This window comes from Sceloporus occidentalis, unplaced genomic scaffold, assembly GCF_023333645.1.
Source record: "Sceloporus occidentalis isolate IW3139 unplaced genomic scaffold, rSceOcc1.0.p SCAF_3, whole genome shotgun sequence".
Taxonomy (NCBI): domain Eukaryota; kingdom Metazoa; phylum Chordata; class Lepidosauria; order Squamata; family Phrynosomatidae; genus Sceloporus; species Sceloporus occidentalis.
Genome location: NW_028316983.1, coordinates 112,457,796 through 112,746,153, shown reverse-complemented (window position 1 = coordinate 112,746,153; position 288,358 = coordinate 112,457,796). Strand labels below are relative to the sequence as shown.

General features: G+C 39.9%; 2 protein-coding genes across 2 annotated transcripts; one reads left to right on the top strand and one right to left on the bottom strand.

Annotated features, from left to right (window-relative positions):
* Positions 1-19,607: 19,607 nt before the first annotated feature.
* On the bottom strand, positions 19,608-32,550 carry PTGS2 (prostaglandin-endoperoxide synthase 2). The gene is made up of 10 exons (XM_089515813.1): positions 32,454-32,550; positions 29,783-29,899; positions 28,569-28,712; positions 27,770-27,913; positions 26,948-27,129; positions 26,237-26,320; positions 25,482-25,728; positions 24,807-25,093; positions 24,269-24,416; positions 19,608-22,880 (listed from the first exon to the last, which is right to left on the bottom strand). Exons 1-10 carry the CDS (start codon positions 32,506-32,508, stop codon positions 22,477-22,479), a joined length of 1,812 nt encoding a protein of 603 aa, XP_089371939.1. The 5' UTR covers positions 32,509-32,550; the 3' UTR covers positions 19,608-22,476.
* A 46,698-nt stretch (positions 32,551-79,248) lies between these two features.
* Positions 79,249-183,992, top strand: PLA2G4A (phospholipase A2 group IVA). The gene is made up of 18 exons (XM_089515812.1): positions 79,249-79,295; positions 111,243-111,397; positions 124,880-124,961; positions 128,409-128,557; positions 135,038-135,151; positions 137,707-137,744; positions 144,129-144,258; positions 151,648-151,784; positions 152,605-152,827; positions 153,874-153,988; positions 154,834-154,971; positions 156,005-156,097; positions 161,529-161,597; positions 162,446-162,688; positions 167,394-167,578; positions 171,707-171,902; positions 172,677-172,834; positions 179,825-183,992. Exons 2-18 carry the CDS (start codon positions 111,365-111,367, stop codon positions 179,951-179,953), a joined length of 2,232 nt encoding a protein of 743 aa, XP_089371938.1. The 5' UTR covers positions 79,249-79,295; positions 111,243-111,364; the 3' UTR covers positions 179,954-183,992.
* Positions 183,993-288,358: the final 104,366 nt, after the last annotated feature.

The following is a 288,358-nucleotide window of genomic DNA, read 5'->3' as shown; positions in this document are numbered from 1 at the left end:
TCAGCCCCAGTCTTTGCGTGGTCTTTGGTGTTGTGTGTCTTCAAGTTGTTTATTTTCAGTGACCCTAGTGGGTTTTGGGGTTTTTTTTGGCAAGATTTGTTCAGAGGGGATTTGCCTTTGCCCTCCTCTGAGGCTGAGAGAGTGTGACTTGAGTAAGGTCACTCAGTGAGTTTCCATGGCCAAGCAAGGATTCAAACTCTAGTCTCCAGAGTCATAGTCTGACACTCAAACCACTATACCACACTGATCTGTTTCTAGACAGATCTTTGTTTTCTTACACATAGGGGCTGTACACCACTCCTTTCCTAGCTGGATCAGGGATGTGGCAACCACATGCCATGGTCCTGATCTGGTCTTTCTGTGGTGCAAAAAGGAGCTACAAAAAGCAGAAAGGGAGCAATAGGCATTAATGCAGGTCTGTTGAGGCCCTTAGTTACTTTAATGATATGCCAGGCCTATCTTTTTGCCCACTACATACATTTGCTACCAAATAATATATTTTTCAACAAAAATAAAACAGTTCTCAGCACCACCAGCTCTGGGGACACCTGAGACAGGCTCTGCCAATGAGTCTGCCAGTAAGAGAGGTCTCATAAATCCAAGGCATCAGAAGTTCTTTCACATTACACAGTTATAGTAATAGGGTTTCACTTTAATTGCCATGCCAACATCCTGTGGAATCATGGGACTCACAATCATTGTCTCTCAGAGAACTCATCAAAATGCAAAACCAGGATTCCACAGTATAGAGCTATTAAACATGGATTCATAGTGTGATCAATGTGTAGTATAAAAAGGGCCTTTGACTAGGGTCTCAAGCAATAGGAGATGCTGATTCACCTGAGGGACCACCACACTCTGCATTTGAGGGCCTTGCAATTTTCAATATCTCTGGACCCATAATAGCAAACCACTAGTTAGGAGTGAGCAGAGGGAGGAAGGTGTGGTAGTCTTCAGGAAGAGAAATAATTCTTTAAGGCAGAGGTCTGCCTTTTAAAAGCCTTTCTCTCTTAAGGGGTACTGGAGCCTGGGAAAGGGAATGATCTAAGATGAGCAAAGTACTTAACAACTCCAGCCATCATTGGAGCAAATTGTCTGCTTGGAGCTATCCAAGGTGCTGTACTGGATTTGGTAGCTGGATTGAATAACAACACCTGGGTTTGCTCCATCAGGGCTGTCCCAAGACATTTTGTTGTCTGAGGTGCAGCAGCAAATGCTCCCCAGCTGAGGTTGTGCATAGTACCCGAAAACAATTCCATTGTTTGACCACCAGGGGTAGAAAATCCCATAAGTGCTTTTTTTCTTTTTATGGCCATACAAATTCATCCACAGTATTGGATGAGTAACAAATTGATGCACTCTTGTTTGCAGCATTCCAGTGGATCTCCCAAATCCTTTCCCCCTAATAATAATAATAATAATAATAATAATAATAATAATAATAATAATAATATAGTTTATTTGTAACCCGCTTTTCCATAATTTTGATCAAAGCGGCGAACAATTATTTATAAAAACATTCCAATAAAATCAATTTAAAACAGCATTAAAAGCAACATAGTAATACTAACGACAAAAGGGCCAGATGGAAGGGGAAATCGATATATACAGTCCGGGGTCATCAATGAAAAGGGGTAAGAGAAGATTTTTCACGGTGGGAAGGCTTGGGAAAAGAAATATGTCTTCAGATTCTTTTTGAAAAGAGCTAAGGATGTGGTGGAGCGAAGCTCATCTGGGAGACTATTCCAAGATCTTGGGGCCACGATAGAGAATGCCCTCAGTGAGGTCCTCACATAGTGTGTCACTGGGACCTCCAACAATTTCATCCCTGTTGATCTGAGTGTGCGGGGCGGATTATATGGGGAGAGGCGGTCCTCCAAGTACTCTGGGCCCAAGCCTAAAGCTTGCCTACATATTTCAACTACCCACCATTTAGCAAAAAAATAAATGGTCAGGGCAAGCAGAGCTATTTGATATGTTGGTGCTAAGTTTCATGATGAAAAGATGAATTCTTAATCTTAAAGTAATTTCCCCTCAACTTTCTGTTTGGTACTTTTTTAAAAAAGGTTCAAGGCTTGCTTTCAAGGGAGTTGGAAATCTTGGGACGCTGATATTATTTGCTGAACTTTTAATCCCAGATGACATATACCTGCTAAATTCTGCAAATTCAGTGTTTCTGGCTTTTCTTGTCAATTGTAAAAGTGGCCTAATAGAATAGATGCCATCACCATTATGAACAAGGAGAAAAGGAAGGGGACAAATACTGAAGAAGTGGGAAGGGGTTGACTGGCGACATACCTGACATTTTTTTAAAAAAGAAATGGCAGAGATGTTTTACATTTTATTGAGGAAGACATTAGCTTTCAGTACAGCTGTTTAAATTCCACACTGTGAGTGTGTTGTGTCCCCAAGTTATACATTAATAGCCAAGAACTGATTGCTTCCCTGATATTTTTCTTAAGAGCTACAGAATGATACACATGAGCGATTTTAATGAATGAAGCATGTATTGGCAGATGCTGAACTGACGCAAACTCAGGCAACACCATTAAAGTTTCAGTGAAAATGTTTCCAACATGTTTTCTGAGAGCCAGATTACAAGGAGGAAGTGCTGGATATCTAAGCATACTTCAGAGAGAAGGAGATCCTGTTCTTGTTGGTGCATTCTAGTTTGTTTCTTCTACGCATGATGTTTTCCTGTGATTAAATGGATGTTTGTGTGTTACCTCTGTTGCCACCATGGCACCGCACCAAAGACCTTCCATATTAATTTAAACCTCTCTGTACTTGAGTAATCCAGTATGGAATAGTAAGGACATAAGAAACAAAGCCAAAATTTGTAAAAAATGGGAACAGTGAATCTTGTTCAAGGTTTTTCTTCTATGTTCCTTCTGAAATAGGCCTTCCCTGCAAGAACTGAGCACTGTGACTATGATCTTCTTGATTTACTGTGTAGTCCCACATAATTACTCAGAAGCAAATTCCACTGAGTGCAACAGAACTTACTATAGCAACGTATTACAAACTTGGGTCCCCAGATGTTGCTCCTATCAACTCCAGTTTCCATGGCCATTGGTGATGGCAAAAATGAATGGGAGTAATATGTCCATACGTCTAGTGATTCAAAGTTGAGAACCACAGGTCTATATGACTATAATCCAAATAATCTTGTTTAATGTCCCTAGCTGGCATCCACTACACACCCCTTTCAAGCAGTGCTTTGTTCTTGTTGTGGCACAACTGGTGATGGTGGCCATGGCTAGTAAGCCACACTGTCATAGCAAAAGGAATCTGGATCATTTTATAATGCCAGTAGAGCATTTTCCTGTCCTAGGAGAAGGTCAATATACCTTCTCTCATTTCAGATACAGAACTGGATTGTCAGGTAAACCTTACCTCAACAGTGGTGACAGGACATCATCTTCAACCACCCTGAAGGCAGTAGACCAGCTTGGGTTGTGAAGGGGAATACATCTGTATGAAATGGCCAGGAGATTGCTGTTGCTCTCAATATCACCTATTATATGCTACTCAAGGCTCTGCCTAATGGTAGGACTGGCATTGGATGCAAGTCTAATACCTCTTGGATTGGCTTTTCACTGGTTCTGGAATTACGCTACTCAGTCCTACTCAGTAATGTGGCAAAATAAGGCCATAATGTAATCAGAATAAAACAAGGAAATATGTGTGTGTGTTTTTTTTAAAAATAATAATGTCCTGCCTTCCAGAGTGAGATCCAAGGCAGTTTACAACACAGACAGAAATGGAATACAGTTTTAAAAATCAATTACAATAATAAAAATAATAGGCAATTGCATAAATGATTTCAGTAAAAATGACACTGATTTTTCCCCCCCAAAATTAAAAGCATTTAAACTTGCCATGAGAACAAAAGTATAACACTTTCTGCCTGTTAACAATCCTTCTGCATCAACAAGTTAATGGCCAAAAGCCAGTCTAAATAATAAAAAAGGTGTTTGCTGACAGAGAACATGTGGGGGAGGCAGACAGAGAGCATAGCATCTAGTAGGAATGAGCAGCTTCCAAGAAGGCCCTCTGCCATATCCTCAACAAAAGTAAATGTGAAGGCAATGGGACCAAGAGGAAGCTCTCCCTTGAGTGTCCCAAAGTTCATGCAGGTTCCTATGATTAGAATAGGATCTTTGGATCCAAGCTAGACCCAAGGATTTATTGTTGTTGTGTGCCCTCAAGTGGTTTCCAACCTGTGGCAACCCTAAGAACTTTCTTGGCATGTTTCTTCAGAAGGGGTTTGTCATTGCCATCCTTTGAGGCTGAGAGTGTGTGATTTGCCCAAGGTCACCCAGTGGGTTTCTGCAGCTAAGTGGGGATTCAAACCCTCCTTTCGTTATTCAAAAAAGGGCTTCCCCATGAATGCTTTGTTGACAGGAGAAAAGTGAAACACCTCAATGACATTTGAGAAGCAAGACAGACGGTCACACCTTTGCACTTCAGAAACACTCCAGGAACATTTTGCCCATGGTAAGGGCTCCGTGTGATAAGGTCCATAGCCCCATGCTCAAGCCATTACAACATGGTAGTCTGGGCTTTATATGTCATACCTTAGATTGTGCTCAGAAATGGACTGGTAGCCAGTGTGGCACCATGGACTATGACTCTGGAAACCAGGGTTTGATTCCCAGCTTGGGTATGAAACCCACTCGGTGACCTTGGACAAGTCACATGCTTTCGGCCTCAGGGGAAGGCAATGGCAAACCTCCTCTGAACAAATCTTGCCAAGCCAGCCCCATGATAGGTTTTCCTTAAGGTCACCATAAGTTGCAAATACCTGAAGGCACACAACAACAACAAGAGCCTGTGAAACCATTGAAAGAGGGGAGGGGAATGTCCCTTTAAAGGGCTTAAGCACATTGGGCAAGAGAATCTATTGTCACAGTCACAGATGTGGTGCGCTTTTGGAAAGCCTGCCCATGTAGGTTCCAGGTTTGTTCTAGTCTGTGAGTCTCCTGATGTGGTCATCTGCCACCACTGCAAGGAAGTTTTCTGACAGCTCCAAATGGAAAACTTAGCCTTTGTGGTTAAGCTCACTTGACTGAAGAATCACATATCAGTGAAGACCTAGTGCTGCCCGCTAATCACAGCTTGCATGTTGTCCATGTGTAAAGCAACCTAGGCCAGGCAAATAGACTCAAACTGCCTTGAGTCCCTGTACCAGAAGAAAGATAGGATATAAATAAATAATATCATGGTACTATGGTACTATAAATACCATAGTGGTGCAAGGGCAGCAACATTCAGTTGAAATCAAAAGTTGAAAAACTGAGTGTTGCTCTACATATGCACGTGCTAAATGTGTTCTGATGCTAGCACAAAATGATCCTTCGGTGCCTATCAACATGTCCTTAGATTAGCATAATAATAGGCCTTGAGTCATGTTTGAGAGAATCTTGGTGTCTTGAGAAAGGAGAAGTCTCTTTACCATATATAGCCATCAAAGGCAGTATTTTCTAACATTGCTTAATGTTTGCTCACTCTTTGGAAGTTTTTTTAGTGCTAAGTTAAGCTGATAGCGATATTAACTGATGTCCAATAGAGTACCTGTTCAAATGTCAACACCTCACACCCCACCCTTGGGCATGTTATGAAAAAAATATAGATTATTTCTAAAGCCACGAAACTATCAACATAAAAGTTTTGTTATATTTGAATGTGCAGGGGTGGAGGGGACAAAGAGGACAAGAAGAAGAGGAGGGAGGAAGAAGAAATTTATCCAGGAGTTCCAAGGTAGGGGGAAAAGAGAAAGAGCATGAGAGACAGAAAGAAGAGAGAAGTGAAATCAAGAATTAAGAGGGAAAAGAATAATTGCTTAAGTGGAATTAAAAAAAGAAAGACAGTGGTATCACACTTTTTGCTAACAATGATGCAATCCACATGTGCCTCAGAACACAAAAGGAAACATTTCTGTGGCTTCAACCACAGAGTGAGATACGTGGGGACAAGCTGGAGAAGTCAAATACCAGAAATCTTATAGTTCCCTGCTTCAGGTACATATTTCCCCGAGCCAAACCGTCCTTCTCCCTTTGCCTTGGTGTCACCCACAGTCAGAGAAACATTTGTGGTGAGATGAGTGGGCCTGGAAGACCCCTCCCTCCGAGTCCACAGTAGCCATTCAAAACAGTAGAGGATCAGTGTTTTCTTTCAAGGCATCACTCTTATCCTGAGACTCCTTCCCATAGCTCTGAAGAGTACATGGAGGCTGTGTAGTGCGAAGACTTGTGAAGCCTAACAACTGTCTAGTCATATATATGATTTGCATGATCCACCGGGATGTTCGATATTGTTTTGCATTGCCCACATCTCTGCTTTCACATATTTAAGCTGTGCTAAGGGGGTGTTGGTTTGCAGCCCTAATAGGACTGCAGATTGGGCAAATTGGGCAAACCTGGTCTCACTCAGTTCAGCTCACATTCTGCATCACTCTGCATGGTGCTTTTCTTCCAGTTAGCAATATTCAACAGATGATGATGATGATGATGATAATAATTTAACTTAATTTATATCCCACCTCTCCAAAAGGATCAAGGCGGGTTACAACATAAAACGCATAATAAAATACATATGTAAATCCCCTTATTCCTCATCCTTAAACTAATCCACATAATTAAAAAAAGGAAAACAACATTATAAAACAGTTAACATCAGATTAAAATAATCACAACTGGGGCGAGACATCTTGGGCAGACAACTGAATGATGTAGTTGTCCAACTGGAATATACTGTGCTAGATGTCATGGGGAAGTAGGAGCAACCTGTCATGAGATTGCCATTTTTAATGCTAACTAATGCTAACTTCATCTTAAAAATGACTAATCTATTATGTTTAAGAAGGCTTCAAATGTTCATCCTCATATATAGATGTCTGTACCTATAGGGACATTACATGAAAATATAATATGAATCATGTACTACCTCAGCAAAAAAGATAAATGCTCTATCATTGGAAGGCTGGAGAATGTCTGGTGTTAGACTGAGGCTAGGATTTAATTTGCTGAGCTATACATAATAGCTCATCCTTCCAGGTAGAGTAGATAAAACATTAGTAGCTGAAAAGAGAAACAGGGAAATAAAAATTGGGGAACTAAGGAAACTATGCAAATTTAAAATGCATGTGAAAATCAGGAGACGTGGATTCTCCCCATGCTGTCAAGAACCATTGAGCAAGAAGTGCAATGCAATTAGCTTGTAAACAAAGACTTGTGAAACCTAACAATTGCCCAGTCATATACATGATTTGCATGATCCACCTGGATGTTAGATATTGTTTTGCACTGCCCATTTAAAATATGAAGCTAATGCATGAAGTCAAATCATCTGGGGGGGGGGGGGAGTACGGTGTTAATGTGACTGAGTGAAAATTGCTCTGAGTAATTAAAAAAATCAGTTTCTTTATAAGGACATCACAAGAAACATGGAACTTCTGAAATAAATTATTTATTATACACACAGAACATAAGGTGAGTTCACAGCATGAGAACGCCAGTGATTTCTTGTTCGCCTTTTGTAGGGGGATTTGTAGGGCCATAGCAAAAGCAGTTCTCTGCCTCCCTTCAGACACATTTCCAGCAAAGACAAACTTTTTGTGTTCCCCCCCCCCCCCCATCAACCTTTCCTCTTTCCCTCTCTTTATTCTTTTTTCTGTTGCGGAAAAAACAACAACAGAGAAATCCTTGTGCTCCATCACTTGTGTCTTCTTGTGCCACCTAGCCTTCTGTTGAAACCAGAATGTTACTATCTAGCACTTTTTCTTTTTTGCTCCTGGCCAGTCATAGAGAAATCACAGAGTCAAGCATTACAGAGCTGGAGGGGATCTCGAAACTCTACATTTTGGGGTAGTGAGTCCATAGCTTCACTATGTGCTGTATGAAGAAGTGGTTCCTTTCTTTCTCTGCCCCAAATCTCCCACCACTCAGTTACACTCAATGACCAGTTCTTGTGGCATAATTTAGGAGCACTGAATTATATTATCAGTTCCTTGGACTATTAATTCAGTATACTGTCCACTGTGACTGGCTGTAAGTGTTTGGGGGTCTTTCCCAGCCGTACTGGGAGATGTGAACCTGGGATCTTCAGCATGCCCAAAGAGACTCTGTTTGCTGGTCTTGATCAGCTGTAATCTCCACCTTCCCTTGGCAAGTCCAGCCATCTTTGCTCTATCATGCAACTAGATGTGCTTTTTGTTCCCATTCAGGGAGAATGAGTTCCTTTAGAAGTCACTGTAATATTTGCACCATGACTTTGTAACCCAGAAAGGGTGGCAAGCTTGGAGGCTTCAGAGCACAATGTGTGAAGTTGGTCTGTCTAAGATATGTGGCACTCTGGTGGATCAGAGGATGTTTTTATTCTTTTCCCCTACATCCATGTAGACTATCAGCCAGACTTGAAACTGTGTGTTAAATTCATATTACATCAAAGAGGATGTGGAACCGAAAAGTGATGAAAAGGGAAAGTCTTGAATGAGTTGGTAGGAAGGAAGCAAATAAAAAAGGGAATCACCTGTTGACCAGAAACATATTTTGACATATGAAGGGGGGGGGAGGAGAGGAAGAGAAGGTGAAGAGAAGAAAAACTGCAATCTCACTCACCCCTAAAGCCAGACATATAGATACTTAAATAATCACATGAGCACAGTTTGCTTGGTTTTGATGTCATGTTTGCATATTAAGTGATTAAGGGGGACTAATAAAAATATGTCCATTACGTTCAGCAGAACTCCCTCCCAGGTATTTATTTATTTCATTTATATGCCACTTTTCTCCCAGAGTGGGACCCAAGGTGGCTTCCAAAGAGAATCAAGTAAAAAAACAACAACACCTTAATACTATTTAGAAAAACAACCCCCCCCCCCCAATTAATCAGTGTAAAATACTTTAAAAATCATTTTAAAATTAATAAATAAAGAAAAGACACATCTAAATAAGAACCTTCTGTTGTTACCTACAAAAAGCCTGCTTCAACAAAAATATTTTTGCATGCCAGCAAAAGGAAAATAGGGAAGAGGCCAGTCTAGCCTTCTGTGAAAGGGAGTGCCAGAGGATGGGAGTAGCCACTGAGAAGGCTAGTGAATATGGAGGTGTAGTGTAAGTATGTCTTACGTTCAATAATCCCAGGAAATGTATATGCGTCAGCACTTTTTTTGCTTAAGAAATAGTTTAAAATAAAGGCTGCAGACCTATGCGCACGTACTTAGAAGGCAGTCCCATTAAAGACAGTCAAAATAAACATTCATAAAACTGGCCATAGGCCTACATTTTTGAAATTTACTCTAAAGTGCTCTCTTAACCACAGTCTGGAATCATTAACGCTTCTGAGATGATATCATAGCCCATGGCTGCTTCTATGAATGTGTAAATTCTTCATTAGCTTTTCATGCATTAACATATAAATCACAGGAAGCACTAGTGATTTATATGTTAACATCATAGATCTTAGGGAGCAATATTTACAGTCTATTCTCTGCTGATCAGGCTATGTTTTTAAGAGGGATAAGAACTATGAACATACATCAGGAGGACCAGGGTGGTGAGGGCCGGAAACCAAAGCTGCTGCCACACTGCAGAATTAATGCAGTTTGACACTGCTTTATCTATTATGGCGTCATCCTGTAAAATCCTGTGATTTCTAATCTGTTGAGGCACCAGAGTTCTCTGACAGAGAAGGCTAAATACCTTACAAAACAAGCCCCAGAATCCTATAGAACTGAGCCATGGCAGTTAAAGCAGTGGCAAACTGCATTAATTCTGCAGTGTAGATGCACCCAAGTCCTGTGAGGAGTAGAAGAGCTGAGTATGAGTAGTCTGAAGAAGGTAAATGTCAGGGAGGCAGGATAGCTGCCTTCAAGTATCTGTCAGGCTGAAGGGTTCTCTGTTGCCTCACAGAGCAAAAATGTTATCGCATGGGTGCTAAAACGGGTCCACCGCATTCCAAAAAGGGGGCGTGACGAGAATGGGATGGGATGAAGAACGCATTTTACTGCCACCAGCCGTTCCCATCACATTCTACATTTGTCCCAGAGGGGGTGATTTTTGAGAACGGTTTTGAACAGTTCTCAAATATCGCCCCTCTGGGACGGATGTAGAACGAGATAGGAATGTCTGGTAGCAGCGGCGGCATTCCCCTGTGCAGTAAGATGCATTCTTCTTCTCATCCCGTTCTCGTCATGCCCCCTTTCTGGAACTCTATGGGCCTGTTTTAGGGCCCATGCAATGAAGTCCCAAGACAAGAATGAATGTGTAGAAACTGCAGGAAAACAGATTTCAGAGAAATTTCAGGAGCATAGGGAACAGCTTTACATTCAGTTACACCACTGGTCCACTTAGCCCAGTTCTGCATCTCTGGCTGGCAGCATCTCTTCAGGGCTTCAGTCAGGATTTTTGAGAGGTCCAAGGGTAATAAATAATATATCTGAAGGCTGAGTTTGAGACTGGGGACCATGCATGATGCCATATTCTATCATGTTTGTAAGCCTAGAATCATGTTGAGAAGATACTTTTTCATGGTTCAGCCATGTTGGCTAAATACTTAAAAACTACATCGAACGACTGGACAGCTGGTGTTCATAGGAAACTGGACTCAGGGCCATATAAAAGATCTTGCACAGAACTAGGGGTCTTTAACATTATTCTGATTACTGGCATTCAATAAAACAGAGAGATGTCTTTGGAGGTCTCTTTCAGATCTTGGAGAAATTACTTTTTCAATTCCTTGACCTGTGGCCATGCTGACTGGTCATGCTGTCTGGTAGGATTGTAGGAGTTTTAGTCTAAAAAGTAATCATCTAAAGCTCTTGTCTCTATATATCACCTCATTGTCACACAAGCCATTTCTTCATGGTATCCCCTTTGCCCTCATGGCCCAAAACAGATGGGCAGATAGAGGTAGCTTCTGGCTGCTCTGTGGGTGTTTACATGACATGCCCCCAGAGTGCTTGGAAGCCTCCAAAACAGGTCCCCCAAAAAGCAGCTTTTTTTGCTCCTTCCACAGTCCATTTGGGATTTTGATAGGAGGCATCCTCGGGGCCACGGTTTGTATTCACCACAGCCTCGTGGCAATTGGGCTGGGAGCATCTTCTGGCCACTCCTTGATGCCCGTCTGTTTCGCCCCTAACATTTGTAAGCCTAGAATCATGTTGACAAGATCAGCCATGTGGGTTCTTCCTGGCCAGTTGTCACTTGGCTGGTTGAGAAGGCCTACATGTCTTTACCCACATCCAGACCTCCATCTTGTGAGGAAAAGCCATAGGTAGATGGATCCTGTAGTGGTATAGTGATGTTATGATGGAGCACTAAAGAATTAGAAATGATTCACTACAATTAAGTAGAAGGTCAATGAACAGCCATATAAAATAGCTAGTGGAGAAAGACACTAGACAGTTCCTTTGCTTGAGTCACTTTATTGTTTGACTACACAAACCACTAAGATTATAGAGACTAGTATAACCCTGCTCTATTGCTTCCTATGAAATTCCTCAGAGTCTACACAAAATTTCAGAACTTTTGAAGTGAAGGCTGACAGGAGATATAGAACGGGATGAAATAAATAGCCTATAAAGACATTGCTATGAGACCCAGCATTGAGCACTGCATTATGATTCTGGAGGCCAGGGTTTGGGTGCTTGCTCAGCCATGGCCAAATCACACTCTCTCGCCTTCAAAGGAAGGTAAAAACAACCCCCCTCTCAACAAATCTTGCTAAGAAAACCCCACAATAGGTTCCCCTTATAGTCACTATAAGTCAGAAATGATTTTAAGGCACACCATCACCATCACCACCACCACCACCACATTGCTTGCCTTCAGCAGTAGCAGATTATTTTTTCTGCTTTACAGAAGATTTGATATACAGTGCTGATTCTGGAAATCAGTTCTATAATGTTTAGCAATACCTCCAAACCTCTGGAATCCAAGGAACCGATGTATGATCAGGCTATAAGAACCTTTGTATAAAAAGTGTATCTAAGGGCATTCCATTTCTATATTTGTGACTATCCCATTTCTAGCTTGAAGAATTAGTACCTTAATTCTAGAGGTTTTTTGCTATATTTATTTAATGGTCATAGGGATAATCTCCTCAAATAATTTCACTCTTTTATGAATGAGCCAGAACATTATTAGCCAAAGAAGAACAATATAATTATTCTCTCTTAATCACTCATGACCAGATGCTTAGCAACTCTTTCTTATATTGCTAAACAGAGTAAATCATTGTTGAGTTGGTAACCAAAAACATCATTCTTAATTGCACGGTGAAAACGGAAGCAATGAAAGTGCAATACATATTTGTGACAATGCTTTTCAATGCTGGCTGAAAGGAAGATTCCCATTCAAAGAGGAAATGCTGGTACTTGGCAGTATTGTTATTTGATTTAAACGTATGCATTTCTACACAGAGGCAGCTGTCACTGAGTTCAATTGGTCTTCCCCACAGATAAACGTGTATAGAACTGCAGCATGAATAGTTTTAATCCATAAAGGGCACACTCTGCTATTGCCTGGAAATGTTAGCCCCCTTGAGTCCAATTTTGGGACTCAAGGTGGGATATAAATAAAGAAGGAGGAGAAGGAGATGATGATGATGATGATGATGATGATGATGATGATGATGATGATGATGATGATAGAATAATAGAATCTTAGACTCAAAGAGCTCTAAGAGACCACAAGGGACATCCAGTCCAACCCTCTGCCATGCAGGAATGCACAATTGAAGTCATCCAACCTTTATTTAAAAACCACCAAAGAAGGAGAGTCCATTACACTCTAAGGTGTTAATGCCATTCACTTTTAAAGCTGACTCCTTCAATTTGCAAAATATATTGTGGCTAAAAATAAATCAAGAGATGTGTGGCACCCTGTAAGGCTGCTACATTTGTTATGGTGCTAGCTGTTAGAGTTACCCCAAAAAGTGGGGGAGACTTGGGGTCCCTACCAAATGTGTTAGTGTCTCTTTAAACATTGGGGGAATTGCTTAGCTCAATGGAAACCTGTGAGAGGTGGGTAACTGGAGGATTGTTTCAGCCGTGCGTTCCAATACTAACTGCAGGAGGGCTCCCTGTTTTGTGAATAAAAAAGGTTTTATTTAGAAATATGCAGTAGTGCAACCAGCCACACAATAGCAATTTAGTCAGAAACACCATACAAGAAACAGAGATATAAAATATTGGATAGCTGAAATTTAGGGTTGTAAAGAGGGTGATATTTACCAGTCCTGCAGAGGAAGCCACAGAAAGTGGAGTGTGGTACAGATAGTGTCTGATGGTGATATAGGAAGAGGAAACTCTGGATGGTTCGACAGAGCTCTGGTGTTCACTCACTGTAGTTGTAGTTGCAAACTGGACATGTGCTGGGTGAATATTTATATCCTGTTTCATATCCTCAAAGGGTACTTAAGGTGCCCACATAGAATACAAACAGTTTGATTGCTTTCCCATGAGATTGAGAAAAGAGTTGATTTTGGTTAATGGCCATAACTCTGAATTAACAAATCAGTGATTGGATCTGGAACAATCCCAAGATAACTGGATAGGGAGGTTGGCTGCAGGGGGTAGGTAGGAAATATGCTCTTACTCACCTTTGTGTAATGGGACTACCTTTGACTTCAGTGCAAGAAGATATGCAGAAAGCCGGGGTGAGGAGACAGAGTGATCAGCAACCCATTCTGCATTTATTATGGTATTATCTAGATTATCTATATGTCCTTTGGCCAGTTTGCATTTCCCACATGATATACCCTAGTCTGTACAGGTCATTGTGATTTCCCAAACATGTTGACGTTACGTATCCAAGATGGAATCCATATCCAGTGAGGGAGAGGGGTGTTAGGTATTCCATCCTGGCTTTAGCAAACAGTAAACCTATTTAGAGCAAAACCAGATGATCAGTAAAATGTCATTTACATTTCACATGTATGGTTGTATTAATGAACAGCTGCTTGGGATGACGAGCGAGGTTAATATGTACTTCCAGTTGCTCTTGGATGAGGGAGGGATACTGCTGGTACAATAGTAATTCCCACTGTTAACATGTAAAGTGTGAAGGAAAGATATACTGTACATCATTAAGCATGTATTGGAGCAAACATGGACAGTGTGATGTTATGAGCCACTCATGTTCAGTTGTGAGGGTTAATGGGAGTTGCAACCTGGTCATATCTGGTGGGCCAGAGATTCCACATTCTTGCATGTTAGGCATGTGTGTAATATTTTATATGTTTAAAATAGGTTGCGAGACAGAGGAAGGTTCCTCATTCAGTTCTACTTCATCAAACATGTGTGTGCTTGAGGTGGGGTGGATATGAGAGCCATTTTGAGAAGGGCATCAAAACTCACAATCCTCACTGGTTTATTTCCTGGACAAATGACTATTTATTGCACACACACACACACACACACACACACACACACATGCACACACCACACTTCATAGTTGGCAAATATTTCAGGGTAAGGGATACATAAACCATTCACAGATAAGTTCTCTTGTTAAAGTTTCAGTACTCTCTCACACTCTTCTTAAGAAAGATGCTTCCCCTGTAGCAGACGAAAAAGGGTGCAGTCTTCACTTCAGTACACATTCCAAGGAATGTTTTTTAAAAAAACAATAAATAGAAGAAAATGAATAGGCGTTAAAAATAATTAGCCAGCAGGACAGGTCCGAACAAAGAAGGAGGGCACACCTATGCTCCTGTCTGTTTATGTCTAAAATAAGGAGATACGCCTGGTTACCGGTGTGAGTTCACTACACTTCAAAGATCACCGCAGGAAAAGAAACAGAACATCTGTGGGCTAAGCTGGCTACTGATTTCCTGCTATTTAAATATAATCTGTGCGTAGGAGGAGCCATGCCTTAGTGTTAGGGTACATGCTTTGCACATTTAACCTCAATTTCCAAGGTTTTCCTTTACAGCACATTTACTTGATATTCTGGAGAAAAAATGCTAGTTGGAGAGTCCCATTAGTGGGACTAATGGTTCAACACAATCTTGTTTGTTCAGATAGATACTTTTGAATTGATCTATGTGCTTCTTTTGCTTTTTATTTATTTAATTGTTTATTTCTCTCATAAATTATCCAGTGATATTTGAATATGTTCACAGGTGTAGGCAGAGTTGCTACAGAACAGATCAGTCATAGCTGGTAACCTCTTCCGTTTTTTAAGGATTTGGCTCCTCCTGCACTTCCTCAGCAATGCGGGAACTGCCGTACGGTGATTTGCCTCCGTCTGTTCTGGTAATGTAAGCTTCTCAAGGAATTGTTTCAGCATAAAGGAAGGCAATGTTACAGCTACATTGCTCAAGTCTGCTCCTCCAGTTCCTACCAGGTGCAGAGGCATGATAAACAACTCTATCAAGTGTGCTTTAAATTATTTTTGGGTTCTTACATTTTCAGAGAAACAGACAGGGGTAATTTAGAAATAAACTTTCTGTGCTTAAAATACTGACGTATAACTGATATGAATATCTACTATAACTGTGTGCATGTGCATATGCATATGCACACAATTAGTAGTAGTAATATTCTTTTAAAAAAAATAACCATGATCATATTTGCAATCTTCAGTGTCATATCCACTCTAGTCTAGATTTGCACAGGGTATTTTAACATGAATTTAGTGGCTGTCTTTCTCCAGGTAGATTCAACTCTTATGCATTCCAGAAGCATTTTATAATATATCCCACCACTGTCACAGACAACCTTGGTGAGGATATGTGAAAAGCCTTTCCTGGTGGCTTCTCCCAGGCTGTGGAACTCCCATGGAAGTTGTGTTGCCCTATTTTCTGCTCTCCATTTGCTGACAACCATATATATTTTTATTTCGATTGGCTATTAACTGATTGTGCATGAGGGTCTCTTAATGTGTGTGCATGCTGCATTTCCATCCTCACTGCTATGTTTTAAAGGATTTTAAACTGTTTTTAATTCAGTGTTGTATCTTATTAAACTGTTTCTGTTATAGTGATTTCTTTTTAGCTGCATTTTGTTTTGATCTATGTTGTGAGCTGCCTTGGATCCTATGCTGGAGGAAAGGTAGGGATGTGCTAAATCAATCAATCAATCAATCAATCAATCATCATGTGAAAACAACAAATAGGCCTATGCAGCTACTCTTTGACTTTTGTTTAGACATGATCTGAAGATACAATCTGATCAAAGCAAAAGGGAGAAAGAATACTGAAGCACATGAGTCAGTGGTCTCATCCAGTTGCAATTTCTGTTCTTTTAACAGGAAAACTTGATGTGTAATTTCTCCTAGAGGCAATGCAACAGTTATGTACTCAGGTTTACAGTTGGGCTACCAAATTTGGATTAGTATTCCCGCAGCACAATCCCTCTGCCTTTCTGGTAAATCAGTTCCTCATTACACAAAATAACATGTTTTATGCCATCCATTGTTGACCAGCCTCTGAGCCTACACAATACCTGAGGTTAAATAGTCTCTGGACAGTAATATGAATGCAAACCTTTCATCGTCACACACTTGAGCATTTTTGCCATGTGTGTCATCCCAGGCCTGTGTTAAGGGAAGTATGATCCCCCTGTCAATGAGCTGCCTTATTGATTTTTCAGTTGATGCAACCTGACAAGGCCAAGGCCGGAGTGCAAACCACGTCTTTCCCTCTACTTTTCTCTCATAGCTAGATTGTACAGCAGCAAAAAGCAGTGGCTGTTTTCTTCTCAATCTCTTACCTTTTCTATACACTCAGAATTGACATATCCTAAGTCTGAGAATTAGTTTTGAGTACTAGAACTGAAGAGAGCCTTCATGGTGTAGTGGTCTGAATGTTGAGCTTGAATACTGGGAGACCTGGGTCTGAATTCAGGCTCAGCCATGAAAACCTACTGGGCGACTTTCCGCAAGTCACACTCTATCAGCTTCAAAGGAAGCTTCTGATTTGGCCAAGAAAATCCCATGATAGGGTCGCCATAAGTCAGAAATGACTTGAAGGCACACAACAGCTAGAACTAAAGAGAGCTCACCAGTGGCACCTGATGCTCTTGGGTAGCAGTAAGCGGCAATCAGGGTCAGAAGTGGTGACAACTACATGGCTAACCAATCTGCTTTGCAAGTTGTAAGTAAATGTAAGCAGCACATTTCAACTAACTGAGCTTCTGAATAATATCTTACCTTGGTTTAAAAGTGCTGTGTGCAGACATACTTGTGGTTCCGGGCTGGAAAAAAAGGTTTCCAGCTTCACATGGAAAGGTGTTTGGGGGAGAGATTTAGGTGAAAATACCCTGAGTTGGTAAGCAGAAATAAATAGTTTAAATGAATGACCTGTCCATCTTTTAAACTTTGGGAATGTTTTGTGACTTCAGAGTTTAACAGACAAGGGAAATTGGAAGTATAATCCAACGGCAATCCGAACGCAATCACGGGGTTTAACATTATTGCGAGATAGACTACCACACACAATTTCGGGCAATGGGAAGTCAGTCTAAACGCAATCATGGAATTTCACATTATTGTGTGATAGACTACCACATGCAATTTCGGGCAATGGCTAGCTATTTTCAGGCAATGGGAAGTCTGTTCGAACACAATTCGAATTCATATAAATTCGCTGAACTAGCAAATTCACGTGTATGCATTCTGGCTCCACTTTCTTTTCATTTGAAATTAAGAGAAATTCCTCCTGTGTGATAAACTCCAAGGTTTACAGCTTCTGTGCTTTGACATGGGGCAAGGATAGGAATGTGAAATAACCAAGCCATTCCCCAAACAGGCAGGGGCTTGGACTGGCCCTTGTGGTCTCTTCCAACTCTGATTCTGTGATTCTATGATTCATTATGACATTTGCCATTTTCATACCTATTGACTAAAAACGTAGGGGAAGGGGAAACAAAAGGCTCCCTATATCTTTTAATCTAACATTTGGCAGGCATAATATCCTTACAAGGACAACTATCCCAACAAAAATCTCATTAAGAAGTACCACAAAACTCTTGTTAAAAAGAGAAATAAATCTAAATTTAAAGGCATGTAACACAGCAATCTGTGAACTTATTTGTCTGCAATTTCAAGTGTTTAATCCCCTAAGGACTTATGAGAACTTTGAATTCCATTCTCTTTAGACAGAGAGAACAAATGTTATTGGGTCTGGGACCAAGCAGAAGCAGATTACATCTGAAACAGTCCAACTGGAAGTGGTTGGTTTTTCGATGTGTTGATTGACTCCTGGACTGACTCTTGTGGTCCATGCACAGACCTTAGAAAATACACCTTTCTGTATGTCTGCAGATATAACAGTAAGAAGTAGTGCATTTCAACTATCTGGTTTCTGATGATCTACAGTATTTACTGATCTACAGTGAAGCATGCGGAGAACTACCAACAGACTCCTCAAACTACCTTATATCCACCATTTTTGCTGCAGAATGAGGTAGGAAGTATTTTTCTTTCCCCATGCTGCCTTGCTAACTGTGTTTTAAAAACCCTTCAAGCAGTTAAGGGTTGGAGCCATGAAACAATAGAGATTGGATCCAGATGAAGCTTTACTCTGAACAGACCATAAGACCTGTCTGTCGCAACTAAGAGAGTTGAGTCCCATTTACCTCAGTAGCCTAGATCCAGTTGCCAGTGCCATCTAGAAAAGATTCATTAAATGAATGTAACTTTACTAATTGCTGATTTACCAACTTCCTATTGATTTAAGTTATCTACCCTAGTTGGAACTAACAACCGGATTTATGCCAGTAGGTCTAAGTTGAACTAAGGCTGAATATGGATTTAACACATATTAGGAATTTTAGAAGGGTTGGTGGTGTTCTCTATAAAAAGCATTTGATACAAAACAATCCCTTTGTACATTAAGGAATGTTTCATTTATTCGTCTTCTGGCAGCTTCATATATGAAAGATCAAGGCAGCAACTGTCAAGAAATGGGCATAGATTCTTTTTCAATTATGTTTCCTTAACTGAACAAATGAATATATGTATGACTGCCCTGGCCCACTACTATCTCTAGGCTGACTGTATGGGCTTCCCTTCATTCTTGGTAATGGATGCAGAAGAAAACCCTAAGAAATTCAAAGAGTTGCTGTATGTTGGCAGGCAATCTGGAGGCACACATACATAATGGATAGGGAGATTCAGAGACAAACGAATAACAGCAGTTGTGGCACTGTGGGGGTAGAAGGAAAAGGAGACAAGAAAGTCCAGCATTCTTGGAACTTGATGTACATCTTCACTGTAAAACAATGTAGACTGACACTATCAAGTGCTGCAGCTCCATTTTATAGAACCTTGGGACTTATAGTTCTACAAGGTCTTCTCTGCCAAATAATGCTGGTGCCTCAAAGAATACAATTTCCAGGATTCTGTAGGATAGAGCTATGGCAGTTAAAGTGGTGTCAAAGTGCATTATTTATATTGTTTAGATGAAGTTGTGGCTGGAGGCATGGATAAATCAAGGCATAAAAAAGAATCAACAGCAGTCCTGTCTTAAGCCAGGTATTAGGACTGGTTTCCTCAAGACCAGCCTGCCTTCGATGACAGATACTCTTCACTGGTCTCATGGTTGAAGTTCTTAAGGAAACAATAAAATGTCCAAAAAATGTAGCTCACACCAAACACTTGGTTTTAAATAATTTATTCTTTTACAACATAATTTATTGTTTTACAACAACCTTAGCATTTTATACATCATGGAATGTAAAAAATAGATATTAAAATTATATTACTCATTATAAATAAAGGCCACAATCCAGAGAGAGTTAGTCCATGTAGTGCCTGAGTTTCTCCCTCTCTCCCACAATCCTCCCAATATTCTTGGAACTTCTTTTAGACTGTGTCTATAGATAGGGAACACCTTCCTTCTAATTTGAAGCTGCCTTCTGGAGCTTTTTTGGCTGAAGGGGGTCAAAAATAATTTATATAAATATGTTTGAATTCCAGTGAAATCAGTGAGATAACCAGTGACCAACTTTCTCTGGATTGAGGTCACAACAAACTTAACTATTACCCTCTGCATCCATCGCAATAATCCAGACACTCAACCTAGACCAGCAGGCTGAGATAAATATTACACTTTCTTACAATATAGAAACATTTGCTTGCTGTATGTACATTGAACACAACAGTGAGGAAGACATGTTTCGTTGATTGGCATGATACAGTGTACTATCACTAATTAGCACCCAACATTTTACATTGCTTACCATTTTTATTTCATTTTTGTTTCTTTACAAAATAAAAATGTAAGGAGAGGCCCTGCCTTCCCAGAGATTCATGATCTCATTATAAAAAAGACAAAATGAGATACTAACTAGGATGGGAAAATGGGAGGAGAGATTGTGAAAGTATAAGTAAATGCCAAAGTCAGGAAGGTTGCCTTAGTGCCCAAGGAAGGTGGGTGAGGGTGAGAAATCAATGAAGAAATGTTACAAATCTACATTGTAGGATCACCAGCTTGAACCAAACATGGTTATCAGAACAGACCCTCTGTTGTCTTAGTCTTTGGGCACATCCCACTGGAACTTCTCCTGTGCAAGATCTACAAGGGCACTGCCAAGTATACCTATGGGGTTTTCTCTGTAGAGGATTTGGGTGACAGCAGCCATTGCTCAAATCACCTTGGCTACAGAATCTTTGTTTTCCACCTATATTATCTGACTCTTTAATTCTTTGGACTATGAAGAATCTTTACAATAAATTACAAGGACTAGGTTTGCTAGTGAGTGGCATACTGGTTTCAGTACACTAGTCTTCACACTTTTGTCAAACTGTATGAAACACCCCCCCCCCCCCCACCAATTAAAGGAAGACACTGTCATTTTTAAAGTTACAAGTCAACTAGAGAAACTATGATCTGCCTCAAGTCTTCCTCAACCTGATGCCCTCAATATCCCATCACAGTATTAAAATGCTAAAATTGAAATGACCTATTTCTCTTTTTCTCTAAAGTGCTCTGTTAAAAGGATAATAAAGTATCAAGTCATGATGAAATTCAATAGCTCTTCTAAGGCTAAGATTGCATCTAGGATACAATCTTCTTACTTAAGGGAAAAATACACAGCCCCACTATGCATGTTACACAAGAAAAAACAAGGAAGCAGCAAGTAATTTGCCACTTCCTCTGTGGCGGTTTCAAACGAAGGCAATTTACAGTTGAGAAAATGACGAACATTTTGTCAACAGAGACTTAAAATGGCAGTTAGTGGCAAATGATTTTAGTGGCAAATGATTTTAGTGCTACTCTATATGGTCTTCCCCCACCCCCAGATTCTGCAGAGACAATTATGGACAGGAAATAAATTTGCTTGGTTTGCATATTTGCTGTCCATCTCCCAAAATGGGCAGTTGGGCAAAGTACATCTTGCCTTAGATTTAACTGAAGAATAAATGTGTACAATACCACATGTACATTTGAAAAATGCTTCCAAGTAAATGAGGAGATGCATTCAAAAATGCAAACTATTTTAAACATACATGCACCCACCAACCCCAGAGAAATTCCCTCGTGGGATTAAAAAAAAATCCATCACCACAGCAAGAGATAGTGGAAGATTTTCACATCCCAAGAAGTACGTTTGTTTATTTCAGGGGTGGGAATCAGGTAATCCTCAGATACCTGCAAAAGGTATCATGTCTCTGCAGGAGTACTATCTCTTCTTACATTTAAACAATAATTGCACAGGAACAGTTCCAGTGGTTTTGTATCCTCTAAAGTCATGGGACAAACATATCCAACAGGGATGAGATTATTTTCTGACTTGCAAAGTTAAATACACATTTGTATTACATATGAAGATGAGTGCATTTTCAAAATCTAATTGTGTACCATATGAGAGAGGTAGTGAACATTAGTCTTCCATTTCCTGACTTTATACCAGTTAACAGATCTGAGTTTAAATATTTTTGTATCCTATCACATTTCCTGTGAATAAGTGCTTTAAAATTGCATCAGCTTTGGCTTGGTTTTAAATATGCTCCCCCCTTCATTTGCTAGTATCTGTAATGCAAGGGTGGAAATTGACATGCCTTGCAGATGCTGCTTTACTGCAACTCCCAGCATTTATTCCTTCTGGGAACTGCAGTTTGACAACATTTGGAGGGTTGTATTCTTTTTCTGTGCATAGTATGTGCAAGAACAGAAAGGCTTTGTGTTACTGGCATAAACCTGGCTCCCTAACAGACTATCAAGTTTTGAAACACCACAGAGCTGTTGCTTGCATTCAAGTTTAAGCAGCAATCTTAGTGTCTTTTATCCATTTTGGAATACATTTTTCTGGTACAGAAGACAATACGTTAAAAAAACCCCCACAAGGAATTCTGTCCTGCAAAAACGAGCAGAACTTCCCTTTAAGTTGGGCATCCTAGGTTAGATACCAAGGCACAAAAATTCCTGGTATGTAGACTGATGTATAAATAATAATAATAACAATAATAATATAGATAATTACATAAATAAATTAATAAATAGAAAACCATAAACAGCTGTTCCCTATAGTTCTGCAGACCGCTCTTTTAGTAGTACTGCGGGGTTGATCTCCTCTATTGACGTGCTGGAGGTGCTGATATTGCTCATTGCTGCTGTTTCTGGGTTCAGCACATGGAAGGCTGTGAGAGGACAACCTGCCACATTATTGCAGATGAGGCTTTGGAGGGAGGCTGTGTTCACAATGTCAAAGCCCACTTTGCCCCCAAAAGTGCTTGGCTTCCAGTACTCAGGTGAGCAGATTACATTTCCCATGAGGCCTTTCAAGGAGAATGGTGCCCCAAGTTCTATCATGGTCTCGCCAAAAATGGCTCCAGGACGTGGTTTTTCTACAAGAAGAGCTGGATATAGCTCCATTGCATCAATATCACCATAGAGCTCTTTGAGTTCTGCAGCCATTTCTTTCTCTCCTGTAACAAATAGACATACAGTTATAACCAGGAAATCTCCAATACTCTGGAAATTTTGTCTAGTCTTTTACCAGAGTATGGAGGGCAAAAACTGGACTACAATATCCAGCATGTTTCTACCAATATTGCCAAATGGCTATGCTCATCAGAGAATTCTCAGATCTATATTTCAATCCACCCCACCCCACCCCACCCCGCCCAAATCTATTTTTTTCCAGTGCCCTAGTTTTTATAAGCTTTAAAATCATTAGATGTTTCTTCTCTAATTCATTTTTTTTGGGGGAAAAAGAGATGTCCTGTACAGAAGTTGATCAAGTTGGCTGCAGAGAGAGAGAGAGACTGACTAACTCTGGTTATGCTGGTGTTGCTACTGCTATGGAAGGGTGGGAAAGACCAGGACAAGGAAGACACTGAATCTAGCAAACTGTGAAGATTACATCACAGTAGAGTCAAAAGAAGAACAACCAAATAAAGTGCAACCCTACAGACATCTTTGTAGGGCCTCTATGTGTGTGTATATGTTTTCAAGTCACCTGTCTACTTATGGCAACCACATAAATTTCATAGCGTTTTCTGAGGCCAGCAATACTCTGAGGTGGTTTTGCCAATTTCTTCCTCTAAAATAGAGCCTACAGGACCTGGTATTTTCCAGTTCAAGAACCAGAGCTGACTGTGCTTAGCTTCCAAGATCAGATGGGATCTGCTGCCTTTAGGATGTTTAGGTCATAGGCCCTATGTTGTGGCATCTTGTCATAGAAGACACTGTCTCCCTACTTGTGTAACAAAAAGCTCTTCACTTGGCAATGAAGCCACAGCTCTTGGTTTGATCCTTTAGCACGTACTTGTTTTCTCCTTTAATAATAATAGGATTTATTTATATACCGCCCAATCAATTTTGAGTGTGACTACAAAATGCAAAGGGTATAGAGCCATGCACATTGCATCAGTGGTTAAAGTCCTTGCTTTCTAGAGAAAGTGCCATCCAGAAAGTCTTCCGAATGGAAAAACCTTTTCTTTCTTTCTTTTAAAAACAAATCATATATTACTCCTTTTCATTAGTCAGAAATGGTGTGTGTATGTGCATATATTTTATAGTTTTTTTATACCTACTTTTTTTTGGACAATCTTGGTGGCATTTTTGGATCAAACACAGTATTGACTGAATAGTAACCTCACCAAAGCTATTGGAACATCCATTTTTATGCTGGCTATTCTGACTGATAGTTGTTCCTCATGATCCTTCTTGTTCTTCAGAGCCCTTGCTATATCAGCTACTTGCAAACTCTTAATTGGAGAACGGCTTTGACTTATGACCATCTACGTGCAAGTGTAATTTCTTTCATGGCCACAAGTTTCTCTTTCATACTGCGTAGAGGAATCCATCTTACCTGTAAGCTCTTCAAATGACTGAAAAGGTTTCAGGAGAAAGTGCTTGCGGTATTCATTCAGGGATTTGTATCTCATTTGCCTGCTTTGATCAATGGAGGCTTTAGCTACTTTCAGCACCGCAGCTGGGACATTCCGACCCCCGGCTACCTGTTGGAAAGGAAATGGAGAAATAGGAAGAATGAAAACTGAGCTGCACAGAGCACTATAATGTGAAGAAATCTCTCTAAAAATTACTTGAATTTTTTAATCCCCAGTGTAAGAATGAGACAACAGGTACTCTTTCTCCTCCGCCCCAACTATCTATATTTCTACCATTTGTACAAAATATCTCTATAACTAGTGTTCTTTTAAAGCAAAGAACAGAACCAACCAACCAAAAAATGTTTGGAAAGCCAATCAAGAGAAGACATTCAGACTATGACTATCCTGTCAGTGTTAAAAAAAAATGCTCAGCTACAGAAGGAGGACTGTTGTGTCCCAGTTACTTAAGAAAGAGGACACACAGTTTCTAATTGCAACTGAGAAAACGCATCTTACCCTTCCAGCCTGTTGCTTGGAGAAAGACTGCACCATGTGGGAAAGGCCATGGTCCAACATTATGGAATTGTTGTAGATGAACTGCTGGAAAGTATATTCTTGTTCCTGAATTTGAAAAGTATCTGGTAGAAGGGGATGCCAGTGGTAGAGCGTGTTGAATTCTGCTGCTATTCTGTTCTGATACTGGAATCGTTGGTTGAAGAGCAGCTCTGGATCAAACTTCAGTTTGAAGTGGTAGCCACTTAAATGCTGAACGTAATCTTCAATCACAATCTTGATGGTCTCTCCTGTTGTTTTTTTTAAAAAAGAACCACATAGTTATTTTCTATTTCGTTTTCTAATCAACAAGAAGTGCTTAATCCTAATAATCCAACAATCCAACAATGGAAAACTTAATCTGAGAAATCTTATGTCATCAGTTAAAATCCTAACAACATTTAAAGATATAAAAATAACATTGTTGGATCAGCTCCAGAATAGACCAAATATACAACTAGCAGTACATTTCCCAAAGGGGCCAACTAAATGCCACTCAGAAACTCAGAGGCAGGGCACAAGAGAGATGTATTGTCTTTTTCAGCATCCAGAGTCACAGTCCAACATTCAAAAGCCAATCATTACAATATTTCATGAAATAATTTATGCATGTCAGCACTTAACATTGGTCAAAATTACCTATCAAGATCAGCCTGGTGGTTTGGAACAGTTGCTCATCATCCCATTCTGGATGCTCTCCTTTAAGAATGTCACACACCCGGTTGTGTTCTCGGAGCCATAATGTGGCATACATCATCAGTCCTGGAACCAAACCAAAGACCTCTTGCCCTACAGAAAATCTGAGGTGCTCAGGGATATGGGGTGGATAGATCATTTCTGCCTCAGTGTCTTTCACTGTAGGTGGATACATCTCTCCATCAATCATCTGTAATTAAAAACAACAAATTAAGAATTGCAATGCATTTGGGTCATATGATCCACTGAAAAATTAGTGTGCTTAAACTTATCAGTTTCAATTATTTTCAAGTACATTTCCATTTCTGTTGGGATTGTGAGCTTGATGGACATTTCCTACAATTTTGCAGCTCTTCTTGATAAACAGAGGGCCCGATGCTTTTACAAAAAATAATCTATGCTTACAGGACTTCACTTCACCACAAGAAACATGAAGAACATAAGAAGAGTCCTGAACATAAGAGGAGTCCTGCTGCATCAGACCAAAGAGTCATGCTGGATCAATTTAGTCCAACATTCTGTCCCCATAGTAATCAATCAGTGGTGAAGCCCAAAACAGAGCAAGAGTGTAACTACATCCTCTGTCTCGTGTTTCCCATAGCACATATCAGTACTTCTGATACAGGAGATCAAAGTATTCAAGTACATGTACTTCAAGGAAAAATGATGACCCTTTCTCCAAGGGAGTCAAAACCCACCTGAAATTTGAGCTTTCCATCCTTAAGCAGTCTCAGTTTCATCTGTCTGTCTAAAGTCTCTCCATAAATGTGACTCAGATCAACCTGTTGAAATAATAAAGGAGTATGAATGTCTACATAAAATGTAGATTGAAATTGTCATAGTAAAAATGGTTATTTTTAATGGAATCAAAAATAAAGAAAAAGTAGCAAAAGTATATTCCTGTAAAATTTGGAGATCAAAGCTCTTTGGAGCTTTTATCCACCTGAGATTCTGAAAATAAAAAGGTCAGGCACTAACTGTATTCTAAAATATACCTTCAAAGAAAAGAGCCCTTTCTAACCACAAGTGTTGGAATGGCATTACGCCTCCATCCCTGATTTATTACCGTATGTCATGTTAAGATGTGACATGTTATTAAAACAAATTTACAACAGAGGTGCCTTTTGGGGGGTGAAACATACAAATTTAAGTAGCTATGACATTATATAAACTGAGTGGGAAAAGAAATGAGTGTGAAGTGTTCAGAGATTGACCTAATGAAGACATATAACCCTTATTCACATTGGCAGCAGAATAACAGGGTCTTTGCATAAAAGCAGCAATAGGGACATTATATAGCAAATTCCCCAGGCAGGGCAGGCTCCCCGTCTTTCTCTCCCACCACAGGAGCTGACAAAACTTTGCTTGCTATGTGTGGTAAAGCCAAGTCATAGTGTCAGTCATCTTACCCCATGCCCAAGGCCTTTTGTGAACTCTGGCCCTTTGTGGTGATCCGTCTTGAAATACTGGTGAGTGAAGTGCTGAGCAAAGAATGTGAACATGACATTTGTGCCTTGAGGGTCTGGTATAAACTTTCTCCTCATGAGAAATTTCTCCACAATGACTTGGGAATCTGGAAGCTCTTTCTTTCCTGAAATTTAAAGCATTCATTTATTTTCTTAGTACTTTTGGGTGATGGTAACAAACTGCAGTTTCCAACATTTGGGTTTTAAGTCAAATAAATTTACTGAAGAAAGAAATAGCACTAGAACAGTATAATATACAGTGTTGACTTTAACTCCTTTGCAGAGTATAGTTTGGCTTAATAATGATACTGTATCATACTGGATATAGTTCTCCTCTTTTGATTTAAAATAACTTAGTTGCCAAGATACACATTTTGTTGGCTGATTTATAGCCATTACATGCAACCTGATTCCTCCCCCACACTGTTTTTTTTGAAGAACCAAAAAGGCAAAGCTTTTAATCAGAAATGATGTCTGTTTTAATAATTGAGTCTTCCTTCAAAAGAATTCTGTTTCATTTCAGTTCTGTTTCTGCATTCAGTGATGTGATTAACAAGAGCATCGGGAGGAAAAGAAAAGCCATGTCTGCTTGCTTTGCCATCACCATCTATCAATCAATATACATATAGGTCTGTGTACATGTGTGTGTGTGAGAGAGAGATAAATAGAGAGACGAAGGCTCTACAATAGAACCTCCTGGATATGTGTGGGCTCAAATAAGCCTCTTCCATGTATCTGCATGCAGAGTTTTGCTTTCATATTTACCTTTCACACCCATCGGTGTGGGACAGTTGGGTTCCACTGGTGGAAGAGCTCGGGTGTAATATGAAAGGTTTGAATACGCTTCCCAGCTTTTGTAACCATAGTGGCCATTATACGTTGGTGGACTCTCTATTAAGTGGGATCTTGCTAAAAAAAGAAAGGAAGGAAGGAAAGCATTACATTAATGCTAAATGATTTGGGACCAAGCAATTGAATATATGAATACTCCTAATATATCAGTACAAATATTTTCCAGTATAACATACTATGTGACCATACAATATAACTATCTAAAAGAAGACAGCATGTTGTATGTTTAGTGGCATTGCAGTTCCTTCAGTCTGAATTGGAGACCCCATCCCCCTCCCATTTTTCAGTTTCTCTATGTCTTTTTCCAGAGCTTGGAAGAAGTTATTTTTGGACGATATTTTCCAGTATCTCTGAGCGAGTATGGCTACTCACAGACCCATAGTTCAACAGCTTCCAGTTTTTTTTCTATCCCCAACCCCATTCAAAGACTTTTTGCTGTCCAATCTGAATTGAGGGAACTATGTTTACTAAAGGCCCAGTGGATAACAGCAGTGAATGGGGAGATAGCATGACTGATGTGCCATACTGAAGCTATTAGAACGCCAACAAATAATTCTTCAATGTGTTTGGATAAATATTGACTCGGTTTAAGGCTGCAATCTTATATCCACCTACTTGGAAGTGAGCCTCACAGAACTTAGGGGGACTTACTTGGGAGCAGACAAGTATATGATTATACTGTAACAGTAGCATGAGAGCTGGAGAAACTTACACATCAGTATGTATCTCATGATGGTTCTGTGAAGGAACGGAATGTTGTTGATGATATTCCAGACACCTTTGAAATGAGTGAGTATGTAGTGGACTGTGTCAGGAGTAGGTTTCAGTGTCAGTCTTATCCAGGTCAAAAATTCAGCTGTATTAAAGGTTCAGAAATAAGATAATGTTCAGTCTTTTAAAATGGGAAATATAGTAAGTTGTCTTATACCAAGTCAAGCCATCGGACCTTCTAGCTCAGTATCATCTATACCCGGGGTGGGTGGGTGGGTGGGTGGGTATCATGTAGCCTATTATTATTATTATTATTATTATTATTATTATTATTATTATTTATATAGTGTTGTAGATTCTAGATTGTAGCTCATCCAACAATATTGAGAGGATCATGTGATTTTCTCCCTTACTATACCATTTATTCTCTAGTTGGATCTTTGACACACACACACACACCTCTTGAAGATTGCCGACACTCTCAGAGCATCACTAGTATTTCCCTTCTTCTGCATCAGCATTATTATCACAGTTAAAACAGTGCTATATTAAGCTTTAAGCTGATCTGGGCTAAAAAAGTTCTTGAAAAAGGGACAAGTGTTCAGCTAACGATAGAGGTACTTGACAATTTCATGAACTTTACACAAATCACTAGTGGTCTATGGGTGTATAATATTCACTTATAGTCATCCTCCAGAACTTCATAGAGGGCACTTTCCAGCAAGTACCAAGAAATGTCAAGGATCCAATTTGGGAAGTTGTGACCCTTCTCTTAAATCAGGGATGGGCAAATATAAATGGAGCAAGGGCTATCTTTCTTTCCTGTGCACTCCTGGTGGGCTTCAACAGAACATTTTCACTGCACCTAAAGTACCATGGGGTCACTTTTGGTCACCATTTTGGCTCATTCGGGGCCAATTTGTTTGGTCTATTTTGAGAAAGTTTAGGCTGGGTGGGGGAGTGGGTGGGGATACAGGAGCAAGCTGTTGCCTTTTTAGGCAGTTTGGGGAGCTTTCGGGTAGTTTAGGGGCAACAAATTGCCCCCAAACAGCCCCTCAAATATATTTTTTGGGGAACTGGGGTCTTTGAAGAGCTTCTGGGGTTTCTGCAGCCCACACATAGGGATCCCAAGGACTGCATGCAGCCTGTGGGCTACACTTTGTCACCCCATCTTAAATAATACTATAGAAGTATAATGTTTCAAAAAATACATACGTGTAGTGCAGTTTTCCCCGTAATATCCAGTTCGTGTACAGTCACATTCATATGTGTCAAAACCTGTTGTCATGCACACTCCTCTGTTGAAGCATGGATTAGAACAGCAAGGGTTATCTGAAAAGAAATTGAGAAATGTGATTTAAGGAGGGAACTTTGGAGTCCTGTGGAAACCTACAAACATTACTTCAACCAGTGCCTTAAGCAAAACAGATGTGCTCAAGTAGGAAAAGGTGCAGCAACTATTGTTGGATACATTTGGTTTTACTTGTAGAAAACTAGAGTACTTATATCTTTGATTCTATAATCCTGTGCCCATTACCTGAGAGGATCATCTACTAGACATGATGTGCCTTACTTCTGAATAAACATGCATAGGATTGTTTTTGTGGGGTTTTTGGGCTATGTGGCCATGTTCTGGAAGAGTTTATTTCAGACCACATAGCCTGAAAAACCCACAAAAAACTATGGATGCCAGCTGTGAAAGCCTTCAGCTTCACATGCATAGGATTCTTTAATGCAAGACTGTTTTTACTCCAAAATCCGGCTTACCAAGTATTTAAACAACATGGTGCCCAACATTATAAAATGTATGTGCTAGGATATAACGGATGTATTTGATTTTCTAAAAGCAGTACGGTATGTTCTTGTTTCAGTAAATTTTGTGCATATTTCATTTTCCTCTAAAATCTCCACATCATATTTTAAAAGAATAAAAGATGTAGCAACCTTTCATTCCTGAAATCTTTGGGTCACAGAAAATCTAAACCCAAGCGTTGATTATGATTTTTGCCATTTTTTTATTGCAGGTTTAAGATGCAGCTCTTTTTAATGTCGTGTTATGGTTAAGTTTTGTATCGCATTGTAAAGTATTTTACGATGTTATGTTGCAAATCGCCCGCTTGGGGCTGTTTGACCCTAACAAGTGGCATAAAAACATTTAAATGACTATATTTAACATGTTTAGGAAAGCAAACTCCTGCTTTCTCAATACCAAACCGAGAGAGATGACACAACAATTAACCCACTCATTCAATAAATTAGACACAACACCAACAACCTTTCAGGTTGTGTGGACCCAAGCGGACTTCCGAAGACTGAACTTAATGAGTTTTACTTCTGAGCAAACTAGTTCAGGAGATTGCTCTAGGAGTAACTTTCCCCACCTCCGCTGCATTCTTGCAACCAACCTGGCCAACTCCTTCAAATGGCTTTTACAGACAGCTGCCTGTCATCCCTGAGTTGCAACAGACTTTCGGAACACATATGTTTGCTATACTTTGATATTTATAGATGGCGCTCCCAGGAACACCAGAAAGAGAAAGAGTAGAAGGTTTTTTGAAAGGGATATCAGTGAAATCCTAGGCTTAGCCTAGTGGGTTCCCCTAAACCAGGGTGACCAGATGTCCTCAAACCAAAGGAGGACAATGCGCTGCAAATGTACTTAAATTGTAGGGCATGCCCAAATAAATGCTACAAGCATGACTATAAATGTACATGGATGCTTCTCGGCCAAGCTCAGAATGGAGGGCCTTTGGGAATTTCTTCTGAACAGAAGGGGGGAATGGAGGACATGTCCTGGAAAAGGAGGACACCTGGTCAACCTTGCCCTCAACTCAAAGTGTCAGCAGGACTAACTGGGTGCAGGCTCTTCGTATCAATACAATTTTATCATTGTTGTGGCTCTTAATTGGATTATTTTAATGTTTGTTTCATTCTTGTTTTAGGGGAGGGATGTTGGGATTTGGTATGACATTTTAATATGTAAGTTGCCTCGATTATCTTTGATAGAGAGACAGAATGTAAATAAATTATTATTATTATTATTATTATTGTTATAAAGATGGGTCCTCACTGCAATGGAGGACAAGGCACTGCAAAAGGGAGGACAGGCAAGGAAACATGGAGGACAGGACCCAATGCAAGGCTAAAAACACCCAGTAGAAATGCAAACGCACTCTTTCTTGCCATGCTGATCTTTGGAATAGCGGTATATAAATAAAACAAATTATTATTATTATTATTATTATGCTCAAAATGGAGGGCGTCCAAGAAAAAGGGAGGACAGATCCACAGGAAAAACCCTAAGAAACCCTCCTATCAATGTAAATGCATGTTCCTTTGACCTGCTGGTTTAAGATGCAGCTCAAACACACTATGTGTGTGTATTCCTACTTCTTAACCCTGCTCCAAATGGAGGACACTTTGGGATTCCTCCTGGACAGATCATTTAAAAAGGGGCTAGAAAACACTCATATAAATCGAAATTCATGGATTTAGGAGTGGATCAAAAACAGGGGAGTGTTTGGGGCTTCCATTTGTTTAGCTTCTGATGGCCCTTCTCCAAATGGAGGACACTTTGGGATTCCTCCTGGCTAGGAACCAAGAGCTCAAAACCCTCATAGACATGTAAAATCCATGCTTCTGAGTCCTACTCCAAATGGAGGACACTTGGGGATCCCCCTCCTGGGCAGATCTGGAAAAAACACTCCAAACAAATCCAAATCCATGGATTAAACAACATGGGGGTGTTTTCAGCTTCTTTTGGCGCCTTGCTCCAAACGGAGGTCCTCCTTGGGCAGGAGGATGGAGGACGGGTCCTGGAAAAAGAGGACCCCCCCCCCAAAAGAAGGAGGGAAAGAGAGACCCAGCAGAGGCCAGCTTAACTCACCTGCTCGGCTGGAAGCCAGGAGGGCCGAGAAGAGGAGGGCGCAGGGGAGCAGCATCTTCCAGTGGGTTTGCTTGGTGGAGTCAAAAGCACTTTTCCTCCTCCGCCAAGGTGCCTCTTTCCTCTGCTGCTGCTGCTGCCTCTTTAGTGCTTCCCTGGAGTCAGCCTGGGCTTTTATGGCCCGCCTGGTGACTCAAATCTGAGAAGGCTCCCCGCCCCTTCTGACGCAAGAGGGGACCCGAAGGAAGGCATTCTTCCTCGCCCAGGTGGCTCCCCCCCTTCCTCCTCCTCCTCCTCCTCTTCTTCCCTTTGGCCTCAGAGGCAGAAGAGAATGGAAAAAGGGGAGGGGAAAGGAAGGCTCCTGAGGAGGAGGAGGGCAGGGAGAGGCCAGCAGAAGCAGCCCCAAAGGGATGGGGGAGACTTCTTCCTTTCCCGCCCTTTTGGGACCCAGAAGAGAAGACTTGAAGCAGTGCCCCCCCTTCCATGAATTAATGTTAAAAATAATATCAACCAAACCTAATCTAATCACAAAATATATGTTTTCCTCAGTGGTTCTAGTTATCATGAAAAACATTAAAAGTAAATCATGGCATATAGATTTATGGTTTATGATTTTTTTTAGTGATATGGATTGGAAGCCAATGGTGGCACTTAGTCTAGGACCCCCCCCCCCCCCCACTTTCCCAAAATCATGGCGACGTCCCTGCCTGAAGAAAGCTGAAGAGACCCCCCCACATGTCCTCCAAGCCACATGTCCTCCTTTTCTTCCCACGCGTCCTCCATTTCAGCCTCCTCTCTTATAGGGATGCCCAAGTGCACCTCTGAGGAAAGGAGGCTCAAGGCTTTGAAAATTCCTGCTGCCCAACTTCTTTCTTTCAGTATGTAGAAAAGTCTTGTAGTAGCACCTTCCAGACTCACTGAAAGAAAGAAGTGGGCTGCAGGAAAGTCCAAAGCACACTGCAGAAATAAACCAGTTTGAGACCTCTTTAACTGCCCTGGCTCAGTGCTAGGGAATTCTGGAAACTGTAGTTTATTGTGGCACCAGAGTTTTCTGATAGAGAAGGCTAGATGGCTCACAAAACTAGTTTCCAGAATTCCCTTCTTTATGGTATTTGTGCCCTGCCCTTCAGCCCTAAAGACTCAGTCTCAGAGCAGCTTACACTATTATTATTTTTAATAAGATGGTTCCCTGCCCTCAGGCTTACAATCTAAAAAGACAGGACACAAAAGGAGAAGGGAGTGGCGGTGGGGAAGGGGATCAGGTCCAGCTGATCCCTCTCTCCCTCTGAGGCCTGGACCAAGGCTCTTCTTCTTAGCTCAGGCCAGGCCCAATGGAGCTGGGCCTGCATCTCTCCCTCCATGGCCGGATGCCGCCATATGGACTGGAGGGAGATCTTGTAGTAGCACCCTTTGAGATTCATTGAAAGAAAGAAATGGGCTGCGGGAGCTCAATGAGGAAGTAGACTTTAGTCTAGGAAAGCTCCTGCTGCCCATTTCTTTTCTTTCAGTTCAGTCTCAAAGGTGCCACAAGATCTCTCTAAATACTGATTTTGAGCATGAGGAGGAAGCCTGGATTTACATTTTTGGTGCATTTTGAGCTTTGCTTTGGGAAATGTCCTCTATATTTTTCCTCGAACATCTTCCATTTTGGGAAGCCTGGTCCTCCTCCTTCTAGGGTCCACCGGGAGGTCCATTTTCTTCTCCTCACTGAGCCCTGGCATTCAGGCTGAATCCACACTGCAGAGTTCACCACTTTCACTGCCATGACTCTATGGTACAGAGTCCTGGGATTTATAGTTTAGGTGCCTCACTCCATGGGCATGAAGCCCACCAGGTGACCTTGGGCAAGTCACACTGTCTCAGCCTCAGGGGAAGGCAATGGGAAACTCTCTGAACAAAACTTGCCAAGAAAACTCTGTGACAGGTTTTCTTTAGGGTCGCCATAAGTTCAGAAATGAAGGCACACAACAACAACAACCAGAGGTGTTCAGCCTGGTTTGTCAAAAAGCTCTTCAAACTACAAATCCCATAACTCTGTATAAAATAGAGTCATGGCAATTAAAGTGGTGCCAAACTGGTTGAATTCCACAGTGTGGATACATCGTCCATCATTTGAGCACTTTTTCTCAGATTTGACTGGTTCCCCCAGAGTTGTTGTGAGAATAAATCATGGGAAGGAGAGATATAAAGATATAGGGAGGGATATAAAGAGCTGGATGGAGTCTCCTTCCTTAGAGGTCTTTAAACAGAGTCTGGATGGCCATCTGTCGGGGATGCTTTGATTGTGATTTCCTGCACGGCAGGGGGTTGGACTGAATGGCCCTTGTGGTCTCTTCCAACTCCATGATTCTATGATTCTATACTACCACTACTACTTATTTTTGTCCCACTTTTCTCCCAAGACTTGTGACCCAAAGTAGCTTTCTCCTATCAGTATGGTGTCATCTGCGTATCTTAAATTGTTGGTGTCCCTCCCATTTTCAGGCCTCCACTTGACCAGTTCAGCTGACTTTTCATCCCCAGCTTTTCCTGGCCTTCTTATCCGTTTCCTCAGAATGGAACAGAAGCCTAAGTCTTTCCATGTGATTCTTCATACTGTCACTCCACCACCATGTACAGGCTGGGCATGATTCCCATCCCCACTTGCCTATCTCCATCTACCTTCCTGCAGCACTTGAAAACTTGCCATTGGCTTTGCTAGGCTTCATGCCACACAATCATTACACCAGATAAGGTAGATTTGATGTTATTTCTACTCCAGCCACTGCCCCCAGGCCTTCTGCATTTTTTCCAGTGGTTTAAAATATGGAGAAATTGAATGGTTTCCAATTGACAAAGGGGTCTGGGTCTGGGAAGGCTACATTTTATTGCCCTATCTCTTCAACCTGTATGCTGATGATATCATATGTAAAGCTGGATTATACTGGGAGGAAGGAGGCCTGAAAATTGGAAAAAGGAACACCAACAATTTAAGATATGTAGATGACACCATACTACGAGCAGAGAATAGCAAAGACTTGGAATGATTACTGAAGAAAATCAAGGAAGAAAGTGCAAAGGCAGCTTTATCGTTGAGCAAACAAAATAAAAATAAGACCACAGATGATTTACATAATTTTAAAACATATGATTAAGATATTGAAATTGCTCAAGATTTTTCATACCTTGGCCCTATCATTAATCACCAAGAAATCAGAAGAAGATTAGCTCTTGGAACAGTAGCCAGGAAGAAACTAGAGAAGATCCTGAAGTGTAAAGATACATCACTGAATATTAAAGTTAGGGTTGTGTGTGCTATCATATTTCTAACTTCTATGTATGGTTGTGCTCAAGAAGACTCCCTAAACTCTGTGTAGAAGAACAACCAGCTATTGGGCATTCTAATTTTTGGGTTAGTCAACTATCCCTAATTTTGTTCCAACTAGGTTTTTCACCCGCCCATTTTCTTTCAGCTGGGCACACAATTCAGGAATCTTTAAAACAAAGGATCCGGGATATCAGTGTGCAATCAGACATAGCATCCTTGGCTGGCTGCAAATCCTAAAATTGGTTACCTAAAAATAAAACTGTATTTGGCCTAGAAAAATATCTTAGGTTATATCTAACACAGAGCCAGAGAACAGCCTTCACCAGAACTAGATTTGAGCAATTAATGGTAAGAACAGGATGGTTCCAAAAAATACCTTATCAAGAAAAAACATGCATTTCTGGTGCTCCTGCCATCGACGACACACATCCTGTTTGGCTGTTGCTTTTATGATAACGAGAGAGCCCACCTTTTACAACCATTTTTAGTTAGATTGACGGACCTATTGGGATCCTACTGTCAAATTGTCCTATTTCCTTTCTGGTGAGAATTTACTTCTAGTGTGCTGTGTAGCAAAATTTATTGTAAAAGCTGCTTGACTAAGAGATCAGTTTATCATGCAAAACGGGGTTCTATGCCACAGTGATGAGTTCATTTAAGCATTTCCAACTATCCCTTCCCTCCTCCCCACTCTGTTTTAGATTGTTCTAGACTGTAATTTGTTTTACATAATTTGTTTTTATTTAACTTTTACTCAATAATAATATAATAATATACTTTATTTGTATACCGCTCTTCCGGAACGATCAAAGCGGTTCACAGTCTTTAAAAAACACACATCATAAAAACACATATCATAACATATCTATACAGTTAAATACCAATAAAAACCAAAGCAGCATATAAAACAAACACATACTTTTTAGTTAATTTTATACAAGTTTTTAGGCATGATCAATTTTTTATCCTTGGTATGTATTTGGACATTCTAACATTTAGATTTTGTATTATGTATTTTGTACTTTGTCTTCTATTGATACGGTCAGCTGACTAATCAATAAAATTTGTTGTTGGTGGTTGTGAAAGGAAGAAAGTCAACTCATTTGAAATGTGGTGCTCAAGAAATCTGCAGTCTACTAAAAAGACAAACAAATGCTTCCTAAAACAAATCAAGCTTGGACTCTCCCTAGCAGCCCAGGCAACTAAACTGAGGGGCTGTATAAATGCTGGGGGATGTGGTAGCCATAAAACACAGCTCCTATTTGAGCCCCAGAAGGGGTGCCATAAGGGGCGCATGACGCCTCTCATGCGCATCGCCGTTTGGATGTTGTGCACAATGGACATCATCATGGTGCACCCTGGCACAAAGTGCTGATCTTTTGAGGCCCTGAGACTGTCATACTTTGGCCATATCATGAGAAGACATGATTAACTAGAAACGACAATAATGCTTGGTGAGGTAGAAGGCAGTAGGGAAAGAGGAAGACCCCATTACAGTTGGATAGTCTCAGGTAAGGAAACCACATCCCTAAGTTTGCAAGACCTGAGCAGGGCTTTAGAGGACAGGCTGACTTGGAGATCTCTCATTCATAGGGTTGCCATATCTTGACTTGATGGCAGTTAACAGTAATAGATTGTGGTACTCAACCTTTGCTCCTCCAAATAGCTAAATCAAATAGCTAAAACAATATTAACTGTGCTTAATGTGTTCTAGATTGTTTTAAATTAATGTTTTAACTTCAATTAAAATTTTTTAAAATTAAATTAAAACATTAATTTAAAACAATTTAAAACATATTAAGCACACACTAGTACACACACATAATGCACGCACATGCATGCATACATTCATCACACGCATTTCAGCTAAAGGCTGAAAGCCTGTTTGAATAAGAAGGCCTTTGCCTGCTGTCGAAAAGAGAGCAGTCAAGCCTCTCTTAGGAGGGAGTTTCATAGTCTAGAAGTAGCTACTGAGAAGGCTCTTTCCAGTGTTCTCACTAGATCAGCTGGTGAGCGTTGGGGGATGAAGGAAAAGCCCCAAAGCCATCCAGAACAGAGTGGCATGGCTTAAAATGCCAGCCACAGATGCTGGTGAAACGTCAGGAAGAAAATCTTCTAGAACATGGCCACATAGCCTGAAAAACCCACAAAAAACTATGGACCCCGGCCATGAAAGCCTTCGACTTCATGCTGTTGTTATTGTTGAGAATAATAATTCCTTGTCACTTGGGATTTGGGGATGATAGAAACCTTTCCCTCCCTTTTAACCTAGTAGGATCTGGCCTCAAAATAGGAGGCTGGAGAGGGACAAAGTGAGTAGAAACTTGATGGGTATTGGATGGGCTGTTTTTGCACTTCTCTTCTAACCAATCTGCAGTTATTTAAACATTACTTCTGTGAAGATTCCTCTATCTTGTCACAGAGTGTGATAGGAATAAATAGCACTATCTACCAAAAACTCAGTAATATGTGTCATCGTTTTCTCAAGAAACACTGAATTTCTTACTGAAAAGTTAAATCTTACTAGGAAAAAAATAGATTTACTTCAGTATAAATTATGTTGTAGATCAGATGTTCTGTCGTTTCAGACTTGTTCCTCCCAGTTCTTCACAGGTGCATCACTAGAGGGTTATGGGGTTGTGGCTTGCCCTAGGTGACACTCTAAGGGTGGGATAACATTGCTGCTCCCCAAAATGTCTACCTTTTGGTAGAAATGGGCTGTGATGTTTCACTGCATCCATTTAAAATGCAGGGATTCTCTATGGTGTGTTAAGGGAAGAGATCAAGGCAAGGTGTGATGCCAATACTAGTGATGCCACTGGTTCTTCCTTAGATATGGGGGCGGGGGGATAATACTGCAGCCCAAATGTCACAGTATTATCATAGCCTTCAGTAATAAGCAGGGTACATCACTGATATTCAACAAGTGCAAGAGAAATAGAGTGGGGTAGTGGTAGTAGTTGTAGAGACACAATGTGCCGTTGCTAGAAAAAGAATATATTACCTGTTAGAAACAAGATTACAGCATTGTTTTGTTGCTAATGTAAACAAATGCTTTCGCTTCTAGTTTTCAGAATGTCTTGTATGGCTGGTTGAAATAAAGGTATGTATGCACATACCCTGACTGGTTTTCTTGCCTTGTCTCTCCCATCTTCATCTGGTCCAGACCCAGCCTGCAGGCAATCTTCCACTTGCGCTGAAAGGGCAGGGACTTAGTGGTGGCTTCTTTTGTCATGTATACCGCAGAGGTAGGAACCATGCCGACCTCCAAATGTTTGCTCAACTGCACCTCTCATCATTATTCGTCTTTGGCTGTGGTAGAGATACAGTTCTTCACTAATTTTCTTCTCCATGGAAGCAATAAATCCTTTTAACAGTTTTCTTATCACTGGAAAAAAGTCTTTGAAAAGTGCAGTTTTCAAAAACTGTACACAGTTTGAGACATTCAGCAGGAAAAAAAATACACGTAGTTGTTCTGTAAAGAAAATCACATTTTCTGCACAAGAAACAGCATTTTGTGTTCAGAAATAGGCTGCCTATTCTGCACAGAATAGAATTCATGGGGAAAAGCATTTTCTATGTAGTAAATAGTATTTCTGCATAGAAAAATTATTTTCTGCACAGGAAAAGCTGCTTTTTTAAAAATGAAAAACCACCATATATGGATTTTGTCTAGAATTCAAAGATATAGCTGTGTTGGTCTGTAGAATCAGTACATAGAGAGATCTTGTAGCACCTTTGAGACTTACTGAAACAAAGAAATTGGCAGCCTGAGCTTTTGTAGACTTCAGCCTACTTCCTCCATGCATTTTGTGTAGAACATGGTCTGAATTGCAAAGATTCTTGCCAATCCAGGGTTCTACTTTTCAGGGTTCCTCACACTTGAAGGACGCACACTTTGACTATTTTTGAACTATTTTTGTAGGCTGTGCAGAATAGGCTTGTGCGATCCCCAGACCTGAAGTACATGAACAGTGAACTTGTCCTTATATAAACAAAATCTATGCATAAAAAGGCTTAGAAGGATGATTTTGGATGTATAAAAAGTAGTTTGGGACTAAGGTGAGAAGATACCAGAATTGTCCACTGGAATCTGGACATGTTCAGTCACCAGTGAATGGGGACTGACTGAAGAAGGATGACAGTGCTGGGTATGGCTGGGGAATGGGAATCTGAGTGAACAGGGAAAGGAATGAAGTATCTTGAAGAGGAGTTCTCTATACCAAAGTTTTGTTGCAGGTCCCACTTGTTCTTCCAAATACCAAAGGAGGGTTGGGTCCATCTCACATGTATTTGTGCACACTGTATATCTCCATGACAAGCATTCACACGGTGACTGAGAGAAAGCCCTCAAGAACTCATCGTTGTCAGCCATCTCCCTTATACTGGATCGATGCTACCGGATCCATGGTGATAGCTTGGTTCACACTGGAGTGCTAAGTTGTACATCATTTTGCGAGAGATATTATGATGGTGCAGGTCTGAGTCTGACAGTAATGTTTGCCATAAAACTGATATGAGCAAGGCCGAAGGAATTCACAAGTGCAGGTGGCTTGCCAGGGGATGGGTTTGTGTTGTGCTCCTCCCGTAAACCCCATAGTCATCTCACTACATTCTTCTCTACTCAACCTGGTTATGTGAGTTCTGGAGTTCATGGAATTAGACCAAATTAGCCAAGATAAGCCAAGAGAGTCAGATTTGGGCCTTATAAACACCCGATAACTTCCCTCTTCCCTACATTGATATAGATCAAAAGTTTTAAAGAATAATTTTTAATAATGTGTATGTGGATTTTAGGTTGTAACCTTTATCTCTATTTACTGACTTCTTTACCATTTTTTGCCCAAAGTCATTGTTAAAAAGCCTCTTACATTATGTGGTTAAATTAAGCAATACCATCAAAAATATTGCTATTTTTTCTAATTAAGTATCTGTTTTCTTTTCAACAGGAGAATCCTTTTGAAGACCCTTTTAGATCTTTTAGATCATGTTTTCACTGAAAGGAAATTGGCACATTACTTATGGTGTTTAGCTAGCTTTCTTTGGAACGAACCACCACTTTCTAGGACAAAAAGATAGAGTTTCTTCTAGGAAGAACATTCTGTGCTACACCAGCAAGAGTAACACGATCTAGTTCTCAGAATCAACCAAAATGGATTTCCTGAAGTAGTAAGAAAGCTTTGAATTCACCAGAACCCCCTTTCAGGATGGACTTTAAGAAACTGGGGTGAGGGAAGATGTTTATCAATGTGCTATAAAGGCCACCAGTTGTGGTTGTTTTTTTGTTTTGTTTTTTTGTAAACCCACTAACATCCTTTCACACCCGTCTCTTTCTTTTTTCTTAATAACATCTGATCAGAAAAAGAATTCTGGAGAACTTGAACTTGTTTCCTGCTGTGTGATGATGTTTCATTTAGGTGTGAGCAATGGTATTGTTACTTTATATTTGAAGGAGTTCCTCTCCCTATATATGGCTACTTGGACTAATCTCTGCTGGAGATTTTGTCTTTTCTGTCTCAGCATTGGAGTGGGGTGGGGGGACATGGTCCAGTACGAGGATATGGCAAAGTTCCTTCTCTATTGTGGAACCACAGTTATGGAATACTTTCCTGTTAGAAACCAGATTGGTTTTGACTTTGGCTTCATTTTGGTACCAGATTAAAAAAAGGACTGTTTATGATTTTATCATTTTTTACATGTTCGTGGTTTTAACTGCTTTATCATGTTATATAACATATTAAAGAAGTTTAAACCATGCACGTGTACAAAACAGATAAATGTAAATGTTCTATTGTTTTAAATATTAATTTGTTTAAATTGATTTTATTATATGCCACCCTGAAATCATTGGATATAGGGAGGAATATACATTTTTAAATAAATATGGTGCTACAGTTACTTTTAAATTTTAAAATTAACCGTCTTAACTTAACTTTCCTGAAAATAAGCCCCACTGAGTTCAGTGGAACCTACTTTTGATGTTATTTTCTGCCCTCGAGTCAACTTCAACCCATGGCTACCATGTGGATGAGACACCTCCAAGAATCCATGTCTTCCACTTCTCTACTAAGTTTCTGTAAGCCCATGCCTGTTTCCTCCCTTATGGAGTCCATCCATGTGGCATGCGATCTCCCCTCCTTCTTCTCCCCTCTGCCTCTCCTATCATTTTTGTCTTTTCCGGTGATCATTGCCTTCTTATTATATGGCCAAAGTATGTCAGCCTCAGCTTAATCATCTTGGCTTTTAAGGAGATTTCTAGCTTGATCTGAATTTTAAAGGAGCTGCCCAAGGTGCTGAACTTATTTTGGAAATGAAGTTCATTACAGTTGGCCCTCAGTATCCATGGATTCCTTATCCATGGATTCAACTATCCACAGCTTTAAAATATTACAAAAATATAAAAATTCCCCAAAGCAAACTTTGATTTTACCATTTTTTATCAGGGACACTATTTTAATACACCATTGTATTTAATGGGACCTGAGCATTCACAAATTTTGGTATCCATGGGGCGTCCTGGAACCAAATTCCAGCAGTTTACAATTTTGCTGTTCCTGTCCATCTCTAGGCTTGTTATTGTTAGGAAAGCATGCAAGGGCAAGAGAATAGCCCTATGAGCCTGGACTGGATGGGCCCGGTCCGGATCCAGGCCACTGTAGTCCTGAACTGGGCCATTGGAAGCAGTGGATTCTATCCACTCTTTCTTGGCCTGATTTTTCTTGCTTGGTGCAGTGTTGGCACAGCTTTGGGCCATGTTCAGGGTGTGCATCATGTAAACGGCATGCATTAAGTAGCCTGAAGCTGTGTCATTTTGCCTGTGTGTTTTGGGCCATTGATTACATATGATTGATTACTTACAAGATGCCAGAAATTATACGTTCATCTCTCCTCCATTTTGCTTTCTGTGTCCCACAGCATGGTTTTTGTCTTCATGCACCATGCCAGAAGAACATCTCTTTCTGTTAAAAGTCCTTCATTTACCCCCACTCTCCACACCTTCATAATCGCATAAAGGTCCACAGCATCTACTGGCTCCCTTCTCTCTATGTATTACTAAAGATCTCTCTACACCCTTTCCTGTTGCACAATCCCATTCATGTACTGAGGAAGTCTCTGTGGTTTGCCTACTGACAATCTCTAATCTTTGTGTGGACTGCAGATGTTCCCACAAGAAAGTAGAAAGATGGTGCGGGCAATGGATATTTGTCATTATTCTCAGGGGCCTCCTCTGAAGGCAGGTGGCCATAATAGACCTAAAAGCCTTGCGTTCTGCTGTACATTTACTTTCCATTTCCTTGTAGCCTTCAGTTATTGTCTAACATTAAACATATATTTCGGCTTCTTTCTCTTTCTGTTTGCTCAACTACCTTTGGTTGGACAGTGTCATGGCTACTATGTTCTTGAAAGCAGGTTTTCTAAATGAAGATATTCTATCGCATTACAGGTGTAAATCTTTGCTTATGTTGTTCCTGCAAGCAAGAATGGATAACTTCAATGTCCAACTCCCCCCCCCCCCCCCATTGGAAGAGATTTTGAGTGGTTTTAGGTGAGAAATGTGATGATTCACCATTTTCCTCAAAAGAAAAATCTATGTAATCTTAAGCAATTTTATTAAAAGTAGAGATACATCAAAATATATCAAGAAGAAGCTTTGATGCAGGCTGTTTGCCCCAGAATCACTGTGCATCAGCAATGCCTTGAAGGCACACAACAAGCAACAATTAAATAATTAAATAACAATTAAATAACTGGTTTTTTAAAAATCAGAAATGGATTTACAGACTTCATTTTGGGCAGCCCATTTGCCCCCTAGGGGGTCCCTGTGGCAGACAGTTCCAGAACTGCTTAGAGTTGTCTCATCCATGCTAAAAAAATAAACTAAAAGAATAAGTAATCATTTGCAGAGAGAGCCTTGCTGAACTTTCTGATTTGCAGTTTGTTTGAATGCTTTCATAAGGGATTCTGGGAATACATTTGCATCAAAAGTAAAAAGGGTAGAAAGCCCTAATTATCACACCTAAAGCAATTCCACCCCCCTCCCCAAATATTCCTACATTTTGTCCTCGGACTCAGTCAGAGCTATTGACAATTTTTCATTGACTATACAGATTGGATGGTCCACTTGTCTATCCATTTTGCCCCTCAGCTATTTGTATCAAGGAAGTTCAACTTTCTAGCCTATATAATCTTCAGATTCTGTGGATTACGGGCCTCAGTGGGGTCAAACCTTCGGTCATAGGATGGAAAATATATCCTCTAGTGAGTCAAGTCACTGATCAATCTAGCTAAATATTGTCTGCAATGACTAGGAGTGACTCACCAGAATTTCAGACAAGAGTCCTTCAAAAACTTACCTGAAAATGCTGGGGAATAGAACCAGAAAACCTTGGCATTGGAAGCATATATTATATGACTGAGTTTCCCCAAAGGTCATGGGGTTCCAAGACCAGTAGGAAATAGCTGCCAAACAAAGCAGGTGAAAGGCAAGGGCATGCCTAAAACCAGTGATGGGTTCCACCCGGCTTATTATGGCTGGTTTTGTTAGAGACAAAGGAGATTATCACATTGCCTTTTTCCTGATCTGAGCACAGGCTGAGACCAGGCAGGGAACATGTGTTATTGCACAACTCTGTGCCCAGATCATTACCATCCCATCCCCATTAAGAACATCTCCCATTACGGAAAAGAAGTGTTTTTAGCTAAGGATGGGAGAAGGATGGGAGAAGACGAAATGGTAACAATCTGCCCAGAACGGGACAAGGCAGCTAGTGCGATAATCTTAGAATCAGGCAGAAGTCCAAGTCCAGGGAGGCATGCAGGGAAAAAGGAGGAACCCACACAAAACCTTCATGCTTACAAGTTACTCAAGAAGTTGCTCAAACAAGATCTGAGCCCAGGATTCACTCTTGAATTGACCAGTGGAGAAGACTCAGGCAAACTGGTGCTGCAGCCTAGACGATGCCCTTGAAAAACAACAAGTTCAGTTTGTCAAGATTGCAAAGACACCAAAATGCTGATGACATAGGAGATAAGAGCTACTGACAATTATTCATTGAAATATAAATTGTAGAAACCCTGGTTTGAGCCCTGATGCCTCCCATTCTTTATTGATATGGGGAAAGTATGCCAGCAGGCTGTTATATGCTTTATGTGCTCCGGAGCCACCGGAGAGGAAAACTATTGTTTTAAAAAAGAAAGGAATAAGAAAGTAGGCCAATTCCTAACATAAAACAGGTAACAGAATGGTGGACTGTAGAGTGGATGTAGAGTGAATGGTAAAGGATATGTGAAAATTCTCAATCTATTGAATACTTTTGAGTATATTCTTCTGTTGTTAGCAAGTCTTTATCTGCTGAGGAAATAAAATGTTTCTTTGAGGGGAAAATAATTTAAACACCCCCCCCCCCCCAAGTAATCCCCATTGATGCATACCTTCTGGAACCAGAAACAAAGAGAACTCCATGGAACTTTCTGAGTTTGTGTGTGTGTGACATCTTAAAACTTGCTTCTCATTTAGGATTCGAAATTGTCAGAGAGAAACTGGATGGCCCAAAGGATTTTCCTGCTTCTTTTTTGATCAATGTTTTATTTTTATTTTGTACAGTTGTACATGAAGATACGTATTTACAACAAGCTCAGTAGCTGAGGCTATCATCTCCTTTCTCCTGAACTGTGGTTAAAAATTCACAATATTTTGATCTATCTTTTTCAATTGTTGAGAGTTGACAGAATACTGTGCCTTTGTACCTCAAAGAATATAGGGTTTTTTTGTGGGGGGGGGGGGGAGGGTCAGTTTTGACATTTCACAAGGGGATATAACAGTTTACTGAATGGTTTTTGATCATTCTGCCGAAATACTAAGCTGGATGCCAAGTAGGTTTGGGTGAAATTTGTTGATCCGAATCTCAAAATTAATTGAACCTTCTCAAAGTTTTTCATCTGTTTAGAAAAATAATTCAGCAGGTGGTAGATTCAAACTCTTCCCTCTTCCTAGATCTGAGCTTGCTTGCTTGCTTATTTATTTATTTATTTATTTATTTATTTATTTATGCAAATTTAAATCTTGCCTTATCATGTAGATTCAAACCACTTTTAACACTTTAACATAAAGTTGGAAGAACCAGTGGTTCTCAAGATGCTGCTGCACTACAGATCCCCCTTTGACCATATTATTTGGCGCTGATAGGAGCTGGAGTTCCAAAAATGGCTACACATTTTCTATTTTTACTTTAACAGAGAACTCCTTTGGTTCTCTCCCTCCCTCCCTCTCTCCCTCCCCACCTGGACCTAACTACATCTCTTTTTCTCTTATTGAGATGGTTGTTGTGTGCCTTTGAGCCATTTCTGACTTATGGCAATCCTGACATGAATCTGTCATGGGTTTTGTAGGTTTTTTTCTTTCTTTCAAGATTTGTTCAGAGCAGGTTTGCCATTGTCTTCTCCTGGGGCTGAGAGTGTATGACTTGCCCAAGATCAGTCAGTGGGTTTTATGGCTGAGTGGGAATTGAACCCTGGTCTCCAGACTCATAGCCCAACACTCAAACCACTACACCAAACACATACAATCCCAGCATTTAAATCAAGCAAGAGCAAGTCTCAGGTTCAACAAATGGTACATATATATAATTTAACTCCCCATTCAATTATATTCTCATTTTTCAAGACAGGGATTGGAAACTTGTTTCTCTACAGATGCAGCAGATTTCAACTTCCATCTGCCCCAACAAATGGAGCCAACACCCAGGGATGAAAGATGTTTTAGTCCAACATTTAGAAGACTTCATATCCCCAACCTCTCCCTAGCTGAAGGGAAGGGGAGGGATCCTGTGTGGAATTCCAGTGCAATCCAGGGACATTCTCTGTCTGCCTGAAGGATGTATTTTCTCAGGATAGGTCTCTGGTATAGTAAGAGGTTGGTGAAAACTAACCCTGAGAGTGCCATGGGTTCTGTTTCCTGATTCAAGGGGTACCTCTCACATGTACTTTGCTAAAGTCAAGGATATGTGCCCCACCGAGGTTATGGCTTGCCACCCTTTTCATTTCTATCCACTGTCCATGTTAGTTAGAGTTGATGGGAACCACAATCCAAGAATACCTTGGTGACCACACATTCTTTGTCCTGGCCCAAACCATTATAAGTTTCCATTATTTTGTCTTCCTGACTGACGCTGTGCATTTCTCTTTGTTTTCCTCCCCAGTTTATTCCTGCGTATTAGCTTCGTATCTGCTGGGCAGATGACTAACTCATGAAAGGCTTTGCTACCCGCCTGCTTATATAATAATCTCAGCAATGGTTACTGAAAGGAATGCCTAGTTTACTTGGAGGATCAGCGGATATGGAACTAAATTTAGCTTCTTTTCATTGTTGTCTAGGCAAGGAGGCAACATCTGAGTAGAAGACAGCATTTGTCTGATGCAGCTGAGTGGTTATATGCTGGTTATACAACAACAGGATCCTACTACTGTCTGAATTCTGTAGATTTCCATTAAACTCAAGCAGCCATGTGGAACTAATGAACTGCGCCATAGTTCAGGAGTTTATGGATACCACAATTACAATCCTATTCAAAGCAGCTGTTAATAGTTAATTAGAAGCAGCCAAGGATGACAAGGCAATGGGTGGTGTGTGGGAGAAAGTAGTGACATAGGTTGGGTGGCCACATGAGAAATGGGACAGGACTTATGCACTTTGATTAACTGTATACAAAACATCAGTGGGTGAAGCTTGCAAATTCCCTCTTTCACACAGCTACTGAAAGCACAGAATCACTATCCTTTTTCCCCTTGTGGTTATCCTAAATTTAGGAAGTTTTAGAAGTTTTTTTTCCAAACAACAACAACATCACTCTAAACAATGTTAAGAAAAAGTCCTGTCCAACCTAAGGATAATACATCAGAAACATCCCTTCACAAGCCCTTCCATGTGTTGGACTACAGCGCTGCATACCTAATAGTTGAGAATTACAGGATTTGTGGTCCAGCATATCCAGAACCTCTGGGCTGAGGAAGATTACGACAGCATTTACTGTGAGGAGAGGTGTGATGGCTCCCTGGTGCACAGCACATGCTTTGATGCCAAAGTGAAAACAATCCCAGAGCTAATGAAGAACTATGAAGAAGACAGCCCCTGGCTATTTGGACCAATCTTCTGCCTCAGGATAAAGAAAATTTGATGAGCACATTAATGGTATACACTATGGTGGAAGGGGGGATTATGGCCACTAAGTGTTAATTTACTGCTACTCCCATGATCCCTCACTAGTGGCCATTCTAGAAAGGTCTGATAGGCATTAGAGTCACAGGTTATACACAGCTCTGACATAAATCCCCCCCCCCCCCCACACACAATAGCTTTTGATAAATCACAGTCTTCCACTCTAGTCTGGAGATAGTGAACCTGTGGCCTTCCAGATATTGCTGGATTGTACAACTTCCATCATCTCTCACCATTGGCTGTCCTGGCTGGGGCTAATGCTCATTGGGCTCTGACAACACCAGGAGAGTCAGAGGTTGCCTATACCTGGTCTCTTATCTCTCATAGCTGTTTGGGGATTGCTAAAAGAATGCTGTAATTCTTAAAAGTACAGATCCAGAGCATGGCCATAATTTTATCTATAGGTTTTATAATACATAGGAAGTAGCTGCGTGAATGCTATTTATGGCCTGATGATAAAGAGCTAGATGACTACAGAGAGAGATAACAACACCCCTTAATTATCTGCTAAATCTCTTAGTATATCTGGAGTAACATCTCAAACAAGTATCTTAAATGCTATCCAGATTATTATTGCTGTTATAGGTTTATATAGCTGTAGGTTCTTAAAGCTCTGTCCACAGATAATAGTTTTAAAAGATAATGCAGGTTTCCAAGCAGCTTACACAATCAAGCAAAAGAAGATGGGGATGGTAGAAAAGAATGAGAGCACAAGTGAGGAAATTCACTTAAACATCATAACATACCGGCTTCATTTGTAATCTTAGGCTGCATCCACACTGCAGAATTAATGCAGTTTGGCACTGCTTTAAGTGCTATGGAATTCTAGGACTCGTAGATTTGTGAGATATTTATCCTTCTCTGTCAGAGAGATCTGGTGATACCACAAGCTACAAATCCCAAGATTTTATAAGATGGAGCCATGACAAATGGCAAAAAGCCAAAGTCAAATGGCAACAATTTTGCAGTGTGGCAGCAGTTTAAGGTGGCACTTACATCAATAGCTACATGCAATAATCGAGTTGTGACTCGGCGGGGGGGGGGGGGAGACTTTAAGTCACATCATTCATGCTTTCTAGGTATGTGAAGTCTAGATATATGAGCAACAAGGGAGAACTGATGAAGGTATCAGGTAACACCTTAGAGGACTTCCACCAGATATATCTGTCAGTGGAACAAATGTCACAATTATTCCATCAATAGCATTGGGATATTTCCTAACCAGCGCTGCAAGATACAGAGATGCCCTCTCCTGGTAGGGGATGACATAAAGTGAAGACAGACTCAGGTATCTTAATGTTTTCCATGAATGGGAAAATTTCAGCACATTTCATTGTAGCAGGATGAACCTCTGGCAAGATCATTCAAGCCATATCTGGTAAAATGTGCTCTTTTACAAACAAACCTATACAAATATCCTCATTTTCATGGTCTGGAGCTGAGTTTGATATAAAAGAAAACCTTACTTGGAATAGTCCAGCTGCCTGTTGGATATTGCTGTTGCAGTAGTAAAAGCAAACACCGTCTGCCCAAACCCAGGTTTCTTTGTTTTAAAATGGCTTCCCTATTCACAGAATGAAAGAGCAGCAATAGAAGAAGTTCTGTCGTGTTATTTCTTCCTTATACTAAAGATTTGACACTTTGCTACATTTCTAATTCCAGGAGGAATAGCAGCTTATTTATTTCTGCACCTCATCTGCCATACCTTTTGGGGATGCATAACTGATGGGATGGCCAAATGCCAAAGCGGATGGGGCTCTTGTACCTTTATTAGAGGAAATAATTCCATCAAGAGTAGCTTGTCCCTATTATTAAACCAAAATGAACCTTGTCCTCTTTTTGTATCTGGCTGCCCCAGATAAGTAAAAGGATATGAAGATTGTGATGAGATGAGAAAAGCTGCATTTTGGCCAGTGAAATAAGTTTTTAAAATAAATTTTATATTGCTGTTGTAATCTGGCTAGGTTTCCTCAGATATTTTGCTACATGCAGCCTGTAGCGTCCGCTCTCACAATTCTTGAAGGCTGACCAAAAACTTTCCAGAGCATGACTCAACATTTTTTCAGCCTTTTCTCCTCTTTCTCATTTCCTTGTGTAATTGTGGTGATATAAGAGTCATCGTCGTTGTTTTTTCTCTGAACAGCAAGGGTATTTTGGGGGGAATGGCTAGAAGAATTTATTTCTTCAGACTGTACTTTTCCAAACCCTTTGTTGCATTATATAATGTTTTGTTTTTTTAAAAAAATATCCTTCAGGTATGGAAGATGTCATGCTTTGATTTCCGGAATGGGAATACAAATCGAAAAACATCTCTTGAGGGGCCACTAGGAGGCAGGCTGTCTTTTCATGGTACCAGCTGGGATTGAATTTTGGAAGCAAGAAATGTTAAGGTAGAATGCAATATTCTTTATAAAAGCTATCATTTATCCAACACCGAAGATAATTTAGGATTAGATAGGCAATATGATAATTCAGGATTGTCTAGACTCTCTCCAACCCTGGCCATCAAACAGTGTGTGAATGATTGCAGAGAATGGTTAATCTCTCCCATGCTAACAGCTTTGTCTGGAACCTTTTTTGTAAGTATTATTTCCTATTGCCTTGAAGACTCATCTCCTTTCCTTTTTGAAAGAGTGGCAAGTTTTGTTTTTAACTCTCAATGCAGATTAGAAATATGAAGAGTAAAGACTTCAATGTTTAATTAAGTACAGTCTGTCCTCCTTATCCACTGATTTTTTATACACCGTTTCAAACATTCATGGATTGAAAATATTTTTAAAAATTATAAATTCCAAATAGCAAACCTTGATTTCCCATTTTATATAAGGGACACCATTTTGCTATGCCATTATATTTAATGGGACTTGAGCATCCACGGATTTTGTTATCCATGGGGGGTCCTGGAACTAAACCCCAGCAGATAACAAGGACCCACTATATGTAAATGCATAAACTTTTGTTTAACTTTTAACGTTTTTATTTCCTGTATATTTCATGGTCTGTGGCTGTAATAAGCAAGATTGATTGCTGTGAAAGAATAGGAACATCTAGATCACGTCTTTGAATGAAACAAACTTCATCAGCCACCTTTCTGTAAGCAGTCGTTTCCAGACTTGGCTACTCAATACCCGGCCATGCTATTAGGGACTTATGAGAGCTGGAAATCCACCAGCTATAGTGAACAAATGCTTGGACACTCTTGCTTGTAAAGGAAGGTACAGATAAATGATGCAAATATTTAGAAAACATTTTGAGATTATCTTAGTATTTGATTGCCACTAAGATCATCATATTTTTTCACCGCATTGTAGGTCTCAAAATAAAGCTGCTTTGGGTCACTTTGGAAGTATGCTGTTTAAATGACACATGCATCTTAAGAGGCCAGAAGCTGTGCCAAAGCCATGCTCCAGTCCTATGGACTAAGGACTGGAGTGCAGCTTTGGCGCAGCTTCTGGCCTCTTAAGATGTATGTGTCATTTAAACAGCATACCTCCAAAGTGACCCGAAGCAGCTTTATTTTGGCCTGTCTGTACGTGCTCATAGAAACTTAAAAAAAAACACCTCACAGAGTTAGATAAAAGAGTGCTATAAGAGTGCTAGAACAGAGTGCTAAGAGTTAGCAGTTGGCTAAAAGGAACTTTTAGGGCTGCCAATTTAGCAAGTAGTTTGCTGATTTTAGGAGTATTCCACTCAACATACTCAGTCCATATAATTATAAATATGTGAATATGCCATTTATCGCCAGGCTTCACTCCTTCCAAAGGGAGCCATACCCAGTTAAGTGCTATTTCTGAAATTTCAGCTTTGGGACTGTGTATTACTATGGATGTATTGTAGAGTGACCAGATGCAGAATTTTAGTATCCCTGTGCCTTGAATAGCAGTGTACATTAGGAATTCAACTACTGACTTTTTCCAATGAATGCAAGGTGACATACATGAGTTTCTCCTCACTTATAACAATGCTAGGAAATAGGTCAGGCTGAGACAGTGAGTGACTCACATGTGGTTATCCACTGAACATTATGAGTGGATACTAGAACCTAGATCTCCCAAGTTCCAATCCAATCTCTGTTGTATCTGCTGCAATTTCCATTAAAGGTAAAGGTAGTCCCTTGACATGAATGTCTAGTCGTATCCGACTATAGAGGGCGGTGCTCATCTCCGTTTCTAAACCGAAGAGCCAGAGTCTCTTAGAATGGAGATGACTTGGCATTGAAAGCTTCACTGTTGTGGAATTTTCTCTCTCCATAGACTTTAAATGATGTAATATCCTTTTCAGAAAAGAGGAGCAGTAACCCTAGGTATTTTGATGCATGATGATATCATCAGTGCCTACACAGGGCCAGGAAGAAAAGATTAGGACAGACGGGATTAAGGTCCGAGTTTCTTCATTCAATTACCCTCTTTCAGCACAAAGGGTTTTCTTTCAGCCCAAAGGGCATAACTTGATGTTATGTTAACTGCAAGAGATTTTTTTTTTAAAAAAAATAACTTGGTGCGTTGGCAAGTTTCATTGGAAATACAATAAATGAGAAGAGGATATTCAACTCTTCCCATCTTACAGTTAATAATTGAAGAAAAGCTCCTACTGGTTTCAATAAAGGCTTCCCCTCCATCCCCTAAAGGGGAGGATTAAGCTGTTCCTCCCCACACTTTGTTTTTCCTGTGGAAAAGACTCCTCACATTTAGAGCAGAAAGTCTGAAAAATCTATTGATGTGGCTACAAGTCCTGGAATTGCTATTACATGTAGTGGAGCTAAGGCTTGCACAACTGAAACCCCAGACCTTTCTGTTTGCAGGGGCTATGATATTGTCCACCATGATTTAAGGGAAGCTAGCAACAAGCTAGGCCATAACACACATCCATTTCATTCTGCTTTGCCTCTACCCCTTCCCGCTTTCTTTATAGGATACTCATTTTGCATTTTCCTTAGGTTGTGTGAGTTGCATTCAAATGCAGCCTGTAACTCAGTATTTTCATATGGAAACTTCTTGCAAATGATCTCAGATCATGGTCTCCTTTATTTTAAGCCCACAGAAAGAAAGGTGTGCTGTAGAAAGAATGCTAGCAAACAGTAATATCTTGTCTCCTTTTTCTCCCTTAAGTGTTCTGTTCTGTTACCATCAAGGCAGTTCAGGCTGCCATCCTGTGTGCATGTATCTAATAATAAAGCCCACTGAACACAATGACATTTAGGACCCTTCCAGATGGAGGGCTCTGGGTGCTACCGCTCTAAAGGCATTGGACAGGTATTCCATCCTTTGCTCCTTAACTGAATTTTTATAGTAAGAAAAGAAAGAAGCTGTGGAAGGATCACACATTGAAACGTGGTTTCTGGACTCCCTGTAAAGTTCTGGGGCAAGGCAAATGCATAATAAAAGCCTCATCCAGAAGCACCCTATACGTCTAAGTAATAGGACTAATATTGCCTAATGTTGAACTCCTGCTCTTGACACAACAAAATTAAAAAATGAAGACTTTCCCTCTACATAGAACATTTTCCTTAACCAATTACTTTGCTTGTCTCTTTGGGCAAATCATAGCAGCAGCATTAGTCTTTTGCTTAAAGTTGTATCTTGTTAACAGTGCGCAGTTTGGGAGTACTCCTGGATTCATCGCTGCAGTTATCATCCCAACTGGATGTGATGGCCAGGAGTGCTTGGTACCAGCTTCGGCTGATACACCAACTGCATCCCTGTCTGGACCGAAAGGACCTTGAAACTGTAGTACATGCACTGGTAACCTCTTGTTTGGATTTCTGTAATGCGCTCTACATGGGGCTACCTTTGTATCAGGTTCGGAAGCTTCAGCTAGTTCAAAATGCTGCAGCCAGACTGGTCACTGGAACTTCCAGGTCAGACCATATAACACCGGTACTAAGATCTCTACACTGGCTGCCTATTAGCTTCCAGGCTCAATACAAAGTGTTGGTTATTACCTATAAAGCCCTATATGGCTTGGGCCTGAGTTACTTGAGGGAACGCCTCTCCCCGCCCTGCACTCTCAGAACATCAGGAAAAAAATTATTAGTACACCCTAAGGTGAGACTAACAGCAACCCACCAGAGAGCATTCTCATCAGCAGCACCAATGTACTGGAATAAACTTCCAGAAGAGCTTCATACGACCCCCACATTGGACGCCTTCAAAAAGGCTTTAAAGACCTACCTCTTCCGATTAGCATTTCCTTCGGACTCCTCATAGAGAATGCCTCCCCTGATACAACGGTTAACTACAATTGATAGATTCCTTGCTTGTTTTATTGCTTGTTTTATTGATGTTCGATTTTTATTGGTTTTTGTTAATAGATACATTGAGAGGTGTTTTTATGATGTGAAAGTTTTAAATGTTTTTGTGAACCGCTTTGATCACCTCAGAAGAGCGGTATATAAATAAAGCATATTATTATTAGTTTGAAGTTTTGAGAAGTTGGTCACGAGACAGACCCAGAAGGAATGGGAAGTGAAGTGGGGAAGGGAGAAAGTGCAAGTGAGGCCAAAACAAAGATGATTGTGAAAGTGACAATCAAGAGGGTTATCTATGAAATATTCTCTGAGGAAAACCTGGAATTTCCTTCTTGAGGATAGAGCAGACATAAGTGTTTGAAATTTTCTGAGATGAACAAGTTCTGACCAGCAGACTACTGGAAAGATCAATATGACACAGTGGGAAAAATGTATTAGTCTCAGGGAGAACTTGGTTGGAATATCTCTCCTGCCATCCATCTCTCTGTGTGACTTTGGACCTGGCAAATACTTTGTCAGCTTACCCTACCTCACAGAGTTGTTTTGATGATGAAATGGGAGGATGAGTACCTGTTTTGGAGGAAGGGTAAAATAAAAATATACTAACCCCAAAGAAAGAAAATTCTAAATATATCAGTGGAATGAACTGTAATTATTAGGATATTGGGCTTTCCTGGAGAAAGTGGATGGGTTGATGAGGATGAGAATGGCAATGGAAACATTGGCGCAGTACAGACCGCACAAATGCACCGTGCTGGCGCTGATTTTAGGGTTAGGGTACATGGGCGCCGCCATTGTTACATAAACGCCGTGCAGCATCCACACATCACTGTGCGGTGCTTATGTACCTGCCCTGCGGCACAAAATGAACCCAGTTTTTCCGGGTTCTTCTTCCTCTGGAGGGAAGCCATGCGGTTTTGCGGCTGAGGCTTCCCTCCGGAGGAAATTAGGCTGCTGGCAGGCCACCCTTTTCAAGTGGTCTGTCCCACACCAAAGAAATCTAAACTAGATTCATGATCCTGAGAATGTTTTGTCAAGCTAAGGCAAAGTGGATTTGTCAAATATAATTCACAGTCCTTCAAGTAGTGGCCTTGGCAATGTGTCATTCTCTTTTTTTCACATTCAGCTGCATTAAGAAAGTAAATGATTTCCAGTGTGTACAAACTGAAGTGGGAACCAGATCTAAAGAGAGTGAATAGTAGCTTTAGATTTTCCTTGTCTTGTGGTTTAGCCTGGCTTGTAAGGAGAGGCTTTCTCTCTCCCGCAGTGCACATATTATTACCAAACACACATCCATGGGCAAATTTCCTGTGTGGTTTCTTGTAGACTGGCATCTGTTGTGTAACAAAAGTTATTGGTTCACTGCCTGGTGTTTTACTCATTGTGCGTTCGTCTTTGCACGCAACACTTTGCTTATGTATTGTTAATGATGCGCTTTGCATTTGGGTTGCATATCTATAGGAATTCATAAATTACAGCAGGATTATCATTGCACGTGGATGTGTCTGGGTCCACAAGGAAATTGTGGCCCCTGATCTCTTTAAGAATATCATTCAGATAGGCCTTGCTCTACTGCAGGAAAAAAATTGTTCATGACGTCTTAGAATCATAGAATCATAGAATCATAGAGTTGGAAGAGACCACTAGGGCCATCCAGTCCAACCCCCTGCCATGCAGGAAATCCAAATCAAAGCATCCCTGACAGATGGCCATCCAGCCTCTGTTTAAAGACCTCCAAGGAAGGAGTCTTCCTGTAATCTAATATGGATTTTATCCTGTTGGTGCTGCTGTATTACACCTTTTATTTTTCAGCTGAAGTTCACAATTTCATCATTTTTCTTCAAAGGTAGAAATGTCACCAGCCATGCCTGGAAATGTCCCACAGATGCTATACCATGCCCCTCCATCTATGTGCATATGTCCTAATGATTTAATAAAATGTAATCGCTGCCCAGCAACAAGCAAAGACGTTTGGGTGACTGATGTAGAAAATTTAAATGGTTAAAAATTCTTACACTAATGGTAAAAATATGAACAACACATCTGACCATTTTCTACCTTTAAATGGTATTCTAAAATTTTGTGATCTTCCTCTTCCTCTTTAATGAAAAAGTCACTTCTTTTCCATGTCCATTTGCACTGCTTACTTTACTTTAAAGTATACTTTAATCCCTAGAAGTATAGATGTTCTCACAATTTTGAGACAGGCGAGGGATAGAGATCCTTCCACTTCCCCCTCTTTTAATTATTTTTTTAAATCCCTACATCCATTTTAAAGGGTTGTTACCACACAGATTAGCCTTCCTTCATCCCTAGCTGATCTTTGATATCAATTTGATATTTAAAGGGATGTTAGGTCACCTAGCCACTGGAGCTGCCCTGATGTGAAAACAATAGCCTGCCTAAATATGGAGATCTGGCAGACTTGGCTTGGGAGTGCTAGCACATACAGGATAGGTTTTTTTGAGGTTGGAATCTTCAAAATCCCTTCATACAGGTGTGTGATGGAGGGCAATGCACCAGGTACATGCTAAAAGTTTGGGAATCAAAGATCACTTCCAGCTGGACATGACAGCTTTTGGTGTGAGACATCTAAATTGATTGCCCTGCCATTTTCTGCAAACATCTCACCATTGTTCCTTCTACAATAATCCTCTCCAGCTCCTGAGAAACTGCTTCAGGTCACATTTCTCCCTATAAGGAGGTGATTCTCAGGTCTGTTTCTCCCTAGACTCCTTGGCACAAGGCCCTTTCTGCAAGCTGAGCCAGAATCATCCACTGCATGCTCTGATCGGAGTCCCTGCATGCCCTGAAATTGCTATCAGCTACCACTTCTATTGTTATGTTTGTGTGCTTGTGCAAGCATCTTTAAGCGAAAGTTGATTTCTCCTTGATGTTGTAAATAAACAAACTTGGAATCTACTGCCTGGGTTTCTGGATTTGGAAAAATTATACATAGGCTGAAATTCTGGTTTTCAAAGAGTTACCCGAACCCTCTCTTTGCTTCCTATTGAACTACATCAATTCCCCCACTGAAGTCATTTGTGGGTGTCCTCCCAGACCCTAGTGTTTTGGGTAACAGAGGTGCCAATATATGTAGCAATGTTATTTCAGTTCTAATCCTCAACTAATGATCTCAAATTACAGGAGAATAGATTTTGATTGAAAATCTTTACTGTAAGAGTTGTTCAGCAATGAAACCAACTGTCTAGAGAGGTGGTTGGATGTCTGTCTCTAGATGTCTTCTAAAACTGTCTAGACAGTTCCCTGGGGGATGCTTTAGCTGGAGATCCTGCATTAAGAAGAGGGTTGAACTCAGAAGTCCATGAGATTCCTTCCAACTCTATGATTCTATGACTCAATGGACATACATTATGTGATATTTCATCATCTGATTGCCCAGAAACCAATGAATTTTTCCTAAATGCATGACCAGACTACTAGAAGCCATAGTTCAGTGTTCAGTGGTAAAGGTCACAAACTCACTTTTCACATGATCAATTAAAGAGAATTTCGAGAAGCAAGCCTTTGGAGAGCTATTTCCTGTGAGAGTGGAGAATGCAAGTGTAGACAGACCGTCAGTCAGTGGAATTATGAAATTACTGGCTCTCATCTTTTGATTCTCCATGTTTTGAACTCCCACAAGTCCCAGACAGCATGCTCAGTGTCCAGGAGAACTAAGATAAATGCTCTCATTGATACTGCCTTAGCCGATGATCTGTATAACATTGTCACTCATCATCTGGCACATTTGTGTAACAATCTGTATCCATCTCTTGTGTTATGTGAATGAGGCATTTGCCCAGTTTAATAATAGCATAGAGATCCAAATTAATATGAGGCTAGTTTAATGGGATAGGAGAGGTAGTGGTTTGGTCATGATTAAAGCACTATGTGTGAGTTAATCTGAACATCCCATCTGGAAGTATCCCTATATTGATGAGAATATAGGCCTAATTCCCACTATTGTTTAAACCAGATTGTGATTTCAAATGATTCGTTTTAAACCTCCATGGTTCCCACTTAATTCGAATCACTGAAGTGATTTGGAAAGGGGGGGATGGTTTTTACCCATTTAACTTGCGCTTTGCGCATTTAACCCAAAAAGATGTTGGTAAAATGGGATGTTTGGGGGCTGAAATAAATTGATTCAGCCCAATTAGGAACCAGGCGGACTCTAATTGGATTCGAATCTGCCCTGGTTCCCACTGGTAGCAGCTTTTCCCTTGCTTCTCCGACCCAGCCATGTCTCCTTCCATCCCCGGCTTCTCTGTCCCCGGCCCCTTGCTGTCTGGTCCCTGCAGCCTCCTTACCGGCTTCCCAGGATTCTGTGTGACCTCCTTACAAGCCTCCTCTTGCGGCTGTTCTGAACCGATTCCTGAAACCGGCGCAAACACAGTGGGAACCACTGTGTTTGCTGAACCGGTTTCAGGGATCGGTTCAGGAATCGGATCTAAAGGTAAGTGGGACTTAGGCCCTAATTGAAAATTGCTATGTCATATTCATAACTATTATTAAAGTTTCTATCTTTGAACTGGCTGTTTATTCTGTATCTTCCAAACGCATAACATTTGATTTCTCCCTCTCTCCTTGCCCCAACATTTGTCTAAACTCATATTATAACCATTATTTATTGGTTCTGCGAATTTTGGCTTCCAGCTATTTACATTCATTATATGCTAAAAAACCACAGGAGACTGAAATGTTTATAACAGAGCTAATTGTCCTTCACTAATCTAGTGGAACAACAAAAATGTTAGACATGTATACTTTCCTACAGGAAACCCATAAATATTTAGACTTTCCAAGAGCAAAATTATGGTGATCATTAGGAGTTGTGTTAGTCTGGTTCTGGCACACTTCATTCAAACAGAGGATAGCATATTTCCAAGAGAATATGTATCATTCTTTTGTGGGTTTATCATTTACACTTTATTACTATTTACCTTAGGGATGGAAATACTGGGGGAAGAAAATAAAGCTGGCTAGTACTAATGGGGAAAAATCTAAATGAGCCACATAGATCATTTTCCTGCCTTAAGCAAGATGGCATCCATGCTGCATGTACAAAAGCTGACTGGACTGGCAGTTGATGCTTACTCAGCACTAGAGATGGGGTATGATTTTACATACCTGTGGGCAGCAGGATAGCTTAAGAGGTATAGGACATATTAGCCCAACCACATAGCTCTAGTAACTTTCTAATACACTTTGCTTCCTGGCACACACAACCTGAGGCAGCTATGTAGTTCTGTCTAATGGCAAGGCTGACCCTGATGTCCACTCTTGAAACAAATAGAAAGGAACAGGGCATATCAGGAGTGTCTCATTCTCAGTTTTGTTTTCGCCCTCAAAGGTAGTAAAGGTCAGACCACAGGAATAAAATATTAGGAGCTTTTTGAGCTATTTCATTTGGGAAAGGAAAAATATGCACAGTTTGGCTGACTACTAAGGGAGGGTAATGCCAGTTTACACTGATAAGCAGTTGGAATTTGTAAACTTTAAAAGAGGAAAGTGGTACAAGCCCTACATTGCTGGTGCTGAAAATAAACAAAAACACTAGAAACTATGCAAACAGAATTCCTAAACTGCACATGAGATTTCTGATGTTGCACTCTGTGGGATATTACAGTATTTTAAATAGATACTGAACAGGAGCAAATCAAAAGAGACTTTCAAACACATGAGAATATCTCTGCTAACATGTCTGGACAAGGAAATGAATTCAGAGATAGGGAACTCTTCAGGAGGTCTTTTAAAAATCCAAACTTGCAAAGAAAGAAAGAAAGAAAGAAAAGAAATCAGACTTTCCCACTGTAACAATTAAAAACAAAACAAACCCCCAAACCAAGGTTTTCAAAAGATCAAATCCATCTGAAACAGCACAGTTGAATTGCCAGATGGGGGAGCCATTTGTTGCTTTTAAGTCTCCTGAAGCACTCCCATTTTCCATATTACTTATCGTGACTTTCAACCTTTTTGCTAACTACAGTAGGGATAGAAAAATACTCCTTCTATGAAGGGCACCCTGTTTTGCTTCTGGTTGTACATAATTAAAAAAGAAGGTGCTGGATGTGCATTGAGGAGGAGCATTTCCAAATACATTATAGTACAATCATGGTATATCCACAATTATTATTATACATCTGGCCTTCTGTATTGTACCCAAAACTAGATAGGGGAAATTTTTAATTAGCTCAAAATTGAGAGGGGCTGGCTACAAGGACCCAGCGAAATCGTTTCCCATCTGTATACCAAGGGACTGGGGAATTAAGAAATGAAGCAGAAACACATGGAGGGGAGTTTTACAGAGGTTTTAAGGGTGAAAACTAGCCCTGGGCAAAGGTACTTGATGGTCTTGGTCAAAGATGTCTGATTGTTTAGATGAAGTAATCTGGTCTGGCAACAATCAAGGGAAATGGGGAAGGAGTAAAATTGATAGCTGGCTCATCAGGTGAGAGATCTGAGACAAACATCACCCATTCTTTTGATTATTTAAGGTGATGATAGTCCCATTAGCAATTCCCAAACTACTTGTTGGGAAAGTCTGAAGGTGTTGTTCTCAAGGCGTCTCATGATGCTGACCTCATAGTGCCTACATGACCATGGAGATAATGGCAACAATCTGGCAGGGTCCATTTGAGATCATGAGGAATACCACACACAGCAAAATTTAGAAAAATGCACTATGGCTAACAGTATCCATGTGTTTTTTTAAACCTACGGATTCAAGCATCCACGATTTGAACATATTCAACAAATATATATATTCTGAAAAACAAACATTACCCCCCCCCCCCCCATTTTATATAAAGGACACCATTTTATTGTCCATTGTATTAAATGAGACTTGAACATCCATGGATTTTGATATCCATTGGTGGTCCTGGATCTAATCCTCCAGCAGATATCAAAGGCCTGCTGTAATACAATAATAACAAGTGTGCTTTTGTAACAAGATGGTTATCACCTGTCAGTAGTATACGTCACCTTTTTCTCAAACTGGAGCTATGAGACGCAACCTAGAATTGAATATGAATACTATACTTATTGTGAGTTGCCCTCTCAACCACTGAGCATGACCACATTAATTTAAACTAATGAGTACATGTTCTGGGGAAATTTTTGAAGTTTTTACTTCAACTTGATTTTGTGGGTATAAAATTGTGTGGGAAAGAAAAAGAAATTTCTGTGTATTATTTCTTGTGCAGACAAGAAATGTCCACCTACTAGTGCCTTCATGCCTTTGGACCATGGTGGGCTGCCTTGCATCGAGGCTAATATTTCCGTTATTTCTTCTGCCTGTTTTGAAAAAAAGTGTTGTCTACCCTTACTGATAGTGCAGTAAGGTCTTTCACATCACCTTTAAAATGGGACATGCTATGGAATATACCTGGAACCTTCTAATCTACTACTGCATTAGGACTGGCTGCTCTCTAGGACATTTTCAGCACCTACATGAGACTGGATTCTGGTCATCCTGCATTTAGAGCTTAAATGTACACTCAGACCTAACTTTTCTTCACACTGGATTCTTGCAAGGCAATGGAAATGCTAAAGCATTGCCTGGTCAATGGACTCCATGAGGATCAATAAACCTATAGTTCACTTCTAACAGGACAGAGGTACTGTAGTAGTTCATCTATTTTCGAAGAGTTACACTCTTTCCTACAGTTATATTTCCTAAGATTCTACCTCAATCACTGTAAAATAGATGCCATACACCATCTATTAATTCAATTCATATTAATTTTTAAAACCAATAATCATCTTATCACCTTCATTATATCTCAAAAAACCATTCAACGATTTCCACTCTTTCCAAAAAGTTACTGATGAATTTTCTTTAATCAAAATAGACAATTTCACCCATTTTAACAGCCGTTCTTCTTTAGTACACAATATATTATTGCTCTTCTATTTCTAAGCATATAATACTCTTGCTGCTGTGGTCATGTATTGGAATATTCTTCCATAACATCTTTCTAGTTAATCATACATCAGTCCCAAAAGAAAATGTTCACGTTTTAATTCTATATTAGTTTTTTAAATTCTCTGTATAAAAATATGTATTTGCATCCAGTACTTTTTTGGCTTTTTTTTTGCAAGTCCACCACATATGGTAAAGTATCCGTTCTTGTTGTTCCCAATTCCAGCATACATTCGGAATTCCTTTGTACCCCTTAGACAATTTCTCAGGAGTCATATACCAATGGTATATCATTTAATAAAAGCTCTCATTAAAATTACAACATAATGTAAATTTCAGCCGCTTTGATGACATCCTTTTCCATTGCTCCATTACAATATTGTAATCAAAATTTTATCATGCAACCCTTCACCTGTTCTTCTTCCATATCAAATTTGTGTGTGTGTGCATGCGCGTGCGTGCATGCATGTGTTTGTGTTTAGGAAAAAATCCATAAGGAGATTCAAAAAAGCAGTCTAGTGAGGACTGACTGTGCTCAGTAGACACATAATGTTAGCTGGGAGAAAAAACAGAGAATCATAGAGATTGGAATAGGAGACTGGAACAGTCAACTACAGAATGCAACACTGCAACATTTTGCTGCAAGTCTTGCTTGTTAAACATTATTCATAAGGTTTGCAGCTGCCATTCCTCTTCCTTGTAATTATCTCCTTCTGGTTAAATATCTGTAGGATAAAGGATGTGTTTTAAGTAGCCTTGGTTATCCACCTTATGCTGGCTCACAAACTAAATGTTCAGCCAGTGAGGAGCTTTGGGCTTTTTGCCTCTCTGGTTAAACATTTATGAAGAAAATGCTTTGGTGGAAACAATTGGAGGGTTTATGTTGGAGGGAGTGTAAAACCCATGCACAAACCATCTCTTTTCTTTTTTTTTAAAAAAAGACTCAAGCCATAGTACATTGGCCTGGTTCCACATATATATTATATGTTGAAGGAGCTAAGCATGTTGGAAATATTCCAGAAAACAGATTCAATGCAATTTTACCAGAAAATCCTATAACATTCAAAGTGCACTCTTTTATACAGATGGGTGACAAAAGAAGCAGAGACATACATTTTTGTAAGTATGCAAAGACATCTGAGTAAATGAGACGCACAGTTAGATGCATATAAAAACGAGACAGTGTAGATGCTTCCCTGGCATGGCTGTGCTCCTCCTCAGCCCATGAGCCTTTTCATACCACCACCACCACCCCTTTTCACACAGTTCTGTCTGTGATTCTGCTTTAACTGCCATGACTTCATTCTATGCAATTCTGAGATTTGCCATTCAGGAAGGGATGTTGAGAATTCTCAGTCAGAGAGCTCTAGTGTTTCACTAGACTATAAATCTCAGGATTCCATGGCAATTAATGTGGAATCATAGTGCTATAACTGTGCAGTGTGAGAGGGTCTCAGTATTCTCTCCTTTTTCTACCGCCCCCTTCTTCTTCATCACAGCCTATTTGTGGACTTACCAGAAGGGCAGCTAAATGAACAATTGCAGGGGATTGGGTTCAGATGGATGGAACACTGACACTGCAAGAATTTCAATTCTTTTCAAACAACAAAAGAGTTTTGGAACCTTTACAGCTTATAGCCCTATTCATTTGTTCAGGAGACCATTCAGAAATGTGTCCACAGAGAGAGCAAAAATGATGCAGCCCCTTTCTACATGAAGAGGGCAAGGATGGATTGGTGTGTAAGATGCTAGCTTGCTCCTTCTGGTCACTCATTCAACCTTATGCTGAATGTCTGAATAGGGCTTGACAAAAGGATAAAAATAACTCATTATTGTATTCATTGCAACAGGTTAACATGGCTACCCCAGTCCTGCCTTGGAAATGGCTGGTCAGGCTATTTTGACATCTGAGGTAGAAAATTTAGAATCACTTGTCTGTCTTCCAGAGACTTAAAAAACAAAAACAGAAAAGAACAGTAATAGCAAATAACATTTGTTCTGCCCTGGCATAATAATATCTGCCTACTGGTAGTGTTGACTCAATGCCATCCTCCATTTCCCCCTCTTTCCATGGCACTAGGGTGAACTGGCCAGCCAAGTCTTTCTCTTCACCACTACTAATGGGCACTGTAAGATCCAGCTGAAAGAAACCAGCTGTTTTCCATATGATATATCCCTTACAGTACACACTCACCTTCCCTTCCTCACTTGGCCCATTATGCATGTGTCCTTACTGGGTTGTTTTTCCAGCTTTCAGTGCTATCAGATTCTACAGACTCCTTTTCTGCCTCTCCCCAGGCAAACTTCCTCTCTTGGAAACCCCCAGGACCAATAATTTGGCTTCTAAGTAAGTTGCAACCCTCACTGCAATGTTTAAGGTAAAGATTACCAATTTTTTTTAAAACCAGAAGTAGTCCACTATGATGGAGGATTTTTAGCAGTCCATGCTGTCTCTGAGGGTTCCACGTGCAGAAAATTGGTCCAGGGACCCACTACAGTTGCCCACCGTCAAAAGGTAGTTTCTACTGCACACCTTTGGTGTCCATCAAATAATTTTTCTCCATGGTTCTGTTTACTATGCCACAATTCTGCTGGCATTTTCTACTTAAGCACCAGTAAGTGGAGCCCACTGGTCATCAGGGGAGGGCCAGTCATGAGACAGAATAAACTACATCTGGCTTGTCTACAAAGCATAGGATCATCGCCATCCTCCTCCTCATCCCCCCCTCCTCCTCCATTCATGTATGATCTAGATGGGTGAAACATAGGGACCCTTTTGTAGGTGGGGATGCCCTATGCCCAAAATGGTAACTGGTTATGGGTAAAATAAAATCACAAATTGAAGTGTCCATTCTAGTTCAGAAAATCAGTTGTTTTTCCAAGATTAAATAGTGCATCAAGAAACTATGACTCAGGTAAAAAGCAAATTGTTTCTCCTGGTGGATTTCAGAAGACTCAATAAGTCTTCAATAATCACTTGGATGGAAGTTTTAATGATGAGGATGCTGCAGGTTTGTACAACTTGCAACCTATCAAACTAAAAGCAGCCCAGCCTGGTCATCTACTAGTGGGTTCAGTGAACCAAGATCTGGCTGGTATGGTGCATTTGGCATTGCTGGTCACCTGGAACTCTTGATCTAAGTAATGCTTCACGCTGTGGTAGAAAAATGCTTCCGGTCATTTAAAATTAAAATTATGCTTTTAGGAAGTAAAATGTGTATACTGTTACTATTTAACTGTAATACAAGCACCAGGAAAACCAAACAGGCTATTCTGAAAACTAATGACCTGTGTTGTGATTAATAAAGTGCCAAGGGACTTCCAAAGGTCACACAAGGTTATTCATATTATTCATTGAAGAAATATCTAATCTTCAAAGTTGCTGCCAATGATGCTATGGACATTTGGGGGTCAAGTTGATGCATTCAGGCATTCAGATCTAAATTTCCTTCTCGTAGGCAAATACAAAGCATTTTACCATTTTTCTCCTTGCTGTGGGAAAGTCCACAAAAATTGCAGCGTTTAAGACTTCAGAGTCCTAGATTTGCAATTTATCTTGTACTGAAAACATCATTTTCTGAGCAGACATTATATACTTTTTTGTGCAGAAAGTGATGCTTTTGACAGAAGTAACTTGTTTTCTGCACAAATATATATATAAAACCAATGTGCTTTTTTGCAAGCAGAGTAAGTCCCAAACTTCATGTTGGATTTTCCTGACACTCAATAAACCTATTTTTCTTACTGTTAAAAAAAAGTATATTCATTCCATACCTGTTTTTCATCACCTGAATTTTGATAAATGAATTCTTCATCCAGAATCACATCTAAAATGCATATGTAGATGCTTCAGAACTTGGGGGACGAAGAGCTGGATCCAGAGTTAATTGTGCTTATAGCCAACCCACTTAGCTAACAAGAGAAATCAGAAATTTCACAGAAATCTGTGGTACAACAAGTGTACCCACTAAAACCAGTAGCACAGAATAATTGTGACTTGAATCCTTTTTATTGGGTGGATGCATGCAAGGCAAAATGTTGAGTGCTGTGGGAAGAAATAAGGTTGGAGTAGGTATGCTTATTGTTTCAAGAGAAGGGGAAAATAGAGGGCTTCACTTCCTGGTTGTTTCTAATCACTTTGAAATTCACAAATGATAATCGCTATCCAAGTTTCTACAGGCAATTAATCACAAATAAAACTTTGTAGCGCTTATTCCAAATAGAATAATAGCGTTTGAAGGAGCCTTAGGGGGCATCAAATCCAACTCCTTGCTCAGTACAGAATCTCCAACTAAAGCATCTCCAGCAGGGAGCTGCTCAGCCTATTTTTGAAGATGTACAGAGGAGACCCCAACACCTCACAAAACAATTGGTTCCATTGCCAAATCACTCTTATTGTTAAGAAGATCCTTCTAATGCTGAATTGAAATCTATCCTATAACTTCAAACCATTAGACCTAGTCCTACCCTCTAGGGCAGCAGAGAACAGGCCTGCCCCCTCCTCTCTGTGAAGACCCTTGAGGTATCTGGAAGACTGCAGTCATGCCATCCCTCTGTCTTTTCTACACTAAGCTGAACATGCTGATCTCCTTCAAACTTTCCTCATAGGTTTTGTTTGCCATACCTCTTATCATCCTTGCTTAGAATTACTTACTTGCTTGAAATTCCTTCCTTCCTTCCTTCCTTCCTTCCTTCCTTCTTGCAAAGTTTAACGTATAGCTACTTTACATCATGGTCATAACACAGGTATAATATCATCATCCACTTTTCAGTGCAACTCTAACTATTTTTAGTTACAGTTGTAGTTATGTGTAATGCCATTTAATTGCTTAGGTGTGTTTTGTACCATAGCCAACCACTTGTAGTATTCTGATGTTTTAAGAAAAAATAAGTAAATCCTATTCTAACTACACAAGTTTGAGATGAAAAACCTTTTTTCCCCAATATTGTAGCTGTTTTTAATGTATTTGTGGGTGCTGAATTTGAAAGACACAATAAAAAAGGTTATATCACACACAGTTCTATCCCAAATTTGATACTTTTTATCAATTCAGGTATTACTCAGCTTTGATTAAGTGCAGCCACTGATGTTCCAATATGGTGTTTTTGAACAGATTTTTGTGTTTCATTTCAGTGAATTCAAGTGTTATTAGAAGACTTCAATCCCTTTATTACCCTTTTTAACATAATTCTTTGCAAGATCATGCAAGATTATGAACATTGTTCAAAATGCTTAAAGCTTTGTATCATTCTGGGACTATAGGAATGCTTACTCCAGTATCAGTCTGACCACATTGTGAGATCAATTTTGAAAGCTCAACCATTCTCATGAAACAAATGGTGACAGGAGAAAAGGCCCTTCCAGGTGATGCCCTCCTAGGAACATCTGCTAAATTGAAACTTTATAAACATATAGTGATCCTTCTGGGAACAGAGTTCTTCTGAACAGATCATAGTTCTCTCCTCCATACCCCTGCCTGAAGTAGCAAAAGCAAAACAGTGTTATCACCATTTGCATTGCTTGCAATTGCTTCCATAGGACTTGTAGGATGGAGCTGAATGAGAGTCCAAATGCTGTATATTTGGTAAGTAACAGCAGTCTGGGACAGGTAAATTAATGGTGCCTGATAGAATCAGCATAAGGGAACATTAAAGAAGAGTTCAGGAATGCAGGCCAGGAAATGCCTTTTGTTTGCTTGCAGACCTTGATACCAAGGTCTTTCATTTCCAACTGGACTATGCTAACTATTTTGAGGAAGCTTGTTTTGGAAATGGAAAAGTCTAAGCTCTCATTTGGCCAAATGGCTAATTGTGTAGTGGGGAAGCATCTGGGAGGCAATTTGTCAGCATATTTTCAACCTTACGGAATAAATAATAAATTAAGAGGATTTTTTTTTTAGGAGTGTTAGCAAGTATGCAGACAGAGGTTATCCACTTGTTTCCTTGGTTTTTCAAAAGGTGACTGACAAAAGTCACCCATCAAAGATTCCTGAGCAAGCCCAGAGGTCACTGAATAAAAGGATATATCCTTATACAGATCAGTATCTGCAAAACAGAAACAGACAGTGAATGTGAACAAATAACTGATTCTGCCCAGTGGAGGGATGTAAATATTGGGATTTCTCAAGGATCTGTTTTTAACAGTGCTTTCTAACTGGCTAATGAACAGTCTTGAATTAATGGTACAAAGTGAGATGACTAAGGGTCTGAACAGACAGGCCAAATAAAGCTGCTTTGGGTCACTTTGGAGGTATGCTGTTTAAATTATGCTTGTGTCCTAAGAGTTCAAAAGCTGCGCCAAAGCCATGCTCCAGTCCTAAGGACTGGAGTGCAGCTTTGGTGCAGCTCCTGGCCTCTTAAGATGTGTGTGTTATTTAAACAGCATACCTCCAAAGTGATCTGAAGTAGCTTTAATTGGGCCTGTCTGTTCGGGCCCTAAGTCTTTTGACTACGCAATATTATTTGGGGTTGTTAAAAAAAATAAACAAAGAAAGAAACAAATAGCAAAGAGGTCCAAGAAATTACAATGTACATTTCAGAGTTCAGTTTTTGGAACTTTTTCTTTAAAACAAAATAAAACAACCCCCTCCCCCCAAAAACCCCCAATACTTTTAAAAGTTGATCCAGCAGCAAGTGCAGAAAGCTAACATGGGCTATACAACTAGGGCAGACTTGGGAGGGAGGCATGATGTGAAGGACCAGCTGATGAACCATGCCAGCTATAATGAAAAGTGTCAAGTTAATAAGAAGGAGCTTGGAAAGCTCAGTACAGGTCAAATTTAGCAAGAAGGAGGTAATGGATGTCCATTTGCCCCTTCTTCCGATACCAGGTATAAAAGCCTTTAAAGGAGTAATTTGTTAGTCTGCTGCATTGAAACAACAGGCAGTCATATGACACCTTTTAGACTGAATATCTCTTCTTTTCATCAATAGGTCCCTCCTAAGTGATTGTTTCCCATCCTCAGAGTGGAAGTCATCTCCAACAATCTCGTTCTGTGTGCTCACTTATGGATTTTAATTCTCAAAATGTCTAGCCATAATAACTCTGGGGCTATACAGACACGTGGCATGCAGCCTCCCCTTTTTGCCCTGGATTGGGGTTGCAACAACCGCATGCTGTGGCCTCCAGAGAACACAAAAAGAAGTTGTGAAAAGCAGCTTCTTTTCAGCATCCTGGAAGGGGTCCCATAGGTGGGGTGGCATGCCATGATGATGCCCCTTCCACACTGCACTTTTTGAGCACTGCACCACAGTGGTGTCATCATGGTGTGTGCCATGTAAATGGGCATGTGCAAAAATGGCACCATGTGGCGGGGTCATGGCATTGAGCATGCGGCCCCTATGCCGTGACTCCGCCCATAGGCTATCACAAAGTGCTGGTCTGTATCCTTCCTCTGTTAGTCTTAAAATTGCCATACAACTCAGGGTGCACCTCCACTGTAGAAACAAAGCAATTTGACACCACTTTAACTACTATCGCTGCATCCTACAGAATCCTGGGGTTTATGGTTTTGTGAGGTGCCAGCACTCTTTGGCAGAGAAAGCTAAAAATTTCAAATCTCGGGATTCCATAGGATGGTGCCACAGCACCTATATCTACAGTATGGATGAACCCTTGGTGTTCTTTCAGTACAGAAAAATAACAACAAAGTTTGCCAAGCAGTGCTGCCTTTAAAAATGCTAACATATTAGATTAACACATCTGGTTAGTTTATGCGCTGTTGGGTACTGACCTGTTTAACACTGAAAATAATTCCTCTGAAAAGACCAATGTAATGATCCCACAAGATCTCACACATGATCATCTTGCCATCATGCCTTGACTTTGTTGTTCAGCATAGACTGAATATGTATCTTTCTGTGCCTCATTTCAACATGTTAAGAGTCAGTGTAATATTTTCCATGAGTGTTTGTAATTTATGTTATAGTTTGCTGGAATTCTATTCAAGCCTGTGTTCTGTGACTATTTACCTGGTTGACTTGTTATCTGCATAGGCTGTTGGAATGAACATTGTTTAAAACATTATATATATATATCCTATTGTTAGAGGCATGTTTATTTATTGTGCTCTTGCTTGTTTATTTATTATAGTATGACCTCCATAGTCCAAATACTCTAAAAAAGGTCCTGTCTGGTCTTAGACGTTAAGCAGGGTCAGCCTTTATAGTACTTTCATGGGACATTGCCAAGAAAAAAATACAAGAGGCTGCAGGCTTTATTTCAGAGGAAGGAATTGGACAAAGTCCAAACATGGACATTGCTTATACAGTGGACCTTTGGTATCCTTTGGGGTTTGGTAACATGTCCTCCTGTCAGAATGTGGAATCAGTATCCAGGAAAATCAATCAATCAGGCTTATGAAGAATAAGCAGAACTTTATTGATAGCTCCAACTCCATTCAGCATTTAAGCTGAGACTACCCCCCCACCAAATGCAATACATAAAAAAACCCAAACTTGTCTGTTCCCCCCCCTGCAAAAGCCCACACAACAAACTCTCCACGTCTTTCTCACCACTACTCAACCCCCATTGCTCCCCCATAGTTTCTATCCCTCTATGCTCTAAGCTTGCATTCCAAGCCTCTGAGAGAGGCCTCCAAGGTCACCGTCACCAGATAACAACCACCTGGCACCACTCAGCTCCTATGTATACTAGGCATAGCAAAAGCATCCCAACCCCCAGCATCCCCACACACATAAAACACATATCTGATAGAATACTAGCAAGGATTCTAACAGTCTGCCCCCCCCCCTCCAATAAAAAAAAATAAAATCACATCACAGTATCATAACAAGAAAATTAAACACTGGACAAAGAAAGTTTATCAGGATGTTTTTGATGAAACTGAGCCAACAGTTCAGGGGCTTTCAGATGTCGATGAGCTACCCATTCATCGTGATCAGCCGAGAAATGCTTCCAACGAACCAAGTATTGTAATTTTATCCTGTGAATTCTAGAGTCCAGAATCTTACAAACCTCAAAATGTTGTTCCCCCTCAATCATCAAAGGAAGGGGTGGAGCATCATCACGCTTCCATGGTTCAGTGCTCAGGTCCGGCTTTAGCAGGCTAAAGTGGAAAATAGGGTGTAAATGTCTATAAGATTTTGGCAAATCAAGTTCAGCAGTCACAGCATTAATCAACCTTTTGACAGTGAAAGGTCCAATTTATTTAGGCCCCAACTTTTTGGAAGGATGTCTTGTCTTAAGATGTTTGGTTGACAAATAAACTTTATCACCAGGTTTTATCTCCCAACCAGAACTTCTTTTTCTATCAGCAAATTTTTTGTATTCCTGTTTTTGCATCCTCTAGAGCAGTTTCAATCTTTGGCCAAGCCTTTACCTTGACAACCCACTGAGGCACAGACGGTGGAGCTGAAGAGTCAATGGGCAAAGCTGGCAAAGTCTTAGGTTCATAGCCATAGAGTATTTCAAAGGGGGAATGTCCCCTGGAGCCCCACCCTCCACATTGAGCGAAACCAGGGATGGGGAGGCCACTGAGTATATCAGCAAATGTTTCTGATTCCCAGATGGCTAACACTGTGTGTGTGTGCGTGCCTGCGTGTGCGCACGTGTGTCACTATAGGTTGCCTGTGTGTCTGTGTCTCTGTGTGTCACCACAGGTTTACAGGTAATGTGAATGTGTGTATGGCCAAGTACACACACACACACACACACACACACACACACACACACACCTGTCAATTTATGGTGACCTCATAAATTTTATGGGGCTGTCTTAGGCAAGGAATGCTCAGAGATGGTTCTGGCATCTGAAATATAGCCTACGGCACCTGGTATTTTTTGGCAGTCTCCTATCCATGTACTAACCAGGACTGGCCTTGCTATGTTTCCAAAATCTTACTGCCACAACTAAAATCTTCCAACCAGTCATTAGTTTGCTGACAAAAAATGTATGGTGAGAAAGTAACCAAACCTGCTCTGGTGAAATCATGACAAGAAAACGCAATGATAGGTTCACCATGAGTCAGAAACGACTTGAAGGCACACCACCACAACAACATCCTTGTTGCACGTAAGGTGTTCAGGTGTGTGCACAAGGTTAGAAGGCTTACAACACCTAATTGCACTTTATTTTTATTTAGCCTTGAGAATTCAAACAGAGAATGCTGACAAAAGTTCCAAAGAAAGCCCAGTCATTTTTTTTTTCCTTCCTAGAAATCAACTTTGAAAGGAGTCATGAAGAGTGGGACTTTAACAGGAAAGTGACAGTCCTTTCCCAATCCACCACATTATTTGCATAGTTTGCCGGCATATTTGCTTAATATGCAAATCAAGCTCCCAAAACCACAGGAATGGACTTTGGCAACCCTAAATGTGATCATGTTCTTCAGCTACAGGAGAGGAAGTGTGTTCTTCAGTATTATAACAATTTTTTTACTCCTAAGTCTTGGGAATACAAAAGGCAAAGGTCAGCCTCTGACGTAAATCAGAAGAGCCCGAGGCTCTGTTTTTCAGAGGTGGCTTTGGGATAGCAATAGTGATATTCTAGTAAATGAAAATCCCCATTTTGTTGCTTAAGTCAGCATTAGGTTTACCACATTGGCTTAAACAACTTACAGTTTAATCATTAGGATGAGTACTTCCCTTTAGCTCTACTCAAAAGCTTGGAAAAATTAAAAACAAAAACATAAGAACTCAGCCAAAGCCAGTAAAGCTTACCATTATTGTACCTAAGTGGCACTGTTGGTCCAGGTCTGCATCCACACTGCAGAAATAATCCAGTTTGACAGCACTTTAACTGTCATAGCTCAATGCCCTAGAATTATGGGAACTGTAGTTTTATATGCCACTTAGCTTTTGTCAGAGAGCTCTAGCAGCACAACAAACTACAATTCCCAAAATTCCATAGCATTGAGCCATGGAAGTTAAAGTAGTGTCAAACTGGATTATTTCTGCAGTGTGGATGAAGCCTGAGACAGTGGCATGAACCCTGAAAAGCATCCCATTGTTGTTATACCCATGTTACACAAAGCGGTATATAAATAAACATTATTATTATTATTATTATTATTATTATCTGAGACTGCATTCACAATGCAGAAATAATCTAATTTGACACCACTTTAACTTTCTTGGCCCAGTGCTATGGGATTCAGGTATATGCAGTTGTTGTGATACCAGAGCTCTCTGACAGAGGAAGCTAAATACCTCACAAAACTATAAACCTCAGAATTCCATCACATGCCATGGTAGTTAAAGTGGTGTCAACCTGGATTATTTCTGCAGTGCAGATGTAGCCTCAGTGGCAGGGTTCCCACTTTTAGAATTATATCATTCCTTGTCTGTTTAAAATAGGGATTTAAGACTGGGTCATCTGAAATCTTTCAACTAATATTTATATTAACTGGAAGGCTTCTGGTTTGTACCCAAGAATGTTAATGGTTTTCTCTTTCTTTTCTTTCTTTCTTGAACTGAACATTTCATTTTTGCGTTACTGGTATTTTATTTGTGTATTGGCTTGTTGTGATTTGTTAACCAGCTTGAGGGGGTCCTTGGCCTATAAAAGCAATATGTCTCTCTCTGTGTGTTTGTGTGGAAACACACAAAACACAGAATGAGAAATTTTGGATGCGAAGGAGACACATCTGCTAACAAGCAACAGCTTTTTTATTTAGGAAGATGTTTGGTTTCTAACTTGTTGAAGCACATGGAGCTTTTAATGTGCTATATTATATTTGTATCATACTGTGTTTTACAGATGTTTTTAACATGTGTTTTTTAAAACAGAAATGTTGTGCAATTGTTTTAAACAGTTGTATTAATAGTTTTCAGTTATGCTTTGTTTTTGTTTTTAACTTGTCATAAGATTCCTGTGCAATGAGAAATGTGGGATATAAATTAAATACATACATGCATACATTCTTTATTTCTGTATTGACCTTATAAAAAGACCAGTATGTTCAAATGCTATTTGTTGAGGAGCAGTGGTGGCTTTCATGTGAGGATATGTGCTGGATCCACTATGGGCTTTGTTGCTGTTGCGTGCCTGCAAGTCATTTCTGAGTTATGGATATCCTAAGGTGAACCTATCATGGGGTTTTCTTGGCAAGTTTCTTCAGATGGGTTTGCCATTGCCATTCTCTGAGGCTGAGAGAATATGACATGCCAATGGTCATCCAGTGGGTTTCATGGCTTTAGCGTAGATATTAAGGGAACCAAGGCATTCAATTCTTTTTCTGCCTAGGGCTCAGCACCTTCCATAGCATTTTTGAAGTCTGGACTAAAACCAAGAGTATGTTTTAGACTAAACTAAAACATGCGTGAGAGCCAGTGTGGTATAGTCGTTTTAAGTATTTGACTATGACTCTGGTGGTCAGAATTCAATTTCTGGCTGAGCCATGAATCCCACTGAATAACCTTGGGCAAGTCACACACTCTCAGCTCAGAAACCCCCTCTGACTAAATTTACCAATAAAACCCATGATAGGTTTGCCTTAGGATTGCCATAAGTCATTGATGCTGCTTGTCCTGGAAAATATCAGTAACTACTGTGCTATAGTATCAGAAACAGAGCTTACAAAAATTTGCTTTAAGGGGCTACAACTCTCACAATCCCCCAATTTGGAAAAATTTTTCCATGTTCTATGTGGAATGAAATGGTAGTGAGCAATCTTCAAAATTCCCCCCAGGGATACCTGTGACCTTTGTCCAATGTTTGCTCAATCCTTCCTCAACACTCAGTTGTCAGATGTAAAAAATTGAGCAGACGGACATTGTTAAAAAGCACAATTCATGGCGACGGGTGGAGAAGCAGGAATAAGGGGGTGTCACTAGAGGGAATGGTAAGAGCACATCTGCTGTTTGTTAAAGCCTGGAAATGGTGGTTCAGCAGAATGCTCTTTGCTGATGGCAGCAGAAGCCACTGTGTGTTTACTGATAAATAAGTTCCATTGTTTTCTGTGGAGTTCATGCCTTAGTCAATATGTTTAAGATTGAACTCTAGTCTGTTCAGAACAAAAGATTGCAGGTTTCCCAAAAATATGTGTGTGGGAGGGGGGAGGGGAAGCTAGGTGGCTCAGCTCATTCCCCCTCTTTCCACTTTCTCCCAGCGGTTGCTTAGCAAGACAAAGGAGAGAACAATTTACATTTGCCCCAGAATGGATCACAGATCCCTTTTATTAGCCAATACTATTAACATGGACAGCCGAAAAAGACTAACAAATGGGTTCTAGAACAGATCAGCCCTAAGATCTCCTTGGAAGCCAAGATGATAGTTGAGGTTGTCATACATGTCTCATTGGGAAAAACAATAATGCTAGGAAAGCTGGAGGGTTTTTAGAAAGAATGGAAGACCACATACTAGATGACTAGTTAGGGAGGGCATGGGTATGAATTTACAGGACCTAAGCAGAGCAATGGAGGACAGGGCATCTTGGAGATGTTTCATCCACAGGTCTGCCATGAGCTGGGATCTACTTGAAGGTGGTTAACAACAAAATTAAGATCTGTACTTGTGAAGTCTATCTGAAGGACCACATTCATGTCTGGGCTTTGAGATGTTCTGAGAAGGCTCTTCTCTTTATCTCACCATCCTCACAGGCACTTCTGGTAGGAATGTAGGGTAGGGTTTTCTTGGTGGCTGCTCCCAGATGAAACATTCTTTGTATGAGTCACCAAAATATGACATTTAAGAAGGACTTCAGATATTCCCTCCCACTCCTTGACCTTTGTTCTGTGCATCTTTATGTCTCTGGGCTAAAGCCATTCTTCCTGTGCGCAGCCTGACTCTGTGTCTAGGGCCAGCCCTGCCCACAGGGAGAGTGAGGTGGCTACCTCTGGCTGTGTGTGTGTGAAAACAATATGGCCATGGGCTACTTACTTCAGCAAGAAGGGATGTGCACTGCTGGCCTTAGCATTAGGCAGTGGGAGGGTGTTACTGGAGGCAGCAGATTTGGGATGTCAAGAAAAAGCATGAAATTGTTTGTCAGTGGCTTAATTTATTATTGGGCTCCTCTAGATGGGGCAAATGTCTTTGAGAAGATGCAGTATTTCTTGCTGTAGTTCTCACTCTATCTTTTTAAAAAAATCCAATATTTCTGTTGTGCAACACAATTTTCCTTGTAATTCTTGTCACATTTTATTCCCATCCTCAATTGGATTTCTTTTTAAATTGTGAGACGTATTTGACAAAGACTGGATAATTCTCATGCATCTCGTTTCAATTAAAAAAAAGAGTTGGGTTCTTTCAGATTGATCTAATGAAGGCTGAGTTCTTGTGATATACCCCCTTGGGTTTTCAAGTTGACCCTCCATATCCATGGATTCTTTAATCATGGATTCAACTATCCTAGGCCTGAAAATATTCCAAAATATATACATTCCAAACAGTAAAAATTGATTTTGCCATTTTATATAAGAAACACAATTTTACTATGCCGCTGTATATAATGGGACTTGAGAATCCATGGATTTTGGTACCCACAGGGGCTTCTGGAACCAAACCCCAACAGATACCAAGGACCCACTGTGCAGATTTTGCCAGTTGTTGTTGCCTCTGGGTCCACTGTTTACATTCTTCAGAGGGACGTTTGTCACAATTTGTTGGATCTGCACCAGGTCTCTTCTAAAGGCTGTTTAAAATTGGGACATGGTTTGCTGAGGTGGCCCTGTGTTTTGACACACAAATTTGCTCCCCTATGATCCTCCCCACCAATATTTGCAATGCAATACTGCAAAAGTTCAATTTCACGAATGTATAATGCCTATAACCCTCTAATTTTAAATAGGGAGAGAGAGAGAGAAAGGAGAAAAGGATGGAACAGGTTGATGCAGAGGGTGAGAACTGCCAAACCCAAGGAGTCATGTTGCAAGAACTCACACATTTTTAAAGTAGTCTGGAAGAAAATGAAAAGCATTTTTAAAACTTGATTTGGCCTCACTCTGTACCACAGGTTGTTGCCTTACTATGCACCTTGTCCCATTTGCTGCTCTACCTCAGGTAGCAAAAGATCATGGACTTTTGTGACAATATGTTACAGAATGCCTTATTATAGGCCTGGGACAGATCGCTCCAAAAGGGCGGCCTGCCAGCGGCCTATTTCCCTCCAGAGGGAAGCCACAGTCATCAAACAGCGCGTGGCTTCCCTCAGGAGTAAAAAGAACCCGGAAAAAACAGGTTCTTTTTATTGTGCTGGGCAGACGTTACTTGTGCGCCATTGGTGCACTCATGCCATAAGCAACACACAGCGACATGCAGATGCTGTTCATCGCTTACGTAAAGATGACAGCCTCTGTGTGGATGGGAGGCCACCATCAGGACACCACCCGCACATATTAGGCTTAGGGATCACGCAGTTGGTGCGCGTTCCCTAACCCCAGTATCACTGCCACCACACTCCTTTAGGCCCGTCTGTCTCGGGCCGTATATTTCAATTGAGCTCACAATAAAGTGTATATAGGATCACATTTGAGCCCAGTCCTATGCATCTTTGTTGTTTTTAATGGCCATTAAGCCGATTTCTACTTATGATGACCCTATGAATGAGAGAGCTCCAAGTCATCCTGTCTTCAACTGCCCTGCTCAGGTCTTGCAGATTCAGGGCTATGGTTTCTTCAATTACATCTATTCAGCTTGAATGCAGTCTTTCTCTTTTCCTACTTCCCTCTATCTTACAAGGCATTGCTGTATTTTCTAGGGAGTTATGCCTTTCCATAATATGGTCAAAGTATGACAGCCTCAGTTTGGTCATCTTGGCTTCTTGGAGCAGTTTAGCAGTCCACGGTATCCGTATTTCAAATGAGTTGATTCTCCTTCGATCTGCTTTCTTCACTGTCCAGCTTTCCCAGCATACATAGAAACTGGCAACATGACGGCATGGACAAACCTAAATTAGTACTCAGTGCATCTTTACTCCAAAGCAAATCCAGCTGGAGGCATCCAGCTGCAATTTCAAAGATGGCCCAAATTTATAATAGATGCCACTGTGAAGACCATTGACATTGAGGGTAGGGTTGCCAGGATGAAAACTGGAGCAGGTTCCTTTACCTTTTATGATGTCAAGGGATATTGCTTGTTACCTGGCTGCAAGACAAACAACTCCTGCTGAAATATTTTGTTCTACACAACCATTAAAGGTCTAGGAGCCCTCTCCAGTTTTCAGTTGGCAACCCTCGTTGGGAGTGTTAAACCTCCCACTTCAGTAGGGCAGTTTTTTGACCCAAACTTCCTTGCCTAGTTCTTAGGGTCTGGCCACCTCCCCTACAATAAACTAAACACAGACCTAAGGCCTTTTAAGATTAAGTGAGCCTCTATAGCAAAAAGTCATGCTCAGGTCTAATCTGCACTGCAGAAATCATGCAGTTTGACACTGCTTTAACTGCCATGGCTCAACGCTCTCAGGGCCACAGTAAGACTTTTAGAGCCCAGAGCACTTAAAAAGATTTTGGTGCCCCCTATATCTGATTCACAACATAAGCAATAAGAAGCAATATATATTTAAATGAACCGAACCCTACCGTCAGATGGAAGATACTGTTTATTATCTGTATACAGTACTTCCACTTTGTCTATATGTGAAAAGTGTTCCCTTTCTTTCTCAAATTCTAATTATTTTTGTTGTTGTGCACCTTCAGGATGTTTTTAATTGTATTATGTGTGAGCATGTGTGCGCACATATATATATATATATATATATATATATATATAATTCATTTTCAAAGACTTTTCCTCCTTCTTGATGCACCATTTGCACTTTTGCACCATATGGTCTAATAAAAATAATCTGCCAATGGAAAGTTGCTGGATTATTACTATTAATAATATATAATTATTATTATTAATATTATGATTAATATATAATATATTATATAAAATGTAATCTATCTTATTAATGGCCCCACAACAAGCTCCAGCTCCCAGCATTCCCTAGCCTTGAGCCAGACAAAGAGTTAAAGCGGTGTCAACCCGGGTTATCTCTCCAGTGTGGATGCAGCCTATATACGTGGCTTTCTCAGGAAGGAGCCCAGCGTTGGGCTCCACCTTAAAACTCTTCTGCCAGCTCTTTTTGGAGCTCCTCCTCCTCCTCGGCGCCAAGGGCGAATGAAGCCTCCTCCAGTCCAGACGTCTTGCAAAAGAAAACTAGAGAGCCCAAAGGAGAGGAGAAGAGCACGGGATCCTGGGGGAACTGTAAGCCCATGCCCCTCTAAAGGGATTTTGTTTGGTTTTGTTTTGTTATATGGGAGAAGAGGGGTCTGGGATGGACTCAGGGCTGGGAGCGTCCAGGCATCAGAAATAATCCGGTTTGATACCGCTTTAACAGCCATGGCGCAAGGCTGTGGGATTCCAGCAGTGGTCGTTTGTTGTGGCACCAGAACCTCTTAAGGATCATTTGCCTGGACGCTTTCTCTTCCTAGCTGGGTGGGTTTTGTTGTTGTTTACTTACAAAAACCTAGCTCCAAAACACACTGCAGAAATAATCCAGTTTGAGACCGCTTTAACTGCCCTGGCTCAGTGCTAGGGAATCCTGGGAATTGGACTTTGTTGTGGCACCAGAGCTCTCTCTCTGACAGAGAAGGCTCAATGCCTCACAAATACTACAGCTCCCAGGATTCCCTAGCATTCAGCCAGGACAGTTAAAGCGGTCTCAAACTGGATTATTTCTGCCGTGGGTTTGGGACTCCTGGGCTTCCATCCCTGGCAGCTGGATACAGCTGTTGTTGTTGTTGTTGTTGTGTGGCTTCAAGTCGGCAACCCTTTGACGAACCAAAGTTTGAGTGTTGGGCCGCAGCTCTGGAGACCGGGGTCACACTCTCTCGGCCTCAGGGGACAGTCATGGCAAACCACCTTTGAACAGCTCTCGCCAAGAAAACCCCATGATGATGATGATAATAATAATAGATTTTATATATATTCTACCTTTCCAGAAGGATCAAGGCGGGTTACAATAGAATACATAAACACCTAACACATACATAACTAAAATTACATATCCCTTATCCCATACTTTAAAACTAAAATACCAACACTATAAATACAACTTATGGGCCCCCATGAGTCGGAAAGGACTTCAAGGCACACAACATCCACACCCACAAGGCAAGCCTAGCATGGGGTTTTTTTTTGTTTTGTGTTGTTTTGGCATGTTTCTTCAGAGAGGATTTGCCATGGCCCTCCTCAGAGGCTGAGAGAGTGTGACTTGGCCAAGGTCCTAGGAAACCAGCCAAGGTACCAGTGGGTTTTCATGACCAAGCTGGGATTCGAACCCTGCACATCCTGTCTTAGTTTGAAACTACCTGGTGATATTCTCATGTGTTTTCCAGTCCAAGGCTGTGAAATACTGTAACTCAGTGCAGGTCTTTGCATGCCAGGCTCCCTTCTTCAGCCTACGAAAGAGGCACATGTCACGGAGGGAAATGCCAGGACAAAGAGCTCTGTTGTAAAGGCACCTCCTAGCAAACTGCTGGGCCAAAGCCCATTTTACCCCAGCCTTTGGACCAGGAATGCGAAAATGTCCTAACAGCAGCAGGAATGTGTTCTCCATCCAGTGACAGGGAAAACAGCCCAGGCCTTTCAAGAAATCCCAAAGGCCAAAAAGGAAAAGAAAGAGACAGCAGCTGTGTGCTTCCAAGTCATTCCCTGACTTATGGTGACCCTAAGGCAAGGTTTTCTCAGCAGGTTTCTTCAAAGGAGCCTTACCATTGCCATCCTCTGAGGCTGAGATAGTGTGACTTGCCCAACGCCTAAAGGGTTTACACGACCGAGCTGACGTTCAAATCTTGGTCTCTAGAGTCATCGTCTAACTCTCAAACCACTACACCACACTGGCTTAAAAGAATGGTTGCTGTTGTGTGCTTTCAAGTAATTTCCGACTTACAGCGACACGAAGGCAAACCTGTCATGGGTTTTCTTAGCACCTTTCTTTAGAGAAGGTTTTCCATTGCCATCCTCTGAGACTGAGAGAGGGTGCCTTACTTTGAACCCTGGCCTACAGAGTCTGAGGAGTTTATCACACGGGGTTCATCCTGTGCAGAAATGGGATTTAAATTGGGAAAATCCTGCAAAAACGGGATCATTTCCAAATGACGTTGCACATGAATGCACAAAGAAAGTGGACAAGTCCCGCAAAAGTGGGATTGTTTTCACATGATATCAGGGGCATTGAGCATTAATCTGGGGGTTACCCTCACAGAAAGTGAACAAAATTGGCTGCTTTTTCCTTTTGGGATTCTCCCGAGAGTAAAAAGCAGCCAATTTTGTCCGCTTTCGGTGTGGATTATTTTTGCATTGCTGCTCAGTGCCCCCGATGATTCTCAAAACGATCCTGCTTTTGCATGATTTTTCTGGGATTTAAATCCTGTTTCTGCACAGGATTTAAGAATTTAGCCTCCTTTGTGATAAAGTCTAACATTCAGACCACTACACCATGCTGGATCCATTTCACTTACCTGAGAGTAAACTCGGCTGAGTATGGTGGGGCATAACTTTGAGCGGATACATGAGGGAAGTGTATCAATGGCCCGATATCCATCTTTGCTTACTCAAGCGCCAACGTAATTTGTCAAATGTTTGTGTGTTCTTTTCCTCCGTTTATCTGTGACCCCAGTGTGCTGCATTCCAGGCTTCAATTGTTTCTCTTTCTGACTCTCAGTGAGCACAACATGTAATCTAATATTAATATTTGCATTCTTGAGTGCTTTGAAGAAACGCTCATCTTAAAGTTTGAGAATACGTTATAGAAGCTGATTACAGGAAAATCTCAGAGAGCAGAGACACGATTGCATAAACCTCAGGGTTGAGGATACTTTGAAAAAACGTCTTTAGTGAATGACTCAACCTTAGCCAGAGTACAGTCTTGGAGGCTAAGGTTTGTGTCAGCTTCAACTGCATTGAGATATCAGGGACTTTTTTTCAATTGAATTTCATCCTTTTCTAAGGGTGGTGCACATGGCTTCTGCTCCCATGTATTGTGATCTTATAACAATGCTCCCAGGTAGAGTGTGTTGCAAGAGAGTGGTTCATCCAGGGTCCCTCCTGGGAGCTTCATGGCTATAAGAGATTGCTTGAACGCTGCTTTCCTCGATCCTGCTGAGATCACTCTACTGTATTTGCCATATCTATCAGTGCCTGTATTGAAGTCCACAGACCATGAAGCAATAAACAGTGAAACACAATAAATATTCAAACAACATATAAATTTTCAAATATACAATGAAATGCAGTATCACTTTTTTGACATTCTTAAGTTATTCTGTAGGAATGGGGGAAGGTATCATGCAACTGCAACTCCCATCTGATCTAACCAGCAGTGTTGAGGAATGCTGGGAGTTACTCCCCAAGAATATCTCTGAAGGACCTCACATTTCCCATTGCTGCTGTATTTAATTTATTATTATTTATTTTATTTATTTTTATGACACCTTTCTCACAGGGTGATAATAAGAACCCTGAATAGTTGATTCATCTTCTTTAAATGATCTGAGTATTTGCTGCTGTTGTGTGCCTTTAAGTAGTTTCTGACTTATGGAGCTATTACAGGGTTTTCTGGGGCTGAGAGTATGTGACTCGTCCAAGATTTCCGTGGCTGAGCAGGGAACTGAACCCTGATCTCCAAGTTTGTAATCCAGTGCTCAAACCAATACACCACTCTGGCTCTCTCTCTCTGAGCATACACCTTTCTTAGAGAAGTCCACCTATAATGACAACTTCCATCATTCCAGCACATTACTGGGCATGCTGGGAAGAGATGATGGCAGTCGTAGCCCAACACATCTGGAGGTACTGTAATGAAGATGAGGATGTGATTAAAAAAGAGATATACTGGAATGTCAGGAATGCTTGGAAGTCTTGATCTCTTCCTTTTAAATAAGGCGTTGGTGATATAGCCTACTAGACTCATGGCATGAATCTGCATGACTTAAGCAGAGCAGTGGAAGATAGGCGGTCTTGGAGAGGTCTCATTCACAGGGTCCTCATGAGCTGAGATCCACTTGAGAACAGTTAACAACAACAATAGCCAATGTTTACTTTCAAAAGGGTTCTCCCCTCTGCAGGTGCAGACAAATGATCTCCCACCCAAATTACAGCAGGTGATACTACTGGTAGCGTCTACAAGCTTCTGTGTCTTGCAGATCAGAGATGGATTTGGAGAAGACAAGAAAGATTAGCCATGGCAGCTAAATACAATGTCTTTGTTCAGACAAGTACATACTGTGGGAACATGGGGTGGCAATTGTCTTGCTTGTGGGCTTCCAACACCAAAAGATATTGACCTAGCTGAATGCTTGTCCTCATCCATACAGGCTTCTGTATGGCTTACCCTAGGCTGCCCCATGAGGTTCTAAAACTGAAAGTGATTTTGTTTTTCAAAGGAATAGTCTCAGTCTTTGCTGAGCCAGGAAAAAAAAAAAAAGGGGGGGGGAGGGAAGTCTTGTGGTACTTCTCAAGAAATTGAAAGAATTAATTTAAGTCATCAAGAGGGAACCTCACTTTAAAACACTGGTGTAAATAAAGGTTCCCCTGATATGACTTCACATAGTTCTTGAATAATGCCTCCGAAGGGTAGCACCCATGTCTGAGAGAGAGAGAGAGAGAGAGAGAGAGAGAGGGTGAATCCATTCTAGGCTTTACCCTTCCTAAATGGGTCCAGCACCTTGGACAGCTCCAGCTAGCAAAATTTTGGAATGGAGTCACTGCTGCCTTGACATGGAAGACACCAGCTATAATGGTACAAATCTGATAACTATGGCCTGTTACAGACTGCCAAAATAAAGCTGCTTCGAGTCTCTTTGGAGGTATGCTGTTTAAATGATGCATGCATCCTAAGAACCTGGAAGCTGCACCAAAGCTGCACTCCAGTGCTTAGGAATGTGTGGCTTTGGCGCAACCTCTGGACTCTTAAGACCCATGCATCATTTAAACAGCATACCTCCAAAGAGACCTGAAGCAGCTTTATTTTGGCAGTCTGTAACAGGCCTATATTTTGTTAATTTATACCTCAGGAGAACAATTTGCAGCATCTGCGAAGGCATGGTGATAGGGTTGGGTTTTTCTTTTGTCAAAGTGTGTGTGTGGTGTCCTTCCATCTGATTTCCTATATTGGCACTCTGCCTTAATCTCTATCTCCATGTCTCCTACGTGAAGGAAATTTTGTCTTATCTATGCCCCTTGGCTCCATTTTAGGCCCAGAGGAAGTCTTTTTTTTTTTTTAAAAAACTTATTGGTTTACCTCTTAGGCAAAAAAATTGCCACTGAGGGCATGATAAAATTGCCCCCTAAGGGTATGGATGGCATTTTAGTAAAAAAGAGGGGCTTGGGGGATTCTGGATGGGCTAAAGTGGCCTATGGAACTGCATAGATCTCATAAGCTTTACTTTCTTCACCCCTAGATGAGAACCATTTTAATGAAATTAAAAAAAAAAGCAAAACCATAAAATAAATGCCCACCTTGGATTGTAGGTAAATGAGTGAGTTGGATATGCACCTTAATTATTTCATTTAATTTAAAAATAATTTACTTTTATGACAGTTTTCAGTATATCTTTAGCCAGCATAATTGTCAGTCCTAAAAAGTATTATTTTTAAATGCGGCTCAAGAGGAGTTTAGGCCAAAATTCAATTTCTCCTCCCAGCTGGAGCAGATATTTGAAACAGTGAAACTTAAGTGAGTATTGACTTACTACATTCCCTTGATTCAGTAGGTATAGTTGGGACTAACAATAGAATATATGCCTTAGTCTTTTTAAAGGTAAAAGTTTCTCATTTGACACGATTGTCAAGTTGTGCCCAGCTGTAGGGGGTCGTGCTCATCTCCGTTACTAATATTTATAATATATATTTTAAAAAGTACAATAAATTAAACATCCAAGTTTGTTTTAAAATATCAATTGTATACACCTTGCATTTAAGACCAGAATCATAGGCACGTTACAGACCGCCATAAGGGACGTCCTCAGGACGTCTTAGGTTTAAAAAGGGCGTCACTTCTTGATGCCCCCAAGCCTAATACGTCCTGAGGACGTACAAGATGGCGGCGCCCCATCTACATGGGGGCCGCCATGATGGCGTCACGAACGTGCCGCCTCCAAACGAGGCACCCCTTTCCAGGCCTTGGGGAAGTGGCATTTTGCCGCTTCCCCACGGCCTGGAAAGGGGCGGATCGGGGCCTCAGCGGCTGCCGCTCTGACCACTGAGGCCCCGATCCGGCAGGGAAAGGGGTGGGTGCAGGCCGCCGCTTTTCGGCAGTCTGTAACGCGCCATAGAGTCATAGAGTTGGAAGAGGTTGCAAGGGCCATCCAGTCCAACCCCCCTCTGCCATGCAGAAACACAGAATCAAAGCACCCCAACAGATGGCCATCCAGCCTCTGTTTAAAAATCTCAAAAGAAGGAGAATCCACTATGCTCTGTGGCAGCATATTCCATTGCTAAACAGCCCTCACCATCAGGAATTTCTTCCTAATAGTTAAGTGGAATCTTTTTTCATATAGTTTGAATGAATTGCTCTGTGTCCTAGCCTTTGGAACAGCAGAAAACAAGCTTGCTCCATTTTTGCTATGACACTCTTTCACATATTTAAACATGGTAGCATGCCACTTCTTAACCTTCTCTTCCCCAGGCTAAACATAACCAGCTCCCTAAGTTGCTCCTCATGGGACATGGTTTCAAAATCTTCCATCATTTTGATCAGCATTCTCTGGACATGTTCCAGCTTGTCATTATCCATCTTTAATTGTGGTGCCCAACTGGAAAGAGATTTTCAGGTGGGCCCTGACCAAAATGGAACTGAGTGGCACTATTACTTCTATTGATCTAGACACTATACTCCTGTTGATGCAGCCTAGAATTGCATTGGCTTTTTTAGCTGCCACATCACACTCATGTTCAGCTTGTGGTCTTCTAGGACTCCTAGATGCCTTTCACATGTACTGTTGTCAAGCTAGGTGTCACCTATTTTATATCTGTGCATTTTATTTTTTCTGCCTAAGTGTAGTACCTTACATTTCTCTCTGTTCAACAGAACCTTGTGACATCTCACTAGTCACTAATACAGGCACAATCCAGTTAACAAACCTGTGACCTTAGTTTACAAAGTGTTTGTATGCCCCTCCCTCACTTTGTCTTCTACCTAGCTTGATTTTTTAAAATCAGCATCAACATTGGAAACATGGTGAAGGAACCTTGGAGAGACACAGACTTTAGGTGTTGGGTTACAATGGTGTATGCAGCATGCAAACTGATAAAGCTTGAGTTGGGAAAGAATGGGATTCTGCTCTAGTCACTCCTACTGTAACTGTGAGCTTTAGCCAACAACAGAGAAGGTGAACAGCGTCTGTCTCCAGAATGCCTCACTTAACATGTGTGAAGAGCAAAATAGAGAGAAACTGGAACAGCAGATTAGCCTCACCAGCAGCCCCCAGCATGTTAAAAAAAAAAATCATCATCATCACCAATAACAACAACAATAATGTTTTGCTCACCTCTCCCCAAGGCTATAAGTGTGGACAGTGAAGTTGAAATTATATATTAAAAAGTGGAGGCTGGTGAAAGAATGAAAAAAATAGTCCCATTTGGAAGAAACCGTCAGGTGGTTTCTAGAAGATTAAAAATGTTTTCTTTTACTTATGCAGGTCGGCCTGGTTATTTGATTTCACATGGGCATATTGTTAGTTTTGAATAAAAAGTTTCCTGAAACATGCTGAACTCCTCCTCCTCCTCCTCTTCTTCTTTTGTGATGTAAGCCCTACTTTTTCCATGTTATTTCTTCCTCTGACACCATATTTACCATTACTGAATGCCCAGGAACACATCTACTTTGTTAACTGAGGTATATCTGTATATGCTGTGATAGATTTGTTAGTCTTCAAGCTGCTTAAGGCTTAGTGGTTAGTCTTAAATGTGTCTAAACAATTAGATACGAAGAAAACTATACAAATTGAAGCTGCAAGGGAGCACATGGGAGGTCGGGCTGGCCTTATATTGCCTCTGACTCTGCCCTCTATGGGGTGTCACGGCACGATGCATTGCCTGCTGGGACCCCTGGTCTCATCCCATTGGTAGTTCATCAAATGCTGGGTCCCACCCTGCCTGTGCTGCATTCAGCAGGCACCAAGGACCCTCTAATCTTAACCTTTAAGGATCTAACTGTGATTCTGAACATATCTTGGAGCTATATTTTGGCCCACAAAGATCTCCTTTCCAGATGTTCTCAGTTTCCTGGGAAAGGTGGCAATGACAGAGACCATTGGGATAGAATGATCCTTTGCAGTGTCCTATAAAACCATCCCTAACAAACGGCAAATTTTCAAAATCTGGTGGCATGCAGAGCTGTCATAAAGGCAGTAGTAGCATCCATGTCTTCTTAGTTTTTGTACTGGATGGATAGCAAGTTTCATTTTCAGCCTTGTCATTTTTGGGGATCTACATTGGAGAGGGTATTATCTGTGATACATTTTGGATGTCTAGAGTTGGAATAAGGATGCTGTGGCCCTCTGGATGTTGTTAGAAGTTTCCAGCAACTCTAGCCAACTTGCTTGTAAGGAATGCTGGGAGTTGCAGTCCAGCAACAGCCAGAGTTTGCAAAGGATTTGCTGGCTATTATGTATGACTTATGCATACACTATTGGTGCTATGCTTGAGTTGAAATGGAATACATTGTTGCAGAGGTGGCTTTTGAATGAACTACAATGGCTTAACAGGAGTGGAACAATGGAAGATAAAAGAATGGCTTTTTGGAACCGAGGCACCAACCAACCCTCTTCTCTACAGTCCTCATATTAAAGTTACTGGTTGGCTTTGGTTTCTCTTTTTTTTGTGATGTGTTCCACAATGAGACAAATGTGAGTGCAGAGCAGTGCTCTTGTATTCTCTTTGGATCAGACCCACGCCCTTCCCTTGTAATCACAATCTCACTTATCTTTTATGCAATGACTTACCATTTCCCTTTTCTGCTATGTCGCTGCTTGCAGATACACAAGCAAAATGTGAATTCTTTACTGTGCATTCTTTTCTGTTCTCTTGAGCTCAGGCCCCAGCACTCTCATTGCAATAATGATACATGGCAACTCCCCCCCCCCCCAAAAGTAAATTTATTTTCCTTCTCATTTAGGCTGTAGTTTATTTCTATGCTTAAGGAGAGACAAATTGTTGTAGTGTCTTGAAATTCCTTGGGTTCAGTGCCCCTGTTGCCATTGCTTCCTGTGGCCCTTTGATTTTTCCTCTTGGTGACCATATCTCCCGAATCTATCAGCCTAATGGGTACTGACCCACCATTGCTAGTCAATAGTATATGATGCTCTTTTGGGAGGCAGTAATTTGCAGAACAGCTAGGACCTTGTGGAGCTGAGAACTAAAGCTGGAGAGAGATTCTATTTTCTTTCAGAGTTGAAGTTGATATGATAAAAAGACTGGTTTAGTAGTCCTGCCTAGATTAGACCAATTAAATGACTACAAGTTGTCTTACTGTGCAGCAGTTGGTTACGTTTATCTACTTTAGCAGTGGATTTTAGCCACTGCTGCCTATGACTCCTCCCATTGCTCCGTTAGTTTACATTTCTGTTGTCCTTAAAACCATTTTTGACCTGAGATGCATGACTTTTATTATTATTATTATTATTATTATTATTCAAGAGTGCACACCACAGAAAACAATGTTTCTTTCACACCACCTTCAGCTTGTTATGAGGGAAAGGTTTTCCCTTGTATTTTCTTCATAGTGTCATTGTTGAATCCTGGGTTTGGTGTGGTATTTGAAGGGAAGAAAGATTATGCAGAGGTAATATGTGTTTGTGTGTGTGTGTGTGTGCGCGCATGTGTGTGTTTAACATTCTCCCATTTGCTGGTTCTCGGTTGCCAATGTTTCCCTGTGCAGTTGCAATATTAAGTCCATTGTGCTATGCATCTGAAATTTTACTTTTGCAGAAGAGAATAGACTAGTTCTTCTTCTAGGGACTAAGCACACCTTCCTTCAAATATCTGATATTTTCTTCATTGTAAATATAGGTTTAGGAACTCACGATTATTGAGAGAACACCCATTTCTATCAAACAGTTGTTGACTACAGCTCTGAGCCAGTGACGGTAACATATTTCGGGAACAAAATTCCTTTAAATAATGGCAGTTAAATATAATATTCCTCAGTGAAAGACTTTTGTGGCAGAGTACGTCTTTGAAAGTATGAGGCTTCAATTACATTGATTCCATTAAAGAGATTTAATTGTGGCCTATTTTTTGAGCAAGGGGATAATCTAATCCCATCATTATTGGAAAAGAAGCCCCCTTTCTTGACTGGCATGGAGATTAACTTTTATCAGAATGATCATAAGAATTCTAGATTAGGCAATGGGAAGAAGTAGCAGGATCCAACAAGTTTAAAACACTTTGGTTGCCATCTTGTTAATGGCATACACAGTCAATAGTTAACCCTACGCCTGCACATGTCTCTTTTTGGTCATCATGGAGGTTGATCTTCCTCCCTCTTCATGAACAAAGGCTCACCAGAAATATCACAGAGCCACTGCAGCACTTCCAGCCATTCATGTCCAGAGGAGAGCAAGGGGGAGAATGACAAAATTATTTGACCATGTCCCTGTAGTCAGATGCAAAATGATTACATCAACCACTGTGAACTCCAAAGGACTCTGGTATATCCCAGCAGATGATGTATTTGCTTTATTGCTACAGGGACATAGCCAGATGCGTCTGCAATTTTCCCCACTCCATTCTTGAATCCTTGTGGTTGGGGAGTTCCAGCAGCAATGTGCATAGGTCTGAGGGATGGTAAATGGCTCAGCATAGCTGTAGTTCTGCATGCCCAGGATATGCAGGATGGAAGCCATGATTTCTTCGCAGGGATACTTGAGGATTAAAATTGTGTGGGTAGTTGGGAACTAGGGATTGTTTGTACAGTTTCTCATATGATAAGAGTTTGCTATTATTTTGCCAACCTGCTTTATTGCCAGTTACACAGTATAGCCCTAGAGTCAGTTATTTGATTAGGTTTAATTACAGCGCACCCTCATTTTACATGAGCGTGCCATACGCAGCTTTCAGCATATGCTGAAATCCATCCGCGGAAGAGCCCATCGCACGCCCCGGAAGAACTAATGAGGTGTATGCCTGTGGCATGCGTACGCTGCTTCACCATTGTGTGCCACAGGCGAGAGCCCCATTACTTCCAATGAGGCTCCGGCACACATGGAATTCCCCTTATGCAGAGGGATCTGGAATGGATCCCCACGTAAGGGGAGGGCGCACTGTATGTTTGTCAGTAGTTTTCTATCTTGGCTCTTCTTCTCTTTTGAAGACAATTGATAATGATTTCTACTTTTTAAAGGGGTTGTGTCAGTTGCCTGACCCAACATGTTTAAGCACTGCTTTGAAATATTTATTATGAAATGTAAAGAGAAGCAGCAGACACATCCTATTGAGCAAGATTCTTAACAAAATTTCCTGCTCTGAAATTACGTCAACCACAAAAAATAAGAGACCTCAGCAACATCTGCTGATGACTTCTCCAGTCTAGCTAGCATTGTACCTTAAAGGAGCTTTCTCCATAATCTGAACTCCTTCTATCAAATTATTCTGCATTCTTCTTCAACTGGCTTCTAGGATTTTAACATCAGTATGTGAGTATGGGATGTGATGGCTTAGTGGTTAAGAGGCCAATTCTGATGATCAGAAGGTCAGAAGGTTTGCAGTTTGAGGCCTGAGTGCTGCATGATGGTGTGAGCTGTCATAGTGCCAGCTTCTGAAAAACTAATAGGGTGAAAGCATGGAAATGCAAATAGATAAATTGCTACTGGCAGGAAGGTGACAGCATTTGGTGCAGTCATGCTGGCCAAATGACCACCAGAGTTGTCTTCAGACAGTGCTGGCTCTTTGGCTTAGTAATGGAGATGAGCATCACTCCCTACAGTCAGTTATAACTAGACATTCATGTCAAGGGACTACCTTTACCTTTATCCATGTGAGTATATATCCATATCACAGAATTCTTCCTTCTTCCCAAAAGTGATTCTTCAGAATTGTAGGATGTGTGTGTGAGTTGGGAAGGATCATTTTAATACCATTATTAAATACAGTTATCAGGAATAATTGGGAGAAGCCATGGCTAAAAACATTACGAGAGCAATACTGGTTTGCCATCTGGATCTGTTGTGTGAGAGACAATGAATGAAACCTTACAGTTAACCTCAAGTGGACAGTCTTTCCTGTATTGCCTTACAATTTGAGTGTTAAAAGAAATATTATGCTTTAAAAAAATGTTTAGCTCCTCAAGGTTTTTGTTAACTGCCATCAGATTCACTTTGACTTATGGTAACCCTATAAATGAGAGATCTCCATGTCAGCCTACCATCAACAACCCTGTTTTTACATTCTAGAAAGGTCTGGAGAAAAGTCAAATGACAAGCTAAAATCTCTGTGAGTAACTAGTATTAATATAATAAACAGACTGACAATTTGCATTATAATACTGTGAAGAATCAGTTCATGGGGTTGCTGTTTATTAATACTACTGATGTTACTGTGAGTGCTCTTGCCTTGTGCCACTTTAGAATGGGGCCAAATCATAAAGCAAGGTACTTTATAACTATGTTTCCATAAACAAAGCAGATATATTCCTGGGCATCAATTCTGTAACAGAAACTTTGGTACCAGTGGCAGAAATAACATGGGAAGAATAGGGATAGATTCCTACACCACAAAAGAGCAGATCAGTTCAAAAATTTCAGCAAGCTTTTTATCTAAAACTAACAATACAGCCAGCATGGTGCAGTGGTCTGAGCATCGGACTATGACTCTGGACATCAGGATTCAATTCCCTGCTCAACCATAGAAACCCACCAGGTCACCTTGAGTGAGTCACACACTCTCAACCCCAGAAACCCCCATGATAAGTTGCAATAAGCCATAAACTACTTAAAGCTACACAACAACAACAACAACAACAACAACAGGAATGTTTGAAATGAACCAGCCGGATCAGGTTAGGTAAGCCTTGCATATGTAGGCAAAAACATTTTAAACTTTCTAGAGGCCACTTGAAGGCTTCCTCCAAAATCTATCCAGGGATGACCTTTTCTTCCACCAGCTTCCACTTTTCTAGCTAGACAGAAGAAAAAGAAAGGCTTGGTGGGCATAAAAAGCCTTAAAAAAAGGATATCCACTCAGGGATTTTTTTTAAAATGAGGTATGTCTGTTGTTGAATATAGCCACCTTCTCTTAAAACGTAAGGCATACATAGTTGTATTAAGCAACCTTACTTCTCAAAGGATATTACAGGGCTGGAAAAGGTGTAGGAAAGGAGGGAAATGCAGACAGATTTTTTAGCTTAGAAAAAAAGATAAAGAGACAGATGTGATAGAAGTGCATAAAATTATGCATGATTTCGGGGGAAATGTACAATAGTGAATTTTTCAGCCTTACAGTACTGGGCAGGGGGAGATCTGAAAGAAAATGGTTGGAGAATTCAGGATAGACAGAAGGAAACACATATCCAGAGAGTACATTTTTAAATTGTGGAATCTCTTATCACAAGGAGCTGTTGGGGAGCTGCCACAATGATGGCATTAGACAATTTGGGGTACAAAACTTTGCACATGATTGTGTATGTTAAGCACATTGCTGTAATTTTATTCACTTATGTTAAATTGTATGTAAATTACTAGCATGGGTATAAACCTGGCATCATTATTTAGCAATGTGCGTTAAGTATTGTATTTTAAAGAACTGGGTGTGCTCTGATTATTATCTGAAAAGACATTACTGTGTAACAGATTTAAGGGATAATGCATGTATACTCAGAAGAAGGTGCTGGTGTGCTCAATGGTATTTATTCCTACATAAGTGTGTATAAAAATTTAGACTTTCTGGAAATGTTGTAGATAATTGTTATGGTGCCTGTCTGGCTCCGCTTAGGCACACTTAATAATCTCTTGTATTTATCAAATTTTTGTCTCAGATACTACTGTTAAAAATAAATGGATAAATAAAACATCAGTATTGAAAAAACCTGTGTTTGCTTTGATCATTAGTAAAATGCTGTGAAATAAATGCTTTTTAATAACCCCAGGTTACAATAACTTGTTCTAGCAGAGCCATCTTAGCATATTTATTATCATATTTTTCTTATTACTTTATTAATCAAAACATTATGTTTACATCCAAATCTGCCCATTAGAAATAGTTCATGCCAATAGCCCCAGGGAATGGAATTGTCAGTTTAAGAGAGGCAGGTATGGCAGACCAGTTCAGACTTGGCAGACTCTTCTTGGAGGCAGGATATCTTTTATCAAAAGAACAGAGCCAGAAATGGTTTGTAGTAAAACGAGGTTGGAGCCAATGTGACATAGCAGTTTGAGTCTTGGACTAGGACACTGAGAGACCAGGGTTCAAATCTCTGCTCAGCCATGGGAATCCACTGGGTGACCTTGGGCAAGTCACACTTTCTCAGCCTCAGGGGAAGGCAATGGTAAACCCCCTCTAAACATAATTCTGCCTAGAAAACCCTGTGATAGACCCCCTCCTCTTTTAGGATTGTCATAAGTTAAAAAATGACTTGAAGGCACACAACATAGAATCATAGAATCATAGAGTTGGAAGAGACTGCAAGGGCCATCCAGTCCAACCCCCTGCCATGCAGGAAATCCAGATCAAAGCATCCCCGACAGATGGCCATCCAGACTCCGTTTGAAGACCTCCAAGGAGGGAGACTCCACTACATTTCTAGGAAGTGTGTTCCACTGTCGAACAGCCCTTACTGTCAGGAAGTTCCTCCTAATGTTGAGGTGGAATCTCTTTTCCTGCAGCTTGCATCCATTGCTCCGGGTCCTAGTCTCTGGAGCAGCAGAAAACAAGCTTGCTCCCTCCTCAATATGACATCCCTTCAAATATTTAAATAGGGCTATCATATCACCTCTTAACCTTCTTTTCTCCAGGCTAAACATACCAAGCTCCCTAAGGCATTCCTCATAGGGCATAGTTTCCAGACCTTTCACCATTTTAGTCGCCCTCCTTTGGACACGCTCCAGTTTCTCAATGTCCTTTTTGAATTGTGGCACCCAGAACTGGACACAATATTCCAGGTGGGGCCTGACCAGAGCAGAATATAGTGGCACTATTACTTCCCTTGATCTAGACACTATACTTCTATTGATGCAGCCTAAAATCTCATTTGCCTTGTTAGCTGCCGCATCGCACTGTTGACTCATGTTCAACTTGTGGTCTACTTGGACTCCTAGATCCCTTTCACATGTTGTCTCCTTAAGCCAGGTGTCCCCCATCCTATATCTGTGCATTTCATTTTTTCGCCCTAAGTGCAGTACCTTACATTTATCCCTGTTGAAGTTCATTCTTTTAGCTGTGGCCCAGCTTTCTAGTCTATTCAGGTCATTTTGAATTTTGATCCTGTCCTCTGGAGTATTAGCTATTCCTCCTAATTTGGTGTCATCTGCAAATTTTATAAGTATGCCCCCAATTTTTTCCTCCAAGTCATTGATAAAGATGTTGAACAGTACTGGGCCCAGGACAGAGCCCTGTGGGACCCCACTGGTCACTTCTCTCCAGGATGAAAAGGTGCCCTTTGGGTTCGGCCGGTCAACCAGTTACAAATCCACTTAACAGTTGCCTTGTCTAGCCCACATTTTACAAGCTTGTTTGCAAGAATGTCATGGGGAACTTTGTCAGAGGCCTTACTGAAATCAAGATGTACTATATCCACAGCATTCCCTTCATCTACCAAGCTGGTAATTTTATTTTAACAAGAAAAAGACAAAACGAGGTATAAAACCCCTTTTTTCTTCCACTTCAGTTCAGATACAATCAATTTTTTTTTCTAGTCTTCCTCATTTATTATTGGTCTGAATGTGCTTTTTCTGTGGTAGCCCCTATAAAAAGACCCTTCTGAATGCTTTCCCTTAGGAAGTGTGCCTTTTGACAGTTCATCATCTTTTAGAAGCCAGGTAAAAATGTTGCTCTTGTTCTGGGCAGGGGATCAGTTTTGATAAGTTTAAAGGCCTAGCTTTGGTGAGTTATTGAGATGTTCTCTTTTGTGCTGGATGAGAGATGTTTTGGCTTTGATGTTAGTTTTTTAAAAAAGTAGTTAAAACATTTTAATTGTTTTTTAATTACTGCCCTATTGCTTATTTTTAGCCTATGCTATTTTTTAGTTCTCATATATATTTTTGTAAACTGTTTCAGAATCCCTTTTGGGCATGAGAAGGAGTCATACCTTCAGTTAACTAAATCAGCTAACTAACTTTAATGAGCTAAATTGGCTAAAATACCTTTAATTAGCTAAATCAATTGGCAAAATTGGGGAGAGACAGTGTTAGTATAAAGGAGAGCTACAGAATTCTGCTTCATGTCTGATCCACGTAATTTTCCTGTTCATCTGCTTCCAGAATGAGGAGACCTCTGTGTGCTCACAGATACTCATCCCATAGCAAGGGTTACACTGGGTAGGAGTCTCTGAGTAGAAAAGTCCCCCTGCTGTAGGAGTTGCAGCTGTATTTGGGAGCAGCCAGTGCAAGGATGATGACCAGTGCCAAAAAGGTGTTCTTCCTGAGTATTCAGGAAAGTTACTCATTTGGACTTGCATTTGTCAGAATCCTTCAGTTGTGATGAATTTAGCCAAGCTGGCTAAAGGATTCCGAGAGTCATTCAGAAAACTATCTTTTCCAATTTCTATCTGTGCCCTCCTTGTATTTCCCCCCATACAAGTAACTGTATGAGAGATGTTTGTGAGAGGATGTGAGAGATGTTTGATGTGCAGGTACTCAGTGAATGTTCTATTACAGGGAAAAAAACTGATATCAAACCAGGCTAATATTTTATCTAGCTCAGTATTGTCTTATCTACATTGACTGGGAGCATCTCCTCAGGATTTCTGATGAGAGTCTTTCCTATCCCTATTTATTTCCCCACCAATACTTTTGAAAAACTATATTTGAGGGAGACATTTATGTAGGCCCATGACCAGTAATTCCTTTACCAGTATACCACATAGTGCTACTTATGGACTGCTAGAATTAAAGCAAGATACAAACTAATTCCATAATTCATGGGCCCGTTCCCCAAGGGGAAAAAGTACGTGCTCGGCACGTACTAGGGTTAGAAAAGAGCGTCCCTTCCGGACGCCCTAACCCTAGTACGTGCCAAGCACGTACAAAATGGCGGCGCCCTATACACATGGGCGATGCCATTTTGATGTCTCGGATACTTAGCGTCCGCACGTCGCAGCTCACATATGATGCCGCCGCCAGCGGGAAGCCTTGCCGTTTGGAGGCTGAGGCTTCCCCGCAGCAGGAACAGAGGCACTGGCAGACTTTTTGGGCGGTCTGTAAAGCGCCACAGATGCCTTATATGTTACCCACCAAGGCCTTCCTCTACTCCATACTCTCCTTTTATATTGATCATAGGGTGCAGAAATAATGAAGTTTGACACCACTTTAAGTGTTGTAACACTATCCTAGGGAAATCTGGAAATTGAAGTTTTACAAGGTATTTAGCCTTCTTTGCCAAAGAAAACTGGTGCCTTACAAAAATAAAATTCCCAGGATTCTGTAGGATGGAATCATGGCATTTAAAGTTGTGTCAAATTGTATTATTTCTACAGAGTAGATGCACGGTTAATTTGAGTGTCTGTGTGATTCCTTGTGGTGGAGAAAAAATGCTTGTGTCTGTATAGTTTTGTGGTGGATAAAAGGATGCATGATTGAATGGTGGAGAATGGATGGGGATTCATGTAGTGCACATTTGTGTGTACTGGGAGTTTATTGGGAGAAGAGTGTAGTAGTAATCTGTCTGTGTGTGTGGTTGGAGTAAATGCATGTTTGTTTGGGATATTTTCTGTGTCTCTGCAGCATGGGGTGTTTGCTTTTTGTGTGCAATTTTGTGCGATCTTTGAATCTGGAAAATACATTTGATGAAATATAATACAGAGGTAGCTTGGTACAATACTTGGCTTTCTGTAGAATGAACATTCTTTTGCAGTGAACTTTGTGGATTCAGAAAAGCATCTGTCTTCCAGGGTGTGAGTATGATTAAATCAATATATTTTAAGTTTTACCTTTTACAAAGGACATTCTTTTGTCTGCCTTAAGGAAGATCAGGACACATTTACACTTATGACTTTAAGAGCTTAATTATGTGCACTGAATAGGGATAGAAAGAAGATTAACAAATGGTTGAAAATATGTTTTTAAAGAGTTGAGAAGCCCTGATGAGAAGAATCCCAAACTGATGACAGCCATTAGTTTGGGACTTATTCAACATCAAATTTATACACAATTGTTTTGTGCAGAAAACCGAATTTCCTGCATGGCAAATAATATTTCACTGCAGAAATATTAATACCTGCACAGCAAAACCTGTTTTATGTGCTGAAAATGTAGAGATTGGGGAGTTATTCTGCGTAAAATCCATACGTGGTAGATTTACATCGGAAACAGCATTTTCTTTGCAGAAAATAGCACTACGCACAGGAATTCACATTTCTGCACTGAAATAATATTTTCCATGGAGAAAATGCTGTTTCTTTCACAGCAAATGTTTTCTGCACAAAATAACCACATTCGAATTTTGTGCAACGTAAGTCCCAAACTGTGAATAACTTTTGAAAATTGTGTGCTTTTCAAAGACTTACTCGAAGCGGGAGGAAAATTGCTGAAATTACTTGTTCTTCTACATTCATGAAGAAACTTACTGAAAAACTACATCCTTAGCATAAATAGCACTCAGAGCTTCTTCTTATTGTTATTCTTATTAAGCTTCATTTATAGAGTGCTGTAAATTTACTTCTTGAAGATAGAGTTCAAGTGTTACCCTGCAGGAAAGGGCAGACAGAGTTTGGCTTAAATTCTATTGTTCAACTTGACTAAAGTAAACCCATTAAATCATTGGGGTTTAGCTAATTATAGACTCACCATTCAATAATTGAGCCAATGGCTTTACTCAGTGCTCAGTTTTACTGCATATTTGACTTGAATCTTGGTTCAGATTTTATTTATCGGCCAATTGATATATTACACAGAAAGAATGCTTGTGTTTATCACTTTATATCCACTCAACAAAAAGGTGCAGCATATGATATAGTATGTTGTGTTGCCTTTGGCTTTGTGCTGGAAGTATATGTTAATGTCTTTGTTCTCTGAACATATTTCTTTGCATATAGCTACAAATATGCAAAAGTCGCTTTCATTCATCACTCTATTTCCCTATTTTTCTTCCTGTTTTGTTTAAAATATTGATTCATTGTTAAAATAAAAGTAGCCACCATATCTGTTTAAAATTATAGACATAGACAGATTTATAGAATGAAAGTGGGTATGTCACACCTACCAACATTTCACAGATGAAAGCTGGGACATACGGCCAAACAGCATCAGAGTGTATCCAGGATGGAAAAAGCAATACATGAGGAAGAACACAGCAGCTAGAAGAGGCTGTAGCAATTTGCTTTGGCTTGAGCCTACTGGGAAGGGCAGGATTCGTCCTGCAGTCCTGCTGAGTTATTTAAATGTGAACAGTTTTTGCACTTTCCACTCAACAACTGAAGTAAGCTGAGAAGAAAGGGATAAAGTGGGCAAAAGAAAGATAAATGAATCATTTTAAATGAAATCTGGAGAAACAGGAGATTAATCGGGACTGTCCCTGCCAAATTAAGACAATTGGAGGTATGAGAATACCAAGTATGGCACATTTTGTGTCCCACTATTCCACAAAATGATTGAATGGTGTGATAGACAATGTGTATTGCTGAGGACTTTCTATAAACCCATACTGAAGCATCCATAAGAAAGGGAGGAAGTCTCACATCTAAGTCTCAGGAGGATCACTAGGTACATTGCTTTTCCAACCACTGACTCGCCCAAGATCACCCAATGGGTTTCCGTACCAGAGAACTCTTACTGTTTGTAAATATCAATTCATGCCCTTCTGGCATTTTATGCTGCTGGCCTGTGCAAGGAAACCCATTCAGGAAAAGAAGACAGACCCTTTGTTTATTCATTCTTTTGTTTTTATGTGCTTGTTTCCGACACACAGTCACTCTCAGTTCAGGCGAACATTCCAAAATGTTAGTAGAGTTGGATGTATTTGCTGTAACTTGCTGGTCACAAAAGAAGGAGATAAAGCTGAGTTTGCGTGATCCTTCCCTCCTTCCCTTTTGTTTTTTGTCTTGGAATTTCTGTTGTGATTAAGTAAAGAGAAAATGGTTGGTTCTATCTACCCATAAAATGTTTTGCCAGCTTGCCCAGCTTCCTATACCTTCATACTTTAAAACTTGTGCTAATCACCCAAACCTATTTGAGCTTCGTGTCGTCAGCTCATTCTCTGTTAAGACTTAAGATATAAACACTCACGAGAGAAGGAAGGGGAAGATGCTGTGGTGTCTTAGGCTGCATCTGCACTGCAAAATTAATCCAGTTTGACACTTGGCTCAATGGTATGGAATTCTGGGAATTGTAGTTTGGTGAGACATTTAGCCTTCTCTGTCAGAGAGCTCTGGTTCCACAACAAACAGTGGTGTCAAACTGGATTATTTCTGCAGTGCAGATGCAGCCTGAGATGAACACTTTTGTCAATTACTCTTGATGCTAATGGTAATGCCAAGACAAATTGATTGGTCTTATACACTTGCCAGCCTGAGTGAGGGCTTAAGAAATAGTATGGAATAGTCAGAAAAGGATATTGAGCTGAACAGTTGGCTAGCAAACTGTTATAATTGTTTTAATTTGCTACAAATTATACCATCGTGTTCATGGTCAAATTACTATCACCCATCCTTTCATCATCACAGCCCATTATAATTTTACTGAAAGCTTTTCTGTAGCTCAGGCCTAATGCCTTGCAGGCAGGCATAAGATGTAAGATACAGATTTATTTAGGTTTAATACAAATTAATACAGCTTTTGCAAAACTCCTGACTGGTTTCTTTGGCAACTAGCTAGGCAGGTGTTTACTTGATCCAAGTATCAGAATACAGCAACATAAAAAAGAAAACCCTATACATTTTTGTTTGTTTCTGCAACATTTTTAGAAGTGAATAAATGCCCCAAATATCGGTTTTCTAGATTTTCTTTTTTTAATGTCAGGTGTTGGTGATTCTTAAGCTCTCCAAGAGATGTTGTGTCTGTTTGCCTAAATACCCTAAAGTCACCAGTTTCTTTCTGATCTTGGAAGCTAAACAGGAATAGCCCTGGTTTATACTAGGTTGGAAGACCACCAGTGAATGAATGCCAGGGATTGTGGGCTATATTTCAAAGGAATGCATTCACAAAAACATTTCTGAGTATTCCTTGCCTTAAAAAAATCCTATGAAATTTATGAGGTTGTCATAAATCAATAAGTGATGTGAAAACATGCACACACATACATGGGTGTACAATTTTATAAGACTTTATCTACAGTGCCAAAATGCCACCAGGTGTCCTCAAAGTTGACTGATAAACTAGGGCCCATAGTAGGGATTTAATACTTTTCCCTATGGCATCTCAGCTCTTGTTGCTGGAATCAGCAAAAAACATTTCATAATGCTGATAGTATAGCAGACAAAGGTGAGCTGAGGCCACATATGTAGTTTTTGGATAATTCTGTATCAGCTGTGATCCCTTGTTGACTATGCTCTTTTATCCAAAAGAAATAAAGATTGATTGGTGGACTGCCTATTATTTGCCGGGTGGAAAGGAGGCAGCTGACAACCCATTTCAACTGGTTGTTGTTAAAAATGCAGCACCTTTTCAATTTTTTGGATAATTCACAGCTGTTGCATGAGCACAGTATGATTCTTTTTACCTGTTGCTGAGTTGTCAGATTACACAATAAGAACCATTAGCCTACAAAGTATCATGATGATTCAGCGTTGTTGGTCTGTCTGGGAGGATGGGGAATCCCCTTTTCACCATTTGGGATTATCAGAAGTATTTTCTAGCAGTCTGTGATTGCTGAAATGAATAATTAAAGCCATCTAGACAACAAATTTTCTAGGCTGCTGATAACCCTCCATATATTGTTTTCTTCCCTTCCTCCCTTTGTGTATATGATGGAGATGAGATGGGGAACCTGAACAGTTCTTTTTGGTACACACCACAAAACTGTCCTCCTAAAGTCATAGAGATAAAAGGTTCCAACGGCCACTAGGGCCATCTCTCCCAGGGACAAATGTTGGCATTTGTCGATCAGAGAAGTGATTTCTACATTATAACATAATATGTGGCAGTAATACAGTGCACCCACGTCATATGCGGGCGCGCTATATGCGGCTTCCAGCATATGCTGGAAGTCGTGCTGGAAAACCTTCTCCCGCGCCCCAGAAGAAACAGTGGGGTGTGCACCAGGTGTGTGCCACAGGAACGACACCCATTTTTTCTAATGGGGCTTGAGTTTATGCGGTATTTCCCTTACACAGTTGGGTCCGGAACAGATCCCCCACAAAAGGGAAGGGCCAACTGTAGTATTAACTAAATTTTAGAATCAGGATCTACCAGAATTCAGATTTCTTTATTTTTATCTGTTCTCTTTTAAAATGTATAGTGTGGTGAAACTCAAGAGTTCTTTATGTTGTGTTCAGGGACTCAAGAATGCTCAATGAATGTTTAAATGTTGTTTTTTGAATAGCAAACTTCCAGCTTTTTTTAAACCCTGTCTCTTTCAGAAACTGCTTGTTTTGTGTTTTGAGAAACACAAGATAGTTCTTTGTATCACACCTAGACGCTTACTGCACTGGGCTCCAGGGACAGCCTCAGAACGGAACGAAAAGGAACGGAACGAGTGGGGGACGGATTTTATCGCACACACCAGTCCCTCACTCATTCCATTCCCTCTCTCTTCCGTGTCCATTCCGTTCCAGAAGGGAACGGTTTTTGAGAACTGTTTTGAACAGTTCTCAAAAATTGCCCCCTCTGGAACGGATTAAGAATGGAAGAGAGGGGGAATGGAATGAGTGAGGGACTGGTGTATGTGGTAAAATCCATCCCCCACTCGTTCTGCACCCGTTCCTGCTCCTTCCGTTCCGTTCTGAGAACGGACTGAGGAGGAACAGTGCGGTAAACTTCCTAGAGTCATAAGCAGTCCTATTACTCTTGCCATTCATTTAACTGTTCTTTGTGTATCACTTTTTTCTGTGTTGAAACACTCATGTTTTTATAAGATCTCTCTTGCTTTTGCCAGAACCACTAAGTCAAGAATTGTTAATTTTGAAGGACAAAGGGCCTCATTGGAGACATTGGAGGGCTGCTCCTCCCATACCGTACTAGCTCTGACAAAAAACATCCCTTGCATATTCCCTCTAGGAGATACAAGGGGACATTTTTGGACCTTTCTGGGATCCTACAAGGCATTTTGGGGGCATTTTGAGGCAAAATAAGATTTTTTTAAAACAAAGATATTTACAAATGTTTGTTTTGACTCCTGGCATCTATGGGGCCACCAAGCATGGATGGGTCTTTGGAGGAAAAGCTTTTGTTTTTGACCAAAAAATTGGAATTTTTTTACCCCTAGGGGGTCCAAAACAGTCCTCCGAGCCACATGTAGCTTTCACGCTAGATTTTGTTCATTTGTGTGCTAAATGCGGCCTGCTGACAAATACAGAAATTAAAGCATTCTGAGGTTAGGAATTTCTTTTGAATACTAGAACTGAATGCAGCCCACAGTCCTTCCATGTAGACAATCCACTCCCAGTTACTGGAATCCTTCTTCATTTCAGTGCTCTAATTTAGGGTGGATATGGGGAGGTGTCATTTCGCTGTTGATATTGTTAAAAAACATAGCAATCCTTGCAGATTAGTTGCAGATCACTAAAAGTCTACCAATCAATTTAAATCAGAGGTGAGAAAAAATCTGACTAATGCAATGTACCTTAGCTCCAAGGTACCAAGATAAGGTGATTGTGGCCCCAACTCTCTTGGACTGTCTTTTTTTATAATGGAAATAAGCTACTGCCCTCCATTCAAATGTTTAACATAAAATATGTGTTTTTCAAAGCCAGATGTAGATCTCTGGCTATTTCTGGTTTGTTTTACATTCTGGGACCATCTTTGTATCCTGTGAAGTTCCCAGACAGTCTAAAGATTAAAAAAAATTGCTGCCTCCCATATCCACCAAAGATGCTTAGCTCTATTCTAGATGTTCCTGCTGCTGCATTCTTCCCTGCTGTAGTGTGACCACATGGCTGGGTGCTTGTACCTTTATGAACTGTGGAGTAGAGAGGAATTCTGGTGAGGCCAGTTTCCATGCGGAAATTTGAAAAACTGCACCTTCCACCATTCTCCCTTCTACACAATTATTAAAGGCACCATGTGACAACATTAATGTCTCAAGCTATGGCACGATAGCTTAGGAATCTAAGGGGAGGGGGGACCCTGAGTAAATAGTATATCTAATCAGAGGATCTGTTTCATAGTGACCAACCTCTTATTCATGAGAGGCAAGCACTTAAAACCCTCTCAGAGTACTTAATTGTGCAATATTCTGTGCAGCAGAATGTGAGAAATTTGTCTTTATTATTGACCCTTTAAATGGTTATCGGCACTTAGTCACTGGCTGTTACTCCATGATTCAGTCAGACTGGTCAGGTTACATTCCCAAAGGACAATGGTGACAAGTAGCCTTAAAGACCATTGACAGCTTTAAACAAAAATTAAAGAGATATTTTATCCATGGTTTGAAAAAAAAAAGCCTAAATGCAGCACACCAACCATACTAGTCAGGTCTCTGATACTTGTTTTTGTAGTCCCATGATAGATAAGTTTCTTGAACCTCCAATTGGCAGTGTGTGCATAACTGATCACAATTTGTACAGAGTTGGGCTCATAGAAGCAGAAGCTGGAGCATGCTGAAAGATCTCATTTGTTATGACACTCTTGAGATGAACACAAGAAGCTGCTATATACCATTTCTCACCCTTGGCAGGTCTGAATACAGCATGACATCTCATCTAGTATTAATGTCTAACAGTGACTTTCCAGGATCTAGGACAGGGGCTTTTGATATCTCTGCCTTTAGGTGTCAGGGACTGAACCTGGGAAATATGCATATGAGGTCTATGGATAGCATTTTCCCATAAAGAAAACAAGATAGATTGCTGTGTGCATCAAGTCAGGGATACAATCAAAGAGGAATATAGAAAGATAATAACTATGGCCAAAAAGAATGAAAAGAAACAATGAGTGATAGATGAAACACTTCAAATAGTTAAAGAAAGAGAAGCGAATGACACATGAACACAATCAGAACCATAAATGCTACTGTCCAACAATTAGTGAAAAAGGACAAAGAGAATTACCACAACAACCAATGCAGAGAAGCTGACAACAAGAAAAGAAGAACAAGAGACCTCTTTTTACAATATCAAGAAACTCAAAGAGAAATTTAAACCAAAGGTGGGGGTGCTGTATGATTAGAAAAGGAACACAATACATGACCACAATGAAATTTTTTAAAAAAGAAAAGAAAGAAAGATGGAAAAATACACAGAAGGGTTATATATAAATGTGGAAGGATGAATGACACATGTGAAGAAGAAACTTATGAAGATGAACCCCAAATTTTGGAAACAGAAGCGAAAACTGCACTGAAAGTAATTAAAATAAATCACCAGGAAAAGATGACATACCAATACAAGCAAAACAGGCAGAATCAATCACAGTTGTAACTAAAATCAGCCAACAAATATGGGAAACAAAACAGTGGCCCAAAGACTGGATGCAATCAATATAAATTTATATACACAAAAAGGATTCTTCTATACAACAAGAGAGTGCAGCAACTACAGGAAAATCAGACTGATTTCCCATGGAAGCAAAATAATGCTCAAAATTCTGCAGCAAAGATTGCTACCATACATAGAATGAGAAATCCCAGAGGTTCAAGCTGAATTCAGGAAAAGAAGAGGCACTAGGAACCATACTGCAAACATGTGATGCATAATGGAGTATACCAGAGAAAATCTACTCATGTTTTGTTGACTACAGCAAAGCATTGACTGTATAGATCACAAAAAGCTATGGAATGTTCTCAAAGAAATGGGAGTGGTACTACATTTGATTGTTCTCATGTGTAATCTGTGCTCAGGACATGAGGCTGCCATCAGAACTGAATATGGAGAAACAAAAATGGTTCCCAATTGGCCAAGGAGTCAGGCAAGGCTGTATACTGTCACCTTATGTATTTAATCTGTATGCAGAAAATGTCTTATGGAGAGCAGGTTTAGACTCAGAGACAAGAAGAGTGAAGACTGGAGGAGGGAAAATTAACAACCTGAGATATTCAGATGACACAATAGTACTAGCAGAAACCAACAAAGACCTAATGAAGAAGGTCAAGGAGGAAGGTGCCAAGGACATTAAGAAGAATAACTAATGACCTTGAAAGATCTACAAGAATTCATCCTAGATAATGAGAGCATTGAAATAGTCAAAGAATTCCCATACCTTGGATCGAATATTGGTTGGAACAGTAACAGGTCAACAAATAACAAGTACACTAGAATTGGGAAGGGCAGTTATGAAAGAACTGGACAAAATCATAAAGTGTAATGGCACAGCTTTGAATACTAAAATGAGGATCATCCAAACCATTGTATTCCCCATCACCATGTATGGATGTGGGAGCTGGACAATGAAAAACGCTGGTATAAAGAAAATAAATTCATTTCGCGTGTGGTGCTGAAGAAGAGTACTGATGATGGTCAAGAAGATGGTCAAGAAGACAAATAAATGGGTTCTAGAACAAATCAGACACTATGTATCCCTGAAAGCCAGAATGACTCATACTTGAGCTGCATCATGAGGAAAAATGAATAATTAGAAAAGGCAGTGATGCTAGGAAGGTGGAATGCAGTAAAAAGTGAGGAAGATCATATGCCAAAATGGTTAGACTCGATCAGGATCAGGCCCTGCAGGACCTGAGCAGAGAGGTTGAGTACAGAGGGTCTTGGAGATGTCTCACCCACAGGGTCATCATGGGTCGAAGTAGACTCAAAGATAGTTAACAACATCATTATCATCATTACCATAACTACTTTTCAAATCATTAAGAGAATAGCTAGGTTCCACATATCCTGATTCCACTGAGAGCCAGGATAGTCGGACCTATAAAGATCAGAGCTGTGAAAGTGAATTGGAACCCAATAAACTTTCAGAAGAGATGCCATATTTGTAGGCTGTCTTAAATCTGGTGTTGGGAGTGCAGTATCGTTTTGCAGTAGCTGGACACTGCTTTGAATCACTTTCAAAGGTGACCTCTGCTAAGAGGTACACTGCTATACCTCTGCTGCAAATCACAATAGCAAGTAACAGCAATGCTGGTTTGGTCTCTCTGGCCCCCTTGAGGATATAGCACTGTAAAAGCCAAGTTACGTTACCTTAGAAGCATTGATGCTGTTCATGTGCCACTCCCAAAGTTCCCACATTGCTTTGGCAATCAAGGGTAGTTCTACTGTTTGAGCAGATGGGGCACTGCCTGCCTAAATCCTGACACTTCTCCCAACCAATAAAGTGGTACAAGGTATACACAGGTCATGGAAAGGAAGAGACTGGGTCACCTCTGTTCACTTCACTCTCTGTTCAGCCAAGCACCCATAAGGACACGATATCTGATAAGGTGTAATACATTTAATCCAGCGGATTAGTGTTATGTTTCATGCTGGCTGCAGTCATTCAATATAGCCTTGGGGAAGTGTTTTTGTACATGAGTGCCTGTGTGTGGGTGTAGTGGGGAGGAATCATATTGGAATCCTCCAGTAGCAGCAGCCATTCTGTGAAAGTATATACAGATATTACTTCAGACTTCTATATTTTATTATATGAAATGAAAGATTATTGAGCTGCAGTAGTAAGACAAGGAGAATAAATTCACTGTATTTAACATGATTTCTGGTATTGAATCTCTAGCTTAGCAAGCAATATCCTAAAGGTGATAGATACATGTTTAGAGCATGCCCATTGAAATCAATGAGACAAGTAAGTTGTGCTAATTGTATTGATACCAATAGGCAGTGGTGTCACTAGGGGGCTGTGGTGGTGCGTAGTGCGTAGGATGAACATTACATTTTAACCAAATCTTCACTATGTATATGTAAATACATTTAGGTTATGCATATGATATTGTAATTTGAAGGTATAATTTTAATTTTGCTAGTTGTTTATGTCACAACTATTAGCATTACATTCAGTGGTATATAGGAATTCTGATTTATGAGTAACATTAGTGCAAAAAAGCATTACTAAGGATTCTGTATGGTGTGTAATGGGAAGAGGTCAATGGGTGTGTGTGACACCATGAGTTCGCACCGGCTGACACCAACCCTAGGGATGCCATTGCCAGTAGGTCTATCTTTAGCTATGTCTGGATCCAGCCCTTGGATGCATGGTTTCAGCTCATTGTTGAAGACATGACAAACATCTTAATAATACTTAAAATAAATGACCTACTCCTGAAATGGGAATTTCCTTTGATGTTGATCTTTTCCACCCACATGAGAACCCTTTAAGATTTAATGCTATTTAGTGAAAATAACACAGGCTTGCTTTTCATTATGAACTCAGAAGAAAGTTATCACATCATACACAAATAAACTCAGAATACAGTTCCAAGTAATGTCAGCATTGAGTCACAATCACTGGAAGATCTGAATGCGGCGTGACGTCTGGGGGGAAACACTTTCTTCCATTGTCTTTTGTATAGCTTCACAGTGAGGAATAAAGCAGTAATTTACTTTTTTATATTTACTTTTACACTTACTTTTATTATGGCTAGCTACCCCATACATAACACTTTGATCTGCTAGGTTTTCTACCATTTGTTTAGTTCTCATAGCAACCCTGTTGGGTAAGTGACGCCAGTTCCGGCTTTACACATAAAAATGTGTAAAGAGGAAAGAAACTCAACCGAGACAGTCTAGTTGATCCTGGCAGAGTTGAACCTGCAGGTCCAGCATGCTCTCAGAGCTAATTGGTGCTGCTCAAATGAATAAAATAGTTTAAGTGGTGTCTACATAATTGTCATCTAGTTCTCTAAGTTTGCATGGTATATAAACAGAACCTTACCCAACTCTTTAAGAATTCATTGTGACTGTGATATTCCAGTATAAAGCTCATCATTATAAGATACAGGGGGAAGTAGAGAGGGCTATATATTGTACAAGCCATTGGAGGAATACTTCTGAATAATGTGCACAGGCTTTTTTTGTCTACATCTGTTTTAGACATTTGTGTACTTGTGCTCCTCCTACCCTTGTGACCTATGTTTCCTGGAGGGAGGAATTAGATTTTGCCTTTTCCACAGTAGTCTTGCAAACTGAATCTTGGCCTCTTGTCCTTCACTAACCTGGTATGGTCTAGATGCACTGGATTTCAACACCTCCTCCTATCCTCCCAAGCCAGACTGTAGAACACAGTCTTATAAGATAATGGGAGCTATTGAAAATAGGCATAGCCCCATCGCTGGGTTCTTAGGCAGAAGAGTGCTGCAAGAGTATGACAGAGAGTTTGTGTGTCACAATGATAAGAATGATATGAGTCAAATCATCCTTCTTCAGTTCTCTCTCTCAATCTGAATGGCATGAACTCAGTAGGTGGCCCCAACTCAGTAGGTGGCCTCAAACTAGCACTATCTCCTAGGACTTATGTGTAAATTACTGACTAGTCTTATTTGGTTGTTCATAGGATTTACTAAATTACAGCATGTTGAATTTTATAAGTGTAAATGCTGGGCTTTATTATTACTGCTAGAATGTGACTACATGACAGAACTGAAAAACAGCTTTTACAGGTTTGATGGAATGACAATATATATATTTTTTGTATTTGTAGTGGTTTGAGCATTGGACTGTTATCCTGGCAATCAGGATTCGATTCTCCACTCATTCATAGAAACTTTGGGTGACCTTGGGCAAGTCACACACTCTCAGCCCCAGAAAACCCCATGATAGGTTTGCCTTAGGGTCACCATAAGTCAGAAATGACTTGAACACAAACAACAACAAAAGTAATGAAGCTTGTGTGATGCTGGGCTACCATTCTGACAGGCATTATTGGACAAGGCAGTACTTCCTTTTTACAAAGAAGTCCTTTGGCTGAACTTTGGATGGACTTTGGATTCCTGGGATACAAGGCAAGAACCTTTACATTATATAAAGCATGGCCATCCACAATGTCATCATGTTGAAAAATTATAAAGTCAGCCCTCCATATCCACAGATATTTTTATCCACAGATTCAAGCATCCATGCTTTGAAATATATTTGCTGAAGCTGTGCTGTAACAACAACAACAAAAATAGTGTGCGTTCCTGTGGCACGCACTCCAGTGGGGCTCAAGCATATATGTTTTTTGGCCTCATGTGTGTGTGTGGTGTGTGTGTGTGTGGAATGGATCCCTCATATAAGAGAAGTGCCCACTGTAATGCAACTTGAGCATCCACGGATTTTGTTATCCATGGGGGTCATGGAACCAAATCCCAGCAGATACCAAGTGTCCACTGTATCTTTAATAGAGAATTTTAAATTTGATTAATTTTATTTAAAGATACAAGGATGGTGGTAGGCACAGTCTTTTGGCAGAACACTAGAGGGTATCATGATGGCACACAAGCCAAGTGAAGTGGGATGGGTCAGTTTACAATGAACCTGTGCAATGTTTTGACATATTCTGTATGCAAAACAGGGATTGTATGGGCACTGGTCGTCTTTTCAGTCTTTCCTGGTCCAAAATCCCATCTACATTTCCACAGTCTAAATAAATAATAGGTAATTCATTAAGTTAGAATTCCACAGGAATAGTTGTCAGGGAGGGATAAAATCTATGCTTGACACAAAAACTAGGAGGCTTTGTTAACTGGAAGTCACAGAATTTCTTGTTATGATAAATGGTTGAAATTCAACATTGCCAAATAACCAAGGTCAAATGTTAGGTCAGAAAAAACATTTTTGTTTTCAAATGGAGACAGAGAAGTGAGGAAAGCGGTCATGGGAATTGATTGGTCACAAGCAAGACCATGTGCTGATTTGCCTCAAGGGATGTTGACCTTAATGCTCCTTTCTTTGATGCATGAGCTCTTTACCTGTAGTATGCTGGTTGGGATCATATCTTTTAGTGTGTAGGTGAAAGATTATCCCCTGGAATAGGATCAGGTGAGAGAGACTTTTTGTCTGTTTTGGTTCTGTGAATCTATATATGAGTACCCTGTGCGAACAGTATGTTAGAAGAGAATTGGTGAAGCAAACAAAAATCTAAAAGAGATCTTAAACATTGAGAACTACGTGGATACAGCCTAACACTGATTTTCATCTGATTATGGATGTGAGATCAGGCAGTGATTTATTTTATTTAATTTTATTTATTTGTTTAGAGTGTTTATACCCTGCTCTTCAGCCATAAAAGCTCTCAGAACAATTGACAGATTGCTAATTTGATGTTCCCTGCCGTCAGGCTTACAATTTACAAAGACTTGACACAAAAGGAGAAGGGAATGGCACTGGGTAAGGAGATCATGTCCAGCAGACACTGACCATTATTCTCTCCCTCCAAGGTCAGGGCAGTGGCAGCTGGAATGGAGAAAGGGCCCTCGACCTGCTTCTGGGGCTAGATATGTGGAGCTGTGCCTGCCTCTTCTCTCCTCCAAGGCCAGGGTTATGGCAAAGTATTGCTAGAACTAGGGTTTGCCTAACCACCAGAGGCTAGCCATGAAAAGAAATCAATACAAGAAAAAATAGAAAATGGGGAACCAGAAAAAAAGAGCTCCCAGAAACCCCAGACAGCTTGATCAGTTGCAATAGCACTTACGCTTCTATACCGCTTCATAGCAAACTAAACACTGTCTATGCAGTGGAAGTCAGTTGCCCCCAACAAGCTGGGTACTCATTTTACTGACCTACGAAAGGATGGAAGGCTGAGTCAACTTGGAGCTCTGGGATCAAACTCACAATCTTGTGGCTTCAGTACTGGCATTTAACCACTGCACCACCATCACTCTTTCTGATCAGTAGTCAGGAATTCTGGGAGCTATAGTCCCAAACATCTGGAGGACCAAAGTTTGAGAATTACTGCTATCCTCTTCAGAGTTGAAAAGGAATGAATCATCATGTGACATGACTCTATGCAACAGTAATTTTGATCTTTCTTTCTTTCTTTCTTTCTTTCACAGCCATATAAGAGAGTGTATCAATTCAAGTTGAAGGCTAACCACTGTGAAAAACAACAACACATTACATCAGCAAGCAATAACATCTTCCATCCTCTGGTCCATGCTCAGTTACTGAACCCAAAATGTCGAGTATAGATCCTTATCAGCAAATTACAGTAAGTAGAATTTTTTTTTCATTGCCCATGATAAACTGCAATATACTTCTGATTTCAGGAACTGTGCATGTGAACATTTTACAGTATATGTTTTGAGTAAGTTGGAAATAACTCTTAAGTTAAGAAAAAAAAGTCTGAAATGGGTGCCACTGGGGCTAGAAACTCTGAGAAAAATCTAGAATGCTTAGAATAGCACTCTGTGCCAAATGCTATTATGGCAAGTTAAATAAATGTTTAATTGCAGTTTCAAATGAGTAATTAAAATAATATGAACAATATGAAAGGAACATATACTTAAGGCTCTGAAAGGGTGTCTTGCCATTCATTCACATTACTAGGCTGTGACATCTGATAATTTTTTTAAAATGGGTAAGTTACTTTACAAATATATACCAAAACCTATGGAATACCTTTTTATCTGGCATCAGAAACCAAAAGCTGATGGTCAGCTGCTTTACTGAACTCCAAACCATGGTTGTGAAGGTCAGGAAACTGCATAGTTTTGAATGCTTCATTTTCTTTTCCGCTATGGTTTGTTGTGCTGTTTCAATTAAATGTAGCATTAGCTCAGATGTCCCAAATTATGGTTTGCACAGTGCTTTTAAATCCTGGCTTATAAGGAAGTATTTAGTTGGACTTTCCTGTGATTTATTTATTGGGAAGTAGTAAACTGTGGTTTAACAAACTATTGGAAGGCAGAGAAATATTATGCCAGAAAGTAGAACAGTAAATTAACTCCCAGCATGTTCCTGTTCACCAAGCCAAGATTTGAATTTATGAAGCTCAAAGGATGCAATGAACTACTGCTGTCTGCAGGCAACCTCAGAGAAAACCATTCATACTTTAGGGCTTATTGGACTGAACTAGAGCCAACCATGCTTAGGGGCACCTTGATGTGATCTACTGTCTATGAGTGCATCATTACTTGCAGAAACTGTGATTTACTTGGTGGTGAGGCCTGCTAAAATGGGATTTGCATTTGGGAGTGATAGGTGGTACCTCCAGAAATAGAGGTGCTACAAGTCATAGTTTTTTGTAGGTTTTTCAGGCTATGTGGCCATGTTCTAGAAGAGTTTCTTCCTGACATTTCGCCAGCATCTGTGGCTGGCATCTTCAAAGAATGTTTGCCTGGAAAGGACTGGGCATATATATTGTGTGACCTGGAAAGGCAGGAGTGATTTGCCTGTGTATTGTTCTGTTGCTAATGGCAAGCCACAGGGTGGGAGGGTCTGCAAAAGAGGATTAGTATCTGCTTGATTAGTGCTCACTGTCTGCTGGGAGATTTCTCATTTGCATTTGTTGAGTCTTTATCTTGCTATTTTTCAGGACTGGTAGCCAAACCTAGTTTACTTTAAGAGTTTCCTCTTTCCTGTTGAAATTGTCTAGGTGTTTGTGGATTTCAATGGCTTTCCTGTGCATCCTGACATGGTATTGGTTGGCATGGTCCAGAATTTCAGTGTTTTCAAATAGTATTTTATTCCCAGGATGGTTTGTGGCATGTTCTGCTACTGCTGATTTTTCTGGCTGGCCCAGTCTGTAATGTCTCTCGTGTTCCTTGTTCTACAAGTCACCTTGCCAAACCATTCTGTTACACCTTTCATATTGTTAGGGATTCATTCAGTTTTTTCCTGCTTCTTGATACTTCAGGTGATACTCAGGTACAATCAACTTTTCTATACCTCCTGGAGGCCAATGAGATGCATCCTTGTTGCATTTTTATGCTTGATTTGTCTTTTAATTTACAAGCTAATATTATTCTGTGTACCCTGGGTGGCCCTTGAATCTGTAGAAGCATTACACTTTTAACTTTATTGCATTGGCCCTGGAATGGGCCTGTAGCTTTCCAAAACGGAACATTCTGGGGATGGGAGGTGGTGGGGAACGGATTTTACTGTACAGCGAGAATGCCGCCGCTGCCCCCAAGCGTCCCCCATCCCATTCCGGATGTGTTCCCCAGGGGGCGATTTCCGGGAACGATTCTCAAGCGTTCCCGAAAATCACCCCCACTGGGACGCATTTGGAACGGAATGGGGATGGTTGACAGTGGTGGCAGCTTTCTCGCTGTGCAGTAAAATGCATTCCCCGCCACCTCCCATCCCCAGAACGTTCTGTTTTGGAATGCTACAGGCCCATTCCAGGGCCAATGCAATAAAGTTCTTTGTCAGTATCCTATTCTTTTGCCTTGAAATGATGCATTATCTTCTCTGTGGCTTCACATGGTAAGTAGACTGGTTTCATTCCCCTTTTGATAGCAAATGTCATGGCCTCATAGTTCTTTACAAGGAAGGATGATGGTTGGCCAGACAGACTTTCTTTGGTAAAGGGTGGTGATAACTTCTTCCAAGAAACTCTAATCCCTGGTAGGCTCTTTTTGTGCTTCAGATGGTTATAGTTCTTCCTAAATAATCAGTTTGTTAGAAGCCAGTAAGCTCTAGCATCGAAGTTATTAAGCTACTGCTGCTGTTGTTATGTGAATTAAGGCTGTTAACAAGATTGTTTGGCTAAATTCTAAGGTGCTTGGTTTGAATTATTATGAGTTGCTGTTATTATTGAAGTTGTTGTTTTTATAGTCATCATTCAGTTGGGACCTAAGGTGATTTACAAAAATAAAAAAATACAGTTAAAAACACATGCAATGCAGGTGTGTGGCTATTTTGTATGTAGATAAAGAGACAGAAAAAGTTAATGTTAAAATGCAAAATATCTATAGTATTAAAACCATTTAAAATACCAACATAAAAGCTAAAATAAAAATAGTGCAGAGTATTATTAAAAGTTCTTTCTTTGCAGATAGTCAGTTTCCCATGCTCCATTGGAATAGAAAAATTGTTACTTGCTGACAGAAGAACAAAAGGAAGGTACTAGTCTACCTTTCTTAATATGGTAGTTCTGGAACATGGGAAGAATAACCAAGAAGGCTTTCTCCTGGTCACACCAAACATTCCTATGAGGATAGTATTATTATTATTATTATTATTATTATTATTATTATTATTATTATATTATTATTATTATTATTATTATTATTATTATTATTATTAACCTTTATTTATAAAGCGCTGTAAATTTACACAGTGCTGTACATACAATCTTTTTAATTAGACGGTTCCCTGCCCTCAGGCTTACAATCTAAAAAGACATGACATAAAAGGAGAAGGGAAAAGTGGTGGGGCTAGTAGGCTAATACATATAAAGTACATAGCAATACAGGAAATGGTTCGATAAAACAGGCATCAAAAGAACATCAAATAGCAAGCGACAATTATGCAATGCCTGGGAAGGCTTCTCTGAACAGGATGGTCTTTAACTCTGTTTTGAAGCTGGTTAAAGAAGTGATGGCCCTTGCTCACGGGGGAAGAAGGTTCCAGGAGTGAGTGGCAGCAAGTGAAAAGGGGCAAATCCGGGATGGGGCAGAGGAAATCATGGGCTGGGACAGCAGATCTTGACTACCAGAGCGGAGGGCCTGAGTGGGAAGGTGAGGAGAAAGAAGGTCTGATAAGTAAGGAGGAGCCAGTCCATGGAGGGCTTTAAATGTCGACAGCAGGAGCTTATACTGAATGCGGAAAGGGAGGGGGAGCCAGTGAAGGGATGCCAACACAGGAGAGATGTGGTCAGAGCGGTGGGTGGAAGTGATAATGCGTGCAGCTGAATGCTGAACAGAGATTAAAGGACGGAGGTGAGAAAGAGGAAGCCCAGCCAGGAGAACATTACAGTAATCAAGTCGTGAGACCACTAGGGCATGGACCAGGATCTTGGCAGTAGAGGCTGAGACTACAGGAGATAACCATGGAAGTCATTAATCTGGTCCTAAATTACACTTCTCCCTCCACATTCATTGAGGCTAGGAGTACAGAAGCCTCATGAATGTGGAAACACTGCAAATAACAAAAACACTCTGTTTTTACCTGAGAAAACACCTCTCTAGTGATCTCTAGGTCCTCCAGTGCAACTGTGTGGTCAACATCTGCCGGACTTAGAGCATAGAATTGCACTGGAGGAGCTACAAATGCGTAGTGGAGTGTTCTCTCTCGGAATCTCTTGGTCCTTCAGTGTGACTTGTGCTTTATGTTGACCACAGAATTGTTCTGGAGGACCTAAATATTCCTAGAGAGAACATATGAATAAAATCCACGAATAATCAGATCTGCAAAAGTCAAAGCCCAATATGTGGAGGGATGAGTCTATACTCTCAGATACAGAATTTCTTCTCATAAGTTCATAGGCTTTTCATAGGTAACACATAGGTTCCTTGTTCTATCAGAACTGTAGCAAAAATATGGCCTAGGATATACTCAGGCTTTCTAGAAATAATGGGTAGCATGTGTTCAGAAACAGCTAACAATTCGTTTGTCACAGTGCTGACCTAGTGTGCTGCTAAAAATATCTCACTCCACTTCCTCAAAGTGATCCATTATCTGCTCTGTGGGTTTGGGTTTTCCTTCACACAGTCATATCCTTCTGCGTGTGTCTGTTGCAAATAGACTTTGCCAGTGTTTCACCACTCTGCAGTCTTACTAAGTCCTTGCTTTCCTTTCACTGGCAGGCAAAGGCCTTTTTGTTTAACCAGGTGTTTACCATTTAATCACTTTCAGAGAGGCTTCTTATATTTTAATTTAATTTTTTTTAAAGAAAATGTATCCTTTTCTAATAGTCTTATACTGTTTTAAATGAGATGCTTTCAATTGTTTTTTTATTGTATTGTTAGGTAGGTATTGTTCTGAGAAAAGTTGGCTAATAAATAAATAAATAAATAAATAGTCTAATGTGCTGTGTTGTTTGTTTTAATTTTTTTTTTTTGCAAGATGAATTGGGAAATATTACAGATTATCATGAAGCAATCATGCATGTGAACTTGTCCAGTGTCTGGAAGAAACTAAAATAAGCTGGTACTGCCATCTCCTGGATGAAAAGTCTCACTTGGACTGCAATATTGTTTAAAGTATTTGAAACATTCACAGAACAATTCAATATTTTTTTTACTGAAACAATGTGGCAGCAAGTCAAAGTTTGTAATATGTGGCACATAGTGCTAACCTCCCTCCCCCCGACAACCCTAAAAGATATCATAATAAAAACCAGCTAAGGAAGATAAGGTACAGGTGTAATATAACTGGTCACCACAAGCAACTTGTCTCAAAAGGCAGAAACCTGTTGTTAGTTCTGTGTCAGTTACACACATGGCTTGGCCAGTTTGGACGGTGGGGAGACCAAGGTTGAATCATCATCATCATCTTCATCATCATCATCATCATCATCATTATCATCATCAAGGCTCAAAAAGGGCACAACATAGATCAAAATACAATACCCAACTAAACAGATAAAACCATTTAAACATATTGGTTTAAACACATAAGTGCAAGATTACAGTGACCATTACACATTATAATCACCCAGACATAAAATTAAAAACCTACCAGTTTAAAATGCATAGACTTACTGATGGGGGTTGCATGATTTCCACTTCTGCTTTTAGCACTGCTGCCTCTGTTTACCTCTTATTCCCCCACCCGATCCCATGCTAAGCTGCTCCAGGATATTTTAATTATTTATTTTATTTTATAATAGTTATAATGATATCCCACCTTTCTTCCAATGATATCAAGGTGATGTACATATCTCCTTTTTCTCACTTTCTATCCTTACAACTGGTCTGTGAAATGGGTCAGGCTGAGAGACTGGCTCAAGGATATCCAGTGAGTCTCTTGGCTCAATAAGGACATGATCCTATTTCTCCCAAGTCCCAATTCAGCACTTTAATCATCACACCAGACTGGCTGTTTTTTCATCATTGAACAAAGTAAAATGCTTTTTAAAATCAACAAATCTAACTACTCTGTCATATTGACATTTGGGATGATAGTTCTTCCTACAAACACAAAAAAATAAAGTGGCAGATCTCAATTCACATAGATTAGTGTGAGTAGAGGACCAGAGAGCACATGGGTACATGAATCTGGAGGACTATAGATATCCAGTGTTGTGTGTGTGCTACAACAGCACACGATAACACCCTCCCCTTTACTTTGCTCCACAACTGCTATTCGGAGAGGTTATTTTCAGCTTAAGGTCTCCAGGTTTATCCAAGGTCTCTAAGTTTATTCTTTCTAACTATAATTATACAGTGGAAATGGAACAAAGCAGACAGCTAAAATACCACAGAACCTATATTCATCTAAATCCCATTTGCAACTCCTATAGCATGTGTAATGATTTAACACAAACATACTTGAAGTCCCTGGTACAATAGCCACCCTTTGTACTCACTTAGGTGTTTAAAAAGCTATAAATGTCTACACTTTCCTTGTCTTTCAATGTGTGTTTATGAGTAAAGGGCCAACATTATTTCTCTTTGAACAGTTATTTTTTTAGTTCCCAAGACAGAGCAGTAGGTCTAAATATTTGTGGAAAAGGAAACCAGTACAGAAAGCAGAAAATTGGGTTGTATAACTAGTTTAGACAGCGTGATGATTGGAGTATTAACAATGATTTCTGTCTTACAATGCAGCATATGTAGAATCATGATAAACAAACTTGGATTTAATGGAATCTTTAGTGTAGTCACTATTCTTTCTGAAAAATAGGAAGAAGGTGCCATTGGTTTCTGATAAACTTTCCTGAACTGTTGTCAAGAGAGTGTGGTCATAAAGTTTTGTTTGTTTTCTTAAAGAGTAATGTTTTACCATCTAGGTAAGCCTGTTTGTCTGACTTCAAGATGTGATAGTTCTTTCATAATCTCTTTCACCTTGGTAATCTGAAGCAGCAACTTTGTCCAAGTCAGGTAGTTTTGTCATCAGATTCTTCTGTAGGGTTGGAATGTATGTTCTCATCTGTCTTTCTATCAGCAGTTATTCTGGCTGTATACCGCACCTGTCAGTGTTGATATGTAACTTAAAAGAACAATCCATGGGCCATTCAGTCTCTAGATTTTCTTTACAGAAGTATTACTCTCTCAGTTTCACTGTTTGAGAGTGAGGAACACTGTAAAGGTGGAAGTGTCCAGAATGTCAAGAATTTTGCTGCTGTAAACTGGTTGTATTATGAGTTGTTATTTCATCTGAAATGCTAAAGTAAATAAAATTATTTTTTCAGTTGTGCAGAAACATTGTAACAGATTATGTCAAGCAAGGGAAATGTCTCACTATGCCTTGAATAACAACTGTACAATTAAATTGGAGCTGAAATTTAGAAATGGACAAAACAAATGGCATTTTGAGCCGCTGTCCAGGTGGCTTCAGAGCATAGAGTTTATATGCCATGCATCTTGAAGCTGCCCAGAAGCTGCCTGGCCATTTACATCAGGGCAGCTTCATGTCGCTCTAGTAGTATGGCATTTACATACCTCACACCACCAGAGTGTCATGAAACCAGCTTCTGCCTATGGCATGGGTGCAAAGCTGGCTTTTTGCCACCAGGAAAAAGGAGTGGCTCTTTGCTGCTCCTTTTTCAGGCAGCTTCAAGGTAGATTGGGGCCATGGCGTGCGGTTGTATATATTTACATAAGGTCCTGGAGACCGATAGTTGTCAGCCATGTGAAGACATGTGGGAACTTTGCCAATTTTGCACTAGATCAATGATTCCCAAAGTGGGAAGTAGAGCCCCACTGGGGGTGGTAGAAGGTTCAAGATGGGTGGTGAGGGAAAAGGAAGGAGTAGGGGGGCGGTGAGGGAAAAGGGGGATGGCACAGGGGCTTTCAGCCAAAATATTGGTGTACAAGAAAGACAAGAGGAACCACAGCTTTTAGGACTATGGTGGGGATGAGGATTGCATGAAACTACTTTTCAGGTCCTCAAAAAACCACCACATAGCCTCGCTGATCATTTTGTGTACTATCTCCTACTCTTTGCCTGTCCATGTGAACTCACTCCCTCACTGGAGTCTTTTGCTAGTAGTGGCAATTGGGAAACCTATGTGAGGCTTTGGCACAGGGTATCATTTCTGTGTCTTGGAGCAGCACCATTTTGGGAAAGACCGGAGGAAAGAGTTAGAGCACATGGTGGTGAAGAAGTGGTGGCAAAAAGGAGCTTTCAAATTTGGGACCTTGCTCAAGCTTTGTGAGCTTTGCTGGCACTTGACTGGCAGGTTGGAGTTGCATTCCTGCTCCTGCTTTTTTTCATCAGACAAGTTAAGAGAAGAGGTAGCAGAAGACGCCATTTTTTTTGTGGGAGAGCAGAAAACTGGGTGGGGCAGATATGTTTACCGTTCTGACAGCATTTCTAAAGAGTGTGGTATAAATAATAATAATAATAATAATAATAATAATAATAATAATAATAATAATAATGTCATCTCTGGGGAAGGAGTAACTGTGCTCGATTATTGGAAAGTGTCCTTTGTTTTGGAGCAGCTCCTGTAGTTAAAATCTTTCCCTTTCCCAGTCCACACCAGTCTCCAATCCAGAACATGTGCCCTCTGTAAACCCTTGACATATGCACTGGCTGTGTCTTTCCCTGCCCTGATAATGACTGAGAGTTCCTCCTGTCTATGGAAAAGCTTCTCCCTTGCACCTGGTCACCTGGGAGCAGCAACTGAGCAGCTGGTTGCGCAGCAACCAAGAGGCCTCTTCTCCACATTGGTCTTTGTTGCAAGGCTGGCATGGATGAGAGGCTTCTCGGTCACTGCTTAGCCAGCTGCTTAATTGCTGCTCCCAGGATGATAGGGTGCAAAGGGAGCAGCGACTGAACAGCCAGTCAAACAATGACCAAAATGACTCTTGCTTGTGCTGGCCTTTGCTGCAAGACTAGTGCAAACGATAAGCTTCTCAGTCGCTGCTCAGCCAGCTGCTTGGTTGCTACTCCCAAGATGACTTGGTGCAAAGGGAGCAGCAGCTGAGGCTGTTTTGAATTTGCAATAGAACAGTAGACCTAATATCAAAAAATATGCCTGGGGGGTGGTTTGCTAGGGTTGTTGTCCAAGAAAAAAGGGGGCCTTAGCCCAGAAAAGTTTGGGGACAACTGCACTAGACAATCAATAGTTGTTTGGGTTGTGAGCAGAACTGTGCTCGGGTGCTATCCATCAGGCATTGTACATTCACATTAAAATTGTTTCGTAAAGAAGTACTAGATACTTCTTTATGCAATGTACAAAAAATTAGTAATGCTAGTATAAACCTTACACTAATGTAAGTCACCAAAAGGATTCTGGCCTGTGTTTGCTTTTACTTGGAACATATTTGGTTGACATGGAGTAGATCACTACATTTTTAGTAGGCATTGTTGATATTGCAATAATTTAGGGGGGGGGGGCAGAATCTTTTTCTTTTTATGAATTTTACCAGTCTGTATGGAGTATACAGCACAAAGATATCTGTGAATGGCTTTGCATGACTTACAAGGCACACTTGTATTATTTGTGCACATCTTCCTGCTTTGCCGAGAATTGTGAAGCAAAATGCAACTGATATCCATTCCCAAACATGTCAAGTAGAACTCTACCAAATCTGTTTCCACCTGTTGGTATCTGTGGTGCCAGGAAGATTGGACATTAGAGATAATGTTCTTTCTTTCTAAAGGCTTGACATGACCACCCAAACAAGAGTGTGCTGATTCTTAATAATAGGGGTGGAAGTTGTGCTCTGTTGAGATGTCCTGCAAACATCACCTTATATAGTTCAACATTCCTAGACAACATCTTGCTTTGGTAGCCTCTGGCTCCTGGAGTATCACTCCATCACTGTTTAGTTACATATGACTTCAGCATGTCATTATATTTCTTCCTCTTAAAAGTAACATGCCCAGCTCTGGAAAATAGTTGAAAGGATTACTCACATAATGCAAACAAAGTGTTTGAATACTGTGAAGTGTTATACACATTGGCAAATATTTCCCGGTGACATGCTTGTCAGTTTGAAGAATGTTGTTAGCTGCATCCTTTTGAAAGGAAGAACATGCACTTTATGAAGGGAGGTAGTGAAACAAACTCTTCTCCATTCCTAAATAACTACTTAAATTTCCTTGCCCATCCCAAGGAAGTGAAAGAAAAATGCAGGTGCAGGTGTGGTGTGTTTAGTTTCAGTGTCATGGCTTAGTATTCCTTTTGCTGAAGAGAATTTGTAGACACTATAGAAAATAGTAATAGAAAACCAGTAGGCCTAGAAAGATCAAGATCATCTGACCTTTCCAAACAAGTCTGATGGCTCCTTGTTAAAAAGTGGTGGTTGCAATATTAGAAGCAAGAACAGTAATTTCTTTTTGCTCACTCTGTTCAAACCAAGGAGCATACCTGTTTCAGACATTTGTGGCATGCATATGGAAGAAGGAAGAAGAATCTTCTGATTTTACAAAAGGTTCCCATCTGATTGTCCAAGTAGCCTATAGAAGCCCACTATGCAGTAGCTTTTGGTGGTTACAAATGAATACTCTAATATTCTACAACGAAGAATAAAATTGAGTTAAAAAGTCCAGTTTAGCTGAGCATACGCAGTGGTCAGTTAATAGCTGTGGGGCTCAATAATGACTAGAAACATGTTCAGGCTTCAGACCTTATTTAATGGCAAGAAAATGGCACCCGCAATAACCTATCTGGACAGTCATAGCAGGAATTTCTTACCAACATCTTGTCTAATGTGCTTATATGGTCCTGAATATTCTCTCTCTTCAACCCATCTTTTGGTTGACTGATGTTAAACGAACAAGAGGGCAAAGTGTGGTGAGCATGATAATAAGTACGTCATTGCACACTTCCCAGGGCTACACAGCATGTCCAATGTGACTGGAAGTGACATCATATCATGTCTGGTTTCTGTTTTGGCTATTTTGGCTTTTAAAAGTATATGGGGGGCTTGGGGACTATGGAGGAAATCTACTGCATTTTGCCATTTGGCAAATTAGACCATTTAGGTGGTGAAAAGTTGCCAAATTTAAACATTTTTTGGGATGGGGACCTTTGGGGTTTCAGGGGCTATAGCTTGGTCCACTCTTGAGCTATGGCATTGTAACCTATTGCAAGTGAAGCAGACTCAACAGGAACTTATTCTTTCTTTTCATTTTCAGCTGTAAGTCATTCACCAGGGTTGTCACCGGTGCTTTCTCTTCCTATAACCAGACCTGAAAACAGACAGAAATAGATCAAGACAAACTGTTTCATTTAGAAATCCCTGAACCTAGCGATAACAATAGCAGCTTCATTTATGTACCCCTTCAGACTGCACTAAGCAGTCTCTAAGTGGTTTGCAACTGTAAGCGAATTGCCCCCAACAAGCTGGGTACTCAGTGACCTCAGAAGGATGCCATGCTGAGTTGACCCTGAGCCCCTGGCTGGGATTGAACTCACAGCCTTCTGGTTTGTGAGTGAGTAGCTGCAGTACTGGCATTTAGCCCATGCACTACCAGGAGACTATCATATGTACCAATTGCCAACAATTAAATGCTGGAGAGAGCCCTTTGAATATTATTAAATAATGTTCACAGCACAAAGATGGTCCTTCTTTTTGCCAAATCATATATAGGATAAGAAGGATAATGTCAAGTCAAATGCCACTGGCAATCACACAACCAAATTGTATCATGACTATATATATATATATATATATATATATATATATATATATTTTGAAGAATACTGTTTCTCCCTTGGCCTTCCTGGGCAGGCCTAGGCTAGTTGAGGCAGAAACAGTGGTAAAGAAAGTCTGGTAGGTTAAGGGTGGAACCCAATTAGAACTTGCAGGTTTGGGTGTAAGCCAATGCCCATCCTGACATGTCAGGGCAAAACCTTATTAGTGGAATCTGAAAGAATGTGGAGTTTACTGCCATGGTTTAGGCTGGAATGGTCAAACTTTGTACATGGGATTACATGCAGCCTCCCCCAAAGATGTTTTTGAGACCTTCGATCCTCTCCAGACTCCACGGATCACCTTTTTGGGGGTGGAGGGAGTGAATTGCCTCTCTTAGAAGCATTCAGGAAAGGCAATTCATATTTCAGATATGTTAGAGGAAATTCCTATTTATCCTCCTACTGCCCAATTTTTTAAAACTAGGAATGGACATATGGCCACTTTGGTTTTATGTTTCTGCCCTTTTGTTTTTGTTTTTACAGTTCATGCATTTTCCCAGAGAATCCCAAATGCAGAAGATTGGCCTCTGGCTTGCCGCAACTGTGCATCCTCGTTTTATACCACTGGCCACACTTATACAGGGTTATTTGTATTAGATGCAAGCAGCTGCCTTTGAAAACAGCTTAGAAACTTCAGTTTTTTAAAAACCCAACCCCTTCCACTGCCAAGCTGTTGAGTGATTTTGGTTGGCACTAGTACTGAAATTACCTGCCTTGCTTCTGGTCCATTTCCAAGCACAATTCAGTGCTTGTGCTTACCTTTAAAACCCCAAACAGCTTAGGAGCCAAATAAACAAAGGAACTCCTGTGCCCGTACAAACAGCACATGCACTGGGGTAACTTTATCCTAATTTATTCCACCCATAATCTTAGCTGAACGAATGGTTGCAACCAAAAAAGAGCCTTCTGAGTAGTGGCACCTCATTTGTCCAGTTCTCTTCCCTGCATTTCTGCTTGGCACCAACACTGTTCTTTTTTCAGGACCAGCCAGGACATATTTATTTTTTCAAATTTGCTAATGCAATATTTTCTTTTTAAAATGCTATATTTTATTTCTGTTTTATTTTTGTTTTGTAAACTAATATGGAAACTGGTCTGGAAGAGACAGTATAGAATAAATAAATAAGGAACAAGGCAGAATACGGATTTGCTGACTGGGTCAATCAAAGCCTGTCCATCTCATATTGTCCTGTGGATCTGCAAGGCTGGATAAAATTAGGACACTGGAGCTGGTATGCTGTCCACAGTGTCCAGTCTAAAATATGTCCAGAATTATCTGCAGCATTTTAGATTTCCATAGGAGATGTATAAAGAATGTCACCTTTAGAGCCTTACATTCCATTCTTGGAAGAAAAGTCAACAAAAATGAAATAATTCTTGGCAGATAAGTTGGTATGGAAAAAAGTTATGGGACAATAGCAGGTTCACAGTATGTACAAGCATAGTGCCTATTTGGAAATGAATATACTTAGTCTAGCTCTGTCTTTAATGCAATTTTAAAGTACCATTTTAGCCTTTCCTAAGGAGGATTTAACAAACACATGTAGGAAATTAAAGGCTCTTTTTTTCCTCTAGCCAAGAGTACTACACTCTTGGTGACTAATGAATTGTTTAAACTGTACCTGCGGTTGGAGGGGAGGAGTGAAAATTCAGCAGAGCTAAAAATTAAAAGCATAAAGGTGTGTGTTTGTGTGTGAGAAAGGACAGACGTTTTGTGTAGGAGTGGTTGCACACAGTTAAGCTCAATGTAGCTGAATTTAAGCTGAAGGCAGCTCATCTTCTACTTCAAGATGCTGGTTCTTCCAGTGAGTGCTTCACTTACTTAGGCCGGCGGGTGTGGGAACTTTAGATGAATTAAAACATTATTGGTTTCATTTATTTTGCCTGTTGTATTTTATTGCCTTCCTAACAAATTGTTGTTTTGCCATTCAGGTGGAACACCAATACTCTCACAAATTTACTGTGACAGTGAAACAAGCCAAGAATGTCACCAAGGGAGCCTTTGGAGATATGCGTGAGTATGGCTTATACTTCATGCTCCATTTGGTGGAGGTCCTTTTTGCTCCATGTTGCATTAAGAGTGCTTAATTTTAAAAAGAAATTCTCTTTTTCTTCACCCTCTGGCTTTTAAATTATAGTCATCCACTGATGCAGGTGCATTTTAATAGCACCTTTTGGCTGATTGTTTCAAATGACCATTTCCTCTATTTGTTTATGGTTCTAAGTGCAGCAAAGGTAAATAAGTATGTTTGTTGCCTTCAGCAACTAGAAGTAGAATAATAATATTGATTTTAAAAGGGAGTCGAGCTCTTAGGGTACACTCCTGTACCCATCTTTCTAAATCTACATATGTTGCAGTGTAAGCATTCTGAAACATACAAGATGTCTGGTAGGAAAACATTGGTTCTGAGTCATTGGTGCAGAACAGAAAACAAAAATAGATTGAAATGGCCCTTTGATTTTTCAAAAGCAATATAGGAGGAATAGATTGAAATTCATGTGTAATGGTATAATAAGTAAATCTGTAACTCTTTCCTTCTGTGTTCCTTCTCTAATTCAACTGTATTAGAGAGAGTTACAAAGCAAATGTTTTAGATAAGGAAGTCTTCTTACTCTTACTAACTTTGATGCTAAGGAATTTTCAAAGTGTATTCGTTCCAATAAATTTTTTTCAAAGAATACTGGTGAAGGGGTTATATTCTCCCTCTGTTTTAACCTCTCCAGTGTATGTATTTAAAAAGCAAGCCAGTTAGATGTCTGCGCACAGAAGAGTCAGTGTGAAGTAGTGGTTTGAGCATCAGACCAACTCTGGAGACCAGGGTTAAAATCCCCACTTGGCCATAGAAACCCATTGGGTGACCTTCGGAAAGTCACACTTTTAGTCTCAGAGGAAGGCAAAAGCAACCCTCTCTCTGAACAAATCTCGCCAAGTAAACCCCGTGATAGGTTCACCTCTGGGTCACCATAAGTCAGAACAACTTGAAGGCACTCAACAACACAGAATGAAGCAATCTAAACCTCCTCTACTGATGTACTGTTGGTAAAGTTATCAGATAACTGTTTCGCCACAAGAAAAACATCAAGTACTAAATCACTTAAAAGATATTCTTGCTTGCTAAAAAGGTTGCATGAACTGTTTGATCCTCAGAGTCAAGGGCGGGTTATGTTAAATTCAGTATTGCTCACTAATTTAAATGTATTATGCACAAAATTGCCTGGACTATGGGTGGAGCCATCTTATTCAGACAATACAGTATAGACCCCAATGCACCCTTTCTCCTCATAAAATCAAGGCTATTTCCAACAACCAATATAGCAACAATGGTGGAGCGGACAGCGTGCTTAGGTATATATTTATTTAGGCATTAGAGATTTTCAGTTGGGATTTGGAACCCAATGCTTCAGAGAAGCTATACATGCATATATTTCTTATTTACGTTAGCAGTTCGATCCAAGTAGCAAAGATATAGGGTGTGTTTTAATATTCCTGCCATGACCATTGTGAAAAAAATCCTTTTTCTAAAATAAGTTTTCTGTTGGGAGTTTTCACCCCCCCCCCCAAGAAAAGTACTATTTTCATACATTTCTTCTCAAGACCTCACAAAGTAAAGTCTTAATTTCCCCTCCTCTTTATTGTTTTGATTGTTATTAGCCCATTCCCAATTTAAGCAATTGTACTCATGAAAAAGCAACTTATTCTCTCAGATGTTGTATTTGCAGTGCAAGGTTGAAATGAACTAGAAAGGTGGGCATTCCTGTGATTTTACAGGTTTGGCATCCTGCTTATGCCAAGATAATGTTGGTATAAATCAGGATCATATTGACTTCTTGCTCAATGTCCTCCTCTGCGTGTATGATGTGAGGCAAACGTTATGTGTTCCTGTCTCATGCAACCTTTCATATGAGTTTCAGTCTCCTTGTTGGAGGATTTGTGTACTGAAACTGGGAATAAGAATATTAAAATATATACTTTAAAAATTGTTTAAAATTTTTCTTCAGTGTTAGAAAATCCTAACCAGGAAAAAAACTGGATATATGAGAGTCTTTACATTTAGGAAGTTATTGTGTTGAAAATTCACTTTTTTGTGTGCAGAAAATGCTGTAGTAGGACTCATTCTGTGCAAAACTTGCACATGGATTTCTGTATAGGAAACTGAATTTTCTATGTAGAAATATTATTTTCTGTGCAGAAAATACTGTTTCCTGTGTACAAAGTACTGTTTGCTGAACACACACACACACACACACACACACACACACACACTCCATGTTCAAAATTTTCATAGAATACTGTAGATCTCAAATGGCTAATAATCCTTGAAAATTACACAGTTTTTGAAGATTTTCTCCCAGGGTGAACATACAGTAATTGGTAAAATTACATGTAGCTTCATACAAGACCAAAATTAGTGAAGAATTACCTTCATAACTGACACAAGTGTGCTGTAACAGGGTATGTTGTTGGTTAGAAAACCAATTTCTACAAATTGTGGGATGAGGCGGGAGACATTTTACATTTCTATTAGAGTTCAGTGGAAATCATAAATTGCACCACCTCTTCTATTAGTTTACTGTTATGCTATTATGTTAGGAGAGAGTTCTGACAGAGGATTTGATGTAAATCTATACTGGCTACATGCCACCATCTGTGGAGAATTGCCAGATTCATATTCTGTTGGTCTATACCTGAAATTCTGCCAGTGTAGTGCCACTGTTGGAGGGATCCTTCCCTTGTGTTCTTAAGAAGACTGGTCTTCAGGCCCAGCTCTGCTACTGGACAGAGTGGATCATCTACCTCAAGAGCATTATGGAATGACAACAGATTGTTAGATATTAATTTTTTGTTACTGCTTTTTGTTGCATGGTGACAGGTTCTTATGGGATCATCTGCCTCAAGCGTCATAATAATTTTGTTAACCAAGGGAAATATGTTCATTATGGAGGAAGCATCACTTGTTGCTTGTAGAAGCAGCAAAGCATCTTGAGCTGGTGTGCTACCGTCTCTGGTATGGAAATCACAATGATTGAGCTTTCATTTACATGGCCTCTGTACACATACAAAAAAAGCTGTGTGAAGTCGAAGGCTTTCATGGCCAGCATCCATAGTTTTTTTTGTAGATTTTTCAGGCTATGTGGCCATTTTCTAGAAGAGACTATTCCTAATGTTTCACCAGCATCTGTGGCTGGCATCTTCAGAGAATGCCAAGCTGTGTGTTCGGTAAGAATTCAGTTGAGAGGAATTGGTCATGGAGTCAATCTAGCTTTAATTCCAGCTAGATTGGACCCAATTAAGTGAATGGGGCTTGTTAGTGAATTGTTGATCACTTACGTAATTTCCCATTTTTCAAATAAGTGGGTTTATTTGAGTTGGGATTAAAATTGGATTTAGTCCTTTGCAATTTGGTTCTCAAGATATTGGAGAAGATGTTATTGATACATGCATGTTGTCATTTTATTACAGTTGACACTCCAGACCCCTATGTGGAGCTCTTCATCCCAACGGCTCCAGACAGCAGGAAGAGAACAAAACATATCAATAACAACGTGAACCCTGAGTGGAATGAGACCTTTGAGATAATCTTGGATCCCAACCAGGAAAATGTTCTAGAGGTAACAACACAGTTTTGTATTGGTTTTGGGACCATATGTAGCCTGCTTTTATTTTGTACGTTGTTGGTTTTTTACAAAGACGTATGTGTTTTTATTTGTATATAAGCTGCCTTGAATCCCAATTTTTGAGAATTAAATTTATTTGTTTAAATTGGCTTAAGCAAATAAATATCTTTGGTGATCCAAAGATATTTCTGTTTAATCCCAGGAAAAGCAAAGTATAATATTCAAAATAAAGCAGAACTGAATTTTCTTTTCTTTTCTTTTCTTTTGATCCCACCTTTCTCCCAAAGCAGGACCCAAGGCAGCCAACATTTATTTAAACAATATAAAAATTACAAATATAAAATTTAAAACATAAAAAGTTAAAAAAAATAATCAAACCTCATCCCCCAATAAAACCAAGCCTGCAAGATTTTAAAAGGCCTGTTTAAATAAAAATGTCTTTGCCTACTGGTGAAAGGCCAGCACTGAGGGGGCCAGCCTAGTCTTCTGTGGGAGTTCCACAGGGTTGGAGCAGCCACTGAGAAGGCTCTCTCTTGTGTCCTCACCAGGCGAACCTCGGATGGTGGTGGAACTGAGAGAAAGCCTTCTCCTGAGGATTTTAGGGCTCTAGGTGGTTCATATGGGGAGATACAATCTCTCAAATAGTCTGGATCTAAGCCGTGTAGGGCTTTATAGGTCATGACCAGCACTTTGAATTGTGCTTGGAAATGAACTAGTAGCCAGTGAAGCTGTTTCAATACAGAGGTTATACGTTCTCTGTAATTGGCTCTGGTCAGCATTCTAGCTGTGGCATTTTGGACCCGCTGAAGTTTCCGAAAAGTTTCCAAATGCACAGTCACATAGAGCATGTTACAGTAGTCCAAATGGGATGTAACCAAAGTATGTGACCCTGTAGCCAGATTTGATGTCTCAAGGAATGGGCGCAGCTGGTGCACAAGTTTTAATTGTGCAAATGCACTCCTGGCCACTGCTGAAACCTGGACATCCAGGCTCAGAGTTGAATCCAGGAGCACACCCAAGCTGCAAGCCTGAGATTTCAGGGGGAGTGTAACCCCATCCAGCTCAGGCAAAGTTCCAATTCCAGGAGCATCTCTGTCTTATTTGGATTAAGCTTCAATTGGTTTGCCCTCATCCAGTCCATTACTGACAGTAGAGACTGGTTCAGTACAGAGACAGTTCACCACCTGGAGTCAGGTGGAAAGGAGAGATAGAGTTGGGTGTTATCCACATATTGATGACGCTGCACCCCAAAACTCCCAGCAGTTTCATGCAGATGTTAAACAACATGGGGAACAAAACAGAACCCGGTGGGACCCCACAGGCCAGTGGCCAAGGAGTCAAACAGAAGTTCACCAGAACCACCTGGGTCTGCTCCTTCAAGAAAGACCATAACAGTGCCCCCAAGTCCCATCTCAGAAAAGCGGCTCAGAAGGATACCATGGTCGATGGTATCGAAAGCCACTGAGAGATCTAACAGGACCAACAGGAACACACACTCCCTGTCCAGTTCCCTTGGTCATCCACCAAGGTGACCAATGCTGTCTCTGTTCCATAGCCAGGCCTGAAGCCAGGTTCTTAACAATTAATATGTTTATTGTCTACACAATATTGTCTTCAGCAGAAATATCAGGCTAACAATAAATTTATTTCCTGAATTTACAAGGAAATTTTGGAAGAACATTGCAACAGAAAAGAGAGTTCAGCAGGAAGTGAAGGGGGAATATCAACTAAATCGAGGAATTTATTACAAAAGCAGTAAAGCCTGTGTAACCACTTCAGGTTACACATATTAATCTAGAACATTAGATATGTTTCCCCTGCTCCTTGATGTCTAGCTTTTGTATGTGTAGAAAATGTATTTACATTAGCAATGGAAAGAATTTTCAGAAATATTGGAGAAAGGGCAAAAAAGTGCTCCTTGAATTCTGGGAAACCTTCATGGGGAGAACTCTATATTGTGAAGTGTCTTCACATTTCAGGATATACAACAGATACAATTTGCATGTTTTTGTATGGAAAACAACATATTTTGTCCAAGCAACAGTTATTATTTTCTCTACAGAAAATGCAAAATTCACTTGAGGATTTGTTTGTATAGAAAACAGCATTTTCTGCACAGAAATATTTTTTTCCTGCAGAAAATTCTGTTTTCTGCTAGAAATGTGTTAATTTTGCACAGAATAAGCCCTACACTATAGCATTTTCTGCACACAAATGCAAATTTTTTACAGAATAATTCCTGACTGACCAATAGTTGTCAAAACCTATGCCAATTTCAAATAGTTTCTCACAGTTTAAAGGAAAATGTTTAAATTACTTGTTGCTTCCTTCAGTAATGAAAGTAGTCCAAAAAAGAAAAAGTACACTTTCCTGCTTTATAAGGGGGAGCATTCAATCCTCAAAGAGGTGAAGCAGCTGAGACCAAAGGAGCAGCCAGAGGCTGCTCCCGCCCCAATCACTGTGTGGCCACCGTGGGTCCATGGCAAACAGACGCCATGGTCCCGAGGGTGGCCAGTGCTATGGTCTCAAATAGGTCATGAACAAGAGTGGTAAGAAACTGCTCCTTTTGTGGACAGGTTTGGGCTGCTTTAGACAGCCCCAGCTCAGCCTCCACATGATCTGGAGGCATGTGTCATATGCACATCCCGCTCCCAGATTGGCCCAATGAAGCCTAAGTCTCTCCTGAAGTCAGAAGTAAGGGAACCAGGTTAGTGGTTTGCCACCTTAGCAACAACTATGCCCAAATCCTGAGCGAGAGGAGAGGGGTTGCCTATGGGAATATAGAGCAATGAACTGGACTATCCAAGAGAACATATCAAGTGTTGTTTCCTTCTCTCTCCACTTTGAAAGCACATTGATCCTCCATTTTATTGTGAGGAAAAGTAAGAATTTTTTTGGAAACTAGACTGTTGCATAATATAAAGAGGATCAAATATTTTCATGCAAACTGTAGGTATAGCACAAGTTAATGCAGTCTGCCCCCAGCCAGCCCTCTGGATTCAAGGATTGTACATCCATGGATCTCACCAACCACAGCTTGAAATTATTCCCAAAAATAATTCCAAAAAGCAAATCTTAATTTTGCCAGTTTATATAAAGGACACAATTTTATTATGCCATTGTACATAATGGGACTTGAGTATCCACAGATTTTCATATTCATGGAGGCTCCTGGAACCAAACCCCAGTAGATACCCAGGGCCCACTGTACCTGAAACTTCATTCCTTTTGAAAACACAAGAAGAAAAAAATGGTACTAGCTAAAATATATATGCATAATCCTTTTTTCTGCTTTCAACCCAGTAATATCCCATTTCACTTCTCTGTACTACTTCACTACTCACTCTATAATTTTCCTTTATTCTTAGAGATTTGGAAGACACTAGAAAAGCATTTGCCTCATTCATTTTCTTCTCTGGGAGTTAGAACAGCCATTTCCATGGAATGAATCATTCACTTGCTGTGAAACTATGGTTAAATGAATTCATTTCCCGTTATACGGCAAGCAGTTGGATAGTTTCTAAAATAAGCATTTGAAACCTCCTTTTACTTTATGAGGAATTCTTTTTTAATAACAGGCTCATGTCATTAGAAAGTATTCACTTTTATGAGTTGCTTCCCAAAGCTTAGTGACCAGAGTCGGCTTCCAGTATAATTTAAACAAAGCCAAATGCCAGAATTGCAGGGGTATTTATTCCCTAAAGCTGAATGAAAGAGAACTGGTAATTTAGTAAATTTCTTTAAAATAGCTGGCTAGGGAAATGCATGATGAAATTTCTGAAGGCTGGCACCATAGAACCACTAATAGTCTGTAGTCTAGACAGGAGAAGATATATTTAAAAGCCAAGCAGTTTCTGTTATAAAAGCTTATTTTCTCATTAATATTAACTTTTCAGAATGTGTGCAATATTTAATTTAATTTCTAATTTATTGTCTAGGAATATATCATTTCACAAGTCTATCTGTATCTTTTTCAAGTAAGGGCCTGAGTATGCACAGCCTGGTTTTGCTACGGAGTTTCCTAGAAACTCAATGGGAAACCAGGGCTAAATTACTCTCTTTGCTCTGGGATCAGGCCAGCTCCTCTGGATCTGCATATGAACAGGCAGGATTGGGCCCAATCCTGCTCCAATGTTTTTGGCTTGCATCCTTTGTACCAGACAGTATGAGGTCAAGGGGAACCAAGACAATTTGGCCTGTGTGGACAACCCTCACATTTTCTAACAAATTTATATCTATTTAGCTAGATATAATGACAGGTAAAACAGCAATATGCAGTAGAAGCGAGTTATGTATGCATATTCAGAAGTAACAATATTCAAAACAGAAATTGGTTCCAAAACACTCAACTCCTTTTGAGCCCTCTGTATGAGGGTCTGGCTGAAAATCAAAGTTGCCCCAGGTGGTTTTCAGCCTTCCTTCTAAGCAAAGAAACTTATCATTTGAGAAGGGTTGGTGGGAAAACTACAACAAAGAAAGTCTGCAAGAGGCAGTGAGGCCTTGCTGTCCTCTTAACTGGAAATGATGCCTCCAGATCTATTGTGGAACATGGAATTTGTAACTTTCCTTACCATTTTTTGTTATTGCAAGAATGTACAGCCTGTAGCCTACATGATGTATGACCTCTTTGGAGATCTTTGTGTGTCTCTTCTGGCCACTGATGTTGAATTTTGCCAATGGTTTTGCTACGATTGAATGTACTACAAGTTGTTTCCATCCTAGCTGTTTCCAGCAGGTGACCCCCTGGCTCTGCTGTCACTGCCTCTTCTCATGTGACCCCTCCTTTTGGGTGCCACTGCTTTTCTTTTGGGGCAGTTGTTCCAGACACACTTGGGAAGTGTGAGCTTTGGCAGCTCCCAACAGAGTTCGATATGTTGTCAGCAAGCTTAATAATGACTGAAAAATTACATTTTAATTATTACTTTGCAGTTACTGTACCATAAAAGTAAGTACAGTCAGCCCTTCTTATACAAAGATTTGTTATACACGGATTCAAGCATCCACGGTTTGAAAATGTTCAAAAAAAGTATACATTTCAAATATCAAACCTTGATTTTCCATTTTTTATAAGGGACACCATTTTGCTATGTCATTATATTTAATGAAACTTGAGCATACACGGATTTTGTTATACATGGGGGATCTTGGAACCAAACCCCAGTGGATAACAAGGGTCCACTGTAATAACTGTATTGTAAAAGTAATAATAAATTACATTGGAATAAACTACATGAAGTAAGCAAAGCCCTGGAGCAGCCATCCCACTACTGTGATCTTGTCTATGTATATGTTTATGTGTGCCCCTGCACATACACATACACATAGTATGATTTTATTTCCCCTTTCCATGTTCTGTTCAATGTACAGATGTGTTTGAATTTTGCTCTGTTTTATACTGTTTAATTTGTTTTTCTTAAAATTCTATATTTTTATACCTTTGTTATGATGGTAGGCAGTGATGTTTAGAAACATTGGTTTATAAATTAATGATGCTTTGATATGCTAATATAAAGGAGATTATTATACAGGGTTATAAAATGGGAGAAAAATGGAATGCTCCTGTTATTATAACGTGATTGCTCTTGACATTGTGTTTATCCAGTACTTCGCCTGTGAATAACGTGGAATTGCCCTGTGACTTCTTATTAATGGAGAAACCCCATGAATGGTTTGCCAGTAGCATTTCATTCACACTATTGTGAAGGTGCAGAAGCTAATAATAATGCATTTGTGCTATTGTGAAGTTCTATCACGGAGCTTTTCCCATGATACTGTACTTTGGCACAGGCAATTTTCTCTCATTGCTAGGATTGTTTTTGGAGTAGATTTCTGTCTTATTTTGAGGAAACTATTTTGTTTCAACTGGTTATATATGTTGTTAAATATAGAAATGTTATTTTATTCCATTTGGGATGAAACCATATTTTTTAGAAATGCATAGATATACTAATAATACAGCAACATGATTGGCTTTTGTATGCGGAACGTGACTGTGTTTTTATTTTGCTGTTATTTCGTTATTATAGCATGATTGTGCAACTGCACAGAACTATAGTGCTGTAGCACTATGCTTCTGTTATCTTCCAATAGTGTGATTGTTGTGGAATTGGCCCTAGTGTGATAGTCCTCAAATCTCTGTGATTGTTTGTGTCATTATTATTGTTTGTGAGTGCCTTCAAGCTATTTTCAACTTATGTCAACTCTATCACAACATTTTCTTCTCAAGATTTGTTCGGAGGGGATTGGCCTTTGCCTTCCTTTGAGGCTGAAAGCGTGTGACTTGCCCATGTTCACCCAGTGGCTTTCCATGGCTGAGCAGGCATTCAAATATTGTTTAGTCATACAACTGCACCATGCTGGCTATGGAATAATGGATTAATGAATGAATGAATATACGGGATGTGAAATAGACCAGTGGAAAAAAGAACTTGTGGCAGAGGTGTGACTGTCTAAAAACAAATATTTCTTTTGTAGATCACTCTTATGGATGCAAATTATGTGATGGATGAGACTATTGGAACGGCAACATTTCCCATATCATCTTTGAAAGTAGGAGAAAAGAAAGAAGTCTCCTTCACCATTAGTAAAGTAAGTTCTGCATGTCTGCTGTTTAAATGTCAGTGCTATTTTTTGCAATACAGCACAGAAGGATGAGGACCTTGGTCCCTCGAGATATTTAGGGGCTGAAATTCCCATGATCCCTCACCATTGGCTATCCTGGCTAAGCCCCTGGAAGTTGCACTCACACAACGCCTGGCTATGGTTGCCCACCCTTGCAGTACAATGTTATGGTGGGCTAAGAATCTGTTCATTAATTTATAGAAGGAACACCAGAGGAATCCTGAGACTTTTGAGCTTTTGTGATCTGGTGTCAAATGCTGGTTCTTGTCCAGGTAATTGTCTCATACCAGACTTCTCATAGCTGGCTGAAGTTCATATGCCCCTCCTCCTTCTCATAAGTACCATAATCTGATTGAAAATGTGTATGGCTTCGAAAGTATTCCTATTAAGTTTTCTGTCTTTAAAAAATGTCTGTGATACATGTAATAGTGGCTTCATCTGCCATTGGAAAACTAGACAATTTTTAGACATGGAAAACTGGCTAATACTAGTAGCATGCCCAGAATTAGTGACCATATGAACTCGAGAAAGAAAATTATATTTTTGGTGCAGAATAAGAGAACGAGAAAAGTTAAATGTGGACAAGTAATTTCTAACAGGTGCACCTCAGGTGTGTATAGCCGCAGAACACAGTTTGTAAGTTTGTAAGATTCCTATGTTTATTAAACTGCAGTAATCTTATTCTCATCTTGGGTGTGCTGAACCTGAATTGGTGGTTGCCAGACCAGTTACTCCCTCATAGTCCAGTATAGTTTAAAGAGCTGACTCAAGCATTAGTGCCAAAGAGGATTTACGTTGCTACCTTAGCTTTCAAAGATTGGTGAGATGGTTGGCTTTTCCCTCCTGCCTGGGAGAGAGAGGGGAAGATCTTCCCCAGAAATATGCATTAATTCAAGCATTTGTTTTTACAGCATCCCTGAGAGCATCATTAGCATCCAGGATAGAGTTTTAGAGATCAGTCTTAATGCAAAGTCCTATTCTCCTGTACGCTGAGTGTACAATTCTCTGCATCACTCTCAGATTCAGTTTCTCTCTCATATAATAGTCTGATAGGGCTGTTGTGATTGCTTTTGAGATAAAGCAATGTAATGACCTTTACTGAGTCAGAGGGAAAGGGTGCAGTATGCTTTTAAAAAGTAATAAAATCAGATCCTTCCTACTGGTGCTTAGTTAATTTTTTTCCCAGGAGAGGAAGAGCCTGAGGGAGTTGCAACACTTGTAACACCCGTCTATTTTTAATATAGTGTTACTTTTTTCTTGGTGAAGGCTTGAGATAAAAGTACATGTTACCCTCTCCTAGTCTGAAGCTTTTTTGCAGAGGGAAATACATAACTCTTGATATCAGTTTTAATACTAAATTCCTTCTGCAATAGACACATTTTCTGTTTCATTCTGAAGCCGCACAAATTTTAAAACACCTTAAAAACCAGGGATAAAGTTATTTAAAAAAAATAATGGAACTGGTGTTAAAATTTGCCTGTATCGAGCAAGTGAGGCACCATGCCTCTGAATGTCCTTTCTCTCTGTGCTGCCCACCTTCTTCCAAAGAAGTAACATGGGCAGAAGAGGACACATGTGCAGGTTTACAAGGGAGGGATCAGACGTTCTTTCAGATCCCCACTGAAAGAGAAAAGAGCAAATCTTTTAACACATAGCGCCAAGGTTGCATAAACAAAAAGTAGAAAAGCAGAAAGATTTATTGCTCAAACAATTGTATTGTTTGTCTTTTCTTAGTGGTAATACCCCCCCAGCAAGAATTTGGGAGGGAAAGGTGGGATAATTACCTATAGATAGGGAGATCTATGGAGATAAACAAAGGTTAAACAGACCAGCAAGCTGCCATTCCTGCCCACCATGTTTGATTGCAGTCCCCTTAGTTTTCTCACCCTGAACATATAAAGACTTTATCATTCTGTTTGGATGAACTGCATTGCTCTTACCTATTCAGTATAATGTTTAGGTTGTCTCTGTGAGAGCAGAGAACTTTATAGTGAGCGAACGGAGATATTTTGCTCTTTAGGGCAAAATAAAAGATGGCACCCCATCCCAGTCGAAATGCCGAAGCTGGCTGGACAGGCAGTTGAATCATACTTCAGCACTGATGACAGGATAGTGTCCTCCAACTTCACTTGAGTGACCAGGCTAGTTTAGGGGGTCTAGGATAGTTTGAAGACTGCTAAACTAGACTGGACATTCAACCTACAAGTTTCAGTTTGGTTCTGTATAGAAAGTTGGAACTGTATGCCTTCCTTGTGAGCTTTCCAGAATCTCATGACTGGCTGCTGAGGGAAACAGGATACTCATCTCTGTGCACCGTTTGTTCAGATCCTGCATGGTTTCTTTGGTGATTGGTTTTAAGTTGTGCATCTGTTTTAATACATATGCACACATGCACTCATTTCCTTTGGGTATACACAGTTATATTAAATGAAAGCAACAAGTAAGCTGTGTCAATTAAGGTATAAAGAAAGATCATTAGTGTAATTACAAATAATGATGTAATTGTAATATTTCTTGTTTAGGTCACAGAAATTATTTTGGAGGTATCTCTTGAAGTTTGGTAAGTAACCTTGGCATGCTGAAAACAGAACTAAGGAAATATATGTTGACCCTCCCTTGCCTGAAATGCCTGGGACCAGAAGTGTTTGGGATTTTGGAATATTTGCATATACATAATGAGATATCTTAGAGATGGCAGCCAAGTCTAAACATGAAATCCATTAATGTTTAGTATACACCTTATACACATAACCTGAACATAAATTTATACATAATATTTTAAATAATTTTGTGCATGAAACAACTGTGCACTGTACCATCAGAAAGCAAAGGTGCCACAGTCTTGGCAACCCATGTAGACAGTTTTGGATTGTGGAGTATTTCAGATTTTGGAATTCTGGGTAAGGAATACTCAGCCTGTAACAATATAGTATTGAGATCAGACTTTATTTTAGTTTGATTATGATTTATAGAGTTAAATATGTAGACATAATTGGAACAACCTAGGCTTGAAAATATCAAGTAAAAGTTGGACATGATGCACCCAGAGTTTCATCATATCTTAGAATTAAGCTAATTAATTACTAAGGGCTTACCTCTGAATAGGCACCAGTGTTTTACATTTCTGTACATGGTGGTGGTCAGTACATGACCTACTTTTGGACCCCATGTCTCCTCTGATCCACACCGCAAAATTTAAGTGGAAATAAAATCTAAGCTACAAAACCCCCATGTTAAAATAAAATGAATGTCATGCATGTGCTGTGTTTCCCAAGCTAAAATGCTTGTTGAAGCATTTTAGTTAGAAGCAAGGTATTTGAGATGCACATATCTTTTTTACAAGACTAGTTTTACCATATCCATGGCAATTTCGGTAGTGAAAGCAGTCAAATGTGGCCCCTGTAGGTCAAATCTGGACTTGCAGAAAGTGCCCACACTTTTATAATGTTTACAAGCCTCACTGAATACATAATGTGTCCAAAAATATGCAAAAGATTGCAATCTTAGAATCCTGTTGTAACTAATATACAGGGTACCCACTGTTTGCTCTATCTGAAAAGCAAAATGATTGCTTCTGTGGGGATCAGTGGTATAGTCAGAATATAATCAGAAATCCTGGACATCTCTTTGTCCATAACCATAATATGAAGCAGACTATAAAAATTGGAATGTGAAGTAGAATTTCAGAGTTTTAAGGGCAATGTGCAATCCTTTTGCTGGTAGAAAATAATCCTTGATAATATTGAGATAGTTTGTCTCTTAAAACACAGGACACAATCCTACACATGTGACTGACTGACTTGAGATTTTGCAAAATGTCTTTAAGCATGCCTAAACCTGCATTGACTGTTGTCTAGAATATGAAATCCTAATGAAGATTCATAGTAATCACAGGTTAGGGCATAAATCAGTTATTAATCACATTCTATATAATATTTATAATTTGTTGTTATTTGCTATCAAGTCGACTTTGACTTAAGGCGACCCAGTATAGGAATGAGAGATATTCTGTCATCGACAGCCCTACTCAGGTCCTGCAAAAACAAGGCTCTGGCTTCCTTGACTGAATGATTGAGTGAGTTACTGTCACTAGTCCTAGCTTCTGCCAACCTATCAGTTTGAAAGCATGCAAATATAGGTAGATAAATAGGCACCACTTTGGTGGGAAGATAATAGCATTCCATGGAATCATGCTGGCCACATCTTCGTCTTCAGACAATGTTGGCTCTTTGGCTTAGTAACAGAGATGAGCACCACTCTCTACAGTTGGTTATGACTAGACAGTCATGTCAAGGAAAAACCTTTACCTTTACCTCTCTGTCCCAAAACCAAGCCTGAAACCAGAACTAGATCAAGTTAATTCATTTCATCCAGGCCAGCAATGGCATATTGGACATTGGCTAATAGTTATCTGTTATGGAAGAATCTGGGGAAGGCTTTTGCAACAGAACCTAACAACTGCCTCCTTTAGTTATGCTGGGCCCTGTCTTCTTGTAAGGAAGCACTGACTGCTCTCTTCACATACCTGGGCAATCCCTCTCTGATCCTTTCAGTGAGGCAGGAAGCACAAGGGTCTGGATGGCATCTAGTGCCTTTCACTTGTCCAAGGATCCTGTCCACATCCCCAGGCTTGCAAATGGAAAATAATTCACTATTATTTAAAATAAACCATGATTACTAAACAAACAGGGGGCAAAATTATTTATTTTATTTTAATTTGTTATTTTGTTTTATTTATTGCACTTATATCCCACCTTTCTCCTAAAATGGGAGTTTTATTCTGTGGGACTGTAGCAAGTATGACATCCAAGTCAGAACAGATAGGAGCAATTTTATCTGTGAAATACTGCACAAATTCACCACAATGAGTTGAGTAGTGTATATTATCTTCTCAAGAGCTAGAAATTTTTCTTTAAGGTGAAATTTCCTAATACTGTACTAGAAATAATCCAATTCTTTTATTATTGTTGAAGGTTCTTCCTTGTTTTTTTTAAAGTCCTCTGTAATCATTACACAAAGTTCTTCCTTGTTTTAAAAGTCTTTTGTTTTAAAAAGCCATATGTCCTCCCTGCCTTCCTTCCTCCATCAGGGATGTTGCCAAGGGGGGGGGGGGTCTTGGGGCCCGGACCCCCCCTTCCGTTAGAAAAATGAATGGCGAGTGCTGCTGCGCCGCCGCACCCAAGCCCCAATATAATTGTGGCACTTAGTCTGGACCCCCCCTTCCTAAAATCCTGGCTACGTCCCTGCCTCCATGGATGTCAGCTTGCCAGCCTTTCCTGTAGTACACGTAACTTACACATGCAGATCATAGTACAGGGAGAGGTAACTAACAAAGTCTCTAGAATTAGGGGATGGCTCTAGATGGCTCTAAAAGCAAGCAGATGTTTGATCACTAATTACAAAACAGAGAAGGTGCATAACAAAGCAGAAAAATCAAACCTTTGTATGGTCAGACCTGCAGAATGCATAAAGGGGATAGAAAATGTCTGTTGGCAGAAATCCATAGTTGCCAGTTTGACCATATGGTGGTTTGAATGTCTCATTACATATTTGATTTGTAATTAAGTAATCAAAGATCTGTCATCTTTCCTCACAAAGGATCCTTCAAGATTTTTTTTCTAATGACTAAGTTGTAGAAAAACATCATTTTTTCCTCCTCATTTGGAGTTAATCCAAGGGGACTGGCTTTTTGTAATTTTGGAGATGCAGTGAGAAACTGCAGTGTCTTCTTGACAATGTGTACAAATGATTCATTCAGTGTTTTCAGTACATTTTAGCAAACAATCATTTTTTTAAATTCTAGTTAATTAATTCTAGTGTTTTAAAGCTTTCTTGTCACGAGTTGTTATAAATCAAACGAAACTCTGCCAAGAATAATTAAGATTATGCCGTGTCAGGCATTTTAGCTACCATCTGGCATACTTTCCTGAGGCATTGGGGAATACTCAGGATAAAAGGAAAAAGAAAGAGCGAAACCATGAAGATGTACATTAAGGTAATATAGAAAAGAACATTCTATAAGATCTGAGACAGCAGAGAGATTTTGCCTTCTAGCAGTCCTGTTTTTATATATTCTAGTCTGAACACTCAGGTTTATCTAGCTGCCTTATGTAAAATATCCCAAGAGCATCCCAAGGAGGGAGGTTACCAACAGTCATGGTAGCTCAATATCTACATTTATAAAGGATTTTATTTGCAAAAGAAAAAGGAAAGTCAGCAATTACACACAGAGAATTGTAAATGTAATTTAAAGTAAATAAAAATTGCTTCTTAAATTTAAAATTATTTTCTTTAAAAGCCAGGAGGTACTTGTTCAGGTAGTTTTTCCTGTGGATGGAGTTCTAAAGAATCAGTGCTACAGCTGAGAAGGGTATAGACCTTAGTTGCATGTCTGCACACTGAAAGATGAGGTGTGTGTGGCTGGGTGGGTGAATGCATATGCTTTCAAGTTGTCTGCTGACTTATGGTTATCCCATGAATAGGATTTCATAGAGTTTTCTCAGGCAAGAAATACTGAGGGGTGGTTTTACCAGTTTCTTCCTCTGAATAGTCTAGAGCACCTGGTATTCCATTGCAGTCTTCCATCCAACTACTAATCAGGACTGAATAGGCCCTGTTTAGATCAGCCATAAAGGCCAGCCTGGGGTCAGAGTTGGGATGTTGCATCCATATGATGCACGCCCTGAATCTGCCCCCCCCCCCCAGGGCACCATGATGCCACATACTGCTCCATACGGTGTGCAGCATCATGGTGCTTCTCCATGATAGAGAAGGAGCACTGACAAGCCGTGGCACCGCAGCTATGGTGCCCTTTCCAGGGCGCAAAAAGGAGTCCCTTTTTGTGACTCCTTTTCACACCCTGGAAAGGCTGGATTGGGGCCATGGCGTGTGGTGGCCATGGCCCCAATCTGGCTGAAGAAGCGGCAGTTGGAGGCCACCCCTTTGTGGCTGTTTGTACAGCCCCTTATTTAGCTTCCAAGATCAAACAGGGGCCCTATCAACATGCTCCCCACCTGATTTTCATTTGCCCTTGCTGGGTCTTGATTTTGGTGTTTTTCAGGACCGGTAGCCAAACTTTGGCCTGGGACAGACAGGCCAAAAGTGGCGTGCTACTGCCAATACTAGGGTTCTGGTCCGGAATCATAGGATGTGCAGGCGTCATTGTAATGGCAGCCTCCCATCCACACGGGGCCTGCCATCTTGATGTAAGCTATGTGCAGCGTATAGATGTCACTGGCGTCCCAAGAAGAACCCAGTTTTTGGGGGGTTCTTTTTGGGGCAGAGGGATGCCACACCGTTTGGCAGCTGCGGTGTCCCTCCGTAGGCAAACCAGATGCCTCCAGCCCAGCCTGAATGGGGAGGTATGTACCAGGCCTTTGTTTACTTTAAGGGTTTCTTCTTTACTGTTGAAGTTTTCTAGGTGTTTGTGGATTTCGATGCCTTCCCTGTGCAGAATTTCAGTGTTTTCAAATAGCATTTTGTGACCAGGGTTAGTAAAGTGTTCTGTTACTGCTGATTTTTTCAGACTGACCCAGTCTGCAGTGTCTCTTATGTTCCTTGGTTCATGTTTGAACACTGTGTTTGGTGGTCCCTATGTAGAAGAGAAACCCTTTCACGGCTGCAGTTTACCATATACTGTGCCACTGTGGACAAGTGCAAATGAAAACCACCCAGGGCCATAGGGTTTCCCAGCAGATAATGAATCACTAATTAAATAGACACCTTGAGGCCTTGCCATTCTCAACAACAGATCAACACATAGATTAATATACAAATCACCTCCTCTCCTCCAAGGGTCACACAGTATATGGACTCCACTCACTTCCATGCCAGTATTCTCTGAAGATGCCACACACAGATGCTGGTGAAATGTCAGGAATAAATTCTTCCAGAACATGGCCACATAACTTGAAAAAAGCCACAAAAAAAACCAATGGGTAACCTTGTGCCATCCTTTCAAATCCCATCCTTTCAATCTTAGTGGAAGACCATGGGTAATCTGACAGAGAAGGCTAAATAGCTCACAAAACTACAAATCCCAGAATTCTATAGCACTGAGTTATGTCAGTTAAAGTGGTGTCGAACTGCAATATTTCTGCAGTGAAGATTAGACCATAGAGCCATCATACAGTATATTTTCATTTCTTGCAATAGTGAGGAAGTATTTTCAGGCACTTTTTAAGAGGATGAATGAGCTGAATTCTTGTTTTACAGGGACAAGGATTTCTTATCATCATAGAAATGAAGCAACAGAAGTTTATAGTCTTTCTTGCACAGAAAAACAAAACAAAATCTTTATTGTTGCTTCAGGGCGGCAGGGTTGACGTTAAGAAATATTTCCTCCCACTAAACAGAGAGATCCATTGAAACATTACAACACTGTGGTTCTCAGGGCATTGTTGTTGAAATAAATGACTGTATACACTGGCTGCAGCCCTCTGCCATCTCTACCATGTTTAATACTATAGTGCCATAACAAATATTTTCTTAACTACTGAATGTCTCACAATTCAGGAATTGCTTTGGCCTCTCCTCCCCATCAACCCAAAAGTGGCAATAAATTATAAGCTAAAAAGTTTGGGAAAGCACTAGCCCAAAAATGGCCACATAGCCCGAAAACCCCACAAAAAACAACTAGCAAAGTGTCTTCACCTGGTTTTTCTCCCATTGATTTCAGTGGAGCATTCATAGGGAGAATTGCTCAGTCAGTGGATTCTCTTAACATTCATGTTGTTTTGCTAAGGCATTGCATGCTTTAGTCTGACACAAGGAAAAATGCAATACTTATTACTTTCTCTAGATTTCTATTTATGTTATGTACACATATTTCAGGACTTGTTTATTCTTAGATGAATTAACATATACTTGGATGATCAGTTGTTTGTTATTAGCTTAAGATGTTTCTTTTAGGTTATATAAAGCCTGTCTGTTTTGCCCCCAACAGCTCTCAAACAGACCTCCGTTTCAGTATGGCTCTGTGTGATGAAGAGAAGAATTTTCGGCAGCAGCGGAAGAACAGAGTAATGAAACATCTGAACAATTTCCTGGGTACTGATTTGACCTCTCCTCGTGATGTAAGTTTAGATTGTTGGCCTTCCTCCTCTCAGTGAGAGAAAGGTGGGAATACAGTCATTATTTTAACAATCTGAGCACCCTTTCTCTTTAGCTGTCATTACTGTGTACCCATGGCATCTATGTTATGCTACAACTCTTTCCATACTGCCATAGTTTCTTATCTCACCATTTTTTATAATCAGTACTCCTTCTTGGGACATGTCCACGTGGACCAAATACCATGTCCTCCCTGCATCCTCATAGTGAGTAGTCCAGATGACAAGGAGCCCAATCCCTAGTTCTGGTGTGAACTGTCAGGAGATTTTCAATTAGCCCCGAACCCTCTGTATAACCACCTTAAACCAATTGAAAAAACCTCTGATTCTTTTGGAAGCCACAAGTGTGATAATGTTTACAATGCATCCCCACTGTGCTGCCATGAGTCACATCCTCTGAAGTCAGACTGAGATGCTCAGCCATGTGATCAATTCTGGGTGTCTTGTTTTTGGCCTCAGAGGAAGTCACAAACTCAGGTTGCTCTTCTATGTGTATGTCTGCACATATAATAAAATATAATAAATTTTTATTTCTATTTTCCCACCTCTCCCAGGTGGATCAAGGCGGGATTACAACCCAATACAATATGCAATATACAAATACAAATCACAACAATAAAAACAGCAATATAGTACAATAATATATAAAACATGTGTTTAGTGTAGCTGGAGACATCCATGGCATGGTGTCAGTGAATCCACTCTGGGTTTTTATGTGCTTCAAACTTCAAGCTCTGTCTTGCATCTCTATCAAACATGTCCCTCCTGAGGATCTCAAAACTAGGGAGGATCATATTGGAAAATCTGCAGTAGGTGCTAGAATCTTGCTTAAAATTTCTCAGAGTTCAAGAGTTGGGATTTTTATTTCAATCTTGACTTGCTTTATCACTTCATTTCACTTGCTTTATCACTTTTTAGCCTCAAGAGAGAAACAATCAGCAAAAATGGTAGAATATCTAATATACCGTCAATTCTCTTGAGTAAAAAAATAAACATATGTGTATAGACACTTCCCACACACAGAAAAAAAGGGCTTTATGGGTTGAAAAGATGCAGTCTTATACACATGTATTTGCCACTGTTCCCATAATGCAGAAGACTAATGACAGGGTATTCCTAGCATTAACAGTGGAGATGGAAAAATTTCAAAACAGCCTCTGACATCTGAACACATGCACACACACAATTCTGCAAAAAACAAACAAACAAAAAACAAAAACAAAACAAAAAACCAACTCCACATATTTGTGATGCTATTAAAGCACCCTGTTTATTTTTATTGGTAGAATACCATTGGGAGTACCATAGGCTTGCCCCATCTTATATGTCCTGCCACTGACCTTGTGAGTACAGTAGGCTTGCAACGTTGGTGGGCTAGCTATTTGTGGACTGGAGAGTGTCAGCAGCTTGTCTCACCCCATATTATTTAATAGTGGCATGAGCTCACCGATTTGTTAATGCGGATATGTGTACATCGTTGTCCACTGAATAAAATGGGGTTGAGCAGCTACACTTTTTACATCTGGGTGTGGGTGACCTGAACCCTCATGTATGGGAAAAGTCCACTGTAGACAACAGGAAATGAAAGGAAATATTTCTTCTTTCTAGAACAAAGACCTTTATCAGGATGAGCAGCATTTCCTGGAGGGAGGAACAGAACTATACAAATCATGGCTCAGTCTGCTGTGCTTTGTCCACTTAGTTAGTTGGTCCACTTATTAATGTAATGTAATAAAATTTATTTGGTCTTTGACCAGTGTAAAAACAAAACCACACAAACAGTGTATCAGTGTAATAATAACAGGTTAAAATATAAACTAATAGTAGATTATACATGTACAATCTTTCTACACAGTAATAAGATGACCATTTGTCAGTTGAGGGCGCAGTTTACAAACAATATAACAAAATTTGGCCACCTTATGGGATACTGTAGAATCATTGTTATCCAATAGGAGGCATAAATAAAAGGAATCAGTTTTACCTGGGTATTTACTCAGTAGTGGGCTAAGCAGTTGGTGACGAATGTCTCTATAGAATTGACAATAAAGGAGAACATGCTCATTAGTTTCAACAGTGCCCGAGCCACATGGGCAAAGACGATGTTCAAAAGGAGTTTTTTAAAATTTGCCTTCCAACATGGCCGTGGGCAACGCATTGAAACGTGCCAGAGTTAAAGCACTTCTAAACTTCAGGAGGGTAACATGAAACAGATATGGAGCTGGGGAGGGGACCAAAACTTGAACGCTGAACATGGCATATTTTGAGAGGGAAGCACAGTCCATGAAACTTTCTACTTCTAGGATTTTTTGTTTAATGATAGATTTAGCTCTATCGGCGTCAAGCTTTACAATTTCATTTTTATTGAGACCTAACTCATTTAGTTTCTTGAGAAGAGAAATTTCCCAAGATGATTTAAAAGAGTCCAGAAAAATTAAATTTGTCAGTCCTCCAGAAGTTTTATGCAATTTTTGCCAATAGGTAAGTATACTGATCCACAGACTAGATTCTATTTTAATAGTCCCAGCTTCCCTTCTAAGAGCAGCATTCGGAACATAATGGGCGACCTGAAAGATTCTCCTAAGGAACTTAGTTTGCACACGTTCAATTACATTGTTGTTACTATATGGTCCCAGTTGGGCTCCATATAGAAGTTGAGGGCGAACCTTGGCATTAAACAGTTTGATTGCGGCCGGAATAAACTGAGCACCTTTGGTGAAAAAGAAATCTTAGAATAGCCATTATGGTTCTTTGGGCATTGCTGATGACAAGTTCTGAATGGGCTGTTCTCCTACCAGAGGTATAAAATATAACTCTTAGATATTTGAAACTCTTAACCTGCTCTATGTGTTGTCTATCTAGTGTCCATTGTCTCAACTTGGGGCAGTGAGTAAAAGTAAGAATCTTAGTCTTAGAGGAGTTAATTGTTAATTTCTCCTCTTTGCAAAACAAAGCAAGAGAGTTTAAGGCTCTTTTAAGTCCAATGGGAGATAACGAAAGGATAACAACATCATCCGCATAGAGCAATGAATTAATATGCTTATTAGCCAACTTTGGAGGGTGAAAAGAAAGATTATTCAAAGCAGAAACAAGAGAATTAATATAAAAATTAAATAGAGTGGGGGCCAGGACACAACACTTATTAATGAAATCAGGGAGATTTATTTCTGACTTAACTTTTTGGCCACATAATGGATGTGGCACATGCTGAGGGATGACTGCCATCGTCCTTCACCATGACTATGCTCGGGTTGATGGGATTTGCAGTCCAACAACATCTGAAGGATAACACGTTGCCCATTCCTGTTCTGTCTACACTGTCCTTGCTACCTGCACCATGATCGCTGAAATTGTGGAGGTGTCTGTCGCTAGTTAACTAGCAGTGCTAATTATGTCACCTGGGTTTTGCTCCTGATGAAGGACGTTGTAATTGTGGGAAGATTTTGACCAGTCAACTTAACACATTAAGATTTTGACCAATCAACTTGACATATCCCTCCTCTAATGAGATCTGGATTTACGTATCATAGGCCCAGTACAGACGGGCAAAAAGTGCCATCCTGTGGGTGGGGTGAGGGTTGAGCATCCCCATGCTCAGAGCCCTCCCTGCGCTACCCGGGCACCATCTTGGTGCACAGCTGTTCAGATGGCATGCACAATGATGATATCCCTTTGGCACAGTGCCCAAACAGTGCCATGCCAAAGGGACTGATCAACCCACCCAGCAGCAGCTATCACATCTCTTCGCAGGCACAAAAAGGAGCAGGAAAAACTGGCTCCTTTTTGTGCTCTGTGGAGGTCAGATCACTGCCATGGTGTGCGTTTGCTGCGGCACCAATCCGGGCAGAAAGGGGCAATGTCTTGCTGCCCCTTCTGTCTGTTTGTACAGGGCCACAGTTTTTCTGAAGACTGGAGGCAGCTGCTATTTGGCTGATTTTTTACCATCAGAGTATGAGCATCTCAGTGTAAAGATTTTGAAGCTGACTGAATCTCGAATCTCCTAAACCAATTTTTCTGGAAAGATATTCACACCTCTCTTTGTTGCCTTGCTATTTGCTGATGAATAGGCTTGTTGAGCAATGGTTTCTGAAGTGCCTTTTTCACTTCCAGGCATGTGTCTCTCGATTTCCCCATCATCTGACTTGCCTGTTGAGATCTGTTTTTAAAGATCGGTTACCTAATGTCTGAAAGGAGGTTTCAAAGTTTAAAGCTGTGCAGGCTGTATCTTTACTAAAACACAGGCCTTCTATTCAAAACACCCATATCATTAATGGATGCCTGGCTTGCTCAAAATAAGGAAGTCTTTGTATATAAAAATGTGTACAGAACTTTTATCCTATTATTTACCTATGTTTTACTGTCATGCTTATCCCTTCTGCAAGATGGTTCATGTACTGTAAATGGCTTGGGAGTAGGATCTCTCCCAGATGAACCTATAATGCCTCCTGCTGTCCTGGAAGAACTAAAGCTGGTTTCTCTTTGGTGTTGGATGGAAAGCCTTTTTTTTATTTGGCTAGACTTTTTAAAGTTTTGGTGATTTCATGCTGGAATCCTTTAGCTGGCCACTCTATTTGTATTGTGCTGTGATTTTATGTAGTTTATTATGCTGTTCAGTTATCACAATAACATTGAGTTAAGGCATTAAAATAATTAAAAATAATTATTTATATTGCATAATACATCTATATCTGTATTGTTCCATTCATCCACTCTCTCCTGTCAAATGTTTTATCAGACTACACCTAGTTTCCTTCCTGGTCCTAGGCTACTTCCAGTATCCTACTTGTCTATTCACACTGATATCTAGAACTTCTTCCTTCTCCACTATATAGCTGATTATCATGCAGGTGACCCCTTCCATGTCACAGGCAATCCTAAGAATATCTAGGCTAACTTTAATTTTACTTCCTCATCCCTTCCACAGTATGCTCCATTGAATTAGGTCTAGTAATAAATTTCACAGCCTCCATCTTTCCAGTGAAAGTTGGTGCATTGTACAGTGGTCCTTTGCCTTACGTGGGGATCTGTTCTGGACCCTGCCGTGTAAGGCAAGTTCTGCCTATTCTCGAGTCCCATTGAGGATAATGGGGCTTGTGCACGTGGCGGTGTGGCACTGCGTGTGCCACAGGTGTGTGCGCCATTCATTAAATGGTATGGGGCTTCCAGCATAAGCTGGAAGCTGCATAAAAGGCACCTGCGGGCACACTGTAGTTACTGAGTAGATAGATTCCATGGCTGAAATCTCACCTTACAGTTATGTTCACCAGACTGTCTTATGCAAGCCCCAGTGTTTAAACCCTAGCTGAAGATGGGCAAAATGTATTTTGTGATAACATTTTGTTGTTAAATTTAGATTAAAATAATACCTGTAAAGTTCTTTAAACACACCATTTTAAGCCAAAAGGCTACAATCCTGGTAGTCATGCCAGCACAGGAGCCCTGGTGGAGCAGTGGTCAAATGCTGGCATTGCAGCCACAACGTTGTGGGTTTGATCCCGGAGGCTACAGATTCACTCAGCTTTCCCTCCTTTCATAGGTTGGTAAAATGAATACCCAGCTTGTTGGGGGCCAGTGATGTAATCCCTGCTCGATCTGCAGGGAGAGGTGGGAAATATAAATAAAAACTATTATTATTATTATTATTATTATTATTACATTGTAAACTAAGATATAAACTGTCAGAGAGTGCTTAGTTCACTATGAAGTGGTATGGAAATATAAAGTGCTATTGCTATTAAATGTATAGAATGTGTGCCCAGGTAAACCAGCAAAGGATTAGGCTTAATACATATTTACTGAGCCACAGCAAGGAACCCTCCTGATGGTCTATTATAGAAAGAACTACTCCCGATGTGATACTTGTAGTTCAACTTTTTGGTACCATCCTTCAAGTATTCCTTGAAATTCCTTCAAGGATTCCTTGAAAACACCTGTGCTCTCTAGGTACCCACCTAGTTGTCCAACCTCGATGGGGCATATAGCGGTGAACATAAAACCACACAACGCTGTCTAGCAACACAACTGAGTGCCAAGGGTAGTCTTATAAAGGGGCATATGCAGGACTGGTCAAAGAAGATGGTCCAAAGACATGGAAGAATTAGAGACCAAGGAAAAGAAAGGTAGGGTAAAGCAAAGCAGCTAAAAAAAGAGAGAGAAAGTTTTGTCTGATATTTTCCAACTCATATAGTGGCAGCATGTTATTATTCACACATCTCTGTACATATTCCCACCATTTAGTGGTTCTCCCTCTCTCTTCTTTGTACCTCTTTGTAATTATATCAGTAGCAGGCATAACTTCAATAAGTCGGTATTCTTGCTCATTTCCAGATGAGATAGCATGAGACAATAATGGCAATGACTCATTACTCTGTGGAGGCTAACCTGTTTTCAGATTGATATCTTCTCATATACAGTACTATCATGTTTTCCCTCATTAAATCTCTAATGGGAAATTTCATATTAATGCATGTATCCAGCTTTTAGCAGTTTTTAATTTATAGTTCCATGTCAGTAAGACTGGGAGGTGAAGTCCCACACCCTAGGTATCAAACTTTTCTTTTGTCTATCATAAGGAATTAGTTGAATGAAATTCCCTAAACAAGACTACTACCTGGTGGTACTTCTCAAACATCATTTGAGGAAGAATATGTGGTGGTTGAAAAGGGGGGGCATAGACACAATGTTTTCAAAGAGTTTTCTGAAAGGTATAGTTCTCACTGACTCACAAGGTTTCTGTCTTGTAGGATAACGGACAGTCATTTTGTTCCTCTGACCATCTCTTAAATAACCTAGGTCAATAGAAGCAAATGAATTTCACCAGGCAGACACATTAAGCATCATGCATCTCCAGAATTGATTCTAAAAATAAAAAATAAAATAAAAACAAAAATAAAGTTCATGGACAGCGCAGAAGAAGGGGCTAAATACATATTACATGCTAACATTCATAGTTGCTCAAAGAAGGAGGAATATGGAGTGCTGATTGAAGAATGCATAGCCCTTTCTTCACCTGCTGTTTTCCATGCTTAAAACCCCCACTCAAGCACTCAATTTCTCTGAAGAGTTGGAATGCTTGATTGCTGTTGACAATGTATTTTGAAACCTTTGCATGTGGAAGAGGGGAAGGCATTCTTGAGGGTTTGTGATCTGGAATAGGGAAAAAAGTTTACTTTGGAAGGGAAGAGTAACTTTCTTCCTCTGCTGCTTCTCTTCCCTAAATTCTTCTCTAACTGAGGCATTTTGCTTTTTTCACAAATAAGTACTGGGCATTGATATACACATAAGCATATGATATGTTATTTACCCCAACTGAAAATGTTTTAAAATGCATCCTTATTGTTGTGTTTGACCCAGGTACCAGTGATTGCAATATTGGGATCTGGTGGTGGATTTCGTGCCATGGTGGGATTTTCAGGAGTGATGAAAGCACTGTATGAATCTGGAATTTTAGACTGTGCAACATATATTGCTGGTTTATCAGGATCCACATGGTATGTTATTTTTTAAAAAAATCATTATTGTGGGCTACAGAATATAGTTAAATAAAGTCCAGCCTTTCTTTACTTCTCTGTGTATGCATACCTGTAAACAGATGTAGGTCAGGATAGGGATCTTGACACTTTCTGTATGCTTTTGGATTAAAAAGTTCAGCAGCCCTAGTTAGCATGACAAATGATAAGGAATGCTGGGAGCTATGTGTGTCTTTATTCCTTTATTTGATTTATATCCTGCTTTTCATCCAAATGGAACAAGACACACATACACTTATGAATGGGACATTCCAAAACCATATAGTTCCAGTACAACCTTGCAATGGACATGGTACAGCAGATACACACCATCTTGATGGTGGTATTCCAAATTCTTTCAATATCTGTAGGACTTTAACATTTGTCTGTGATCAGTGTTGACTTAGCTGAAGGGGGCATACATAGCCCTTAACCGAACATAGAAGATATCTGATCAAATACCTGGCATCTCCATTTAAAACATGCAAGGACCAAGTGACATGAAAAACCTGTATTTAAGACCTTAGTGAAGCATTGCCAGAATAGACAGTACTGGAGTAGATGGAGTAGATTTGGAATATAACCATTTAAAGGATAAAATAGATGGACAATCTTACCATGAGCAAAGCAGCTTAAGGACTAAATCATCTAAACAGAGTTCTTGAATGATATCTAAAATATGGATAGTTTTATATGTTGTTATTTCAGTCCTTTCTGCCGTTCTCCCATGCTGGTGAATTTGTGAATATCTTTGGAACCTCTTTTTGTTTACTGAAAAACATTATTTTTATGTTTATTACAGGTACATGTCCACATTGTATTCTCACCCAGATTTTCCAGTGAAAGGACCAAAAGAGATAAACGAAGAGTTGAGAAACAGTGTCAGTCACAACCCATTGAAACTGCTTACTCCTCAGAAAGTGAAGCGATACATTGAAGCATTATGGAAAAAGAAGAGGTCTGGGCAGCCTGTTACATTTACAGATATCTTTGGAATGTTGATTGGTGAAACGCTTGTCCAAAATGTAAGTTTCCAGTTAAATGACTTCGGAAGTTGTATTAATCCTGGCAAGAAGGGCAATTAATATTATTGTGCTCTCACTGCATCCTGTAGTGTTCCTGACAGGAAAAAAATAATTCTATTTTGCATCATTAAATAACTGTGGCCTTGTGATAAAGGATCTACTTCTGTTGACAACTTGTTTCCTGTTTTTTGGAAGCAAGATTATGGCAAGAACTGCCGTCATCTATCCACCAGTTTTCCCTCTGTCACACAAACTACATTTTTATGACAGATTATTTAATGATTGATTAAGCAGAATCTTACCTTGTTCCAGACTAAGTAGAATGTATTTTATGTGGGACAATAACACCTAAGAATCAACGAACACATCAAATAGGAAAGTACAGTTGTTTTTCAAACAGTAGCTAACTGGTAGCTTTGGGAGGGGGGCAGTTTTTGAATTAAAATAGTAACTAAGGCAGGATACAGACCGCCAGAAAGAGGTGGCAGGGAGCCACCTCTCTTTTCCATGTAGCCGCACTGCAGCAACCAACGCAGAAAGAAAAGGAACATTGAAAAGCAGCTCCTTTTAGCGCCACCGCAAATCGCCTGTGGTGGTGCGAGCATGTCGCTGCCGCACGCGGCCATCTGGACGGCACGCAGCAATGACCACACAGCCGTGCACACCGTGTATATGGCGCCGCACAACGATGATGTCCTGGTGACATCCTAGGGTTGTGGGGCATCTGGAAACAGCGCCCTGAGGCAACCCTAGCACATCGCCAGGACGTGTTAAAGGGCCCATCTGTCGAGGGTCCATATGCTTTTTAAAATTAGCTCCCAAGCTCTGAAACTATTCTAGGCCTTGGTCTAGATCACTTCCATATTCTTGGGCAGGTTTGTTAAAAAGGAGGGTACTTTATGTTGCTTAGCTGATAAGTTTGAAAAAATTTTTAGGTAATTCTTTTCTTCTTTGGCCTTCTTGAATAGTTTTATAGAACTGTCAAATAATTGCTGGATCTCTTACTTCTGGATCTTACATTCCTTCTGCTCTCAACTTCCTTGTAGAGAATGGATGCCACTTTGTCTGCCATGAAAGAGAAAGTGAACAAGGCACAGTCTGCTCTGCCACTGTTTACATGTCTCCACGTTAAACCCGATGTATCAGAACTGATGTTTGCAGGTAGGTGGGCCTTCCTTAAATTATTTGAGGCAGTTTGTTAAGCTGTGTTATGTTAAAAATGTATATTAATATTCATGCATTTCTGGAAATTGCTGAATAAGCTATGCTACAACATAAGCTGCTGAACAAGCTATGCTAGAACTTTTTCTGCTTCTTCCTTCTACTACGCTGCCTTTTTTAAACCCATAATAATGTATTATCTGACATATGTGTGCGTGCGTGTCATCTGCCTTACCATACTTGTAGAAATACAGTTTGCCCTCCGTATCCATAGGGGATCCATTCCAAACCCCCCTGTGAATACCAAAATTTGCAGATGCTCAAGATCCCACTGTCCCTAATGTTGGCATGGCCATGTGGGCATGCTGCCACTAGGGCCAGATGCACCGAAGTTCTTCATCCCTCCCTCCCTTCCTTCTTCCCTCCCCCTTCAAGAGCGTCTGTCCCAGGCTTGGTTTCGGGGGTGGTTCAGAGGCAGAGTCTGGAGCCCCATTCGCTGGAGGGAACCAGAGCTGTGGCTTGGGTCTCAGAGCCCTCCCCCCTCATGCAACACCCATGTTGGAACTTCCAGGCTCTGAGATCCAAGCATCTGCCCTGGCCCCGATTCCAGCTTCCTCTGGCCTTCAGGGCTCCTACCTCTGCCTCCGAAATTCCCCTGAAGCCAAGCCCAGGGCAGAAGCCCTGGAGCACATTTTCTGTGCAGATGAACAATACTTCACAATGAAGTACTGAAGTGCAAATCATTTTACCACTATTTGCTCTCCTTTTCCTCCTTGGGGTGTCTTGAGAGCTAGAGAGCCCCCTTTTAAACCTATTTGTTCTAATGAATATTTGTGCTTTTACAGATTGGGTAGAATTCACTCCCTATGAGATTGGGATGGCTAAGTATGGGACCTTCATGCCTCCTGATTTGTTTGGCAGCAAATTTTTTATGGGAACGATAGTGAAAAAATATAAAGAGAACCCCTTGCATTTCTTAATGGGTAAGTAATGGATTGAATTATGTAACAAAGGAAATAATATGGAAGTACGTGAAGTGGGACTTTCCACCATTTGCTGTTGGATATTTATATTAGGGATAGGCAAAGTGGATTACCCAAATTTATTTCAATTTTTCATTAAAAATTGTCCCCTGACTACTTAGAAGGTATGGGGACAAATTCACCATAGTTGAGGCCCCACAGGCTACTTTAAACCCAGGAAAGTTCTCTTTTTTGCCAACAGTAAGTGAAAATGTAGTTCAAATAAAATTCAGGGTAGGGAAATTATACAAGGAAAAGTCTCTCAAGGTCCTATGAAGGATTAATGCAGTCTTCTGATCCCTAGCAGTTGCTTCTCTCAGTGCTCTAATTTAGATAGTACTTTTATTTTCTGAAAGTGATATGGCCAAACACCATATAATATACAAAATATAGTCTAATAATTGACAGCAACATTTTATATAGTGCATTTCATTATGCAATATCTTTACATATGTTAGTTTTATAATCCTCATAATGAAGGATGAATATTATAACCATGTAGAAGAGAGAGAAATAGTTAAGGCTTAAGAAACTGGCTTATCACAACCACTCAGTGGAGATATCAATGCTGGATTACTTGTAATTTGTGATGGGACATCATTATGTTCAATGAATGTCACAGCTATGGCTAGTTGTTTATGTTATTCCTGGAAGTATTATGTAGAAATAGGAAAAAATTGTACCACTTGGTTGATTACAAAACTTTGCTTTCTAAGGGCTGTAGTACACTACAGAGGGCTAACTAACACCATTTATAGGTTGCCCTTAGCTTTTCAGTCAAATGGATGAAATCTGATATAGCAGCTGGGTCAACAGAAAGAGGTCTATCTAGTGTAAGGCTTGAACTCTGCTTCTTCAAGCATCTAGTTAGTTACTTCAATCTCCTGACCATTGCATCTCCTATTCATCCCTTTCTTAAGATCTGCTCTAGTGCTTTAGATGCTTTCCAGTTAAAAAATACCATTCTTCATCATAATATTCAATTTTTTTTCAGGTGTCTGGGGAAGTGCATTTGCTATATTATTCAACAGAGTCCTTGGAGTATCCAATTCTCAGAATAAAGGACCCACAATGGAAGAAGAACTAGGTACTGTAATATTTAGCTTAGAAGAAATGCTGCTGAATTTTAGGAGATCTGTGTACATAGTTATTTCTGCTCTCCATTTGTTAGTAGACAGTGTTTTGCTGTGTTTTTAAAAGCCGTCTGACTTTCAAGTACCTTGATTATAAATGTTTCTGCTGTTAAAGATGTAGTATTGTATGTTCTGGACAACCTCTCCCAGTACTTTAATGTACAGTATATAATAAATAGAATAGGGGACAAGACAGAACCTGGGAGACTCTATAGGCCAGTGGACAATGAGCTGTGCAAGAATCCCCCAGCAGCACTCTGAGAGTGCTCCTCCAGGAAACATGGAGCCACTATAGTACAGTACCTCCAAGCCCCATCCCAGAGAGGTGACACAGAAAGATACCATTGTCAAAATGGTTTTGAAAGCCACCAAGATGTCCTGGAAAACCAACAGGGACACACTCCCCCTGTCCAACAAAGCAGTGGCCCACAGACTGAAAGTGATCAATATATATTTCCATCCATAAAAAAGGAGGCACAAAAGATTGCAGTAATTACAATACCATCACAACAAATTTCCCATGCAAGCAAAGTCATGCTCCAAATTCTGCAGCAAAGACTCCTACCATATATGGAGTGTGAAATCCCTGAGGTGCAAGCTTGATTCAGGAAAGGAAGAGCCACTAAAGATCACATTGCAAACATACATTGTATAATAAAGCATACCAGAGACTCCTGGAAGAAAATTTCCATGTGCTTTATTGACTGTAGCAAAGTGGTTGACTGCATAGATCACGAAAAACTGTGGCTTGCACAAAGAGGAATGTGAGTGCCACAGTGTCTGATTGCCTTGTATGTATAACCTGTACTTAGGACAAAATGTTGCCATCAGAACAGAATACAGAGAAACACAATGGTTTTCCAATTGCCAAAGGGGTCAGGCAAGGCTGCATGCGGTCACCCTATTTATTCCTCCCACATGCAGAAAGTATTATACACAGAGCAGACTTAGACTCAGAGGCAGGGGGAGTGAAGATAGGAGGAAGAAACCTAAGATATGCAGACAGTACTATTAGCAGAAACAAAGACCTGGAACAGTTACTGAAGAAAGTCAGGGAGGAAAGTGTCGAAGTTGGATTAATGCTGAACATTAAAAAACAAACAAAAATAATGACCACAGAAGATCTACAAGAAGTCACCCTAGACAATGAGAAAATGGAAATAGTAAAAGAATTCCCATACCTTGGTTCAAGTATTGATCAGAACGGAGACTGCAGTCAGAAGACTAGAATTGGAATGGGCATCTATGAAATCTGGACAAGATCATAAAGTGTAAAGACATAACTCTGAACAATACAGTGAGGATAGTGCAATCCATTGTATTTCTCGTCACCATGTACAGATGAGAGGGGGGAACGATAGGAAGAAAATTAATTCATTTCAGATGTGCTGGAGAAGAGTATTGAGAATACTATGGATGGCCAAGAAGACAAACAAATGGGTTGTAGAATAGATTAGTCTGGAACTCTGTATGGAAGCGAAGATTGCTAAACTGAGGCACTTGTACTTTGGCCACATCATGAGGAAAAATGAATCAATAGAATAGGCAATGATAGAAAGGTGGAAGGCAGTAGAAAGACAGAAAGACCACATGCCAGATGGTTGGACTCAATCAGGGAGGACATGGGCCTGGGCCTGCAAGACCTGGGTATAGAGGTTGAGAACAGGAGGTCTTGGAGATGTCTCATCCACAGGGTCACCATGAGTCAAAGTTAACTCAAGGGCAGTTAGCAACAACAGGAAACACTTGAGAGGAGAAGCCACCACATATTCTAGTACCTTGACTACAAGTTAGTAGAATCCAGTACAGTCTTTTTCAGAAGAGGTCTTACTACAGCCTTCTTCAGGAATGTTGGGATCCTGCTGTGTAAAGAGACGTTAATCACTTCCCTTGTCCATTCAGACAGTCCTTCACTTTAATAAGTCAGGAAGTACACATGTGGTGGCTCTTGCCAGCCCAAGTATGCAGTCCACATTGTCCAGCTCCACAAACTGAAAAGTACCCGTCAACATTAGACAAGCAAGGACCAAAGTTGCATCCACTAGAGCTGTATCAAATGTGGCATTCAAGTCAAAGTGAATCAATGATTTTTTTTTTTCTGTGAAGGGATAAGCAAATTCTTCGCACTGGTCTGTTGAGTTGCTTACGTTCTCTTTTGGGCCAGATTGCAATAGATCCCTGACCGCTCAAAACATTCTGTGTGGATGCAATAGTGTTAGTAAGAAAATACTTTTTTGCTCCCTTATGCTCACAGACATGCATTCTAGATCCCCATCTCTTTTGATTCAAGACTCCATCATTGTCATGTAGTTCTCTACTCTTATATTACAGTCATGGTGGTTAATTTAATTGACAATAACCTTTTTGTTCACTAGTTGTATTCCAGAGACATTTACCTTAACTGTGCTTTGATTTTACTGTTGTTTAGTAACAGTTACTGTGCAGATACATTAAAAATAGCTCAAAAGCTACTTTGACTGTTTTAATCATTTCCATTAATATGGTATTTCATCACTCTAAATATGTATTATACATAGTCTTTCATTTTTCTGCCATCTAAAATTAAATCAGAAATATTTTGAGGGCACTGAAATCATATCTCAGTTTGGTGAAATCTAAAATATAAACACAATTAAATCCATTACTTCAGTGCACATAGGTGTGAATAACTCTTGTGTTAGACTGTGGGGAAGGCATTTAAAACCAGAATATGTGATTTTGTTTCCTTTTTAGGTTGTTTCTTTCATCTTGCTCTCATTCCATCACCTCTCTTGAATGTCTGCTGCTTTGTCTTTACTATGTGGTGTTAATATATACAACAGTCTGAGTTGTGGCTGAGTAAACATACAGCTGAGAGCTAAAGTATGTAAATCTTCCATGACATAACCTTGCTACCAAGCCATATAGACAAGTACTAGAATGCAGAGCTGTCGCAATTAAATGTCCATACATGCAGTAAAGAAAAAAGACCTACGTACTTTGGTTGCAAGTCTTTTGTAATGATCCTTTACAACAAAGAAGCAAGCTCTTGTTATGAGCCTTCCTCTGTTTTTACTCACATGTATACAGGTATACAAATGTATGCTAAAAAGACTAAAAATTGGAGAGTTATCTGGACATCTTTTACAATAAGCCATTAAAAAAACCACAAATGTGAGTTTTTAGTGAGCTTGGAAAGCAGTAATCCATTTTGAACCGTTGTCTTGGGTTTCTTAAATTATAACATAGAAAGCTTCACTCAACAGACCAGCGTGAAGAATTTGCTTATCCCTTCACAGAAAAAAATCAGTTATGCCTGCTAGAATTTTGTAAGTTCTTTGGCCTTGTTTTCCTTTGCATCATCCTTTAGATACTTTGGTGGGATACAGACCGCCCAAAAAGGGCGGTCTCCCGCCACCCTGGTTTGCTCCGCAGGAAAGCTGCAGCCTCCAGACCACAGGGCTTCCCCACAGAGCAAAAAGAACCTGCAAAAACCAGGTTCTTTCTGCGGTGCAATTGTGACACCGCAGTGCACCAATGGTGCACTTGCGGCATCGCAATGGCACTGGGACGTGCAGACACTAGGCGTCTGTCATGTCAAAATGGTGGTGCCCATGTGTACAGGGCACCACCATTTTGACACCCTTGTCATGTGCAATGGGTGAGGCACGTATGGGCGGTGCACCCTCGGCCAACCCCTAGCATGTGACAGGGGCGCCGCAAAGGCCCATCTGGAGAGGGCCTTAGTTACATGCCCCTAGATTTTATCCTCGACTTATCCACGGGTCATATTAAAATCCACAATTTTGACCCTAAAACTTGCCCTTGACTTATACATGAGATCGACTTAGAGTCAAGTATTTACGATATACATCCAGTTCAAATAAATTAGTGCCCTATAAAATAAGACAGAAATCTACTCCAAAAATTATTATTATTATTATTATTAACCTTTATTTATAAAGCGCTGTAAATTTACACAGTGCTGTACATACAATCTGTACATACAATTCTAGCAATGCGCGTGAATTTCCTGTGCCAAAGTGCAGTCTGGGAAAAGCTCCACAATAGCGTGAATGCATCATTATTAGCTTCTGCACCTTTGCAGTAGCTCAAATGAAGCACTATTGGCAAACCATTCATGTGGTTTCCCTGTTAATAAGAACTTGCAAGACAATTCCAGGTTAAAAGTACTGGATGAGCGTGACATCATGTGAAAATGTTCATGCGAACATGCTATAATTATGCGAGCATTCTAATTTTCTCCCATTTTATAACCCCATGTGAGAATCTCCTTAGCCTCAGAGGATGGCAATGGCAACCTCCTCTGAGGAAACCTGCCAAGAAAACCCTGTGATTGGATCACCATAAGTCTGAAATTACTTGAATGCACAGAACAAGAACAGCAACAACAGCCATGATAATGGGTTTGTGACCATGTGGCAGTGTAGAACTGGGCCTTGATATGGTTTCAGCTTGTGTGTTTGAGGAGGTTCAACAAAGGGTAGATGTTAGGAAGTGGCTGGGATAGCAATTTTTTTTTTTTTTTGCATACTAATATCTCTGCTTTTAAACTGGAGAGATTACCTGTATTCTTCTCAATCCTATCTTTAAAAGCCTCTGGGGTGGGGTTAAGCTATGTGCACATTAAATATATAACATGCAGTTTCCCCTCTGTTTGTCTTTTACTCACAAGTAAATGCACAGGGCCCTGCTCCAAATCTTGTAGTTTGACCTTTAGCAAAAGAGATAACAAAATTATTCTGCTGCCAACCTGGCAAAGTACAAAACAGAATGAACTTGATCTACCAACTTAAACTGCTAGAGGTCATTATGGGACCAAAATATTTTTGATTTTTTTAGGGGGGGGGTACAGTGAGAGTGGGAAGTACAGAGACCCTTTAAAGTCTTCTAGGAGGCCAATGCAACCCTAACCCCTAATATTTGCCCATCCCTGCTACATAAATCAACCGAGTGAAGAAAAGTTACTATGTTTTTAAAAAGGAATTCCTTTGGTTTTAATGAAAAAAATAAAGTGAATGTTCTAAATGGGGCCATAGAACATGTATGTGTGTTTGTGAGGCTTGTCAGTCTTTACAGTCTTCTTTTAAAAATAGGAACAGCATATACTGTAGCTCTAATTACAGAAAACTCTGATGGCCTTTTGAATTTTCCCTGACTGATTTGTTCCTTTCTTATGGGTTTGGGGTAAAATAATAAATATTATGAAGCTAACTTTGCAAATTGTTGACTATGACACTGTTATTGCTTCCATTAAGACAATTGTGTAGGTGAGTGCACACAAGTCTATCCAAACCCCAAGCACATGTGTTGTAATTGCTGTTGTGTTTCTATCCCTGCTTAACCATTTAAGGTTTCAAAGTCTTTCTTCATGTTCATTCACAGAAAATATCAGGTTGCGCCATCTAGTGAGCAATGATTCAGACAGTGATGATGAGTCACAGGGGCCAAAAGGTAAGTCACGTCACCAAACATGATGCAAAATATTTCTATTAAGAGGTACTACCAATGCAAGACATAGCAAATAGGGGGAAAATAATGTTAATTAGAAGTAGTGAAATTAATAGATAGATTTTGAATAATTTTAAAATTAATAAATAGCTTGAATTATTTTGTCAGATTGAAAAAATTGCGTAGCTAATATGTGCTTTAAAGTATTTGACATAAACACATTTAAAGTGTTTCACATACCGTACCGTTCTGTTATCTTTAAAACAGAGGAGGTTGAGGAGTATGTAACCTCTGAGATCTTATTGGAATTCAGCTAAAACCATCCCTCACTACTGGTTATGGTGGCTTTTGTGTTCCTGTGTGTGATGTTTCTCTTCTTCCACCCTGTCAGTAACACTTACACTTACACATATCCTTTAAGTAATTGAGAAATGGTGGAAGCAATCCTGTGGAAACCCATAGAGAAGGGTTTGAGATAGTAACAGAGCTTAACAAAATCAGTCAGCGCAAGTGATGAAACATTTGACATCCTGATTTGAACTGTAATTTTGTGAGACATTTAGCCTTCTCTGTTAGGGAGCTCTGGTGCCACAACAAATTACAGTTCCCAGAGTTCCATAACGTTGAGCCATGGAAGTTAAAATGGTGTCAAACTGGATTATTTCTCAAGTGCAGACACACCCGTGGTCTAGCTGTTTTTATTAATAATAGAAACAGTTGACCAGTTACTTTTTGGACTACAGCTGCCAGAAACCCAACAGTCAGTGTGGCTGTGTATCTTTAATTAATTATTAATCTTTTCCATATTCTGTTATATGCTCATGCTCTTTCTGCTCATCATCCTTGTACAGGGTCAGAAAACCCAGATGCTGAAAAAGTACATGAACAGACCAGCCAGGAAAGCTGGGTTCAGCGCATGTTTATGGCTCTGGTGGGTGACAGCGCCCTTTTCACTACCCGAGAAGGCCGTGCAGGCAAAGTACACAATTTCATGTTGGGGTTAAATCTCAACACATGTTATCCACTTTCCCCTCTGTTTGGTCTCATCTCTCAAGAATCTGTGGAGGAAGATGAAATGGATACAGCTGTTGCAGGTTAGAAACATACCTTTTTCATTCTATTCCTCTCGGAATGAGAGAGGCAGACCATGTGAAGTGCAAATATTAAATGTAGTCCAATTTCAATTCTTTCTACAATTTCATTTCAGCCTCATTTTCAGTAATACTTGTTTCCAGATATCATATGGTCACAGTCTTAGGTTGACTAGATCACCTATAATTTGGTTCTTATATTAAAGCAAAACAATTATCAGGAGGCTTAGTAGTCAAGTGTTAGTATGCAGAACCTCAAGCTCTTGAAAGGGTGTTAGACTCTATGTTGCATCAGCCATAGTCTGCATGGCCAATGATGGAAGCAGGAGTCCAACAACATCTATTAGACATGTCTCTCCCACCAATTTAGGGTTATGCTTTTCACTTTTGATGGAAGATTGTAATCCTAGATAAGCCGATGCTGGGGAAAGGGATGTGCATTTCTTTCAAGAGCTTTTAGTTATTATCAGTAAATGGAACTTCCTTGAACAAGGCAGTATACTTTATAACAGACTCATTGCTGAAAACTATGTAATAGATTCATTACTGAATGAATAGTCTTTGTTGTGATCCAGCAAGACTCTTCATATTTTCTTTGTTGCTTAAGAAACTGTGCCCGTTCCTTGAAATGCCAGATCCAACCACAGTGATACATGCCTTGGTTACATCCCATTTGGACTAATGTAACACACTCTACATTGGGCTGCCTTTGAAGGTGTACAGAAACTTGGAGTGTTGCATCATTTTAAGTGTTTTAAACAATTTTATCTTTTTAACTGTATTTTTATTCTTTTAATAAGCAATCTATTTTAATATTGTAACAATTTAATTCTGTTTTAATGTATCACTTTTCTATGTTTTGAATTGTATTGTTCTTTTAATTTTGTGAGCCGCTCTGGGTCCCAGTTCTGGGAAATGAGGAAAAGAGCGGGATATAAATAATAATAATAATAATAATAATAATGAAACTACCAAAAATAAGAAAATAAGAAGCTACTTGTGATACTCACAACCCCATACTCTAAAATCTTTCAATACAAATTACTTATCATATGTTTGCTTCCTATATGGCAAAAAACCTTTAGGCCACTCGACATCATTTTAAATGAGGGCTTAGCACAATACACATAAGAAGATGTGAGCCACAGTGAAGCTTCTATTTATGTTCTCCCCACACTGTCTCTCATTGCTATGAATGGGGGCTGGAAGATTTTCCTTTCACCTTTCTGCAACTAAAGGCCCTTACAGACAGATCAAAATAAAGCTACTTTGGGTCACTTTGGAGGTATGCTGTTTAAATGATTTATGCATCCTAAGAAGCCAGAAGCTGTGCCAAACATGTGGTCCAGTCCTTAGGATTGGAGCGTGGCTTTGGCATGGCTTCTGGCCTCTTAGGACACATACATCATTCAAACAGCATACCTCCAAAGTGACCCAAAGCAGCTTTATTTTGGCCTGTCTGTATGGGACCTAAGTTTTATCTTATAATTTGGAGCAACAAATTGTGGCTAACACTGAATATAATTATTTTAAACTGATATAAAACAGGTTTTTGAAGCTGTCTTGTTTAAGTAGTTAATGTTAACCACAGTTTCTTGGAGGCAACAGTTACTGAAAGATTGAAATGAAAGGTCCAAATACTTCCACTTACCTATGCAGTAGGCAAAGAGGGAAAGGATAACTGTGCAACCTGACACTTTATGATTTGATCCTGCTCATGTATATGATGTTGTGCTTTATGGTAACAGTCACATGTAGTTCGTGAATCCCCAGTTCTCGAAATAGCAGGAGGCCTGTGGGGAAAAAACTTTCATGGCTTCTAGCAAAATACATAATCTCATTAGAGTGCCAGGAATTCATTAAGACTGATTTTTTTTAAAAAAAAAAATCAGTTGAACAGTGGATAAAATATGATTTTATCTACAAGACCTGTTATAGAGCTCTTCAGTTTACATTGTGTTTCTTATCTTCTGGATCAAGTGTAGTTATATTAAAAATATGTCCAGTTTTTAAACAGAATACTAAAGTCCAATATTATACTTTCAGTTGTTTTTTTTTTTTTTGGGGGGGGGGACTTTAAAATCATGAGAATTTCTAATCTCCTATTCACAAAGGAATCTTTAGCTTGATGCATTATAGTTCTTTAATGAATTTTACTTTTACTTTACCTTCCATCCTTCTTGAGGCAGGAGTGGGGGCCTGCATTGCCACATTAAACCCATCAGCATCCGCTCCCTATATAGCCCTGCCAAAAAGCCCTGAAATTTCCCATAGAAAGAAGGTGCATTTTTCCCCCTCAAGCACCACTGGTTTATAAGATGCTTCATTTCTTAGCACTTTTGAATACTGTTGCAACCTATTTACACATGTCTCATTCGTGCCTGTGTATCTTCTTCTATGGAAGCAACTTTGTGAGTACTTTCTGTACTGAGCTGAACTATAAACCAGTAGAAAAATGGGTGAGAAGCTAAAATGTTGTTGTCAGTGTAGGAATACTTCCTCTTATACTGAATGATAGTTCAGTAAACTGAGGTCCCTAGAAGCTAGAGCTGCTGACTTTTGCAGTAAATATGGAGCTTTCAGTTAATATTTTCCAATAAGCTTTTTTAAAACCAAAATCACTGAAATCCTAATAGAGAAATATGCAATGTTGGTGTAGGGTTTATTAACTCTGTAGTCCTGGATTATTATCCTGTTCACACCATAGCTCTTACTTATCCCCATCACAACAATTATCCCCTTCTTCTACAAGTCATTAGGTAAGGTGAAATTGTATGTCATCCTGGAACTGTAAACCGAACCTAAGTGCTTTGAAAGCTGAAATAAAACAGGAACATATGTTAGTAGAAATGCCTCTTTCAAGTAGCTGTCTCATCATTACCATCTGTGCTCTGCTAAATATTTTAACTACTTATAGCTGTTTTTAACTACTTATTGATAATATTTACCAATAGAAGGAGTGATGAAAAGGGCAGGAAAAATACAAGGGCTGTCAACTTTAGATTTCAAGCAGGTCTTTTTGAAACCATCAGTAAAATCCTAGTTTTCACAAGCAAATGTCCACTTGCTCCGTCTTCATACAGCCCTTATGATTAATATTTGTTGATAAGTTTATCCTCCATGAAGTTGTTTAGCTCCTTTTAAGTTTCATCCTTCATTACACTAGAGACATGTTTTGTTATATAATTTGTAAAGAATTGGCCTTACAAGGCTGTCATTTTACAACACTGTTAACATTCAAGAGTTTAATGTTGCCTTGTTTCATCCATGCACCATGTACACAGGGTTAAAAAAACAGGGAAAAAACCCTACAGACAAGGAAGTTTACAAGTATGTTGTATTTTCCTACTTGGGTACTTTTTTTCTCACACACAATGTTAAGTATGTATGAGAACAAAAGGAAAATGGGGGGGGGGGGGGAAGTCCCATGCAATTTTAATTTGGAAAGGCTGGGATGAGTGCTTGGGGTAAAAGAAAACAATGATACATCACAAAATTATTTTGTCGTAGCTTTTTTCCCTTTATTTCAGTATCCTTGGAGAGAATACTAAAGAATGTTTCAGGCAAATGTCTTGTCTACATTTAAGCTGCTTTTTTATGGCAAGAAACATCTGGAAATAAAAAAGGCCCATATTGGAATAATCCTAACCAAGTATGGTCTTTCATGCCAAATTAGTAATTATAAAAAAGAACACAGATTTGAGTCTCTTCATGAATTCCACATTTCCCATTAAAATAACCCATTCTTTTTACAGGCAGATTGGGGGGTAGGGCCCAGTTTGGGTCAGGGATGTTTCCCTTGGTAATGGCAGTGGCTCCTTTAGAAATTATTTAAATGCTACCACCAGAGAGATCAATGATATACTTCTTCTTCTCTTCCCTCTCCCTTTCCATGTGATCTCAGTACTTTATAATAGAAGGAATTTTCCCCAAAACATTTATAATATTAAATGTTAGTCACTATTTAAAACTATGTGTAGGAGTGAGCATGTGAGGCTATGCTTTTTTCATGTATGTAAAATTATGACAGGTATGTTAAACATGAACCAACCCATAAGTATCAAATAGGACACAGGGTAGCACAGAATTCATTATAACAATTGGGCCCGAACAGACAGGCCAAAATAAAGCTGCTTCAGGTCACTTTGGAGGTATGCTGTTCAAATGACACACGCATCTTAAGAGGCCAGAAGCTGTGCCAAAGCTGCGCTCCAGTCCATGGAGTGTGGCTTTGATATGGCTTCTGGCCTCTTAGGACACATGATTCATTTAAACAACATACCTCCAAAGTGATCCGAAGCAGCTTTATTTTGGCCTGTCTGTTTGGGCCCTATTCAGTGACTTAGCCATGTTAGTCTGGAAAATGAGTATGCAAAGGGATCTTTGAGATTATCTGAAAGGGAGAAGTTGGCAGCATGTGCTTTTGTAGAATTGAACCTATTTCCTCATGGGGCCCCTTTCATCTGAAGAAGTATACTCAAGTCTATGGATGCTCATGCTACCAACTTCTCTCTTTCAGTCAGTCTCAAAGGTGCTGCAAGATCCCTTCGCATACTGATTATAATAATTGCTTAATATTAGACACTGATTTACCTGTATTGAAATTAGTTAAATGAGATTATCATGTGCTTTTGGGATTGCTATGTGAGAAATTCAGTTTGATGATATTTATTAACAAAAACAACACCATTTGCCTCACTATTACTAGATCCTGATGAGTTTGAAAGGATATATGAGCCTTTGGATGTAAAGAGCAAAAAAATTCACATTGTGGATAGTGGACTGACTTTTAACCTGCCTTATCCACTTATCTTAAGACCACAGCGAGGGGTTGACCTTATAATTTCATTTGATTTTTCTGCACGTCCTAGTGATTCCAGTCCTCCTTTTAAGGTGAGTTAACCAAGACAATGTTATCTATAGGTTACTGAATATGCATTGAAAACCTATATTCCTCCTTCGTACAGATTTAATTGAAATAAAGACATGATGTAAACATGGGAAATTAGTTCTCTGTGCTGAATATTTTCCAGCCTCAGTGGGGAGAAGGTATCCCATCTATTGAAAACAAATCTTGATTGATTTGCTTACAGTGATCTCTTTTCACTATAGATAAATGCTTAAAGCTTAAAGCGAGTTTAAATGTGTCAGATCAGATTACACATTAAGGCCTCTTCATCCTGTTCTGGCTGGAGAAGTTATTCATGTTCTCTTTTACATCTATTTTAAGTGCACTTTTGATGTTTCAAGTGATATCAAGGAGGAACAATGAAAATAGATCATAAGCTCAGTCCAAACATAATGTTCCTAATCTTTAGGTTATGGTTAGGAAATGGTATCCTGGTGGTCTTCATCTTCTCCCTCCTCTTTTTTCATTTTCATACCTTTATGGTACAGTGTTATGTCTACATGAGTGGGAATGCAAATTATGGTTTTTGCAAAATATGGCTTGCAGCTATGATCAGAAGGAGCACTACAAGTAGGTTTCATTTGACCATGGTTATGGTTATCATTAGGGAATATGTAATAAAAATAATAAAATAAAATTTTTATTTTTATACCGCCCTTCCCATGATCAGGGCGGTGCACAGCATAATACCAATACAATACAATAAAAAACAGTGAAAATAACAACAATAGACATTAAAATTACATTAAAACCAATTTCTGACCAGCCGACCACTGCTGCCAGAGGAGGAAGCTTCACTTTGTAATGCTTCACTTTGGTTATTTGTGAAAAACTGAAAGGAAAGGAGGAATTTTGAGTATAAGAGAGGAGAGAGGGAAGGAATGTGCAAACTCATGGTGTGGTACCTCCTGAAAACATTGGCCCATTACAGACGGGCAAAAAGTATGTGCCACGTACGTACTAGGGTTAGAAAGGGGCGTCCTTTCTGGATGCCCCTAACCCTAGTACGCACTCGGCACAAACAAAATGGCAGTGGCCATTCTACATGGGTGCCGCCATTTTGACATCGTGAACGCCTAGCGTCCGCACAGCACACGGTGGAAATGATGCTGTGAGTGCGCCATTGGCGCTTTGCGAAGCCATTTCCGCTCTGCAAAAAGAAGCTGCATTTTGCAGCTTTTTTTTTGCTGTGCGAAGGAGCTGCGTGGTTTGGCCACTGGGGCTCCTCCATGCAGCAAATGACGGCGCCGGCAGACCACCCTTTTTGGGCAGTCTGTAAAGCGCCATTGTTAGGAAACAGAGAATATTATATCTACACTGGCTCACATTCTGTTCTGATCAGTATCCTGAAGTTCAGGTGATGCTTTCTTTCTCTGCTCCTTCACTCCTCTATATAGCTGGATTTTCCTCTCCATTGCTGCTACCACACTGGAGAATTAATGCCATATGACACCACTTTAACTTCCATGGCATGGAATCCTGGAATTTGTAGTTTGCTGTAGCACCAGAGTTCTCTGACAGAGAAGGATAAATATTTTGCAAAATTACAAATCCCAGAATTCTATAGCACTGAGCCATTGCAGTTAAAACAGTATCATGATTTGCTTTCATGCATTATATATACATTTGATCTTGTCTGAGGAATGAGTACAAATATAAGTGTGCTTTACACAGTTTTATTTGCTGAAATGGAGGTGAGAATTCTCTTTGAATAACTCATTATCACCACCAGATATGGTAGCAGAATGTTCAAATGTAATATTTTAAGATACTGCTTGACGTAAGATCATATACCAGATGTTTAAGTCTAATGTCATGGTTTCTTGTGAACATGAACAAAATGTAAAAACTGGGAAGCAATCCACAAATGCCTGCGTAATTTCAAGCACTACAGCGAAGCTGCTTGGATGATGCAAGGAAGTTTCTCTTTCCTCTTGTTTTTTAATGATCCACCCCTTTTTTCAATGAGAGAAACTCCCAGTAATCTTTGAGATCTTTCACAGCTGTAACCATGCTCTGTGATGGTTTTCTTGAAGTGCTAACATGAAAGAAATAGCATTATGGAATTCTGTACTGTAAAATCCCACAATTTTGTACATATCTTAAAAATAGATTGATAAACTATGTACAATTAATTTAGCTATTCGTTCCAATTTTGCAGTTATCTTTGGGGGGGGGGAATTCCAAGAATCCCTCTGCTATTTCTGCAACTTGATCGATGCCCTCCCTATATTTTCATAAAGATGTTGAGGAATAAGGGAGATCAGTTTATTGCATGGTCTAGAATTTGCCTTATATATTCTCATTCTTCAGTGTCTCATATCCTTCACAGAATCACAGACAAAAAGGATATGTCAGTCAGATTTTAGCTATTCACGACTATGGTGGTTGAGGGGGAGGAGGGAGAGAAATAAATAGAAATAAATAACCAGTATTTAAATGAATAAAATCCCAGTATTTTTTTAATGTGAGAGAATATCTCTTTAGGAATTTCTAGGTCCTCCAGCACTACTCTATGTTCCGCATCTGCCAGAAATTGACCATAGAATTGTGCCGGAGGATCTACAAATGCCTAGAGAAGTGTTTTCTCTAGGAATCTCTAGATCCTCCAGTGTGACTTCAACCTCCAGCAGAATCATGCTGGAGGATGTAAGACTGCTAGAGAGAACCTATTAATCAACTGGGAATAATCAAATCTGCAAAAGTCAAAGCCACAAACATGGAGGGTCAACTGTAATTTTAAAACACTATTAAGGTAACATATAGAAGGTTTTAAATTACAGTGTCCAGCCATTATAAAACAAAAACAAAACCTTTCCTTAGTAGTCAGCTCATTGCTGAAAGCCTGGCTCCCATCCTTATTGCAGTGTCCCATATTTGTTTATCAAAATAGCAAGTATTATATGAGTGCCAAATGTACAAACATGAAGTTCTGTGTAGTTCCACCTCTGCTACTCATCTTCAGATGGTTTTACAGGCAAAAGGAAACGTGGCACACTATCCTATGGTATAATGGACTGCTAAAAAGGCTAGGACTAAGGAGCAAATTAAGTCTAAACTATCACCAGAAGCCAAAATGACTAAACTGAGGCTGTCATACTTTGGACATAATCATGACTCCAGATGATAATGCCTAGTAAGGTTGAAGACAACAGGAAAAGAGGAGGACCACATTACAGATGAATTGACTTAATAAAGAAAGCGTGAATTTGCAAGACCTGATCAAGGATGTTTCAACAGAGGAAACTACATCTCTTGGAAGTGTCATTCATAGGATTGGTGACTTGATAGCAAACAATTACATTGCAATGCTCTCTTTACAGCAAAACCAGCAAAGGGCTTCAATGAATGCCTGATTCTGCTCCAGGGAAAAGACTACGTTTCCTTAGTTTAGCTAATCACTTAAAAGTTGTATTTCAGCTTGTGAACCAAATGAGTGAGCCGCTGTATATCCACATCTTTATGTGCTAGCCTAATGCACCAATCTCATGTTGGCAAAAGTCCCAGAAGTTCCATGACTGGACACTGTAACATCATACACACACACATGCACGCACACATATATGTGATGGATATTTTTCTGCAGTCATGTATAAACTTTTACAGTCAAGTATAAATGAAGACTGTCTTTAGTTTGAAGACAATTATTTTTTTTTATGTATTTAAAGTATTTGTCTATCACTTCTTGGTTTGCCAGGCCCTCTGTGGTAAGGTACAACAGATAAAAACATTGATATAAATACACAAAATATTTGAAATCAGACTAAAACATTTTTAAAAAGTTTAAGTCACAGACAGTTAAAATAGCCAGAGCAGCAACTACTGGTTTTAAAGACTTGATGGCCATGTGAAATAATAGTCTTAGCTGCCTGTCAGATATTCATAAGGAGAGAACCAGCCTGATTTCCCTTGGAAGGGGCAACCAGGGAGAGTCAAGGTGCTATTACAGAGAAAGCCCAGTCACCACCAGCCTAGCCTTACATCATGATGGGGAATGCAACAGGGCCTCTGCTGAGGAGCTTAGATTTTGGGCAGGCTTATGTATTGCCTCAAATATCCCATTTAGTGACATCTGCATATTGTAAATATTTATGCTTTTGCTTTCTTCGTAGGAAATTTTACTTGCTGAAAAATGGGCCAAAATGAACAAACTTCCTTTCCCCAAAATAGACCCAAACGTATTTGATCGGGAAGGTTTAAAGGAGTGCTATGTCTTCAAACCCAAGAATCCTGCATCTGACATAGACTGTCCAACAATTATCCACTTTGTTTTAGCCAATATCAACTTTAGAAACTACAAAGCACCAGGTCAGTAGAAAAAAAAACTCAAGAGAAATTTTAAAAACCCTTCTATTATTTCAAGATCCTTCACAAAACAAGGATTTTTGCATACATCCTTTTTTCTCGGTGATGTGTGCATATAATTTGCTCAGTGCTTTAAAATAATCCTATTATGTTCTGGATATCTTTCGGCCTTTCATCTTTCCTCTATTTCCTGGAGCAGGAAGATTGTGAAAGGAGATTATGCAGACCTGAGCTAAGTAAGACTCAAGAAACAGGGTCACTTGGAGAATAGCCCAGGATTTGCATTAACTACCAAATCCCAGGTCAAAGGTCTTCTCACACAAACATCCATTTTTGTCCCCTTGCCCAAATGCCCCACCCACAGCATAAATTACAGACTCTTCAATTGCTGTGCCAAAATTAGGATTTAATAAAGCATCTACTGGCACCATCCATTGCCTGATGAAATTAGAAGGGAGCTGTACATTGGTGAGGAGAAGGTTAACTTTGCCTTTCCCAGCAAATGGGAAGTGCTGCAACTGAGCTTTTTAAAATTCCACTAATGGTCACTATGAGAGTGGGAGAAACAAGGAAAGTTTCTTCTATCAATGATTGGTGTGCTGGAGACTGTGTGGGTTTTGGGAGAGAAATTTGCAGACTGCCTAAGGATCCTCTGCAGGCGTTAGCAATCACACAGACCAGAGTTTCCCCACCATTGACTTAAAGACTTTATATATTGTGTTCAGTTACTGAACAGTTCATCTGTAAAATGCCTTCTCTGTTGTGATCTGTTTGCAGGTGTACCAAGAGAAACACAGGAAGAGAAAGATTTTGCTGACTTTGATATTTTTGATGACCCAGATACACCATTCTCCACTTTTAACTTCCAATATCCAAATGAAGCTTTTAACAGACTGCATGATCTGATGGAATTCAACACACTAAACAACCTAGATGTATGTATAATGTACAGCCTGTTTGATTCAAAGAGGGTTTTTGATGTTTTGTGGAGGCAAAAGTATGGTTGCTGCGATTGGTTCTTATATCTCTGTCCACAGATTTCTGTCATTGCAGTCCTGCACCATTGAGAGATACTTTTTTGCTAAATAAATGGTTTTGGGTTCCCAAACCATTGCTTTTCAGTTGGATTTAGTGACATCTGCATATTGTGAACACTCACACTTTTGTTTTCTTCCTAGGAAATTTTACTTGCTGAAAAATGGGCCAAAATGAACCAACTTCATTTTCTCAAAATAGACCCATACGTGTTTGATTGGGAAGGTTTAAAGGAGTGCTACGACAAGGAAAACACAGCCAGATAACATGATACAGTGGATACTTTACAGCAGTAAAGCCATTGCACTTGTTGATCTGGTTGTGTTGTCTGTGTCACATTCATGGAATTTATTGTTTTGAATAATGGTGCAGGCTTGGGACAAACACCCACAAATTTGCTAGTTCATTGGAGAGCAGATGGTGTGAAAAGTTAAGGGCCAAATTTGCTTTGAATGACTAAAATAACTCTGCCTAATAATAAAATAGGTAATCCTTAGCAACCAGCACAGCAGTAGAACAGAGCCATCCTAAAAAGGTGGATTATTTCTGCATATCTAGGAGACACCCTGGATATGAATGAAAATATTAATTTACAAGTATGAGTATTTCACATGCTTTCTGCTTCAGTTCTGCTGTGGATTAATGATAGAGTGCAGGCAGAAGCTCTCAGTGTGCTGGGAGATTTGTTAGGCTAAATGCAGTGGTGAACATTGTAGGACTGCAAGTCCCAACATCCTTCACCATTGGCAGTGCTGGGAAGACATCATAGGATTTTTCAGTGCAACAGTAACTCATTACTTATCCCTGTGTTGAAGGGAAACAAGTTTCTTTCTTTTTTATTTGGTAAGTAATATCCAGTGGTGTAGCAGTTGTGCTACACAGGACCAGTTTGGAAGGAGGAAGGAAAAAAGTATCCAGCTGAAAGTGACAATATCCAGAGCAAGATATTCCCCAATTTGTTAATTGTTTGATAAGCTTTTCTTTGCCTTGACTTAGGGTTTTATGTTGCTTTTTCCTCCCTTTTGCTGAGCAGTGGATTCTTCAATGGTCACTTACCTCAAACAGAAAACACACACAAAATGGAGCTCTTCCCCACAGAAGAAAAAACTGATAAGAAAACAAACTTTTCCAGAACTTAATTATCCTCTGAGAACAAAGTATCATAAGATAAGAAGATAATCAAGTTATGCATGTAGTAGCTGTTTGAAAAGTGATGCTGAAACATAAAACATAGGCGGGTTACAGACCGCCAGAAAATACGTATGGAATACGTATTAGGGTTAGGAAGGGGCGGTGCGTCCGCACCCCCCTAACCCTAGTACGTATTCCATACGTACAACATGGCGGCGCCCCTTCCACATGGGGGCCGCCATGTTTACGTATCGGACGCATAGCGTCCAGATGTGTCGCGGTGCCTATGACATCGCGAATGCGCCAGCAGCGCCTCGCGACGTCACAGAGGCGCCGCAAGAAGGAGCTCCATTTTGGAGCTCCTTTTTTGCTCCGCGCGGGAGTCGCGCGGTGTGGCTGCTGCGGCTCCCGCATGGAGCAAACGGCGGCGGCGGCAGACTGCCTCAAAGCGGTGGTCTATAACCCGCCATAGTCTGGCTTATTTCTTCAGCAGATTGGAAAGATAGATGAATAGAGAGCGGTATTTTCTGCTTTTAAATAACACCAAGTGCTTTACTTTGTTTGTAGTTGGTTATCCAACTTGGGAATTTGAGAACCTCAGCAAATATACTTATGCATAAGCTCATTCTAGCTAGACAATATGTTGGGGGAATTTTTTTTTTTTTTTTTTTTTTTTTGCAGAGAAAAGAGATTAATAGAATATTTTTGGAATGAGAAAGATGTAAATCAATGCACTCTTGTTTTCTTACCAGAAGAAGCTTGACAACTATCTTTGCTAGTGATTTCTTCTTTAGAGGGATGTGGAAAATACTTGTTAAGATTCACATCCTTGATTAGAAGGGGTCTCTCAACATTCAAGATACCTCACTGAGGAAGAGACCATGAAGCCACAAGAGTCTTCTCATTGTAGAGCCAGTTTTGGGCATGTGGAAACTTTTGCATTCTTTTCATGTGTAGAAAACAGTTTTAGGTATATTAAGCATGCATTGTATGCAAAATATTCTTGATTCCTGCGCAAAAATGTTGAGGATTTTCTGTGCTTCTCACCCTGTGCCTTTCCCTGTGGTACCAATGCTGCACCTGCCTTCAACGTTACTTTGCCATAATGGCATTCTCTTCAAAAAGCTATTGTGCTGGGCCTACAATATGAAATAATAGCACAGTTCATGAGTGGAGATGTACATCTTTACCTGTTTTTGTCTTCCATGTAAGAACAAGTATTTTGTTTGTTTTTAAAAGTGTTCTCACGGCTCAATGAGATTACAGGAGTTTCCCTATTTGGGACCTTTTTTTTTTTGTGGGGGTGTGTGAAAATTTTATTTTCATAAAAAAAATTGGGCACAAACCCAACACATTTGGACCAGAAACTTTGTATTTGTTTGCAAGATAATCTTTCGTACCTTTTATTTTGCACAAAAATATTGTATATGTGAAACCCTCTCAAAACAAAACAAACAGTGGTCTTTTCCTTCCCATTGAAAGATGAAAAATCTCATGAGGGCTGCCACTTTTTCACTGGGATGTCTTGATGTCACTGACAAGAAAAAATGGGACTATGCTCGATGTTTCTAGCCCTGAGCACTTTACAATGCAATACAATATAAACACTTTAGCAGGCAAGTTGAATGTGTCCACCCGAGGGTTAAAGAGGGGTTACACACAAACCCTGTTCCCAGTGTTTCCATCATTTCATTTCTTGTCCTTGATCTTATCCAGAAAGGGAATAAAAGTTTGGAACTATCAAGACTTTCAGGTTCTTTTTCTTAGGATTTTATCTTCATGTTCATGGTTTTGCATCCATTCTTTCTTGAAATATCCTGGGTTTCCCTCACCCCACTCCCTTGTGTTCTTCCTCTTCCCCTTCCCACTGATCAAGGCTCTGGGAATGTTTTGAAAATTGACCTTCACCAATTTCCACTGATTCCTTCTTAATGATTATTCAGGAGTTGTGGTGCTTTAGCAATATTACCCTAGTTAAGCATTAGGATCTTTTTCTTTCATTGCTAGCATTCCTCTTTCCTTCTCTTGATCTCTGGGTAATCCGATTCTGGGGGAAAAAATCACTGTGTTTCTTGGCAATGTCCATCTTTGCTAGTTCCGATATAACACAGACAATCATGGAGAAGTATATTGCATTTTGGGAAATAGTGGATTAATTTAAATTGACCTGAGGGGTGGAAATGAAAAGTATTCCTTGGAAACAGTTCAGGATGCTGAAAATATTATGTGGATTTCCAAAAGAAATTTAGTTTGTACAGGATCAAAACCTGAGACCTTCAGAGATTTATTTTTCTTATCTTGAGGAGCTCCTTCTTGGTTTGAACAGGGATAGCAGAAGGGATGTGTTTTCTAATTGTTTTTGTCTGAATGTCAGAAACAGCATCTACATGAACAGAGAGTTCCTGACTGCATAGAGGTTTTTGTTCAGGTTATCACAAGTAGGTACTGGATTATCCTCTTGAAACACGAGGACCAGAGACTAAATGTGTATGAGTGGGGATGCTGGAGAGAGGATTTCCATGCATATCCATATCTGACATTAGAAAAGTTACTTTTGGGATCATAACCCCCAGAATCCATCAGCCACCATTCTTGCTGATGGATTCTGGGTTTGGATTCTGTAATCCAGAAAGTCACTATTCCAAGATGATCTTATCTTTCTTCTCCAGTTTTAACTCCCACACGAACAGGCTGAACACCTGTGTAGGGTTAGTGTTAAGTACACTTCCAGTCTGATGCCAAAGGATGTGACTCACTACATAAACATCCTGTGTAACATAATGATTATGTGATTTAATAAGCAATAGATTAGAGCTGGAGTAAGTTTTATGCTTTTGCTAGCATTAAAGAAAGTTTATTTTGTTGTTTTTGCTGCAGATGTGGACTGGATGGTTAGTCTGTGATCACATCATGCCATCTACTGGCTAAATTTCATTCTCCATTTCAAATTAATTTCCAGTGTGTGCAAAGCTGAAAAAAACAAAACAGAAATAAGCACATTCTTGACATTTGCTGTATAAAGAAAAGATGCATTCCAAATGTCAATGGACAATAATTTCAATAAAATATCAGTATCCTCTGTACACATATTTTTTCCACCACAGTCAACCTCCCAAATCTAGCTAGTGTGATGATATTCCAATATGGAATTGAGTGTTTGTGTGTATATGTCTTTAACTAGCCTACTGACTTATGATGACCCCATGATTTCATAAGATTCTTGTAGGCAAGGCATATTCAAAGGGGTTTTGCCATTCCTTTCCTTTTGAACTGCATACCTAAAATCTGGACCTTTGTACTCATAGCCTTATAAACCAGGGATAAAGAACATGTAGCTTTCCAAATATTCTTGAATTGCATCTTTCCTCATCCCCTACTCTTGACCATCCTAGCTGGGTTTGTCTGATTACACTGGAAGGCAGTACAGTCGGCCCTTATACACTGATTTTTTATACACAGATTCAAGCATACACAGTTTGAAAATGTTAAAAAAAGTATAAATTTCAAATATCAAACCTTGATTTTCCATTTTTTATATGAGACACCATTTTGCTATGTTATTATATTTAATGGGACTTGAGCATACACGGATTTTGTTATACACGGAGGATCTTGGAACCAAACCCCAGCATATAACAAGGGTCCACAGTATTCCTTCCTTCTAGGAAGCTAGAACCTCGTTCATCAGGTTCCTAGAGGGAAATAGAGTGGAATCAGTGTGAATATAATTTGCTTGCACAGCTAGCCATCATCTCTGGATCAAGACAAGAATCTGTAATTTCTCTGAAGAACTAATGAGGTTTAATTTAGTCTGGGAACATACAATGAGAACAGTATGTTCCCAGCATGGAGAAAGTCTTATTCTATATCTAAAACCATTCCTCATCTTCACTTTCAAAAGGTTGAAGGGAATACAGCCATAAGAAATCAAGAAAGTTTACAGTGGTTCAAAATAAAATAAAATATGTTGTTTCAAAAGACAAATATCCCAAAGAGTCACTATTTTTACATATAACACCACAGGACTCCATAGTTCATTCACTCTAACAAACCAAGAGTCCTTTACATGTGGACTGAGAAGGGACCACTGGGACAGAAGGGAAAATACAGTTTCAGTTCCTGATCTCAGTGGGAATCACCAGGACAATGGGATTGCTGTTTCCCCATTGCTGGTAGGCAGTGGAAGGGGTTTGTTGAAATTGTTGTGGGATGGGAGATGCTCTTTCATTCCCTCACTGATCCTGCTTCCAAGATTATGAAGGATGGTCAGTCTGTGAAGTTAAATATAGTTCCATTTTCTGTCTTTTTGTTTTGTCTTGGTTTTTTCACTGCATTTATTAATTGAACAGTAACAGCCTAGTTTACCACCTAAATCAAGATACTATACATTCAGAAAGTAAAAAACAGGAAAGAAAGAAAGAAAGAAAGAAAGAAAGAAAGAAAGAAAAAGGGGGGAAAGAGAAGAGAAAAACAACACAATAGGCCTTTGCTCCCTCAATCCTACCAGTAATGAAAATATAAATAAAAATGAAATATATTATTCTACCATTACAGATCCAACTGAATAATTGTATTAGAATCATCAATAACCATTACAACAAATAATTACATTGTTAAGATTTCTTATTTTGTGGACAAGTCCATAAATGACTTTAGATAGATAGATAGATAGATAGATAGATAGATAGATAGATAGATAGATAGATAACTGGCTTATCCTTTAAAACCCACGTCTGCCTTACTCAGCACAGTTTTAGTTTTCAAATACCTAAGAATGGAGAAAGGACTTTGAATATCAAAAATGGCTTACACTCACTCAAGTGAGAGGGGGACTCCTTCCTATTCAGCATGGGCTATCCAGGGCTGTTTAATAAAACTGTAAATTTGTCTTTGGAAAAGCTTCTGTCTAGTCAACCCTGTGAAGCTTTTTATGATTTTTCTGCTTTCCAGTGCAGAATGTTGCTTTGCTAGCCACGTCTCAACCAGACAGCTCTTCAACCCACTAGGGGTATTCAAGGAGTTGTACAGGAGCCTGTGATTCTGCCCTTGTGGAATTCTTCTGTACCAAGCTTAAATATATTAAGGTCTGGCAAAGAGGGAGCAGCACATGAATTGTGCTACTAATGGTTGGCCATCTTGAGAAGTTTTACATATTATTCTTTATCTATAAAGTAAAAACAACAACAACAAAGTAAAATGATACCCTGTGATAGCATTGCACAATTATTTGAGGCTGGGTAAGATGGTTTGGTTATGATGTTTTCATAAATTACTGTATGTTGGAATATGAAGTCGAAGGCTTTCATGGCCGGCATCCATAGTTTTTTTGTGGGTTTTTCTGGCTATGTGGCCATGTTCTAGAAGAGTTTCTTCCTGATGTTTCGCCAGCATCTGTGGCTGGCATCGTCAGGAAGAAACTCTTCTAGAACATGGCCACATAGCCAGAAAAACCCACAAAAATATGTTGTAATACTTTTTGTCATTTCAAGAATGCTTGAAAGATCGTGTTACTACCTGGTTTTCTTGGTTGTCTTCTGAATTTAAAACAACAGCAGATATTGCATTTGTTGGTCTTTGTTAGAATATTTCTTTTCTTCATGGTGTTTCAAGCTTAGAAAATGGTCTTTCTAAACAGCCACTTCACATCCATTTAAAATCTAGTGCTACTTAAAAAAAACTAAGAACAGCTGGAAGGCATGGTTAGCACTGCATTTTTTTCCTAGTATTGAATTTGATGTTTTTTTGTTTCTCATTTGCAGATAATCAAGGAAGCAATAGCAGAAAGCATTGAGTACAGAAGACAGAATCCATCACGTTGCTCTGTATCCCTCAGCAGTGTTGAAGCAAGGAGGTACTTCAATAAGCCACAAAGCAATAACCACACATGAACTCACACACTGAAGCCCTTGTTCCTCAGAACCATGTGCAACTGGATTGGTCAAACAGACTTTATTCTGAGGAAAGTTGCTGTTCAGGAATAAAACATAATGGAACAGAAGGGGGACAAATACATCAGTTATTCCTGCTCCATTTCTTTCTTTTCAAAGCAATATAACCATTCTTTGATTGAAGCAGTTTGGATACAGAATGTTTAAAATGGCTTCCTTTGTTTCATAAACATTTAAATTTAGCAGCCTAATTTTTTCATTCCAGGATTTTGTTTGCTTTTAAGTGTTCAAACGTTTTCCATCCACCTATGTTATATTTAGAGAAAGTTTAGTTGTTAATGTTACAAATTTAATAATTTAAAGAATGTTGAGTTGTTAATGTTACAACTTTAACATGACAAGGTAGTATATGTTACTGCATAAATGTACCGTATCCAAAAATATATTAATGTCATTGTTTAATGGCCAAGTGATATTACAGTGCCCTAACCAAACTCTTTATTCGCTCTTGACTTAAGTAATGTTGTGAACACAATGAGCTTATTTTTTATGTCAACTTTTATCATGGTGAATTGTTTTATCCTTTTGACCTACTGCCTTGATAATGGGACTAAATGCTTCTTTTTTAAAAAGTGAAGACTTCTTCAAAAGAATCTAAATATCTTGAAGATAGTCAGAATCTTTCTGTGTCCAGCTGTAACTCTATTCATACTTCTTTTCAAGGATGTCGTAATTGCAAAAGAATCCCCAAAATGCAGGAATCCATTTCCCCCCAAATTCATTCCTACTTTCTACCTGTCTCAAGTCACTACTGTTATCTCCTCCCCTTCTACTGTATTATATTTGCTGGCTTGCAATATGTAAATTGCTTCTCCTTTTCTGCTTAGTTGAAAGTTTTGGTTATTTGAAAGTAACGTGATTGAAACACATGTCATGCACACCTGTAGTGATAGGCTTGTTCCGGAAAGCCTTTTTACACTACTACAAATAACACATTAATTGTTGATTATGTTACTGTTTCTTGAAATGTTGTAATGAAATGTGATATTAAGTATGTGGTGGAGCAGTCTGGTGTGCATTCTGGCAGAAGGATGGGATTGTTTGCTGTGTTGTAGGAGTTTGTGAGTGGCAAGTAGACCTCTGTGGGCATATATTAACTGGCTTCCAGTGGGACTGTATTGCAGCAAAACAGACCATTCTTACCCATTACAAAGCCATGTTTTTGAAATTGTGTATTTATTTCAGACAAAAATACTAATGACTTCTATGCATTAGTGTTTGGGTGAATTCAAGTCTGAAGGGAAATCCATTTTTCTCCCTCCTACAGTTCTCCCACTGTCCTGAAACTATTGAAAAAATGCCTTCAGAGGGCTGAGAAACTCTGTGAAGCAATTTTTACAATGAAGAAAGTATTGCAAGAAAAGGGGCCAAAATACTGACACTATCACAAGGGTCACATTGGATTTAGACCAACGCCTCTGGATAAAAAAAAGTGGAACTGAACAGGTTCATCAACATGTCATATTTTGAAGTTGATAGGTTAGAAAAGGAAGCCAATCCTGACAGCTGCATATGGGTAACCATGCACAAAATGACCCATGCACAAAAATGACGATCTGGTTTTCACATTGGAATTCTTCCCACATTACTAAGTCTACTTAAAAGAAAGATTTCATTATGCTATTTGCTGAAGATTTTATTCTCACCTGCTTGTTTTGAATCATGCAAAAATGGCATAACCCAAGGACATAGGCATTAACAATGAGCAAGTCACCCTGTTTCTGCAGACTGGGTTAGGCAGCAAAGTGAAAAATCACGGGCTGGAATAACCTGATGAAGAATAGTTACTGTGTTTTAATCTGTCTAGAAAGAATTATCTAATGTTATTCAAGAATTTCTATAAATGGAAGTTAATCTTGCCTATGAAGACTATGGATCACCTGAATGGCATCATAGTCTTTTATTTTGTTGCCAGCTAATTAACATTTCAGCAAATAGCACTTCACAGTCCAGTGACACTTTCAGGACTGACAAATCCATTGTGGCATAAGCTTTTGTGAGTCAGAGCCTGCTTCCTCAGGTGTATGAAGTATTCCATGAAGTGGAAAAATACCCAGAGTACAAAGATCAGATATTTCTAACACGTGAGACAAAATGTTCAGCAATCCAAAAGTTAAAGATGTGTTTATAGTACTGCATTGGTCATATATGAAATCAATGAATAAAATGCATGCAAGATCTAGTTCGATATAAAGTGGATATGATACTTCTGATTGACAGCCACTGCCAAGAAGCAGAGTTACTGAAATCCATGGTATACAACGAACTCTTAAAGGGGGCTATTACTTTCATTAATAGGTAACCATTCTTGGGACATTTCGAGAAGGGAAAAGAAAATTCCACCACATCACATTTGCCAGTAAATTTCAGCTTCCTGTTGGAGTTACCCTCTGAAGCATTTTGGTGGAGAATAGATATTTTAAAGTTTACAATGAGCAATCTATCATGGAAGAATGAAACATTTCTCTTCAGATTTCAGTGTGCTATTTTTCTTATAGTTCAATGTGCCTTCATTCATTTTTCCCTCATAAAGAGCTGTCACCTCTCTCTCCCTCTTTTTCTCTTTAAGTTTTGGAAATGTGAAAAGGATTTTTTTCACCCACAAATAATTATGATTTACTAATAGAGAATATGACAGGTTTGCATGTGACTTTTTAAAATAATAATAACTATATCAAGAATTTGTCTTAAATTGTAGTTGATTTCTTTCTAGAATAGGATTGGCTCCTTCAGAAACACCCAGATGTTTTGAAGTACAATTTATCTGCTGAGGTTTTTTCCAGGATCCCCTGTAGATATTGAAATCCATGGATGCTTAAGTTCCATTAAATACAATGCATAGTAAAATAGTGTTCCTTATATAAAATGGCAAAATCAAGATTTGCTTTTTAGTGATATATACATACATATATATATATATATATATATATTCAAGTCATGGGCTGTTGAATCTATGGACAAAGAATCCATGGATAAGGCAGTCAGACTGTACTTTCTGTACTGTATCCATGCACTTTCTTCCTTGAATCTGCTTTAAATTTTGAAGCATCTAGCCCAAGGTGATGGGAAAATGAATCCTTGTCCTTGATCTCAGTCTTCCTAGACAACTATGCATTACTGGACCCCAATAGGATGAATTGTTTGGAAATCTTTGTGAATGTATTTAAATGTATTTTAAAAATACATTTTTTTCCAGGGCCAGAAATGGAACAGCCATGTTGTTCTGCTTTGTTTCCTTTTATTTCAATTTTCTGGGTGTAGGCACTTGGTCCTCAAACCCACTGCAGTTGCACAGCTCTGATACTATTTTTCCAATTGATTTCTTCCCTTCCCCAGTCCAAGGTGTTCGGGGAAGCTAGTTCTGTATAAAGAATAAGCCTTACTACAATTAGTAAAAACTGTTTCCACAATAATTTAGTGGGAGCCAATCTAATTTTTATTGGATACTCTCTGCAGTAATGACATTTTTACAACAAATCTTCCCATTTATCCAAGAATTTATTGGTTACCCAATGGTTGCTCTCTGTATTGTGAATTATTTAATTTTTAATTGTCTAGAATATACAAAACCTACAAAAAAGAGCCTATTACAGTTGCTTTAATAGCTATTTCATCAGCCATCCTTAAATCCACATCTTACACTAAGGGATTAATAAAAGTTCTGTCATATTGATTAACCAGTTTTAAGTTGAAGTGAATTACCACATGTTTTAAAGACAAGAGAAGAGAATAAAGGCAAATGATGTTACACTTTTATATATTTGAAAAAGATTTGTAGAGGGAAGAGAGAAGGTGATACATTTTTATATTAAAAAAACAATATGCATTTTTCGTGTATGTTTTTATTTGTACATACTAAAATACTGATGCTTGTTGGTTTTTATTAAGAATCAAAGATTATATTGTTTATACTGTTACTTGGATTTTATTCTGGAATTGTATTATCACATGGTACTATTTGTTATTGAATTATCTTATTACTGGATACTTTTTAAATAATAAAATCTGAAATAATTTTACTTTCCTCAAAATTTGTACTCATGCTACACAACATATACACAAAGGATGAAGACTGAAAACCACTTTGCTCTATCATTGATTTAAAAAATGGAAGATTACATGGCAAACCAAGATTGTCCATGCATTGTCCATCTGAATCTCACATTATAGTGTCATGTGCCTAGGAAGAACAGAGGCAAAGAAATTCTGTGGAACAAGGAGGATGTGCTCAGAACTATTCTATGCAAGTTACTTAAAGTCATTTCCAAGAAATTCTTGTGGTGTGGCGCAAGGGGCATCCATCACTTCCTTCATTCTTAAAAGAAAGTTTGACTCTGCCAGACCCCTAGACAAAAATACCCGATGTTCAAGCCATTTCTGATTTGTCAGAATTACTATTTTGGGTCTTTTAAAAGTGTGTGTGTGAGAGAAGTAGTGATTCAATGAAATAATAATGGTTTATTTATATTTCCCGCCTCTCCCTGTGGATCAAGATGAAATTACAACAGAGGTAAAAGTACAATAAGACAAAATTTATATCAACCCCCAATCCCTCCTATGTTTAAGATGATAAAAATTTGCATTAAAATTCCAAAAAGAACACAATTTAAAAGAAAGTGGAGAGGACCATTATAGCGTATATGGGTATCCTTCGTGAGATCAGGTTGGAAGGCCTGCCAGAAGAGATCCGACTTTACAGCCTATTTGAAGGCCTCCAAGGTGGTAATAAGATGGATCCCCTCCAGGCTGGCACAAATGTCTCATCTATTCAGATAGTATTAAGCTGAGCAATTAGCAGGGAGGCATTTATTTTCCTAAACTATGAGGCTAAGCAAACCAGCTTGAAGCACTGGTGTGGAGGTGGCATGGGGGTATGGCATTTGGAACGCATGCCCCAACGATGCCCTCACACCACCCACCTGACCACACGGTGGGCAGTGTCACGGTGTTCAGATGACACACACCAAAAGGAAACACTGGAAAGTGCCGCCATAGCGGCAAGGGCATCTTTTTGCCAGCTCTAAAAGGAGCAGCATTTTGCTATTTTTTTAGAATTGGCAATCACGTGCTGTTTTGCCCCAAATCTCTTTGGGTTAAATCATATTCTGTAATACTTTTGAATTCACCACCAGCAAGATGTTCTTTTGTGATTTATTTTTGTTTCCAAACACACTAGTCTAGAGTGTCCTATCTGTACAAACAGAGAAGATTGAAATATTATCCACACTTTGGATAATGGGATTTTCTTGAAAGTAGACGTGCCTAGGCTTCCCAGAGATATGTAGTGCAATACAAATAGCTACTCTACTCAGAATAGAGCCTCTGGTCTTTGCCTTGTGAAACTTTTAAGGCCACAGTTCTAAATTTAGGATTTCACAGTTTTACAAGACTTACTTCTGAGCAGATCTATTTAACATCATATTTATTGTAAGATTTCTGACCTATTTCCCATTTAGACAACAAATGTGTAGCAGAGCCTTGTAATTTATTTTTCTTTATTAAGCTCTCCCCCCACTTCATTTACATAGGAGATAGAATTTAGAATTACACAACTATAAATTTAGGATGCAACAGATTTACAAGACCTACCTCTGAGTAGACCTATTTAGAATTGTATTGTTAGGTGCAGGAGACCTATCACATTGTATAGATGCACAGAATGGATTTGTAAGATTCAAATCCCAATTTCCCCCATAAAGCTGATGTGCTTTTGACAAGTTAATTGCATTCTTTTAACTTAACCTACCCTACAGGTTTTCTGGTAGGATAAAAAGGCAGTCTTTACATGGATACAAACAAATGCAGCAACACCCTGAATTTTGTAACTATAATACAATTTGCAACCAGCTAGCCTTCTATTGGAGCAACAGTTACTTTTACAGCAAATTGTCATGACCTTATTCAAAGATAAACAGTGAAACTATGTAATTATAACTAATTATAGGTAACAGTATAAAACAATGTATATCTGTAAGGGAATAGTTCACATGTAACTACAAAGTTCATAGAAAAATGTGCAATCCCTCCCTCTGTAACTATGGGGCTGGACAGATTGACAGAAAGGGGCAGTGAGATGCTGTCCCTTTCTGCCCAGAAGCAGGCCACGGCAACCACATGCTGTGGCCTGTGCACAGCTCAAAAAGAAGCTCCGAAAAGGGGGTTCTTTTTGTGCCACAGAACAGGCGCCATAACTGCCATGGCGCGGTGTTATGACGCCCCTTGTGTGCCATGCCATTTGGGGACAGTGCACAGCGAATGTAAACAGGAGCACACCAAGATGGCACCCATGGTGCGTGGTAGGGTTTGGGAGTGTGTAAACTCTCCACCTTACCACAGACCTAGTACGGGTCCAGGCTGGCACAAAGTGCAGATCTGTCCAGGTCCTTTGTTTGTAGAAGATATTTGAATAGTCTTTTAGCCAACAATTGCATTAAGGCATCCAAATTATGGAAGTAAGTCTTTCTTCCATGGAATAGCTGCAGAAGTGAGAGGCTTAATAATGAAGTAGGCATGAAGTAGTAATAGCAATAAAGAGCTTGATTGCGCTCACATTTTTTCTTTCCTTATGTTAAACATATCAACACTTGTAGAAGAGAAAGGCTAGATAATGATGTAGGATGGTTCTTCCCCTAGTAGTTAATGAACTGTTTTGTCCTCAGAAATGATTTCATCAGCTTAAAAGTATTACACCTTCTGGTTAAAAAAAAAAATTATAAAACAATATTAATACCCATGATAAAAATGACCCTTACCAATTGAGAGTTTTATTACTCTCACATTTTGCTTTCCTTCTGAAGTATTTTCTGTTGAAGTGAGTAACTTTACCCCAAACCAGGAAGAGTTATACTTATGTCCTGATTGCTAATCGGTTTTTAGGCTGTAGAATCATGTTGGTTATCCTATCACAAATTGTGAGGCTATTTGAAGGCTATGCCCCAATGCGGCCCCAAAGCCAGCTGAAGCTACTGGTCTGTTTCTCTCCAAAGTATTAACCTATGCCTTACACAGGTGAGAGGGGGGTTGGCTATCTTCTACAGTCACTTTCTGACTCTGTTTCTCCCTGTCTCTCTCCAGATGTGTTTGATGACCACCAAATCTCTGTTCGCAACCTAAAGACAAATTCTGGAATTCATGATCACAGTTATGGATGCAGAACTTAAAGCTACCCATCCATAACTGATCCCTATTCATGGTCTCTATATACTCACAATTATGGCACTTGCCACAGTCATAAAAATCTCCCAGTCCCGCTTTACTAGGCAACATCTGCTGCAAGTGACAAAGGTCTGTACTCATATCAGTTGAGATACAGCATATCTGCCAGTGATCTTCCATGCAATGAGGAATTGCAACAGGGTTCCTGCTGATTGTCACACTGGAAATCACTGGAGGAAAAGGGGGTGGAAATGTCGGTATTTTGTACCTCAATCAGTAAAACATTCACAGGAGCTATTATCCAGTAAAACAGCATTAAGGGGATAGTCAAACCAGGAGATGCTACTCAACTAAACATACTGAACAAAAAAGCTGATTTAGGACTTCATCCTTAGTCTCCTTTCTAATCTGTCACAACACATGGGGGACAGATTCACAGCTACGACTTCAAGTCTGGTGGGTGGGATCCCTTAGACTAGTGCCACTGGAAGGTTTTCCCCTTCCACTGAGTGGGAAGAGTGGGAAGCAACCTGTGTCTAGCCATATGTGCCCAAATGCCTCAGAAAAGAGAAGCTTTGCTAGGGGAGAATTTGTTAAATGAGGCATTCTTGTAGTGGAGAATAACACTACTTACTAACTGGAATGATGAATACTGCAATGTGTTGCACATCCCATTTCTATTCTGTATTTCATATTTATAAAAAATTTATTTATTCAATTATTTATGGTACATAAATTGACATGGGAGATGATTCAACAACAGATAAGTCACAATGGCAGGTTACACACCGCCATTTAGTACGTATTCTATATGTACTAGGGTTAGGAAGGGGCGGTGCTTCCGCACCCCCCTAACCCTAGTACGTATAGAATACGTACAAGATGGTGGCGCCCTGTTCATACGGGCGCCGCCATCTTTACGTATCGGACGCTGTGCGTCCGAACGTGTCGCGGTGCTAATGACATCGCGAGTGTGCCAGCGGTGCCTCGCGACGTCATAGAGGCGCCGCAGAAAGAAGCTCCATTTTGGAGCTCTTTTTTGCTTCGTGCGGGAGCCGTGCGGTGTGGCTGCTGCGGCTCCCTCACGGAGCAAATGGCAGCAGCGGGAGACTGCCGCAAAGCGGCGGTCTATAACCCGCCAATGATTTCTCATTGCAATGGCACTGGAATGTCACTTTGTTTTTCTAGAGTCTATTCAAAATAGTAATTCGAATTAAATGTGCACAGTAGTGTTTCTGTTCATTTATAGTTCAAAAGTATCAATCTTTCTTTATTTTTTCTTGGAAAGACGTCCATGTTTTATGGTAAAATCAATAAGTTTCAGATCAGAATCATTAAATGTCATTCAGATTTAGCCATTCTAATAGAAGATCAACTGAAATAAGTGGTTTATGTTTTCCATGACTGAACTCTCAGTGATTTATATGGGTCTATTCTAACCAAGTCTAGTCTTGTTGTAATTTATAATTATAAATATGTAGAAATCAGAATTATTGAAAATTAAATGAATACAAAGGTCAAGTACTGTGACAGGTTTTGGTCACCACTGTTTCATTCAAGAAAAGGAAGCAAAAGATTTGTTGGCCTACATTACAAAAATATGTTTCGTCTCCTGCTTACTCATGGCAGAAGCAAGTAGACATTTCCTAATGTTCTCAGAAGTGAGCTCTTGTTAATTCTTTAATTGCATAAGAGCATCTGTGGTTACCTTCTTTGGCCTGTTGGTTCAGCAGATAAGCCTTTCTCATGCAATGTGGTTAGAAAAGATGTCAAAATTACACATATTTAGAAAATATCATGCAAGTACAGATATGTGACTAATTCACTGAGCATATTTCATGTCAGTGAATTATATGGGGTTAGCTGAGGTGCCTCAGAGGACACAACCCTAGTCTTGCAAGAGTCCATGGGCATCTTTGATATGCTCCCTATGCTATGTTTGGCCTCATCTCATCATCTCCCTCCAGCTGCTCTTGTATTTGTGCTATATCCAGCAATCACTCCCATGGTTTCTGTTTGCCTCTATAAGAGTTTCCAGTTCCCAGAGGTATCCCAGTAGCTGCACCAACTGGGTCTGTGACTGTCACTGCAATTGCTACTGGAATGGTTCAAACAGTGTCCAAGACCTAGAGATAGCCACCTGACAGCAACTTGGAAGCATCCTTCATCATAATTCTGCAACATTTGGTGCTGCTTTGTTGGTTATGTAATGTTTTTATTTTAATGTTTTTGTTTAATATGTCTGCAGTTTCTTAAGTTCCATTTACTCCTGTACACCAATTCAAGATGTCATAAGATATAGCAAGTGTATCTTGCTGTAAATATAGACACCAGTCATGAAAAGCTATGTAACACTCTCAAAGACATGGGGATGTCATGATGACATTTGATAGTCTTGATGAGAAATCTGTACCAAGAACAAGAGGTGACCATCAGAACAGAATACAGAGAAAGAGAGTGGTTCCCAATAGGGAAAGGTGTTAGGCAAGGCTGCATTATATTAGCCTATTTGTTCAAATTATTATTATTATATTTATTATTTATTTGTATCCCACTCTTTTTCCAGAATTCCTGCTATTTTCCCACAATACAATTAAAAACATAGACAAGAGGTACATTAAAAAAAAGAATGAAATTATTACAGTGTTAAAATAGATAACCATTAAAAGAATAAAATTCATTTTAAAAAAGATAAAACTTATATGCCAAAAACATCATAATAAAAGCAGGATCAGAAGGAGAATGAGTGAAGATAGGAACAACGAACATTAAGAACTTAAGATACATGGATGACACCATAATATTGGTGGAGGACATCACATACTTGTAGCAGCCACTAAGAAATGTCAAAGATACAAGTACAAAGGCAGGCTTAATGCTGAACATAAAGAAAATAAAAAATAATGACCACAGAAGAAATACATAAATTCAACCTAGACAATAGACTGGGTGACCTTAGGCAAGTAATAGAGGAAAGGAACTGAAAAATTAATCTGAATAAATCTTGCCCAGAAAACCCTTGGCAGAGTCAACTTGAAGACACATAGCAACAACAACAAAAACAGCAACAACAAAATTCAGTGGGATTCAAAAGTTAGTTTGTGCAGAACTGCAAGTCTCCATGGATCTGTATTACACACAACAGGACTTTTTTAAAAAAAACTTTGGATGGTAGACTTCTATGCAGTGTGCCCAAGCTTTTGGAAGTTATCTTTAGGTTCAATGTAGTTTGCTATGCATTAAGTGACATTTTGTCATGCAATATGTCAAGGAAGACATTCTTGTATAAACTATGGCTGAGATCATGCATCAGACATGTAGCCATAATGATGTGGCTCCGCTCCATCTCCTGATCCAACCCACAAACCCCTAAAATCTGGGTAGCTGTACCAAGAGCTGGAGTTCTGCAGTACTGGTGGGCAGGGCACTGAAATTATATATAGCCTCCTCCTGTCAGGGAGAGTGCTCTGATGAACAGAAACAGGGTGTGAAGTTGAAGGCTTTCATGGCCAGCATTTTGTGTTTGGCCAGCATTATGTGGCCATGTTCTAAAAGAATTTATTCCTGATGTTTCAACAGCATCGATACAGGTTGCTTTGCAGACTCCTGTTACAACTCTCCATCACACCACTGCTCACTGCTGGGAGAGGGCTGAATGCACAACCCTTCAGGACCCCACTCACCAACATTGCAGAGCTCTATTCCTCACTACAACAGCTTAGATTTGGGGTTTGGGGGCCATTTACAGTTGTGGCAAAGGTATCACAGTCGTAAATGTCAATACTAAACCGCTACAAGGCTGAAACCCTAGCTTATGACACCATAGCTGCCTAAAAGCATGCCAGCCTATGTTTTGCTGGCTTCTGATAATCCCCTACTATTCACCCATTTGCACCTCTTAACAATCATGACTTGTTTGCTTGGCTTGTCTAGCTTTTGGCATCCTCCTCCCCCCTTTACTTTTGCTTCTGGCTTCTTTAAGGCAAAGGCATTTCCAAAAACCCTGTCTGGCTTAAGATGCTACTATTTATGCAGTAAAGAATAATTCATGAGAAGACATGGGTCTTTGAAAAAGAGCTACAGGAGAAAAGAGGCAGGCCTATGGTGTAATTTTCTCTGAACTATCAAGCACTTCTATGATCATCATGCTAAAAAACTGATTCTTGTGTGTAATAGTTTGTGTTCTTATGATTTAAAAACAGTGTATAGGATGAAATCAAAACAGTTATAGAAATATCCATCTAGACTTAATTTTTGCCACCATGAAAAGCACGACTAGGCATAACTGTCTTTAATCAAACTATGTGTATGATAATGTTTGATAGTCCTTTAAAGAAGATCATAAGAGGAATCATAGGACACAAACAAAGTAACAAAAATGGTCCTAGTAAACTGTTTGGAATGTTGACATTTTGGTTATATGCTGGCTAATACTCTGTGATATCTGCTCAGTATCAAGACTACAGGCTTGGAGTGGAGTCTGACAGTTCTTCTATGGACGCAGTTCTTCTATGTTCCCGTTATATTACAGTACTGTTTACGCTTAATCTCCACCCTCCTTCTCAGTTTTCTTGTCCTTACAGAGAGGTCCTCACAGAGAGGAATTTGGAATAGCATTGCTATGAGAAGCAGATCATGATTGTGGAATGGAGTAAATGAACAAGAGATTACTTGGCCTCAGAGAAACAAAAGTACAAGCATTCTTCAACTCCCAATTCCAAGACAGAATACAACAGTGGGTTTGTTTGTTCAGGAGAGTGTGTTTTTTGTCTAGAACATGCAAACCCATTATTTTCTGCTCCCGAAATGTCTAGACAGAGTAACATGGGATATGCAAATGTCAATGAATTACACATTTGTTCCTCCAGTTACATGTTAATAGACAAAGGCGGGTTACAGACCGCAATTTGGGACGTCCTTAGGACGTCCCAGGTTAAAAAAGGGGCATCTCTTCTAGACACCCCTACTTCTGTTACGGACTCTGTCCATAACAAATGGCGGCGGCCGTTCCACACGGCCGCCGCCATTTTGACGTCTTGGACGCCTAACGTCCAGATGTGTTGCGGCAGAAGTGATGCCGCGAAAGTGCGCCTTGCGCTTTGCGGCGCCACTTCTGGGGCCCAGGAAGGAGCGTGATTTCTGCGCTCCTTCCTCGCAGCGTCCGGGAGTCCCGCGGTTTAGAAGCTGCGGCTCCCAGACACTGCAAGCGGCGGCGGAACCAGACCACTGCTTTTTGGCGGTTTATAACCCACCAAAGATTGCTAGATCTCTTAAAGCACAAACTCTGGGAGCTAGAACATGGATGTTCTAACTTCAGGATTGTAAAACCCCTCCGAAGTAACTTTCCCAGCCCTAGGGGAAAGCTTTGCTATGCCTGGCAGCTTAGGAATGGAGCCTCACAGACAAAGGGGCAAGCAATGATAACTTACTGAAAACACAGAAAAAATAGTCTCTGCCCTTGGTTCTGTGCCATTCTACTGGTGACTTTGGAAATCATCAGAAGGAGGCTAAGCATGCAATCCTAAAACTCCAAATTATACTCCAAATTAACTCCAGTTCACTTAATATTAAACTATCTTAACATTAAACTTGAATAAAAATTCAAGGGATGTTGCTACACTATAGAATGAATACTGCCTTAACTGTCATGGCTCCAGCCTATGGAGATATGCAGCTGCCCAAATCACAGGGCCAGAGGCGTAGCCAAGGGGGGGTGTCCTTGGGGTCCGGACCTCCCCTTCCATTAGATAAAACGAATGGTGCATGCAGCCGCACCACCACACCCAAGCCCCATTATAATGGTGGCATTTAGTCTGGACCCTCCCCCCCCCAGTGGCCAGCCATGTTGCAACTGGGGGGGGGGGGAACCATGGGCTGAAGGAACCTCTAGGCCCAGCAGTCCCTGGCAGACCCCTCAGCACAATGACTGTGCTGCCATTGGCTGATGGGGGGGGGGGGGCGAAAGAGGAAGCACTTCCTGCCCAGCGCTGGGACTACAGATCCCAGGAAGCACAGCAGGAAGTGCCACCCTATTGGACAGCATCACAGGCATTGGCACCTGTGATTGGGAGAGGGGACCAGAAGGGATTGAACTTCCACCCTTCCCGGCTCCTGATTGGCCTATTTAAGGCCACATGGTGCCCAGGGATGGCACCATTCTAGCTCGGCTCTCTCCACCCTGCCTCCCTCTGGCTGTGGCTGTGCTGTCACAACTTTCCAGCAGAGGTAGCATAGGTCTTGGATTTGGTGGGCATGGTTTCCAGGACTGTGTAACACTGGATCGAGAGTCCAAAGGGGACCCAGAGGCCCTGGGAGTGTTACAGCTTTGCCATTGAGGGGGCAACACTAATTCAGCATCCCCTGCTGACAAAGGGTAGAGATGTGCACATGCTGTCAGCCAGTTACCAGAGAAGAGAATGGACAATTAACCGGTTACCCCTTTTGTCATCCTGAAGCTTGGCTGTGACCAAGCAAACTGGTTCACCGGTCAATATTGGATTGGTCAATGACAGATCCAGACCTCATGCTTTACAGGCCAACTCTACATTTCAGCTATTGTCAATAAAGTTGTGACCTTTTTCTTCCAATTGGGTGTAGTGTAGTCTTTCTTGCGGCCTCTCCTCCATGGCAATCATAGTTTGTGGTGACACAAAAGCTCTCTGATAGAAAAGGCTAAATATCTCACAAAACCGCAACTCCCAGAATTTTATAGCATGGATCATGGTAATTAAAACAGTGTCTAAACTGCATTAATTCTGTAGTTCACCTGCAGTCCAAGAGGCCAAGAAAGATTAGATTTTTTCCACCCTGGTTTCTTGAGAGGGCTTGAAAAAGAAAAATTAATTTTCTACCATTTTAAAGTGACATAAACACATATACACATACCACTGCAGTCTTGACTCTGCAGCATTCCAAATAATTACCTGCTATATCAGGCAAGGAATCCTCAATTCTTTGTCAGATAAAATGTCTTTTTATGGCATCTTGATGGGGAGGAAGCCCTTGTGAATTTACTGGACCTTGCATACAAGCCAAGTTAGGGTTTTGCAGTTAGTTGGCTGCCAGCAGAACCCTTCGCAAGACCCCGTTGGCTTCTCCAAATCAGCACTGCAAGCTCCAGAGACAATTAGGTGCTTTCTGCTTCCTCATGTTGCCATTTTCCCAATTACAAATCTATCTCCCTTTGCTAGAGGACAAGGTTTAGGCAGTACTTCTACAGAGCAGACAGAAGCAAGAGAGGTTTTTGACAAAACAGACAAGCAAGGACTTTCCCTGTGGCTCTCTACAGGAGAACAAAAGCAATTGAACAAACTCTCAAAGTAAGGGAAAGGGACTGCTGAGAACCTGCTTCAGTTTTCCTGTGGTAATAATGCCAGTATAGGCAACACTATATATAAACGTAGCAGCAATTCATGGATGATGAATTGTTAGCTAGTTTCTAAAACTCTTTGGATTCCTGAAAAGTTTTGAAAAGAGATTAATATCAGGGCTGAGAATGTAGAACATTTGCCTTGGGCAATGCCATGGAGAGTGAACTGCCTGCCCAACTTCATAAAAATCTACTTGCAATACAGATGTGAAACCCTAAATTTGCTTAACTGAGTTTCCCCTCTTCATATGTGGGTTATTGCTATAGCAATGACCCAAGATGCCAAGTCCAGGTAAATGACATACCTGAAGAGGCCACATTTTCCATTGTTCCCAGCTGTTTGCTTTACTGATAACTTAGAATCACAGGATAATAGAGTTGGAAGAGACCACAAGGACCATTCAGTCCAACCCCCTTCCATGCAGGAACTCACAATCAAAGCATCCCTGACAGATGGCCATCCAGCCTCTGTTTAAAGACCTCTAAGGAAGGTAACTCCACTACACTCCGAGGGAGTGTGTTCCACTGTCAAACAGCTCTTACAGTCAGGACGTTCCTCCTAATATTTAGGTGGAATCTCTTTTCCTGGAGCTTGCATCAATTGCTCTGGGTTCTATTCTCTGGAGCAGCATAAAACAAGCTTGCTCCATCCTCAATATGACATACCTTCAAATAAATAGGGCTTTCATACTGTCTCTTAATCTTCTCTTCTCCAGGCTAAATATATCCAGCTTCCTAAGTCTCTCCTCGTAGGGCATGATTTCCAGTCCCTTCACCATTTTGGTCGTCCTCCTCTGGACATGCTACAGCTTCTCAACATCCTTTTTTAATTGTGGTGCACAGAACTGGATACAGTACTCCAGGTGAAGCCTAACCATGGCAGAATAGAAAGGCACTATTACTTCCCTTGATCTAGACAGTGTACTTCTATTGATGCAGCCTACAATTGCATTGACTTTTTTAGCTGCTGCATCACACTGTTGACTCATGTTCAACTGGAGGTTTACTAGGACTTCTAGATCCCATTCACATATAGTCTCGTTCAGCCAGGTGTCCCCCATCCTATATCTATGCATTTCATTTTTCCACCCTAAGTGCAGTACCTGTGATTAAATTTGGCCCAGTTTTCTTATCTATTAAGGTCTTCTTGAATTTTGATCCTCTCCTCTGGGGTATTGGCTATTCCTCCGAATTTGGTATCTGTAAATTTTATAAGTATGCTCCTATTCTTTCATCCAAATCACTGATAAAGATGTTGAATAGCACTGGGCCCAGGACAGACCCCTGTGGAACCTCACTGATCACTTCTCTCCAGGATGTAGAGGAGCCATTGGTAAACATCCTTTGGGTTTGGCTGGTCAACCAATTATAAATGCATTTTCTAACCCACATTTTACTAGCTTGTTTGCAAGAATGTAATGGGGGACCCTGTCAAAAGCCTTACTGAAATCAAGATATACTATATCCACAGCATTCCCTTCATCTACCAAGCTGGTAATTTTATTAAAAAAAAGAGATCACATTTGTCTGGCATGACTTCTTTTTCTGAAAGCCATGTTGACTTTTTTTATTATGGAAATGCCTTCTAGATGTTCACAGACTCTCTGCTTAATGATCTGCTCTAGAATCTTTTCTGGAATTGATATTAGACTAACTGGACGATAATTGTTGGGATCCTCTTTTTTTCCCTTTTTGAAAATGGGGACAACTTTTTCCCTCCTTCAGTCTACTGGGACTTCTCCTGTTCTTCAGGAGTTCTCAAAGATCATTGCCAATGACTCCGATATTACATTTGCCAGTTCTTTTAATACTCTTGCATGTAGTCCACCAGTCCCGGAGACTTATATTCATTTAGATCAACAAGGTATTCCTGTACTATCTCTTTACTTATTCTCTGCTGCATTTCCCCTATTGTGTCCTCTGCTCCATTTCCCTCAGATTGAGCACCCTTTGCCTTTTGTGAGAAGACTGAGGCAAAGAAAGTGTTGAGTAGGTCTGCTTTTTCTCTTTTCTCTCTTAGCATTTCACAATCTTCTCCATGTGGTGGCCCTACCATTTCCTTCTTCTTATTCTTTTTGCTGTGAACATACCCTAAAAAGCCCTTTTTATTGTTCTTAACACCCCTAGCAAGCCTGAGCTCATTCTGTGATTCAGCTTTTCTGCTAGCTATTTGTTTGAATTCTTCTTTGTAGATTTTCCCTTTTTTTCCATTTCCTATACATGTCCTGTTTAAAACTTAGCTCAGTTGAAAATTCTTTAGTTATCCATCCTGATTTCTTGAGACATCTACCATTTTTCCTCATTACTGGAACTGTTTGAAATTGTGCTTTCAGTATCTCCCTTTTAAGAAACTCCTATCCATCCTGAACTCCATTCTCTTTTAGTATTCCTGACCATGGAATCACTCCCAATATTTCCCTAAGTTTACTGAAATCAGCTTTCCTAAAATCTAGAATGCATGTCTGACTATGCTTGGCTTCCCCTTTCCACTGTATAACAAATTCCAGGAGAACATGATCACTTCCACCTAAGCATTCCACCACTTGCACCCCATTAACCAGGTCATCCTTGTTGGTTAGGATAAGATCTAAAATAGCTGACCCGCTTGTTTCCTCTTCCACCTTTTGGATAATGAAATTGAGACAAATGAGGGATTTGCTAGACCTTGAGGTTTTGGCTGAGTTTGACTTCCAGAAAATATTAAGATAGTTGAAGAAATCCATCACTATTACATCTCTCCTTTCTGAGATTTGGTCATCCGTTCTAGAAAGGCATCATCTAGTTTCTCAGTCTGACTTGGGGATCTCTAGTAGACTCCCACAATAACATCCCTGTTGTTTCTCTCCTCTTTCATTTTTATCCGGGTGTTCTCCACCTGGCTTTCAGAATATAAATCCTGGGTCTCTTCACAGGTGTAAACATCCCTGACATAAAATGCTATTCCTCCTCCTTTCTTGTTTGGCCTGCTTCTCTTTAAAAGGTTATACCCCTCTATTACTACATTCCAGTCATGAGACTCACCCACCAGATTTCAATGAGGACTATTATATCATATTTGCTTTGTTGTGTTAGCAGTTCATGTTCATCCTGTTTATTTCCCATGCTCTGTGCATGAGTGTAGAGACATCTAAGACTGTGGGTCCTTCTCACTTGCTGCCTCTGTACGTTTTTTTGCCTCCCACTGTTGGGTCCTTGCACTATTTGCCTTGTTCCCTCTATAATAGTTTGACTATTACTTATAAACTAGCAAAGCATCTATCTGTGGCAGCAAAGAAATAGCGAGATGATGGGAAGAGGCTGAGTTTGGGGAGGCTGAGAGCAAGAAAAGATTTCTCTATTCTGTATAGAGAATAGAGTCTATAGTCTAAGCTGGAGAAGGTCTCATGAAGGGGGAGTGTGTCCCGAGAATCACACAAATGGGTAAATTAATAGTATTAACAATTAATAGAATTCCAAGATTTCAGGGGCTGAACCTTCTCATGGTTAGAAGGGAGGAATTGTAGGGCAAAAGCAGTGTCTTGAAAAGTGTGTTTGTATATACATTTTGTTATTTTTTAGACTTGATGTTTTTTATTTGAATGTTTTTCTCTATGCAATTGTGGTTGAAATGTAAGGTAATATCATCATCAGAGTGCCACTTCCTGTAACATTGTCAGGATCCACAAGATGATGATTGTGCTGGTGCTTGATAAGAAGAGCTCAGCAATAGGATTTCTAGTTCTCAGGATTTGGTTCAAAGTACTTGGAACAAAGAATAAAGATGCAGAGCTAATGAGATGAGGTTGTTTTCTCATGGCTTGAAGGTTTTCCCCCCCTGTTTACTCCATACTAAAGTGCCAGGGCAAGCTCTTGACCCATCAGCTCTAAGGCTTTAGCTGCTGAGTTTCAGCCTCAGGAGATGGCAAACCCATTTGGCAAGCCTACCTAAAATAGCACACTATTTTTAAAAAGTGCTGTAACATAGAGTGTGTTGCTTCATAATCTATGCCAGTCCTTCATATGTTGTTGGACTGACACATGATAACATTTTTGCATTGTGCATTCTCATGAGCTACAGTGATATCTGAATAGGAGAGAAATGTCATGTGTGAAACAGCCTTGAAAAGATCAAATGAGTACTAATGATAGCTAGAGGTGACGTGAAACATCAATGGTTTCTCCCCCTCTTTGTAAAAGGCCAGCTGTTACAAGAAAAATATCATAAATGGCTGCTGTCTTTGGTGTGCCCAGAGCTCTCTTTCTAACCTGAATAATTCAACTTTGGTTGTAAAATATCACACTGGGAGAAGATTAATTTATTTTCCTCTTTGCTGGATTTTATGCTTGATCAGAATTTTGCTACCAGATAGATCAATCTAATATTTAAAGTTTTAAAACTGCCACGATGTTAAAATTCAGGAAGACCATTTCTGTCTAATGGTCACAATGAGAGCCCTTCACAATTGTTTCAAGAGCAAATTTGGAAAATATATGGATGTAATATGGTTTCCATCAGCTTTCTGTCATGCTTTCTTGTCTGCATTGGAGTACAGCTCTCTAAAACTCTCAATTTACTGGCTGGGAGATTCTGGGAGTAGTAATCCAACACATCTGGATGAAACAGAGGTGGTTCCCCACCCTCCCTCTTAGACTGAGGGATTATGGGTCCTTACGATTTATCAACATGGTGGGACACCAGATTAAGAAAGGCTCAACTACCTTAGTCTGAGAACCATCACGAGGTTGATCAAGTACCTGGTGCTAGATAGAATAGGGAGGCTAAATGTGAGAGGAGGTTGACACTGAAGGCATGAAATTGTACTCAAGTTATAACAGAGACCTTGCATGGGAATCCCACAAGAGCACTTTCATGGGATATCCCATCCAAAGTGACTCTTGGTCTGAGATAGATCATAAGAAAGCTACAGACTATTTAGCTCAACTGGCAAAGGGAGAGAAAAAAGATGAGCAAGATATATTGTTCGATATAATTCTGAGACCATAATGACAGTGTTCCAACTGGTGTACAGACCAGGGCTGATTGATATGATGAGTGAAATAGCCTATCATAGCTTACTTTCAGGTAGGCTAGCTAATCCATATTATTTCTGCATTTTGAAGAACTTTTGTAGAAAAACTTTTGGCAAAGTGGGAAGCTTACTCCAGAGAAGAAGCAACTTTTAACCAGCCCCTGAAACCAAAACAGAAGGAGCCATACCTAGCTATTCCCAATAGACTGGGGTCAGTAATCTGACATCCTCTGTAAATTCTGGAATCCTACTCTCATATGTCCCGACCAGCATGGTCAGTGATCAAGTTGTAGTCCACGATCAAAATGAACACCCACTTGCCATTCCCTGCAGTTATCTCTCCTTGCTCTAACCAAAGGATGGATCCAGTGCAGAACAGGATGGTTAAGCATTTCCTGTGTGGCAGAAATCAAATCCCCTGCAGGAATAGATATGGAGGGGCTTGCAGCTTGGCCTAGGCTAGGAGGAATAAAGGTGATTTTTTTCCCTTGAAAACCTAATCTGGAAATGTTGGAAATTTTTGAAAGCTCCAGCAACTGCGTGGAACAGAGGAAGTGTGTGTGGGGTGTGGAGTGGGAGGATTAACAAAAAAAAAAAAAAAAAATGGTCAGATGTAGGGTTAAAAATGGCACAGCTTTATTGTTTGTAGAGTACTGTTTTTGATGTGCTACATATCTCATCATTAAGCAGCCCACATGCTAAAGAATGCTATGGAATTGAACAGTACACAGACTTATCATGCCATCTGGGTGTGAGACAGGCACAGTACCACCCTAACTGTTTAAATGGCTAGAGACAACCTCCCCTCTTTTCTGAGGATCTTTTGCAAGAACAGGTAAGCCTATTACCTAACATCCAAGAAAGGATTTTGTTTAACCCCACAATGCTATTGGGCTTGATTTCATTATTTCATTGCCAAGGCTGTAGGCTGCTTCAAAAATCATCACTGTAGTAGTGTATAAAAGAGAAGAGGATGAGGAGAGGGCATAGCAGCACCTTTGAGACTAACAGCACAATCTCACTTCTGCAGATGCAACAAGTGAAGCCTTTATAGACAACTATATATACAAATGTAGGGTGTGAGGGAAAGGATCATGTGAAAGAACAAAACATGGTGGTATGTTGATGGGTGGCAAATACAGTCTTCATGAAGTTTGTAAAAGGTAGTTAAAAAGCAAAGTATACACTACATCTCTGTACTCATAGTGCCAAAATCTAAAAGCGAAATTTTAGAAGGCTAGCTCTTCAGCACCATCTGCAGGGGACATGGGCTCTTCATTACTTAAAGAAGCCAAATCTCATATGATAGATGGGCTGTCCTGACATAGTGCTTAAGAATTCCATGTACATCAGTATGAACAAACCCTCTCAATAAGAAATGTTTTTGGGGGGGATCATGGCTTAAAGGATGCTTGTGAAACAACTTCTAACTGTGTAGCTGGCTATCTCTAACTACACATACTGCAGCACATAGACTCTGTTGTTTTCTTTGCTCCGAGGAGACTCTGAAATAAACAACATTGCTGCGTATTTGTAGGAAAGTTCATATCCCTCAGTTGGTTCAGAACTTGATAAATGTCCTTTCTAATTTTGCACATTCTGCAAAGTGATGCTCCCATGGGAGTCTTGCTGCACAAAACAGCTAGCTGAGTTGATCCAAGAGGAAAATGCTTGAAGGATATTGCCACACCAGACAAAATAAATAACATGGCCATTCACATTTCTTGTTGGCAGATATTAACATTTGGTGAAGACACATGAAGGACAAGATGTAATGAATTGAGTGAAATGAGACAAAAAGTAATCTTGGAGGTGTCTGGCAGAAAGAGAGAGACTTGTAAAATTTTTCAAACCCAGTTTAAAAAAAACTGAATATTTGTTATGTCTGAAATGCACATATATTGAGTAAGGCATTTCTGTTGACAAATTTAATCATAGTCAGAATGGAATCAATATTCTTCACCATTCCAGATGCTTGGTTCTAAATACAGCAGTGGCTTTTGTATGGGGCAATGGTTTCCAAGCAGCCTAGGAGCCATCCAGACTACAACTGTCTTTCACACTTCCTTAGAGTTTCTGATTCCATTTGATTTTGTTAGGTTCAACCAAAATGTTTTCAAAACATACTACCCTTTGTTCTGGATTAGTTTGATGGAACACAGGCATTATGTTTTGTACCTGTACACCCCCACCAGCACTGTCCCCTGCCTTGTCTGATACTCTACCCTTACTTCTGGAGCTCATCTTCTTTTTGTCAACCTCCCTTGCCCAAAAGTATGTGTGAAAAGAAGAGAGAAAAACTGAAAAGAAAGAAAACTCCAGTGTTGTGTAGTGGTCTGAGTGTTGGATTAGAACTCCAGAAGATCAGGGTTCAAATCCTTTCTTGGTCATGGAAACTCACTTGCTGACCTTGGGTAAGTCACACTCCCTCAGGCTTAGAGGACATTTATCTTCTGAGTAAATCTTACCTAGAAAACATTGTGATCGGTTTGCCTTAGAGTTGCCATATATCAGAAACTACCAGAAAGTACACAAATATGCAACAAAACTTTTTTCAGTGACGCAAAACAAAGCACAAACAGATGAACTGAAAAGAACTAGAAGTAATTTAGTTTGAAGCAGCTATAGGACCCTAGCATTAATTTCCCATGCAAGTAAAATTATGCTCAAAATTCATGCACACATACTCCAAACATACATGGGAAAAGAAATTTTAGAGGTGCAAAAGGTGTTCAGGAAAGGAAGAGGCACTAGGGATCACATCGCAAACATGCAATGGATAATGGAATTCACAAAAAAATTCCGGGGAAAAAATCACCATGTGTTTTATATAGCAAAGCATTTGACTGTATAGATCACACAAAAAAAGCCATGAATGGATCTTAAGGTCATGGGAGAGCCACCACATCTCATAGCCCTGTTGGGAAACCAGCATTTAGGACAAGAAGCTACTGTTAGAATAAAATATGGAAAAACAGAATGGTTCTAAATGGCAAAAGGGGTCAGGCAAGGCTGCCCATTCAACTTGCAAGCAGAAAATATCATAAGAGTAGCAGGGTTGGACTCAGAAGGAGGAGTGAAGATAGGAGGAAGGAACATCAACAATCTATGATATGTGGATGACACCATGGTACTAGTAGAAAACATTATAGACTTGGAACAATTACTAAAGAAGATCAAAGAAGAAAATGCAAAAGCAGGCTTTATCCTGAACATAAAAGAAAACAAAAATAATGACCACAGAAAAAATAAATTCAACCTGGACAAAGAGGAAATAAAAATTGTTAAATACTTACCATACCTTGGTTCAGAATGGTGTCTGCAGTCAAGAACTGAGGAGACTAGGAATGGGAAGAGTTCCTATGACAGAACTAGACAAGATTCTAAAGAGTCGGGATATACAACTGAACACTAAAGTTAGAATTGTCCAAGCTATCATATTCTCTATCACCATGTATGGATGCAAAAGCTGGACAGTAAAGAAAGCAGACAGAAAGAAAATCAACTCATTCAAAATGCTGTGCTGTAAAAGAGTGCTGCCCATATCATGGACAGTAAAAAAGACAAACAAATGGGTCTTTAAACAGATCAAGCGTGTTCTGGTACTTGTACCATAGTAATAAAATCTCCTTGGAAGCCAAGATTATGAAATAGAGGTTGTCATACTATGGCCACATCATGAGAAGGCAAAACTAATTAGGAAAAACAATACTGCTAGGAAAAGTAGAGGGAAGTAGAAAGCAGGGAAGACTGCATGCCAGGTGGACAGACTCAACCAGAGAGGTCATGGATAGAAATCTGCAGGATCTAAGCCAAGTAACGGAGGATAGGAGGTCTTGGAGATGTCTTATCCACCATGAGTAAGGGTTGACTTAAGGGAAGTTAACAACGACAACAATAGTAAGCTGTTTGAGAGGGGGGTTCGATGGGTGGAGGTAATTGGACTCCACTTATCTCCACTTATTTTCCTGCAAAAAGAAGGACACCCACAGCCATTCGCTTCCGAGCGCAATACAAGGTGTTGGTTATTACCTATAAAGCCCTATATGGCTTGGCCCCGAGTTACTTGAGGGACCGCATCTCCCCATATAATCTGCCCCGCACACTCAGAACATCTGGGAAGAATCTGTTGGAAATTCCTTCGTCCAAATATGTTTCCACTTCCCAGATGGCCTTTTCAGTGGCAGCCCCGCCGACTTGGAATAGTCTTCCCGAGGAGCTCTGTCTGATGACCCCTAGAAGCATTTAAAAAGAAGCTTAAAACTTTTCTCTTTTGTCAAACCTTCCCCCCTGAAGAATGAAGTTGCATATTTCCATTGCCATCGATTCTCTGCCTTACCCTCTTGAATGATTGTGTTTAGAGTTTGTATAATTGTATGATCGTATTATTGGATTTTATCTATTTTTATGAGATGGTTTGTAATGGTTTTAATAGTCTATAAACCATTTTGATCTATGGAAAAGCAATATACAAATAAAATTATTATTATTATTATTATTATTATTATTATTATTATTATTATTATTATGTCAGACCTACACCCAGCCTTTCAGAAGTCAAAGTTACCATGTCATAGAACCAAAATATAGACCAATGACATTATCTGATACACACACACACACATATACAGTGGGCTCAGTATCCACTGGGGTTTGGTTCTAGAACCCACCATGGATACCAAAATTCATGGATACTCAAGTCCCATTAAATACAATTGCATATTAAAATGGGCAAAATCGAGGCAGCCCCATGTAGAGCACACTGCAGTAATCCAAACAGGATGTAAAAAAGGCATGTACCACCATGGCCAGATCTGTACACACACACACACACACACACACACACACACACACACACACACACAGAGAGAGAGAGAGAGAGAGAGAGAGAGAGAGAGAGAGAGAGAGAGAGAGAAACACATAAACAGTTGTTTGAGGTTGTGGGGGACAGGAAAGTGTGTGTGTGTATCAGTCAGTCATTTGAATTTTAAAAAGCAACTGCTCGATCCCCCACACAAGTTGTCTCTAGACTGGACCAAAATAACACAAAAGGAGAAGTCCTACCATCAGGGACCGTTTCAGCATCTGTTCAGAGTCCAAGGCAACAAGAGTTTTGATCCAGGGGCCTTAGAAGTTTTCTGTCCCTCTCTCAGCTGCTTTAGAATTTGTTAGACAAGGCAGCTGCTTCCATGTTTCCCCGGAGCACTTCAGTGCTACTACAGAAGAGAGGTGGGAAGTGAGAGCATGGTAATGAAGCCAGCTGCACAACAGGTACAAAATGCCACAAATAAAGTTACTGACCTAGTTTTTCCATTTGAATAACATGTCACTTAGGCATATCACCCAGCCTTCTAACCAGACAGCCCCGACACAACAAATTCCTCCATATCTGTAATGGAATTTTCAAGCCTTGGAAAAGATTCTGGAGGATATGTTGAAGTTTCTATTTAGTTGATACCAGGAGCTGGCTACGGTCAACATCAAGGTTCAGTTGTGAGACTATGACCTATAGACCTTCTACTGCGTATTGTAGGAGAAGAATGAGAGGGTAGTCTCTTGGGAAGGCACATCTGCCATTAGATAGCTACTCACTGGCAGTTCTGATCAGTTTCCAAACAGCTGAATCTTGGTATCAGTATGCTGTAGACATTTTCTATTTCTGGCAGTGCCCTGGAGTGACATTTCTTTGAGGCACTGGAGGGAATTTGAAGTGGGTACCTTACACATTCTTAATGCAGTTCACAGCCCTACTATTGCTTCTGCCAGCAAGGCCATGGGATGCAGGGACCAAGTGGCCCTTGAACTGAAACCAGCCCTGTAGATGTCTTCAATAGATTGCCTATAAATACAACATTGTTGACAGCAGAGCTAGATAAGCACACCATCTGAATTGGGCACTACATCTGACATTTATTTTTCTATAAAGTAGTAGTGAGAGTTGGCTGGCCCCTCTCCACACCGTGTTGTGGAACTGGAACATCTAGCATTCTTCACCATTGGCTAATCCTCAGGAACATCTGGAGAACAACACAATTCATATCCTCTGTTTGAATATTTTCCAACATAAATTTCAGGTGCAGTTGCCTTGATCTGGTTTGGAACCACATTGGGGAAAATGTTAAAGTATTTCCCAAGGGGCTTGATCCATATCTTCCTGCTGTATTTATTACAGAATAAAACCTCTTTAAAAAAAGACATAGCTGCTATCTATGTCTCTTGAAAATAGACATAGATAGCAGCTATGTCTTTTTTTGGTTCTGAAAATAAATGAAAGTGCCCTTGATAGGTGCAGAGTGTATTTGTTCCCTTTCTGAGAAACTGTTGAAAGTTTACACATACTGAGGGTTAGGAAGAAGGGTTTTCTGTTCACAGCATGATGTTTCCAGCTAGACCTAATCTCTAGCATCAATTCCTTTGCCCTTGAGGAAATGAACAGTCTTTTTGAGTTTAAAATTTACCAGCACAATCTTGGTATAATCTGCGATGAAGAATTAATGCACTTTGATGTTGCTTTAACTGCCATGGTTCAAAGCTATAGAATTGTGGGATACGTAGTTTGTTGTGGCACCAGACCTCTCTGACAGAGAAAGCTAAAAATATCACAAAACTACAAATCCCAGAATTCCATTGAGCCATGCAAGTTAAAGCCATGTCTAACTGTATTAATTCTGCAGTGCAGAATACACCCTTCTCTATGTTAACTAAGAAACTGGTCATACCATTTTCAGTGGAACATTCTTCTTTGGCAAAAGGACTGACATAATGGTGTCCTTCCCTATAAGGAATCTTTCAGGTAGTTTTTAGCTCTTGTTTCAACACAGATTTGCCATTAAAATGTGACAGTTAAGAATTTAAGCACATACTGTGGCTGGTCAGGCAGAAAGAGAAGCAAATCTACATTTCTTGTAAGTATTACATAATTTATTTTGTATTCTGTTTAGTCATTAATCTAAGCAGAAACATGAAAATGAGGCAGTGATTTTTAGGAAGGACATTGAAGGAAACTTACCATCTATGTGGAATAACTGAATAAAAGCATAATTGAGAGAATGTTTAAATTATGGATACGATGGATGGATGTAGCCTGCATAATGATCATGCAGTAAATTGTAATGCCAAATTCAGCAATGGCTAAATGGTGGTCTTCCAGATTTTCTTAGACTGACTTCCACAACATTCCTTATGCCGGTTATGACGGAATGGCCACTTTGTCCATCCCATCTTAAATCCAATTGCTAGGCCCAACCAGAATAGACCCATTGAATCAATGGAACCTATATAACTGTTTATTTGCAGAGTACCCATTGACCCAGTACAAAGACTAGGACTGCCATCTGTCCATTATTTTAAGGGATGAATCTGCAGTTCATGGTTCTAATGTTAATCATAGTTTTCAAGCATTGCAAACTCTGTTGAATGCAAGATTCTACACAAGCATTTTCATCACTAACTCAAGACATTTTGCTGCTTCTCACAGAGCAACAAAATGATGTCTGCATCTACTCAAGAGTACATAAACCCAGTCAAGTTACTTTTGCACATCTAGTGAAAGAGGAGGATAAAAATATAACCCTTATTTAGTCATTGTAAGCAGTCTGTAAGCTAAAATCTTTCTATTGCATGCAAAGTGTTAATGCTGCAGAGATAATCTCTTCAGAAGGAATAACTACTAGGAAAGTTTGGGAAATAAGTAATGGAGAATCAGACTGGACCTTCTTCTCTTTGCATAGCTCGCTAAGATGGCTAAGTGGATGTGAAAACAAAAAATGTTCTCTCATAATTCATCATCCAAGCCTACAAACAGACTGAGAGCAGAAAAGTGGACATATTAGTAGTGTAGGATGAACAGCCAACAAGACTAGGTCATGTATTTGTTGTTGCTGCAGTTTGGTGGCTTCACATAAGCAGGCTTTTTTCTTATTCACTGCAACTTCAAACTGTTTTCAAATGAAGTAGTCGTGTTTTTACAGTTACAATTGTTTGTAACATTCAATCCAATAATATTGCATGACAATATGTTTTCCTTTTTACAAAACATCCATTTTTAAGGCTGCGATAATGACTGGGGGCTGCATCTTCACTGCAGAATTCATGCGGTCTGATGTCACTTTAATTGCCATGGCTCAGTGATATGGAATTCTAGATTTGTAGTGAGATGTTTATCCTTCTCTGTCACAGAGCTCTGGTGCCACAACAAACTACAAATACCAGAATTCCATAACATTAAGCCACAACAGTTAAAGTGGTGTTAAACTGGATTATTTCTGCAGTCCAGATGCAGCCTGTGTTCTGAAGGAGGAGGTTATGTGACACATTCTTAAGACTGCCAGCTACTAAGTAAATGCCATTTTCAGTTTTATGGATGAGTTCCCTGGGTGGGATCCTCCTTTCCTCTCCCTCTGTCACTCTCTAGGGGATGGAGGGTATATACAGAGAAGGAGCACCTTACAGAGTGGAGTTCTCCAATGCTCCTTGTTACTAAAGATGGAATGTTACATTTGATTGGAACAAAAAGTCACCAATAGCCAGAGAGCATCAAGACCTCAAGAACACTTATATCCAACTCTCAGCAGCTAGCTAGGGACCTGGGAGATTTTACTTTTTCAGTCTCCACTTTCTTCACTCAAAGTACAGAGGGGAAGTCGGCCTTTATAGCACATAAAGAGAAAAATTGCACAAGTGTCTCCCTGAAAGCAAAATATAATGAGTATAAGTAATATTTTTCTGGTCTTTCATGACACTTCCAGATCTATTTCCTGAAGTGGTCTCACTTTTTCTAATGTGTGGCCTTGAATGTTTTGGTGCTTTGAAGTGGCATGGATGTGGAATATTCTAAATTCTCTTGTCAGATGTAATTCCCACCATATCTTTATGATATTGTAGAGATTATAGGATCATAAGATAAAGATGCTTCACAGCAGGGAGATTATCATACAGTGAAGTCCCCTTGGGATAGACATGGAATCTAAAACTCAAAGATGCATCATATTGCATTTTTTGCTCTGTGGCCAGGCAGTGGTTAGCCCATATGCAACCTGGGATTCTCTGGGCTTCTCTGGCAGCTTTTCAAGAACAGGATTTTCCCATTCGTGAAAAGCTGTGGGAGAAGCCTGAGTTGCATACAGGTTGCCTATTACCCGGCCACGGAGCAATGCGACAGCATCCACCTTTGAGTTTTAGATCCCACGTCTATCCTGGCGGGACTTGGTTGTGTGATAATCTCCTAGGTTTGTATACCTAGGGCCCTTTCACATTACATAGTTATAGAACTATGATGCTACCATGGCTGCATCCTATGGAATTTTAGAGTTTATAGTTTAGTGAGGCCTTAAAGGCATAACTCAGTTAACAAAGCCTCTGATAAAGAAGCTCCTTTTTACAAAGTCTTTTTCTGCCCCCCCCCCAGGTCCTCTTCTTTTCCTCCTTGTTCTCTGTCTAGGTATATGTTTTTAAAAAACTTCCAGACACCTTGATCCAATTTTGGGAGAAAGGCAGGATATAATTCCAATAAATAAATAAATAAATAAGCAAGCATTAACATTGGGAGGGAGACTGGAGAAACACAGAAGATTTTCACACTTGCCTGCATTGCTGCAAAATTGTCCTCCAAATGGAGCTAAAAGGGAAAACAAGCCCCTGGGTCTGAAAGAATGGAACGCTGCTGAATCGCCATTGAAACGTGCCTCCCTCCTTTGCATTCCTGCATCGCCTCACAGGGAGAGAAATTCTCTTAACGCAAACTCAGCATTCAGAAGAATTGCTCTCCCAAGGAACGATTCAGGCACGCAAAGGAGGGAGGCACATTTCCATGACGATCCAGCAGCATTCCAGGCTTTCACATACAGGGGCTTGTTAATCGCTTTTAGCTCAGTTTGGAGGACAATTTTGCAGCAATTCAGGCGAGTGTGAAAATCTTCACTGACATTCAATTGCCAGGTTGCAGCAGTACGCCTGCAGTTCAATAAAGCTTGAAGTAGGAAAGAATAGAATACTTATCAGCTAATTATACTCTAGTTGTTTGTGCCTGCCTACAACAGGCAAAATGACAACTGCCTCTAAACTCCCTTACTGAGCACAAGTGAACAGGTCACCCGTTAATGCAATTTGGAAGAAGCTTCCAAGTGGTCTGTAGAGACTTAAGTATGTTTTTGTTAACTTATGTAAGGCTTACCTGATCTGGTTGCTTCATTTTACATGTTCACAGTGTACAGGTAAGGCAAAATTATTTCCCATTGACAAGGTTGTCAAGTTGTGTCAGATTGTAGGGGGTGATGCTCATCTCCATTACTCCGAAGAGCCAGCGTTGTCAGAGACTACTTTGTGATCATGTGGCCAGCATGATTGCACAGAGTGCTGCTGTTTATCTTCCTGCTGGAGTGGTACCTATTTATCTACTTGCATTTGCATGCTTTCCAACTGCTAGGTTGGCAGAATATGTTCTGAATAAAAACTTCTGTGAACATATCAAAATGTTCTTTTTTTTTATTTCTGGTACCAGATTTTCTGTTAATGAAGTAATGCCTGGGAATACATATACTTTATTAATTGAGGTACACCTTTATTTCTCTGGCTAGGAATTCTAAGTACAATTCCCTAAAGTACAAATACTAGGAATCCATAGGATAGAACTATGGCAGTTAATATGGAATCATAGTGCCATAGCAATAGCAAGTACATTTCTATATCATTTATCAGTGAACTAGCACTCCCTAAGCAGTTTATAATGTCTAAGCCAACTACCCACAACAAGCTGGGTACTGATTTTACCAACCTACAAAAGGAAGGAAGGCTGAGTGGACCTTAGAGCCTTGGGATTGAATTCACAACCTTGTGGCTGCAGTACTGACATTTAACCACTGCGCCACCAGGGCTCCTGGTATAACTAGGTAGTGAGAAAGTACTGCCATTTGCAATTAGTGGGGACACTGTACATTGTCATTTACAGATATACAGGATAGGAAGGTACAACGTAGATCTACAGCAAGCACAGATTCTGTTAGAAATATCAAGTTTAACTAGCCAACCCATGTGCTATCACACAAGACTTTTCTGAGTTCTTTAAGTCAAATGAAGCAAACATTCTCAGCCTCCCTTTGGAAATGGAAGTAATTCTTGACTTTGTTGTAGCCGTCTTGTCCACATGAAACATGAAGGGGAAAAAATCATATGGGCCCAATATGGTATTATGGTAACACAGTATGGGAGCAGCAATGTTGGAGCTAGTATTTCCTAGCATAGAGCTCCTCAGATGCTTTGGCTTACAATTCTCATAACCTGACTATTGGCCATGCTGTATTGGACTAGTGGACGTTTTAGTTCCACAACATTTAATTGTTTACTACTTTTTTTGGCACAAGACAAGATGACCAGATTTGCTGTCTATTCTAGGCTAACCTTGAATTTGTTACCTTGCTGATTCTACTCCAGACCAAAGGCCTTTTTTGATGCTAGAGGCTGATTCAGCTTATGTTCCAATTTCACATTTGAGCTAGATCTTACATGGATTCTGTTTCTATCCTAGCTCTAGCATGGGTGACTATGTTACAGTCAAGGCAGAAATAGAGTTTTACAAGACTTCTTTGATAAATACATTCAGTGCAAGGTCTTGTTTCCAATTAGTTATATTTCAGTTTGCAATTTTTAACATAAATATAGGGGGAGTGAGGTTAGAAAACAAAATGGATATTTCTGTTTTAATATGTGATTTTTTCATTTACCATATTTACAAGAACTGTGATTCAAAGTAATCATAAGAGATGTTTTTCAGTGGATTAATGGGGAATGGAATGGGGAAAAGTCAGACGGGAATCACATTTACATTTTATAATGATAAAAGATGAATGTTAAATGTAAAGAGTGTTCTCAGACTCAATATTCTTCATTGTAGTATCATAACTAATGGGCCATCATTTACTGCAGTATTTGATGAGAAAGAGAATGATGCTCTTTTTGGATTTAATAAACAAAAATTGCTTTGGTCATCAGTTTGCACTGAATTTTCTTTAGCAGAGAAGGGAAATGTAGAAGTGACATTAATCATCACTCTAACATGCAATCTATTACTTTAGAAAGAACACTTAATTTAATATTTTAATTTTAAAACATTAAGCAAAGAACTTTATATTTAAAAATAGACTATCATTTGTATGTGGCATGCATTATCTAGGGCAATGTATCCTTGGCTTTGGGAAACTATCTTTGGGAATAGTTGAACAAGATCAGAACACTGAAATTTAGATGTGAATTAGGAGGCAATGCTTTCAAACAAAAATCCTTACACCTTGCACCTTGTAATAGGAGACTTTTAACTGAGACTGTTTGAGTTCTGGTGCACAGATATTGAGAAGCATGACTGTGTGTCTGGTAATCTTTGTCATGGCCCCCTCAGTCATACTTCCCATGACTTCCTATCTTATCAGAGGTGCTTGTTCTGGGTCCTGGATCTTTGGCCTAGTGTAGAAATGACAGTCTAAAGCAGTGGTTCCCAAACACTGGTCCTCAAGATGTTCTGGGCTTCAGTTCCCAGAACTCCTGACTGTTTGTTAAGCTTGGTGGGCTTCTGGGAGTTGAAGACCAAAACACCATGGTCAAAAGTTTGCAGGTCATCCAGAGACTTTCACACTTAGTCTTGTTGTCTTTTCCCACCTCTTCTTTCTTCTCAATGTTAACAGGCCATGATTAAAAGAGGACAGCACCCTTGGATTAGACGTTCACCTTTATATGGTCCAGATAAGCAAATGCCCTCTCCATCATCATATCTGTGTCCTGTCCATGTCATTATGGACTGCCATTGCAAAATAAGATCCACCCCATTCTTTATCAATTCCTCCAAATACCTCCATGATTCCAGTTGTACACATTGCTTGAATATATCCCTCCCACTGACTACAGCATGTTTAGGCAGTGTTTTGCCTACCATGAATGGTTTTGCCCATCTTTGCCTGCAGATACACTTCTGTACCTGCCCATCAGAAAAGAATTTTAGAACACAAATTCTTCAGACAATCTGGGATGGGTAGATGGTGACATGCCCCTTGAAATGTGGACTGAAACAGATCTACAATTAATTCATGTTGTCAACAACCCATGGTTTGTTGGAGACACACTATTGTGTCTGAACCAAGTCATATCATATTCTAGTCATTACTAAAAACGCTAAGGAACAATATTTCAAATCTGTATGAGTCCTTCTATTATTATTGTCTTGATCTATTATTATTATTATTATTCCTCTTATTAATTATTATTTTCCTGTTTCTGTTTTTTTAATTGCCTTAGCCTTCAAGACTCCCAGCATCCAAACACATTTATTTAGTTTATTCCCAGATATCTATTTATAAGCAGTATATTAGATCAAAATGACAGCTGGCTTGTCTCTTGAGTCTATGCTGCTGGTATAGTTGATTTTATTTGTGAAAATCATTCCTGTTTCCCCCCCAAGGTATAATATTTGTAGACATTTTAATAAGGTTTTTCTTATCTTTCAGGAAATGTATGTTTTTTAGTCACATTCATGGACTGAGTCTTCCATGACAAATGTAAAAACAAAACAAAAGACAAAAGAAACACATACAAACTAAAATCTATGAAACTGAAGGAAAAAACTGGTTCCTTAATTCCATTTTTCTTTCTTGTGTGTCAGATAGTTAAATTGTGAACGAGTTAAAATAGACCCTTGGAGTGCAGATCAATAGCAAAATGAACTACCTAAAATACAGATAAAAGATTTTTTTAATATATGACTCTTATCTGGACAAATGAAATAAATTATATCTATCTATATCTATATCTATATCTATATCTATATATAGAGAGAGGGAGGGAGGGAGGGAGGGAGCTTCACCTAAAATTAGGTGAATGGGGATGTAAGGAGCCTATAGGATAAATTTCGCATAGCTGAACATTAGAAAATTGTATACCTCCCCTTTCAGGGAATGCAGGACTAATAATAATAATAATAATAATAATAATAATAATAATAATAATAATAATAATAATAGCTTTTATATATATTTCCCACCTCTCCCTGCGGATCGAGGTGGGATTACATCAATAAAAATAGAATTACAGTTCCACATAAAATACAGTCCATAAAATCACAGCGTTGCATTAATATCAATAAAAATCACTATATCAACATTTAGTCTAACAGACATGCTCAGAGTGGGGTGTCCCTTTATGGTTGTCTACAGAAGATCAGGGAGGTAGACCAGCCGGAAGAGATCCGTCTTGAGTGCCTTCTTAAAGGCATCTAAGGTAGTGATAAGTTGGATCTCTTCCAGTAAGCTATTCGACAATTTAGGGGCCATGACGGTTAATGATTTGTGGGAAGTTGATATTAGACTGGTCTTTGGATAGTCTAATAAATTCTTCCCGGATGTTCTGAGAGTGTGGGGCGGATTGTGTAGGGAGAGGCGTTCCCTCAAGTAACTCAGGCCCAAGCCATATAGGGCTTTAAAGGTAATAACCAACACCTTGTACTGTGCCCGGAAGCTAATCGGCAGCCAGTGAAGAGATTTTAGTACTGCTGTGATATGGTCTGACGTAGGTGTTCCTGTGACCAATCTGGCTGCCGCATTTTGCACCAATTGAAGCTTCTGAACTTGGTACAGAGGTAGCCCTGTGTAAAGCGTGTTACAGAAGTCAAGACGAGATATTACCAATGCATGTACCACTGCTTCAAGGTCCTTTTGGTTCAGGTTGGGACGCAGTTGGCGTATCAACCGAAGTTGATACCAGGCACTTCTACTTGAGATGATAACTGTAGAGATGGATCCAGAAGTACCCCCAAACTGCGTACTTCGTCCTTTAGAGGAAGTGTGACCCCGTCCAGGACTGGTTGACAAATCTCCACCCCTGGACTTGGGGAACCTGTTGCGAGTACCTCCATTTTCTCTGGATTCAGCTTGAGTTTGTTTTCCCTCATCCAGTCCATTACTGACCCAAGGCTGGCATCCAGAGGAGAGATGCAATCCTTAGTCACTACATCAGTTGGAGACATAGAGAAATGAATTTGGGTGTCATCAGCATACTGATAATACCGCGTCCCATGTCTCCAGATGATCTCTCCCAGCGGTTTCATATAAATGTTAAATAGCATGGGGGACAGGATGGAACCCTGTGGGACAGCAGATGTCAGCTCTTTTTAGTAGAGCAGCTGTCACCCAGCTTCACCATCTGGAATCTGCACGAGAAGTAGGAACGGAAACACTGGAGCGCAGTGCCCCTGATACCTAACTCCCTCATGCATTCCAGAATACTTTAGTCTAGGTATCAGTGCCCCTTTGTATATATGCATTTGTGTGTGTGCAGGAACATCACTAGAGAGTGCAGAGGGTGCGGGCTGCACTGGGTGACACTCCAGACAGATGCCAGCTCCTGCAGCTTTCCAGGTATCCACACCAGGTGATACCAACTCTAGTGATGCCACTGTGTGTGTGTGTGTGTGTGTGTGTGTGTGTGTGTGTGTGAGAGAGAGAGAGAGAGAGAGAGAGAGAGAGAGAGAGAGAGAGAGAGAGCTTGTTCCCACTTATGGAGAATTTGGTGCCATATCCGAATTGATGAATTGGTGCAAAAATAGTTCCTGGTTCCCACTATGTTTGCACCAATTCTACCAATTAGATCAGGGACCTTGGTCTCTCCTTGCCCCGACTGTCCCTGGCCCAGCCTCCTTACCAGCTTCTTCTGGCCTGCTTTGGCCTCTAACCATCTTCCCCATCTTCCCTGTGGCCTCCTTCCATTCCCCGCGGCTGGAGAAGCTTGCAGAGAAACCTCCCTGGCTTCTCTGCAACCTTCTTTCCAGCTTCCCCCCAACCTTCTTGTTACCCATGTCTGAGGAAGGCGGGAAGGAGGTTGCAGGAAGGCCGAAGATAAGCCAGTGGACCAGGTATGGAGAGGCAGGGAGGCTGGTGATGGGGAGATGGCTGGGGCCATTGCAACTGCCTCCCCGTCACTGCCGGCGTAATTGAATCCGCCCTGCCTAGTTTCCACTTGGGCTGGGGCAGATTTGAATCTGCCTGTGGTTCCCATTGGGATGAATCAATTTATTTGAGAATAAATCAATTAATCCCTAAAAACACCCCTTTAACCCAGTGTCTTTTTGACGTGGGTTAAATGGGTAAAAACCATGGTCCCCCTTTCCAAATTACTTCAGCGATTTGAATTAGATGGGAACCATGGTGGTTTAAATCGGATCATTTCAAATCAGAATCCGCTTTTAACCATAGTGGGAAAAACCCCAGAGAGTCATTTGTTACTCCCCATTCTAGGTTTCCTTGTGGTAATAGGTGACCTCTCCTCTTCCTTCTTGTTTCACTGGATGTAGGGGATGACTATGGGGTTTCTCATATGAAGAAGACATTAAGTCGTGGTGGCACGATTCTAAGAGTGTTCCACTGACAAATTGATTATCATTGCTCACAGTGCATCGGAGTGACACAGATCTAGGGCATTTGTGACTACGGATGATGGCCCAGTATGTCTGACCCTGCTTGGGTCAGAATGGAGCCATGGCAGTACCAGTAGTCTTTTCTGTTTCCTTCTCTGTCTAGCTGGAATCTTTTTAGTAGCATTGTTCATGGGAGAATGGTGAAAGAGGGCTGGAGAAATAACAAGCTTTAAGTGTTGGGTTGCAGTGGTATGTCTGGAGTAAACAATGTGATAAATGTTTCAACTGGGGAATGGCAGTATTTTTCTTTAACTGATCCTATTGTAGCTGTGTATGCCTGCCTGTAACAGGCAAGGTAAACAGCAGCTGCTTCTATAATCCCTTACTGAATAAGCATGAACAGCAAAGCAGAGAGAAAAGGAGGAAAGCAGAGAGGTCTGCCTCGCTGGCTACCTCAGCATGTTAAAAACAAACATGGATCTATAAATCTGGCCATCAAAATGGTATTTATTAGAAAAGTGGAGGCTGATGAAAGAAAATGTTGTTTGTTCAAGGTTTCATATGTGCATATTTTTAGATGTAAATTAAAAGTTTGGTGAATTATGTTGAACTACTATTCCTCTTTTATTTTCCCCCTCCTCTTCTTTTTGTGATGCAGAATCCTGTTTCTATTCTTTTCCATGTTATTTGTGCTTGTGGAAGCAAGTTTTCTGTTAAAGAAGTAGGAACACATCTACGCTGTTAAGATATACCTGCATTACAATACCTTTATTATAATTATTTACATAGTGCTGTCACTGTGTATGATATGTTACAAAGAGCTGTCAAAAAGTTTTTGAAACTTCCAGAATGTATTAATGACGGCCAGAAGAATGATATCTTCTCGTTGTTTATTAAAATTACTGTACTTTCTTATCTAAAAGCAACAGGGGAAAAAAAAAACAGAGTTCCAAAGCTATTTTTGACTACAGTTCTCAGAGTTTTCAAGTCAGAAGGCTCAGTGGTCTTGCTGGCTGGGGGATTTGGGGAAATGTATTAAGGAAGGTAATTTTCATGAACCCTATAGGCCCAGTGATATAGTTGTCAGGCCAGAACAGCCTATTATAGTAAGATCAATGCATAGAACAACAGAGAACGGAAGAAGTTTATCTGGTGACAGAAGGACATCAATGAGGAGGTTAGAAGGGCTTACCTAGGCAAGAAGTTCTAAAGTCCGGATATAACCATTGAGATGGTCCTCTCTGTTTCCTTTCAAACATACCATGTTTTCACAAAGAAAAGATCATCTCCAGGTTTTTTAAGTCCCCAAGATTGAGGCTTATATGGGGGAAGAACATGGTCCTGCAGGCAACCTGGTTAGTCCCAAGCCATGTAGGATGTTCTAAGTCATAGTTATCTGAGTTGTGTCCAGAAACAGAAGGTGCTGTAGCCTAATGTTTTCTATATATGTGTCAATCAATAGCTTGGTTGCAGGTTTTCTAAACCAGCTAAACTTTCTGAACTGTCTTCAAAGATGCCACCCCTTACATAGTACACTGCAACAGTCCAAAGAAAGTGTAACTATGGGAAGTGTCACTATGATGAGATCTCATATTTCTAAAAAATAGTTGCAACTGGTTTATCCTCCTCCACACAATATAAAGCTTAGCATGCATTAAACTGAAACCTCTATGTTATTTCTACTAATCTCTGTATTAGTTTCTGGTAGGACTTGGAGATGAGAAGTTGAAAGATCTGCTTACTGGAAAAGAACTTTTCATACATGGCCTTAGCCATTAAGTGACAATGCAATATCTAAAGCAGAAATGTATGTGTGCTAGGTAGTCTTGTGAGTTATGAGAAGGGGCAGAATGTGTCTTGGAAAAATTATGCCACTTTGTTGGTTGCCTCTGCTACACTTGCTCTATAACATATTTGCATATCTGTCCATCATTCTGTGATTAGGTTGAACTACATACAGTCGCCCTTCCATATCCACAGATTCTACATCAATAGATTCAACCATCCATGGCTTGAAAATATCGCCCCCCCCCCAAAAAAAAAAAAACCCTCCCAAAAGCAAACCTTGATTTTGCCATTTTATATAAGGGACACCATTTCACTACCTCACTGTATACAATGGGACTGGAGCATCCGTAGATTTTGGTATTCACAGTGCATCCTGAAATCAAACCCCAGTGAATACTAATGTATAACAGTGAAGTCAGCACTGTTCAGAAGTATGTAGTGTTTCCAATATTCACTGAAATCAGTCACCATCCCCGTGATACAACATGTACTCCCCACTCCCTGAAACCTTTCTTCTAATTGTTTACTAGCTGTTGTAGTTGATTATTTATCCTGCCTTGTTTGCCAGCAGGGAGAAGACTAGAGTAGTTTTGTAAAAGTGCTCTTGAATTTGATTAAAGTATAGTTTACTGTAACATAAAACAACAACAACATGCTGGTGTGTTACAGAGGAAGGTTACAAAATCCAATTAAATGTGGCTTTCTGTCCCAGATGAGGTCATATCTAGAAAAACGCCAGATGATTTGAAGTGGAAATTTCAAGGAGAACCACTAGATGTCATCCTAGTCATACAGGAATCTAACACTATGTTATTATTTTGTTATGTTTTAAACTTTATGTAAGAGTTATTCTCAGTTCCAATTCTTCCACCCACGACAATTTCCAAAATAGTTGTTGATTTACTTTTGCATTGTTGATGCCTTATCTAGAATTCAGAAGATGGTAGCTTTTCAAAGGGCACAAAGAACAACAAATATGTGGCCCCACTAATTCTGACAATCCTGAAGATATAATCTATATTTGAACAGCTTCCAGAATGTGGATGTCATTTTTGAGACATTTTACCACTTGATTTCTGTGTTCTGTTTGTTCACAGAGTTACAGAAAAATAGTACTGCGATAAAATTGGTACTCATATTTAGCGGCCCCTCATCCAATAGGTCTAATTTCAGCTGGTAATTCTGCCCAGGGTGAATGACACATGGGATAACAGAAGGGGCTATTTAGCTCTCAGAACCCCACCACAGTTGCACTTCCTACAAGGTTTCATTCATGCCAAGGAATAAATGAGTCTGAGCATTTTTCTGGGATTTTGTTTTCATTTTTAGGAAGTCAGTATTCCATTATGGCTCAAGACAGAAATCCAGCAAGAGAAAGCATGCAAATAACTGGTTAGCAAAATAAGGCCTACATAGGTTTTGGCAGTTCTGAAAAAAGATTTGTTCTGATTTATTCTAAACGGTCACCATTGGAGGAGATAGATTTGTTTCTTTCAAATGAAAATAGCATTTCTTTTCTAGCAGTTCAGATTCACCCATACAGACTGAGTGTACAGCAGAATGAAAAATGACAAATGCAAGTGGACAAGCGCATCAAGTCAGGAAAGAACTGGAATGGGGAGGGAAGAGATGCATGAACAGGGAAATGTTGTTGATGCCACCAGGGAAATATGTGAGGAAGTATTTACATTTTGCAATTGGTGATTTACTTCTATAGCAGTTGAGATATGTGTGTGTGTGTGTGTATGTGTGTGTGTGTGTGTGTGTGTGTGAAGACTCGTATTCCATGGGAATACTTTTTGTAACAATTTGTCTGCTGAGGTAATTTTGTCTTCTTGGTACAGAATTGTCTGATACTACATAGGAATTTTCCTAAGGGTGTTGTCTTAGTTCATGCCATGGACTGGCATGACTTATCCATTTGACTTATCAGTTCTTCATACATGCTGAAGATACACCCCATTATATCTCTAATGTTTCACTACCACAATAAATGGCAGAAGAAGAGTCTGATTAATGAAGAAGCTGCCTTTCATGGAAGCTTCTCCATCACTGCCAATCTCCTGATCAGCTTACAGAAAAAGCCACCATATTAAAAAATTGCCAGAGCTCCTGCATTTAAATGATGAACTGAAGAACTTTCTGGATAAAATGAGATCATTTGTGTTGCAATAAAGATAGCTGGATTTTTCATGTTAATTGCTTTAGGTTGCATTTCCATTCTCTTCAAATTATATCTTCCAGGCCTAGCCTCAGCTTTCAGGGCTTCCTTGAAAAATTGATCTCCATTGAACCCGTCCTCCACTCATAAGCCCAGCTATCAACTTCTCCTACCAACTGCCATGATAAATTTCCCACAATGCTCAGAGTGCCCATAGCTTTGTGTTACTGAGAGCTCACAGCTATCCACAGCAGGGATTCTAGTGCCTATAGCTGCAAATGCTGGGTCAATTGGCTCTCAGCAGTTTCCAATAAATAAACCAAATCTTTATTACAACTTCATTCTTGGCAGCAATTCTTCTAACCACTGAGAGTCACCCAGAACCAACTGAAGATGTTTTGACAACTCAGAAAGCAAATTGCTTCCTTCCAAGTCAAAGTCAAAGGTGAATTTACACAAGGCTAGGATTTTGAGCTCTCAGGCACAAAATCCTATCAGCACATCTTCACCCTCCTAGCACTAAAAATACAACAATAAGCAATTGAGTAAGCAATTGTTTGCTTCCTTTACAATATTGGAGTTCAGATCAGATGCCTGAAGCAGACACTTCATGCTTTCTAATGGATAGCCAACCATGGAAAAACTTCACTGAATCTTTGACATGAATAAATGCATCTTGGTCTAGCATCAAAGTGTTCAGTTAGAAACAGCTCTTCTGCAGAAACAATCTGAGATGTTGCTTGGGAAAACAATTGATACTATCATTTCCCCCCAAGAAAAAGCCAAAATATCATGCAACAGTTGTGGGCTGTTGCAGATTCAGATTGACACCATTTTACTTGCCATGGTTCAATGGTATGGAATTCTGAAATTTGGAGTTTTGTGAAATATTTAGCTTTCTTTGTTAGAGAGTTCTGGTGCCGCAACAAAATACGAATCCTATGTGAAGTCGAAGGTGTTCATGGCTGGCATCCATAGATTTTTGTGGGTTTTTCGGGCTATGTGGCCATGTTCTAGAAGATTTTCTTCCTGTCATTTCGCCAGCATCTGTGACTGGCATTCTCTGAAGATGCCAGCCACAGATGCTGGTGAAATGTCAGAAAGAACATGGCCACATAGCCCGAAAAACCCACAAAAAACTAAGAATCCTATGATTTACCTTGTGCAGTAATTAAAAAGAAAATATGTACAACACGATGTAACAATAGTATCTAATGGCAAATAAGTTGTCAAATGTCTAATGCTGCATCTGCGTTGCAGTAATAATCCAGTTTGAGGAGACTTTAACTGCCCTAGCTCAATGCCATAGAATTATGGAAATTTGATAGCACTGAGCCAAGGCAGTTAAAGTCTCCTCAAACTGGATTATTTTTGCAATGAGGATGTGGCCTAAGAATATCTAATGACATCAATGCATCACCAATTTCTGCCGGGATAGATGCAGGTTGTAACCGCCACAGATGGATCATATCAGACAGCCCCCTGGCCCGGCAGTAGGCAGACCATATTTAGTCCGGGCTTCTCCTGCACCTTTTCAAGAGCTGAAAAATCCAGTTCTTTAAAAGCAACAGGAGAACTCCAGATTAGATACAGGCTGCCTACTGCCCAGTCACAGGGCTGTCTGATAAGATCCATGTGTTGTGGTTACAACTTGTGTCTATCCTGGCAGGAACTGGCAGTGTGATGATCTCATAAGAATGCTTCAAATCAATATTGGGGATGTCAAGGTAAGGAGGGCTTCTTTTTTTCCATATGTAGTGCACTTGCAGGAAAGCTATTGATCTATGATTTACATGCTAACTGGGGGGAAAAACCCACCCCAAAACTTAAAGGTAGATTTTACAATGTCTCCTGAAATGTTTTTGCTGGGTATTCTAGATAAAGAATTGGATAGTAAATATGGACTACTTCTTTGATATATGATAATAATGGCAAGAACACTGCTCAAACTTGGAAATATACCGAATCATTGATAATGGAAGAATGGATGGTCAAAGTTCCTGAGTTAGCCCAATTGCCAAATTAACATGGGTTTTAAAGGATAAACTAAATGAAGACTTTCTGAAAAATTGGAAAATATTTTTGGATTTTTTGAGCAATAAGAAATCTAATGTAATAACTGTGGTTATAGTGACTAGTAGCTTTAGTAAGCTTATACAAGTCCAAAATGCACTGAAGAAATAATCCAGTTTGAGACCACTTTAACTGTCGTGGGTCAATGTTAGGGAATTCTGGGAAATCGTTTTGTGAGATGTGAAGTCAAAGGCTTTTCATGGCTGGCATCCATAATTTTCTGTGGGTTTTTTGGGCTATATGGCCATGTTCTAGAAGAGTTTCTTTCTGACGTTTCACCAGCATCTGTGGTTGGCAACTTCAGAGAATGCTTGCCTGGAAAGGAGTTGGGTATATATATTGTGTGACCTGGAAAGGCAGGAGGGATTTGCATGTGTATTGTTTTGTTGCTAATGGCAGGCCTCAGGGTGGGAGGGTCTGCAAAAAAGGATTAGTATTTGCTTGATTAGTGCTCATTGTCTACTGGGAAACCCCTGACCCTGGGAGATTTCTCATTTGCATTTGTTGAGTCTTCATCTTGCTATTTTTCAGGACTGGTTGCCAAACCTTGCTTACTTTAAGAGTTTCCTCTTTCCTGTTGAAATTATCCAGGTGTTTGTGGATTTCAGTGGTTTCCCTGTGCATCCTGACATGGTCATGGTTGGCATGGTCCAGAATTTCTGTGTTTTCAAACAGTATTTTATGCCCAGGATGGTTTGTAACATGTTCTGCTATTGCTGATTTTTCTGGCTGACCCAGTCAGTGGTGCCTCTTGTGTTCCTTGACTCTTGTTTGCACGCTGCGTTTGGTGGTCCCTATGTAGACTAGCAGAACAATGCACATGCAAATCACTCCTGACTTTCCAGGTCACACAATATTTATACCCAACTCCTTTCCAGGCAAGCATTCTCTGAAGATGCCAGCTACAGATGCTGGCGAAACGTCACGAAGAAACTCTTCTAGAACATGGCCATATAGCCTGAAAAAAAAACACCACAAAAACCTATAATTTTGTGAGACATTTAGCCTTCTCTGTCAAAGAGCTCGGGGGCCACAAGAAACTACAATTCCCAGGATTCCCTAGCACTCAGCTGGAAAGTTAAAGTGATCTCAAACTGGATTATTTCTGCAGGGTGTTTTAGACCCTAGTGCCACTCTATTCTGATTTCATCAGACCTTTCCTATAATATTATGTCTTGTTTTGGTCACCACAATTCAAAAAGGATGTTGAAAAGTTGGAGTGTGTCCAGAGGAAGGTGACCAAAATGGTGAAAGGTCTGGAAACCATGCTTTATGAGGAGAGGAGACTTAGAGAGCTGAGACTTGTTTAGCCTGGAGAAGAGATGGTTAAGAGGTGACATGATAGGTGACATGTTTAAATATTTGAAGGGATGTCATATGGAAGATGGATGGAGGATGGAGCAAGCTTGTTTCCTGCCTCTTCAGAGAATAGGACACAGAGCAATGGATTCAACCTACAGGGGGAAAAAAATTCCACTTAAACATTAGGAAGAAATTCCTGATGTTAAGAGCTGTTTGACAGTGGAATATACTGCCTTGGAGTGTGGTGGAATCTCCTTCTTTTGGAGGTTTGAAAACAGAGGATGGTTGTTCATCTGCTGGGAGTGCTTTAACTGCGTATTCTTGAATGGTAGGGGATTGGGCTGGATGGCCTTTGGTGTCTTTTCCAGCTCCTAACGTCAACTCTGTAGCGGCCTTTTACATCTGAGTGCCCTTCCCAAAAGAAAATTCTGCCTGGCGCATCATCTGTTATTTTAGCCATATTGGGTAGTGGGAGGGTGATTCTTTTCATCCTAGTCAATTTTAGCACTTTTGAAAGAGATCAGTTTCTATTTTAATTGTCTATTAGAATGTTGCTGCTTCAGTCTGCATGCCTTTAGTTTTCTATTTTACTCTACTTGTCCCATACTAATTTGTTAGCGGCCCTAGGAACATATATGGATGTTTAAAGAGAGAGAGAGATAAATTATGTTAGGCTGTTAATTAACTTTCAGTATGTTCTGTCATTCCAAGAATGTAATAAATAATCTCTTCAAAGGGGATTTGTTAGATGATTTTAAAAAAATGTTTCACTAGAAAATTACTTGTCTTTTAAAAGGCTGGTTTGTTAAGTTTAAATAACTTTACAGATACCTTTTATAGTCTAAATCAACCACATACTGTTATTGATAAAATGTTTTCAATTAAAATATATGTGTTAAAATAATCAAATTTGAAAAAAAAAATTGACATAGAGCTAGAGAACATGTATAGCAATCATATATATATATACTGTATTCCATACCTATTCCTTAGAGGCAAACATTTTAAAATCTGAACAGTGGCTTACTTTGACTGTGGGACCTTTGGAGAGAAAATGTCTAGTAATGCTTGAGTGTATGGACCAATTCCTTGGTCATGTGATTGTTGCTATTCAGAACTGGGCCTTGATCTCCTCTGATGCCTTGGAAAAAGAAAAAATTATTAAAAACGGTTTTGTGGATTGGCTTCAGTTAAATAAAAACAATCTGATTTTTCAATGATATACTGTCTATTTTTAGTGGAACATTTAGTAGTAATAATGGTTATTGATGGAGCTTGCTTTTAAATCAGTTAATTACATTATCCATATGCACTAAACAGTGGAGTAAGACAGCATCCACTACACAGCAAAACTCCCTTTGTAAATCACATCAAAAAAGGGAGAACTGACACATGCAGTCCGTAATCTTCTGAAAGCAGAACTACAGAGTATAAAGTGTTCTTAGATCTCTTTTTTTGTTATAGTCAATGAAGGGCATATTGCATTAAAAAAATCAGATTGCTCCCTTTGATCAAATGCACATCTTTACATTTTATTTTAATCAGGTGGGAGGGGGAGAGAAGAGAGGAACAATGTAGCAGAAGAAGCTGCAGAATATCTAATGCTTCAAAAAGACTATTCCTCTATGACTTCTGACTTTTGGTGCTGTGCATTCAGAGTGAAATGAATTTTCCTGACTTGGTTAATTAAACTTTGATGTTGCGCCGTTTGTGAAGGGGAGGGGAGAATGAAACATACAGCTCGGTGCAAAACAATTAGGAGTTGGGAGGGGAAGAAATGACAAAGTAATTACTTTTTGCGAACACATTTAGGCTGAATAACACAGAATCAGCAAAAATGGAATGCTGTTGCTGTGATCGTCAGATGAAAAAGTAAAACCCACCTTGTTAAAGTGTATTCCTCAACCACATAAGGGCTGAGATCCTGCCTTGCCCAGTGTAGAATAGGAGGTCTGCAGGCAGAACTCTGTTACATCTCCTCAGTCATCAGCCCTAGAACTTATAGTTTGACTATGATAGCCCCATCTCCAATAATGTTCTGGAGCTGGTGAAAAGCAAGGGAAGGATCAAAGAAGCTGAAGAGTAATAAAATCTTCTGTCAAGATTTGCCAGGGTCTGGGCATATTGTATCATCAATTTTTATCTGCTATGAGGCTCAGAAAACTCAGGTTCGAATCCTGTTCAGCCATGCAAACCCATTGGGTGACCTTGGGCGAGTCACACATTCTCATACCTAGAAAACCCTGTGATAGGTCTGCCTTAGGGTCACCATAAGTCAAAAACAGCTCAAAGGCACTTAACAACAACAACTATGGAGCATAGGGGCCTAACTACCCTATATCCCATCTGATCCTGGAAGCTAAGCAGGATCAACCATGGCTAGTAAGTGGATGAGCGATTACCAATGAATACCAAGTGATGTTGATTCTGTTTCTATTTCTCTCTTAAACTGTTAGGTTTGGGGTGTTACTGTAAAAAATGATAGATGGACTTGCCTTCTAATAATGCATTTATTAAGCTGAACATTCTACCACAAAATATTTCATAACTGTTGAAATCTATTGATGTTTTGTAAAACAGGCAACTCTGAATTTATAGACAGACAGACAAACAGCCTGGCTACTGAACAAAAATATTTAATTAACTGAGAACAATTAAAACAGTTGTAATAAAACCCCTTTTCCTTGAATACATTTCAGGCACATGGACAGACTCTTTGCAACTAAAAGCTGCAGTAAAATAAATTTGGATTTTTGTATATGTCAATGCATGTACTATAAACATAGATTTTGTTTTCTCTCTCATAGAAAGTGTGGATAGGTGGGAAAAGTTAATAATCAGCCAAGAAACTGTTGCTAAGGAACTGCTGCTAATAGAAAACATATAACACCACTGAAGCTGGGGATGCTATGGCTGTGTTGCATGGCCATTTTTATACATTGCTACTTATAGCTTACTAGCAGATGTAATAAACATAGTCCAATAGTCCAAACCTACTCTTCTTTGTTTCTAGTATCACCAGGTAGGCATCCCTAAATCATTTTCACTTGCCTTTTACCTAAGCAAGTGAATATTAACAATGTTGGGAGGAAAGGGGGGACTTCTTTAAAATCATTAAGAGTAACATTCACCTAAATGAAATGATATTTATTTCATATTTCTCTAGGATAATGCTCAGCAGAATGACTTTATGTAGTAACAAATATGGAGCCAGTTGATGGTTTGGGTGTTGGGTTAGGATCTTTGAGACCAGGATTCAAATCCCCACTTGGTCATGGAAACCCACTGGGTGACCTTGGACAGATCACACTTTTTCAACCTCAGAGGAAGGCAATGGCAAAACCCCTTCTGAACAAATCTTGCTCAGAAAACCCAGTGATAAGTTCATTTTAGGGTCACCATATGTCAGAAATGACTTGAAGGCACAGAACAACAACAGCAAAGTATGGGATGACTATTATCTTATCTGTAGATGCCGGAGGAAGATGCTACTGTAGATCATGGTCCTGAGGCCAGGGAAAGATTCAAGGAAATATAGCTCTGTGGAAACATGAGACACAGATGGGAAGATGTTGGAAGGCTGGTTCTCAGTGTGGAAGTATTATGAAGATGGAGTGTATGGCAATAGCTGTGAATAAATGAGTAGTCACCAAATTGATTTACCACTATAAAGGCTGAAAATACAGATGTCTGCAGGAAGGGGATCAGATTTGGTTCCACTGTCCTATCCCTAAGTTCTGCACGTCTGAGATTCTGTTTTCATTACATTCTGTGTATGATGTCTTCTTCACTTTTTACAAAATATAGTATTTATGTAGGCCTCTGTGCAATCTTGATTCGACACTCCAGGGTTCACTGACTGCACAGGGATCCTGTTGCATAACAGCAATTCTTTCTGTTCACACAAAACTGATCACAGTTTGAACACAAGAAACCACATTCAAAGGGGTAACCATGTTTACCTGTTTAGGATTTCGAGTGTTCATTTGCACTCCTAATCCAGAACAGTTCTTCTGAAACATGGTAACTGACCATTCCTTTTGCCTTCTTCTCCTGACAGTGATGATGATGATGGAGGTGGTCGTGGTGGATAGGTAGAAAGAAAAATAGTTATGTCTAGCAGCCAAAAATCCATATAAAGAAAGGGAAACCTGTGAATAGATTAAAGTGCTGAGTTCCAGCTAAATGGGAAGATTCACACTGAGCTTATCATAAAACTAAAATTGTATGACAGTTTCTTTTGTCACATGACAAGGAAATAAACCTAGATTTCACAGGGAGGCAATAGTATGATGATCTATTGCAGTGGTTCCCAACCTATGGGTCGGGGCCCCTTTGGGGGTCGAACAACCCTTTCACAGGAATCACCTAAGACCATTGGAAAACACATATTTGCATGTGGCAATGAAAATAATTGTATGGTTGGGGGTCACCACAACATGAGGAACTGCATTAAAGGATCGTGGCATTAGGAAGGTTGAGAACCACTGATCTAATGAGTTAGGCAGGTGGAAATGATTGTATCATTTTTATCAGAACAGAGAATATCTCTACATTCTAGAGTTTCTTTTAGAAAGAATCAGTCTAATGTTGCTAAAATCATCCCTGGCTGAACAGCGGTAGGATGGTGCTCTGGAACCCACAGAAATTGTCTAGACTGCACAAAGGCATATCTAATGTATGTTGGAAATGTGAACAACGTGAAGTGACATTTTACCAAATGTGGTGGACATGTGGAAAACCTTTAAAAATGGATTCAAATACATACATTGATGCACATGATTTTAAAGATTAATTTTAAAAATTAATTAATTTTTTATTTTGGTATTCATGGATGTACAATTGGGGGGAAAAAGTCACGGAAGATTAATTCACAGGGCCCAAAATAGACGGGCAGTAAAGGTGGCTTCTGACAGCTTTGAGGCAGGGTATGCAGATGACACACACCCCCAGAGCAGCTGAAATCCATGTGGAGAGAATACATGACCAGGAAAAGCTGGCTGAAAAATGAGCGTCGAAAAGCTGCTTCTTGCCAGCAGCCTGTTCAGGGCCATGGCTGTGGCCAGCTTCAGGACAGCAGCATCTGGTCACTGCAATCCCATTCCAATTGGCGTCCAGTTGGTGCTGGAGTGGCCAGAAACTGCTCCAAGTTGCCGTTCTACATGATTGCTATATGACTGCAGCAGAAAAACTGTTGTATGCACAAAGATGGAAGAACTCAAAATTACCTACTGTGGAGGAGCTGAGAGATGACAGATTTAGCAGAAAGGGACAAGTTGTCTGGTTTGATTAGGGAAAGGGCATAATTGAAAAGACTGGAAATCTGTGCAGACTTCTGGTGAAAAAGTACAAAATGGATTGGTAATTTTTGTTTTTGAGGATTAGAAAGAAGTGAATATATTCTAGTTTTGGAGAAAGGGCTATGAACAAAGTATGTTACATATAACTGCCAGAAGGAAGATTGGAAGTTACTTTTTTTCATTTTCTTCTTTTTCTTTCTCTTCTTCCTTTCTTCTTTCTAATTCTTAACGTTTTTTTAAAAATAGTCCTAATATATATTTTTTTAAAAAAGGAGGACCAGCATTGCAGACCTATTCACAGTTAAATGAATTAATGTGGCATAGGAGTTACATCTGGACTGCTGGGTGTCAATTTACTTTATGGGAGCCACAAGCATTGAGATGCACCTGGGTAGCAGCAGAATAGCCCACTGGGCCTGGCCAGAGCATGGAACTAAGCTTTTACTCATGCTTGTTTCCACAGTTCAATATTATAGAGAGAAAATCACTTTTTGCCATTTACAACATGATTGGGTAGGCTGCATCAGCGTGTGCATTGGAGTGGTATTATCTTTTATTTTTTATCTGACCTGCAGCCCACTTACAACAGTTTGACCACTACTGGGTTTGACCAATCTTCATTCCCAGCAGACAGTTCAGTGTAAGGTCTGCTGAATGCTTTTAATTAGGCCCTTGGGGATTCATTTGCACAATCACCTGAATCATAAAGTTTTAAAAATGCAGAACAGCAGATATTTGCCTTTACTTCTGGTCTGTGCTTCTAAAACATTGCTTCCAACATCCCTGAATTTCCATGTAATTGTGTCAGTGGGAGTAGGTGAGCCTCAAGTGACATGCTATTTTCAGAGCACATTAATGCACACAATTAATATACAATCAGACATGGGTCAACCAACTGGGTCGCGCTTGATTTCTCAATAACACAGTGGGTGGGAACATCTCTGTTTATAGATGTGCATCTCTGACCTTTTCCTCTTCCCTTTGTATTCATCTGAAGGAAATTAATGCTGCCCTTAGTGAAAGGCCTGGATGTGTTTTCAGATTATTTTTATACCCGAAAACTCAGTCCTCTGTTTTAGTTTTAGTTTTCTTACACTGGAATCACATCTCTCAGAAGTTGTGTCTCTTTTGTGTGTGGGAGTATTATCTGTTTTTTAAAAATATAATGTTTTGAGATTTCTGCTCCAATTATCTTAATTTTAGAACTCACATTTGAGCAATAATGGAAAGCCAGTATCTAAAAAGTTTAGTGTTTTGGGAGTATTTCTCATTTGATTTACTTAGCAGTAATGTATTGCTTTATGGAATGGTAGAAATGAATATGGGAAGGAGATCCAAAATGCACAGTTTGTTAATAACTTTTAATGTTGTTAAGTGCCTCAAATTTGCTTTAACATTTGGTGACCATATGAATTAAAGAGCCAGTGTGGTGCACTGGTTTGAGCAATGGACTATGAACCTACAGAACAGGGTTGGAATTTCTGCCCAGCCATGGAAATCCACCGGGTGACCTTGGGAAAAACACACACTTTCAGCCTCAGAAGAAGGCCAAGGCAAAACCCTTTCTGAACAAATCTTGCCATGAAAATGTCATGATAAACTAACCTTAGGGTCACCATAGGTTGGAAACAATTTGTGCACAACAACAATAATGAGTGAGAGACCTCCAAGCCATCCTGTTATTAAAAGCCCTTTTAAGATCTTGCAGACTGAGGGCCATGGCTTCCTTGATTGAGTCTAACCACCTGTAATATGGTTTTATTCTTTCTCCATTGTCTTCTGTTTTACCAAGTGTTATAATCTCTTCTTAATAGTTATGTCTTCTCATGATATCCCCAAAATATGATAATCTCAGTTTTGTCTTTATGACTTTCAAGAAAAGCTCAAGTATGATTTTTAAAGTTCCTTTTTGTTTAGTTTTTTGTGGCTTTTTCGGGCTATGTGACCATGTTCTAGAAGAGTTTCTTCCTGACCTTTCTGAAGATGCCAGCCACAGATGCTGGCGAAACATCAGGAAGAAATTCTTCTAGAACATGGTCACATAGCCCGAAAAAGCCACAAAAAACTATGGATGCCGGCCATGAAAGCCTTCGACTTCACAATCCTTTTTGTTTGTCTTGTTGGCAGTTCTTGGTATCTGTACTACATTTTTGTCGAGCTTTCACAAACCTTTTAACAGGAACAAGAAAAATATTTTGTTGGTCCTAAAGGTGTTATCTAACTGCAGGTTTGGGATATTTTAACTTGTAATAATGCTCACTCACCTTACAAGATGCCCGTATTGCAGCTGAGGAATGTAAGCTGAGACAGAAAAACTAGTTAAAAAAACAGAATTCATGGGGAAAAAATTTGAATGAAGGAATTCTTCACTGATAGCTCAATATCTTAAACCATGCTCATAAAACTGCTTTTTGTGACGGATAAAATGTTTGACCTGACTCAGTAACAGTTGGTGAGTTGTAAATCAGTGAGTTAGTGAAGCCATTCCAGATTTTAGTTTGGGCATTACAGTTGCTGTCCAAGATCTTGAACCTTGCAATACTCTGGGATTTGTTGTTTGGTGAGGTATTCTGCCTAGTCTGTCAGAGAGCTATGGTGCCTCACCAAACTACAAACCCCAGGATTCTGCAGTATAGAGTCATGACAGTTAAAGTGGTGTCAAACAGCTTTAATTCTGCAGTGTGGATACACCTTTAGAGACAAAGTCTAGCACAGTGGACAGCTCCGTTAAAGTGGTGTCAAGCAACTTTAATTCTGCAGTGTGGATACACCTTTAGAGACAAGGTCTAGAACAGTGGACAGCTCCGTTAAAGTTCAGACCAAGGACATTATCACATCAAGTTGTGTTTAATTTTAAAAGCTGACTTTTGGCTGGGCGAGTGCAACCCATATGCAGCCCGGATCCCAGCTGTGCTTATCCTGTGGTTTTTAAAAAATGAGAGCTTGACATTTTTGAAAAGCTGCTGGATAAGCATGGCTGGGATTCAGGCTGCATATGGGCTGCACTCGCCCAGCTGTGGCTGCGTGAGATAACACATGTTTTTAAAGTTAAACATGACTTTATCCCATCGGGAATAAGTCGGTTTAAATTCAGTGTGATAATTTTCTAAATCTTAGAGCGGTAGGGCATTCTACAGTGATACAGCCCTCACACAGACTGACTGCAGACTGCTAATAGGAAATCCACCTGGTAGTAGATGGGTGGGGGAATACATATGCTGGAGATGCAACTGCTCTGGATAGTTAAACCGCTCTCCCTGGTTGAAATAATCTTCAATTGCTAATTTTAATTAGGTGTGTCTTCAAATCTTGACTGAGGCCAACTGGATTCAAACCCCTACACCCTAATGATACCCATTAGTTGATTTTGTACCTATTTCAAAGGAACGTTGTGCAGATAAAATGGAATCACTCATGTAAGTTGTTCTCAGGAAGGACAGGATATCAATATGGTGCAACTTTCCAAAAAATTATTGTTGACCAACCATCAAATAATGAGACCAGATGCAAATAAGTGGATTAAACAAGGGCCATTTTATTGCCCTAAAAACTATTTCACTATTTGAGGCCTGGGAGTAAGCAAATGGATACGCAAAGGGGGAAAAACCTGGTGAAGGTCCAACTGAGGCCCAGATGTCAACCCCAGCTATGCCCTTGGTGAAACACCAGAACCCAAGGGCAATCCAAAGGGTATTGGTTGCTACCTCGGCCAGTCATCTTTGGAAGGCCAAAACCTGGAGATCTCCCTCCCAAGTCACTAAACTTTGTAAGAGGAAATAAACCCCAGATCCACCCCAAGGGTAGTCGCCTTCCCACACACACCCGTCACTTATACCATGGAGGCAATTCCAGAGACCAACCATCCACCACAATGGAGTGCCAAGTTGTGCATCAATCTAAAAATCTTCTCTCCCCACTACCTGCCAAGGGAAACCCTGAGCAAATTGTTCAGTTCTCAACAGATACAGTATGGGGTTGGGGGAAACCCCAAATTATGGGGGGGGGGGATCCTACATGGCCTCTAGATGACCAGGAAAGCTCACACTGCATTGAGGGAAGGTGAGTGGGCAAGCAGGTCCCAAAATTGAAGAGCTGACACTAGGGGGCAACAGGCCTAAATAGCCTTTGGAGTTGCTCCCTATTCATGGAGGCCAACAAAGAGACCCCTTCTCCTGAAGCAGCTCTGCTGCACAGCTCAGGGACCAATTCTGCATAAAATGTGGGACGTTTTTCCTGTAGATTTCTCTCTTGCTCTAAGTTTCAACCTGATGGATGGGCTTGGGGAAGAAGTTCAAGGTAGTCTCCCTTCATCTTCCCTGCCCTGTTTACTGATACATTTATCTTTATTAGGATCAACAACTCCATTCCAATTGCCCATGCAAATCAGATTTTGTGAATCTTATCTAGCTGTCTGTCTTAATAAATCTTCCTAGAATGTTGATTTCTCACTCTTAATGAGCATCTTGTCATTCTAGCTGATTTCCAAAATTACCTATCTACCTTGTCCGTCTTCAAAGTATAAACTTGCTTAATTTCACTTTTGATAGGAATTTATCAAAAATATGTACATTCCTTCATATCTTAGAAGTAATTTAAAAAAAAGATTTCTGAATTTCAGGGACCATTTTAGTACCGAAGTAAGGTGGACACCTCTTTTTTTTCTCTGAAGGTCTTTTCATGTTATGCAGAAGCAGGAACGTGGTCCTGCCAGGCTAGAAAACAGCTGTGCCCACTGAAAATATGTTCATTTATTTTCAGTGCACTTTTGATGATTGTACCAATGACTGTAAATGTCCTCATATTTGGGATATATAGAATGAGAATTTTAAAAAATGGATGTGGGAGAAAGCATAACAGAGAGATTTTGCTACCCTTAGTTCAGTTACCATAGAATACTGAAAATCTGTTTGGGAGTCAGGGCAATAGAAAACCAGAAGAACTGGAGGAATGAAAAACCAGTCAGATTTTTCTTTTGACAAATCATAAACAACCATAACCTCTCTCTAGGCTACTGTTTTAACTCAGATTTGCTTAAGTTGTGTGACCTGCGAAGCTGAAGGCAGTTCACCAGTTGCATATTATGGCCTTTGCTAGCACTATGTTTCCAGTATCAGAAAAATAGCAAAGCTGGAAGATTTGCCAAGTGCATGCTGAGTGGATTGTATTTGGATTAATGAGTCATCTGTTAGGCAGGCATGTCAGGACCTCTCACCTTGCTATCCCTTTGTCTTTTCAGCTGATTTCAGTGGAATATGATGCAGAAGGTGTTCACCTTTCCAAATACAGCAGTCATGACAAGCAGCCTGATCGCACACTGCTTGTTTTAATTTCTTCATAAATGAATAATTACTGGAAAAATAATTTAAAAAGAGAATTAATCATCCCAAATAGTAAATGTTGTGGCATTATCACGGAATTGTATGCCTTCCAGGAAGCTTGGGAACACAGTGTTTACATGCTGCAAGCTCCCAAGCTGCCCAGAAGCTGTCTGAAAGCCACCCAGCCATTTACATGGGGACAGCTTCATGACACTCTAGTGGTATGGTGTTTACAGGGTGCATGCCACCAGAGCATCATGAAGCCAGCTTTTTGCCTCTCAAAAAAGGAGCAGCTCTTTGCTATTCCTTTTTCGGGTGGCTTCAATGTAGACTGGGGCCATGACATGCAGTTGCAACAGCCCCAATCAGCCTTCGGAAGGAGTGGCTTCAAGCTGCCCCTTCTGGCCATCTATCTCAGCCCTAAGTCAACAATCTAGATCCAACTCTTGGGCCTTGCTGAAGTTTTTGTGTATTTGTCCAAGACAGTTTCATATTGATTGTTTTACAGTAATCCAAATAAGATGCAATAAAGACATGTGTCGCTGGGGCCAGTTAGACATCTTCAATAATGGGAGCAGCTAGTTCATTAACTTTAACTATTGACCCTACTTTAACCATGCAGGTGCCATCCTGCCTGCTTCAGAAAGCTGAGAATCAATCAGTAAGCACACCCAAACAGCACACATCTTCAGTAGGTATATAACTCATACAACATAGGCTGCATCTCTGTTCTCCCATCTGCCTTTTGACTGACCAGGGGCACCCCGGTCTTGCATGGATTGAGCTTCAATTTCTTTACCTTCATCTAGTCCAGTATTAATGACAGACACAAGGAATACTCTCTGTGTAAGAATAATAAAGATGGGATGCATTCTTTATTCTGTTATGATTTTAATGCTCATGCATTACTATCTGTGTAAACAATTGTGACAGAAAACTCAGAATTTCACATGTTCTGAAAATGGCTGATAACAAACAGTGTTAAAAAATGGCAAATGAGTTTTAAATTCCTGCTAATAAATCAGGTATGTGCCCAGTGCCAGTTACATCATATGAAGAATAGGACAGTGTATGCCAATCTTGCCCACATTATCTCTCCACAGTGTTTGCCCATATTTGCACCCAAAAATTCATGTTTGGAATAAGGAACAGCTCTCAGAGTAAATTCTATGTAAATTCAGTAGGCTTCCTTTCAAACCTTTCCCAAACAAGTGGACATCATGAGGCATCTGTGTTAGCTAAGAGTAACTAAATGCAAAGGAGCACAGAAATTAAGTGTCTCGAATAGTAGTGAAGAGAAAAGGATGTCAACACACACTGCTTTTTCAGTAGTAAAAAAAGGTAAAGGTTATCCTTTGACAAGAATGTCTAGTCATTTTAGTGGAGTTTATCACATCGGAGGAATTTCTCTTAATTTTGAATGAAAAGAAAGTGGGGCCAGAACGCATTCACATAAAGTCACTAGTTTAGCAAAATTACATGAATGCTCATTGCATTCGAACTGGCTCCCAATTGCCCAAAAATAGCATGCCGTTGCCTGAATTTGCGTGTGGCAGTCTATCACGCAATAACGTGAAACCCCATGATTGCGTCCGGACTGACTTCCCATTGCCCGAATTTGTGTGTGGCAGTCTGTCACACAATAACATTAAACCCCATGATTGCATTCAGATTGCCATTGGATTATACTTCCAATTTCCCTTGTCTGATAAGCTCCGGTGGTACCTGCTAAAAATACCTTTTCAACACAACAATGAAAGATACACCAGTCACATCCTTTCCTTTTCTATTTCTGCTCACACTGTGTTACAGCATTTTTGTTTCCCTTTTCATCCTCTCTGGACCTGCCATCTTGTTCCAATATTATGGGGACTATGGCTGTCACCTTCTGTGTACTACCATTGGGAGAAGTGCACTGATAGGGATGTAAATCTTTGCATTTCTCATCTTCATATGTAAGGACAGATAGCTTCCATAATATTCTCCACAGATTTTATCCAAAACTTTTTCTCAGTACTTGAACTTTATTGCACCTGTTCCCCCCCCCACCACCATTATGGGCATGGAAAGGGGATGCTCATGTGCGCACGCAACCAAGAAAAAACAGATTTTATCACACACAAAAGCATCCTCCAGAAAGCCCCATTCCGGCACCCAGCACCAGGCCATCCCCATTCAGTGCTGAGGAATGCCATTTTTGTCTTTCTTGGCCACGTGTGCACACGAGCATCCCCTTCCCGTGCCCATAACAGGGGAAAATACGGGTGTGATAAAGTTCCTTGAGAAGTATTCACACTTTGCAAAACCTTTTGGGGAGTTATCCGGCACAGAAAAATGCATGATTTTTTTTGTGTGTGCAAAGAATATGGCCAGTATTTTCTATCAGCTACTGGTATTCTTAACTAAGATCCAAAACATGCTGCAGTAATAATCCAGTTTGAGACCACTTTAACTGTTTTGGCTCATTGCTAGGGAATTCTGGGAACTGCAGTTTTGTGAGATATTTATCCACCTGTCAGAGAGCTCTGGTGCCACAATAAACTACAATTCCCATTTGCTTCATTTTCAAATGAAACTCACACCTGGGTGATCAGATGGCAAATTTCCTGGTACAGAGAAATTTAAAGAGGCCAAGAAATTAAAAATCTTTACACTTAGTGAATTCCAATGAATGATTGTCACATCCCTACTGGTCAAGAATAATAATACAGAGGTGAGAGTTTTAGGTAGTAGCACAACATGATATGTTGGGGGGAATTATTTGGCACAGAAATGCACATGGGATTTCTCTCTCTTGTTTTGCATAAAATAATGTTTTTTGTATAAAAACATACTTGTGAAATGCAAAAACTATGTTTTTAGCACAGCCCCCCCCCCACATGTTTGTGGAAATGATGTTTTTATAGCAGCATGTTAAATAAACAGTAGATGTAAAATAATAGTATTCCGTGGACATTTTATAGACTTTAAAGCAGCAGTATATTTCCTTCAAGTTTTGATAGAGTCTAACCACCATTTTAGTGCAACAATCCTCACATGTGTTTTTAGAAACAGGGTTCTTGAAACTTTTCAGCATGTCCAAATACTGGATGAAAACTGCAGAAATAGTCATTTTCTCCCACAACAGGGAGAAAACTACAGAATTAAGTTACCCTCAAAGGTGCAGCAAAAGTAGTCAAGATGTAGGACCTGCCCTTGACCTACAGGCATTGAGGAGAAGGAAGAATCTGGCAGTGCCCATGCTGTCCTGAGCATCAATATAAAGAAAGCCCTTGTGCTTTCACCCATGGGAGGGGTGCGGGGGTGCGGCCTGCACTGAGTGACATCCCAGAAGAGGGGTGACAGTATGTTGGGCCTTCTCTCATGCTGTCCCTGCACATGCACTCCTCTCTCCACTCCTCCTTTGTGCCCTCTCCACACAAGTGCTCCTCCCCCCGGGCACCCAGTCCTTTTCTTCATGAGGACATGGACAGGGCAGCATGGGGGGGGGGGAGTGCACCTTCCCCAAAGCCCTAACCCCATGCACCAGGTGACACTGTTTTCTCAGGTGAGTGCACATGTGATGGTGCTGGTGTCTCTCCATTACTATCTGCTAGCTACCATTTTTTGCATCTTTGAGGAACCCACACCTGGTTTCTTTATGCTGGTAGAGATAATGGTGAAGTGGCTAGTAGTCAGATGAGGAGAAGCACTGCTGCTTGCATTATCCTGGATTCCCCCATGGTGTCCAAGAAAGGGATGCAACATGCTGTAGCAATATTAAGAATAGTGGATGCAGTTACTCTCTTCTACACAGCAGAGATGAGCCTGCAACAGAAGGGGGGTGGGGTGAGGTAAGGCCCTTTGGCTAAACCTCTGAAAGCTGGAGGTGACTTTACCCTAATGGTGTAGCTTTAGAGGGGCTAATGGAGGGCATTTCCACCATTAAGAATTCTAGCACCCAATTAAATTTTCCTTCCATCCTCAAATTTCTAGTGTTGCATTAATTTCAGTTCAGCGTTTAGATAAATAGTTTAGGCATCCAAAGAAAAGGAGTAGCAAAATGACCAAGAGAAAGTAAAAACCAGAAATGTAAGAGTTCTATGTGTGAATGATTCCATGTGTTTTATGCTCTGGAGTGCTCTAAATTTGGGAATTCAAACAAGTTTTCATGGAGGGTAGGGAGAATTCTTATTTGGGAGAAAAATGCCTTCATTTCACCCCCCCCCCCATGGTTGCTCCCCTGCCTGCACATATTTTATCAGTAAAATGTCTGAGAATTCAGCAAGCATCCTTTATACTTTTTCATGCATTTTTATGTTTGCAACCATAAAGAGCAAACTCTTTTAAAACAAAATAGTTACTGAGAGTCATAGGGCCTTACTACATGTTACTGTGCAAACATGTCACTTTAAATTCCTTTCAGCAAATTAAATTGGGTGCAAGGAAGGTTCAAAATGTGCTTGGGGAGATTGTGATACAAGAGACATCAGCCAATTATGTCAATTGCAGGTTGTTGTTTTTAAGCAACAACATCATCAACAAAAACAATAACATAATTTCTGTATGATGAGAGATTTTTTTCAGGTTCACAAGGGAGGGGAGTATGTTGTGGTAGGTCCTTTTATCTTGAATCTTATTTTCCGTCCCACTTTTCCTTTCTTCAAGTTACACATTTAAAGTAACTTGGGCTGAACTTTACAGACTGTGCTCCAATTTTGGCACTTTTAAAGCACATATACAAAAAAGGTTGCCTCTTTTCTGCCTCGACTATCTGTTCAACAGCTGTTTTTTCCCTAACCAGTGAAGCTGGTCTGCTGTCACTGCTATGCATTACACCACTACCTGGAAGAGGTTGTAACATCTCTCTCACATACACATACACCCACCCGCCCACTGCTATATGGTGACAACTAAAAATTTTGCTCCTTCTTTCATGGTGCAATCATGTAGCAGGGATTGTAATTTAGCCTGACATTTCTGTCCTTCCAGTTCTTTAGTTTAAGTAATCAGCTCTCATTCTAACTACTCCCCTTTCCAGCTCAGGAACAGGAAAGGTCTGTCCCTTTGCCCCCAGTCAACTTTAACTACACTCTATACTTTTGGTTAAAGAGCCTTCAAATCGGGAAATAAGTCTACCCAATCAGGAGGCAATTATAATCTCTGATTAAAACATTTAAACTAGGCTGACAACCATGATATTTGCTAAATGTATTTTTCTCCTACTGAGCTCCAAAAGATGTCACTGTGTCATTTTAAACAAAGACATTGTTCCTGACATTAGCTTCTAATGGAAATGTTGAGATGGTACATGTATTCATCTAAAAAAGCATTCAAATAGAAACTGAGTAACAGGATCAAAAAAGGAAGGTAGCAAAGGGCAATCAAAAACCCAGGGCTCTTTTACACTGCACAGTTATAATGCTGTGACTGCACTTCTCCCTATGCACACTGTAGTCCTCTAAGTCTGTGGCTGATTCACATGTTTTCTGCTCAGTGTAGCACGGCTATGAGGAGTATGTTTCAGATTCAAAATCTTGAATTCAGAACTGAATTGGACTGATTTGGACAGATTCAAGACATGGCTTGAAAGTGGACCTGGTCCAAATCTGTACACTCCTGAAGTTTCATTAGCATCAGTTTCACTCTGGAGGACACAATAACACAGATAATGGCTCTTCAAAAATGTATAAATTTCTCTCTAAGATAAATATCAAGGTGGAGAGGGAGAGTAGGGCTTGTTGTGTGACGTGAAGTATTAGCTTCAACTCACACTGAATGGTTTTACCAGAACTTTACAATTTGTTCAGGTATGTTGAAGTAATATCCAGTATCTCAGGATAGTTCCACTGTTCAGTGCACTTTGCTAGTTCTCCCTACTGGCTATAGAAAAAAAAATTATGTTTGGTGGAGAGTGTGGGATGTGGGAGGCTGGTGTAGCACTGGGTGCTTGCCTGGAAAATCCTAGGTGTTTAAACTTATTTTCTGTTATTTCAGTCACAGAACTGAGCAGTGGGAGGTCCTCAAACATTCAAGACTGGCATATATCAGACTCCCTGTACTTGTTCTATCGAAACCTGGTAGGCTTGATCCTTTCAGAAGGGCAATTTATCCCTGCAAATTTTATCCAATGTGTACTGCAGCCATTCACTCGAAACCACAAGGTTGCGAGTTCAAGACCAGCAAAAGGGTCCAAGCTCGACTCAGGCTTGCATCCTTCCGAGGTCGCTAAAATGAGTACCCAGACTGTTGGGGGCAAATTAGCTTACTTGCTAATTAGCTTACTTGCTGTTCACCGCTATGATCTTTGGAATAGCGGTATATAAATAAAACAAATATATATATATATATATATATATATATATATATATTTGTGTGTGTATACACACACACACACACACACACACACACACACACACACACACAAGATGGGCCCTTCCTATAATTGGGGGATCCGTTCCGGACCCCCACACACATGTGGGAAAAATCGCATAAACTCAAATCCCTTTGTTTCCCATGGCAGTGCATTCCCATTTTGTGGCACGCTCTCTCTCTCTCTTTCTGTACACACACACACACACACACACACACACAGAGTGTGCCACAAAATAGGAGTGCACTGGCATGGGAAACAAAGGGAAGCATTAACATTTTAGCCCAAACAACTGTGCACTTATATGGTAGGCATAATCATTTCTAGTTGAATACCAAGCCAATAAATTCCATCCAGTTCTGACAATAACAACAGCAACAAAAGTTATAATAATTTCTAATTACTATAATCAGTGATAGGCATGGTAATTTGGATATTCAAATCAGGATTCCAATCCAGCACCCAAGGCAAATTACACAAAACCTGAATCAGTCAGTGATTAACCGAACTGCTATCTGCATTGTCGAAACAGCATCGTGTGGTTCATGTATGCCCCTAATGTTTACTTTGGAAACTTTTGAAATAGATTTTAAACATTGACAAATATGATATGCCTATTTCTTTATAATGTCCATATACAGTTTCACTGCTTCTTGGATCAGTGGAGATTATCACACAGGGACAGGATAGGGATGGGATTGTTCCCCATCCTCATCCCATCCATGACCTGAGTGAAAGTGATGATGCTAATCACTTTCACATGGAACCGTGCGAAACCTGTCATTCAGTAATCAGTGAAGTGTAATTGTATTAATGGGTTCTTCCATTAATACAAAATGACAGCAAATGACAGAAGAATTACACTTCACTGATGGCTGAAAGTGCTTGTCAGAGTGCTTTCATGTGAAAGTGTTTAGTGTGATAACTTTCACTAGCTCTTCGAGGGTGGCTGAATGACAGGTTCAGCATGCTTACATGTGAAAGTGATTCACACAATCACTTTCACTGGCTCTTCCTGGATGTATCAGTTACAGGTCATATGTGAAAGACCTTCCCGTGACTGGGCAGGAAGGATGGTACAGGGATGGGACAATGACATCCAATCCCTCATGTAATGATCTCCAGTGTGAAATTCTAGGACTAGCACTTTGAGGTTTTGTTCGCTATGGAGGAAGACCATTGGAAGCTTTAGGGCATTCATTTGGTGTCCTTTCCATGTATACATCTTGTGCCAACCTATTGACACATGAGACTACAAACATGAGACTATAAAATTTCTAGTCTCATGTTTTGTAATTCTGAATTGTACAAATATAAGAAGGAGGTGTCAAAATCAAACCTAGTCTAGTACATCTGCCTAGATGTTTTCAAGAAGTCCAGAAACACCCTATTACTGAAAAATGTTGATGACCCGCATCTGGTTCTCAGAACTATACAGGTCAGGAATTTTGAGGTTTTAGTCAGCAATCATGTTTCATGGCCAACATTAACTCTAATCTTAACAGGCAATTGGAGAAACATCTTCCAAACATCCGCCAGTGTGTGTCTACTAGAGAGATAGTGAAAATTAACAAACAATTGAGTATAGACCTGTCACTAGATTGTTGCTAAAAAAAACCCTGAAGGTATGACAGGTAAATCCATTACATAAAATCCATGAAAATCCAATGAGATGACTTCATAGGCTTTCTTCAGGGCAAAAAATGGTTAAATGGTTTAGTGCAGCAGTGGAGAACATATGTTTCTTAAGATGGTCTTCACTTCCTGTTCTCATCAGCCTTACTCAGGATAGCCAATATCTGGAGTTCATACATTCCTCATCTGTAGTTTAGTGTTTAATGAATATTCCAGAAGCAAAGATTTCCAAATAATTGAATGCTAGAGTAAGATGGAGGAAAAATGTTCTTAATGTTTTAATTCATCTTTGACTGAAATCAGAACCTACATGGGTGTATGAAACCATATTTGCATGCTCTTCTCTCTCTCTCTTGATCTCCTTCATTTTTCACATTCCCTTTCCTCTATCTAGCTTGGCAATCTCTTTGGAGCAGGGGTCTCTGTTGCTTCTACTGTTATGTCAAGCAATATTTATATTGTTGGTGTTATATTGTTGTTATAATAATAACGATAAATTGTGGTTGGGTTTAGGAGGAGAACCATTGTGCGTAAAACAGTGGACAAAAATCTATTTTACATAATGTATATTACTCTATACAATGTCATGTATGTTAGTAATTGGTAGAAGCAAGCCAGAATACCTAAATATGTCCATGCTATCTACCCATGCAATACATATTTCTCTTTAAGTGTTATTGCTTCTCTTTTTCTATTAGATTTTACATTGGTATTGCTGCTGTCTCTGAATATATTTACCTGGGGTAGATTAGCAAAGCTATAACATTCCTTGCTCTAGGCAGATTATGATACATCTACCTCAGTAGAGTTACAAATTGATGAAAGATGATGCTTCTTCTATTTAAAATAGCACCCTACATTTGAATGTATAGACCAGAATGCTGCAGCAAGAAGCAGAACAACACATATTGTTATTCCCATCCTTCCGCCACCCCCCCCCCCCCCCGCTAAAAAAACCCCTCCATATCTGCAGATTTGGGCACAGTATTATTAAGTCAAGACCAAAGTGTAAACTAAATGTGTAGTTTAACAATGTTGCCAGCTGCTGTTGTTATGTCACTGCTGCATAGAAGAATCAGATGCCATGGGTATGATATATTTAATTTGGTTCTCCTTAGCACTATGTGTGAAAATATATAGATAACAGTACCTTGGCAATTCAACAGCAGTCAAATCTTTATGTTTTCACTTACATGCCTGCAGCTGCTGACACAGTATCATAGCAATGGTTAACTTTACAAGATTTCAGCCAGAGTCTTTTTTTCACTGAGATGATCTGATATGGCAGAGATGCACTCCAGAGTCTCCAGAGTCAGCCCAACACATTTTGCTGCCTAAAGTGGTGCTCAGACCAAAGGAAGACTTAAATTTTCCATGGTATAAACCTCAAAGCTACAACAGCTTGCAATGATTCTATTAAACCAGAACTATCATAACTGCCATGCTATTCTAACCCTACACTCATTTCACCTCAGTGAGTATGAAGACACTATAGCACATATACCAGCATTATAGTTCCAAAACCACTAGTATATTCAACAGTAGTTTGTCTTGTATTTTAAATATTTTTATTGATATGCCTTTTGGCATGAAATATTATGCTCATTTAAAGAATTTACAATTTAACCAAAAGATGGAGCTAAAGAATTTCCAGGAGATCTTCAAATGAAATATTGTGTAGTGATTACTGGGACTATTTCTCTAGTGCAGGGAGAGAGGTGTGTGTGCATTTTAAATAATTGATGAGTTTTGTATTTACACTACAGCAATATAAATGTAAACAATTTAATTTTAACAGATAAGCACAGCTTCTGTAAATGGATTAATTAGATATTACCATCTCAGTGGGATTTCTCAGAGTTAAATGTGATAAACAGAAAGGACATTAAATTTTGCAATTACATTAGACTCTATTGCTAACCCTCTTTGTCCACTTAAGATGGAAGGAATAAATGCAAGCAATTATGTAGATTGGGAAAGCATGATTTCCATTCGGGATGATAATACTGGGTGCGGTTACATCACTGAAGACTTCAGTTGAATTGCCCAATGTTAGATAGATAATTTACTAACCACTGCAAGGGCCCAAAAGGAGAGTTACAGCCAAAGTACATTTTGCATGCACAGTGTCATTTTTGGGGTTTTTTAGTTAAACAAATGCTGGGAACATTTTGGACCTTGGGGTTTGCCCAAGACTCTACTTCCTGGCAGATTCACATTTTCCATGCTTTAAACAGCTGGGATATACCCCCCCCCCCCCAAATGTGAGGAAATTGCTCATCCAGTGAAAATGAGTGTTGCAAGATTGTGGAGACACAAGACAGAGAGTACTTTTTAGCGCAATTCATACACTCTGAAGTTTACTGTGGTAAGATGTTGTGGTAACCCCCAATTTATATGACTTTAAGGGGAGATTAGGCAAATTCATGTAAGATAAGATTGTTTGTGTCTGCTAATCACAGTTATTTGCTCTATGATCAGAGGCATCTCATGACAGTGTTGCCCTCATATTTTCCCTATAGATTTCTCACAGATTCCTGGTTAGCCTCTGTGGAAAAGAAGATGCTATGAGAGATAGGGCTTTGGTCTGATTTAGAGGGACCTTTCTCAAAACTGTAAGCATGCTTCATTGTACATTTGCATCAGCTTCTTCAGACAGCTTAAGGACAGTGGGCTCAAAGAACAGTGGGGGACAAGAGTTCATCTAATATTATTTTATTTTCTTCTACCTATCCCTTTGCCCAGTTACTTTGCCTGTTGGCTTTAGTGGATGATGCAGCAGAAGAACTCTGGACACCCTTACTACCTTGGAGTTCACCTATTTATTGTAAGATACACCCTCCTCTCAATACTGATCAAGGCTCCCTACTCTGAATTGCATAGAATGATGGTTGCATTAAACATGGTAGCTTAATTTTTCCAGGCACACATTGGCTTCTGTTGCAGTATTCTAGTATGCTTTGGCACACAGTATGATTTAGCACACCAGAAAAATATTCTCAACAGTGTCTTGATATAGAAAACATCTACCTACCCTTTACTTCTAAGTCCACTACATTTTTCCTTCCCCCTTGTCCTGAGCAGCCTTTGCTAATGGCTTATACATATCTTTGTATCATTGGGCTTGGTTGATATCCTTTCTTTCATCTTCAGTTGTTCAAAACAGCAAAAGACATTAAATCCAGCTGTGGAACGTGTGGCTTTCCAAATGCTTTTGGGCCCACAAATGCCTTCATCTCTCTCTATTGACTATGCTGGTAAGGTGTGATTGTAGTCCAATATTATCTAGAGGGCTACAACTTCTCCAGCCCTGACATACATTAAAATAGTTTTAGAAAGGTACACCCCTGACAAATCTATTGTCCTATGCAAAGCATTGCCTACTTAGACTTATCTATTATGTGTAGTGTGACTCATTTTAATTTTGAGCCCAAAACTTTCATACTTGTTTTATACCAACCAAATTGTGGGAATCTTTGAAATGTAAAGCAAGAGCTCACTACTGCCAAATCAGAATGTTTGAGCATGTAAACAGAGAACAGCACAAAGATCAAGGATTGGACTCTGTATTGTGTTGCTGTGTGCCTTCCAGTCATTTCTGACTTATGGTGACCCTAAGTCAAAGTTGTCATGGGGCATTCTGGGGCTCAGAGTGCCTGACTCTCTTAAGATCACCATGTGGGTTTCCATGGCTGAGCAGAAAATCAAAACCTGATCTCAGGAGTCATTGTCCAACACTCAAATCACTATACCACACAGACTATGAATTAGGCTATGTATAACAGGCCCTAATTATGCATTGATAAATCTCTTCTTTTATGGCTCAGGTTAGTGGAAGATCACTTTGGTAACTTTTCCATAGTGAAATAGCATATATTTCCCAAATTAGGACTGCAGTCCTGGAGGGAAATAGTCCCTAGCACTTCTCATAGGAAGTGCATAGGGTTGCAACTTTCAGTTTATTATTCATGGCTTCCAGTTGGCTTGGGGACATGGCACGCAGGTGATGCATGACCCCAAGCTGCCCAGAAACCACTCAGCTGCCCACACATAGGCATTCAGACACTGCACTATGCCAGAGTGCCAAAAAGCCCCCCCCCACCCCCCGGGGCTGATCTTTGCTGCTCATTTTTGGGTGGCCCCAATCCGCCATCGGAAGGGGTGGTCTGTTTACCCCTTATTGTCCCATACGTTCTAATGCAACTTTTCATGCCAACACTGCTGTAAGTGCTTCAGAAGAAAATTTGAGGGTATCTGAGTGATTTCACCTTAAAATAAGTCCACAGAAATGTTAAATAGAAAAGATAATCATGTTTTATATTAATGTTCCAGATGTGTGTGTGTGTGTGTGTGTGTGTGTGTGTGTGTGTATATATATATATATATATATATATATATAATCAGCAGTCATGTTGATTTCGGGGCTTTGGGGAGTTGGGAAACAAAAATGTAGCTTCCCCAAGATGTTTCTGCAACACACAATACTTGAAGTCTTGAACATGTAGCCTTTCCACTTCCAACAATGGCATCCTTCTTTTTCACTCAAGGCTGTTATTCAAAGAAAATATGTTAAACTATGTTAAGCTTGAGGTTTCTCCAGGATATGTACCTGACTGTAACAGCACAGCCACAGCCTTTAGTACTCTAAATTAAAATGCACACCATGTGCCTGGGGCATCAAGTAAATCTCTGCTTTAAGCCACACGGTTGGAATGTTTTCTCTTTTGCTTCAGCAAACAATCCTTTTACACCTTGCATTTCATTTCTGCATCACAGAGTGAACTAAAGGGGTAGTTATTTATGTTTTGTGCTTTATATTGATCTACAATGATACCAACTGTGTTTTTTTTTAAAGTCAAGCCAAAATAGAGTTCCAGTTATGTTTAAGACTATTTTTCCTCCCTTGGGAGGAAAAAAACAAGCTAATATACCAGACACCACCACCATAACATCTAAGACTTCCTTTCTTTCTATCACATCTCTTTGAACTGGAGCTCTTCCAAAATTGTTTTAATAGTGAGGTGGCCTTCTGGATTTCTATGACTGATGTGGCATGGAACTTAAACTGAGATCCTATACCAGACTGGTGGAATGTAATGCACCACTTTCTTCCTCTTCCTTCTGCTATATTACAGAAGCAGACCATAGGTTTTTTGGGCAGTGTACAGTTGCATTTTCATTGCATGGGTGTGGGGGAGAAGATGTCATCCTTCTGCTCTCCAGTGTGCTGAAATGTACCTGCTAGAGGATGGTATCTTAACTCAACTTTGGAACCACAGTTGGATACTACTTCTGTGTCCCTAGTGCTGTCATTTCAAAGAACAGTTGTGCTGAGGATTCATTGTGCAAGGATGCATTCAATATTAAATACCCCCTTGTGCAATGAAACTAACAATATATTTGCTATTGTAACAGGAGTTTGCACAAGCAATGTCAGCAACACGATACTGGTCAATGATATCTGTGTTTATCCATAGAAAAGTAATCCTAACCTTGCAGAAGGATCACACCTTTATTAGGACCAATCAATGGGGTGGTACAGAGTGTTGAAAAATGGCGCCCTGCCAATGCCAGTTTTCTCTCCGCAGGGAAGCTGCAGCCACCAAACTGCGCAGCTTCCCTGTGGAATAAAAAGAACCTGCGAAAAGTGGATTCTTTTTATGCCACGGCTGCAGCATAACGAGTGCACCATTGGCACACTCATTATGCAAGTGCTGCGTGGTGCTGTGCGGATGCCGCGTGGCACTTGCATAATAATAGCGGTGCCCATGTGTACAGGGTGCCGCCATTTTGATGCCCTCTTCACGTGCTAGGGTTGAGCTGCATTTGGAAGTGCTGCCCCGAGGCAACCCTAGCACGTGATGAGGGCGTCAGAAAGGGCCAGCCTGTACCAGCCCCAAGTGTCACAAAATAGCAAGCAGCTTTTCAGTTCTTCAGAATTTACTGTTATCCCTTTATTATACATCTTGTTTTAAGTTAAGCAAATATGACAGGGTAGACAAAGCTGAAACGACCTCTGGTTTTGGTGTGTGGTAACTAGGGACGGAAAGAATATTTGCCATTGTTTATCTCCTGGTCAAAAAAATAGTTTTGTGATACTTGTTAAATGCAGTCAGGAAGAATGTAACAGCTTCAAGAATCCTGCACTGTTTTGTCAAACATTTCAAAATGTTTTTTGAAATTATTCTGCACATAAACATTGTTTTTACACAAAAATAGTAAGGATCAAAATGATTTCTAGATGGCCATGCATCTCACAACCCTGTGTCTCACATTAAAAAAAATTATTTCTGTGCAGAATAATTCCCTGAAACACTTAGGAATGTATGAATACTGAGTGAGAACTGAGTAGAAATATTTTTCTCCAAATAAGGGAGTCAACTATGGAGATTGTTTATCTTCACTGCAGGGATGAAATAGTAAAGTATTAGCATTCCTAGGCTAATAAGCACACATTGCACTGAGGCTGTGAGAGCAAGATATATGAAATCTACCATGGTTGCTGTTGTCTTAACAGACTAAGGGCCAAAAGAGGTGGCCCCTTCTAAAGGTGAATTGGGGCCATGGCAACTGGGGCCAAGCCACCTGAAAAAGGAGTGGCAAAGCTGTTCTTTTTTTTGTGTGGCATAAAGGCAGCTTTCCCCACCTGCTGCAGCCAGAACCAGCTTTAAGGAACTCTGATGGCATCTGGCATGTAAACGCCATGCTGCCCAAGCACCTGGAAGCCAGCCCACTTGTGGGTAGCCAAACAGATTGAAACTGGCTTCCAGTCATCTTGAGGGTGTGCGTCATCTGTACAACACGCCCCCAAGCAGACTAGAAGCTGGCTTTTTGTGCTGGAGTGTTTCAGCCATTAATGAAATCTGTGTGCTCAGGAACCCTTGCTACTACAATGACAGACATTGTTCAAACATCATGTTTGTTTTTCCAGCTCCACAAATTATTTAGCTTCACATCCAGCCTGGTGGTGGCATCTGAAGAATTTGAAAATTTGCTCACTATTTTATGACATTTTGTTTGGTCCTAATCAGTGTATTTCTCCAAGGCAGATTTTGGATTTAATATATGAGGATGACAGTTCTGTGCATGCATGGAAACACATCATGCACATCAATAAGCTTCTGTGAGTCTTAGCAGTGAATCTATCATACACAAATATATCATCCTTAACAACACCGCTACCATCTTTAACTTCCACTCATGCATTTCCAGAAGAAAACAGGAACATTTTTTTAGCAGTGGAACATCATTTTCATTTATTATTCATTTGAATACAGTCAATGGGATCCATTCTCTTGAAAGGTGTCTGAGAAGGGCAAAGACAACTATCCCCCACCCTCATGCCCAAGACTGAGACTTTGGTCTATTATCATAATTAAAATTCCTTGGAGATAATCTTTTATATCTCTGCACTATTCTTCATTTTTGCTTTTAGGCATTATTGAAGTGATATGATTGCTTCCTGGCCCCTCAACTGCTCAGGCTCTTCACAGTAGCTCAAACACATTTCAGGGGATTTTATTGCATGGGACAAGTTACTTGGTGCATTTTAGACATGATTGTTGAGAGAGCTTGTTGAAAATGGTAAGTAGACAAAGAATAATACATTTACTAAATTTTAATTGATATACACTATAGGCACCCTGCACACTTAATGCAGGGTCATTCTGAGGTATGTAGGACAAGACGAAATAATTGCATAGAGGTGGAGAATGAGGTCAGTTCCATAATGTAATTCAGGTCGGTCAGAGAGATATGAAGGATGGCAAATTTGGGGAACTAAGATTTTTTTGCTGAGTTTAGGAAGCATAGAAATTACAGATAAGTTGAGGAAGCATAGAAATTATAGACAGAGTGAGGAATAGAAATTGTGAACTTTACAGCAATTGACATGCTTTGTACTTTGTTGCATAAATCCATTTGCTAGCAGGAAGATGTATACGGGTTTATACAGGAAATGGAAAATATAAGGAGGAAAAACCTCATATCAAACAGAAGTAGAGAAAAACAACCGTAAACATTATTTTGGTGCAGTAGGGCATCAGGTTTTCCAAGAAGATATACATGTAACAGAAAATAAATTCTAGCCTATAGAGGTTTATTCCACTGAAAAGTCAGGCAGTAGCTGCTTTCATCAGATTTTTATTGGAAAGATTACAAAAGACTAATAAGATCACTCCTCCAGTCTGAGTCTTGAGATTCCCTGGGAAAGTGCTCTAATTTAGTGGTATACTAAGCATTTTGCAGGCTGAAGGGGCCTAGGTTGAATCTCTGACACCTCCAGATAGGACATGGAAAGGCCCCTGTCTAAAAATCCAAGAGGACTGCTTTCCATCAGTGAAGACAATACGTTGTGTTCTTAGCCTAATGCAGCTTCTTTTGCTCCTATATATGCACTTTTCATCCACTTGATGCTTGTGGCCCAAGAGCTAAACATATTGTTCAAAGATTAGATTGATTTTTTTTTGCATGGGGTAGAAGAAATGTATAATGGATTGTAGGAGACTTCAAGTTATAAACAAATTCTGTTCTCCTAGAAATCGTGCATAATATTTCTTAGGGTAGAATTTCCAGCAGCAGTAAAGCAAGAGCAGAACTCTTATGTAAAATATTGAGCAAAGTAGAATGTTGCTACATTTTTCATTTAGATTACTGCTGCATGCTAATATTCTTGTAGTTCCACGTAAAGATTTAATATCCTTGATTGATTAGATATACTTAGAAAATGTTAAAAGCCTTGTGCTGCTGCATATGCTGATCATTTTTAAATTGCGGCACATATCTGAGAAATTGTTAATTGAGCTCCTTGCGGGCCTTTTGCATTAGGAATGCAAAAGGTTCCATGAGCTGTCGCTGGTTGCCCCAAGAAGACTTTGCTTTGTGATTGATGGAATAAAAGGAAATGCTGTTTCAATGTGCTGTAACTTCATTGACTTAAAATTCTTATGGAATGTAAAAACTTGACTACATCAACATCCATACATGTGAACAATGAATGTGGAGTAAATAGTCTTTCATTGCTGTTATTTGAGCAGCAGAAGTGTATTATTATACTGAGATGGTTAGCCTGGGGAAAGACTATCACAATATTTGCTATTGGAAACTTGGGTAGGAACAACATTTTATTCAAAAGTTGCTGCAAGACAGACTATGATTGTTAGTATGTGATCTCTCTGATTGCCATCCTTGACTCTTTTTAAGACATAAAGGGGCTTTCTAAACAGCCCTTTGGGACGTCCTCCGGACGTCCCATTTTAAAAAAGGGGCGTCTCTTTTAGACGCCCCATGGCCTAGTACGGACTCCGTCCGTACAAGATGGCGGCGCCCCTTCTACATGGGCGCCGCCATCTTTACGCATCGGACGCACAGCGTCCAGACGCGTCGCGCCGCTGCTGACGTAGCGAGCGCGCCCCTGGCGCCTCGCTACGTCGCAAACGCGACGCAAAAAGAAGCTCCATTTTGGAGCTTCTTTTTTCGGTCCGCGCGGGAGTCGGGCCGTTTGAAGGCTCCGGCTCCCCCGCGGACCTTCTGGCGGCGGTGCCAGACCGCTGCAAAGCGGCGGTCTGTACCCCGCCAAAGTCTACCACTTGAGCAAACAAAAGATCAGAAACTAAATTGGGGAGGACAAAATTTAACCTGAGGCCACATGTTAAATATTCATTCATTTATTCATATTTATTAAAACATCATGCTTTCCAACCATCCATACTAGAAGAGACAGTCCTGAGTGATTCTATGTTGTAGTTTCTTTCTCCTCTTTTCACCACCCTTTTGGCCTCAGCCTACTTCAGTTGCTGCAGACTAAGTGTAAAATGCAAAAGTAGTTTGTACTCAATTAACTCAGCATGGGGGAGGAAAGAGGAGGGGGCAGAATCTTGCCATCCTAGAATCATAGAATCATAGAATCATAGAGTTGGAATTAGGCCAGTGGGACTGAATGTTAGCCGTGCTGAAAAAGGCCACCTGTTTGCATGTGGCTCTTAGGCTCTGAGGGTGGCTGGAGCCAGTGAAGACAGGATTCCTTGTATCATGGCAGCTTTTCAATCTCCCACAGCTCCTTCAGGAAAGGCCTGGACAAGAGATCTGCTCTGGGTGCCAGCTGGTGGAAACCAGTATCTTGGAAACAAGAAAGAGAGTCTGCAATGTTATTTTCCAGGCCTTTAAAGTGATGTTCTGGAGGAGACATAGAAGCATGAAATGTCTGACTAACTGCATGACCCTCTCTGACCTGGAGTTTTGTCAGTTGAGGATCTTGACAACTGCCTGATTGTCACACCAGAAACACACTATCTTGTTGATGAAGGCATTGTCACAGATATGAACTGCTACCACAATGAGGAAAAACTTTAGGAAAGTGAGGTCATGCAGGATCTCTCCCTGTGCCCACTTTCAGGCCATCTCTGGGAGCATCAGTGACCCTGGAAGAAGATTCCAAAGCCCAGGCTCCTGGTCATTTTCGAGTGAACTTGGAGGCCTTGGCCTAAGTTTCAGGCGCATTGCCACAAGGAGATTCTGTTGTAACTTTTTAAGATCCCCTCCCAAACTGCAAGGTCCTGCTTAATACCCTTTGTGAGGCAGTGTGGTGATGAGATCTGCAGTGCTGATGAGCAGGACACTAAAAGGTGACACATCCAGTCTACTCCCACAAGTGAGTGATGGTGTGACAAACAAAACCAGGGACCTCTGCAGTGTTGAGACAGGGCAGGAAGCATAATTCTTCAGCACCTGGTTCACTAGCACCACATAATCCCATCACTTGATGTGACTGTCTGGATTTTAAGGTGGGTTTCAAGGGGCAAATCAGGAGATCAATACTGTGTCTATGTCAATATTAGTAAAAACAGAGTTGCTTCTTAACACTTTTCTTGAAATAATTATGTGGATTCCTGACTTCTTATAAGCTGTTTTCCTAAAGTGGTGCTCCAGATAGAGTGTCACAAGATTGGAAACATTATTGTACTGCTTTCCATTCACTGGAAAGGCTTGAGCATCTCAGTGCTTTGGCCCCAAGTGGCAGAAACCTTGAAATTTACATTTGTGTAACAGTCAAGTGCTTATCATTACAGTTCCAACAAACCAAGGTTTGTTACTATGGATAAACTCAAAAGGTAGCTATAATTAATTCTAGCTCTTCAATGAATGTATATGTGTTTGTATGACACATGTGTTTCCAAAGACCTGCCACTTTGTATTTTCATATTTAACTGAAGGAGAGCATTATTTCCAAGAAGACCCTATAATTTGTCTTTTTCTCTGTGCATTTTAATTAATTTCCCAGACACAGATTTTTATATTTATTTATTTATTTATTTATTTATTTATTTATTTATTTATTTATTTATTTTTGGTTATCCCAATTTTGTCAAAGAGAGAGATAAAACAAACCAATACTTTTCCTAGTCTGCTAGTTATTGTTAGGAATGTGCTGCTAGGTAAGTTATCACCTGGAACGTGAGCATTCCACAAGCCTTCAGAAAACGGCACTGCATTTTTCACAACTAATTGGCAAGCATGTCACTTGTTGGCATGCTTCAGACACAGCTGAAGTAATAAATGCCCCCAAAGGACACAGCAGTCCACCCATGTGTGCAATCAAGCTGGAACAAAAGAAGTGTTTTTTTTTTTCGGGGGGGGGGGGGTGAGAGAATAATAAAAAAATAAGCTGAATAGGATGGGCAATTTTTTTGCTGTTGTTATTACAAGGCTAGAAGGAGGATTGGGACAGACCTCTGAGTGGGCAATGAAGCTGAGTTTATAAGTGCGATCTGACAATATTGTGTGCCCATGGAAAATACAATTCCAGTCGTTTCAACTAGATCTGCCATGCTTTGCACTGTGAATGACTGAGTGGTATGCAGACAATAAGGAGTTAGCTAATGGGAAGTAAGTTGCAATTCTATTCAAGCCTTATCTGAGTAACAGCTGAATTTTAAATTTTCAAAATGGGGGGACCAGTCATTGCCAGCTGTTTCCAGAAGCTGCCTGTGACTGTCCTGGGTATGAACTGATGCCCTCACAATAGAGTCTAATTTGAATGTCTGTAATGTCTGCACATTCCACTTTATGAGTTTATACACGTGCTGCAATCTCAGTGTTTTAGTAATGTATTTAATAAGTAAAATAAATGAGTAACAGAAGCCCCCCCCCCCCCCCGGAAGGAGCCCTCTGTGCAAGGCCAGCCTCTTTCTACCTGGCACACAAAAGATTGGACTAGAGACCCTAAACTTTTGTGTTTTTAGTAGTGCTTCCCAGTTTATTTGATGTGGGAGACTGGCAATATTTGTTTTCTAATGTGCCAGGAACCAGTACCATATCTGTTTGCATTGCCTGCATTTGTTTCTTTCTTTCCTTCAAGAATCTGTGTAGATCAGCATATGGTGATTCATGGACTGGCACCAGTCTATGAACCATCACTTTGAGTGGCAATTATTTAGAACACCTTTGCCAATACTTTGCACATAATAGTGAGAAAGCTGGTGTTCATGGAACTCTGTCCACCTTTAGTAGTCTTGGGAGCCATGGGAGCCCTGATGGCGCAGTGGTTAAATGCCTGTACTGCAGCCACTCACTCAAAACCACAAGGTTGTGAGTTCAAGACCAGCAAAAGGGCTCAAGCTCGGCTCAGGCTTGCATCCTTCCAAGGTCGCTAAAATGAGTGCCCAGATTGTTGGGGGCAAATTAGCTTACAGTTGTAAACTGCTTAGGTGGTATGAAGCGGTATATAAATGAAGCTTATTTGTTTGTTTGTTTCTTCAAATTGGAGTAGCTCAATAAACTTCCAGAAGCTCCCTAGAAAACATTCTTAAAATTGATGTATCAGGGAATGCTCAGTGACACACTCAACTCAGGCAGGGTGTGGGGCACGGGGTTACATGAATGAAGCAACCCAGACTGGCTAATAATGAGAAGGAAAAGTGAAGTTCCAATACACAAACTCCGTACACACTTGATTATAAGTAGGTAGGCTGTCCCTGATGGACTCTTCATGGAGTATTGGAGATGAAGAGGAGGAGGCAAGCAGGCCAGCTGCAGAGAATTGTGGGAGGGTGGTGAAAAGTCTGTCTGGGGGAGAGCCTACCAAAAAAGAAGCCCTAACCACTGACCCCACCCTCCCTGCCTTGACCGTGATTCTTTTGGAATTCACTGCCAAGGCAGGGGTGACTGGCCCTTCTTTTTACTCTCAAAGAAGCACCAATCACTCTACACTCTCCCTGCCTTGGCAGCTGCTCTTTCAGATTTCACTGATAAGACAGGGAGAGTGGGGCTGAGTGAATGGTGCTTCTTTTAAGACACCCTCTGCTCACTGCACCAGGGCAGAGAAATCCAAAAGACCTGCTGTTACCATTTTTTTCTGATTACTATTACTTATTATTATTATTATTATTATTATTAATCTTTATATATATAGCACTGTAAATTTACACAGCACTGTACATACAACCTTTTTAATAAGATGGTTCTCTGCCCTCAGGCTTACAATCTAAAAAGACACAACACAAAAGGAGAAGGGAATGGTGTGTGTGTGTGTGGGGGGGGGATCAGGTCCAGCATTTCTTCTCTCCCTCTGAGGCCTGGACCAAGGCAAAAGGACTGGAAGGAGGGCTCTCCTTCTTTGTTTGGGCCAGGCCTGATGAAGCTGGCAGGCCATTTGTTGTTGTGTGCCTTCAAGCCATTTCTGACTTACGGCAACCCTAAGATGACCCTATCATGGGATTTCTTGGCAACTTTCTTCAGAGGGACTTTGCCATTGCTGTCCTCTGAGACTGAGAGAGTGTGACTTGCACAAGGTCACCCAGTAGGTTTATATGGCCAAGCCAGGATTCAAATCTTGGTCTCTAGAGTCATAGTCCAACACTCAAACCACCACACCACAGCAGCTCCTATGGTATTATCACATAATAATAAATAATAATAAAATGTATTTATATCCCCCCCCCCCCCTGCTCTACAAGATGCAATCGAGGTGGCTTACAAAGATTAAAAAGCATACAATCCAAATCCCTCAATTCCCCCCCCCCCCAATATAATTAAACAATGTAAGCATATAGACCCATACACAAGGTGAGCCAAGATTTTGGGGTCAATTTTTAGGCCTATTTTTTCACTTATAGACTAGTATATACCATAGACATGTTCATAATTGTTGCATAGTTCTAATCTATTTTTACACTGAAAGAAAGTTATCCTGTGTCATTTCTTTTGCCCTCATTTTTCTTTCTTGACTAAGAATTTCTTCTGACAGTGTAAAACCTGAACAGTGGGGAATCCATAAATCTCTTAGCAGTAGTTGGGCTTTATATGCCTTAAGTACCATAAGATTAAACATGTGGTTTTATCACAGTGTGAAACTGATGTTAATAACTAGTCTTGCGTGAGGATTCAAAGCTTCAAGCCTGCTGTAATTGAAAGTTCCCCAAATGTGCACAAAATAACATAAAACTAGCGAATTATAAATTATCTGATGATGTTTCACTTAATAGAGAAAGTCTGGGCATGGCAACAAATATCCTACCCTTGTTGCCCTACCCAAGTGGACGTTTGTCTTCCACTTCTCATCCTTCTTCTTAACAATTATAATACTCCTCTTCTATGGAATAGTGAGGAAACAGAGACAGATAAAACCTCACTGATGCTGCCTGGAGTGGCATAGTTGTGCCAGTGACAATCTTGTCAACATCTTTGTCATTCATGTATTCAGAATTAATCACACTATGCTGATGACACTCACTTCATTCAGGGATGTTTTGTCAGATCTGGAGCTATGCAATATGACCTACCAACCACATGAGCATAAGAGAAAGGTTTTTCTTAAAGTGGCATGGTAGTCCAAGCTGTAACGTTTAAACATATCCTCTGTGGGGATAAGTATGGCTTTAGGTTTCGCACATTGCAGAGTGATTAGAAGGGAAGATTCTTGTAGATTAGGACTTAATTAGAGAGGCAAATGGGAAGGTTGCAGATCATGGGTGTGAGGAAAAGTGATACTGACTCCTGAAGCCCCTGGGTCATCAGCTGCTTCCTGAGCAGTAAGTTCAGGGGGTGTTTTAAGATTTCTCCTATATACAGTACTTCATGCATTGACATTAGCTATAGGATGGATATAATGGGATAATGCATGCTTCCCCTGATTAGAAAATTTTTAGTTGTGGTAACCATGGGGTCCTCAACCAAGAACCATCAAGTTAATTTCATCATGGTCTTTAGGAGACCTCAAACTTTTTTTCTTTTGACTAACTCTAATGGAATTATCTGCTATGATTAATGCTACTGATTTGTTCTTATGTTCTTCAGTTTGGGAGTTGTTATGCTTAAGGTTTAAATTTTAATGGATGTTAACTATATATTATATGAGGTACCTTCAGGGCTGAAGGGATGTGAATGTTAAAAATACAAGATACAGTAAATGCATTGGAACCACCCCCACACAAAACAATAACGGGCTGATGTTTATGCCTTGGTTGGAACTCTCAAGAGAAAGGCCAAGGACTAACTTGACAAGAAGATAATAATTTGTGCACAAAAAACTTCATTAACTTTATATTGAAGGATGCTAAATGGAATACAAAACAAGACATACCATTACACACATCATTAAACAGCAATCAAGCTTTAAAACTATGGGAAACACAAGCTAATGGTACTTAAATAATTCTGGCACTAAACCTAACAAACAATTCACATCCTTTGAAAAACTTGCCGCTGACACTGAATCTTAATTCATATCTCATAACAAAGAGGAATATTAATAAATGCTAGGTGAATGCCTCCATTTTCCAGACAGGGGGAAATGAACTCTACCTTCTTATTCCACCCTCTAAAATTTCCTTCATAGAATCATTTCTACACTGACATGACTACTAAGGAATCCCTGTGCATCCATGAAAATTGTGGGTATAGTCTAGGGCACATATACCGTGTATGCAAGGAGTTGGCCTAGTCTTCTAGGGCTTACTCATGTTCTATGTAATCTGAGAGTAAAAAAGACCTCCAATACAAAACGGAAAAATATTTATTTTTACTCCACTGAGGCTGTTTTAATCCAGGTTGACATGATTTTAACTGCTATGGAATTCTGGGAATTGTAGTTTGTTGTGGCACCAGAGCTCTCTAACAGAGAAGGCTAAATGTCTCGGAAAACTACAATTCCCAGAATTTCATAGCATTGAGCCATGGAAGTTGAAGTAGTGTAAAACTGGATTATTTCTGTAGTGTGGATGCAGCCTAAAGCAAGGACAAGAATGAGTGTCCTTCCAGACAATGCTGTGATGGTTAAAAATTTAGCTCTAAAAAGATAGCACACACACTATGCTTCACACTGTATCTTCAGACACATATACATTTTTGGTTTAACCTTTGGTCAAAGTTTGCTTGGGATGTGTACTGACTGGAGGAGTGGTCTGTAAGAGAAGATCAAGTCTGCAGTGACCTGTAGGATAGTATAGTGCTACCATATGTGGAGGTGGCTAAAGAATGTGTTATCAGTAAAGATATAAAATGTAGCTACACTCTGAATCTGAGGGTGCTTGTTTTTGCATCCTGTGGTCCCTGGCAGGCTATTCTCTGTGTAGTAGAATAAAACTGTTTTTTATTCCAGATACCTGACTTGTCTTGCTTTTTGGCTTGGCTGGACAAGTAAAACAGAGAGGGTTTCCTGACAACACGGAACTCTAATTTCCATTAGGCCTAGACAGTATAATGAGTAGTGAGGAATAATGGAAGCTGCAGTGCAATACACCAGATGAACAATGTTTCCCATCCCTGCTCTAAACTATAATCTAGACTGCAACCAGGTTTGTTCTACTCATCCATGCAATTATGTCTTTCTTTATCTGGAATAAAAAACAATTTTATTCTACTGCACAGAGAATAGCCTGCCAGGGACCACAGTTCTGGGCGCCACAATTCAGAAAGGACATTGAGAAACTGGAGCGTGTCCAAAGGAGGGCGACAAAAATGGTGAAGGGTCTGGAAACCATGCCCTATGAGGAACGACTTAGGGAGCTGGGGATGTTTAGCCTGGAGAAAAGAAGGTTAAGAGGTGATATGATAGCCCTGTTTAAATATTTGAAAGGATGTCATATTGAGGAGGGAGCAAGCTTGTTTTCTGCTGCTCCAGAGAACAGGACCCGGAACAATGGATGCAAGCTACAGGAAAAGAGATTCCACCTGAACATTAGGAGGAACTTCCTGACAGTAAGGGCTGTTCGACAGTGGAATGCACTTCCTCGGAAGGTGATAGAGTCTCCTTCCTTGGAGGTCTTTAAACAGAGGCTGGATGGCCATCTGTCAGGGATGCTTTGATTTGGATTTCCTGCATGGCAGGGGGTTGGACTGGATGGCCCTAGTGGTCTCTTCCAACTCTACGATTCTATGATTCTATGATTCTATGCTTTGAGTAAAATACTTTGTAACTGGGAGACTGATTACATGACAGCACTTTTGTTTTGTCTCTCCCTCCTCTCCCTCCTCAGATCTCCAATTGTTCTAAAAGCTACAAAATCTGGAGAAAATTTCACTTGTATGCAGAGAGCTACTGTGGGAGGATTCTTCATTCCATTCTTCTGACAGAAGCAGTTCCATTAGCAGAAAGATTTGGAGTTCGAGCCTTAAACTGCTCTTAGCAAAACTATGCACACTAAACTTTGTAATTCTGTTGCACAAGGCTCAGGCTTCTGGTCCTGAAAACTATGCATGCACTAGGGATTGATCCTCATGAAGCCCGTTGCACTCTGAGTTTGCACAATTTCTGTGTTTGCCATGTCCCAAAGACAAATAACCAGTTCGCTGTATAGGTTATAGATGGGGGTTGAGAGATCCAGGCTCAACACTCATAGATAAAACTCACAGTTGGTTCTCTTCAGCCTGCCTTGATTCTTGATTTTTGATTTGAGGAAAAACTGTTTTGGGGAAAGAGTCATGTGTATCACCTTGATCTCACTAGAGCTCATATTGTAAATTCTACAGACTAGAAGTAATTTGTGTCAAGACATTTTCTTCCTAGCAGGCAAGTGTTTGACTTTGCTGTAGTCGAGGAAGTGTTTGTATTTTTGCCTAATTTCATTTTAGCCCACAAACACTGGTTGTTTTCCTTCTAATTTGCAATTCATCTTCAAAAAGTCAACAAAGTATCTATCAAATTTGAAAAAATCCTTGTAAAGGTCAGCCTATTCTTGGATTGATGTGACTGCTGAGTTTTGCTTGATTTACTACCGTTAAGTCACATTAATTCTATTTGTTTATAATTAGGTTGCTGTTAAAAAAAGTAAAGAAGGAAAAAAGAACTCCATCATTCTTGCCAAGAATTCTTGTTAACATCAGCTACAACTACACATTAACTGCAGTTCTGAGATTAATTTCTCCCCCTTTAAAAAAACCCTCAAAGTTGCTGGAACAGCAGGCTGACAATGTAATCCTATGCATGCTTATTGACACGCTTGTCCCATAGTAAGCATAGTTATGAGAACAGCCTGAGAATTTGAATGAAGGAACAATTTCTGGAGAAATTTTTCTATCAGACTAAAAGTAAGGCCAGAATCCTGAGGGTGCATTATTCTAGATCCAGAGGATGCACAGTAGTGGTGAGGAAAAATAGGCAAAATCTGCTCATTCAGTGCAGCCTATTTCTCCAGTGCCGTGTGGCTTCCCACTGGTGAAAAAAGAACCTGCAAAAAGCGGGTTCTTTTTTCATTGTGCTTGTGACACCCGAGTGTGCAAATGGTGCACTTGTGATGTCACAAGTGCGACGCGACATGCGGACGCTATGCAGACATCATGTCGTAATGGTGGTGCCCATGTAGACTGGGTGCCACCATTTTGATGCAGCCGCGACTTGCTAGGGTTGTGGGGTGTGCAGTGGCACCAACCTCGGGCAACCCTAGCACAAATCCAGGCTGGCGCAAAGTGCCGGTCTGGATAGTGCCATAGTTATACCAGTGTGCTGCACCCACAGAATTCTGACTGAATAAATTACCTATCCAATTTATTTTTCAAAATATTTAAATCCTGACCTATATCTGGAGATCTTGGGGTGGGTGTGGACACTGGCACAACATTTACATTAATGGAACATTTTGAAACAATTCCATGCAATGCAACTATGCAGGGCAATTCATAAACTAGTAGGTCAGAGGAAAGCCACAACCACTGTGCCTCCAAAAGCTTGGAAGGAGTTCTGTGATTTAATGTGATGTTGAAATAATGCCATCATTGGCACCAATCAGGTCTCTAAGAGGATTATGCAATTTATAACATAAGCTTTTCTGAACTATAGTGCACTTCATCTTTTTGCCTTAGGTAACATGGGTTTTAGTTAGTCTGCCATAATAAATATGTTAGTATTTTAGTTGTCAAAAGACCCTAGTGTTTGAAAAGAGAAGGACCCATGAAGAAAAACCCCTTTATCCTTTCCTTCCTGTTTATTTCCATCTCAAAACTGTCCTTCCCAAACTCTTTTAAAAATATGGAGAAGTGATAGGGGACTCTGTTTCCCCTTTTGATCAAATAAAGCATGTCAATGTGGTGTAGTGGTTTGAGTGTTGGACTACAGCTCTGAAGATCAGGGTTCAATTCCCTGCTTGGCCATGGAAATCCACTGCATGACCTTGTATGAGTCATAAACGCTCAGCCCCAGGAAAACCCATGACATGTTTGGTTTGGGATTGCCATAAACTTGAAATGACTTGAAGACTTGAAGACATACAACAACAACAACAACAACAACAACAACAATAATGCAGGTTACCAAAGTCAATTATGCACTGCAAAATGAAGGGTAGGGGAAAAACACACTATCTACACTACTTCCACTTAGACGGGCTTATCCATTAAAGCAGGAGTGCACAATCTTTTTGTTATGGGGGAACTACAGTGGGTAGCAGGTGGATTACACAAAGGTGGTTTACACCGGATCCATACACAAAAGGGGGCATGTTCAGAGACATAATAGGAGACTTCAATCACACATGGAGAAAAATCCCAGAGGTGCAAGCAGGGTTCAGGAAAGTTAGAGGCACTGGGGACCACACTGGAAACATACGATAGCAAACGGAATGCACCAAGGGATGCCAAAAGAAAATTAGCATGGTTTTTATAGACTATAGCAAAGCCTTTGGCTGAATTGATCATGAAAAGCTATAGAATGCTCTAAAAGACATGGGAGTACCAATACAGTTGATAGTTCTGTTGGGAAATTTATACTCAGGACAAGAGGCCCCTGTCTGAACAGAATATGGTGAAACAGAATGGCTCCCGATAGGCAAAGGAATCAGGCATCTTTTCACCATACTTGTTCAACTTATATGCTGTAAACATTATATGAAAATCAGGGTTAAACTTAGCAGGAGGAATGAAGATAGGCGGAAGGAATATCAGCAACCTAAGATATGTGGATGATACAATAATACTAGCAGAAAACATCAGGGACTTTGACCAATTACTAGGGAAGGTCAAGGAAGAAAGTGGAAAGGCAGGCTTGTTGCTGAACATAAATCCCACCCCCCAGGAACACACAAATAATGAACATGGAGGACCTACATAAATTTAAATTCAACAATGACGAAATTGAAAGACTTAAAGATTTCTCATACCTGGGATCAAACATATTTCATAACGGAGATTACAGTCAAGAGATGAGTAGAAGATTAGGAATGGGAAGGGCTGCTATGAAACAGCTAGAGAAGATCCTAATGAGTAAAAATATACAATTGAGTACTAACGTTAGAATCATCCAAGCCATGGTATTTCCAATCACTATATACTGATGTGAGAGCTGGACAGTGAAAAAAAGTAGATGAAAACTCATTTGAGATGTGGTGCTGGAGAAAAGTACTAAGGATATTGTTGACAGCCATTAAATCAAATGGGCACCCTCAATCCAATAGACTAAAAACTGAGGCAATGCTGCTGTTGCAGGTGTGGCAGCAGCAATCTTAGCAATGCAGGACCAGGATATATGCATTAATACTAGCCCTGAATAGCCCCTCTATTCAAAACAGAAGATTTGTAATATATCAAAATGGATGATTGCAATGTGAAAAGTTCAGGTTCTGTCCAAGCTGTTTGCTGAAGCAGTGACCGTATGGAATCTTGTTACTTGGAATGTATATGATAAAAAAAAATGAATTGCCAAGGATATATAACAAGTTGAAACAAGGTGGCACAACCCAGGATGTCAAAGGTTTTCTGAAAATAAAGAGAAATGTGTAGATAACTGAGAAGCAATATTTCCTATGCACTGGAAATATGAAATGGAGCTTTTCTGCCAATGTAGAAATTTCCAGTCTCGGTTTTCTCAGTATCTGCAAATTCCAGCCTTCACAAATGCATTTCAATCCCTTTCTAGGTGGTAGCAATGTTTCTTTATTAATCTTAAATGTTACATAATTAGAGAAGTGAGGAAAGCTAAGGATGCTTTGGGAACTAGACTGAGCAGGAGGACAAATACAGTGTGCCAAAAATTATTTAAATCCTTATTGGGGATGTGAAAATGTCAGCCTTATTTTTGTTTTTCAGAAAACTACTGACATTCTCATTCCATCCTAATTCTATAATGGGCTGCAAAAGTGTTTTCCCCTTCCCATATGGAAACTTTTTGTAAGAAGTGATAGCTGTCATTAAATCACCCTTTCTCCAACACTGGGATTCAGGGTGGCTTATAAAATTAAAACAGGTACAAATAAAAGTCCACATCATTAGCAAACACAAGAGGTAAAATGTAATCAAACTATAAAGAGAATAAAGAGCAATTTAAAGATACTCAGGCGGGTTACACACCGCCATTTAGTACGTAATGAATAGGTACTAGGGTTAGGAAGGGGCGGTGCTTCCGCACCCCCCTAACCCTAGTACGTATTCTGTACGTACAATATGTCAGCGGCCGTTCCACACGGCCGTCGCCATATTTACGTATCGGACGCTGTGCGTCCGCACGTGTCGCAGCGTCTATGATGTCGCGAGTGCGCCCCTGGCGCCTCACGACATCATAGGGGCGCCGCTTAAAGAAGCTCCATTTTGGAACTTCTTTTTCGGTCCGTGCGGGAGCCACACAGTGTGGCTGCTGCAGCTCCCGCACGGAGAAAACGGCGGTGGCGGCACACCGCCGCAAAGAGGCGGTCTGTAACCCGCCTCATTTACAACAAATACACATATTACAGCATATTAAGGCCTCTTTTCCCATGAGCAGATCATTTCCAGTGGACTGCCAAAGCAGAAGCATTCTTATCTATCTTTGGAAGGACACCAGAAAAGGAGTTTTATGGTCACTCTGTCCAGTCCCAATTACAGTGTACCAAATGAAGTTTCTGAACACTTAAAGGTAGCTCCATGGACACCACATTACAGTAATCCAAAGGAAATGTAACAAAGGCAGATTTCACATATTCAGATGTGTCTAGCAGTCAGCATAACTAGTGTACAAACCTTAAGTGTGAAAATGCACTTCTGGTTACTCCAGAAATTTATATTTCCAGATTGAACCCAGGAATATACTCCAGCTGCAAATTTATGTCTTCAAGGGAGGGAGGCTGTAACCCCATCCAGCACAGGTTGAATTCTTGTCCTCTGATCTACCTTCTAACTGACCAGGAACACTCTTTTCTTATCTTCATTCAATTGTTCAGTTTGTCCAACTTCATACAGTTCATTACTAATGATAGATACCATATTAGAATCAAAACTGCTTCATTAGTTTCAGGTGAAAATTAATAAGTTGGGTGTCAGCTGCATACTGATGATACCAGACCTCCAAACTCCAGGCAACCTCTCTTGATGGTTTCATATCTATACTAAATAGTCCAGGAGACAGCACTAAGCTCCAATACTTCAAAGTAATTCTCTCACAATGCTTTCTTGATTTGACCTTCCAACTACAGCATGTTCCACATATGAAAAAGCATTCCCCAGAAACTGTTCCCTGTGGAAAAAAGGGTACTGACTGGCAAATAGTAATAAAAAACCTAGTTTCCTGTGTGCAAAAATGCTGTAATTGAGGACTTATTCTGTGAAAAATTCACAAAAACATTTTCTGTGTAGGAAACAGCACTTTCTGTGCAGAAAATATTTATGCACAGAAATATTATTTATGATGCAAAAATGTTCTTTCCTCTGCAGATAATGCTGTTTTGTGCACGTGAAAAAATGTGTGAATTTTGCACAGAATAATGTCCTGTGCTGCAAAGATTCTTGTCAGTTCAGGATTCTCCATATCAGTCTTTCTTGACATTCAAAAAACTCGTTTTTTTAACTTTTAAAACCTTTTTTTAAAAAAATTCTTTCAATCCCTACTTCAATCTTTTATTTACCAATACCTTTGAAATGTAAAAAAGAAAAAAGAAAAAAATGAATGTTTTTGGGATGGTGTGCCAAAGGCATGGTAACCTAAAAGTAAGTAACAGCCCTAACAGACAGGTCAAAACAAAGCTGCTTCGGGTCACTTTGGAGGTACGGAACTTTATCGCATGGGCCTTAGAATAGGCCCATCGCATTCAAAAAAGGGTGTGTGATGAGAACAGGGTGGGATGAAGAATGCATCTTACCTCACAGGGGAATGCTGCTGCCGCCGCCGGATATTCCCATCATGTTCTACATCCATCCCAGAGGAGGAGATTTTTGAGAACACTTTTGAACAGTTTGCAAAAATCTCCCCCTCTGGGACGGAGTTCCCCTGTGCGGTAAAGATGAGTTCTTCATCCCATCCCATTCTCGTCATGCCCCCTTTTTGGAATGCGACAGGCCCGTTCTAGGGCCCGTGCAATGAAGTCCATGCTGTTTAAATGATACATGCATCTTAAGAGGCCAGAAGCTGCACCAAAGCTGTGCTTTGGCACAGCTTCTGGCCTCTTAGGATGCATGCAGCATTTAAACAGCATACCTCCAAAGTGCTCTGAAGCAGCTTTATTTATCTCGTCTGAGACCAGCAACATCTTGGACTGCCTGAAGGAAGAGGCCCCTCCCTCCTCAACTGTCATCTCGGCCTCAGAGGGAGCCATCAGGCAGACCAGCAACATCTTGGACTGCCTGAAGGAAGAGGCCCCTCCCTCCTCAACTGTCATCTCGGCCTCAGAGGGAGCCATCAGGCAGACCAGCAACATCTTGGACTGCCTGAAGGAAGAGGCCCCTCCCTCCTCAACTGTCATCTCGGCCTCAGAGGGAGCCATCAGGCAGACCCAGCAACATCAGGGACTGCCTGAAGGAAGAGGCCCCTCCCTCCTCAACTGTCATCTCGGCCTCAGAGGGAGCCATCAGGCAGACCCAGCAACATCTTGGACTGCCTAAAGGACGAGACTTCTCCCTCCTTTAACTGTATTTTGTATTGTATTACGATTTTACTGTACACCGCTATGATCATCGCGGAATAGCGGTCTATAAATAAAACATATTATTATTATTATTATTATTATTATTATTATTTATTTTGGCCTGTCTGTTTGGGCCCGTAGTTAGTTTATTTGTATAGCATATGCCATTACAAAAAGTTATCCATATAACATAAAATATAAACATCAAATACATTGTAAAAATAATACATTGCATTACAAAGTTAAGATCATCTTTAACAAACAAAAACAAAAAACAACCTTGAGGGCTTATATGAATCTGAATAGGGGTAAGGACCAGATACACTAAAACTATATAGCATTGATTTACAAAGCTGAGGATATTCAGGAATAGTTAGGGTTCGAATCTATCCTGTAACTCTACCATCGTCTTTACAAAGCTTCCACCTTATAATTGATGCTTTAAAAGCAAAACAGGCTACCTTTTCAGAAATGCTTGGTTCGGTGTCCCCTAGTAAAAAAATCATCAAATATGAGTCAGAGTTGTTTGATACCAACCCTAAGTCTTTGAATAAGGCATTTCTTATATCTTTATAAATTGGGCAATCCAATAAGTAATGAGTTAGATCTTCAACTGAGTTGGAGCCACATGGCTGCCCAGATGGCCCTTTGATAATGTCCTTGCACCACAGCCGTGGTCATTGATTGACAGTGAAGGGCTTTGAAGGCATATCTCTGTTTGAAGTTAGTTACAATATATTATTCAGATATTGTGGGCAACTTGTTTGGAAATGGGGTTTGGCATACCAAGGAGTACATTTTGATAGGTCAACAGAAGTATAATCTAATTGAAAGTCCTGTTTCAAAATGTGGGACTTCACATATTTTACAGCTCTATCATAATTTAAAGAGCACAGTGAGTCCTTTGAGAGCCCATATGAATCAATAAGTTGTAAAATTTCTTGATTCCAAGATAAAGATATCTTGTTTTCAGATTTCAACATTTCTTTGAAAGCAGTCATTACAAGGACTGTTCCAATCCCTTTAGTAAGTTTCAGCCAGTATTTAATAGTTTGAACTTGGGTTATAGCCTTTATGGTATGGAGTCCACTTTCCAACCAAAGGATAGAGGTCCCAGTTCCTTTGGGCAGACCAAAAATTGCTTGTAAGCAATTATTTTGGGCTGTTTCTAAGTTAGATTTTATTTTAGGCCCCCACATTTCAGCCCCATAACATATCTGAGCTGTATCTTTAGCCTCATAGATTTCAATGGCTGGAGGAAATGGTTTACCACCTCTGTTCCAATAGAATCTTAATAAAGAGTTGGCTGTATTAATAGCAATTGCTTTTGTATTTTCAAAATGACATCTCCGATGAGGAAAAATTTAGTCCTAACTATTTCAAGGACTTCACTTGTGCTATAGGTTGGCTTGGCAACCCAAAATACATGCAGATAGTCTTCATTCCTTCTGTGGATCACAAAGTGTATGGGCTTGTAAGATGAGTCAACTAACCTCTTTTTTCTTCCCTTTCTGTGATTTGAATGTTAGTTTCTTTGTGTGACATTCATTTCTATTGTCAAGCAAAAGGGAGATAAACATGCCTCTTATAATTTAGTGCTACTCTTTATTGTCAGTTCGAAAGGTGTTTATGACATTTAAATGGTGTTTATATCATGTTACTGTTTAGAATGTGACTATTACTTGTCATAGGAATGCAGGGCTGTTTTTCCTGGAATTAGAGTACAAAGGCTTCCATGTACAAATTCCAGAATAAAAGAGAACCTTCTCTGTTCAGTTTGCAAATGAAATGACCATTACTAGCTAAACATACTCAGTTCTACTTGATGAAATTCAGTGCTAAATTGCCTGTGGATTTTTCTGCTTTATGTCCCTACAGATTAGTAAATAATATGTTTCAGGTTTTATATAATTAAAAAAAAACTATTTTACCTCCTGACAGAAAAAAAGGTTAGATTATGATAATTGCAACAGGAATATTAATAACTAAGTATTCCCAGCCTATTTAATCAGAAAGTTTAATTAGGTTTTCCCAGACTACATGCACTTCTATTAACAGACCTCAAAGTATATTGCTGTGATTCATTTGCTTTTAACAAAATTGTAGATTTTTTCTTCTTTTTTCTATCATTGTTGTGTTTCTCTCAGCTGCACTTTAGTCACTGCAGTGTAATTTAACTGAGTTGGAAAAGTCACTGATTTTGCAATACGAAGAAATAGAGCAAGCCCCTGCCTAGCAGCCCTGAACAATTTTTATTATTACAGTTCCTTCATTTCCTCTTTTTGCCTATTGTATCTTCAAATAATTGATTTTATTAAAATTGTTTCTGTTTTTCACCTCAAGGAGTGTTGTCTATTTTGACAAGGTGTGCTGGGCTGGGACAAAAGGAAAAGCAAAGCGTCAGCAATATACCAAAGAAACCAAGCTGACAGTTTACAGTCCTGATCTCCTTACCTCCCCAACCTGTTAGGGTTTTTTTGAGAAAATTATTCATTTATTGTACCAAGGCTGCATCTGCACTGCAGAAATAATGCAGTTTGACACTGCCTTGGCTCCATGCTATGGAATTCTGTAATTTGTTGTGGCACCAGAGTGCTCTGAAAGAGAAGGCTAAATGTCTCACAAAAATACAAATCCCAGACTTCCATAGCATTGAGCCATGGCAGTTAAAGTGTTTTCATACTGCATTATTTCTGCAGTGCATATGCAGCCTAAGTAAGCATGGGGCGAAAAGCCATCCCTCTTTTCTGCATGAGAATGTCCTCAGCAAGAGGAGTGTCTTCCTCCACCTATGTAATTATGGGAATCTATGATGATAAATGCAGAGGAGTAGAAGATGACAACAACAACAAAGGAAGAGCAAGAGACTTCTTCCACAAGATAAGAGAAATGAAAGAGAAATTTAAACCAAGAGTGGGTATGCTACGCAACCAGCAGGAGACCAAGTACAAATAAAAAGATGATGGAAGCACTACACTAAAGAACTATATAAAAGGGATTAAAGGATGACAGATACATTTAAGAAAAAATGATTTGAAGATAAACTTACAATTTTAGAAAATGAAGTGGAAGCTGTACTCAGTTCATGTGGGAAAAATAAATCACCAGGAACAGATGGCATACCAGTAGAGAAGCTTCCATCAACAGAGACAGAATCTACTCTAGTTCTAACTAAAATCTGTCAACAAATATGGAAAACAAAAGAATGGTCCACAGATCAGAAATGTTTAGTATACATTCCAGACCTCAAGAAAGGGGACACCGGGTATTGCAGTAACTACAAGATCATTGCATTAATCTCCCATGCAAGTAGAGTGATGCTCAAAATTCTATAACAAAGACATTTACCTATATGGAGCTAGAAATGACAGATATCCAAGCTGGGTTCACGGAAGGAAGAGGAACTAGAGATCATATTGCAAACATATGTGCGATAATGGCACACACCAAAAATATCAGAAGATAGTCAGCCTGTGCTTTATAGATTATAGCAAAGCCTTTGATTGTATAGATCCTGAAAAACTATGGATCGCTCTTTAAGAAATAGATGTGCCACAACATTTGATTGTCCTGATGCATAAAGCTATACTCTGGACAAGAGGCTACTGTCAGGACAGAATATAGAGAAACAGCATGATTTTCAATTGTCAAGAAAGCTGATAGGAAGAAAATCACCTTATTTGAAATGTAGTGATGGAGAAGCGTTCAACAGATACTGCAGACTGCCCTATGATTTGAGAGTAAAAAGGTAAAGCTTTCCCCTTTGACAAGGTTGTCATGTCATGTCCGATTGTAATGGGCGGTTGTCATCTCCATTACTAAACCGAAGAGCCAACATTATCAAAGACTACTCTGTGATCCTGTGGCCAGCATGACTACACAGAACGCTGTTACCTTCCCACTGAAGTGGTACATATTTTTGTACTTGCACTTTTACATATTTTTGAACCGCTAGGCTGGCAGAAGCTGGGACTAGTGGCAGGAGCTCATTCTGTTACGCAGTGCTTGGGCCTTGAACTGGACCTCCCTAAAAAGGAAATGCATGACCAAGAAAGATGACAAAAGAGGTACGTAAGTATTTGCATAAAAAAAGGTTGCCCGCTAGCCGGGCAGACCGTTTTGCCGCTTCCGGTCCTCCAGGGCAGCCCATTGTCTGGGCTGCCTTGGAGGAGGAGTTCCGCAGCACACGTTGTGGGGGGCGGGGCTTAGGCCTATATAAGGCCGTGCTGCAGGCCCCGTCCCCCAGTCGGCGCTTGGCTTTGCATGGTGCGGAGCCAAGCTAGGAAGGCAGGAAGACAGAAGCAGCTTCCCCCACCCACCCACCGCTGTTTTGTGGGTTTTTTGTCACAACTTGGGGTGGCAGCATAGGCCAGGATCTGCACGGTGTGGTACCAGGGCTATGGAGCTCTGGTTGGGAGTCAATAGGTACCTCGGGGCGAATAGGGCAGGCGTATGGCCATTGCGGGGGCCATAACGCGGGAGCACCCACCGGTGACTAGGGGCTTAGTGAATATGTGAACGCATGGCATGTTTTGCGGTTAAGTTGTGTTCCTTAGCCCCTAGGTCATCCCAAGCGGCTGGTAGGTGCCAGGTTTTTGGATAATCAGACAAACGTGGGGTTGTTTGATTTCGCAGATCCTGACCTCATGCTTGGTGCCAACCCTTACCAATTGTTTGCTAATAAAGTTGTGGCCTTTCTTCCAAACTTGTTGTTATGTGTGGTTATTTGCAGCAGCATCTGAGGCAAATTGCTTATGCTAATTCATATATATATGGCCGTGTGCAAACCGGCTCTTTGGACCAGCCTTTGGGTGCCCAAAGGGGCAGCTTAATGCTGTACCCACTGAAGACAGTTTGGGGCTGTGGCAAACACATGTTGCAGCCCCAATCCACTTTGAACCTGGCCTAAATAGGAGTGGAAAAGATCCACTCCTATTAGGGCCAGGAAAGAGCTGCCTTTCCTGGCCCCACCACAGCCCCAGGGCAGCTTCAAGTCACTCTGGTGCCATTTAGGGTGTAAATACCATGCTGTCAGAATATCTTGAAGCTGCTCACATCTGGGTAGCCACCCGGTTTCCAGGTAGCTTCATAGCATGTGGCATATAAACGCTGCACTTCCAATATGCCCGTAAGCAGCTCTAAAGGGCCATCTGTTTCAGCCCTGTGTTAATTTTATGATGAAGACATAGTACATTTTCCACAGTTCAACAAGTTTATGATACAAACACATACACAAAATCACTCAAGCACCACAGCATTCCTTTTCTCTTTATGTAAATGTATTCAATTTTTATAAATGTATTTTCTATTTATGCAAGAATGGGTAAATTAGACAAATCTAGTTAAGAATTATATGTTCATTATTGTGCCCCCTCCCCAGTCTATTTTATGTTTAGGGCAAAAATAGTTGCATAGCCTACAATCACTATTCTTTTGATTGTCTCCCCCACCTTCTTAGACCTCTGGGTTAATAGTTTTATAAGATGGGTTTCATTTCATTTGTAATGTTCAAAGTTTGTCTCTCCTTAATGTGTGTGTGTATCTGTTTCCTGTATAATATATGTATGATCTTAGTATGTTATCTATGTATCTTTAAAAATAAATTTCTCTCTGTACCTCTGTGTCTCTCTCTTGCATGATAATGAAGCAGAAGAAAAGGTTTTAGAAGCAGGATCAACAGGCTAATGAGATTTTATGCAAACTCTCTAAGGTAACACCCTATTTTGGCCTGAGATCAAAGGATGTGTTTGAAGTGGGAATCGTCTTTTTGTTAGATGCACCTAGGTATTGTCACAGAAATTAAAAGATTAAGACCATAAACTATTTTTTTTAAAAAAAGAAATCAAACTTTCATATGCACTCGAATAAAGAGGCTAATCACATTGTAGCAATATGAGATTTATATAACCTTTTGTATGGATCTTTCAAAATCTCATTATTTTTAGCTATTATTTAGAATAACCAAATCAAGTACACAGGAAAAGAATCTGATCCTGACAAGTTCTTTGCTTTCTCATACTTTGAAAGGAGAAAGAACAGTGCAAAGTTTAGAAATTAAGGGCCCAAATAGACAGGCCAAAATAAAGCTGTTTTGAGTTACTTTGGAAGTATGCTGTTTAAATGACACATGCATCTTAAGAGGCCAGAAACTGTGCCAAATCCACGCTCCAGTCCTTAGGACTGGAGCGTGGCTTTGGTGTGGCTTCTGGCCTCTTATGATGCATGCAGCATTTAAATAGCATACCTCCAAAGGTAGTTAGTTCGATCCCAGGGCCCCAGGGTTGACTCAACCTTGCATCCTTCCATAGGCTGCTAAAATGAGTACCCAGCTTGTTGTGGGCAATTAGCTTACATGTTATAAACTGCTTAAAGACTACTGAATTCTGTATTAAATGGTACAGAAATGTATATGCTATTGCTATTGCTCTTTGGCAATAGAGATTCAGTAATTATGAATGAACAAATTTTAAACTTATGTGGATATAAATGTTTAATTGTTTTTATTGAGTCACCCAATGAACTGAATTTGACAGTAGGTGATCCAACAGACTAGCTTTTCTGTTCTTAAGAAAGAAGAAGGTTAGATGAAGCTTAGATGACAGGTATTGCTTAAGATCCACAGAGACCTACTATGAACTCAAGTATATGAATCCTTACTTGACATCCCCACAGTCTTACTTTGAGTATTTGCAATCATCATCATTCCATGGTCTTAAAGCTTTCCAAATGTGTTGTACTACAAATCCCATACCCTGTGACTATAATGACCATAATGACTAGGGTTAATGGGATTTGCCATCCAAAATGTCTAGATGGCCTACCCACATTGTAACTTAATTGTGGAGCCCTTGCAGCAGCTGGATTTATTTCAGGAAAACTGCAATTATCTTATCATTTAGTCTGAATATCATTTCAAAAATGTGCAACAAGATAGGACAGGACAAAACAAAGGGAAAGCATATGATTTTGATGGTTTGGGCAGAAAACATCCAACAGTGGAGAAAGAGACACAAAAGGGGAACAGAAACCAAGCCTTAAATTGTGGTGTAATGATTTTATTATAATTTAGTTATAATTACAAAAGTTATGTTTTTAAAAGCAAGCCCTTGATAAAATCACTGCTTTTAAATGGCTTTGTGTTTTCAGCCACTGTTCCTGAAGAGCTGGCTGTATCTTTTGCTACCATTTATGAATCAATTTGTCTCTCTGACATAGATCCTTCTCCTCTAGCCCAACGGCATGAGTTCTTTAGTTCCTTGTATAGCAGAACCCGAGGGGACCACAAAATTAAAATCTTAAAACTGCAATCAGAATGAATTAAAGTTTTACTGTTTCCTATAAGAAGAATTAATTTATTCCATTTCTTATTCCTCTTGCAACCCCTGTCAGGAGAATGGATTATCATAAGTCTACTTGTTCTCTATTGTTCAGTGGCAGTCTCTGAAAGCGTGACCTTCCTTTAGTACATTGCTCTGGATGGGCCCTGCTCTCATCTCAATCTTTGTCAAGGTGTTATCAGAAAAGCCTCAGGTAAATTTGCAAATAATGGTTAGAAACAAAGGAGCTAAGTGGGAAAGAAAAAGTGTGGGATTTACATGGAGTGGGAATATTAACAGTGTATTTTCAGTAAGCTGAAAAGGGAAATATGTGAGTCAGACTTGGGGCTTTTCACACTACACAGTTATAGTACTATGATTCCATAGTTTCATACTGTGAAACCCTGAGATTTTCAGTTTAGGGAGGTGTATTTTAAAAATTCAGCAAGAAAATAACTAGTGCAGTCACAAACTACAAATCCCAGGATCTCAGAGGATTTTGTCATAGGAGTTTAATTAGAATCATAGTATTGTAACTGTGCAGTGTGAAAGGCTCCCAGGGCTAAATCTTACCTTTAACCTGTGGACTTTCCCCATTTCACAAAAAATTGCTTTTTGGACTACAATTCCCAGAATTTCCCATTTATTGATCAGACTGACTGCAGATTTCTGGGAGTTGTGATCTGAAAAAAGCTTTTTTTATTGAAACAGTATCTCAAACTGTAGACTTCTTTGCCCTTTACAACTGGGATTTTAACTCAATGTCCATCCTCTGTTGTTTATTCATAACAGGAATGAGGAAGGGTGTTTTTCCCCTGCAGGTTCCAGTTCAAACTTCTCTAATAATGAGGGGTGGGTCCCATGTTCCCATTTATCTTCCTTGACATCCCACCACACTCCTTCCAGGGTGCCTAAAGGGGCAACTCCTCTGTGGTAGCTTTCTCTCTCTGCACGCGACACAGCCTGTTGTCTATACCCCAGTTCCCCTTTATCCCTGGGGTCTCTTCTTGCCACTGAAAATGGTTCCCTTCTTTTAGGTGTCCCTTTCCTCTCTGGAAGGCTGGCATTTTCCTTTCTCCCACTCGGACTACACCTTATTCCTTCTCCCTGCTTCCAAGCGTGTTTCTCCATTCCTCTCTTCTACAACCATCTTCTGCAGACTTCTTGTCATATCTGAACATTTTTACCTTCAATATACATTAACAATCCACAGAACTCTGGATATGATGTCACATAGAAAGACCACATAAATGATACTAAATGCACACAATAATAATAATATTTATTTATTTATTTATTTATTTATTTATTTATAGCCCGCCCAATCACAAGGAATCCAGGTAGGTTACAGTCCTACCTCTCCATAGAATAGTGTAAATATCCATATGCAGATCTATGCTTCATTGAGCCATATACTCCCTGACTTACTGAAAAGCTCTGGACACTGCTCCATGCAGCCATTCTATGCTTCAAAGGGAGCAGGCAGGATCAGATAAGCATTTCCATTGCCATATAATACAATTATTATAGCAGTGCTGACATACTTGAAGATCTAGCTGAGGGGATATAGGCAGATGTTTCTCCAGCTTGCCTATCTCCAGTGAAGCAGAGGATGGCCTTTTGGAGGCTTCAGGAACTTGTCAGTAAGTTGGAGGTGGGTGGGCATTATCTGCTGTGGAGGGAGAAAGGGTAGGACATCTGCTTATGTAAGGGAAACATATATGTGTGAAGGTCCCTACCAGAATTCTGGCCCTCATGTATCTTCATTCACAGTAACTTAATCTTTAGGCCTGCCTTAAGTTTTCATGGTTGACTGCTGGCTCACTTGTGTTAAAATCATCATCATCATCATCATCATCATCATCATCATCATCATCATCTTCATCCCACAACTGTTTATGTGAATGACCTACTCAAATGGGCTCATAAATGATCTACATATAACCTGCATGAAATAATGGCTCCTCTTCCACAAGCTTTTTTTTTAAAAAAAACCACAAATTGCTAATTTCTAGTTGGTGGGAGAATAGCACTTTATACCAAAGATATTAATAATAACTTTATTACGGCCATTTGGCCAGCACAATTACAAAATTCCAGTTTAAACCAAAGATATTAGGTTTGGAGGTCAAAGGAAACTATAAGAAGGAAAGCAAACACCTGCAACATTATATTTACATCTCCAGGCCCAGATCATACAGCAGCATTGCAAAGACACAACAATACTATTTTATAGAACTATTCTATATAGTACAGCAGGGGTGGGAATCATATGGCATTTCTGGGTATTGTTGGAACGCACCTTCAATCAGTTCTACCTATTATAGCCACTGAAGAGGAATACTGGGAGCTGTAGTTGAACAACATCTGGAGGGCTGTATTATTAAAAACCCCATACTAGAATGAAGAGCCCTTTTCTCGTAGTTCAAATGATGTATGCTGAAAATTGAGACAAAGCTGGGGATGCGTGAACTTTCCCAGTCTCCCTGCATTTTCCCAATCTCTCTGCAATGATCAGGAAGGTTCTGCTCACATTATATTCTGTGTAACTGGAGCCATGTCCACATGAACCAAAAAACACATCCTTCCCCCGTTCATCATGGTGATCAGTCCAGAAAATGCAGATCCAAATCTCTGGTTCTGGTGAGAGCTGTCCAGATTAGGTATGGCCAGTTTAGCACTGAATCCATGGTTTACCATCTTTAACATGGATTTTAAAAAATCATCTTTAGTTCTGGCTCTTTCCAAAAGACCCAGAGCCTTCTAGAGTGACACCAGGCATCAATGGCACTGGTTCAATCTATGTAGTCCCATCAATGACCCCATTTTCAACCCTCAGATGTTCTTCAGAAGGGATGAAGAGGACTAAAACAGAGGAGTGTGATATGAATATGAAATTAGATTCAGTTACTTGATCAATAAGATAGTGAAATTGGCCAAAAACTATACCTAGCTACAGGGATTGTCCATTTACTAGTCCATTTACATTTTCTTCAGTGATTTTCAAATGCATGTATCACATCTGATTATTTTCTCCTTGAATAAAATTTGCAGTATTCAGAGCTAAACTTCCATTCTTCCCCCCAATGAGATCCAAAAGTATTAAACATTAAAAAACATCCTTTTCAATTCTTCTAAAGTGACAGGTGTTATGGGTAAACAATTCATATACCTTTATACAAATTCATTTACCTTTATAACCAAACCAGAGATCACTTGAGTTAAGGGAGGGAAATCTAAACAACAGCTCTTCCAATGTAACTGTATAATAGACCTCAATGCCATTGTAAGTACCTTTTTACTCAAAACAGAGTAAAGTGCTACCTCGGGTTACGAAATTAATTCGTTCCACGGCGCCGTTCGTAACCCGATAAATTTCGCAACCCGAAAAGGCGCTGGAAAGCCGCTAGCCGCCCACTAGCCGCGCTTTCAGATTTGAATTTCGCACCGAAAAAAATTTCGTAACCCGAAAAAATCTTTGTAACCCGGAACAGTTTTTTCCTATCTAACTTTTTCGTACCCCGGAAATTTCGTAACGCGAGCAATTCGTATCCCGGGGTACCACTGTATAAAGATGAGAGACATATTTAAAGAACACAGCACTGTCAATATTTTCCTCTAGAAAAACACATGTATTATACACTATTGTGCAGATTCTTCTGGGTAATTTATATCATTTTTTCCTTTGATTGTTTTATTACTGTGGTACTGAAGTCAATATACAACTATTAATATATCAGCATAAAGCAATTAATGTGAGCTGAGAAATGTCAGTCTTCATGTCCACAGTACTGGCAAGTCCAAATAACCCCCATATGATAAAAAATACTTCTTGAACCACACAATTATGAGGTTATACTAATACAGCAGCTAAATTATTCACTTAAAAGAAAAACAAAATAATACTTCCAGACAATTTTGAGTTGAAGGGGGGAAATTGTGAGTCTTTCTGTCCTCCTTTGGTTACCTCTGTCTTTGGGTAATGCTTTTATAATGAGAGCTGCCACCATTCTGTGCTTCATTCCACAGGTTAGCTGAGAAGGAGTGTTTAATGGCCACTTGAAAATAAAATATGAGCCATAATATAAGGCAGCTATTGAATTTTTAATCACCACCAGGGGACAAGTAAATAATCCGTACCACAGGCGTAGCTGCAGTGTCTTATTAAAATACAGCACATCTTTTATAGTTTAACACTGTGGTCCTTGGTACTGTATAAACTCTTAGATTCTAACTCAAGCATAGCTGAGTGTGTTTGGCTTCACCAAACACTTGCTGTGTGATCATGTTTATTGTACAGTAGTTGTTCTCATCAACGAACAAGGAAATGGCTGTAAGTGAACAGAAGGAAAGTGATAATCACACACTGTGAGCATTTTTACAGCCAAACCTGATTGGTTGTAATCTGTTCAGATCTGTTGGTTGCTCCCATTATAGAAAAAAAATTCACTTGAGTACATCTCACCATCATGATGCAGACAAGGACTTGTTCATACTGGTGTCAACTCATATGCTTTACAGAGACCCCATCAGTGTTCCTCAGTAGAAGCTGGTTGCTTCTACTGTAGAATTGTGAATCTGTTCTTGATTTTTGGCTTGCCTTCAGCTATTCAGGGTGTTCATCTGTATGCAGAGCTGATTCACCACTCCAGTGACATGTAGGCACCAGCTGCCACTGTTATGTATGTTGGGAGGGGAAAGGAACCTAATCAAGAGCAAGCAAACAACAAGCTTTCACATTAGCTGTGGTAAAATACACTGGGTTTAGTGCCTATTTCTTTATTTAGATGGGATCTAAATCTTTGTAAATGTTGTCCTCACTGGGAAGAAGAAAGAATTTTATTATTTTTTCTTCTTCTCAGCTGTTGGATGTCAAAAGCCACACAGTTTTAGAATAATATTGGATGCTCATGACATATTCTATGCAATAGAATTCATGCTACGTTTTACATGAAAATGGGAATTTTCTGTAATATGTTTCCTACACAGAAAACAGGATTGCCTACACAGAAAACATCATTTGTGCAGAAATGTTATTTTTCTGTGCAGAAAATGTTTTCAGCCCAGGGAGTTTATCGCATTCACTTTTCAGCCCGATCTGGGCACGGGACGGGATCGGGCTGGAACAGGGGAAAACAGGTTTTATCACACACAAAACTGCTGCTGCACTACCACCCGACCATCACCCATCCCCGAGCTGCATCTGCTGGCCAATTTTGGTAGCATGGAAAGCTTCTGTACTACCAAAATTGCGGGGAGAAGTGTGGTTGGGAATGATGGTCGGTCAGCAGTGCAGCAACGATAATGAAGATTTTCACACTTGTCTGCATCGCTGCAAAATTGTCCTCTAAATGGAGCTAAAGGGGAAAACAAGCCCCTGTATGTGAAAGCCTGGAACGCTGTTGAATCACCATGGAAATGTGCCTCTCTCCTTGGGAATTGTTCCTTGGGAGAGCAATTCTTCTGAACGCTGAGTTTGCATTAAGAGAATTTTTCTCCCTGTGAGGCCATTCAGGCACACACAGGAGGGAGGCACATTTCCATGGCGATTGAGCAGTGTTCCAGGCTTTCACATACAGGGGCTTGTTTTCCCTTTTAGCTCTGTTTGGAGGATGATTTTGCAGTGATGCAGGCAAGTGTCAAAATCTTCTTTGTGTGTGATAAAACCCTGTCCTTCCCCGTTCCAGCCCGATCCCAGCCCATGCCTGGATCAGGATGAAAATGCATGTGCGATAAGCTCCCAGGAAATTTCTTTTCTAGGCTGAAGTCCTGTTTTCTGTACCAAAATGTTTAATGTGCAGGAAATACAGGAAACTTATTTTGGAAGCAGAAGAGTTATTTTGGCACAGGACATGCTGTTTTCTGTGCAGGAAGTATCCTCTTCTGCACAAAAAAAATAATGTCAATTTTCCATGCAGAATAAGTTCTAAAGTGCAAAGCTTTTCATTTGTCTTGTCAGGGTTTCCCAACACGTTTTATCCTGAATTTAGAGTTATGTATACATAAATAGGGTTCTAGAACAGTTGTTAGCAGAAGGTTCTACTAGACAATTTATTTGATTTCTCTAGGTAGCTTTAAAAATCATTGTCCATTCCCCCCCTTTTACTGAGTCATGAGTGAGATGCTTTTAATAGATACTTTCCCCCACTATAATCCAGAGTAAAAACCAAAAACACTTGAAAGTGAAATTCATCTGGGGAAATGAAAACTTGAATCAGATGTATAAGAAGCTGAAAACAAGTATATGCCCCTACAATAATTGCAGTGATTAAGATGTTATCTAATGTGAGTCAGACAAAATAGTTGTGAAAGTTCATAAAATTCCCAGATCATGCTTCTAGAAAGTCAGGTCTCTTCTCTACTCAGTCAAGTGCAGAGCATAAAAAACAAAATCCCTCAGATGACTAATTAATTAATTATTACTTCAAAATATTAAATTGCTTAAAACATTTAAATATACATCATTTTTTAAATTACACTTCATTTAGAATTAAAATTAATTTATTATAAAATAAATTAAATTCATTATAACTTGGCTTTCACTTATAGTGGTATTTTAAAATTTTAAATCAATTTGGGAATAAATAAACATTAAATTAAATAATTATGGTAGCAGTGGCTGCAGATGCAGCACATTAACGTTTCTATGGTGAAATATTTTGAAATGCTTTCTGAACTTGCAAAATTCAATGTTGCTGCTTGACTGATAATTGACAAGGTAACTCGCTATTAGACAATCGCTCTGTGTTAGCACATTTAGCAGACTGCATTTAGACAGATAATCAACAAAGTAAGTTTAGTCAGTTGCTTTGTGTGAGTGTACTTAGAGCTGGGATGGGCACTGTGGAGGCGGCAGACTCCATTTATATACAACTTTTCTCCAAACAAAAATGGGATGCAAGCAGCTTACAATTTACAAGAATAATACGAACTGATATAAGGTATCCTAAGACATTTTTAATTTTTAAAAAGGGCAGTTGGCTCATATTACTATTACCACAGCTACTGTTACTACAATTACTACCACTGGACAGTACACATTTTATAACCTCTCTCTGATATAATGCAGCAAGTTGCCAACAGCTCTAATCCTAGTAATGAGCAAATAAACATAAAATACCTGTCAAATTGCTGGTAACTTTTTAAACTTTAAACTCCTATTACTGAACAATTTCCTGACCTTCTACTTTGAGAATATCATGTTGAAATGGCCCCTGGGCTATTCAATAAACATATTGATTGGCTACATATTGATTGAGAATATCATGTACCATCTTCATACCAGCATTTTCTTCACAGCTAAGATCTCAATCCACTGAGCTTTGTCTTAGGACCCTCTAACCTCCCCTTTCTAGTTATAATGATGTGGTGTGAACATTATTCTGCTACATTTTTGTGCAGGAAATTGCTATGCAAAATATGGTATAGTTGGAGATTTATTCTGCTAAAAATTCACATACACACTCTTGTGCAGAAACCAGGTTAATATTTCTATTCAGAAATACAACAAATACTGTTTCCTGCATAGAAAATGCTGTGTTTTTTTTTTTTTTGGGGGGGGGGGGGTCAGAGAAAACCACATATGAATTTTGTATAGAATAAGTCCTGAACTGTGAAAATTGTAACTGGTCCTAGGTACCCTTCACCAAAGTTTCCTGAAATTCAAGAAACACATTTTTTTCAACAATTTTTGGAATATTTTCTCTTATTCTTTACATCTCTAATACAGCAAACCAAAAGTATTGACAAAATCATGGCAGTTCTGTAGAGCAAAAGTTGCAGAATCTACCCTTTTTAGTAAAACCAAGGGAATCATTTAAGTAGTATCTCCCAGAAATTGTGACGTACACTAGGAACAAAAGCACCTATTGTTGCTAACTGGCAATGAAGATGTACCAAATCTATAGAGCCACTCAAGTTTAAGTGATCAGCAGATTAACGTCAACCAGATTTTAAAAACATTATCTTATCTTAAAGATATGCAGACATAACAAATTCAGTGGTACCTTATGTAAGAGTATTAGTGCAGTGTAGTTTGAGACTACAGTTTGAGTCTCTCTTATCTGAAATGCTTGTGACCTGAAGCATTTTGGATTTGGGATTTTTTCAGATTTTGGAATATTTGGATATACCCAATGAGATATCTCGGAGATGGGACCAAAGACTAAACATGAAATTCACTTTTGTTTCACTTATACATCTTATTCACATAGCCTGAAGGTTTAACAATTTTGTGCATGAAACAAAGTTTGTGTACACTGAAAAGATTTTCACATAACATCATCCTCCCATCATTCTTGTAACACCCTCAAAGTGTCGTATAACTGGAATAACCTAATAATGATAAAAAAGAATGAATAGCTTGGTGATCATTATTCATTTGCGCTATTGCAGAACATATGAAAAACAATAGTGATATATAGACAATTAATCAATCCATCTGGGTATCCCCTCAGAGTGCAGTTTGGCAGAAACACTTCCTGTGTCACATAGGAGGGTTAAGTAAGCAGGGAGAGATTAACCTGTTTTCCACCCCCTCACAATTCCTATCCTATGTCTTCTGAGGCTCATGAATTCCATCAACCAAAAGGTTGGTAAACATCTCTCAAGAATGATAAACAAATGCTAACGGCTGCTACTGTGTTGAAATTGAGCTATTCACCACTCCTGAATAATTAATGAAGCGTTATTGCAACCTGGTTTTGAAAGTAAGTGTTTTAATATCACAATTGTATTATTCTTGCTCAGTAAAGATAGAATAACACTACAAAGCTGAAACAAGCCCCTTGTGACAATCTTCCAAAAGAGAAACATTTTGAAACTCATTGTCCTTCTTTTGCATCTCAGTGTTTTCCCAACACTCACTTTTTGGAGTATCTTGCTTCTTTATGGGGACATGTATCACTTCTGGACATTCCTTTTGCTGCAGGAAATATTGTAAGTTCTCTGTGTGACAGCACTACATAATTATTTTAGCATATTAAGCTTTATCTATCAGAGGAACTCGATGAGAGACCAGGAGATAGCCAAATAACTAAAGGAGGGAGGACATGAGAAGGGAAGGATAACAGATGAGGGGAGGAAAGGGGTAGCAAAACAATCAGACAAGGGGAGGGATAACACAGAGTGGAAAACAGATGTGGGGCTGCAGTGGTATTGGTGGGTGGCACTGATGTTGAGACAACAACAGTGACATCATAGCTAACGCTTGTTTAGCACAGCATACAGGGAGGTAATGGTGATCCTCCTTACGTAACCTCCTAACCTAGAAAACCCTATGATGAGACATTCCAAGTGAGACACAGGCAGGGAAAGGAACAAACACAGAGATAGAAAAACAGAGGAAATCACACTTGTTAAAGGAGCCAAAGGCATAAAACACAGAGAGATGATGAGGCAAGCAGAAAATCCACTCAAAAATCCAAAACCTATCCAGAACAGCACAACACATATAATAGGAACATGGAATGTGAGAAACATGAGCCAAGGGAAGCAGGATATAGTAAAAATGGAAATGGAATACATTAATATAGCAGTACTGGCAGTAAGCGAACTAAAATGGACAGGAATGGGCCACTTTGACTCAGAGAACTACACAGTGTTCTATCAGCCCTTGAGCAGTGGCGGTGGCGAGCAGGAGGTGAGTGCAGATGGCAGCCCTTAAAACTACTGGCCATCTTGAGTGGTGGGCAGATGAAGGAGCAGCATGGACAAAGTTTCCAACCTGCCCCATCTCTCTATCCTCCAGCAGTGGCACGCAAATGAAGAATAAACACAGGCAAAGTCCCTTAAGCTAATCCATTTTTCTTTTTCACCCCCCTGCAATGGTGGGTAGGCAAAGATTCAAAATATTGGCTTCTAGTTGTGGCTGAAGGGGAATAGACACATGCAAAGACAGTTCCTCACATTGTCTCCAAAGAAAGGGGTTCAGAGAGTTATTTGAACCAATCAACCACAAATAACGCACTGAGGTGCCTTCCTGGGAAGGAAGAACTATTTTGGGGCTCAAAAGAGATGAAAGATAACTGAGGCAGAGCCATAGGCTATCGAATCATAGATCATCCATTCCGCTTTAATTACTGGCATTCTCCAGTGCTATTTATGAAACTGTTGAACATTTTGCCAAGCCGTGAGAAAATTACAATGTCAAGAGACTTATAAGAATCAGAAAATACATTTAAAACTTCAGTAAATATATTCTGCCTTCAAGATATTTATGAGAAAAGAGGGAACTCCCTTCTAGAATGGAGAAAACAATTCATAATGCTTAGGAGGTAAACATGCATAATGGCTCTTTCTTTTTCTCTCCTTTGAACAAGAGTTTGGTTTGGAGTCCTAAATTAACTCCCTGGTAAAAGTAGTGGATTCTCTTCTCTTTGTGCCATCTACATGAGACATTTAAGCAATTATTAGATTTGTATCAATTTAAATTATTTTAACCTACTTTGAATAGACTATTAAGAAACTGCCTTATTGGATACGTTAATTATAATTGGAAATTTAACTTCTTGCACTATACAGAAGCTGTCTGAGTTTATAAACGAACTCTGATTTTTTGTTAATAACAAAGACAGAAATTAATCAATCTAAACTGGGTCAATAAAAACACATTGAGTTTATTAACTTACAATTAATCTGTTATAGATTGTTTATTGACAAGGATGATAACAAGAGAAGTTCCATATACAGTGAATCTTTGCCTAATAATTAATTACACTCTGTGACTAGAAAGATATATAAGTAACCAAGTGACTGATATACTAATTTACCAAATAGTAGGTCCTTAAAATTTAGTTTAATTTATTGGAATGTACCTGTATATAAACCATACTAACAATAAAGAGGATTAAATTAGAAAACTCATTAGCAATTTAAGTTAAAAATACATCTTTAACTCTCATTGGTATAGGCAATTTTCATCTATATAACTTACCTTAAAAATAGATATAGTATATACAGGTACAGTAAAAATAAATTAAGAACTATTATGATTTTTTAAAAGATTTTTATAAGAAATGGCCTCAGGCATAAGAGCACAAACATCTAAAACACAGAGATACAATACAAATAGAAGAGGATTAACAGAAATGACAACCAGACAGCAAGAATCATTACAAGTACATGCTCTTGTGGAAGAGCTAAGAAATTTTTAAAATTTTTGAATTTTTAAAAAGAAATAAGACAAGAGCTTAAAGAACACAGACAGGAAGTAAACGATAATATAACGGTGGACTGTAGAAATTTGAAAAAATTCTGGAAGTAATGACAAATGAAATTACCACATTAAAGAATGAAATGGTGGTCACTAAATCTAGAACACAAAAATTAGAATAAAAGACAAATTTAGAAAAAAGACAAAAAATAGAGGAAAACTCTTTACTTTTGTAAGAACTTAGGTACAGAGAAAAAAGACTTAAGTTAAGAGGAATCCCAGAGACTGAAAATGAAAATCCGTATAGAGGTATACCTGGTTGGGTTTCCCCACAAGAAGCCTTAAAGGGAAGATTTGATTCTACAGACAATTGGTTAAGATATAAAGACATATTAAATCTCAAAAAAGAAATAGAAATTTATATTAATAATGTTAATGAAATACCAAACTTACAAAGGGTAAACCACTAGTTAACATTTTTGCAATTAAAAGAAAGATTTAAGATCAATCAGGAACAAAGTGGCCTCATACTAGAAGACAATGAAATTGATAAAATACCGTTAGATGAAAAACCCAAATAAATTTCTAGACTATACAATACATTACCTAAAAGGAAACTAGAAACAGATATAGTAAAAGAAAACATGATAAAGTGGGCAAAAGATATAAACAGAGAAATGGATCTAGATAGCTGGCTATATGCAAGAAAATACACTTATAAATTTACAAAAAATCAAAATATTAGAGACAATTATCACAAGATGGAATTAAGATGGTATATTACACCAGTCAAATTAAATAATATATATAAAAATCAAAGATCTAATTGTTAGAAATATCAAGAATACATGGGATCATGGATGCATATGTGCTGGACTTGCCCACACATAAATAAATTCTGGAAGCAAATTCATGAAAATATTTGTGAAATCCTCAATATAAGATTTGATATGAAACCCAAAATTTACATATTAAATATGATTAACAAAATAAAAATACAAGACAGAAATAAACAATGGAAAATTATTTTGTATATGATCTCACTGGCAAGAGTTCTCATAGCAGAAAGATGGAAATCGCCAGAAATTCCAACCATCAAAGACTGGTTGATTAAAATGTATGAAGCCATTTCAAGATTGATAGAAGGCACTTACTCAGATGGAAAAGAATGGGATACTTTTTTTTGACTTTTTATAAGGAACAATGGAGTAAACGAATATAATTAAAGGTAGAAACCATATCAACAATAAACCAACCTTCTAAATAATTATACCTAATATCATACAATAAGACAGATAAATGGTTTAAGAAAATAAAAGCGAACTCATGAAAATTAAAAATAATTTACATCTACAGATAGGACAAAAGAAGTCAATTTAATTATGCTTGGATCTACATATAATAGGAATTAATTAAATAAGTTCTTTTCTTTATTGATGGATGAAAAAGAAAAGCATAATTTAATATTAGATATATGTTTAACTTAATTTCAACACTATTTCTATGTATGCATATTTTATGTTTGTACATTTGTCTGTGATTTTATGGTTCTATGTTTGTTTGTGATTTTAAAAGATGAAATTAATAAAGACTATTATGCCCCCCCTCATACCTGGGATCAAATATTGATTACAGTGGGGACTGCAGTCAAGAAATTATAAAAAGACTAAGAATGGGGAGAGTAGCTATGACAGAACTAGAAAATATCCTAAGATGTAAAGACATAAAACTGAGCACAAAAGTTAGAATCATACAAGCCATTGTATTCCCTATTACCATGTATGGATGTGAGAGCTGGAGAGTTAAGAAAGTGGATAGGAAGAGAATTAATTCATTTGAGATGTGGTGCTGGAGAAGAGTGCTGAGATTACCACGGACAGCCAAGAAGTCAAACAAATGGGTCCTAGAGCAGATCAAACCAGAAATCTCTCTGGAAGCCAAAATGACAAGAGTGAGGCTGTCGTATTTTGGACACATCATGAGGAGGCACGACTCACTGGAAAAAACAATAATGCTAGGAAAGGTGGAGAGAAGCAGAAAGAGAGGAAGGCCACATGCTAGATGGATGAACTCTAGATGGATGGGTATGGATGCTAGATGGATGGGTATGAATTTGCAGGACCTATGAATTTGCAGGACCTGAGCAGATCAGTGGAGCATAGGGAGTCTTGGACAGATTGACTTGAGGGTGAATAACAACAACAACAACAACAACAACAAAAGCTTTATCTTTGGGGCTCTCCAGAATCCATCAAAGGGATAGGCTGGAGGCACCTCGTTTTCCTCCAGAGGGATGCTGCAGCAGTCAAACTGTGCGGCGTCCCTCTGGATCAAAAAGAACCCAGAAAAAAACGGATTCTTCTTGGCATGTGGGGACACTGTCATCAGTGTGCGATTGGCACACTGTGATGCATCCATGATGCAAGCATGGTGCTTGGAGATGCGGACACGGCACTGCGCTTGCGTCATGCATGCGTGCCCCATGTGGATGGTGCTGCATAAAGATGGCACCATCCATATGTTCTAGGGTTCCAGAGCATGCAAATGCTGCACACTCCGGAACCTTAGAATTGGCCCCAAGCCGCCGCAAACTGGCAGTCTGTACTGGGCCTAAGCCTAAAACAGGTATTTCAGGAGGTTACAGTGTGCAGTATAGGATTTCCTTCCCATCACTACTTGATACTCATCGTACTTCGGAATGATAAATCACAATGACTCTGACTGCATCTGCACTGCAGAAATAATGCCGTTTGACAGCACTTTAACTGCTATAGCTTAATGCTTTGGAATTTTGGCTATGTACTCTTGCAAGATATTTAGCTTTCTCTGTCAAGAGAGCTCTAGTGTCACAACAAAGTACAAATCCCAGGAGTCCATGGCACTAACATGGTGTCATTATTATTTCTGCAGTGAAGATTCAGCCAATGTCAGCTCTATCAATAAAGTCTATTTTAATATTTGTTATTATGAAAATTGGATTATACTAATATAGTATATTATATCAAGACACATGGCAAAACATAAGAAAAAATGGAACATACAATGCAGCTCAGATGCCAAGACAGTCACACTAGAGGTCTTTCTTGTTCTCGCCTCTTGGCAGAAGCTCTCTGCACCCTTCAGAAAGTCTCTCTGGATATCTCTATCTATCTATCTGTCTGTCTGTCTGTCTGTCTGTCTGTCTGTCTGTCTATCTATCTATCTATCTATCTATCTATCTATCTATCTATCTATCTATCTATCTATCTATCTATCTATAATTCTGAGAAGTGATTCAGGAGGCAACAGTGTGAGGAAGAAATTCCCACCCCAAGAAGGAAGCAGGAAACAACTTGTGCAAGCAGGATATTGCTTTCAAAAATGGCCTGTGTCTGGTTTGCCCTCAAATTACCCTTACCCATACCTTTCCCACTGTGTTCCTAGATTCAGGAGAGGTGTCTTTTGTTTTGACTTTGTTTGGAGGGAAGTATTTGGAATGTCTGCATGTGAAAGTCTTTTTGGTTGCACTGTGTGAGATTGGATCCATTAAAACCAGTGATTTAAAAATAATGTTGGGTGAATACTTTCTGACCAGCAAAATGTAACCCCTCCTGTTGCTGTACTTAGATCACCCAGAGCTTAAGAAAACCTACCGCACTTTAAGTAAAATGTATTCTGAAAAGAAAGGTCTCTGAGATGTAAAGAAAATGTAGTAAATGGAGAAATATTGGAAATTCTGCAGGGGAAAGTACAAAG

Coding starts and splice junctions, on each gene's coding strand:
- PTGS2 (XM_089515813.1), bottom strand. CDS start 32,508: ATGCTGCTCCCCTGCGCCCTCCTCTTCTCGGCCCTCCTGGCTTCCAGC. Junction 29,900..32,453: donor CCTGGCTTCCAGCCGAGCAG/GTGAGTTAAGCT, acceptor ATTTCTTTTCAG/ATAACCCTTGCTGTTCTAAT. Junction 25,729..26,236: donor ATGGAAAGCTCAAATTTCAG/GTGGGTTTTGAC, acceptor TTTTAATTACAG/ATGATTGATGGAGAGATGTA.
- PLA2G4A (XM_089515812.1), top strand. CDS start 111,365: ATGTCGAGTATAGATCCTTATCAGCAAATTACA. Junction 156,098..161,528: donor CACAATGGAAGAAGAACTAG/GTACTGTAATAT, acceptor GTTCATTCACAG/AAAATATCAGGTTGCGCCAT. Junction 171,903..172,676: donor TAGAAACTACAAAGCACCAG/GTCAGTAGAAAA, acceptor ATCTGTTTGCAG/GTGTACCAAGAGAAACACAG.